Here is a 241,434-nt window from a genome sequence, read left to right as displayed (position 1 = left end):
CGCACAATTTACCACGCGCCCCATTGAGAGCGAGAACCCCTAATCACGACCACGAGGAGGTTACCCTATGTGACTCTACCTCCCTAGCAACCGGGCCGATTTGGTTGCTTAGGAGACCTGGCTGGAGTCACTCAGTATGCCCTGGAATCGAACTCATGACTCCAGGGGTGGTAGTCAGCGTCAATACTCGCTGAGCTACCCAGGCCCCCCAATGTATTTGTATTTTAAATGTTATTTATTTACTTAATTTGATTTGATGTACCCTTACCCTGCAATTCGTTCACCCACTGCCTATGTATATAGCCTACAGACAGAGATGTGATGCCATGTATAGTATTCAATGATATGCTTAGAACATGAATACATGAGGCAGTGAAAATGCATGTTAGATCCAGTGTTCATAAGACCTCTCTCTCCATCAGACGATATCCATATATCAGAGTTCTGTCTGATATCCAAAACCATTCAACATCAACAGCTTGCTATGTTAACTCACTCTCCTACCAGCCCAAGAGTCAGAAGAGTCACCAGGAATATAGCAGAAAGCAGGAGACGAATTGATGGTAAAAATGAGCAGTTTATTGAATAATCTTCATTTCGTCTTTCTCAATGCTCGGTTTGACTTTGTCTGACTAGCACAAATTCAACAAGTGTTACTATACCATGCAAAGTCAATGGACAATTACTTCTTCACAACATCATCCCATGACATTGAAGGCCTTGAAATTTAAACTCTTTATCTCTAACAATATAGCACACAACATAAAATTAAACAATTTGACAAATAACAATATGAAAAATTAGTAAAAAAAAAAATAAAAAAAAAAATATATATATATATACACTATATTGCCAAAAGTATTCGTTCATCTGCCTTTAGACGCATATGAACTTAAGTGACATTCCATTCTTAATCCATAGGGTTTAATATGACGTCGGCCCACCCTTTGCAGCTATAACAGCTTCAACTCTTCTGGGAAGGCTTTCCACAAGGTTTAGGAGTGTGTTTATGGGAATTTTTGACCATTCTTCCAGAAGCGCATTTGTGAGGTCAGACACTGCTGTTGGACGAGAAGGCCTGGCTCGCAGTCTTCGCTCTAATTCATCCCAAAGGTGCTCTATCGGGTTGAGGTCAGGACTCTGTGCAGGCCAGTCAAGTTCTTCCACACCAAACTCGCTCATCCATGTCTTTATGGACCTTGCTTTGTGCACTGCTGCGCAGTCATGTTGGAACAGGAAGGGGCCATCCCCAAACTGTTCCCACAAAGTTGGGAGCATGGAATTGTCCAAAATCTCTTGGTATGCTGAAGCATTCAGAGTTCCTTTCACTGGAACTAAGGGGCCAAGCCCAGCTCCTGAAAAACAACCCCACACCATTATCCCCCTCCACCAAACTTCACAGTTGGCACAATGCAGTCAGACAAGTACCGTTCTCCTGGCAACCGCCAAACCCAGACTCGTCCATCAGATTGCCAGATGGAGAAGCGTGATTCGCCACTCCAGAGAACGCGTCTCCACTGCTCTAGAGTCCAGTGGCGGTGTGCTTTACACCACTGCATCCGACGCTTTGCATTGCACTTGGTGATGTATGGCTTGGATGCAGCTGCTCGGCCATGGAAACCCATTCCATGAAGCTCTCTATGCACTGTTCTTGAGCTAATCTGAAGGCCACATGAACTTTGGAGGTCTGTAGCGATTGACTCTGCAGAAAGTTGGTGACCTCTGCGCACTATGCGCCTCAGCATCCGCTGACCCCGCTCTGTCATTTTACGTGGCCTACCACTTCGTGGCTGAGTTGCTGTCATTCCCAATCGCGTCCACTTTGTTATAATACCACTGACAGTTGACTGTGGAATATTTAGTAGCGAGGAAATTTCACAACTGGACTTGTTGCACAGGTGGCATCCTATTACAATACCACGCTGGAATTCACTGAGCTCCTGAGAGCGGCCCATTCTTTCACAAATGTTTGTAGAAGCAGTCTGCATGCCTAGGTGCTTCATTTTATACACCTGTGGCCATGGAAGTGATTGGAACACCTGAATTCAATTATTTGGATGGGTGAGTGAATACTTTTGGCAATATAGTGTATATATATATATACTGTTATATATATATATATATATATATATATATATATATATATATAAATGTTATATGTTTGAATAATAGAATAAAAAAATTAAAAAAAAGACATGAATTAAGACTGTTTGTATGTATGTATGTATGTTCAGTCTGTTTGCTCTCTTTAAGTAACACACACACAAGCGCACACACATGCGCGTGCATTGCCTTTGAAAAATGAAAATAGAACTTTAGAAAAGAAAGAAAACATTCTTTCAAAATGATCAGAGAAAGTCATGATAGACTGGTGGTAGCCAGTCAAATCCCTTTATTGTCACTCAACAATATACACAAGTGCAACAGTGGGTGAAAGCCTTGGGTGCAGTTCCAAGCAACATAGCAGTCATGACAATTACAATAAACATCTAATTTACATATAACACAATTTACACATCTTGTTTACCCAACACAATATACAATATATAATATACACCTAATAATATACAATATACAGTATACAATATACTCAAAATTAGATAAGACTGTATACAAATAAAAATATTAATATAATCAGTTGGAAATAAATAATAGGGGTCAAAACTATGAATGCAAACTTTAATACAGTGAAAAAGACACTCTATTAGCATAACATAAATATATATAAATAAATAAACATTTCCAACATTCTTTTGAATATCCATGTACTAAAATAAAATATGTGATGCCATGAGTGTACCTTCATTTACTAGTACTAATATTTTGAATGGCCATGGAAAATGAAGCACTGTGATAACAATTTTAACTGGTCGCAAAAAGTAGTCTTTCACCTTTTGTTGACCCTTTATGCTTCGCAGAGCTAATGTGTGCTTCTAAATCACTTGCACTTTTATTAGCAACTGACACATAAGTTCCAGCTTTACATGTCATACATTCTACTTCCCATGGATCTCGACCTGGATGAAAGCATGGGAATTTTTTGTGCAAATCTTCTGTAAATTTGCACTTTCGTTTGGGCATTGTTTCTACTCAGCTGTCATTTGCTGCAACTGCCAAGCAACTGTTTGATGCCGAACACAACAGCGCTTTGTACATTTGCGGAGAGATTGACAGGCAGGAATTTGACCAATAGTTACTGCAAGCCTCTTATAATCGACCAACTGGTGTGCGAGAAGGTGGGATGCAAATATGCACGCACACACAATGAAGTATTAGACCAGGTGCACATCATAATACAACTAAAACCAAATCCCGGACATTTTCGCAAATTTAGAAATCCCGCTATTTTAAGGTCCGAAAAAGAGGACATGCCCAGGAAAAAGAGGACGTATGGTCACCCTATATAAAATGTGAGAGTCCAGTCTGAGGCTAATAAAGTGCAGTGCTGTTATATGTATCATGAGCGATCAAGAGTTCAAAAGTCTTATCGTTTGGAGGAAGAAGCAGTCATAAAGTTGGCTGGTGCGGGTTCTGATGGTAGCAGTGAGAGCAGCCCATGGCTAGGGTGGCTGGAGTCTCCTTTTTTATATTTATCGGTTCATCACTCAGAATGACTTAGAATAGCCTACAACACCTTTCTCTAAATGTTTATTGACAGGGACGTGCACAGACATTTTGTGGGGCAGGGGCTCAAGTGGAAAAATAGGGCACTTCTCATAATTATTTATTTAAAAAAATTTTTTTTAAACAAAACGTTAAACATACTAACACAACTCTGACTTCCTTGCCAATTTATTTTAATTCCCTCACACTCACGCAATTGTTTCATACTCAACAAATTTCTAAACAGTCATTAACTGGGGACGTTCTGTGGTGATATGCTTTAGTTATTTTGTTTATCCTATTCACCTGCAGTGCCTTGTCAAATGTATGCAAATTCAACGCCTAATTTGCATATCAATGTGGCAACTGTGATTGTGAATTTTACTGTATTCACCTGTAGTGTCTCCATTAAGTACAGTACATTAGCCTGTATGGCCATGAAATATTGCCTTAGCTAAACTTTAGCTAACTTATTACATTAGCTAGTAGCTCATGAGTCATGCATGTTAGCAAGACACAAGTTAACTATATTTGTCTTTTGGCTTTTGGCTAATTAGCTGTAAAGTCGAGGCACTGGTAGCTTAGTCTTTTCTTCATCACCACTCACCTCCACACAAGCCAAAAAAAAAAAACACAACTGGTATAGGAGCTGGGAGGGGCTGCTGCCTGCCTGTCTGTGTGTCTGATGTGCCGATGTGTGCTGCACTGCTGCGTGGAGGTGCGGATGGAGGGAGAGAGGGCATCGGAACTCGACCTCGAACCGAAAGTCCGAAAGTCCGAAAGTCTCCATACCTGATATTTAGATTTTTTATTCAGTAAATATATTTGTTTGACAGGGAAGCTGTGCGCAAACAGGAATATATATATATATTCATTTATAAAAAGAAAAAAAAAGAAAAAAAAAAGCACCCCAGAAAAAAGGGCACTTTCTCTTGAGGAAGAAAACGGGCAGGTGCTCAAGCCCCCTTTGATGGCTATGTGTGCACGTGCCTGCTTATTGAGGGAAGTACAGCAGGACGAACTTGTTTTAGGTATAAAATATCTACATCTAGTGCCTGTATTGTCCATTTATAGTCTTTAAACAACAGTTTGGTTCCTTACCTAGTTAAAAAAGCAGCTACTTTCAAGAAGCTGACATCACGTCAGGTCGTCATGTGACGTCGTCACTTGAGTCACCCTGTGTAAGATGCTCAAAGCACAAGACGTTCGGTCAAACGTGCGGGCGTACACATGCGATTTTTGGCTGTCGGTGTGTGTGGTTGAATGAGCCGATTTGGCGATCTACCTGAAGTTGACCAAACAGGAGAAGGTATTACAATTCACATGATCAATGAAAACTGAGTGTTCATAAAGCTTTTACACATTTGGAGAAAATAGTTGTGTTAAAACTGTTTTCCCATATTATTCATGACCACAACACTGGGAATGATTCTACAGAAATGTCATGCTGTACTCTGCTCTTCAAACAAATCATTTGCCATACAGGTTGCTAGAAAACAATCTTCACTCTGACAGACAGAGTTTTAAAATTGGGGGGGGGGTAGCATAGTGGATGTGTGATATATTTTTGTACTCCCCAAGTGCGTGTCTGATGAAACAAAGGACTTCTATGATGAAAGTTCTACCTGTCAATCAACTGCTGCGCTACAACAAGATTTTTTAACTTTGCTGTCTACGGCTTTAATGTGCATTTACATGGACAAGACCTTGCGGATCTTCTTCAGAATGTCTGCTATCAACATGCAAGCAGTGACACAGATGAGAAGGACGTAGCCTACATCTAAAGCTGAATAATTCAGGTAGCCTACTCCACTAAAATACAGTGCATCCAGAAAGTATTCACAGCGCTTCACTTTTTCCACATTTTGTTATGTTACAGCCTTATTCCAAAATGGATTAAATTCATTATTTTCCTCAAAATTCTACAAACAATACCCCATAATGACAATGTGAAAGAAGTTTGTTTGAAATCTTTGCAAATTTATTAAAAATAAAAAACTGAAAAAAAAAACCAACACATTTTTGTTTTCCATATTTTTTTATTTTTAATAAATTTTGCAAAGATTTCAAACAAACTTCTTTCACGTTGTCATTATGGGGTATTGTTTGTAGAATTTTGAGGAAAATAATGAATTTAATCCATTTTGGAATAAGGCTGTAACATAACAAAATGTGGACAAAGTAAAGCGCTGTGAATACTTTCCAGATGCACTGTAACTCTGAATTCTGCACTAAACCTCATGTTTGTGCTTAAATTAAATCCATGTATAACCGACAGAAATTGTGTATGAATTTTCCACACTCTCTTTTTAATCTTTAACATTTTGTGCACTTTATTATCATGCAGTAACTGGCAACAACACACTGACGTTATGATTGATGTATGCAGTCATAAAATCACAAAACCTCCCTTTGAAATCTTAATCTGTCAAATGTTGGACAGCATTTGTAATAAGTATCCATTTTCTTTTTTAATCAGCAGATGAGTTTTCAGCTTATGCAGCCCCCATGCCAGCCTTCTATTTTATTTCTAAATCGCAAGCTATGAGAAATTAAAGCAATGTCCTCCTCTGGCTTTATGTCTTATAATGTTAAATAAAGCGAAAATCAATGTGATTGCTCCGGACTTCGCCAGATTGTGAAGTCGTGTCGTGTGTGATTGCACCTGTACGATTATCAGATAAAGTGATTCATAATGTGTGCTAGGGCTCATGACCTCTCAAGTGTCAGAACTCACACCGTGTACACCTGGCTTTAGACGTTTGGTCGGTCTGTCGGTAGGTCGGACGCTTGGGCCATAGGTGCTGCAGTTTAGGTGGACAGTATCCATCACGCAAATGCAAGGAGGGCATCAGAGATGGCTGCATCCGAAAACGTAGGCAGCTGACTTGCTGCCTAATCAGTTAATTACTTAACTGACAGCTGTTTTGAATGAATGGAACTCTTAAGGAAACTGGTCTCCAAACAATTTTAAAAGCACCTTATTTTAATCCTGCCTCTGTACAGCCTCCAAAGGCAGTATTTCTTGGTTTCGGATGCAGCCCATGTCTCCCTGAGGATCATGTCTATTACTACACACACAGACACAAACACACAACGCAATGGAACGTTTTCACCAGCTATTAAGTCATTCAATAAGCCAGCCAAGGCATTAGTTACATTCTACCATGTTCAAAACTGTTGTCGTGTCAGTGTGAATGAGAAATAACCAAAAAACACAATATAATTGTTCAGATAAAATAGCTATTAAAATGAAACCCTATTCTAAAATATTAAGCTATTAAGAAATGTCCTACCTGTTATTTAAGACCCCAAATGTGTGCTTGCACTCAGGGGGTTGCTAATAAATGTCTTCATGAGCTTTTCAATATCCAAGGTGTCACTGATCTTGTATGTGCATTAATCTAACATGTGAGCCTTTGCTGACTCGTGCTACTTCGTAGTCAAGTCTTCAGCCATCTCCAGCGATTATACAGGGATGAATAAGGGAGGAATACAACAACACAAACTACAAAAGTTAGGGAGACAGTCTGTTGAGGTTTTAGTGCCATCTGCAGGATGACGAAACACGAGCTCACTAAGGGCATTTTCACACCTGGCTCGTTTGGAGCATTTCAGAACCTGGCGTGTTTTCTCCCTTGGTTCGTTTCATTTAGGCATATATGAACACGGCAATCGCAATCGGATCCACACCAAAACAATCGGTCTGAGACCGCCTGAACGAGGTGTTATTGGACTCTGGAGCGCTTCGCTTGTGGTGAGAATGCAAACCGACCCAATGGACCAACCAATATCCCTATAAAAACCATGAACATAACTGAGGGTCTTTGGAGAAGACATCTGTAGATAATCATTTCTCTGTAATTCATCATCAAAACGTGGAAATAGTCTTTTGGCAATTATATTAGATATAATTGCACATTTAAAATATGAGCTGTTTTATAATTCCTGAGGTAATTTTAGTATGATCGTTTCTCTCTTTTAAATAGCGACAGAATACCGGTAGGATGGCGTTAGCAACTTTTTGAAAAAAACGGCTTTACTCTGCTGTTTGTTTGTGTGCGTGTGCGTGTGTGTCCATGCGAGAGAAGGAGAGAGAGAGATCTGTGAGAACAGGCACATTTCAATGGAGAAATAATGCAATAAAGGATAAAAATAAAAAATAACCATGACAGAAACTTTACAACTCACATCCATCCGAGTGATGGGTAATTTGTATTTGGAGCACAACCTCTAACTGATGACGCTCAAAAATTCTCTAAAATTTGTAATGGTTGAAAAAAATCACCTCGCTTGTTAAAGAGTGGCGTGCTGTCATAGCAACCATGTTACATTACGTTTCCGTTTGTCCTAAGAAGGCCGTCTTATTTAAACGAGGACGCTCGGTATACTGCAACCTTCAAAGTACGCGTCCTACCTAGCATACAGCCTTCGAAACGAGACACAGCAAATGTAACATTTAGTCTTCATTTTGGAACAAAGCAAACGGTCTACAGGTCTTAAAATGCCCTAAAGCTCTGTACTGTTTATTATTATTATTATTATTATTATTATTATTATACTTTCAAAGGATGAGCTTGCACATGAGTAAATCACAATATTCTTCTGAAGAAAAAAACTTAAGATTGAGGATTGATTAATGACTCGACATTGTGTCGATGTAGTGACACTAGGGGTTTGCTCTTGAGAGCCCCAATCACCTTTGCTTTATTCAGAAAAGGCCAATGAATTTGCATGCCATCTCCGCCCCGGACATACAGGTATAAAAGGAGATGGCGTGCACCACTCATTCAGACTTGTTCTTTGGAGCCGAGCGCATGTGTGTGTGTGTGTTCATCCCGTCATCTTACCTTCTGCTGCTGGAATTTACGGCGTATATCAGCGGTCACCCTCGCATGGTCGAGTGTTGTGCTTCCCCTGGGTGCTTCAGCAGGTCCAAAGAGTATATTTTCTCTAAAAGAGCTCGCACAAACAATTGTCGTCTTTTTAAAGATGTCCTTTCACCTTTGTGCTACTGAGTGCGGCCGTTATCTCTCCCCACCGGATGGCCATGAGATCTGTCTCAAGTGCTTGGGTCACCAGCACGCCGAGGCAGCTTTCGTGGAGGGGTCATGTTCTCACTGCGAGAACATGCCCATGAGAATGTTGTGGTCGTGGCTCTCTTCCTTCTTTGTGAAGCAGAGAGCCACCGCAGGCCATCAAACCGAAGTCCCGCGCCCCGTCTGCCTCTCGCCAGGGCCATCCTCCTGCGGTGCCGGCCCCGGCTCCCCCACCATTGGAGACCGTACGCGGTCTTTGAGAAGAAGATCCTCCCGCAGGAAGGCGGCACTACCTGCCCGCCAGCCAGCCCCCAAGAACACCGGACGGGCTTCGAGGCGGTCCTGAGACAGGTGAACCAGGGATGAGGCAGCTCTCATTGATGACTCTGACCCAGGTGTAAGCACAGACCACACTCCCGCCCCTGGGTCAGCACGAGGTGGGTATCCCAACATCGCCGGATGCCTTCTGGGCTCCGGCACCCAAATTGTCAATAAAAGAGCAGTTTCCTCATTCCCTGGGTCATTCTCCAATGCTCAGCCCCTCCAGCCCTCGCACCCATGATGGGCAGGCTCTGAAAGTCTTTCCGGTCAGCGAGCGGGACGGGAGTATCTCGCGTTCCCTTGTTTTCCGTCAAAAGAAAGCTGGCAAACAGATTAGTACAGTGGTTCTTGGAGCCACTCGCCCACCCCAGCCACCGGTCACCGTTGCGGGCTCGCGGAGCAGCACACCTCCCCTGGATGATCCTCCCGGTGGGGCGTCTGCTCTGCCCTGCCGCAAACCACCCACCCTGGGCGTGATAAATCCAATTGTCCCCCTGGTGCCATTAGCGCAAATGCTGGAAGCCTGGTTAGCGCTTTCCGGCCTGTACGACATCAGGATTGGTTTGCGGCCATCGACCTGAAGGACGCATACTTTCACGTATCGATCCTTCCTTGACACAGACCCTTTCTTCAGTTTGTCTTCGAGGGATGAGCATACCAGTACAAAGTCCTCCCTTTCGGTCTGTCCCTGTCTCCTCGTGTCTTTACCAAAGTCTGGACCCGCTGAGGGAGAAGGGCATTCGCATTCTCAATTATCTTGACGACTGGCTGATCCTAGCTCACTTGCGAGATCTATTGTGTGTGCACAGGGACCTTGTGCTTCGGCACCTCGACCGACTGGGGCTTTCGGCACCTGGACCAACTCGGAAAAGAGCAAGCTCTCCCCGGCACAGAGCATCTCTTTTCTCTGTATGGAGTTGGACTCGGTCACCCTGATGGCACACCTTACGAACGAGCGTGCACAGTCAGTGCTGGCCTGCCTGAAAACCTTCACGCAGAAGGTAGCGATCTCTGTGAAACAATTTCAGAGGCTCCTGGGGCATATGGCATCCTCGGCGGTGGTACTCCCCCTCGGGATGATGCATATGAGACCTCTCCAGCACTGGCTACAGACTCGAGTCCCGAGGTGGGCATGGCACCATGGCACCCAGTGCATGACTACCACACCTCGGTGCCATCAAACTTTCAGTCCTTGGTGAGACCTGCCATTTCTACGGGCAGGGGTTCTCTTTGAGCAGGTCTCGAGGCATGTCGTGGTCATGACAGATGCCTCGAATTTGGGCTGGGTTGCTGTGTGCAACGGACAGGCAGTATTGGGGCTCTGGACAGGGCCCCGCCTGCAATGGCACATCAACTGCCTAGAGTTGCTGGCAGTATCGCTGGCCCTGCAGAGGCTTCAGCCATTGATTCAGGGCAAGCATGTGTTGATCTGGACGGACAATACAGCGACTGTGGCGTACATAAACCGCCAGGGCTGGGTACGCTCACGTCGCATGTCGCAACTCACTCGCTGCCGCCTCCTTTGGAGTCAGCAGACGTTGAAATCTCTGCGAGCCACTCACCTCCCAGGTGTCCTCAACTGTGTAGCATACACGCTCTCACGGCAGGTAACGCTCCGCGGAGATGCGCAGTCAGGTCTGTGTTGTCCTTTCTACAAGAGGGACTGGAGAGATGGCTGTCTCCCTCTACCCTGATGGCGTACGTGGCTGCTATTGCAGCATATCATGATACACTGGATGGGAGACCCTCTCGACAGCACGACCTGATCACCAGGTCCCTCAAAGGCATGAGGAGATTGAATCCCCCTAGATCGCGCCTGATTCCCTCTTGGGATCTCTCTGTGGTCCTACCTGCCTTACAGAGAGCCCCCTTTGAGTCCCTGGAGCAGGCTGAGCTCAGCACTTTGTCCCTGAAAACGGCTCTCCTCGTGGCGCTCACTTCTATCAAGAGGGTGGGGGACCTGCAGGTGCTCTCTGTCACCAGCAAATGCCTGTAGATCGTGCCAGCACGCTCTCATATGATCTTGAGACCCCGGCCCGGTTACGTGCCCAAAGTTCCCACCACTCCCTTCCGGGATCAGGTGGTGAACCTGCAAGTGCTCCCTTCAGAGGGGGAAGACCCAACCTTGTCATTGCTGTGTCCAGTTCGAGCCCTGCGCATCTATCTTGCCCGCACGCAGAGCTTTAGATGCTCACAGCAGCTATTTGTCTGCTTTGGAGGGCAGCAGAAGGGGAAAGCTGTCTCCAAACAGAGGTTGTCCCATTGGATTGTGGATGCCATTTCTCTGGCTTACCAATCACAAGAACTGCCGTGCCCTTTGGGAGTCCGGGCGCACTCCACCAGAGGTGTTGCATCCTCCTGGGCACTGGCGAGGGGTGCCTCTCTAGCAGACATATGCAGAGCAGCGGGTTGGGCTACACCCAATACCTTTGCAAGGTTCTAGAACCTGCGCATAGAACTGGTTTTGACCCGAGTGTTACGGGGTAACAACAGGTAGGCCGGGCGGCTGGTCGGGTGTATCACTTGCATTGCACCTTTCCCCTTTTGAGGTGATAATGTGCACTATCTTGTCCACAACAGTTCCCCGTAACTGGTGAACACTTGATGCCTCTTTAATTCCTTAAGCACTATTCGGTGGCAAACTCTGCGGAGGGGTGATGCCGCCAGACCCAGTACTTGTGGTATGCCCCTTTTCAGGTGAGCCCGTGTACCTGTGCTCAGTGCTCCATATGTGGTGATTCCCCCCTTGGTAATCCCGTATGATGCGTTTCCACTGTTAGGTTTCCCCTCAGGTGAACCTGTGTTTACCCTTGTCAGAGCTCTGCTCTGCCTCGGCCACTGTTGCTGTGTACCCTCTCCGTAGATAGGGTCCTCCCCAGTGGCATCATTCCATATGTGAACTTCCCCGTCGGTAAGTCCATGTGAGGTATTCTCCACATGTTAACCTCCCTCCGGTAGGATGTGGTCTCCATAGTGCTCTTCCTCCTGGAGAGGGAAGAGCACTTCCCCAGTGCTATTCTAACAGGTGCTCGGCAGGATATTACTTAATACCAAAATCAGGAAAGGCCACCGCCTGTAGCTTCCTCGGGTAAGTGCCTCCTCCCACCCTTATTGGGACCTGGGAGATGCCTTACCTAACTCACTGGAAGGTCACGACTTGGTCGAGCGCTCGCTGTTCAGCGCCTGCGGCATTTCGTATAGGAACCCCTAATGTCACTACATCGACACAACGTGGAGTGAGTGACAGACAGGGAATGTCTTGGTTACTGATGTAACCTCTGTTCCCTGATGGAGGGAACAAGACATTGTGTCCCTCCTGCCACGGTGCTGAACCGACCGCTGACATGGCCGGAACTCTCTCTTGGCTCCTCAGCCCAACTCTGAATGAGTGGTGCACGCCATCTCCTTCTATACCCGTATGTCCGGGGCGGAGAGTGGCATGCAAATTCCACTCGCCAATTTTCATTGGCCTTTTCTGAATAAAGCAAAGGTGATTGGGGCTCTCAAGAGCGAACCCCTAGTGTCACTACATTGACACAACGTCTCGTTCCCTCCATCAGGGAACAGAGGTTACATCAGTAACCAAGATGTTTTTATTCATATAAACTGTAATATTACACTACAGTATTTATTATTAAACACAGTAACTATACAATAACACAATTTAATCTTAATTTATTGTCAATCTACTTCTTCATTGTTAACAATCACTTAATAACAACACTTTTGGAAAAAGGCAAATAAAAAGTTCAATATCCATCACAAGGGCTCTCTTCAGTTCGGCAGGGCCCTGCCCACAAGAATGACACAGGATACTGTTTTTTTATTAACATAAATGACAGATATACTGAAAGCGAAAATTGTATATAATATATACTGCATAAATACAATGAAATATATGAAATCTCCTTGATATTGTTTTCCAGTCTTGCTCACTAGGGGGAGCTTCAGCAATAATAATAATAATAATAAATAATAATAAAATAGGTATACTGTACATGATTTCCTTTAAAGGGAAAGTTCACCCCAAAATGAAAATTCTCTCATCATTTACTCACCCTCACACCATCCAAGATGTGTATGACTGACTTTCTTCTGCAGAACACAAACAAAGATTTTTAGAAGAATATCTCAGCTCTTTAGGTTCATACAATGCAAGTGAATGGTGACCAGACATCTCTTGGTAAGGCCTACTCACAATGCAAGTGAATGGTGGCCAAAATTTAGAATTTTCAAAAATCAAACAAATACAGCATAAAAGTAACACATATGACTCCAGTGGTTAAATCCATGTCTTCTAAAGTGAAAAATACATGGGTGTCTAATTGATTTATTAATAGGCCTATTTGGTATGGAATTCATAGAAGATTTTTATTTAAGATGAATCAATTCGGACTCGGATTCTGTTTTAAAGATTTGTCAATCATTATTTATTAATGTCATTATTCAACTTAATTATAAAAATACATAATTATAGGGGTGTGCAGCAAAGCCATTATCTGTATTTGTATCTGTATCTGTTCATATAACAAAATTATCTGTATCCCTCTCTGTATTCAGATTTATGGGCGGGGCATAAACCGAAAGTGCATCAAAACTAAATGAAACTCCCATTTTTAAGTGTTCCTCTTACATTTATAGTTTCTATTAATAAAATATGCCTTCTATATGCCTTTTCATAATAATAGCCTAATAATAATAATAATAATAATTATTATTATTATTATTATTATTATTATTATTATACAATTATTATTAAAAATATATATATCTTACTAGATGAAGCTGAATTTGTAGGCTACATTCACTGTGGAATAAGCTTTTGGTATTTCAGATATTAATATCTGCATGAAACAGAATTTTCTTTCGTCTCTTCATGTATGAAAACATTATTCTGGAGGCAAGAGGTGCCAAGCAAAATGTGAAATGTCAATCACACATTTTGCAATGAATAATAAATACAAATTCAAACATTAAAATAAATTAAAATAAAATCAGTATAGCCTATTAACAGGTCCTGTGAATCTATCAGGAATTTTTATGATATGACTCCATTATTTAGTTAAATAATAATTATAATTAATAAAATTAATTAATTAATTAATTAATTAATTAATAATAATAATAATAATAATAATAATAATAATAATAATAAATGTATATCACTCCTTACCAGAGCTCAAGAACACTTAACATTTTCAAATTTAGCACAGTTTAAAGAAGAAGAAAAAGAAAAAAGTCAGAGTTTCAGTTTCTTCGTTTTACATAAGGAGGAATATTCCTAATCGATGAATAATCTAAGGAGCATTTAAACCTTTATGGAGCATTTTAACTTTTTTGGAATAAAGTCATAATCAGTTAATAACCTTAATCGCTGATGTGGATATAAATGTGGTCAACATTAAGAGAGGGATAGACGAGCTCCGACATGAAATCTATTCAGGTCAGGAATTTAACATCACGCTCAGGTTTAGGCTATAAATAAATATATACACGAGAAACACATGTGAATCGTGCGCTACATTAACATAGACATTTCAAGAAGTGGGACGTAATTCTGGTTATGTTTATTTAAAATGTTGCATTGTCTTTGGATAATCAGTCATACAAATATTTTTTATATTATTCGGATGAATCCGTTATTCGTTTTGAAGTCATTATTTGTGCCTTTCCGAACAAGGTATTCGGCTTCAGGTACATCCCTACATAATTACATGGAAAATTTGGTTTAGTAGATGACACAAAAAAAAAATAAAATAAAATAAAATAAAATAAAAATAAATAATAATAATAATAATAATAAATAATAATAATAATAATTAATAATAATAATAATAATAATAATAATAATAATAATAATAATAATAATTAAGAATGATATCTCATGTATTTTATACATTTTATAAAAATCTGATGACAGCTGGACAAGTTACCTTCTTGCCAATTGGGAGTCATCTTACAAAACAGACAAACTTTAAATCTAATGTTACAGTTTAAAGTAAATGCACATTGTTCTTAACGGGGGAAACAAACATCTTCTGCACGAGTGAATCCCACTGTATATTTGCTAGACAAAAAATTCAAAAAAAAAAAAAAAATTCAAAAAAAATAAAAAAAATAAAACACATAATAAAAATAAATGCTGAATCAACACAAATGGAGAACACATCAATATACAAATAACAGTGAAACCTTTTACAGTGTGTTGGTCGAGTGGTCTTTTGTTCTCAAGTTGTAAGCCTATGATATTTTGATCTGATGTCGCTTTGGATGTGACTGATTCCTGATTCAAAACCCCTTTGTGTTTACAGCTTTTTAACAAAACTAAGCAAATCGTTACTGCATATCAGAGGATCTAAGAAACGGGTGAGCAGTTGATTACATATTACACAATTTCTATGAATCAGAGATCAAACCACGGCGCGGTACAGAACCAGAACGCGCGTCTATGCTGGGCACGCGGTCCGGTGCTGCTCTCGAATATGCTGCCTCTACCAGTGTCCGCAACTGACTAGAGCAAAGCATAATGAGCATGAAATATTTTTCGATACAAGTACACTCGCTAAATAGAGATGGTATGTGTCAAGGGGATCAAACAAAATCCGCATCGGAGAATACAATACATGGGGTGAATTGACAAACAAGGACAATTTTATTTATTTATTTATTTATTTATTTTTGGAATCGAAGGTGCCGGAATGCCTGTATATATACAATGGCGGCCAAATGTTTGGAACAATGTACAGATCTTGCTCTTATGGAAAGAAATTGGTACTGTTTTTCACCAAAGTATAGTCAGGACATTAATAACGTGAAAAATTACTATTTAAAAAAAAAAAAGAAAAAAAAAAAAGAGTATGTTCAGAACTTCTTAAACTACTTCAAAGAATTCTCATCAAAAAATCCTCCATGTGCAACAATGACATCTTTGCAGATCCTTGGCATTCTAGCTGTCAGTTTGTCCAGATACTGAGGTGACATTTCACCCCGTGCTTCCTGTAGCACTTGTCATAGATGTGGCTGTCTTGCTGGGCACTTCTCATGCACCTTACAGTCTAGTTGATCCCACAAAAGCTCAATGGGGTTAAGATCCATAACACTCTTTTCCAGTTATCTGTTGTCCAATGTCTGTGATTCTTTGCCCACTCTAACATTTTCTTTTTGTATTTTTGTTTCAAAAGTGGCCTTTTCTTTGCAATTCTTCCCATAAGTCTTCTCTTTACTGTTGTACATGAAACTGGTGTTGAGTGGGTAGAATTCAATAAAGCTGTCAGATGAGGACAAGTGAGGTGTCTAGCATCAAACTCATCCTAAATGTGTGCATGAAGTAGAGTTAGAGGCGTATGGCATTTGGTGTATCGTTCCTATTCTCGTGGTCCCAGGGCAGAAGGATGACCTCTTTCTTGGATCCAATGTCATAAAGTTTATGACATCATGCATGAAATGAAAAGCATTGACGACTACTGGAGAGTGACCACTCAGAACTGTGACCTGTCATCGTTTCCTGACACCTCTCACTTCCTTGACATGATGATAAGGTTGTCAAGATGGAAAGGTGATGAAACACCAAATAAAATTGGGACAGTGAAACTGACACAAGCTGTAACACTTCTAGCTAAGCATGAACACCTCGTGTGGGGCAGGCTACTGAAAGATGTTCCTATGTCCCCGGGAAGTACAGTGGTTGTTGAACCTACATCTTCAAAATCTATGCCGTGAAACATCATGGTTGGCTGGGTGGTTACACCTATGTGGGGTGACAGATATGTCCCCATGAAGATAGTGAACCTTTCCAATCAGCCCATGACCCTAAAAAGGAAGTTAGCCGATGTGTCACCCTGTTTGGCTGCTGAAGATTGAAGAAATTTTGCTGAAGAAATCTATCAGTGAATTCGCCTCACCATTGGAATGGTATGGAAAAAGGATGGCAGTCTGAGAATCTGTACCGATTTCAAATGGCTCAATGCCAGGACCCTAAAGGATGCACAGCCACTCCCACATCAATCATATTGTCTGGCAGCTTTAGGCGGCAATACCTATTTTAGTACTATAGACTTGATGTCCGGCTTTAACAACATTCCCATGCATGAAGAGGACAAAAAATACACTGCGTTCACCACACCACTCGGCTTGCATGAATATAATCACATATCACAAGGTTTGCGTAATAGCCCAGCTTCGTTCATACGAATAATGTTAAATATATTTGGTGATTTAAACTTCAACCACCTGATGTGCTATTTGGATGACCTACTGGTATTCCTGTAGCCATAGATGTGGAGGTCATGTTGGGCACTTCTTACGCACCTTACAGTCTAGCTGATCCCACAAAAGCTCAATGGGGTTAAGATCCATAACACTCTTTTCCAATTATCAGTTGTCTAATGTCTGTGTTTCTTCGCTCACTCTAACCTTTTCTTTTTGTTTTTCTGTTTCAAAAGTGGCTTTTTCTTTGCAATTCTTCCCATAAGGCCTGCACCCTTGAGTCTTCTCCTACTGTTGTACATGAAACTGGTGTTAAGCGGGTAGAATTCAATGAAGCTGTCAGCTGAGGACATGTGAGACATCTATTTCTCAAACTAGAGACTCTGATGTACTTATCCTCTTGTTTAGTTGTATCTAGGCCTTCCACATCTCTTTCTGTCCTTGTTAGAGCCAGTTGTCCTTTGTCTTTGAAGACTGTAGTGTACACCTTTGTATGAAAGCATTGCATAGCCTTCATTCCTCAAAACAATGATTGACTGATGAGTTTCTAGAGAAAGCTGTTTCTTTTTAGCTATTTTTGACCTAATATTGACCTTAAGACATGCCAATCAATTGCATACTGTGCAACTAAAAAAAAACTCAAAAACAAACACAAAGACAATGTTAAACTTCATTTAACAAACCAAATAGCTTTCAGTTGTGTTTGATATAATGGCAAGTGATTTTCTAGTACCAAATTAGCAATTTAGCATGATTACTCAAGGATAAGGTGTTGGAGTGATGGCTGCTGGAAATGGGGCCTGTCTAGATTTGATCAAAAATGACTTTTTTCAAATAGTGATGGTGCTGTATTTTACAGCAGTAATGTCCTGACTATATTTTTGTGATCAGTTGAATGACACTTTGGTGAATTAAAGTACCAATTTCCTTCCAAAACAACTAAATCTGTACATTATACCAAACTTTTGACCACCAGTGTATGACCAGCCCTGACCAGTAGGTGCTGATATACACGAAGAATGTCATTCAATGTAGTAACTATGATTTGTCTTCACTAGAATTAGTGGTGCAACCAAACTCCTAATCAGAAGGGGGTATTCACTTATCTTTGGCCATATAGTGTATGTTGTGCGTGTTGTCTCATAACAGCACATCGGAAGAATGTGTGTGTACAGCATTGATACACTATCACATTGGGGAGTCCTTCTGGAGCATTTGCGGTTTCATAATAGCAAAGAGCCTGGCTTTGCCCCCCTGTCAGAAGACTGCTCTCTAAACAGCCTAAGATGTTGAGCTCTGCATGATTCCCAATGATCAATAAGCCTAGCCAGAAAAAGTGAAAGAATCTCTGCCTTGGTGCCTTTTCTGGTTGTGTCTAGAAGGTAACACCCCTGGCAGCCTATGTCTCGCAAGTCTCATTCACTGTTACTAAGGTTAGGTTTAGGGTTGATTTAGTGGTAGGGCTAAGGTTAGGGTTATGTTTAGGGGTAGGTATAGGGTTTCTGTAGGACTCTAAGTAAATTGTGATAGACTGATATATGGGTGTAACAAGGTAAAAGGAGGAGGCGAGAACAGGCTTAACAATATAAATAATATTTAATGGTTTAAACAAAAAGACAAAGACAAACACAAGCCGGGCAGCTGCCTGTAATTTTATTTTTATTTATTTATTTTTTTTTCCTCTCTCTCTCTCTCTCTCTCTCTCTCTCTCTCTCTCTCTCTCTCTCTCTCTCTCTCTCTCTCTCTCTCTCTCTCTCTCTCTCTCTCTCTCTCTCTCTCTCTCTCTCTCTCTCTCGAGCTGCCACCTCCAGTCACCTTTATCCCTCTCGGGCTTGATCAGCCTGATTAGGGGCCGGGTGTGCAGCATCTCGGCCCAGCCCCGCCCTGCCACAATGGGCCAGGCTGATTAATCAGCTGATAATTGGCCATTTGGCATTGGCTAATAGCCACAATATCTTGGCTGATAAACAGAAGTGTTAACTTTCTCTTGTGCTAGTTCCAAAATATACCAATGGATTTGTTGATGGATATTCAACAATTTCTGTTTTCATTTTATTTTCCCAACCCAGTTTAAGTGAATTTGAGCAAATGTATAAAATAAGAGTTTGTTTCACCTTTTGTTAAAAATCTTATTTGTTGTTGTAAATTTTTTTTTATGTATTTGGGCAATTATATCTGCTCTCTAGATTATTGGTAGTGGCATTGGCCCTTGAAAAATCCATATCGGTCTACCACTACGAATAAACACAATAAAAACAATGTGTGAACGTAGTACTTGGCTCTTGCAAGACTTTTGGTCAGCGGGCTGTTACCGTCTAGACATAACTGCCTTTTCTTTGATCTGTCTTTGTGGTCAACCCGAAACAGACATGAACATGTAGTCTGTCAAGATCAAATCCAAATCATCACATAAAGAAAATAGTTGACTCTCCCCTTCAGCAGTTACACATACGCCTACCCTCACATCCTCCTCCTGACCCTGCACAAAACAATACTCTGTCACAGATAACATAGAGCAAACTCCTGACATCCATTTAAAGTTCACTTAAGTGTCTGCTGGTGCTTTATGGGCTCTGCCACATCATGCAATCTCATCACATCTTGTGGTGTTGCCCAGCACAATGGGCCATCCTGTCCAGAGTCTATGAAGTGTCCTACATCTTCCTGTGCTTCCTGTGTATACAGACAGATAAGATCTCTTCTTATTAACACATTCAATTTGGAGTGCTTCAGAATGAAGAGAGGAAATGTATCTACTTCAGACAAATGGACATTCAGCCATGATTGTGATCGTACATCTGCAGTGTGATTGTCATTGTATAAAAGAAACTGGCAGCATGGTTGTCCAATCTCAGATCACATTAGGTGATAAAAAGAAACCACTCTTATAAGAGTAGTTAAAAGGGTCATACACTAGACCAAAGACATTTCCTTGGGGGTGTTTGATTGTTGTGGCATTGCTTCGGGGTTGAATGTCGGCCACACTGAAAAAGGTCTCTATTACAGTCATCTAATAGGCTATGCTTTTAGTTTTTTCATGGAAGAACATTGAAGTATATACAGAGTTTACATCACTGCTGGCCTTCGCTACCCAGAGTTAATCAAGTTGCAGTTTACAAAGTTCTCCCTGATATTGCCAAGAGTGGAAGAGTACTGTTTGTTCACCAATGATGTTTTCTTGTCACTAAGGGGCAGCATAACTCTATGGATGAATAGGTTAGTAGGGCATATTCTGTAGTGTTTTGAAAAGGGGCTTGAAGTATAGCAAAGAATTTGTACAAAGAACTCACAGTAAGCAATGGAAAATGTCAAGCATTGTCTTGGTACATATTCTTTCATGAAATCATACTTGTGCAGGATTGCTCTATTTGCGCATATTAACCAGTACCTCCTTCAAACAATGATTGTTTTCATAGGGTAAATAACTGATTACAACCATAATGAGCCAGTTTGTAAGTCAAATGCTTCTCTGAGGAAACGGAGACAGAGGAATGCTTAGGGGTAATTAGTGAAAAGAAAGACTCCAAATTAACTCTATATTCGTTTATCATGAAGTGTGTGCTTGATCACAAGTGAGCCATCTAACTCCATTCAGAACTCCACTTATGTTAAGGCCAGAAACCTTTGTAGCAAAGTCAAAGAGCTGGCTGGGCACCATGAAAGAGATGTTTATTTTTATGGGACTTTCAGTCTAATTAATGGTTTATTCCGGGTACCAGGCAGTGACTCCGATTGGGAGCTTTTTCAATCAGCTATGGGCAGATCACATTTCCCAAAGAAACTCGTTTATTATACATACTCCTTTCTCATCACACATATGTTTTTGTGAAGGAGCAGATTGTTTTCATGAGAGATTGACAATGAACTGTGAATAAGCCAGTCTTTCTCTAATGATACTACAAGGAAAGAAAAAAAAAGACAGGATATAGCAGGTCATTCTTTGGATTCTGTAATATTTCAGTCCTCCAGACATTTTTTAGGTGGTGGTTCACTAAAATGAAATGTTTTTACAAGATGTTGATGATGTTTACAAGATATTGTTTTCCCACGCTGTGCTTGAAGTGGAAGAAAAAAAGTGCAGGTACTCTCATTGTTATTATGAAACTTAATTTGGGTGGGCCAAACGTTTTTCCGGATTTATCTTACCTAACACATTTATTGTAACTAACATGTTAGCATGAAAAATTAAACTGTTAATATTATGCATTTATTTAAATTAAAATAGTATGTAATTACATTAAAAGAGGTATTTAATTAACATTTGAGTCTGGCTGTAAATTCCTTCTTAAGATCTGGCTGAAGATCAAACAAGACCCTCAACTAACAAATAGGTTTTGATTAACTTACTTTGAAAACAAAAACATACAAACATACATACGTAGGGTTATTGTTTATGAAATCTGAGGAAGAATATTTAGATCTGCTAAAGCCTGTATCTTTGACAATATCAACCCACATAAGAGAAAAATCTAATGTAGCCTAAAATTGAAAAAAGAGCATTTTGTCTGTTTTTCCATTTTATTATTATTCATTGAGGGGACAGGAGCCAGATACTTGTGCAGATAATATATAATCATAATAAACAATGAACAAACTGATTTGATGATGTTAATTTATGCATAGGCAGGTAAAGTGACACTTCACAATCTTTTTATGAGCACTACAGAAAAGAATTGAGATTAAAAAGCAAAATTTCCTGTATATTTTATTTGAAGCTTCGTTCTTCATCGTCAATTTATCTTTTGTGAAAAAAGGTTGTGCATATAAGCTGACATCACTTCTGTAACAGCTTTGACATTTTTTTTTAAGTCTGTAGTTTTGACTGCATCCAGCAGCTAAACAATTTGCATAAATACATTTGATTGAATAAGACATTATAACAATTTCTCACCTAAAAATTGCTTGTTCATGTTTTGGAAAAGCGTGTAACTGAACTATGCCCAGACAAGCTTAAACACGTGTGTTCCACCGGAACTGGACCATGGATCGCTTGACGACCGCCGATGCTGTTGCACGTGTCGAGTGTTGTTAAACTCACCACTGAGATTTGCGCAGAGAGGGCTCGGATGTTTACCACCGCGATTTTATAAAAAATAATTTGGAAGGTCAGATTAAAGTTATTGGTTGGCCTCATCGAATCAGGTAAGGTGCCTCCCATGATCTTGTCAGCTCCTCATGCACTTCCGGGAAGAAAGGAACGGGGGCGGGGCGTGGCCGTGGGCGGCGCCGTGGGCGGCGCCCCGAGCCCAGGAACCAATCGTCGAGCTGCTAGGGTTCAGGGGAGAGTGGAGGGTTCCACTCTAGCCTGACGCTCGCGGCCGCCCGGGAAAGCATGTCCGTCATTTCTGTGTTGGCGTGAGACTGGGTGACAATTCCCGAAGGAGGAAGCCCAGCCGGAGCCTCTGTATCAGACTGGACGAGCCCGCTCTCCGATGCTGCGCTTGATAACTCATTGTCTTCCCGAGCTCCGAACGAGAAGCCGAACTTGCACTGAAACGAGCCAGCGGTCTCGTGCAAGAGCCCGATCGGAGCAAGCAAGCGTGCTGGGGAATGGGAGGTCCGTGGGGGGATACCCGGTGGAGGTGGTCCCATTGATGTCCCCAAATCGCCCCCAGTGCTAACCGACTCGGCCTCAAACCCGTAGGTAGAAGGACCGGTGCGGGCAATGGCAACTTTGCCATGGTCATGTTCTCGCAATGAGGACATGACTCATCCACGAACTATATCTCCGCGTGGGCAGTGCCCAGACACGTAAGACAGCGATCATGGCCATCAGAAGCGGAGAGATAACCGCAACCAACGACCGCAACCAAGAATAACACACAAACGGAAAGGCATCTTTAAAAAGACGTTCCGTGTGTGTGCCGCTCTTTTTGTGAATGAAAATATACTCTTTTAGAATATACTCTCTTATTTTCGCTCTGCCGAAGCACCCAGGGGCATTTTCTGCTCTCCACGGGTGCAGAGGGGGAGAAGCTGCTGAAATGCGCCGTAAATCCAGCAATTTTGAGGTGCGTCTTTGGAGGGAATTGAATTCAGTGCACTGAATACAACCGCTCGGCTCATACCAGCTCCTTTTATACCCGTATGTCCGGGGGAGTGGCATGCAAATTCCACTCACCAATTCTCATTGGCCTTTTTTCAAAAAAGCAGAGGTGTTTGGGGCTCCCAAGAGTGACCCCTAGTGTCACTACATTGACACAACATCGAGTGAGTGACAGATAGGGAACATGTATTCAGTGTGGCTGGAAAAATCATAAACCCAATGAGGTCCAGTGTGGTCCTCTCTAACAGCACTATCATTGCTATGCCGATGATATACAAATATATACAGCTTGCCAGCCAGATTCTATTCACCAGACTGATTCGTTATCCTCATGTGTCAATTAATTGAAGGGCTGGCTTAACTCCAACTTTCTCAGATTAAACTTGAACAAAACAGAGATCATAATTACTGGTCCATCAACTCTAACAAAAAATCTATCTAATGTCCCTAGCTGTGACATTTATGTTACTCTAATTATCCCATCTGCCACAGTCATAAACTTAGGTATCATTCTTGACTCTTCATTGACCCTAGATGCCTATATTAACAAACACTCTAAAGCAGCATTTTTCCAACTTCATTGTATCGCCCAACTTCGTCCCTACGTTAGCCCGAAAGATGCTGAATCATTAGTCCATGCATTTATTACATCTCGCCTTGACTACTCTAATGCCCTTTTTTCTGGACAACCGGCAAACTCTTATCTCCCGCTTGCAATATATTCAAAATCCTGCTGCAAGAGTACTAACTTACACCAAACGATCTGCACATATTACTCCCATCCTATTTAACCTTCACTGGCAACCTGTCGCATCCCGTATTGTATACAAAATTCTCCTGCTTACATTTAAGTCACTCCACGGTATAGCTCCTTCTTACCTTTCTGATTTACTTTCTCCCTATATTCCTATTCGCTCACTCCTATTTTCAGGGTGAGAACTTCTTCTTGTTCCTAGATTCCTCCTTTCATCAATGGGCGGCAGGTCTTTTTCTGTTGTGGCACCTAAGCTATGGAACTCACTCCCCCTGGCTCTCCGAACTACTACCTCTATCTCTGCATTCAAATCTCAGCTCAAAACCTATTTGTTCTCCCAATATTATCAGTCATAATGTGTATATGCTTCCTGTAATGCGCATTATATTTGTAAGCTTATCTGTATTCTGATTGGGCCACTGCCTACTCTGCTTACACTTTCTTCACTGTCTACATGATGTTATGTGTTCTTTTGTACTGGATTGATATGTCTAATTGATTGCACAATCTGATCTGCTATATGCAACTGCATTTGTTTTTGTTCCAGACTGGGCAACTGTCCACTGTCTATATGATTTTTTTTTCTTGTTACTGTTCTTTATTGTGAAGGGTCCTTGAGCTCTGGAAAGGCGCTATATAAATTAAACTTATTATTATTATTAATGTTGTTTTTTTCATGTGGGAAAATCTGACAGTTGAAAAGTTTCAGCCAAGGTAAGAGTAAACCACTTAATTATTGACCAGCTGTTTACTGATATTTCTGTTTAATATCAGAGTGTAATGAAGCTGGCAGGCAATGACAGGCAGACGAAGACGATGGTGATGTGAAGAACCCAAGTACAGTTTATTCATAAACGTGAAATCCAAAAACCGTGAACAGAAACATAAACATGAACTAAACAAGACTTGACTTGACATAATTTGACATACAAGCAACATTACATAAACAATACCTAACAAAGGACCATGGCAAACATGAGTGTTTAAATACAAGGACATGGGTAACCACATGACATAAACAACCAATGATGAGACTGAAGTAATAACAAGATAACTAGATACTAAAACATGAACCAATGACATGACAAGACTGAAAATAAGTTAAAGACAATAAACCAATGAAAACAAGACACATGAACATGGAGGGAAAACAGGACATCACATGACCAGGAAACCATATGACATGAACAGGAACAGGAACTAAATTTTCAAAATAAAAGACATGAACACAAAACATGAACAAAACATGTGACATATCCCCCCCACAAGGGGTGGCTCCCGACAGCCAAACAAAAACATATGGAGTTCAATAGGGAGCTGGGGGGGTGGAGGGGTCCTTGAGGCGTGGCCTGGCAAGACAGGGCGTGGCCTGGTGAGACAGGGTGTGGGGCATGAGACCAGGGCGGAGCTAGTGGAAGGTGGAGCTGTGAGAGGCTCGAGGGGTGAAACTGGAGAACTGGGAACCCGGATAGTAGCCGAAGACTCGAAGGGCCAGGGTGGAGCCGGAGGCTCGTAGGACCAAGGCAGGGTCACTTGACGTGGCAGACATGGTAGCATGGCAAGATGAGGAAGGAATGGCAGCATGGCATAATGTGGCCGCTGAGGCTTGCAACGCTGGCTCTGGGACGGACAAGGCTTGCAATGCTGGCTGTGGGATGGACGAGGCTTGCAACGCTGGCTCGTTGGCCGTGGCAGGCATGGGCGCTGGCTCATTGGCCATGGCAGGCGTGGCCTGGACTGTGGAGCAGACGCGGGCCTGGACCGTGCAGCAGAGGCGGGCCTGGACATTGCAGCAGAGGCGGGCCTGGACATTGCAGCAGAGGCGGGCCTGTGACATGGCATGGAACAGACTGAAGCTTGGCTGTGATAGGGCATGGAGCAGACTGAGGTTGCCCTGTTACATTGCATGGAGCAGACCGAGGCATGACTGTGACATGGCATGGAGCAGACTCAGGAGTGGCTGTGACATGGCATGGAGCAGGCCGAGGCGTGGCTGTGACATGGCATGGAGCAGGCCGAGGTGCAGGTTGAGGCGTGGCTGTGACATGGCATGGAGCAGGCCAAGGTGTGGCTGTGACATGGCATGGAGTAGACTCAGGATCCAGGGGCTCGTCGACAATGACGTGGGACGCTGGCTCGGCGGCGCCCATGACGTGGGACGCTGGCTCGGCGGCCATGACGTGGGACCCTGGCTCGGCGGCCATGACGTGGGACCCTGGCTCGGCGGCCATGACGGGGAACCCTGGCTCGGCGGCCATGACGGTAGACGGCTCTGACATGGCAGTCACTGTAGGAGTGCATAGTTCCTCCTCAGCCATACCTACTGTGAAAAATGAACCGCTCAATTGTAGGGCTAAATCAATGAACTGAGCCAGATTGAGGGTAATTCGACCGTCAGCCAACAGGGAGGAGCCCGGCTCATTCAGCTCAAAATGGAAAAAGTCCTTGAGGGCAATATCATTAAAGTCCACCCTTCAGGCCAGTGCGAAGAAGTCCTCTACATATTCCTCCAGGGGACAATTCCCCTGACGTGGCATAGGAGCTGAACTGCTGGGTTCATAGTAGTTCAGGTATTCTGTAACGAAGCTGGCAGGGAATGACAGACAGACAAAGACGATGGTGATGTGAAGAACTCAAGTGCAGTTTATTCATAAATGTGAAATCCAGAAACCATGAACAAAAACATGGAATGGAATGGAATGGAATGGAATGGACTGGACTGGACTGGACTGGACTGGACATCCAAATGTTACATAAACAATACCTTACAAAGGACCGTGGCAAACATGAGGATTTAAATACAAGGACAGAAGTAACCACATGACATAAACAACCAATGATGAGACTGAAATAATAACAAGATAACTTGATACTAAAGCATGAACCAATGACATGACAAGACTGATCATGAGTTAACAAGACAATAAACCAATGAAAACAAGACACATGAACATGGAGTAACGAAGACATCACATGACCAGAACAGGAACAGGAACAGGAACTAAACTTCCAAAATAAAAGACATGAACACAAAACATGAACAAAACACATAAATGTGACACCGAGTTTAACTATATTAAGAGATACTGACATTCTGGAAAAATTTTAGCCACTTATGTTTAGCTACATGTTACCAACGTAAAAGACAGGCTTGGTGCAATAACAGACAGATGTTTTAAAACCTTTTATTATTATTATTATTGGTGTTTTGTATTTTGTGATCTTTTACAAAGAGTTTAATTTCTATTATGTGTTCAGTGACGCATGTTTTAAAGTTTGATCTACGTTTTAAAGTTTGATCCATAAAAAAACATGTCCCAATCATTTTTTAAAACAAAGTGACACCCTTGCTACCAAAGTACCATGGTATAATCATATGATAGCTTTGCTGTACCATGCTACCGCTACAGATCTTTTCTTATAATGTAACTTACAGGCCTGCAGAGACAAGATGAAATTATATCTGGTGTGGAAATTATGAATTTGAGGTCAGATGCTCCTCATAGTGAAAATGAGAAAGTGTACTATTTATGGGTCTGAAATAAGGTAGAAATTCAAATACAAAATACAAAATACATCCCTCCCTTAATTGAGATTTTTGGGAGTTTTATTTGTGCTCACAGATTAACCGGTCACATTATTTACAGTAGAAATAACACGCCGCACTGAAAAGAAGCTCAAATGCTTAATTTCCACATGAACAGCCCATGGTTTCCCCCGGGATAGACTCTTGAAGCCAGTCAATGCATTTGTGTCACAGGTCCATCGGGTTTGGCCGCCACCGTGCCATCATGAACCTCCAGCTGCTTCCACGCCAACCCCACACAGCTCCCTGTCAGTCTGAGTGATTGACAGCTGATCCTCCTGCGTGATGCTGATTGGCAGTACCAGCATGACTGATGGCGATAAACTGGCGGGCTGCTGCGAGCGCACTTCCTGCACTTCAGCGCTGTCATTCCATCCACCAAAATGATGACGCTATTGAATCCTGCCCGTTAATAACAAAGCAATACACAATGGGCCCATTCATTCATTTATTTATCCATTCAGATGATTTGTTTATTTATCTGTTGACATCTTTAAAAATAAGGTGATTTTAAAAGATCAAGGTGACATTTGAGGAGCACATTTCAATATGTCAAATCACATAACTTTGCTTTGGCAGTCCTGGGATAGATTGGCCTTTTGAGCTTTATGTCAGTCTTCATTACTGTCTCAGTAATGAATATTCTCAAATAGGGGACAGACAGTGCTGTGTATGCAGTAGAAATTTAAGTTTTGTGCTTCCCTGTCCAGTTGTAAATGTGAGGTGAAAGTAAAACTCTGGCCTCATTTTATTTGGGTGATGTAACATGTATGTAGGCAGGACAGGCTGAAGACAAGAACGGATGAGGACGATGATGATGTGAGAACCCAAGTGCAGTTTATTTCCAAAGTGAATAAAAACAAAGGCAAAAATAAAGCAAAAGACTAGACTAAACTTGACTATGACTCAACAAATCTATGATGTGAATCCATGAACGAGAACAGGAAAAATAACATGACTTTGAACAAGATCTATGGAACGTTACACAAACAATACATGACAAAGGACAATGGCAAACATGAGGGCTTAAATACACAGACTAAGGGGTAACAACATAAAAAAACAACCAATGACAAGACTGAACTGATAACAAGATAACCAATGACAAAACAGAACTTATAACGAGATAACAAGACAATAAAGCAGGAACCAGTGAAAAGACAAGACTAATAAACTAAAGACCAACCATAACAGGACACATGAAACATGAGGGTCACATGACAAGACAAGGAAGTCACATGACAAAACAAGGAACATAACCAAGAATAGAAACCAAAACTATATTTCAAAATAAGAGTTAAAAGATAGAGACACACAGAACATCTTACAGGTGAGTCATGCATCATGGAAGTTGTTCTAAGTTGTTCTAACAGTCTAACATTACTAATGTCATTTCAATGTTTTTTTTTTTATTATTTATTTATTTATTTTTTTGCATGTAGTTCACTGCAGATCTTCAGATAAGCAGGCCCAGAATCTGTGCACTTTTCAGCACCAAAATAATTTATTTAAACATGGTAAAATGTGTTAACCCTAGAATACTACACTCCTATTAGTACAGTAGCTGAAATCGTTATCAAGCCAACATATTTAATAAATAAGCATGGTTTATCATTTTTACACATTTATTTTAAATTATGAAATATTTTCAATGGAGTACAGGAGGTACAGAACCAGAGCCCTACAAAAACCTGACATCCCTACCAGACTGACAGTGAAACAATCAACGGGGAACCCACAGCTCCAGACTGCAACTATTTTTCATGCTGGTGCGATGAAATTTTGTGAGAGGTCACACTGGTGCAATTACAAAGTTGGTTAACTATCTTTGACAATGCTCTGCCCTGCTGTTTATAAGAAACACCAAATAACAAATAGTGTAATGAAACAGCGCTACTCGGCCCAATTATCATCACGGCCCAATGGACAGAGCAGCGCGAGTGCAGGGCAGGTGCATTTACTTGCAGAACGGTATCAACTGTGCATAACCGTGAGAACCACTGAGAAGCATGGTGCAGGTTATGGAACCCGTTTGAATTTGAAACAGAATTCTCTGCAGCGAAAACCCCTATGAAAACCCCCAAATGTACTGGTATTTAAACAAGTTTAAAAGCAAATTTAAAGGCCCACCATTCTAAAAAGTGTTGACATGGAAAACGGGAGAAAACTATGTAGCAACTGGATTTTGCAAAAATGTGGTACATTCATTCTAAATATTGTATTTTCATATAGTTCTATTCAATTAACAATTAGGGATTGATAGAATATAATTTGTTCCCTGTCTGTCACTCACTTGATGTTGTGTCGATGTAGTGACACTAGGGGTTCTCTCTTGAGAGCCCCAATCACCTTTGCTTTATTCAGAAAAGGCCAGTGAAACTTGGTGAGTGGAATTTGCATGCCACTCTCCGCCCCGGACATACGGAGATAAAAGGAGATGGCATACACCACTCATTCAGACTTGTTCTTCGGAGCTGAGCGCATGTGTGTGTGTGTTCGTCCTGTCAACTTATCTTCTGCTGCTGGAATTTATGGCGCATATCCACGGTCACCCTCGCATGGTCGAGTGTTGTGCTTCCCCTGGGTGCTTCAATGGGTCCAAAGAGTATATTCCAAAAGAGTATATTTTCTCTAAAAGAGCTCGCACAAACAACTGTCATCTTTTTAGAGATGTCCTTTCACCTTTGTGCTACTGGGTGCGGCCATTATCTCTCCCCACCGGATGGCCATGAGATCTGTCTCGAGTGCTTGGGTCGCCAGCACTACGAGGCAGCTTTCGTGGAGGGGTCATGTTCTCACTGCGAGAACATGCCCAGGAGAATGTTGCGGTCGTGGCTCTCTTCCTTCTTCATGAAGCAGAGAGCCACCGCGGCTGCTTCCCGACCCAGTCCGTCCTGGGTTGAAGCTCAGGCGGCTGCGTCGGCGAGTGCCGCAGGCGATCTGGATGTGGATATGGAAGCGTTTCCGCCGGCTCAATCCCCACGGACCTCCCAGCCCCCAGCACGCTCGTTCTGCCTGTTAGAGTTCACGAGCGAGGCAGGCGGTCCACCTCAGGGCAGATTTAATATCTCGTTCGGGGCTCACGACGAGGATGAGTTATCGGTTGCAGCATCAGAGGGTGGGCTTCTGCTTTCAGAAGTGGACGAATCTTCTGAGCTCCCGCTCTTGGGCGGTAGAGCTCAGGATGAGGCGGACGCTGAGTTGGCAGCTGTGCTTGCCCGGGAGGCCGCGAACATTGGGCTTGAGTGGAACCCTCTGCCCTGCCCTGAGTGTTCATGGCTAGATGATTGGTTTCTGTTCTCGGAGCGCAACTCACGGCTAGTTCTTCCCGGAAGTGCACGAGGAGCTCGCGAAGTCATGGAATACAACTTTCTCTGCCCGTATAGGCTTCGCCGGCACGTCCACACTAACTACCCTCGACGGCGGAGCAGCTAAGGGATATGTCGAGCTTCCCCAGGTAGAGTGCGCCGTCACGGTGCATTTAAGCCGGACGGGCTTCGAGGCGGTCCTGAGGCGGGCGACCCAGGGATGAGGCAGCTCTCATTGACGACTCTGACCCAGGTGTGCGCACGGGCCCCACTCCCACCCCTGGGTCAGCACGAGGTGGGTATCCTAACATCGCCGGATGCCTTCAGGGTTCCAGCACCCAAATTGTCAATAAAAGAGCAGTTTCCTCATTCCCTGGGTCATTCTCCAATGCTCAGCCCCTCCGGCCCTTGCACCCGTGACGACCAGGTGCTGAAAGTCTTTCTGGTCAGCGAGCAGGACGCGAGTATCTCGCGTTCCCTTGTTTTCTGTCGAAAGAAAGCCGGCAAACAGGTAAGTATGGTGGTTCTTAGGGCTGCTCGCCCACCCCAGCTACCAGTCACCATTGCGGGCTTGCAGAGCAGCACGGCATGATCGTCCCGGTGGGGTGTCTGCTCTTCCCTGCCGCAAACCACCCACCCTGGAAGCCTGGTTAACGCTTTCCAGCCCATCGTGATGGCTCATCAGGACGATCCGGCTCAGCTACATGTTCAGGTGAGCCTGTGTTCTTGGGCTCAGTGCTCCATACGTGGTGATTCCCCCCTCAGTAATCCCGTATGATGTATTTCCACTGTTCGGTTTCCCCTCAGGTGAACCCTGTGTTTCCCCTCGTCAGAGCTCTGCTCTGCGTCGGCCACTGTTGCTGTGTACCCTCTCCGTAGATAGGGTCTTCCCCAGTGGTATCATTCCATATGTGAACTTCCCCATCGGTTAAGTCCATGTGAGGTATTCTCCACATGTTAACCTCCCTCCGGTAGGATGTGGTCTCTGTTGTGCTCTCCCTCCTGGAGAGGGAAGAACACATCCCCAACGCTATTCTAGCTGGTGCTCGGTGGGAAATTGCTTAATACAAAAATCAGGAAAGGCCACTGCCTGTAACTTCTGCTGGTAAGTTCTCCTCCCACCCTTATTGGGACCCGGAAGACGCCTTACCTAACTCGCTGGAAGGTCACGATGTGGTCAAGCACTTGCTGCAAGGCACGTAGCAGCCTGCCCATGTCCGCTCCTCCGTACCTCACGACATGGTTCAGCGCCTGCACCGTTTTGTATAGGAACCCCTAGTGTCACTACATCGACACAATGTTGAGTGAGTTACAGACAGGGAACGTCTTGGTTACTGATGTAACCTCTGTTCCCTGATGGAGGGAACAAGACGTTGTGTCCCTCCTGCCGCTGCGCTGAATCGACTGCTGACATGGCCGGGACTCTCTCTCGGCTCCTCAGCACAACTCTGAATGAGTGGTGCACACCACTTCCTCTTATTCCCATATGTCCGAGGCAGAGAGTGGCATGCAAATTCCACTCGACAATTTTCATTGGCCTTTTCTGAATAAAGCAAAGGTGATTGGGGCTCTCAAGAGCTTACCTGTAGTGTCACTACATCGACACGTCTCGTTCCCTCCATCAGGGAACAGAGGTCACATCAGTAACCAAGACATTGTTGTTACACCTATGGCCATTTCAAAATGTTAATATTAATTATATTTATAGTTTAAATGTCTCTAAAGTTTCTAAATGTATTTATTTTCAATAAAACAATATATTTTGTTTTATAGTAGTTACTATTAATGATGAGCACATGCTTGGTAATCTGTACTTACCATGGTCTTAATAAAAATAGCATTATTAAATACCACTGTTGAAACTGTGAATACTTTGAAAGATCTAAAGTGAATTTTCAAAGACTGCATCCAAGTACCAGCCCAAACTTATGGGCATTTAATTTCTGCAAAGCTTTCTGTGGTCCCAGATTCTGTGTGGGCCAGCTTATGTTTCCGCTGTATGAAGTAACATACAGCAACAACAGGATAATGAGCAATAATGACCATTTCTTTCCAATGTGAGTCTTAGAATTCATATGTCCTTCAACAATCCTACAGGAAAGAGATTCAGCCACTGTGTCTGTTCCGTCCTGCTCTGACTCATTGTCTTCCAGAAGGTAATACACAAAATAAAAGGAAGTCATGCACCAAAGTCTGATCACTAGTTTTTCTCTGAATTAGTACAGGCAGAGGTCTATCTTTAGATCAGAGGGCTTGTAGAGGATATTCCTACAGTGCCTGTATGATATCAGTGTCTCTCAGCACCTACTGTACTGTAAGCATACAGCTGTGTTTGAACCACAAAAACAGACAAAACCTTGTATGAGACAGACAGGATTTCACTCAGACTTAGCTGCTGATCTAACAGCCCATAAGGTGCTAACAGCAGGACAGTGGTTGTGATGACTAGATGCTGACATTTCTATTGTGTTAAAGATAGATCCCAGCATGTTGTTGCTTTAGAGACAAGCAACTGCCTTTCTTCTATCTGTGCTTGGCTCGCTCATATCCTCCTTCAGCATAGTGCTATCAAATTTGATTTGATATAATTGTGATTTTTCAATTTGCCATAACAACATAGAAGCGTTTTCGCTCCAAGTAGAGGGTTCTCACATTACACAGTTCTAGGATGAGCTCCCTGAGTACAAATCCCAACCGTATGAGGAAAACAGCAAAAAGATGAATGTAAAACAAAAGGACAGCTCCTACCCACACCATGCTTTTTCCTGGTATTTTCTCCATCTGTGACAAAGTGGTTACCAACTTCTGTTTCCATAACAACCATCAATGAGTGTCAATTACCTGTAAGACAGGGAGATGAGAGGAGCTGCAGCCTTTTTGCTGGTCATTTGATGTGACAGTTCAACAGTTTAGAGTAGGTGACACAGCCAATAATACCTAGAGATATGATGGATTTTATAATGTATTTATGAAGAGCTCATTATTGTGCAACACCAACTTTCCGATAATTTTACCCATAATAAGCTTAAACAATGTAAATGTCTCCTGAATTTTACCAGAAGCCATTTGTTGTTGGCTCACAGAGAAGTTTATTCTCCATATTTATTACTATAATATAACTGTAAAAAGGAGAGAGACATTTTTTATCTTGACACAGTCAATATGAGTTGTGGGTGATATTATGGTCTGTGTCACCCACAGCCAGGGTTACTTATAAAAAAGCTGAGACCAGGCTGGGGCACAAATGAGATTTAAATGCACTAAAAATGAAAGAAGACTAAGAGTAATATGAAAGACTGAGTAAAATCCCTCCTGTCTGCATGCCTTTCCTTGGGCAAGGATTAACAGGCTTTAATAATATCCATATTCTGTAAAAAAGGCAGATCTGCAACCTCTTCTCTGCCTTTCTAATGCAATTTCTCCCCAGGTGCACAGCATGTAGTCAAAAACTATGATTAATTTTAAATTAGATAAGCCCCATGTGGACACGTATATTGACCTGTCTCATTTGTAGACTCTCAGTGAACTTTCTCTGAATTGAATATGGAATGAAAAGCTAAAAGAAGAATTCTTAGTCCAAGATGTCATGTAAGTGTAATGTACAGTACAAACAAAGAGTGCAAGTAGGTCTTCATTGCTGTATGTATCAGGTTGTGAATTTTGTCCAGGACTCTATAGCAAAGCAAAGGGTTTGTAGGTTTCTCCTATAGGTTGTGTAGGAAATGCATGAAGTGGTAAGAGGAAGAATAAGTTTCAGTTCCCTGATAGAATGACCAGCATCGTGTAATGGTGTCCCCACCAGGCTTCTTAACTACCTCAAAGGTATTTTAAGTGATTTTATCCGTTCTGGAACATCAAAATACTCAGGGCACTTACACAAGCATTTATGGGCTGCCTTGTGAACGCACACAATGATTGACGGGCTGAAAGTCTTTTGATTGGCTTAACAAAGGCTCTGGCCGCAGCTCATGGACATCTTTTGCCCCGCTGTTTATTGAGCCTGGGGCTGCTACATAGACAAGTGTGAAATTTCCTGGCACCTATTTCAGTGATATTTGACAGGTAATTGGGACGTTTTCAGCATTTAAAAAAAATAAACAAATAAATAAAATACACTTAATGCTCTTATAATCAGCAAGACTTCCTTGGTAAACCAGCTTCACTAGAAATTCACTTACCAGCATAAACCATATTTGTCACATTTAATGTGTTTTTGTTCATGTTTTGTGTTCAGGTCTTTTATTTTGGACGTCTAGTTCCCGTTCCATAGTCATGTATTTCATGTCATGTGATTTTCTGTTTTATAGTCATGTGTTTCCTGGTCATGTGATATCCTGTTTCCCTCCATGTTCATGTGTCTTGTTTTCATTGTTTTATTGTCATTAACTCGTTATCAGTTCTAGTTTGTCATTGGTTTAAGTTTATTAGTCTTGTTATCTTGTGTATATTTCTGTCTGTTCATTGGTTGTCTTGTTACCCTTGTCCGTGTATTTAAACCCTCATGTTTGCCATGGTCCTTGGTCAGGTATTGTTAATGTTACATTGGTTGTCCAGTCCAGTCCAGTCCAGTCCAGTCGTCAGTCCAGTCAGTCCAGTCCAGGTTTATGGATTTCACATTTATGAATAAACTGCACCTGGGTTCTTCACATCATCATCATCGTCTTCGTCTGCCTGCAATAGCCGAGCCACGTGACAATGTTTGACTAGCATAGAACTCTGTGCTGGTCTAAGCTGGTCTTTTAAGCAGGGTTGTTTAACTGTTAATCCTTAAAGCAATCTCAAGCATAATATGCTTTATTAATAACCCAAATAGCTGCTAACATTCTAGAACATTACCACAGAAGATTTTGTTGTTGATTGCATCCTGGTGAGAATATTTAAAGAGAAACTATTTTTGAGGTGTTATGCTAAATGGTGTTCTTTGAGAAAGTACAGAAGTATGCTTATTTTCATTGGTGGTTTCAGTTGAGCTTGACAGCAAAGTCCCAGTTGCTTGTTTTGCAAAGCTGCCAGACGTGGCAATAAGTTGAGTTTCACACATGAACACCATCCAAACAATTAGAAAAGTCCCATGAGGGTGACGTGTTTGTGCTGCATATTGTATGACAAACAGGATGTCATGTGGTCAAAACTATCAAGGGGGTGTTTGTAGTGATCAGAACATTTCTTCAGGATATACCACACCCTCCTTACAGTCTCATAATCCAGTGCAAAGCAATTCTCTTAAATTCCTCTACATCCAGAGTATAAGAAAGTCCACAAGTGAAAACATGGACTTGCCAAATCATGAGCTAAATCCCTCCTAATTTTCCAGGAATCCTTCCATTCACCTCTGGGGTATGTCCCTATTCTCACCCTGACCTTCTGCGGGTGCATGAAACACCTCCATTAGATCCAGTCTGACCATGAGAAGGGCAGATCCCCCTGTGAGGGGCCTACTCTCTGGTATTATGTCCAGTAGGGGTGTGCAGTAAAGCCATTATCTGTATGTGTTACTTTGACAAAATTATCTGTAACTGTATTCAGATGTGGGCGTGGTTTAAACCGGAAGTGCATCAAAACTCATTTTAAAATGTAACTCTCTTACATTTAGGCAATAGCTTCTGTATATAAAGTATGCCTCGGATAGGCCTATTTAAACATTATTATTATTAATAATAATAATAATAATAATAATAATAATTATTATTATTATTATTATTATTTAATTATATTATTGATATATTCTTTCTTTTTTCTCACCATATGAAGCTGAATATGTAGGCTACATAAACTGTGGAATATGTTGATAACTGTGGTTTCTCCTGTTATTTCAGACATTAATATCAGCTGAAACAAAATTTTTGTTCATGTCTGTGCACTGTGCAAGTAACAATGTTATTTTGGAGGCATGAGATGTCAAGAAATTGTAAAATGTAAAGCACACATTTTGCAGTGAATATTAAATACAAATACGAATATTAAAATAAATGAAAATAAATTAATATATCCTACAAACTGAAAGCATCATATATCTCTATCAGAACGTTTTATGTTACAATCGAGACTTATATTCGTGTGCAGGAATATTCTGAATAGATTTACACTCTATGAAGTATTTAAACCCCTATGGAGCATTTAAACATTTTTAGAATAAAGGATTACCCAGATAATTACCTTAATGTGGGTATAAATGTGGTCAACTTACAGTCAAGCTCCACTATAAAATCATCACTGCTTAGGTCAGGAATTAAACATCGCACTCAGGTTGGTTTATAAATCCTTACGTGTGAATTGTGTGAAACATTTGTGGTTAATGTGCTCAGACATTTCAAGCAGACATTTCAAGAAGTGGAAAATGTGTATGATATAGTTAAAACTCTTGAGTCTTGACAAGCTTAGATTTCTAAGACACGCACAATTAACGGAGACTGTCTGCAAATGGAGTCGAGAATGCGGCCATCTGATCTGAACTTGAAATCACATCATCCGCATTTTCATTCATAAGTTTACACTGTAGTAATATTGACTTCACAGACTCATCATTGCCTTGTAATTTTCTACATGTTTATTTAACATATCGCTTTATGCCTGAGCTTTTTGGATGATCAGTCTTCCGAATATTTTTTCTATTATTCGGATGAATTCGTTATTCATTTTTAAGTCATTATTCGTGCTTTTCCGAATAAGGTATTCGGCTTCAGGCACATCCCTAATATCCAGTCTGGCACATCCTAGACAAGGAGCCAAACAAAGACACAGACTGCAAGCATTTTGTTGGACATTATGTTGAAAGAGGATGTGCACTGACCTCAGCAAATCTCCATGGGAAACACATTTTTTTTTTTTCAAAATCGCAAACAGGTCTGCTGGCAGCACAAGTTTGTCAAATAGCTGCTCAAAAAGAAATACGTGGAATGGCCACAAAGCGTTCTGGCGAAACCTTGCTTTTAATGGAAGACCGGATCCTTTTCTGATCTGGCCATCTGCAAAGAATGGTGGTTGGTGGACAATATAAAAGGGCAGGTGCGTTGGCCGGCTGGGAAGGGTAATGAGGAGAGGAAGAGAGAGAGAGATAGAGAGAGAGCAGCTGGGCCTTTTTATCTGGCCTTTTGTGCAGGGCATGTCTTTGGGAACTCCAAGCCAGACCACACTAAACAAAATACACGAAAAAGTCCCTCGCTCCTTCTGTTCGCTTCTTCAAAAGTCTTGAAAATTTGTTTTATGAAGAGGAGTTGAAAATGGCATGATTCTTTATCTTTTGTTCCAGGCATCCATAGCAGCGCTTCCATGAACATGAAAATCCCTTTGAGAGTGAACACCATGGTAAGAAGTGAGGAGAAAGGGGGGCGGAGGTGCTGGAAGTGACAGAGCTGAAGAACTGAAATGCCGGAACAGTGAATAATTCCCACCATCTCGATCGGCCTGAGAAAAGTCTGCTGTCTTTTCTCTCTCTCTCTCTCTCTCTCTCTCTCTCTCTCTCTCTCTCTCTCTCTCTCTCTCTCAGGCCTGTACCAGCCCTCTTTGACCTGCAGATATAAATATTTAAAAAACAACTGCACTGTCTCATCAATCTACGAGTCAGTTGCCATTACAGTGAGCTGCATGTGGATTTCACTAATGGACAACTAAACAGGCAAGAAGCTTCAGGGTCTCCCTCTCTGCTTTTCACACATACAGTACACTCACATATTCTCTGTTTGTGTGCGCAAAGACACACACACAGTCTGCTGTCAAATTGAGACCTGTAGCTCCATTGCTGTTAATCCTTCCTCCCGCTCAGTTGCATGCGGTGCCAGCGTGCTGTGTAGACCTTAATAAATGTGCCGATGGTGAGCTGCAGTGAAATGTTGAGCTCATAAGAAACCAAAGAGTCTAATAAATCAGACGCCATGTGGTTTTAGTGTACAGCACACAGCACAATGGGATTGAGCAGCCACATATTGAAAATGCCAAGGAAATTGTTCAAATCCATCAGATAAAGTGAGAGAAAGCACGTGAGATAGAGATAATGGAGGAAGAAACAATAAATATGGGAATAAGAACCTTATTAGATATAACAAAAATAAAACATGACATGCCTATTTGCACGTACGGAAAGTCATTATGTTCTCATAGACAAAATGTAAAAGTATGTCACACAGATTGATATCAGATCACTGAATTGATGATATGGTTCCTCTGTACTGTGAAAGAGGTGTCTGTTAATAGTATTACAGCCTTATTAAAAGAGAGAGCAAAATAATGAATCGTAAAGAAAGGAGATGCCCTTACACAACTTTAAGATCAATGAGGAGCAAAACCTTAGGTTTTTGCTTGCTGCTCTGGGCAGAAGAGTGGAAAGACACTAATCTTCATGTCCATATCGAGTCTCATGACACAGGGCTGACAAGACAACTTGAAATATGCTCTCACATTCACATGACCACCTGCAGGCAGCACTGGCATCAGTGGAGGAATTGTAAATTTCTGCAGTACTTCATATAACTTTTTTAATGCAATAATTTCTAAATCTATCTGTCTGTCTATCTATCTATCTATCTATCTATCTATCTATCTATCTATCTATCTATCTATCTAATGATCATATATATATATATATATAATCGTTGTTGTCACCATCATCGCCATCATCATCATAACGGTTATCATCATCATTTCTGTTACCACTGTCATCACATCATCATGACCATCATCAACATCATCATCAGAATCATCACCACCACCACGTGCATCAACATTTTCATTACCATTACCATCATTGTCATCCCAATCATTGTCCTCATCACCATCAACATCATCATCATAATGGTTATGGTCTGACATTAGAGAAAGAGAATGTGCCCAGGATGAACCCTGTTTGATCAGAATGCATAATAGATGACAAGTGCTTGTTTAAACGGTTAGCCAACATTTTAGTGATTAACTTTCTATCAAAGTTCTGGAGTGCAATGGGGCTATATCTGGCGGGGTTTATTTCCTTTTTACCTTTCTTTAAGATGAGGGAGATATTGGCCTCATACAGTGTTTTAGGCAAGGCTTCATCTCTCTTAGAGTTAATTATCATTCTGAGGAGGAGCGGGGCGAGGGTATCACAGAATTTCTTATAGAATTCGCAGCCGAATCCGTCTGGCCCCGCTGCCTTTGCCGGGTGGAAATAATTTAATGGCAGAGGTTATTTCTTCTAATGTGAAATTGGAGTCTAGATCCTCCCAGGCAGTGTCGCTAAGTTTGGACATTACAAGAAGATCAAAGAAGTCATTCAAGTCAGAATGAGTGGTGCCACTTTTGGAAGTGTAGAGTTCACTATAAAACTCTTAAAAGCAGACATTTATATCCTGAGGGTTAGTTAACAGGGTACCTGCCCTCAATCTGATGCAGTGAATTGACCTGGAGGCCTGGGCATCCCTGAGCTGCCGTGCCAGGAGCATATCGGACTTGTCTCCCATCTCAAAATGCTTTTGTCTTAGTTTTAAGAGGATGCTGTTTATTTGACCACCCAGTATACAGTTATACTCATATTTGAGCTTCATTATCTTATTATAGTCTTCAGGGGATTTTGATGGCTGTTATGCTGCTTCAAGGGTGGGGAGAATGTTCTCTATCTTTAATAATTGCCCCTCTCTCTCATTCTTGGCGGCGGATTCATAAGAAATTATATACCCACGAATGACAACTTTTAATGTCTCCCAGAGTGTTGAGTCTGACACCTCGCCATTATCATTGATTTCTATTAAGTTTTTTAATCTGGTGGTAATGTTTTCTATGAATTTCTTATCAGTAAGGAAGGGTTGAATCGCCAGGAATAAGTTTGTTTAGGAAGGAAAAGATTTAGGGACATGGTCAAGGGGCTATGGTCAGAGATTAATATGTTATATATTTTGCATCAGTGATGTGGGAGATTAAATGAGAAACAACCAAAAAATAGTCTATTCTACTATAGGATTTGTGAACATGAGAATAATAAGAATAATGGCCGGCTTCGGCTGCAGAGAGCGATGTGCTCGGTCGACTTTGACCGGGTACGGGAAATGTAAGTGCAGTGTAGTTCTAGCGGGAAGACTAGCAGCTGTACATCATCGCACCATTAGCTAGGTAACTCCTAGACAATAACATTGCTTTTTAAGTCTGCTCACAATCTATCACATTGCTGTTTCAGTGTGCTAACATGGCAACATCATTCTTTAGCACTGTCTGACGTCAAGTCCAATTCGCTTCCCGATTAGCTAACATCCAGCTATGGATGTTATCCAGAATCAGCAGCTCCTCACCGCAACACAAGTCTGCAAATTTCCGGATTCTCAGTGGGATTGCGCCCTTTTGGAATGATAATAGACGTGTTCCTATCTCTCCAGGCCATATGTGAACCAGTGCACAGAACATCTCTGGAAGCTCGCCTTCCCTCCCCAACAACACCGTCACTTCATCTCAACTTCTGCCCGTATCAAACAAACCTATAGGGAGTAAACAATCAGCAAACCTGGATCTTCATCCATATCTCATTCACTTAGTCGATCTCCCTCAATCCAGCCACCACATCCACCTCAATCGGTATGCACGACCCAGCACCTTCAAGGGCGCATAAATGTCGCTTTGGAAAATGTAGTGTTTTCTTACTCTATATGTTTACTTCCATGTTCTCATCTGAAGCACCACTGTTCTGGCACGCCCCTGACACCTAACAGTAGGCTCCGCGCTGCATTCCCTTTTCATCAGATAATATAATTACCAGCGTAATGCATTCTGCGCCTTATATAATCAGGTCATACAAGGGGTGATTCCTATTTCACGGCATATTTACGTTTTATTACTCATTCAGGCATCTTTAAAGTGCAGAAATTTGTATCGTATATATCATCATAAATCATTCACTTTCATCTCTGTTCGGACTATGTTTCAAATTATGGGGATTTTCAAGAATTGGGGCTTTATCAATGTTCCAAATTTCAAAGCCCATTATGAGTTTAACAGTCATGTCAGCCTAACTACATTACATTTAAATTTAAGTATCAATGAATTTAAGTATGATGCTGTTCACTTTTAATGTGCCGTGGTTGGGGACGTTACATTTAGTAGCAGGTAAGTAGGTTTGACAATCATTGGATAAAACCTATGCCGAATCAAAGCTCATTATTTTCATCTTGCTACGGTTAATTTCTGTTCCTGCTGGTAAGTCTAGCTCCCTCCTAATGCTTTTATGTTATTTCTTCAACTATGTTGCCAAATGCTTTATTGATTTTAAAGTTATCAATGTTTTCATTTTTCACTCCATTCAATGTGTGTATTTATTTATTGTATATATATATATATATATATATATATATATATATATATATATATATATAATTTGCATTCAGGACAGCTTTCATCTAGCAGCAGGCAGTAGGATTCATTCCTCTGGACATCACAGTGCCGGATTGGTGTTCTTGAAGCAGATACTGAAATTCAGTCCACTGGAGCTGCATGTAATGGTCTGCTGGTTTTACAGGCTTAAAAAAAAAAAAAAAAAAAACCTTCTACATCCAATTTTTTTTTTGCCATTATGCTCTATTTACCACAGATGCAAGCTTCCCCACCTCTCTATCTACTAGACCTATTATTAGTTCACATTTCCACCTTCCCGAGCAGTTCCAGTTTCACATTCGATCTCCCACACCCTTGGGCCACCTCATTTCGTATGCGCATCATTCATCAAGGCCGCTCCATCTCTTGCCTCACGCTAGCATTTCGTCGATAACACTTAACAATATATCTATTGATGACCGCTGCTGATCGGACCTCATATTTGATCCCTGTGGCTAATCACTGGAAAAGTTTCCCCCTTTTCCATAACAAAACCCTGAAATCTCCCTTTTCACGCACGCGCTATCTCCGAAGGTCCTGAGGCAACCGAATAGGATCATGATTTGCAGGGAAATGGCCAGACAAAATTTTAACTCACACCAGCTCCCCTTCATCCACATCTTCGAAATCACCCCATCGTCATCGCCAGCGTATTATGGGGTCTCCCATTGGCACGCAAACGTATCATCATTTTTGAGACTCAACTACCACCGTCGTATCAAAGGCTGTCCTCCTCTAGGCTACTTAGCCCCTACCGAGACATTTGACATGGCAGAGCTCCAACTGAACCTCATTCTCTCAGTCAAGCACATTCCCAGGTTTTCAAGTCATGGTTACTCTCTATCTCGTCCAGGAGTTCCATCAACATGTACATTCGCCAGCATACTACTTATCCTCTGCCTTCACCTTTCGAATCTTCTGCCGGTCTATGCCCCTCACTCGTCCCCTTAGATTCCACTAAAACTCATGCAGAAAGGACTCGCCCAGCCCACGCTCATTTGACCTCTTTTCTCTAACACTCCTAAACTTACCACCTGGGATGCGGCTGTAGCATAACGTTATTTATAACCTCCAGCTCCTCCTTCCCTCTTCCTCATTCTCCAGAAATATACTTGAACCTACCCTCAATTATTACACATGCTCAAGCCTCCTCAGCCATAAATTTTCATACCTATCTGGTGGCAGTTGGGGCCTCACTGCCCATACACATCTTTCCCCACACTTTTCAAATTTAAGCCGTCTATTGTCCTGCAAGGACACTGCATAACCACATCCACCCTTCTCACTAAGGCTTTCACAATCCCAGCATGGTTTTCCTTTGCATAGGTATTGCACAATCCTAGCTCGACCTCAACGGAAGGCTCATAACCAACATGGGATATCTTTCAACAAAGGGTATTGCACAACAACATCGCCATTATCGTATGGCTTTATGCATGCTGTTCACCTTTTGGCAAAGATAACCATTAAACAACGGCCATCCTCGTTGGAGGGCTCGAGCCTCATGGGATATCTTTCAACGAAGGGTATTGCATGCAACGTCACCATTATCGTATGGCTTTACGCTACGTTGTTCATCTTTCGGCAAAGATACTCCAAACAATGCCTGCCCTCGTCGGAGGGTTCATAATCAAATGCTGTTTATCTTTTGTAAAGGGACTGAGGGAAAGGAGGAGGCAAGAACCGGCTTGATAATATAAATGATAATTTAATAATAAACAAAACCAAAAAGACACAAACACACACAGGTGTCGGACAGCTGTCCGTAACTCTCTCTCTAACACACTGCCATCTCCGGTCGGCTTTATCCCTCTCAGGCTTAATCAGCCTTATTAGGGGCCAGGTGTGCAGAATCACAGCCCGCCCCCACCCTCCGCCCTGCCACATCTTTCAACAAAGATACTGTACAACAATGCTGGCCTAACATAGGGCCTCATACCACATTGTTCATCTTTGGCAAAGATTCTGCACATCCAGGGGCTCCTCGATGGAGGGCCCAAAATCTTCTCTTTTGGGGGTAGTATTTTATTTCTCTCTTTTGAGGTAGGCTCCTTGCCCCTGCCTCCTATCTCCAGCAGGATCTGATGGTTCCGAGTACAACTTCGGACTGCCAGATGGGGCTTACGCCAAAGAGAGACATTACATTCCTGTTTTATATTCATCAAATAAATGTAATCTAAAACTTTACTCAAATCTGCGAGTCTTCCTGATAGAAATGTAAGCGCAGCGTAGTTCTAGCGGGAAGACTAGCAGCTGTACATCATTGCACCATTAGCTAGGTAACTTCTAGCCAATCACATGTAAGCCCTTGCTTTATAAGTCTGCTCACAATCTTTCACATTGCTGTTTCAGTGTGCTAACATGGCAACCTCCGCCACCCCACTGCCACCAGTTGAGTCCCATCCTGCACGGGGTTAGGCTCTTTGCCCCTGCCTCCTATCTCCGGTAGGATCTGATGAACTTCAGACTGCCAGATGGGGCTTACGCCAAAGAGAGACATTACATTCCTGTTTTATATTCATCAAATAAATGTAATCTAAAACTTAGAACTTCTAGATCTAGCACTTTAGTTTGGAGCTGGCTGTTCTGTTTTGCAAACTTTGAATACTTAGCTTCTAGCTCTTGTATGCATGCTTCAAAGTCGCTAGCGTTTAGCTCTTGGTTAGCCACATGGGCTTGTAGATCGGCCTGCGAGGCCACAAGCTTCTGGAAGCTGGATTCAAAAGCATCAAAGCGTTCATTAATGCCGCGCGGATCTGACTCGGACACCTCCCGGCATAATTCCTTGCATATGGCGTAAGTTTTGTCCGGCGGTTTCTCTGACGTGGTAGGAGAGAGGTTTGCATGCCTGTTGTTGGCATTAGCATTAGCTCTGGTTGCTTGGCTGTCAATGGCCCTGGCTTTGTTGGTGACGTTTGGCTTCAGCATTATCAGACTCTTCTGTACACTTAGTTTAAATAGGGAGAGTAGGCAAGCACTAGTGGCCTGTAAGTGAATAAAGCATGGTATAATAACAATTTTGTCGAGGCCTCGGAGAGGAACACTAACCAAAAACATCTAATCCATACGCATGCGCAATAGCGCCCCCCAAAGATTTAATTGTTTTTAACAGAAGTATCAAGTAAACATTCAGAATGAAATGCTAAATAAAACTACTTCTTGTCTTCACTGTATAATGCATTGTATAATACAGTACATTAATACTTTTTAAGGCTAATAAAGTTATCCAGCCAAGAACAGTGAGTGGTTATCTTGTGGTTGTTTGAAATTACAACACACAGAAAACAGCAGGTCTATTAGGTTACATTAACACAAATCTGATGCTTTGATAAAAAATCAGCTTTTCCCCCACTGTTTACGTTCCTTTTAGACATCACTCTCAGAGTTTACATGAATACCTCACCAAGATGGGCATTTGGGTGGAATTTTGAAATGTATTTCAGACCAGTATCCACATTACGAGCATTCTCTGAGCACACGCGCATGTAAGTGCACAAAAAGCCCCCTGTCAGTGAAAGCACACAGCTATTATTAGATCGCTAGCGAATTATAAAATTACGTGATCTGGATTATTTTTAACATCAGTTTAAGAATAAGAACTTTGTAATAAGGCCTTGGCTATATCACAAATATAGCAGGTTATTTTTTCATTATTGACATTCAGACTACATTTCTCTTTTACTTGCCCCTTAAAAATCCACTTGTCCCAGACCAGCATTAATGTCGAGCATTGCTGAACTTCAAACCAACTCTTTACCAGTTCCAAATTAAATGTTAAACAAATCACCGATTGATAGGGTTAGACAGAACGAGTTTTATCTATCCGGTTTACCTCTCTGGTAGGGATTCTTGCTCTGTTGCTTATTATCACCATCTAGTGGCATGATCATGTTACGTAATGGCGGGTTTAAAGGTTTAAAAACATACCACAACAAAAATGAAAACTAAATCTTATTCAAGATTATTTATATTTTATTTCAGTTAGTTTCAGAACAATTATTTTATTTTTTCCAATTATGCAATGTTTTTTTTATTTTTTATTTCAGTTTACGAAAATGTTTTTTTACATTTAATTTTAGTTTTTGTTTTAGTTTATGATAATAATCTTGCAGAAAATATGTTCCTTATCTGTCACTCACTCGACATTGTGTCGATGTAGTGACACTAGGGGTCACTCTTGGGAGCCCGAGACACCTCTGGTCTTTGATAAAAGGCCAATGAAAATTGGCGAGTGGTATTTGCATGCCACTCCCCCGGACATACAGGTATAAAAGGAGCTGGTATGCAACCACTCATTCAGATTTTCTCTTCAGAGCCGAACGGTCATGCTCACTGAGCTGAACACTACTGTTCATTCACCTCTGCTGGATCTGATGGCGCATTTCAGCGGCTTCTCCCCCTCTGCACTGGTGCACTGCATAGAATGCCCCTGGGCGCTTCGGCAGAAATAAAAGAGTATATTTCTCTAAAAGAGTATATTTCTCTAAAAGAGCGGCACACACGGAACGTCTTTTTAAAGATGCTTTTCTGATTGTGTGTTATTCCTGGTTGCGCATGTTATCTCTCGCCTTCTGACGGTCATGATCACTGTCTTTCGTGTCTGGGCACTGCTCACGCGGAGACAGTGTTCGTGGATGGTCATGTTCTCATTGCGAGAATATGTCCACGGCAACGTTGCGGTCGCGGCTCGCCTTCGTAAGAAAGCAAGCCACCCCAGAGGCTCCCACCTCGGTCCTTTTACCCACGGGTATGAGGCCAGCGCGGCTAGCACTGGGGGCGATTTGGGGACCCCAATGGGACCGCCTCCGCCGGGTATCCCCCCGCGGACCTCCCATTCCCCAGCACGCTCGTCTGCCCCGATTGGGCTTCCGGATGAGTGCACCGGCTCGTCTCACGGTGAGTTCGACCTCTTATTTGGAGCCTGCGAAAGTGATGAGCTCTCGAGCGCAGCATCGGAGAGTGGGCTCGTCCAGTTGGAAGCCTCAGCTGGGCTCCTCCCTTCGGGGTCGATCGCCCAGTCACAGGCTGACGCGGAGATGACGACATGCTTTCCTGGGCAGCCGCAAGCTTCGGCTGAAGTGGAACTCACTGCTCTTCCCTGAACCCACACAGCTCAGTGATTGGTTCCTGGGCTTGCGGCGCCGCTCAAAGCCATGCCCCGCCCCCGTTCCTTTCTTCCCGGAAGTGCATGAAGAGCTGACAATGTTGCGGGAGGCACTATTTACTGCCCGGTCCCAATCTTTTCAGCTTCCCCGCCCTCACTACCCTCGATGGTGGGGTGGCCAAGGGCTATTCGGCAATCCCCCGGTGGATAAAGGTGCTCGCGGTGCACCTGTGCCACCACCTGGCGCGGATGCCCAAAGCCCCCGTCCAAGGCCTGTAGGTTTATGTCGTCTCTGACAGCCAAGGCCTACGGTGCCGCTGGACAAGCCGCCTCCGCCCTGCACGCCATGGCTCTCCTGCAAGTCCGCCAAGGCGCTAAAGGAACTGCACGAGGGTAGTTCCACCCCGGGATTGATGCAGGAACTGCGCTCGGCGACCGACCTCACTCTCTGAGCGACGGAGGTCACGGCGCAGTCTCTCGGGTGGACGATGGCACACTAGTGGTCCAGGAGCACTACCTTTGGCTCAACCTAGTCGAGATGGGTGAGGCCGACAAGACACGTTTCCTTGCTGCCCCCATTTCCCAGGCGGGCCTATTCTGCGACACCGTCGAGGACTTTGCCTAGCAGTTTTCGATGGTAGAGCAGTAGATGGATGCTAGCCAGCATATCCTGCCCCGGCGCGGCTCAAGATCCCGCACCCCGTCTACTCATCGCCAAGGGCATCCCCCTGCGGTGACTGCACCGGCTCCGCCGCAGCCCGCCCCTTCAGCCCGGCCCCGGCGTGGAGCCCACCGCAGGAAGCAGACGCTACCTGTCTCATGGAGAGGGCACGATTGAACCTGTCCCTCCAGCCGAGATGAAGGGGTTTTTCAACCCCTACTTCATCGTACCTTGCACAGGGTCTGTGCAAGCAGGATCACTGGGGGAAATGCATATTTGCGCATGCCAGGAGGCCAGCTGTGTGCCAGCGTGTGCCAGCGTGTAAGGGCGTACCAGAGCGGGCAGTGGGGAGGATTCTTGGGAGGCGAACAGGTGCACCTGTGCCTGTCGAATTGACTCCAAATCAGCTGGACAACCTGAGGGTGGAGTCTCCACTCTCCCCTGAGGGTGACCTGTCATGACAGCGCATCCGCTGTAGTGTTGAGGTTGCCCGGGATGTGAGTGGTTTGCAGTGACTTGAAGTGCTGCTGACTCCAGGGGAGGAGACGGCGGGCGAGATGTGACATACAACGAGAGCGCAAACCACCTTGGCGGTTGACATATGCTACCGTTGTCATGTTGTCTGTCTGAACTAACACGTGCTTGCCCTGGATCAATGGCCGAAACCTCCGCAGGGCAAGCAGAATTGCCAACAACTCGAGGCAGTTGATGTGCCAATGCAGTCGCGGACCTGTCCAGAGGCCGGCGGCTGCGTGCCATTGCAAACAGCACCCCAGCCCGTTTTGGAGGTGTCTGTCGTGACCACGACGCGCCTGGAGACCAGTTCTAGAGGAACACCCGCCAGTAGAAACTATCTGGTCTTGGTCAGTCCAAGGGCTGAAAAGACGGTGACAGACCGGTGTGATGACCACGCGACGTGTCCCGTGGCACCATGCCCATCTCGGGACTCGAGTCTGGAGCCAGTGCTGAAGCGGCCTCATATGCAACAACCCGAGCAGGGTGGCCACCGCCGAGGATGCCATATGCCCCAGGTGCCTCTGAAAAAGTTTCAGTGGAACCGCTATTTTCTGTTTGAACACCTTCAAACAGGCCAGCACCGACTGGGCGCGCTTGTTTGTAAGGTGTGCCATCAAGGAGACTGAGTCCAACTCCAAACCGTGAAAAGAGATGCTCTGAACTGGGAGGAGCTTGCTCTTTTCCTAGTTGACTCGAAGCCCTAGTCGGCTGAGGTGTGAGAGCACCAGGTCCCTGTGTGCGCACAACATATCTCGAGAATGAGCTAGGATTAGCAGTCATCAAGATAGTTGAGAACGCGAATGCCCACCTCCCTTAACAGGGCAAGGGCAGCCTCTGCGACCTTCGTAAAGGCATGAGGAGACAGGGACAGGCCGAAAGGGAGGACTTGTACTGATACGCCTGACTCTCAGACGCAAACCGCAGGAAGGGTCTGTGTCGAGGAAGGATCGAGACGTGGAAGTACGCATCCTTCAGGTCTACCGCCGCGAACCAATCTTGATGCCAGACGCTCGCCAGAATGTGTTTTTGCATCAGCATCTTGAACGGGAGTCTGTGTAAAGCCTAGTTCAGAACTCACATGTCCAAGATTGGCCGCAACTCACCGCCTTGTTTTGGTCAGGGAGGACGAGGAGCAGGTCGTCCTGGTAGCACCCTACTGGCCCGCTCAGACATGGTGCTCGGACCTCACGCTCCTCGTGACAGCTCCCCCCTGGCAAATTCCCCTGAGGAAGGACCTTCTTTCTCAGGGAAGGGGCACCATCTGGCACCCACGCCCAGACCTCTGGAATCTCCATGTCTGGCCCCTGGACGGGATGCGGAAGACCTAAGCGGTGGTAGACACGATCACTCAGGCTAGGGCCCCCTCTACGAGGCGCCTGTATGCCTTTAAGTGGAGTCTGTTCGCTAAGTGGTGTTCTTCCCGTCGGGAAGACCCCCAGAGATGCGCAGTCGGATCAGTGCTTTCCTTCCTGCAAGAGAGGTTGGAAGGGAGGCTGTCCCCTTCCACCTTGAAGGTGTACGTTGCTGCCATAGCAGCACACCACGACGCAGTCAACGGTAAGTCTTTAGGGAAGCACGACCTGATCATCAGGTTCCTAAGAGGCACCAGGAGGCTGAATCCCTCCAGACCGCACCTCGTTCCCTCATCAGACCTCTGTAGTTCTTCAGGGTCCACAGAGAGCCCCCTTTGAGCCTTTGCAGTCATCCGAGCTTAAGGCACTCTCCTTGAAGACTGCCCTCCTGACTGGGCTCATTTCCATCAAGAGGTTAGGTGACCTGCAAGCATTCTCTGTCAGCGAAATGTGCCTAGAGTTCGGTCCAGGTTACTCTCACGTGATCCTGAGACCCTGACCGGGCTATGTGCCCAAGGTTCCCACCACCCCTTTAGGGACCAGGTGGTGAACCTGCAAGCGCTGCCCCAGGATAAGGCAGACCCAGCCCTGTCATCGCTGTGTCCGGTGCGCACTTTACACATCTATTTGGATCACATGCAGAGCTTTAGAATCTCTGAGCAGCTCTTTGTCTGCTTTGGTGCACAGCGGAAAGGAAGCACTGTCTCCAAGCAGAGGATCGCCCACTGGCTCATTGACGCCATAACTATGGCATATGTCGCCTAGGACATGCCGCCCCCGGTAGGGCTACCAGCCCATTCTACCAGGGGTGTAGCGGCTCCCTGGGCCCTGGCCAGGGGTGCCTCTCTAACAGACATTTGCAGAGCAGCGGGCTGGGCAACACCCAACACCTGTGCAAGGTTCTACAACCTCCGGGTGGAACCAGTTTCATCCCAGGTAGTGGCACGCAACACAAGCGGATAAGCCTGGGATAGCTGGCCGGGTGTATCGCTTGCACATAGCGCCTTCCACCTCCCTTGGAGCTGAAGACGTGCGCCATTAATTCCCAGTAGTGTTCACAAACTTTGTTCCCTGGTTGACTTCCTCCGAGCCCTGTGGCAGTTGAGTTTTCGGAGAGACTCGCTGCCGGCCCAGTACACGCGCTAACTAAGAGCCCTGTTCTGGGGTAGGTGCTCCACATGTGGCGGTTTCCTGTAAGGCTAACACCATGCGATATATATCTTCCGCTAGTTCGTTTCCCTGCTGGCAAACTGCATCTTCCTTGGGCAGAACCCCTCTGCCCCAGTCTCCATGTTTGTAGTAACTCCTCCCCCATTGGGCAGGATCTACCTTGAAGGCTCTCCACATGGTTGGAAAGACCATGTGACGTATTCTTCCACTTAAATATCCCCCCTCTCTTTGGGCGAGGTGTGGTCTCCACGGTGTCTTCCCCTTGGGAGGGACACCCCCCGACTAGACCTGATGGCCCAGTCGGATAATCCCCCAAAAGAGGCCCCAACTGGGTTAAACCTGTCTCTATCTTTGGGTAGTCGACTTGTCCCCAAAAAGGGCCGTTCGACATTCATAACTATGTTGGGGGAGGTTACGTGTCGACTTGGTGTACTGGCTATGAGGCACACAGCAGTCTGCCCACCACACACCGCCAGTTCACGTAACAGTTCAGCCAGTTGTGGCGTTTTGTATAGGGACCCCTAGTGTCACTACATCGACACAACATCAAGTGGGTGACAGATAGGAAACGTCGTGGTTACTTGTGTAACCTCCGTTCCCTGATGGAGGGAAGGAGACTTTGTGTCCCTCCTGCCACAACACTGAACTACCCGCTGAAATGGCCGGACCTTATATCGGCTCCTCAGCATAAAACCTGAATGAGTGGTTGCATACCAGCTCCTTTTATACCCGTATGTCCGGGGGAGTGGCATGCAAATACCACTCACCAATTTTCATTGGCCTTTTATCAAAGACCAGAGGTGTCTCGGGCTCCCAAGAGTGACCCCTAGTGTCACTACATCGACACAACGTCTCGTTCCCTCCATCAGGGAATGGAGGTTACACAAGTAACCATGACATTTTTGGTGTAATGGTGTAGGACACATAGCTAAGATGTGTGTGAAGAAAAACAAACAGACTGTCTCTGAAACTTGCACCCTCTCTTGCTGTGAGCCAGGCAGTGTGAGGGCAGTCCATAGGCTCAGGCAATATCGATAATTGTCGTGACTGACTACTCCAGCATGCTGTGGGAAAATGTCCTGTCACTAATCTAAAGATTAGTGGAGTAATGGCCTATTGTTTACTTGATACAGGAAGCCAAGTTAGTACTATTTCTGAGAGTTTCTTCAGAGAACACCTGTCTGGGGAGGATGAAGATATGCTGTCCACAGCAGGTTGGCTGAAGTTTACAGCTGCCAACAGTTTAGACATACCTTACCTAGGTTATCTTGAGATGGAGGTTGAAACCGTGGGTATTACCCTACAAGAGTGTGATTTTCTAGAAGTCAGCGACTCACAAAACTCTTCTGCTCCACCAGCCCTCGTTGGCATGAACATCATTACCCTAGGTGGAGAGTTGCAATGTGATTGGAGGGAGGTATTTCAGCAGATGCAGAGTGCCAGCAGTCTAGAGAAGCAAAGTGTAGTCTGAGTAGCTGGAAAAGACATGGTATACATACCTGCTTCATCAATTACAATGGTAATGGTCCAGGGAGCAAAGAATATGTTACATGATCATGATTCCTGTTAGAACCAGCGAACACACTCTTACCTGGCAGTTTGATTGTTGTTCCCTCTCTTGTGTCTTCAGAGAAACTGTTGTTTCCTGTACAGGTTGTGAATCTCTCTCCAGAAGATATCTGTTTACAGGCCAGAACCAGACTTGGTACTCTGTCTTGTGTCGAGTGTGAAGTCTAAAGAGATGTGTGAGGTGAGATTTCAGAGAATTTCTGCTGATATTGAAGAGATCAGTGTAAACGCAGAAGACAGTCAGTAGTTGGAGTACAGCTCCAAAAAATTTCTCAACAAGCTACACATTGGTGGTACTCCTGAACAGCAGGCAGAGCTGAGTGATTTGTTGATGAAGTACTCTGATGTTTTTGCTCTAAAGCAGCAGTTCTCATTGGGGGTGATACCACCCCCCCAGTGGGCATTCAAAGGATGCCAGGGGGCACTGAGAGCAAATTAGCGGGGGGGGCATTAGGATACAAATGGGGGGCGTTTATCAGTCATGTTAATCAAATCTATCGTCAGGTTCCTATTTGCATTAAAATGTTTATCTAGTCTCCATTATATGGGTTGGTATGCATTTGTACTGCAGTTCATCTGATTCTGAAGTCTAGCAACACATCTGAAGTATCTGGTTTAGCAGCGTTAAATTGACAGGTGAAGTCACAACCTCCGCTAATGCACCTCTAAAAGATTCTGTGGTTATCTACTGGGTTTCAAGTTTGTGGTTATAACAGATAACAACCCTCTCTGTCATCTAAAATGGCCAAGCTCGGTGCAATTGAGAAAAGATGGATCTCTCAATTAGCAGTCTTTGATTTTGAGGTGAAATACTGCCCAAGATGGAATAATGCAGATGATGCTAATGCCTTCTCTAGGCAGCCATCAGCAGGGGAGCCTGGCACTCCTGAGGATGCAGAATATGATGACTGTGTTGACATCTGCATTACAATAAACAAAGGAAAAGCCTTAGAGCCTGACTTAGTGATGGCTGGTGAAAAGTGCTGTAGGGTTAGACAGATTCGTGATTTAGAAGATGGAGAAGAGGAAGGCAGTAACCCTCATGGAAGTAAACCTACTCTGCCGGGTTACACAACAGCTGATCTGAAGGATTTTCAAATGAAAGATCCCACTCTCAGTTCTTTCAGAAACTTTTGGGAACGTAAACAAAATCCCACCACTCGTGAGAGATCTGGTCTATCAAAGTCTGATCTGTCACTGATAAAGCAGTGGAAGTGTGTTAGAGAGATGGATGGCTTGCTTTATCACATTGTGAATGACCAACATCGTGGTAAATGTCAACAGCTGCTCTTACCCTCGTCTAAAAGAACAGGTCCTTGAAAGTGTTCATGACAGTATGGGACATCAGGGCATTGAGCGCATGCTAAACCTGTTGAGGCAACGATGCTTCTGGGTTAGCATGTATAATGATGTAGAGCAGTGGATCAAAAAGAGTCAAAGGTGCATCATAACCAAGATGCCACAGCCATGGAAACATCCACCTATGAAGTCATTTCTGGCTTCAGTGCCCCTTGAAGTAGTGGCAGTAGATTTTTCTGTGCTTGAACCTGCCTTTGATGGCTGTGAGAACGTGCTAATTGTGACATTTTTACACAGGCATTTACAACCAAGGATCAGAGGGCTAATACCACTGCCAAGATTATTCTGAAAGAGTGGTTCATGAAATATAGTGTGCCTGAACAATTGCATTCTGATCAGGGCAGAAATTTTGGAAGTGATGTGAATGCTGAGCTGTGTAAAATGTATGATGTAAAGAAAACCTGCACCACACCCTATCAGCCTCAGTGTAATGCTCAGTGTGAGCACTTTAACATGATTTATTACCTACACTTCCCCCTGAAATGAAAAAGCGTTGACCAGAACACCTTCCTGAGTTGGTTTTTGGTTATAATGTAACACCACTTGCAACCACTGGATACTCACCACATTACTTGCTGTTTGGAGTGAACCCACATCTTCTAGTAGATGCACTGATAGGTCAAGAGCAAATTGTGGACAGAAAACATGATTGGTTAGTGATTCACCATGACAGATTGAGAGAAGCTCATGAAAAGCCAGGGAATACGCAGAATACAAGGCTACTGAGAGACCTGCCTCTTTGACCCATTCTCCCACGACACCACAATGGAGGGGAGAATCTGAGCAGGTTGAGGTTGTGCATTCTGATCATAATTTTGTTGTGTTAGAAGAGGTCACATATCCTAGTCTGCAGGAGACAGAGAATGCGAACCCTGAAAACCCTGTGTCAGCCACTGAAGCCCTTATAGGTGAACCTGTTCTGATTTCATGGAACACTGAACAACAAGGTTCGGTACCAGAGAGAGTTGAGTCTTGCAATAACATGGCTCCTAGAGTGTCTGGTCCAGAGAGGGTTGAGCCTGACACTGGCAGGCTCCTAGAGTGTCTGAACCAGAAATGAAAAAGCCTGTACCAGCACCAAGAAGAACTAAAAGAGCCAATGCTGGCATACAATCAAACCCATTTAATGAGCCAAAATCAGCATGCAATGCTGTTTCACTCAGTCCTGAAGATTTCTCTCAGGTGTTAATAAGCCTGGGTAGTGTGCTCTTTAGAGAAGCTGTTAAAGAAGTGAAAAATATGTATTAAGTCATTAGGGACAATGACTTTTAGCAGGGGAGAATGTAGCAATGTGGAGAAGTTTCATGTTATTTAACTCTAGTCATAAATTGGAGTTTTGTGACACCAGAGTTTTGCGACACCTGCTTTCCAGAACTCTCTCATGTTAGAGACGTGAGAACTTGTATACTTGTAGAGAGCTCCCAGTTTTGTTCATCGGTTCAGAATCCTTGGATAAATATCAAATTTGACACAAAATGTTGTTAAATTGCATTAAATATGTGTTCAGAAATGCCGTATGTTAAAACTGAGTGTTTCTTATGGATCATTTTTGAAGGATGCATATGGATTGCAAGTGTGGCGTTTGACCACGTTTTGGATCACATGCGAGGACTGGGTATGTAAATTTAGTATTAATCATTTTATTTAATGATTTATAGCCCAGAGTGTTTTCCAGTTTATTGAATAAGTGTTATATGTGTTAAAAGTGAAAATATGTGTAATGAGAATTTTATTACATGTTATACATGTCCTTAAAGCCTGGTTAGACATGCATAAAATGCTTTCAGCGATTTAAGCATGTGTTAAGTGCATAAGATGCTTTGGGTGGTTTAAACAAGTACTTAAGTGCATAGGGTGCTGGGAATGTTGTAAGTATGTATTAAGTATGTGCTGAGGCATGTGGGTAGGCTAATGCCCTGTTTGTGTTTTCATTTGATTACACAGATGTGTATTCCAGTTTTGAGGTACAGCTAATGAGGATCGACATCGTGGGTCCTGTACTATGTGCACTGGTATACATGCCTCCTAATTTTAACAAGGACTTTGTTCATCAATTTATTAGAGTTCCTCTCTAATATTGTGTCTTGCTGATAGACTGTTGATTCTTGGGGACTTTAATATTCACCTTTGTTGTCCATCCAAACCTTTGGTGAAATATTTTTTATGCCTTGTGGAATCCCTGAAATTTCACAATTAGATCTAGCCCGACTCGTAATTTAGGGCATACACTAGATCTGGTGTTGTCACATGGTTTTCCTGTAATCAACCTGAGGGTGATTGATGCTGCTGTTTCAGACTATTTGCCAGTTGTGTTTGAACCTGTCTGTTCTTCTCCCACTCCTACTAGTTCACAGCCTGTGAGCTATTCTCGTTTCTTTCACTCTTCCACTGTCAGTTATTCTCAGAGTTTTATCAAGCTCATTTTGCAGATGCTGTTTTTACTAAATCTTGTTCTGTTTCTTTAGAATCTGTTGCTCCCCTTAAGCCCAGGAAAGTTAAGGGAAAGGGCATTGCTCAGCCTTGGTTAAATGATTATACCCTTTCTCTCAGACAAGAGTGCCGTAAGGCTGAGCAAAAGTGGAAAAAGATAAACTCCAGGTCTCATATGAATCAATAATTGCATGCTTAACCAGTTATCAAAGTTCAGTGAAAGAGGCCAATTCAAATTTCCTCTCCAAACTTATCACTGAAAATGCAAACAGGCCTAGAGTATTGTTTAAGACACCTGACTTGGTGCTAAATCCCTCCCTATCAATTCCATATCCTGTTCCATCTCAGGAAACCTGTGAGAACTTTCTACAGTTTTTTGATAATAAAATCTTGGCGATCAAGACTTCCATTAAGCCATCAAAATTTTATCCCCCTATGATATGTTCACCAACTGGTTTGTTAACTTGTTTTCAGCCAGTCACCCCTGCCCAGCTAGCTGATCTTGCTTCTAAGGCTAAATGTTCCAGCTGTGAGACTGACATTATTCCAGCTCGTCTTGTCAAGGAAGTGTTTGAAACCATGAGCCCAGCTGTAACAGCTATTATTAACAGCTCTCTAATAAATGGAGTTATACCTGCCAGTTTTAAACATGCTGTTGTTCACCCTACATTCAAGAAACCTCATCTTGACTCGTCTGTCCTTAGTAATTTTAGACCTATTTCCAAACTGCCTTTTATCTCAAAGCTCTTGGAGAGAGTTGTGTATTGTCAGTTGAATTCTTATCTTAGCGTGTTTAATATTTTGGATACATTTCAGTCTGGTTTCAGATCTTTGCACAGTACTGAAACTGCACTGCTGAAGGTCAGTAATGACCTGTTACAAGCACTCGATACTGGATAGCATGTTGTGCTTGTCTTGTTGGATCTCAGCGCTGCATTCGATACAATTGATTGTAACATTCTGTCACATCGTTTGGATAGTGTGGTGGGCATTTGGGGTGTCGCCCTGCAGTGGTTGGCCTCCTACCTCAAAGACAGAACTTTCTCGGTGAGCATTGGGAAGTATTCTTCTTCGTCAGCTCCTTTATTGTGCGTTGTGCCTCAGGAGTCCATTTTGGGCCCTCTTCTCTTTTTGCTATACATGCTCCCCTTGGGTGCTATTTTTCAGAAATACAAGATTTCTTACCATTGCTATGCTTATGACACACAATTTTATCTACCAGTTAAAACTGACAGTGGTTGTCCTTTTGAAGTGTTTTGTGACTGTTTTGTGGATATTAAATGTTGGATGGCAAATCATTTTTTTGCAAATAAATCTGCCTTGCGATTGGGTACATTTTACTTTTTTCCCCCTTTATTTGATTTATATTTTACTGTACAGCACTTTGGTGCAACTCTGTTGCTTTTAAATGTGCTCTAGAAATAAATCTTGACTTGACTTGACACAATGGAAAAAAAGCTGTGTGAAGATTCTTCAAAATTTTCATTTTGTTTCATGGAAAAATAAATGATGAGTTTGGAAGGACATGAGGATATTTTTACTTTTGAGTGAACTATTCCTTTATATATCAGAAGGGTTAAAATGTCCATGCACACTCTATTCTTGTATCTCACCCAGTCATTGGTGTTGTCAGTCAGAGAGCTGCCACATTGCCCTCAACTATCTATCATTTAGGGCTGGATTAAGAATGTATAAAAGGAGAGAGAACACTTTATTGTCCACATCCAGCTGTATGCCCATCCTTTCATCCTCTGTTGCTGTTTTTGTGTCTGCGTGTGCATCTGTGCTAGAGAGTGTTAGTTCTTAAGATCTGTCCACCTCCAATGCCACATTTCCACCTACAAAAACCTCACGGGATGATATTCCTAAAACCCTCCATTCTCTGCTTGATATATATTTCACACAATAAACAAAGACCTGAAATACATTCTGACTCAAAGTATTGGTTATGCCATAAACAGGACCACCACAGGAAAAATAATTTCGAAAGGTTGTGGTTTTAAATAGGGACACTATACATAATGTATTCCAAGACTTGCATTGTGCTGAAGTATGTGAATGAGATTTCTCATGGGCATCCTTCGGTCAACAGGGAGGTCACTGCATTGAACTTTTTTTTTGTTTTCCTTTTTTTCCCCCACCTATTGTCAAAGATGTTCCTCTCACCTCCAACTCATGAAATCTCAGAGGGGGCAGTTGCCAGCAGCAGCAGGCAGGCCTAAAATCTCAATTAGATTCACCTCTCTCTTTCTAATCCAGCACTCTCAGGACTCTCACTCTGCAACCAGTGTGTTAATGAAAACATATTTGGGGCCGACTGGAGGGCAGAATAAGTTGTCAAGAATTATTATATATATTTTTTTTTCCTAATGGCAGAGGCACCGAGCGTGTTTAATAGATTGCATACAACTGGGAAAAATAAGATGCACACACAAACAAGCACAGTTGTTTGCTTTCACATGCATGCATGCATACTGGTATCATATTAATATAGTCCTCAATATTCATCTAATTTTATTAATTTTGAGAAGCCTGCACTGGGCACACAGTGAAACAATGTGCAAGTTCTGGATGTAGATGCTCACTGAGGTGCCACTGTTTATTAGATGTGATGACATTATTGTTCAGTCAGTTTAATGGAACTGCCTGCAGGCAGCCCTGTCTCAACCCAGTGGAGAGCTAACAAGCCACTGTTAGTCATGCTACTCTTTGAATACTACATTGTCCTGCATAGCACAACAGAAACTAATTTTAATACCCAGACCCAGTCCTCTACTAAAAGGCATGTGTAACAGGTAAGGGATGGGCAAGGAGGAGGCAGGAACCAGCAGTCAACGTAAACTTTAATGACATAAACTCAACTTAAAACAACATAAAACAAACATAAACACACACGCAGTGGCCACATTTCTCTCTCTCTCTCTCTCTCTCTCTCTCTCTAACTGGTGTCTCCTGCTCCCCTTTATCTCCTTCTCTAGCTGATTAGTTGATTCAGCGCCAGCCGTACACCCTCACAGCACGGCCATGCCCTCCTCCTCTTCACAGCATGGTAGATACTTTTCTGTAAGAATTTTTTGTTGTCAAGGAGTCATGTAGACATGCGAAACAATATTTCTGGTGCAAAAAAAGACCTCATTAGACCTTAGTTGAATTTAAATGCTGGTCTTGTGCCTAGAGAAATTAAATACAGTATACCAATTAAATACCAATACCAATTATACATACTTTATACAGTATATACAGTATATATACACTCAGTGACCACTTTAGTAGGAAAACCTGTACACCTACTTATTCATGAGATGCTATTCTGCTCACTACAATTGTTCAAAAGGGTTATCTGAGTTACCGTAGCCTTTATGTCAGCTCAAACCAGTCTAACCATTCTCTGTTGACCTCTCTCATCAACAAGGCATTTCTGTCTGCAGAACTGCCACTCACTGGATGTTTTTGTTTCGCACCATTCTGAGTAAACTCTAGAGACTGCTGTGCATGAAAATCCCAGGAGATCAGTTGTTACAGAAATACTCAAACCAGCTTGTCTGGCAACAACAGTCATGCCACGATCTAAATCACTGAGATCACATTTTTCCCATTCTGATGCTTAATATGGACATTAATAGAAGCTCCTGACCCGTATATGAATTATATTATGCATTGCACTGCTGCCACAGGATTGGCTGATTAGATAATCACATGAATAAGTAGGTGTACAGGTGGGCCTAATAAAGTGGTCGGTGATTGTATAAATATATATATACACACACACACACACACACACACACACACACACACTGGTGGACAAAAGTTTGCTGTTTTGGAAGGAAATTGGTACTTTAATTCACCAAAATGGCATTCAACTGATCACAGAGTATAGTCAGGACATTACTGATGTAAAAAAACAGCACCATCACTATTTGAAAAAAGTCATTTTTGATCAAATCTAGACAGGCCCCATTTCCAGCAGCCATCACTCCAATACCTTATCCTTGAGTAATCATGCTAAATTGCTAATTTGGTACTAGAAAATAACTTGCCATTATAGCAAACAAAGTTGAAAGCTATTTGGTTCATTAAATGAAGCTTAACATTGTCTTTGTTTTTGAGTTGCCACAGTATGCAATAGACTGGCATGTCTTAAGGTCAATATTTTGTCAAAAATAGCAAAAAAGAAACAGCTTTCTCTAGAAACTCATCAGTCAATCATTGTATTGAGGAATGAAGGCTATACAATGCCTAAAATTGCCAAAAAAACAAAAAACAAAAAAACAACTGAAGATTTCATACAAAGGTGTACACTACAGTCTTCAAAGACAAAGGACAACTGGCTCTAACAAGGACAGAAAGAGATGTGGAAGGCCAGATGTACAACTAAACAAGAGGATAAGTACATCAGAGTCTCTAGTTTGAGAAATAGATGTCTCACATGTCCTCAGCTGACAGCTTCATTGAATTCTACCCACTCAACACCAGTTTCATGTACAACAGTAAAGAGAAGACTCAGGGGTGCAGACCTTATGGGAAGAATTGCAAAGAAAAAGCCACTTTTGAAACAGAAAAACAAAAAGAAAAGGTTAGAGTGGGCAAAGAAATACAGACCTTGGACAACTGATAATTGGAAAAGAGTGTTATGGATCTTAACCCCATTGAGCTTTTGTGGGATCAGCTAGATTGTAAGGTGCATGAGAAGTGCCCGACAAGACAGCCACATCTATGACAAGTGCTACAGGAAGCGTGGGGTGAAATGTCACCTGAGTATCTGGACAAACTGACAGCTAGAATGTCAAGGATCTGCAAAGCTGTCATTGCTGCACATGGAGGATTATTTGATGAGAACTCTTTGAAGTAGTGTAAGTAATAGTAATAGTAATTTTTCGCATTATTCATGTCCTGACTATACATTGTGATCAGTTGAATACAACTTTGGTGAATAAAAGGACCAATTTCTTTCCATAAGAGCAAAATCTGTACATTATTCCAAACTTTTGGCCGCCATTGTATATATATAATTTTGCTTGGTTTATTGCAAAAATTATATATTAAGCTGAGATTTTTACTTTTGCATGCTACATGAAAACTGTGCCATTAGACTTTTCATTTCAGTACACTATTAAATATAAATAAATAATAATAATAATAATAAAAAATTAAAAAATTAAAAAAATTAAAAAATATATATTAATAAAATAAAGGTGCATGATGCAGGAGCCAAAACACAACATATAATAGTGACCAGCTATACTGGTCTTTTCAGCAAGGATGGAGATCTAATTGCTTTGCACCCACAAGACCCCTAGAGTTTGTTAATTTTTTGAGTCTAACACCCTAACAGATATAACGTGACCTTCAGTTAGCATGTCTTCAGCTGAAGATTATTTCCTATTTATTTGGATTAGGTTTGTTATGAAATCTATGGGTATGTTGAATCCAAGTGCTGCTAAGCAAGGTGTCAGCTATGCTTACATGAGGAGCAGCATTAAAACTAAAGGCCAAAGTATAGTTCAGTTTTCTGTGTGCCGATATGTCTCACACACAGAGTGCATGATGCAAATTCCGCCTGTGTGGAACCAAATGGAATTTCAAAAATAACGTATTTTCAAACAACTTTGCCAACACCTCTCAGACTCATCATGCTCTTTCGCACTCTCTGATTCCCTTTGAACAAATAGGCCATACTAAATAAAAGGTGATAAACGTATAACGTCGTAATAAATAAGGCCACTACAACATAAACACACCGGACAGAAAGCGTTGCAGAGGAATCGGCTCATCCGATAACATCGCTGGATTGAACAGCAGCTGGTGTGCGTGGGATCTAGCACAAGAGGTAGATAGTTCCTGGTAACTAGTAAGCATAATGATACATATTCTGAGAATCTTAAGATTTAATGAGCTAACTTGTGTGGCAATACCAGAGTGTAGCTTGTCGAGAAGTAACACAGCAAGAATCGAACCCCAAAAATTCCCTTAAAGTCCTCCACCTTATAAATGTTCACTCTGGTTTTACTCCATTCTCTGTCTCTTTATCTATTTAGCAAGTCTTAGAATTTTTGCAAGCTAAGTTTAATTTCCTCTGTTACACATGTCTGCCATGGACATTCATACTCTTCCGGTTGAACAGTTTAATACAAGTAGTCACGCTAACCCTATAGGTTTAGATAGAAACTCACCCTATAGGTTTAGATAGAAAGGGATGGGTGGAGCTGAGAGGGCTGCTCAAAATATAAACATTAATGTTTTGATAGTGCCTGGGAGGCTCAGTGTTTACACTTTTGGGGGAGGTAAACCCACAAATGACTTACTTATAGTTGTCAGTGAACAATAAACTGGGATAGTAGAACGTATTTTGACATTAAAATTTTTACACACCACCTTTAAGCTAAATAAAAACGAGACTACTACCACACCACCAAGTTTTGCAGAGTTACAGATTTGTCTACAAAAGGCAATGGAGGAAATGGCTCAGTTTTCATTACATCCATACAGTATATACATTCATGTATAATACAACAGCTTGTATAATGTTACCAATTTTTCATCTAATGTAAGTGCTCATGATTTTATACATATGTTTCAAAATTACAATTCATTTTCTAAGGAGTACTACTTTTTTGCACCTTTAAGCTGAAGAATCTAAAGCTGCTTTTTCACCAATGGGCCGAATGGTTCTGAGCACAGTATAGAATGGTTACAGTAGCATTTCCACTGGATCACGGTTCGGCATGGCACAATTATAGACTGTTTTTGGCCTGGAATTTTCGGCACGGTTAGCTAACCGTACTCAACCATGCTCAACCGTCCTGGTAGAATGGCTTTAGTACATTATGGATCTGTTACATACAGTCTGCTGCGCACCAGCGTAAGTGCCAACTGGCCCGGATCGGCACGGAACGGTACGGTTTTGTGATGAGATCTGTTTGGCTCAATGGTGGAAAAGTGGTTTAAGATTCTAATTTGAGTTTTTAAATTCAAATTGTTCATGTGCTGCTTCAAGAGAGCAAACATACATCTGTGTTGTACTTCATTAATGTTGTTTCATTTTCCTTCATATTATTTTCTAATTTATTTGCTAATTTCTTTCTATTCATCTTATATATGCATTTATAACTTTTATAATTGTTTATTACTCTTGCTTTGCATGATTATTTCTGCTACTATTTCTGTTGTGCTGTATTGTTTTCACAAGTTAAAGAGTTGTCTCCATTCAAAGTCTTAACATCACAGGATGATGTTGTGAAGCAGCAATTTTCCATTGTCTTTGCTTGGTATAATAACACTTGTTGAACTTGTGCTGGTAAGACAAAGTCAGACAGAGCACTGAGAAAAATGCAACAAAGATTTTTCAATAAGTTCTGTATATGTTTACCATCACTTCAGCTCTTGCCTTCCAATATATTCCCTTGATGACTCTTGGGCTGGTAGAAGAGTGAGTTAACATAACAAGCTGTTGAAGTTGACTAGTTCTGAATATCCAGCAGAATTAAGATATTTCGATATATCTTCTATCTTCTGACAGAGAGAGAGGTCTAGTGGAATACTCTAACAAAGCTCAATCGACAGCATTTGTGGCATAACGTTGATAACTACAAAAAGTATAGTCATCTCGTCCCTCCTTTTCTTTAAACAAAGGTAAAACTAGTCAAAATGTAATTTTTGTGGTAATCAACAATATACCACAAATGCTATCAATTGAGTTTAAATTGAATATTCCCAGAATATTCTTTTAAGAGCCAAGCAGATTACAGAATGCTCACAAAAGTATTCAGTGGGTGGAGGGGTGAATAGATATTTAGCAGATAGAAATAAAATCCTTCAGTCACATCTATGAAAATAGGTATTAATTATTCAGAAAAAAGTAGGTTGAAAGTTCTTAAATTTGAAGCCAAATCTGATAGTGTTCCTGAGCATGTGTGAGCTCTAGTTTTCAGGAGCAATGTCCATAGTGTGGCGCCAAAAGCAGGTTTTTAGTTGTAAATGATGAAATACAGTCAATGGGAATGCATAATTTATTAATCATCTGCTCTAACCCAAACTCCAACCCTAAACCTAACTGTTTCCCATATCCCAAATTGCTCGTTCAACACATTATCAGTAGTGCAAATGGGACAGGTGAACACATTTGAATTGATGCAACAATGTCTGATGGGTGATGTGGTTTGTCAGTAATTTGGAGGGCACTATGGTGTTGAATTCTGAGCTGCAGTCTACAAACAGCATTGTCACATAAGTGTTCCTTTTTTCCAGGTGGGAGAGAGCAGTGTGTATTGTAGATGCAATGGCATCATCAGTGGAGCGGTTATTGCGGTAAGCAAACTGCAATGGGTCCAGTGAGGGAGGCAGCACAGAGCAGATGTAATCTCTGATTAGTCTCTCAAAGAATTTGCTGATAATGGAGGTCAGAGCAACAGGACACCAGTCATTTAAGCAAGTGATTTTGGATTGCTTTGGTACAGGCACAATGGTGGACGTTTTAAAGCATGTGGGGACCACAGACAAGGAGAGGGAAAGGTTGAAAATGTCCGTAAAAAAACACCAGCCAGTTGGTTCGCGCACGCTGTGATGACACGGCCCGGAATGCCATCTGGACCCGTGGCTTTACGGAAATTCACCCCGTCGGAAGGATCGGGTTACATCCGCTACAGAGACGGAGAGTGAACTAACCTCTGTAGCTTCGGCCGCGAGAGATCTCTCCACAAGGGCGGTGTTATTTCCCTCAAAACTAGCATAAAAAGTATTTAGCTCATCCGGGAGAGAGGCAGCAGTGTTCATGGTGGAGTTTTTATTCCCTTTAAAGTTTGTGATGATATTAATTCCCTGCCACATGCTTCTAGAGTTGGTGGTGTTAAATTGTCCTTCAATCTTGTGCCTGTACTGGCATTTGGCTGCTCTGATAGTTTTGCTGAGTGCATAACTGGCTTGTTTATGCTCCTCCGCATTCCCGGAATTAAAAGTGCCACGCGAACATCGCTATTTATGCATGGCTTCTGGTTGGGGTAGATCTGTATTGTTTTGGTCAGAACAACATCCTCTACGCACTTTCTGATGAAACTCGTTACGCTATCAGCGTAAACCTCGATGTCGTCACCGGAACATCTCCAAGTCCACGTGATCAAAACAGTCTTGTAGTGTAGAATCTGATTGCTCCGACCAGCACTGGATCATTCTGAGGATGGGTGCTTCCTGTTTCAGTTTCTGCCTGTAAGTGGGCAGAAGCAGAATGGAAGAGTGGTCCGATTTGCCAAATTGTGGGCGGGGGAGGGATTTATAGCCATCCCAGAAGGGAGAGTAGCAATGGTCCAAAACCCGGTCCCCTCGTGTGTTGAAACTGATGTGTTGGTGGTATTTTGGTGAGATTGTTCTTGCGACCGGTTCTTGTTCAGAACCGGTTCCATTCTTCAAAAAATACCGGAATAGTTTGATCGTCATGATTTTCGGTTCCGTTAATGGTTCCCCTATGTGCAATTTTACACAGATTCTGATGGAACCCTTTACTAAAATACTCTGACAGTGTTTCCAGCAGTGCATTTCAGCAGCAGCGCTGCTACCTACTGGGTCTACAGCATAAAACACTCAGCATTACAAGTGTATTTTGATTCCCGAACGAATTACTCTTATGAGCCGGCTCTTCTAAATCTACAGCGTGAAACATGCAGCTGTTTCAGTATAGTCAGATTCCTGAACGAATGTCTCTAATGAGCCGGTTCTTTTGAATCTACAACGCAAAACTAACAATGCTTCCGATGTAGTCCGAGTCTCGAAAAAATGACTCTTAATAAGCTGGTTCTTTTGAATCTACAGCGTGATACATACAGCACATCTGGTATAGTCTGGTAAAGTATTAATGTTATACTGATACGGAAGTTATGAGTGTTCAACTCAAATTATAAATACAAGGCTGAGGCTTACTGGCAAGAGGCAGGCTAGCATAAGGGAACAATGGGTTCCTAGAAAGCACTGTCCACCTCACAACTGTGCTCACAAATACACTCACACCATGAAACTGGATATAGATGAAAAGCACAGCAATCAGTGAGAGGGACACCACCACCAATGAAGGATAAAAAAGTTCACCTTTCTGCCTTGGGCACATAGCTCCTGCAATAGACAAAACAAACAGAAAATAAATAAATTGACAAAACCTGTTGGCACCATCCAAGTAGGCCCTTGTCATAAATATCAAGCAAGTCTTAAGCAGATGTAGTGTAAAAGCAGCAGTTAGGGCATATGTAAACACAAATTACAAATGAGAAAAAGTTACTCAAAAGCAAGCAAATGCAAAATTCTAAAAAAAAAAAAAAAAAAAAAAAAAAGATTTTTTTTTTTTTTTTGTCATAATACAAAACAAATTAGAAAAGACAAACCAATTGCAAGAAATCGTTAAAAAAAGAAATTCAGAGTGCCCCAATATAAATGCAACCGGGGAGCAGTGTTGGGGAAGCTATTTTGAAACTGTAGTTTGACAAGCTACAAGCTACTCATAATTTAAAGTAGTTAATCTATAGTCAAGCTACCCTGTTGAAAAAGTAGTTGACTACACTACAAGCTACATTAAAAAGTAGCTAGCTACATTGAAGCTACTTAATGAGGCGATATTTTTGCAATGTTACTATAAAACAAATAATAATAATAACAAAATTTACACTAATAACATTTATTAATTAATAAATGTATGAATTAAATACAATAAATGTATTTAATCACATTTATAAAATTTAATTAATACATTTGAATGAATAGTAACATTAATGTATTTTATAATGAACAAAAAATAAAACAAAATAAAAACCAGAAAAGATAATTAAAAATGACATTAAACTGCATTTAAAAAATAATTTTTATTCCACAGGTATACTTCACACTTTTCAGTCCTCCTGCCCAGGTGTAGCCTACTTCCCTAAAGATCACATTTTTATGACAAACTCCCCTTGGAGATTTTTGTCACATAATATTTAGTATGGATAAAATAATAAATAGAGACTCTGGGCTTGTTTCTGCCCTCATCTGTGTTCTTGTTCATTGTATTTTCTGACTTTTTTTTTTGTCATTGACACCAGCTTTACGACACCAGCTTTACAGGTCACATACAGAGGTTGCGCTACAAATATCTGATGGACTAAGTTGTAAAATTTCCATCATGGTCTATTTTCATCCGTAATATTAGTTTAAATATCCCTGATACGTACAGTAGTAAAGGCTATTTGATGTTGTCTCAATATAGTCAACATTTTCTGTTAAAAGTGATTTTGCGTAGTATGCATGAGCCTGATAAAACAGGTGTTCTATTTAAGTTGGGGAACTTTAAAAGTGTATGTACTACGTTGTTGATGTTTCTTGCTGAGAGCGGCAGAGCACGTCTGGTGATCTCTTTACAGCATACACACAGCGTGCTGAGAGAAAGAGCGGGCGAGAGAATGTGTAAATAGCCAGAATAATCACGTAAGGACACATATATGTGTGAAAACTGATACGCACTATCAAATACACAGAATGTATGATAAACCTAATTGTAAACAACACATCAGTATGAAGACAATCCCAAATCCCGGACCTTAAAGGCAATTTTGAAATCCCAGCCTGACGCTTTTTTTTTTCAGGTCCAAAAAGAGGACATGTCCGGGGAAAAAATGATGTATTGTCACCCTGTAATAGATAGTCACATAATAATACATACCATAATAAAAAAATAAAAAAATATTTTACCAGTCATTTTATTTATCTGACATGAAAATAATAGTTAATTAAATGCTAAGAAATATAGAAAATGTGTATAGTTATGCATGATAGGGGTTATTTCTCTTGTTGCTGCCAATAATGCACAGATAATGAGAAATGAAATAAACATATTCAGAACAGAAAATAAATCCCTCAAAAGGCAATAATAACTTGCTTAATTAGTTTATATATATATATATATATATATATATACAGGTGCATCTCAATAAATTAGAATGTCGTGGAAAAGTTCATTTATTTCAGTAATTCAACTCAAATTGTGAAACTCGTGTATTAAATAAATTCAATGCACACAGACTGAAGTAGTTTAAGTCTTTGGTTCTTTTAATTGTGATGATTTCGGCTCACATTTAACAAAAACCCACCAATTCACTATCTCAAAAAATTAGAATACATCATAAGACCAATAAAAAAAACATTTTTAGTGAATTGTTGGCCTTCTGGAAAGTATGTTCATTTACTGTATATGTACTCAATACTTGGTAGGGGCTCCTTTTGCTTTAATTACTGCCTCAGTTCGGCGTGGCATGGAGGTGATCAGTTTGTGGCACTGCTGAGGTGGTATGGAAGCCCAGGTTTCTTTGACAGTGGCCTTCAGCTCATCTGCATTTTTTGGTCTCTTGTTTCTCATTTTCTTCTTGACAATACCCCACAGATTCTCTATGGGGTTCAGGTCTGGTGAGTTTACTGGCCAGTCAAGCACACCAACACCATGGTCATTTAACCAACTTTTGGTGCTTTTGGCAGTGTGGGCAGGTGCCAAATCCTGCTGGAAAATGAAATCAGCATCTTTAAAAAGCTGGTCAGCAGAAGGAAGCATGAAGTGCTCCAAAATTTCTTGGTAAACGGGTGCAGTGACTTTGGTTTTCAAAAAACGCAATGGACCAACACCAGCAGATGACATTGCACCCCAAATCATCACAGACTGTGGAAACTTAACACTGGACTTCAAGCAACTTGGGCTATGAGCTTCTCCACCCTTCCTCCAGACTCTAGGACCTTGGTTTCCAAATGAAATACAAAACTTGCTCTCATCTGAAAGAGGACTTTGGACCACTGGGCAACAGTCCAGTTCTTCTTCTCCTTAGCACAGGTAAGATGCCTCTGACGTTGTCTGTGGTTCAGGAGTGGCTTAACAAGAAGAATACGACAACTGTAGCCAAATTCCTTGACACATCTGTGTGTGGTGGCTCTTGATGCCTTGACCCCAGCCTCAGTCCATTCCTTGTGAAGTTCACCCAAATTCTTGAATCGATTTTGCTTGACAATCCTCATAAGGCTGCGGTTCTCTCGGTTGGTTGTGCATCTTTTTCTGTTAACATGCTTGGATACAGCACTCTGTGAACAGCCAGCTTCTTTGGCAATGAATGTTTGTGGCTTACCCTCCTTGTGAAGGGTGTCAGTGATTGTCTTCTGGACAACTGTCAGATCAGCAGTCTTCCCCATGATTGTGTAGCCTAGTGAACCAAACTGAGAGACCATTTTGAAGGCTCAGGAAACTTTTGCAGGTGTTTTGAGCTGATTAGCTGATTGGCATGCCACCATATTCTAATTTTTTGAGATAGTGAATTGGTGGGTTTTTGTTAAATGTGAGCCAAAATCATCACAATTAAAAGAACCAAAGACTTAAACTACTTCAGTCTGTGTGCATTGAACTTATTTAATACAGGAGTTTCACAATTTGAGTTGAATTACTGAAATAAATGAACTTTTCCACGACATTCTAATTTATTGAGATGCACCTGTATATATATATATATATATATATAAAAGATAAGCTGGTGTGTTGTCTATATTAAAAACAAAGTGTTTGGAACATTCTTTGTTTCATAGAATAGAATGGTGTTCTTTCATTATTTTCAGATTTACCCACCCCTGTACATCTTGTAAAAGTAAACAACCTGTGGTTGATCTCTTTACATAACCATCAGACACCCTCTTATTATCCATGGAGTGTGGATAATAAGAGTATGGAAAGTATACTTTTCCAAAGTATGGAAGTATACTCTTCCACAGTATGGAAGTGTGCTTCCTTGAGGGCAAAATATGTAGTTGAAACAATTAGCTGCAAACTCAATGAAGCTAAACTTGCTTCGTAGAAGAATATATAGCCGCTGTTAGTGGAAGCCCAACCGGGACAAAATCAAAGAAAACAAAACATCAGCAATAGAAACAAAAACACAAATTAAAAAGAAACAGAAACAAAGCCAAAACAAACAAAATAGGACAAAAAAAAAATTGGAACAAAATAAATCCAGTAGGAACAAAACAAATCGGAACAAAGTAAATCCAATAGGAACAAAACAGCAGCACTTGCAAAGTGGGAACTGGAGTTTTAGCCTCGTTGCCCCAGCAGCAGGAACACACCACCAGCCATAAAAGGACACCTACAGAGAATATGATACATTTAACAACAGCAAAACAAGAACAAAACTCAACACCAAATAACAAAATGACATACAGAGAAGATGGTCACTCATTTTCTAATATAGGGAGGGTTTAATCTACATTAAATAATGTTATTTCAGACCTGTATCAAGCAGTGCAGTTACTGATGCGATGGAAGAAAGGTGCCATCCTTTGTTCCTCTCAGGCTACTCTGCCTTACAGGCTCCATATGGTTAGGATTAGGGTGGCCTGACATGAAAAAACAGTGTCCCCTATGTACAATGGGCAGTTATCGACTGGTTGTTTATATGACAATGTGCAGTTAAAGACACAAGTTTTATTGCAATATGTGGATTTTTATAAAAGAATAAATGAATGAAATATGCCATTACATTTCTTATTTGTTCAGATTTTTTATAAAAAATATATTTAGTGTCAATAATTGGATTGCATTTATTTCTCTAAAGAGTGCAGAGAGCCGATAAATCCAATAAGAATTGCATTACTCATTTCTAAATAACTGTTCCTGAAAACTACTTAATCGTAACTGAAATCGTTACTTGAACCTTTAAGGAACTGAAATCATTAAGAGGAATCGGAACTGGAATCATTACATTCCTTACGATTCCCATCCTTATAGATAGGGGGGTGCAGAGCCAGTGTTTTTCTGTAAGCAAGCATTGGTGCCTTGATCTTGATGCGAGCAACCATTGGCAACCTGTGCAGTTCAATTAAGAGACGAGTGACGTGCGTTCTCTTGGGCTCGCTGAAGACCAATCGCTCAGCCACTTTCTGGATCAACTGCAGTAGTTTGACAGTACATGCAGGAAGTCCTACCAGAAGAGTATTGCAGTAGTCCAGTCTAGATATAGAAAGAGCCTGGACAATGAGTTGTGTGGCATGCTCAAATGGGAAGGGTCTGATCTTCCTAATGTTATACAGAGCAAATCTGCATGATAGGGCTGCTCTTGCGACGCATGAAATGTCTACAGAGTGGTGCCAAAAGTGAGTTCTTTTAAGTTGTAAATGTGTAATGTAGTCAGCAGGATTTTACATTTTACCAATACGCCCTGACCCAAACCCCAACCCTACACCAAATCCTCAGTGAAGTAAAAATGTAGTCTTATAGGGAAAATGTAACTACCAAGTCGCATTCAACATTGTTTAAGTGAACGCGACTGTTTCCTGGTTTCAACAGATCGGAACACTGAGTCTGCACAGTTAGTGCCATGAGAAAATCAGTAGCACCGTAGGAAAAGGTAAACACATTTGAATTGATGCAAAAATGTCTTAAGGGAGATGCCACTTGTCAGTAACTTGACAGAATGGAGGTGATGTCAGTGCACCAAAACTTTCAGTAGCAACATGTTGACTTTCTGTATGATCATGTTGGCTTGATATGGTTAGGTTTTTTTTTTCTTCTTTATCATCCACCAAACAAAAATCATAGGTTCGATCACTTAAAAAAGCAATAGCACACCTTTCTTTTGCAAGCATCAAGATTTGAGGTATCATTCAGGGTGCGGGATGAGTTGCGTGTCATAGAAGTGCCACAGAGATCAATTTTAGGGCCTCTGCTTTTTTTCTTATATATGCTTCCCCTGGGAGACATTATCAGGAATCGTGGAATTAGTTTTCACTCTTATGCCAACGATACCCAACTTTATATTTCTTTGAAACCTGATGGAATTTCATAATTCTCCAAATTAGCAGAGTGTATCAATGACATCAAAGATTGGATGGCTAGAAATTTCCTTCTACTCAATTCCGACAAAACAGAGGTACTAATTTTTGGATGAAAAACATCTAAAATAAGCCGCTAAAATATAATTTGACTCGCAATGGATGGTCTGTACTGTTACGTTGTCTTCTACCATGAAGAATATTTGATACCAATCTGTCCTTTGAAAATCACATTTCCAATGTTTGTAGAACAGCATTCTCCCACATCAGAAATATTGCTAAGTTACGATACATGCTCTCTGTTTCTGATGCCGAAATCTAATTCATACATTCATGACCTCAAGACTAGATTCAGTTGCGGATCCTGGCTTTGGCAATATAGGCAGCCGCCTAGGGTGGCAACACTCTCTGGGGCGGCACAACAGGGTACCTGCTTGGCCGCCCCCATGCAGAGCTTGCAAGATCACAATGGAAGAAAGGTGACCCGAATTGTGCCGCCCTGGCTAGCAAGATTGTGATGGGAGATAGGTGCCTCGAATTGTTCTGTCCCACCCCTGGCTCACAAGACTGCAATGGGAGAAAGGTGCCCTGAGTTGTTCCTGACAGGCTCCTTAGCCTTAAAGGCTCTATTTGGTTAGTATTATGGATGTTCATAATGAAGTCTTACATTCTGAACGAACATAAGATAACCATGATAAACAGTATAGGTACACCATGACACAGGATCGCCTCAGTGGTCTTGAGATAATTTGTATCAAACTTGATCGCTGGGAAGATATGACAAAGTTATTGATGATTTTGCATCAATGAAAACTAGGAGGGGAGGGTTACATTTTCTCTCATCATTTATTTACCCTCATGCCATTCCAGAAACTTGGCTTTCTTTCTTTTGCAAAATACAAACAAAGATTGCGTTAAGGGGGACGCCACGTCGGATCTCGCTTAGGGCACCAAGTAAGCCAGAACCTCCACTGACTAGATTATTGTAATGCTTTACTTGGAGGACGTCCTGCAGGTTCAATAAATAAGCTTCAGCCCCATTTTATCATCGCTACATTGGCTACCTGTTAAATTTCGTATTCATTTTAAAATTCTTTTAACTACATGCAAAGCTTTGAATGGCCTAGCTCCACAGTACTTAAGTGAGCTTCTATTATGCTATATTCCATTACGTTCACTACTATCACAAAATTATGGCCTGTTAATAGTACCTAGAATATTAAAATCCACAAAAGGAGGTAGATCCTTTTCCTGTTTGGCTCCTAAACTATGGAAAAGTCCTCCTAACACTGTTCCAGATTCAGACACACTCTCTCAGTTTAGACTAAAGACTCATCTATTCAGCCAGGCATACACCTAAGTTATCCCTCAAACTCATTGTTATGCTGCTTTAGTTAGTTCTGTCGGAACCTGAAACACTTATCATATTCTGTAACACTGCTTTAAGCTGAATGGCATCTATGCCAGTGTTATTCTAGTTGTTTCCCTGTCTCACACTCGGGATACATATCCCCAGGTTAACAGAACCTGCCAGATCCAGCTCTGGTCCTGCTTGATGTCCAACACCCACTGCTACGTGTCACTGAGTGATGATGACTAACTGCAGACTGTGACAGCCAGACATCACTTCAGTCTAATACGATGGACTTCAGAGGATGAACTGATGCCAACTCCAACCGTAAGACATGGTATACTTCATGTGCCACTGCCTAAACCTTGGACTTAGGACAGACCTCACCGAAATGGCCTGCCAGTTGAACTGCGATGCACCTCACTTTTGTCTAATGATGGAATACACTCTTAAAATAGAATACATAGACTATCAAGTAATTGCCAACAAAAGCCTTCATCAGCCAAATAACAAAGGACAATGCATCTATGTGAACTTCTGGAGTTATTTCAGGATGGACTTCAAAGACATTAGTCATTAATTTTACAGTTTGCACAAAATCTTTTGTTTAAATACTGGCTGTTAACACTTACTTATTTTACTCATTTTAAACCGTGACTTACACAACACATAAATAACTAATATTTATGCATTATGTTCATGCTGTATAGCCAAAAAGGAACTGGCCCCCACAGTGAGCCTTGTTTCTCCCAAGGTTATGGAGTTTTGTGTTCCTTGCCACAGTCGCCTTCGGCTTGCTCACTGGGGTTCTAAATACAATTATTGCTTACTTATTTGTTTATTTTAAGACACAGTGATATAGGAAACACTAAGTTACATCTCAGAAAGTCCAGCAGGACCAAGATCTCCATATTTCCACATGCTCTTACTATACTCCAGTTTTATGATGGAAAACCACATCTATTCAGATTGTGTACAATAAATCAACTTCCCTCCATCTGAGCCACTGAAGATGGCTTTCACAGACCAGCTGCTGGCATCTGCTTGTACCTTGCTGAATACCCAGGAGTTTAATTAGCATTGGAGCCACATGGATCTCTCTTTGGAGTGAACATCTGAAACAAAAACAAATTCAGGTAGAAAAACAACCTGTTACTGCCTGCCGCTTTATCACGCAGGAAACACGAGGGAGGAAAGGAGGGAGATGATGGTACACATCTGGTAGAGTTTAATTATACCTTTGTTTCACAGATCTGTTTCAGCTAACATTCATGGCTATAGCTTTCTGTAACACATGCACACACTTCTTCCTACACAGCATGTCAATTTATGTTAACAATAATGGCAGGTCTCTATACTGTAGGTGAAGATGTATGTGTGAGTGCATTTGTAATGGGTTGGATAAGGATACAGGAGCATGAATGTGTGTGTTCACCCTGAGGCTGTGTGTACTGTCAGTATACACTCTTAACAACAACAGGGTGAAATTAATGGATGAGGAAATGAATTGTCTTGAAACAATTGCCAAGACTTCACAGAAAGATTACCAGAGACTGCAAGGGTCTTCCCATCATGGAAAAACACACAAAAAGACACACATACGTACATACTGACTGACAGTTACTGTAATGACAGGAGAGGAGAAATTAGTTGGTTTGCGCCCCATAGCTAAGAAGCTGCAAGGCCAATTTTTTTTATGGCAAAGTGATGTCTCTTTCTCTCTCTCTCTCTCTCTGACAGTGTACAAACTGGATAGGTGTTATAGTGTATGTGTGTGAAAACACCTTTGTCTTTCACTCCCTTTGCTGATAAGTGTTTTGTGTGTGAACACACCTGTGGTAAGGCACGGCAGTGTATTCTGCAAATCAACAGGAAAATTTGAGTGTTGAGTGCAAAATATGTCAATTTTAACTCTTTATCAATCCAGTGGCCCCCAAAAGCATTTGAACACTTAAGCCACACTTGTGAAATATATGAAATGCCATTATTAGATATCAAATGTGGCTTTCATTGTAAATTCTTAAGTTTGCATATTCATATAATCCATGAGTATGATGAAGGTAAACAGATTTGAGTTGCTGTTCAAGATAGAAGAAATTGACTTGAGCTCTAAATGAAGTTAGTAATAAATGAATAGATATAAGGCCGGAGGTGGGGTGATACCAGAAGAACTGTCACTGTAGTGAACTAAGCAGCTGTATCATATTTGAACTTGTGCATAATGATTGATAGTTTTAGATGAATAAGCTCTCACCAAACCAAGATTTTAGAACTCCATGAAAGAGAGCAGAAACAGTAAAACATCTCACAAAGAAAAGTTTGTCTGGTCTTACATTTTAAAGCAACAGATATGCTGTTCAGTGTAGTGGTTTATATACTTTTATACAAAGTATCTTGACACCTTCCTGTTATCAAACTTAAGTTCAGCCAAAAATGAAAAACCCTCATATTTGTTCCGAACCCATGCGATATTTTCTTCTGCTTAATACAAAAGGAGATAATTATATGAATGTCCCGTTGGCTGAACTCAGTACAATGACAGTGGTTACTAACTTTAACAATTAATAAATCACCCAAAAGTGTCAAAAGTAGTCTGTGTGGTTTCTTTGTTCAGACATTTGCTCATGGTTGCCGTGTGTCAGGTAGGACTGCTGAAACAGATACAAGTGCAGGTTAGGTGATTTTAATGAAGACAGGCATACAATCCATGGAAACGTAGTGCAAGAATCAAAACAGGAACAGGCAAGGGTCAGGCGATCAGCAAACAGAATATCAGAGGCAAAGCAACTTGGACTCAATAACCAGAAACAAAGTAAAAAAAGCAAAAAAAAAACAAAAAAAAAAACAGTTAATATCAGGCAGAGAATATACAGGCTTGGTAACATCTAGGACACAAAGAATAGAGTGTATACTTCACCGAGTGACTGTGGCTGAAAGTCTCTTATAAAAGGTGTTTGTAATTACATGCAGGTGTGTGTAATCAGAAGTCTGGCGATTGAGAGCACTGCATTGTTTTGTGGGAATTGGAGTCTGGGGCAGCCATGTTTGGAGGCCGCGTTGCTTGCTGGGAAATGGAGTCTGTAGACTGGGCTGACCTGACACCGTGGCAATCCTGGGAGGAGTTTCTTTATCAAATGGCTTTATCAGTCATGTGATGAGTTAAGTTGGAGGTTTATCTGATTAACAACAAAGACCAAGGAGTTTCACCGTGCTTCTCCCACAGTTAAGATTTGCCAGATGCGACAAACTCAGAATTGCTGGCACCAGTCCAAATTTCTTTATAGCTCAGGAGAATGTCAGTGTAGACTCTGGATTTAAGTCGTTCTGCGTGGAATTGTTAAATTTCTCTTAGTTTTCTACTTCCTCAAAGTCCTACACACTGCTGAAAGCCAATGTAATGACTTTGTCTATAACATTAAACGTCATTGGTTCATGCAAATCTCACGACCAAACATCATGACATCATGTTGCAAACTCATTGGTTCTTGCAACATGAAGTCATGACATTTGATCACGAGATCAGATGCACACGTAGATGTCTAAACCTGCTGGTCATTACTGCCTGCCGCACCTCCGTCAGTGCCTTCAGTTATCCAGCTATGGGGTCATCAGCCGAGAGCCACCCATCACAGATGTTTCAGCCAATTAATCCTGGAACATCTCCTGGTTATGGAGCAGTGGTCAGGGACATCTCCCTGCCACCCCCCACAGCTGAACACCAGGTCCTTTCCAATGCCTCTCGTTCTTGCTTTCCCATTAAGACAAACCATGCTACCGGGGATCATTACACCGATGATGATGGCCTTTGTTTGGCTTTATTCTGCACACCTCAAGGATCTCTGCCAGCATTTGCAGGACCTGGTCATGCCACCACCTGTACTGTCCTTGTGCCAAGGCAGTCAACAAGTGCTGCAGATTTGCTCTTAGGGCCTTGCAGAGGGGACAACTCTGCTCTTTGTCATAGCACATAGACACATTCCAGGGCTTGGAAGAGTATCATAGGTGGATCTTATTAGAAAACTTTGCCTGGCCTGGGGTAACTTCCACAAGTCAGCCCAGCCCATCGACTCTAACAGATGTACTCTCCCATACTGTCCAGCGCCTTTGCTGCTGCTGGCTGACTGCTCTAATCATATACTTTTCCATTCCATCTTAGATACCTCCATCACTACTATCACGTTCCTCTGTTTTCTAGAGGCTGGTGACCACAGTTTGGGAGCCACCCCCCATCCAAGGCCTGCTCTACCTGATAGGGTTCTTCCAACAATATATTATGAAATATATTATGATATTTATATGCAGTATTATATGAGATATTTTCGAGTGAACTTCTCTTTTAAGCTGCATTCACACTCTACTTTTCTAAATTCTAAAATGATTTCAGACCCAGCACCTAAAGATATAATGTCACGCTCTAGGGCTTCTGTTTTTAATAAATAATAAAACACAAAAAACAACACATATTCAATTAAAAATCTTTAAAAAAAAAAACAAAAAAAAAAAACAATATACTTAACTTTCTCACAACAATTTTAAAAATGCAGCTCTGAAGTTTGTATTCTTTGTATTAAGTCAAGAGGTCAATCTGAGATGTTTAGATCTTCCATTGGCCACACATCTTTTCACCATACAAATTTGCAGGTCAGAGTTCACCAAACTTGAACTTTGCAGATGGCACTTTATTTAATATTTTGTAATCTGCATTGACATTCTTTCATTTATAAGTGTCTTAATACTTTTGAGGGCCACTGTATATCATGTGCATATGCACTTGCAAATTTGATAGTAAACATTAGTGCAAGTTCATGGGTTGGTGTGCATGCAATTTATTGTCCACATGTATAAGTGTGTGGGCTGTAGTGTGAGCAACTGAGGTTGTCAGTAATTCCTGCTCCTGGGGAAATTGTTATTGTACAGTTTATAGGAGCATGCAGAGCTCCATTCCCTGTCTGAAAAACCACCACAGAGACTGAGACAGAGGCAGAAAGAAGGGAAAACCGAAACACAGAGCTCACATGCCAGTCCAGACCCTCTAATAATCACACACACTTTCAAACAAAGCTTCTTCACTTTGCATTTTGTGTGAGAGTGTTCTCCCATCAAGATCATCATGTTTTATTAGCACACACAAGCATAAAACACTCATGCTACACACCACCTGCAAAACAGATATATGGATACTCACTGGTGTACACACACACACACACACACACACACACACACACAAACACACACACAAACACACACACACACACAGAGAGAGAGAGAGAGAGAGAGAGAGAGAGAGAGAGAGAGAGAGAGAGAGAGGCAAAACTAATGACCTGTAATTGATAAAACATGTCTTACTCACTGAATAAACTTGAGAGCATTAAGAGGGAATATAATGATACCCCTCTATACCCACTGGAAGCGGCTAAACCACCCTCTGGGTAACAATAATGTTTTCCTCTTGTGTTCTCATGGCCTTGCTGAAGCAGTGGAATGTTAAAAAGAAGCCCATTAAAGGAAGGGGAAAGTGCTGTGCATAGGGTGGGTTTGTGTATGCATGTACATGTACTATGAAGAACAGGAGCAATAATAAGAAAGTAGGTATACTGTGTAGAATCCAAACTCTTAGAAACCTGTCACAGCTGCTGTCTATAAATATACACACACAGCCAAATCATGGTGGTTGGGGCTGCAAGATGTCAATATACAATATGTGATAAGTTGCTGGACAAAACAATATGCCATGCGATAATCCTATGATGACATCATATGAGTGCGCTGCACATCTGAAATCCCCACCACCCAAATATATGGAAGTTTATTGGGGGGAAAAAGCAAAGTCTGTCTCACAGATCACAAACATAGTCTTTTGTTCCAAATTGGATATAATGTGCATGTAATATACAGGTGCATCTCAATAAATTAGAATGTCGTGGAAAAGTTCATTTATTTCAGTAATTCAACTCAAATTGTGAAACTCGTGTATTAAATAAATTCAATGCACACAGACTGAAGTAGTTTAAGTCTTTGGTTCTTTTAATTGTGATGATTTTGGCTCACATTTAACAAAAACCCACCAATTCACTATCTCAAAAAATTAGAATATGGTGACATGCCAATCAGCTAATCAACTCAAAACACCTGCAAAGGTTTCCTGAGCCTTCAAAATGGTCTCTCAGTTTGGTTCACTAGGCTACACAATCATGGGGAAGACTGCTGATCTGACAGTTGTCCAGAAGACAATCATTGACACCCTTCACAAGGAGGGTAAGCCACAAACATTCATTGCCAAAGAAGCTGGCTGTTCACAGAGTGCTGTATCCAAGCATGTTAACAGAAAGTTGAGTGGAAGGAAAAAGTGTGGAAGAAAAAGATGCACAACCAACCGAGAGAACCGCAGCCTTATGAGGATTGTCAAGCAAAATCGATTCAAGAATTTGGGTGAACTTCACAAGGAATGGACTGAGGCTGGTGTCAAGGCATCAAGAGCCACCACACACAGACGTGTCAAGGAATTTGGCTACAGTTGTCGTATTCCTTTTTTTAAGCCACTCCTGAACCACAGACAACGTCAGAGGCATCTTACCTGGGCTAAGGAGAAGAAGAACTGGACTGTTACCCAGTGGTCCAAAGTCCTATTTTCAGATGAGAGCAAGTTTTGTATTTCATTTGGAAACCAAGGTCCTAGAGTCTGGAGGAAGGGTGGAGAAGCTCATAGCCCAAGTTGCTTGAAGTCCAGTGTTAAGTTTCCACAGTCTGTGATGATTTGGGGTGCAATGTCATCTGCTGGTGTTGGTCCATTGCGTTTTTTGAAAACCAAAGTCACTGCACCCGTTTACCAAGAAATTTTGGAGCACTTCATGCTTCCTTCTGCTGACCAGCTTTTTAAAGATGCTGATTTCATTTTCCAGCAGGATTTGGCACCTGCCCACACTGCCAAAAGCACCAAAAGTTGGTTAAATGACCATGGTGTTGGTGTGCTTGACTGGCCAGCAAACTCACCAGACCTGAACCCCATAGAGAATCTATGGGGTATTGTCAAGAGGAAAATGAGAAACAAGAGACCAAAAAATGCAGATGAGCTGAAGGCCACTGTCAAAGAAACCTGGGCTTCCATACCACCTCGGCAGTGCCACAAACTGATCACCTCCATGCCACGCCAAATTGAGGCAGTAATTAAAGCAAAAGGAGCCCCTACCAAGTATTGAGTACATATGCAGTAAATGAACATACTTTCCAGAAGGCCAACAATTCACTAAAAATGTTTTTTTTTATTGGTCTTATGATGTATTCTAATTTTTTGAGATAGTGAATTGGTGGGTTTTTGTTAAATGTGAGCCAAAATCATCACAATTAAAAGAACCAAAGACTTAAACTAATTCAGTCTGTGTGCATTGAATTTATTTAATACACGAGTTTCATAATTTGAGTTGAATTACTGAAATAAATGAACTTTTCCACGACATTCTAATTTATTGAGATGCACCTGTATAATGTTGGCAGATGCTATTTGCACCCTGGTGCAAATAATGTAATATGCTATTTACACCCCAGTGCAAATAGTGGCAGATATTATTTACACCCCAGCCCTGGTGCAAATAACTGTAGATACCAATTGCACCCTGGTGCAAATAATGTCAGATACTATTTGCACCTATATTTAAATACCAACATACAGTATGGGCATCATTGCAGTGTGTTTATTGTGTTTATTTAGAGTTCCACAGACACACTACATTAACCGCTACCCCTAAACTTAACCTTAACCTTACCTTAGAAAAAATAACCTTGATTTTACTATAGTAACCATGGTTTCACACAGGAACAAGAGCAATCGACAGACCTTGCCTCCAGATTAAACCCTTCTCTGCACTCCTGACATTCACCGTGATCAAATCACTGTGATGAAATCAACATTTATATGAATTTTTATCTATTATTTTAAGCAGTATTAAAGGAAATATTAAGAGTGGAAACAGGAAATTGGATGGGGAAAAAGAGTGGGTACACAATCACAGGGGTCAGTACACAATCACACACCATCTTTACACCCCACACCACTGCAATGACATCTGTTGGTTAATTTGTTGTATATTTCTCTGGTTCCACCAGACTATTGTGGTGCAAATAGCTGCACTGTGTGGCAGATGCTATTTACACCGGGGTGCAAATAGACACTTCGTATAACGTCTTACCATTACCTACATTTCCACAGGTGTGACACGCTCCATCATTTGAGTCGGAAGTAGTTTTTGGAGAAAAACAAGAGTCACAAAATTCAAACAATAAATGTTGTTTTGATGCTCTTTAATGCTGTGTGTGACAGATCACTGTAGCTGCCCATTCAAATAGATCAGGGTGCAACACTCTCTTTCTCACCAACTTATATCAGGAATATATATATATATATATATATATATATATATATATATATATTCATGAATATCAGAGGGTATGTTGAAAGATACAGTTCAATTTACTGAAATGTCATCTCTCACGTAATTGCCAATCTATTAATGTTGAAATGACATGGAGAATAAGAATGGGAACAAGTCTGGACAAGTCAAGTCAAGTCATTTTTATTTGTATAGTGCCTTTCACAAAACACATCGTTTCAAAGAAGCTTTACAGAAAATCATGCATTAACAGAAATTGAAACTGTAATATCTATAATGTCTTAGAGTCATCATTATGTAGTTTGATAAAATACAATTGTGAATTTTGTTTAAAAATAAGTAATTAAATAATAATTGTATTTAGAAACCCAGTGAGCAAGCCGAAGGCGACTGTGGCAAGGAACACCTAACTCCATAAGATGTTGGTTAATGGAGAAAAATAACCTTGGGAGAAACCAGGCTCACTGTGGGGCCAGTTCCCCTCTGGCTAACATCATGAATATAATGCCAGTATTACTTAATTATACATGTCATGGTTTAAAATTATTAAACTAAGTAAGTGTTAAGGGTCAGTGTTTAAACAAAGATTTTTTAAGAACTGTAAGATTAATGACTAATGTCTTTGAAGTTCATCCTGGATTAACTGCCGAAGTTCACATAGTTGCATTGTCCTTTTTTAGCTGGCTGATGAAGGCTTTTTTTGGCAATTTATTTATAGTCTATGTATTCCATTATAAGAGTTGACCGAGGTGATGCAGGCAGAGATCAATGAGGTGCATCGTAGTTCAAACGGCCGGTAATTTCGGTGAGGTCTATCCTAAGTCCAAGGTTCAGGCAATGGCATATGAAGTATCCCATGTTTTATGGTTGGAGTTGGCATCAGTTCATCCTCTGAAGTCCATCATAATAAACTGAAGTGATGTTTGGCTGGCACTGGCTGCATTAGTCGTCATCACTCAGAGACATGTAGCAGTGGAGTCCAACACGAAGCAGGAATGGAGCTGGATCCAGCCGGTTCTGGTGACCTCAGGATAGGCGTCCCGAGGTTGAGAAAGGGATACAAATTGAATAATATTAGCATAGATGCCATTCAATTTATTGCAGAGTTATAGATCATGATCAGTGTTTCTGGTTCTGGTTCCAGCAGACATAACTAAAGCAGCCTAATTGTGAGTTGAAGGATAAATTATGTGTATGCCTGGCTAAATAGACGAGTCTTTAGTCTAGACTTAAACTGAGTGAGTGTGTCTGCATCTCAAACAGTGTTAGGGAGACTAATCCATAGTTTAGGAGCCAAAAATGAAAAGGATCTACCTGCTTTTGTGGATTTTGATATTCTAGGAACTATTAACAGGCCAGAGTTTTGCAATCATAATGAACATGACAGAATATAGTGTGGTAGAAGGTCACTTAAGTACTGTGGCGCTAGACCATTCAAAGCTTTGTACATCGTTAACAGAATTTTAAAATGAATATGAAATTTAACAGGTAGCCTATGTAACAACGATAAAATGGGGCAAATATGATCATATTTCTTGGTTCTAGTCAGCACTCTGGCTGCTGCATTTTGAACCAATTGAGGTTTATTTATTGAACTTGCTGGACATCCTCCCAGTAATGCATTACAATAATCTAGTCTTGAGGTCATGAACACATGAATTAGTTTTTCGGCATCAGCAACAGAGAGCATGTGTCGTAATTTAGCAATATTTCTTAAATTGAAGAATGCTGTTCTACAAACATTGGTAATTTGATTTTCAAAGGACAGATTGGTATCAAATATAACACCTAAATTCTTCGCTGTTGAAGATGATGTAATAATACATCCATCGAGAGTCAAATTATATTTTAGCGGCTTATTTTTTGAGGTTTTTGGTGCAATAATTAGTACCTCTGTTTTGTCGGAATTGAGTAGAAGGAAATTTCTGGCCATCCGGACTTTGATTTTATTGATACACTCTGCTAATTTGGAGAACTGTGAAATTTCGTCAGGTTTTGAAGAAATATAAAGTTGGGTATCGTCAGCATAACAGTGACAGCACACACACACACTAAGTGACAATCGCACGTCCAGTCTATTCTCTGCTATCTGCCAACATGATCACACAGGAAGTCGGCATGCTGTTTCCGAAGGTTCTGGTACCCTAGGATCGGCAACAGTATGCCGACTCACTGACATGCGACATTTCCCATCAGACAATTTTGCATTTCTTTGTGTTTACCTTCCCACGTGACTCGACCAGCAACACGTTGCATCAGCAGCGGAGACTCGGGTTAGTATCCACGTTGAAAGCAGAAAGTGATCGTGTTCATTTAATAAGTGACGAGCGTGATTTGGAGGTTAAACTTTTCCCCCTAACATTTAAATTTTACTCCATTAATGGTTAGGTTTAGGTTTGGGTTTGGGTTGAGGGGTAGTGTCCATAAAATATGCATTCCTCTTCAGAGTATTACATCCTGTACAGCTGAAAAGAACTTTCATAAACAGACATAAACAGAGCTCACAAGTGCCTATACACCCTCCAACACTTACAGCTTTGGCTACTGGGGGCAGTGGTTTAAATTTCAATAAGCATATACAGATTTTTGCTAAAGAAAAGTCAGCCTACTCTTTCCGATTTCACTGTGAGATGTGGCTGTATCTGCATAGCCATAAAGTTTTTTTAAAGTATTAAAATCATTCTGTTATCGTAAGCCCTTTCACATGCATATCGCAATATTTATATAAATTTGCAATATTTTTATAAATGCAATATATCATGCATCTCTACCGGTGGCTTTATGACACTGTAAAGCCCTTACAGTGTCAAAAATTCTGTTAACAAAACTGTGCACAAAGAAATGTGTCATTAGGGGCTATCAAAACTAAAGGAATATCTATCCCTCTAGAATACCTCAACATAATCACATGGGATATCGACAAGTAGCTTTTGAATGTTCATGTACAATGAAATCGACCCCATGCTGCAAGTTCCATACTTTCTTTCTTCTGCAGAATACAAACAAAGATCTTTTCATAGATATATGATGTTTTTAAAACTTCCAAGTTTCCAAGAGTCAAGTGGTTAAATCCACGTCTTCTGAACCAATACGGTCGTTTTTTTGTTTTGTGTTTTGTTTTTTATTAAAACAACTGAGTCGTATGGATTACCTTTATGCTGCTTTTATGTCCCTTTTTGAAACTTTGGTTTTGGACCCCTTTGACTGGCAATATATGGACAAACAGCCATCATATCTCCATCTAAATATCTTTGTGTTCCGTAGAAGAAAGAAAGGCATACAAGTTTGAGATGGCATAAGGGTGAGTTAATGATGAGAGAATTATCCTTTTTGGGTGAACTATTCCTTTAAGGTTCTAATATGTACCCTTTAGGAACAGATAAAGCACAAAAACATACAGACTGACATGTAGAGAGTAGAGTGGGTGTGCATTTGAGGGAACGGCCCCAGTGACAAGCTATTGTACCTCTAAATGTAGAGTTGTTGCAATGTTTTTTTCTGACAGAGTTCACAATGGCATGTGTTTTGTGTATATTTTCACTTTAATACATCTTTTGTGTTCTGCATAAGAAAGTCATGGATTTGGAACAACATGTGGGTGAGTAAATTATTACAGAATTTTTTTTCCTTTAAATATATAATAGGTCTTTATAGTAAATATGTTAATATTATTATGATTCATACACAAGTAAAAAAAAAATTTGTTTAATTCTAAATGCAAAAAAGGTTTTCAGCTGAACACTAAGCAAAATACAAAAACAGTGTATGCGTGTGTTTGTGCCACCTCATGTCTTAGCATCCCTTGTTCAGCTCTGACAAGAACAGACCATCTTTATCCCTCACCACTAACACAGATCAAAGATGTTACACATATTGTACACACTCTATACACCACACACACACACACACACACACACACACACACACACACTGAATACACAACAGCACTGTCTGTTTGTCTCTTGTTCAATTACAATAAACACATTTTACAAACAATAAACAACATCAGCATTCACACGAAAAACACACACTGCCTTTAAAGGCTTTTTTCTATCTATGTCATAAGTCAAAAGTTAAAATTTCAAAATATGATAAATTCTTTGTTGGTTCTGTTTGGGAAATAAATGACAATCTCTTTTTTGCAGAGTCAAATATCTGTCTCCTTTCCTTCTAGCCATTCTGAGTAAACTCTGCTCTATTCTTTACTTCCTCCACTGAAAAGTATGTGCACAGACCCAATGTCCAATCCAACTACCTCAAGGTAACACTAACAAAACAAAGCATTGCATTATTGATGCTGCAATTAAGAAACTGATCTAAAATTTGATATAGTTCACACACAAGCACTCCCGTCTTCCTCCTTTCACTCTCTATTACACAAACACTCTCGCGTATTTGTACGCACACAAACCTTATCATTTCTCTCTGTGAGACATGAATTTGATTATCTTCTGAATAGATAATAATCACAGAAAATGATTTATTACATCATTATCGATGAAGGCATTTTCACAGCATCAATATAACCATATTTCATAACGTGCGTTCCCCCACGACAACAGAAACTCCAACTTTCACCAACAATATAAAACAATCAAAACATCCTGAATAATTATTTTCAAAACAATCATTGTGGAGAAAGAAGGAGAGAAAACCTTTTCAGAGAAATGTAATCTGATTTTGCTGCAGGCGGGTGAGTCATACATTTTTGTAGTATGGCAGGGAAAAGACCGACTGCAAACAGCCAGCAAAAGACATCTCTAATTTTCTGACAATTATATGACTGGACATTTTCAACCTGCCTGCACCCCCTCCCACATCTCTTCATTTACATACTTTGGAATAATATCCCAGAGATGTGAAGCTTCAGAAAGAGTTTGACTGTTGATTTGAATTTGGCTATGAAACATAATTACAGCACAAAGTGAAATGCAAGACTGTCCCGCCTGATCTCAGCAGTTTGCATTCTGTTGCCAAATAGCTCAACGGCGGCAGACAGCACATTGAGACAAGGCTAAAACCAGCTTTCATCAACCCAAACATGCCATTTATGGTGTTTAAACAACCTTAATGTCAAATTGCAACAACTGTCTCCTCGCTCTAAGAGGACCACAGTTGTTTATTGTACACTACCATTAATCAATGCTGTAAAAAATACATTGTTCCTTGTTTGTTCATGATACCTAATGCATTAACTAATGATAACGAATGGAACCTTATTGCAAAGTGTTCATTTTTATTTGAACTATTTTCCTCTTATTAGAACAATAGTAAAGCCAGCAAAACTATTAAATAAAACAAATGGAAGAATGAGAAGTATGTAGTGACCAAAAACTGTTAAACAAATCAAAATGTTACAGTATATTTTAGCTTCTTAAAGTCGCCATGCAGCTTTGTCGAGATTAAAGCTCTGCACGATCTGAGCTTTCTCTCAACCAACTTCATGAGGTGCGACACAACCTGGGATGCTTTGTAAACACTACTAAAGTTCCCATGCATGCTAGGCATTTATTGGCTGCTTTTCCGTAACTATCCGGAACAATAATAATTTTTGCTTTGTAAAGAAATATTTATGTAGGCACAATTTCCATTTGTCCACAAAACAAATTTCAAGCATTTAAGCATAAGCTGTTAGATCAAAAGGTTTTTAAGATTATGAGAAGCATAAATTCAGTCAAGCCTGGCTGAACTTTGACAGTATGTACAGTACTTAAAAATTTTTTTTTAAAAAATGGAAGACAAAAAGGACAGTTTGTTCCTTTATTTTGTTAAACTTGTCTCTAATCCTGTCATTGGTTAGATATTTACATGAGATGAAGCAAACAGTGTTGTGTTGACAGTTTCAGAAAATTTTATTTAATAGCTGTGGCTGCTCTGAAGTGATGATTAACAAGCACATGCTCACAATATGAGGAGAACAATTGGTGGAGCTCTCATACCTCATGAAGTAAGGTAAGTCAAAGACATCCCCCTTCTCAAGAACATTCCGGAACTGTTTTGTCCTGAAACCTGATCAAATAAAAGATCTGAAAGCAGGTGAGAAATCTCTTTAAACAAATATCACATGGTCTGTCTCCTTATCATCACATTTTCCAATCCAAATAAATTCAGCATGAAGAGAGACAATGAGAGTGAGACATCCTTTTAAAAGGTTTTGTTTTTACAGTAATAAGGATATAAAATAGGACTTAAAGGTGCACTCAGTATTTCCCCCATAAAAAGATGTATGATACTTCTAATGAAATTAATTGTAATTTTGAAACATAAACTCAGCAAAAAAAAGACACATCCCTTTTTTAGGACACTGTATTTTAAAGATAATTTTGTAACAATACAAATAATTTTACAGATCTTTATTGTATAGGGTGTAAACAATGTTTTCCATGCTTGTTCAATTAACCATAAACAATTAATGAATATGCACCTGTGGAATGGTCGTTAAGACACAAACAGCTTACAGACGGTAGGCAATTAAAGTCACAGTTATGAAAACTTAGGACACTAAAGAGACCTTTCTACTGACTTTGAAAAACACCAAAAGAAAGATGCCCAGGGTCCCTGCTCATCTGCGTGAACGTGCCTTAGGCATGCTGCATGGAGGCATGAGGACTGCAGATGTGGCCAGGGCAATAAATTGCAATATCCGTACTGTGAGACGCCTAAGACAGTGCTACAGGGAGACAGGAAGGACAGCTGATCGTCCTTGCAGTGGCAGACCACGTGTAACAACACCTGCACAGGATAGGTACATCCGGATATCACACCTGCGGGACAGGTACAGGATGGCAACAACAACTGCCCGAGTTACACCAGGAACACACAATCCCTCCATCAGTGCTCAGACTGTCCTCAATAGGCTGAGAGAGGCTGAACTGAGGGCTTGTAGGCCTGTTGTAAGGCAGGTCCTTACCAGACATCACCGGCAACAATATCGCCTATGGGCACAAACCCTTTGCTGGACCAGACAGGACTGGCAAAAAGTGCTCTTCACTGACGAGTCATGGTTTTGTCTCACCAGGGGTGATGGTCGGACTTGCATTTATCGTCGAAGGAATGAGCGTTACATTGAGGCCTTAATGCAGTACTTAATGCAGTTGGTGGCCACACCACATACTGACATTACTGTGTCTGTGAAACTTGATCAGTTTATGTCTTAGCTGTTGAATCTTTTTATGTTCATACAAATATTTACACGTTAAATTTGCTGAAAATAAAAGTAGTTTAGTGAGTTTATGTATAAAATCATGACCACTCACATGAGATGAGGACTCTAGACATATCAGTAACCTTATAAAAGCTGTGTTATTCTACATGGGGGAGGGACCCCCTTGTAACGAATGCTGGCAATGACAGGCAGACGAAGACGATGGTGATGTGAAGAACCCAAGTGCAGTTTATTCATAAACGTGAAATCCAAAAACCGTGAACAGAAACATAAACATGGACTTGACTTGACTTGACATCCAAACAACGTTACATAAACAATACCTGACAATGATTTGACGAGGCTACATAGTATGAAGTGGGAACATGGTATGGCAGTATCCTGACTTGGCCATGGTAGGCGTGGATGCTGACTCGTTGGCCGTGGCAGGCGTGAGCGCTGGCTCGTAGAGCAGAGGCGGGTCTGGACCATGGAGCAGAGGCGGGCCTGGACCGTGGAGCAGAGGCAGGCCTGCACCGTGGAGCAGAGGCGGGCCTGGACAGTGGATCGAGGCAGGCCTGGACAGTGGAACAGAGGTGGGCCTGGACCATGGAGCAAAGGCTTGCTTGTGACATGGCATGGAGCAGTCTGGGGCTTAGCTGAGACATGGCATGGAGCAGGCTGAGGCGCTGCTGTGACATGGCATGGAGCAGGCTGAGGTGTTGCTGTGACATGGCATGGAGCAGGCTACATGGCATGGAGCAGGCTGAGGCGTTGCTGTGACATGGCATGGAGCAGGCTGAGGAGTTGCTGTGACATGGCATGGAGCAGGCTGAGGCATTGCTGTGACATGGCATGGAGCAGACTCAGGCGTGGCTGTGATATGGCATGGAGCTGACTCTGGCGTGGCTGTGACATGGCATGGAGCTGACTCTGGCATGGCTGTGATATGGCATGGAGCTGACTCTGGCGTGGCTGTGACATGGCATGGAGCTGACTCTGGCGTGGCTGTGACATGGCATGGAGCTGAATCTGGCGTGGCTGTGACATGGCATGGAGCTGAATCTGGCGTGGCTGTGACATGGCATGGAGCTGACTCAGGCATGGCTGTGACATGGCATGGAACAGACTCAGGCGTGGCTGTGACATGGCATGGAGCAGACTCTGGCATGACTGTGACATGGCATGGAGCTGACTCTGGTGTGGCTGTGACATGGCATGGAGCTGACTCTGGCGTGGCTGTGACACTGCATGGAGCTGAATCTGGTATGGCTGTGACATGGCATGAAGCTGACCCTGGCGTGGCTGTGACATGGCATGGAGCTGACTCTGGCGTGGCTGTGACATGGCATGGAGCTGACTCTGGTGTTGCTGTGACATGGCATGGAGCTGACTCTGGTGTGGCTGTGACATGACATGGAGCAGACTCAGGCGTGGCTGTGACATGGCATAGAGCTGACTCTGGCATGGCTGTGACATGGCATGGAGCAGACTCTGGCGTGGCTGTGACATGGCATGGAGCTGACTCTGGCATGGCTGTGACATGGCATGGAGCTGATTCTGGTGTGGCTGTGACATGACATGGAGCTGAATCTAGTGTGGCTGTGACATGGCATAGAGCTGACTCTGGCGTGCCTGTGACATGGCATGGAGCTGACTCAGGATCAGGGGTAGAAGGTGGCGCAAGCTCTGTGACCATGACGTGGGACCCTGGCTCAGCGAGCATGATGTTGGTTCCCCGTTGGTAAGTCCATGTGAGGTATTCTCCACATGCTAACTCCCTTCGGCAGGATGTAGTCTCCGTAGTGCTCTCCTTCCTGGAAAGGGAAGAGCACTTCCCAGCGCTATTCTAGAAAAGTGCTTGGCGGGACATTGCTTAGCAGCAATCAGTTAAGACACCACCTGTAGCCTCCTTGGGTAAGTGCCTCCACCCCCCTTAACGGGACTAGGGAGACGCCTTACCTAACTCGCTAGAAGGTCATGACATGGTTAAGTGCTCGCTGCGAGGCATGCAGCAGCTTGCCCGTGTCCACTCTTCCGTACCTCGTGACACGGTTCAGCGCCTGTGACGTTTCCTATAGGAACCCCTAGTGTCACTACATCGACACAATGTCGAGTGAGTGACAAACAGGGAACGTCTTGGTCACTGATGTAACCTCTGTTCCCTGATGGAGGGAACGAGATGTTGTGTCCCTCCTGCTATGGTGCTGAAATGGCCGCTGACATGGCCGGGAATCTCTATCGGCTCCTCAGCATAAATCTGAATGAGTGATGCACGCTATCTCCTTTTATATGCGTATGTCCGGGGCGGAGAGTGGCATGCAAATTCCACTCACCAATTTTCATTGACCTTTTCTATTTTAAGCAAAGGTGATTTGGGCTCTCAAGATCGAACCCCTAGTGTCACTACATCAACACAATGTCTTGTTCCCTCCATCAGGGAACAGAGGTTACATCAGTAACCAAGATGATTTTGAATGATGTTGCATCCACACCACTAAGTCCAAGGTGACACAAACATAAAGTTACTGACTTCACCTTTAATAAAAATTTGTCATCTTCAATATACTTAATTTCATTTTCCAGTAAGTAATTTATATAGATTAAGAATGTTGTCACCATGTGACTAGTGTTGTGTGGCTACAGCCTTTTTCAGATCTGCTGATCTGAAGTGACTGAAGACCCTGCACACTTCCTATAAAATCGAAGAACGAATGGTGTAACATCATTTAGAACAAATTCTGGCCAAAACAAAGGGGTTTTTAATTTCAGCTTACCAGCGTGAACTTTCAGGAAAATTTCTTACCGGCTGCTAAACACCTTCTTGCTGCCATTGGTCCATGTCATTTGTAGGTCTGTACTGGAGCTCCACCTACTTTGAGGCTGACAGCTAATTCCCATTCAGTCAGTTAAGATCAGTCAAAATGTATTGTTATTTTACGAGCTGGTGAAAATGTACCTACATCTGTACGATTGTTCACGTAGACACATATTCCAAGCCAATGTCATGTGATTTTTTTGTTTAACTAGTCTATAACAGGAATCAAATCTACTCAAATACTCCTAAGTGCCCATTTACTCTACTGTTTGATATGCTGCTTCACTCATGTGCCATCTTCAGCTGAAAGCCATTCACACATCTGCCCAATGTAAAATATGCCTATCATTCTTCTGTCTGTATTCTACCAATTTTTTTTTCTCCCCAATTTGGAATGCCCAATTCCCAACGCGCTCTAAGTCCTCATGGTGGCGTAGTGACTCGCCTCAATCCGGGTGGCAGAGGATGAATCTCAGTTGCCTCCGCATCTGAGACGTCAATCCACGCATCTTTTCACATGGCTTGTTGAGCGCATTACTGCGGAGACATAGCGCATGTGGAGGCTTGACGCTATTCTCCACGGCATACATGCACAACTCACCACGTGCCCCACCAAGAGCGAGAACCACATTATAGTGACCACGAGGAGGTTACCCTATGTGACTCTACCCTGCCTAGCAACCGGGCCAATTTGGTTGCTTAGGAGACCTGGCTGGAGTCACTCAGCACACCCTAAATTCGAACTCACGACTCCAGGGGTGGTAGTCAGCATCTTTACTCGCTGAGATACCCAGGCCCTGTATTCTGCCCATTAACACTTTTTTTAAATCTTTGCAATCGTATCAGGGTCATCATACATAAATTACAATAACAGATTGTAACCAGCAAATATTATGGTATACATTACATAAATAATATTATGGCATAGCGCATTAGCGCCATGAATACAGAATGTAAACATTACAAATGATACATTATCGTACTGCATACGTATTACTTTAAATCATCATCAATTAGTTAAAACAGCTTCTTTTACTGACCTTGTGTGAGGCATGAAGTCATTGATAAAACATTTAAATGTCACATTAGTTAAAGTTTTACATGTAGTCTTGAACGTCTTCATATTTAAATGTGCCTCTAAATGCCTCCCCCAGCAGCGAACCAGGTGTCTGAATGTTCGCAAACAGTATGCCGTTGCTCAGCTGTTTCAACTCCTGTTTGGCTCTGAGTGAATTGTGAAGAAGCACTTTGCTGTGAGTGTGCCGGGGCCTTTACAGTACATAGCCAAATGTCTTTCAAACAAATATGCAGCATCATTATTTGACCTGAATACAACTCAACTGTAAACGTCAACTTTCTGAGAAGCTTGAGTTCTGTAAGCATATTTACCATGCATTATATTTATAATCATATCAGAATATTGTTCACTTCCCAGCCTTGAGTCCAACCAGCCAGCTCCGAGATGAATCACTGCAACAACATTTGTATTGAAGCAGAAAATTATTTGAAAATCTGAAAACAAAAGAGAGAGACAAAGGTTCAAGACTGTACTAATGAGGGAATGAATGAACCACTTATCCCAAAAAGCTTTGTTAATGATTAATTAAATCAGTCTAATGTTTTGTGTGCTTATTTTTTATATAATTTCTTATCAGAAAATGCTACAAAATCCCGTATAAACTAACATTAGTTAGAAAGCTAGCTAATGATAGCTAACATTACCTCTCTAGCTTCAAATGGCATGCAAAACTAATTTCCATGTTAACAGCTAGGAATAAGCATAAGTAATCAACTAAACAAGTAGCCTACTTGTTCTGCACCAGCTAGCTGACTATTAAAAACAGTACTCGAATATCGCAAATTGATTTCCTTAGCACATTTGCCAACAATGAGCAACACTGAATTATACTGTACTTAGAAGTATTGCTGTCCTCATTCCCTGAGGATGGCACTCCACTGGTGGTCCTTGACTTCAGCATCCACCTGGACAAACCTCAAGTGGCTGAATTTGTAGCTCTTCTGACCTCGTTTGACCTTACAAGTTTGCACACCCCTGCAACACACAGAGCAGGAAAGTCTCACCCTTACCCATTACTGTACTGTATCTATGATAATCCTCTTGTTACTCTACACATCTCTGACCATTTCTTCATCCAGTTCACTGTTACTCTCCCTTTTTCCTTACCTCTCACCCCACCGATGGTTTCCTTCAGCCGTAACCTCCACTCTCTCTCTCTCTCTCTCTCTCTCTCTCTCCCTCTCTCTCTCTCTCTCACACACACACACACACTTTATTCTCTTCTATGGTCTCTGCATCCCTTACCACCACTAACCACTTCTATTCACTTGATGTTAATAAAGCCACAAATGCTCTTTGCTCAACATGGGTTAGGCCTTGACAGTGTCTGTCCTCTTACTTCCAGGCCAGCACGTGCCACACCCTCTAGCCCCTGGCTATCGGATATACTTCATGACTACTGCACTGAACTCAAGACTACAGAGAGGAAGTGGCGCAAGTCAAAAGACCCTGCTGACCTGAGCAAGTATCAATCTCTTCTCTCCTCTTTTTCCTCTAATGTTTCTGCTGCTAAGGTTGATTATTATCAGAATAAGATCAGTAACACTTCAGATTCCTGTAAACTGTTTTCATCTTTCTCCTCTTCTCTTCTCTTCTCTTCTCTTCTCTTCTCTATCCTCCTCCTCAACCTTCTCACACTTCTTCTTTGACTGCTGATGATTTTGCCATGTTTTTTACTGACAAAGTAGCGAGCACCAGCAGTCAGTACTCTACAACACATACCCAGAACCACTCTCTTCCCATATTCCATCCTCTGTTTTCTTCTTTCTCTCCTCTCTCAGAGACTGAGATCTCCAAAGTGATTCTTTCAACAGGTAACCGTCCTACCACCTGTCCCCTTGACCCTATTCTCTCCCATCTTCTCCAAGCTGCCTCTTACCCGCACTCAGAGACAGCCCTCTTGTCAGTCGCTGAAACTCTGCGAATGGCAAGAGCTAACTCTAAATGATTTGTTTTCATCCTCCTTGACTTATCTTCTGCTTTTGAAACAGTGAACCACCAGATTCTCCTGTCCACTCTCTCTCTGTCCGGGCATCACAGGAACTGCACTCAGGTGGTTTAAGTTGTACCTCACAAGCAAATCCTTCAGGGTCACCTTCAGAGGAGAGGTCTCCAAGTCACACCAGCTGACCACTGGTGTTCCTCAGGGATCAGTGCTTGGACCCCTCATCTTCTCGATCAACACTACATCACTCGAACCTATCATTAAGGTACATGGTTTTTCACACCACTGCTACACAGATGATGTGCAGCTCTACCTGTCGCTCCAGCCTAACGACTCAGCTCTTATCTCTGCCTGCCTCTCTGAGATCTCGGCTTGGATAAAGGAACTTCCCCTTCAGCTCAACTTTGCCAAGACAGAACTCCTTGTGATCCCAGTCAACCCATCTGTTGACCACAACCTCTTTATTGATCTTGGTTCAATTACACTAACACCAACCAGGACAGCTCAGAACTTGGTAGTGGTGGTACATGACCAGCTTAACTTCACTGCCAAAATCTCATCAACTGCCCAGTTTTGCAGGTTCAACATCAGGAAAATCAGACCTTGTCTATCTGAATATGCTGCACAGCTCCTGGTCCAAGCTCTGGTCATTTGAAGACTGGACTACTGTAATGCCCTGTTGGCCAGCCTCCCAGCTAGCATGATTAAGCCACTGCACATGATCCAGAATGCTACAGCACATCTGGTCTTCAATCAGCCAAATAGTGCTCACGTCAACCCACTCTTGATTTCACTCCACTGGCTACCAGTAGCTGCTCACATCAAATTCAAGGCTTTGACTCTGGCCTTCAGGAAAGACAATGGAATAGCACCCTCTTACTTCAATTCACCCCTCCAGGCCTATGTCCCAACTCACTCTCTGTGGTCAATGAACAAGCGGCGCCTGGTGGTCCCGTCACAAAGAGGCACACCTTGAGAACTTAGCAGTGCGATACTGAAGATAATTTTGATGTTTGTTTGACAAATTGCTTGTTAAGTTCCTCACTTATAAAAGCATCTGCTTAATGACTAAATTTACATTAAAATGTAAATTAACTACTTTCCTTCCAAATCTCTTCCCAAATCTCACAGTTACAATTGAGTCCACTGGGGGTGCTGTGGATGAGTGTCATCGAGGTGTTTGATGATATTATGACATCATGTGGTTGTGCTTTCAACAAGTGTAGTAATACTTGTATTTTGATTCGTAATGTATTCTACTCTATTGGTATTTGGTTCTTGTTGGAGTCATGCATACCAATTGATGGATCTACTTTTATGGTTTAAAGAAAATGTGAAGCAGTAGGAGAAACATGTTGTTTTATGTGTGTTAAATATCTGAACACAGGCAGAGGGCATTTTATAAAAAGCCAATGTTCATCACTTGTCTTTCTGTGTAATAACATGTGAAATGAAAAAATGTGATATACTTTATATAGACTCAGATTTCATATATGTGCATTACCCTCATGTAAGCTATTGATGGGTCATTCATAAACGATTCAAACATTTTGAAACAATCTTTTATATGACTCCAAGTCGAGTAGTCTCAGAGAGTGATATGTTCATTTTGTCATGGCCGTGCATGCACAAAATCCATGCTCATGTTTCGTGCATGCCGCAAGGATGACATAAGTGTAATGCACTCGTGCCAATAAACAACAAGACAAGAGAATGCACAACAATGCCAAAAGGGCAAGCCATGCATTCTCACACAGACTAGACAAGACACTAAACATGAGTGTCAGAGTTCAGCAACAAAGACAATAAAAACATAATCAACAGAAGTGGCTGAACCCTGACAGTACCACCCCCCACCCCCCCCCCCCAGACATCCAACACAAGGCAAGACAAACAGAACAGAACAGGTACTAACACAGAACAAATAGAACAAAAGAAAGGGAGGGAAAGGAGGGAAACCAGGGAAGAGCCAGCAGGACAGTCCATGACAGTGCCGGCGGGACAGACCAGGGTGGAGCCAACAGGACAGACCCAGGGAGGGAGGGTGGGGGAAACCAGGACGGAGGCTCTGGACCAGGGAAGGAGTCAGGTGGCCAACGTGGAAGTTTAAAGGCCAGGCCAGGTAACACTTCCACTCGGCATTTACATTGTTTGTCTTCCATGCGGAGCATAGTAGCGGTCACATGACAAAGGAACAAAAGACTCAGATCCGAAGACCCATTCAGTAGGTGAACTAATCAGTTCTGTTTCCTGTACAAAGCCTATGCAGTTATCAGGTGAAAAATAAATGAAAGACACAGATCCGAAGACCGAGTTGGGAGGTGAACTAATCAATGCTGTTTTCTGTAGAGTTTTCTAAATGACTTGAAAAAAGATTTGTTCATTTTGCTGAATGAGATTCAAAGATCCAAGTCAGTACCATTTCAGATCATTCTGGCGCCCTAGACGAGATCCCTATTGGGTATGGCAGAGGCCTCTTCTTAGGTGCCCTCCCAGCAGGTGGTGCCCTAAGCAACTGCCTAGTTCGCCTATGCCTAGAGAGGCCAGGTCCCTGCTGCTGCCACCGCTCTCGGCCACGAAGACCGTTTCCCCACCGCTGCTATTGCTCTCGATCCAGTGTCCAAGTTTGCCATGGACCTCGATCCAGCATCCACGCCTGGATCATACAGTATGCCTCATTCATCAAAAAATCCAAAGCACGAGAACTCGTGGAGTTGTAAGAGAATATTAAAAGAACAAAGACAGAACTGAGGCGCCGAATGTCGTCTGATGGCCTCAGAGAATTGACCCGATTAAAATACAGATATAATACTATTTTGACGCGGAAGGTGGAGTTTGGGTTATTTAGGGCAAGACAGTCATATTTTGAGTCAGGGGACAAAGCAGGGAAGCTTTTGGCTAGATATCTAAAGCAGAGAGAGTCTTTTTCTACCATTCCCTCAGTGAAATTTGCTGGTGATGAAATTTTTACCTCAGCCATTGATATCAATAATGCTTTTAAAGAATTCTATCTTGATCTTTATAGTTCCATGTCTTCATCTACTGATGAAGATATTAGAAACTTTGTGCAATCATTAGATCTCCCTAAACTGACGACTGATCAAAAAAATTCTCTTGATTCTGAGATAACCTTGGAGGAGCTTGACGAGGTAATTAAGGCCCTACCTACAGGGAAGGCTCCGGGGCCAGATGGCTTTGCTGCTGAATTTTTTATGCTATCTTATGCTACAGAACTAGCTCCACTTTTGTTAGAAGTTTATAAGGAATCATTAAAGAATGGAAATCTTCCGCCAACCATGACACAAGCCCGGATCAGTCTGATTGTTAAAATGGACAAAGATCCAAGCAAGTGTAAGAGTTACCATCCAATTTCTCTGATCCAGCTAGACGATTAAGTTATGACATCTCTTATACATATAGATCAGGTGGGGTTTATTCAGGGCCGCAACTCTTCTGATAACATTAGGCGTTTCATCAATATCATGTGGTCAGTGGCAAATGATCAGACTCCGGTCGCTGTCATCTCACTTGACGCCAAAAAGGTGTTTGATATGGTAGAATGGGATTATCTTTTTAAGATTTTGGAAATGTACGGGTTTGGAATACTTTTATAGAATGGATTAAGTTACTTTGTAGACACCCGGTAGTGGCGGTACAAACTAATGGATTAATTTCAGATTATTTTACTCCGGATAGGGGCCCTCTTTCCCCATTATTGTTCTGTCTTGCCTTGGTACCATTAGCAGCCGCGATAAGAAAGGAAGATGATTTTCCAGGGGTGATGGCGGGAGGTTTGGTGCATAAGCTTCTGCTTTACGCAGATGATATTTTATTATTCGTCTCCGACCCCACTAGATCTATGCCTTGCCTCCACAGAATTCAAAAGTTCTCAGGTTACTGAGTCAACTGGTGTAAATTTGAAGCTTTGGCTCTGACAGCATGTTGCCCAGTAACGGATTTTCAGCTGGGCAACTTCCAGTGGCCCAAACAGGTCATTAAGTATTTGGGCATTTTATTCCCAGCTAATTTGTGTGATTTAGTTAGAGTTAATTTCAACCCTTTAATAAAAAGTTTTTCATGTGAAGTGAGTAGATTACATTTATCTATGATTGGGAAGGTTAATGTTATTAAAATGAATTGTATTTCAAAATTCAACTACATGCTACAATCTCTCCTTGTAGATATCCCACTCTCTTACTTCAAGCAATTTGATAGCATAGCGAAGTACATTATTTGGAATGGTAAACGTCCCAGATTACATTTCAACAAGTTACATAGGCCGATTGACAAAGGTGGGCTAGGCCTACCCAAGATTTTGTTTTATTATTATGCATTCGGTCTCAGACATTTGGCTCATTGGTCGTTTCCACCTGAGAGAGCCCCTCCCTGGTTTTGTATTGAACAGGAAGTTCTTGCCCCTATTTCGCCATTGCAAAGCCTTTCTATCAAACTAACCGGAGAAGTTAAATCACATCCGTTATCTCACATTTGTATGTGGTTTGGACAAAAGTGTCAAGAGAGTTTATTTCGGACATTTATTTAAATGTTGCCTCAAGAATATGGCTGAACTCTAAATTACATATTAATAAGTCCCCTTTCTGTTGGTCAGAGTGAATTGTGAGGGGGGTTACTACACTCGGTGACCTGTATGAGAGTGGAGTGTTGAGATCTTTTGAGAATTTGGTTCATCATTTTGGGATTCGCAGATCTCAGTTTTATAGGTATTTACAGCTGCGCCACCTGCTCTGTATTGTATTTGGGAGTAGCACACATCCCCCTAAAGCGGCAGACACTTTGGGAGAGGTGATTACTGATATTGGAAAAGGTCATGAGCCATCAGTGTATTACTCCTTTCTAATTCAGAGTTTGGGGGACAGAGCATTAACTTCTATGAAGAGATTATGGGAGAAAGATTTGAACTTGGTACTGGAGGAATTTATGTGACCACGGCGGTGTTCGTTGGGGGTTAGGGTGGGGTTGGTGTTTGGGGAGGGATATTAGTGAGGGTTAAAAGTTAAATGTTGATTCAGTGTGTATGTGTTGTGTTTTTTCTCTGTTGTGTTTTTTTTTTTTTTTTTTAATCAATAAGATTAAATGTTAATTACGAAAAGAAAATGAAGGACGAGTCAAAATATATATTTTTTGGTAATCAACATTTTGCCACAAATTCTGTCGATTTAGCTTTACTTGTATTGGACACAGAATACTCCTTTAATGAGAGTTAAGGAACTATATTTCTAAGAAAAATAAAGAACTTTTTTTCACTATATAATAACATTAAACATTTTATCCTTTAAATCATTAAAGTGTAATACACTTATTGTGCTACGTTACCACATCAGTGCACCATGTTTTCTATTGGGCTATGATTTCCTGAAATGATCTCTCAATAGTGGACCAGCACCCTCACATCATGTCTTAACCAAGCATGACATGATAAAGTGACAATTGATAAAACCTATCTCTTGCGAATCACCAAAAATAAAAGAATGTGAAAGTGAATGTGGAGATTAGCAGTAAAAAGAACTTAAATATTGATCTGTATCTTACACACACTTATCACTTCTGAAGACATGAATTAAACCACTGTATGATTATGGATTACTTTTATACTGCTTCATATCCTTTCTGGAGCTTCAAAGTTCTGGCCACCATTCACTTGCATTGTATGGACCTTCAGAGCTGAGATATTCTTCTAAAAATCTTTGTTTGCATTCTGCAGAAGAAAGAAAGCTATACATATCTGGAATGGCATGAGGGTGAGTAAATAATTAGAGCATTTTCATTTATGGGTAAACTATCCCTTTAAGAAACATCTGAAGAAAGAGAAGAGAACTGAGGCAAATGTTTTGTTTACAGTATGTGAGTAATATGGTTTGTTTAAACAGAGTCCAATGTGAGTAGTGATGAGGCATGGGATCTAATGTAGGTATGTGGTAACTTCAGAAACACATGCTAAAAATCAATATCAATAAATTATTATTCAGCTGCATGGGTCAGATCCAAGATGAGAACCATTGGACCACATTCACAGAAACAGTCCCACCCAGTAACGCCAGTGCTGAGTGTCTTTGCACACTCAAAGCCAGCAGGCACAAATTCATGGCTAGATCATCTAAACCAGTGGTTCCCAGAACTGTTCCCAGAGAGCCCCCCTCCCCAATTTTGGATATCGCCCTAATCAAACACACCTGATTCAACTCATCAGCTTGTTAGTGGAGACTCCAAGGCCTGAATTGGGTGTGTCAGAAAAGGGAGATATACAAAATGTGCAGTGTTGGGGTGCCTCCAGGACCAGGGTTGGGAACCTCTGATCTAAACCATACACAAACATCAACTATTATCAGAGAAACCACAATACTGAGTCTTAGTGAAAGAACACCCATGATCACTGACACATTTCTCCACCCGATTCTGCCCTTACTCCTCTTTGATGGATGGTGAATGGCATCCCTCGAAAGTGGCATCACTGCTAATGAGGAATAGCAAGCATTCACATGATAGCACATTCCTGAATAGGCCACATGACTCATGTTTCATGAAATTATTTGGTTACAGACTGTCAGGAGCCAGAACAAAATCGTTATGCACCAGGATTATTAGTCAAGTCAACATGAAACAGGAAACAAACAAATGTGTCAATGTATCTGCAGGGATCTGGTTTAGATGAAGACAGGAACCACTGTTGCTCTGTCGTGCGCAGCAAGCTGCTCTAAAGTTTTGAATGTATGCATAGCAAAATATCTCATTCATATGGTATGATGCAGTTCACTTCTGCTGTGTTCATTATTTGCAATGTTTATGTTTCAAGTGAAAGACAAGATCACAAATAATAAGTGTAATGAAAGGCACTGAGTCACAGAGGGACATTACCGTTGAATCTCCTTCCATGTATGGGCTTTATGCATTTGACTGGATTGTGTGTGGTCTAGTCTGAACAGCTCTCTATAAACTGACAGTGTTTTGGAGATGGTGGTATCTCCCCATTGCAAAGAGGCACAGTGATGGCAGAATTAAGACTGCAAACAAATTTCAATGGATCACCTGAGACGAGTTGAACTTGAATGCAAGTGAAACAAACTTGAGCTGTAATTTACCCCATCATTATTTTAGTTTTTCTTGCAGAATCTATGAGCAATGAAAGTCAGTTGAGCTGAAGTAGGATGATGCTGAAGTAGGATGATGGTAGACCGACAGACAGAGAGAGAGAGAGAGAGAGAGAGAGATAGACAGACAGATGGACGGATGGACGGACGTACAGACAGACAAATAGATAGACAGACAGACTGATGGATGGACAGATAGAAGGACAGATAGATTGACAGACAGACAGACAGTCAGACTGAGAAATAAATAGATAGACAGACAGACAGACAGACAGACGGATGGACGGAAAGACAGACATATAGATAATATAATAATATTTATAATAATAATAATAAATAATTTCACACCAGTCACAATAATTTCACACCAGTCACAATTATCAGTATTCATACTTTATTAAATAATAATAATAATAACAATTTAAAAAGAAATTCTGTACAAAGTCTACAAAAAACATTTGTTTTGAATGATCTGATCAGTGCCGGGATCTCCATCTCTTTTGGTGTTGGCCTCCTGTCCCAGACAGAAGAAGTAATACTATCACAGCTCTGCAGCAAAGCCAAAAGAGGCCAGAGCTCCAAGGCACTTGGAAAAGAGTCAACAGAGTCCAGTGAAAACAGAGCTCAAAACACAATCTCTCTCTCCCCCAACAACTGAGCAAGCCATGTCTCTGGCTGCTTTCCACACATCCTAATAAGACAAGACCCCGCCTCCCTCAACCACAAGTCAACAGGACTCCCATTGTGGCTCAGGGGAGCAGGAAGAGGCCAGTCTGTGGTACATTGAAGACATTTTACACATACTTCCCCCTATTTGCTCACTTGTACTATCAATCTCTTCACCTTGAGGTGAAACATTCTGTGAAATTCTCACCCTTCTCCCAGGCTTACACCAAATCTTGTCTTGTTAGCCTTAATTTTCAACAGCCAAAAATAAACCATGGAGTAAACAGACATGTAGTTCAGAAAGCATAAAGCCTGACTCCTCCAAGGCCCCAGTGGCTTTAAACTCAAGAATTGGTGTTTCAATGGCTCTCCTCCAAAACAGTTTGCTTAAGGCTCAATTGTTTGTACATGAAAATGGCTTGGGGATTTTCCAGCTCCTCCACCAAAGTCACTCTGCCAGCTTGAGTCTTTGTTACTTCAAGAACAGGGTAAAGTGAGGAGGAAGGAATATGAAGATGCTTTCTCTCTTTACACTCTTTAGCTCGTGGTTATTTTTCCTTGGCAATCCATAGGTTGCGATACAATTAGTTTGACATTGTCAGCACAGTGTCTTCAACATTATGCTTGTAAATCAAACAGTCAAAAGAAAAAATAAGAGAAGAAAAGAGACACAAAAGACAATCCAAATACTTCAATCTAACTTGCTCAGTAAAAGGATTTTTTTCTGAATGTAATACAATTTCCTCATTGTCTAATGGCCACAACAAAAACATTAGGCTACAAACAGACTGAACATATGTATAAAACATTCATTAGAGGCGTTGACACTTCAAAACAGTTCTGGAAAGTGGCAAAGGATAATGATAGGATGGGAACTTAAGCAGGTCAGCAAACAGACACAAGTCTAAACAAAATAAAATGTCCACAATATTCTAGGCCACAGCCTCACAAGATGAAGGCCAAGATTTCACAAGCGATCTGTCTTCTAGTCCTAGCGCATCTCTCTTCTAACTTCCATTAAGAATTATTTTATTTTATTTTCTTCACAAATCTATAGCAATATACATTTCTTTGAAGTTTCTTTAAATTATTTTGAAGGGGGAGGTTTTTAGCTTGATATGTGTTGATACATTTTCACACCCGCTGAGCTATCCACAGGAATCCTCCATGCTCCCAGTGCTCCAGTCCGAGGTCAGCCCTATATTAGTGCCATAAGGTCCATTCACAGTTTTGGATCGAGCCAGCACCCATTAATGATCAGTGATAAAGGGGCGCTAGAAAAAGCACATAGTCACACTGATCCCACAGGGGCCTCTCCTTTTTGGCTTCCTTTAGTCCTCGGAGCAGCAGCGCTGCTGGTTGATTTTTACTTTGTGCTTCATGCCGTCGTATAGCTCAAAGTTGTAGTTCTCCAGGGTGGTGGTACTGCGGGATGAAAGGCCGTTGTAGGAGCAGGTGCAGTAGAGCAGGAGACCAGCACACACCGCACCTAGCAAAACGCCCAGGGAACTCATAACGATGATGGTGACCAGGATGGGATCTAGCGTGTACAGCCAGGCATTGCCTTTTTCTGAGATTCGCGTCACTGGAGGCTCTTGTGAGGGGTTTGGCGTGGTCCAGGCAGGGAATGGGAAACCTGGAAAAAAGAGATACAAACAGCATCAAGCATCAAATTAGTTCAGGCAGGACACATTAGTCAAGCTTGCCATCAGCTAATCATGCCATCTACGAGTACAATATAGACACATATCAGAGCAATTCTTTTTGTCCTTCATTCTTTCAAGTTGCACTTAACAGCTTCACCTCATGTCTGAGCTCTTTGCCTTTAGTTCCCTAAACATCTGTCTAGCTAATCTGTGCTCTTTGGAATTCCAGTGTGGCAATCAATTGTTTGTCTATCTTCGATGTGTTATTGCACCTTGTTCTTGATTTACCAACACGTTGAATATTTGAAGTTCTATCAGGCGTCCATTTAATCTGTTTTATGCTTGTATTATGTTGCACTGTCTGAATTTGTTTTTGCAAAAATTGTACCATGTTGCTCTGCTGGATCTGTTCTGTTACCCTGGGGTAATTGCCTATGGGCCTATTTACACTTGGCCACTTCATGTGTTTTCACAGATCGGATAGTTATCCGTTCATGAAAAGACCAGGTGTAAATGCCCTCTGAAACGCTTTCGAGACAGATTGCAATCCGATCGCTCAATCCACTTCAGGTGGTGGTTTGATACGCATCCCATTCGTAACTCGTTCAAGTGTAAATGCATCTGGCTGTACAAGACATATGTACATTTTACTCCACCCAAACAGTACTACGTCAGCACTACGTCAGCATAGGGAAAACGCAAAATAAAACAGCTGCTACAGAGTATTTGCATAGGAAATATATTTTATACTGCACTGAATTAGAATCATTCTGTATTGAATTTTGTATGAATCAATGTGGCCTAAATTGATGATCTTTAAGAAACAGAAAGGCTCTGTACACAAGTAATGTATGTGAACGCAAGCACATCTGGCTATGCAAGCTCAATTTCACTCCTTTTAGCTGGATAAGGCAATCACATTGCTATGCAAGCATTAGAAACTGTCTTCTTCCATGGTCAGTTTTCTCTTTCAGGTCAACTACTGTCATAGCGGAGCAATAGTTTGCAAAAAAGTGTAACGAGCGATAGCGAGACAAACATACCCAAGAGCAGAGGAACTGTTCAAAGGTTTTATTAACAATAAATAATAATAGGCTCTGTGTGTTGTGGAAGTCAGGAATAGATTTGTGCAATCCTCCGTGGAAGATAAGCTGACACGCAGCAAACTGGAAGGCAACCACACACCTGACATGCAGGCAGAGGCAGGCAACCAACAGATACACAAGACTGGACTAACTAGGCAGAGAGAGTGAGGTAAGTTACTTCACATCAAACAGCTTAATATAATGAAGCACATTCAGTCAACACTGAAATACATAACTACATTCAGTCAACACTGAACTACATTTAACATTCAACAACATTCAACAAACGTGCTCACACAAAGACAGGACACGAAACATGAGACAGAACATGGGGCGATGATGTCACGGTCCTGTCAGACAAAAACCCAACCTGACAAGTGACAGGACCGTGACAAAACGTTTGAAGAGAATCTTGCTGAGCAAGTTAGTTTATAGCTATCTAACTGAATAATAATGGGACTTTGTGCTTGCAATGGTTTGGCCAAGTATTTGCATTTGCGTGCAAGCATAGATGTTTCTGGCCTCAGATCCCGAAATGTGTGTATTTTTACAATCATGCTATTATATGCTTGAAGGTTGATGTATGGATTTACCTTGACCAGTTCGTACTCTGCCGTGAAACAGAGGATTGTTTCCAAGGTCTTCAGGTCTTCGCTCTGTGGAAGACAAACAGAACCAAAATGAAACCCTCAGTGATGTCAAATTGACTGCAGAGTACATAAAACAGGCTTTTTTGTATATTCCAAGAAAAGAACCACCTTGTGCAGTTTTGTCCAATGAGCTAGTAATATAGTACAATGTATGAACACAAAATAGGCAAGCATTTGTTTGTTAACTGATGACGACACCATACAACTTGGGTACAAAAATCTGTGGAAGTATGAATGCAAGTAGTCTGTTTTACATCATAAAAATGAAAAGCACAAAGCACTTTAACTGCAGTTTGTAGAAAAATATCACTTTATTGTAACATTCCATACAACATTTCCAAGACCATGAAATTCAACAGGCTAAAATATACCTCATACTGTAAGTATTTAAACAGGCTAAAATGCTGCATTGTAAACAGAACAGAACAGGCTAATACTGATGACAGGGTCAAAGCCCCAAATTCACAAAGGACAAAAGTGTGCTCACAACCACAGATTCATTAGAACTTGTTTCAAACGGATACAAATTAAGCATAATGTCGACATTATGAACATCAAAAAATCATGTTCATCTGACATGATTCAATAAAAGTGAATTGGTGGGTTTTTGTTAAATGTGAGCCAAAATCATCACAATTAAAAGAACCAAAGACTTAAACTACTTCAGTCTGTGTGCATTGAATTTATTTAATACACGAGTTTCACAATTTGAGTTGAATTACTGAAATAAATGAACTTTTCCACGACATTCTAATTTATTGAGATGCACCTGTATACAGTTTTGTGCAAGTCAGAGACAGGCTCTTGGCATCATAGTAGCCTCACTGAGTGCTTTTGCTTTTAATTCATATCTTTAGAGGGACAGCAAAATGAACGGGCCTCTAGCAAGAATGCTTAAAGCCGGCTTATATTAAGTATGTAATGTAATCGGGTCCATTAAATAATGTAAAATATTTAAGGTTCAATCAAATCTCAAAAAGCAGCTGACACTGATATGTTTTATTTAGCAACACAGCTAAAATAGTGGAAAAAAAGAGACTGAGAATTAAATAAAAAAGAAAGGCTTCTGTAAGGAGCAGATCATAAATGTAACAGGTTAAACCCTCTACAAAATAGAATCACAAATCACGATCGCTTAGTCTGAGTGAACAGCTCAATATAAATTCATACATTAATCATACAGGCATACAGAATAACTAGGACTTTTCAGAAAAATGTATCATGAACTGATTTGTCAAATGTGAGAAGTCAAAGAAGATAATTGCTCAAGATGAGACGAGACAAGACCATTTTAACAGTAGCATTGTTACACATTCAGTTAGAGGGAACAAAAAGTAATAGAGATATGTTGCATATCATCAAATTCTGCCTTAAAAACCCCATGAAATCAGAAATGTAATTTGTGGCTTTTAGTCCAAGTCTATTAGCTTTAAAGTGGTCTAACTGCCAGTGTACTCCTAAAAGTGGACAAAATCAACACACTTAAAATATACAGTATTTCTCTTCCAGAAAAAAATAAAATAAAATGGACCAAAAATGGTTATGACTCATCCTGCACTACAGATTAAATCAAATGCTCTCTAGAATAAGAATACCCCTCCCCATAATATCAGCTGCAACCGAATAGCAAGATGCCAATCATGGTTCATGGCTGTGACATAACTAAAGCCTAATGGCTAATTAAAGAAAATGTGATGATGATAAAAATGTTGCATCCAAACTTTCTGTTTCAATAGAAAATACATCAACACAGGACAGAAAACTTTGCTTGTTAAGAAATTTCATGGGGTCTTTAAACAAGATAAGAGGTTCAAAAGGGCCCACAATATGGCACCATAATGAAGACCACATGTCTCAAATCATTTCGAATTTTTCAAAAACTGTCATTTCAAAAACCTTTCAGAACACAATTGATGTGTCTCCCAGAATATTTCACATGAAAAGCTGTTGTGTGCAGCTCACAGTGACTGTCCCATCTCCCCAGAACACTCTACTGTATAGCTGATTAGGCGAGATGAGAGAAGAAATAGAGAGAGAGAGAAACCAGAGAGAGACAATGCTCCTCTCTCCAATGGGTCTGCCAGGTCAGGTGGTCTCTCTAGCTGTCTGCAAGGATCTTTCATGTACTTCTGTGTTTTAAACAAACCCCTTTAGACCCTGGATTTTGCAGAGAAGGTCTATATTTAGAGCAGGCTTTGCTTTGATCTTGCCTTCCATCTCCCCACACATTCTTTCGTGAAGAGCAGATTAATGGGTGAGAAAGGGCCAGCCTGTCCATGATAGGGGATTATTTTCACCTATTGCCAGACGGAGGACATAACAAGATATCAGGATTTACTTTCTCCTTTCATCCCAGTCGCTTTAGATGAAGCCAAAATCTGAAGGATGCTTTCAGTAAAGAATGAAGCCTCAGAAACTCTTTATGTGAAGAGAGGAAAATATGTTTTGTTGAAGGAATTTCCACTCTGAGCTCTGATCGCTACTTCAACAGAACAGCTCACGCCATATAGCATATTTTGCCTTTCATAGGTGCATCACTGCGTTTCAAGTAGCACATGAAAGACATTAATCTAATACTAACACCAAGACTTTGAATCAGTACGTAGGGAAAACTATTCCAAGTGCATTTTAAAAGAATAGTTTTGAAGCTTTCTCCTGCATGTACAGTATATAATATATTTTATTATGTTACATAAAGACAACAAATCTGCAGCAAGATTGTCATATGCAAAAAAAAAAAAAAATTCTAATTAAATATTTCCAATAAATCCTTCATCTACACATTGAATTACAGATAGATGTTGGAGACATAGACCCTTGGGGCAATGCATGTGCTCCAATATATATATATATATATATATATATATACACACACTGCCGTTCAAAAGTTTGGGGTCACTTGACTGAAATGTTTCCCATGATCTTAAAAACCTTTTGATCTGAAGGCATATGCTTAAATGTTTGAAATTAGTTTTGTAGACAAAAATATAATTGTGCCACCATTTTAATTTATTTCATTATAAAACTAACATTTAATAATTTAAAAAAAGCTTTTGAAATTGATGACTTGGACCAAATAATAAAGAAAAGCAGCCAATAAGTGCCCAACATAGATGGAAACTCCTACAATACTGTTTAAAAAGCATCCCAGGATGATACCTCAATAAGTTGGTTGAGAAAATGTCAAGAGTACATGTCTGCAAAATCTAGGCAAAGTGTGACTACTTTGCTAAAATATAACATTTTTTATTTATTTTGGATTTTTTTAGTCACAACATAATTCCCATAATTCCATTTTTGTTATTCCATAGTTTTGATGACTTTACTGTTATTCTAAAATGTGAAGAAAAAATTATAATAAAGAATGAGTAAGTGACCCCAAACTTTTGAACGTCAGTGTATATATATATATATATATATATATAGCCCATAGCAAATAGCCCAAAAATAACATAAAATAATTACAGATAGAGGGTTGGTTAGTGATTCGGTAAGACATCAGCAGGTGTATATGTGGAGTGAGATGTATAGGGGCCAACGTGCCAACTCACTTCCTGCAGCTAAATCAGCTTTCCAAGCGCTACTGCACCGACTGACACTTGTCAGATTTACAAAGCTCTCGCTCTCTGTTCTTTTACAAGACTGTGTGTAATCAAATTCTCTAAGGGAACAACACAAAGATGTTAGCTATAAAAATAAAGCAAAATTAGTCTGTGCATCAATTGATCTTGACTATCAGCAAACTCTATGAATCCAGTTGAATATGAAAAGAATAAATGAGAAATAAGAACAGTGATCGACTTGCACCAGCCCAATGCCACTGAAGCGTCTTAAGGCCAATGTTGTGTAGGTTAGTCGGCCAATCAGAGGAGTAGGCTGGCTAAGGCAGGGTCATGTGACCTTTGCATATAGGCAATAAAATAACATACTGTAACTCTGCAGACTCAGTGCCACAGCCCCAGTGACTTTCAGAAAAAAAGAGTTTAAAAGACACACATTGACAGATATTCAAATGAATTCTCAGAAAAGGAGAACACAGCCTTACAAATGCTTTGAAGAAGCTTCATTCATTTCATTCAATGGTCAAAAGGAGATCAAACAGGTTGCTCAAACATTTGCCTGAAGAAAAAAAGGACCAAATCTATTGCCCAAAAGGTCCCTTAGAGTTCTAAAGCTTCCAAAGAAAGAAAAAAGACCAATGTGAGCACTTTGTAGAGGTTTGAGGAGTTTAAAAATTTAGTACAGTACATGGTGCATGTAATAAGGGCCGTATTCTTCCACTTACATCCTGTTAAGAAGATACACACATGGATTCCTCTAGCAACAATGGAGGAGTCCCAGAGTTTGCAATTCTGTTTGCAATTCATGTTTCATCTGTTTCTCTGTCTCTAGAAGCTTGTAGTGTGCACATGAGATGCAGTACACATGCAAAAGTTTCCATGTGACAACAGGATCCCTTTCTGGTTTTCCTTTTGTGTTCCATTCCTTTCCCGTCCATCTCTGCTCTTAGGCTCTCCTCAGAGTTTGGCAATGAGTTTTCTTGACAGTACAATAGGATTGGTCATGAACAGGAGATTAGAGCTTTGCACAGTAAGGTTCCCATCCAGCCTTTCTCCACATGAAGAGCAGAAAAGGGGGGGAAAGGGCTGAGGAGTGCCTGCCACTCAGGATTGTGGCTGGATGTCCCTCTGCACAGCACATTTCCACTTTCTCTTAGCCCTTGAGCACCGCAAAAGAGTCCAAGAGGAACCCAGAACTTGACAACTCTGGTGCTTTGTGTCCTTTTTAGCATCTTCATTAGAGGCACAATCCAAGTCCAGCGGTCAAAGTGAAGCTCATCCTGTGCAAAAATGAGTCTTTAAACCTTTTAGCATCCTCGTGTTTGGTTTTTAGTTAGTTAATTATGAAACAGTAGGAGGAAATGATACATCAATATTCTCTCAGCACTGGGAGCAGGGCTCTTCCTTCTCTAACCTAATAGTCAGCATGGGCTCCACCCCAGGACCAGCGAGACCCCCAGTGCCATTGACTACATACTGTCCGGTGTATGTACTCTGGTAGGACACAGAGTGCTGGCTCTTCTTGGCCGCCAGGCGGTAGCGATGGCAACACAGCACCATGCCCAACATGATGCAGCCCAGGAGGAAAAGGGTGCCACCTCCGGCTATTACGTAATACCAGTAGGTGGGCATGGGCTGCAGGGACACTGTCGTGTCAACAGTGGGGTCACTCCTGCCAGGTAAGGCTCCCCCTGGTGGAGAGACACAGAAGAGTTGGCTTGGGGTAGAGAGGCATGCATAACTGCATAGCTTCAAGTCATCTTGGAATTAACTGGAATGGTTTTGCTCTGATTTGGTGCTGCATTCAAACAAAACAGACACAGACACGCAGATGCACATGCATGTTGCCTGTCCACGGCCCCTTTCGCAGGGTTCATGTGAGCCACGAATTACAGAAATGTGTCTTTTCTATGTGTTCTTTGAAGAAGATAATGGTTTGCTTTTAAAAGTCACAATAAGGGGTAGTTCAGACCAAATGTATTTTTGGCGCTAAAAAAGGTAGATGCAGCGCAACGAATAGTGCAGAATGCAGATGTCTCGAGATGCATTTTTGCATAAAACAGAGAGGTGCAGCACAATGGTCAAAAACAGACGCAAAAACGCATTCGGTGTGAGCGGCCCCTAAGAGTGCTGAAATGTGTTTAATGGGCCGTGAACAGATGTTGTATGATGTGGGCTTATGAAGATAGTTTGCTTGAAGTCTGAATTCATTGTTGAATCTGTACTATAACGATTTTATATGCAACCAAATGTGGAAGTCATAAAAGAATATAGTGTCATATGTAAGACACAGGCTGATGTCAGCACCGTCTCTTAGCTAGAAAGACCATTCTTTTGTAATACAACTTTCTTTCTGGGTTAAAAGTTCGGTTTTCTTGCATGCATGGATCTGTGCCAGTTTCATCTGCCTCAAGCCAAAGTCTTCCATGAACCCAACCCCGCAATGCATGGAAACTGCTCAACCATTACACACGTGTTTATTCATACAATCACACACATATCCATGAGAGCACAAATCACTTCTTCTATTTCCACCATTTCATCTTCCTCTTGTCTGTGCGTAAACATGCAAGTAATCTAGGAGTTCTATACCCAAATGTTCAGTTATGGGAAAATCCCACATTTACACAGGGAATTAATATCCACTTCAGTTAAATGAAAGGAAGTTAGCTACAAAAGGAATACATATAATTATTTGTCTTGAGAGCTTTGTAATTCTCTACAATCATCTAAAATAGAGTGTAGGGGAATTATTCCACTGCAGCTGGATAAATCTGATTGACCATGATCATACAGCTTATGCCATCCATAGCAACACAGTGGGACACACAAACCACCATCAGCGAAATACTGACACACTTAATAATGTAAACTGTTGAGTGCATTGCTGTTATTATAATCATTTCATGATGTTAGCACGTTATGCTTTTGCTAAAGAATAACAATGCAATGTCACCCTGGAATAATATGTATTTGTTCAGAGGCTGCTTTTTTATAACTCTTGAGACTTTATGGAGGTCTCGGTTATGTTTTAAGGATTAACTTTGTCTCAGATGTTCTCCCAAAATTCTTTAGGATAAATAACACTTTTCATCAGGAGAAAAATATGAGAAGCAACAGACTTCAGCAAAAGTCTTAATATGCTTTCCATGTTATCTCATTGCTGTCTAGGACAATGATGGACCTTTTCACAGCAGCTCCACCTTTAATTTCTGATGGGAACTACAACGAGGCTGTGAGGGATAGACTTAGTCTCTTCATTAGGTTGTATTGTTGTTTAAACTGTTTTGGATCATTCTGCTGATGCAACATAAAAAAAATAAATAAATAATTAAAAAAAAAAAACAACTTCAGTTGACAAAAAATTCCAGAAAACACGAGTTGCGGAAAATTATATGTGCTCTATGTGGTTTATACAGCTTTACACAGTGGATGCCATTGAAAAGACGGCAAGTCTATCCCTCACAGCCTCATTTTCATTCACATCAAAAATTAAATACGCTGTTATTGTGAATACAGTCTATTTACATTTTGAAGAGATCTTTATTTCTTTCATTATGTGTGGCTCAGGTAAGGTCATATTGTTTACACTCCCAAAATTGAAGGAGTACTATATTAGGGGTAATACGCTAACTGAATCTAAAGGCCATATTTGTTGATGTTTAGCATGACACAAACACATATAAAACAGCACATGATGTGAGGCTACAGATGCATGCTAGGATATAGACCATGCTCCAAATATCTGTATAACAATAAAGATAGAGAGGACAATACCAATGATGATGATGAAAATGGTTTGACATTGAGGCACCAGCATCACTGAACTCACAACTTGACACACACAAATGCATCAGCTAAGCCTCTTTGAGTCTGACTGTGTCTTAAACTTGTGCTATGGATTTGAAAACAACAGAATTCCTACTTGGTGCTGGAATAAAACTGAACTAAAAATATAACGATTATCAAGAGTCCTGCAGGTGATGCAAGATGCTAGGCAATAAGCAGGAAGCACAAACATTAGCACAGGAAATGACAAAATGCCAGTAAAACTCACCAGTCATTTCAGGTGGAAACGCTGCAAAGGGTTCTGAAATGTGAGAGGAAAATAAAGTTAGTGAAAAAAAAAAAAAACATTGGCTCTAAAAAACTATACCTACATAAATAGCAACAGGGCAGATGGACTGCAAATGATTAATACAAAATAAAAAACATTCTACAACTCTAAAATTTCTTATAAAGGTGCTGTAAGCAATGTTAGCCCTAATTATGCCAGACTTAACCATGAAATTAGACTGTCCCCTCTTTCCTAAATGCCAGCATTCAAAAACATGTTAGCAAAGCCGATTTCTGCTCAGGGTGAATGACAAGCAGGACATGCCTTCAAGTGTTCTGATTGGCTAAACAATAGCATCCCACCATCAGAACCTTGCTAGCTGTTTACAGAGTAGTGTGTGGCTGTCACAGAGACAAAAGTGATGTCTCAGGACACCTACATTTCAGTTATATCATATATAACATATACCAGTCTATAAATCTCTAAGCCATTCAGATTGATTTTCCCTAAAAAATATTGTGGATCTGTGGTGCATTTGTTTGAACATCCCAACCAGCCTGACACAGCAATGCTGACTCAACCAATGGTGTGAAAATATATTTTTGTATAGTTTGCCCGACCAATGGAAGTCACGGGTCGTGGTTGTGAAAACTTTTTGAAAACATCATCCGTTTTGTGACACTAGTTGTGCAGAAATTACACACTTTCCCAGAAACCAGAAAAGAAATTCATTTGTAGAGTGGTTTGAAACAATGAATTTGGTTCGTATGAAAAGAGAAAGAGAGGAAATGAAAAACAGAAAAGAGAGAGTATGGGGGGAAAGGAGGAGAATAGGACTGGGCTGCATGTCATTTGGCAAACTGTGCTCTGTGCACACTCAGAGTGCCAGGGAAACAGAATGCCAGTTCACAATGTTTGGAATGCAGATGCTTTTAAAGGGAACGTTGCAGAGAGATATGGGACAGATTTGGCAGCAACACAGGGGCTGGCGCATGCAAACCGAACAGCTTTAATTGATAAGAGAAGTTCCTAAGCCTGTGGCAGAAGTGTTTACGTGAACGTGTGATTGTGTATATGAGAGCTCACACCAATAACTTGATTCAGTATGTTGTAACGTACATTTTTTGCTGGCTGATTTGCTGACATTGTTTAAATGAGTATGCAATATGTCCTGAGAGGAAAAGCAATGTTGTCCTCAATAAATAACCTTCACAGTTCAGCATTGTGAGTCACTTGCTCTAGCAAAGAGCTTTGTTAGACATTAATGTCTATTCCGTGATTATGAAAAGCTACACTGTTGAGAGCAGGGCTGCATAGTTATTCCCTGGCATGGCACTGGAAGGCTCTGTTTACGAATAAGAGAGGGTGGGTGTGGCCTAGTTTTCAGCTTTTTGTGTGAGCCGAGCACTTGAAGAACACTTTTTTTCTCAGGCTTGAGTTGCAAGAGAAGGATGTTGGGAGGGTATTTTGGTGTGCATGCAATGCTACAGCAATGTGGTCAAAATGTAACATTTGGTGACAGTCATGGTAGGTGGAGGTTGAAGGGGAAAGAGACAAAGAGAGACAGACTCAGATGTTGATATTTACGTGTGCACTGCTCAAGCTCTGTGTTAGAGCTCATGTGGATGTTATCGACCCAGATGTGCCCTCGACTGCCCCGCTCAAAGAAGCCTTCTATGACAACCTGGCAAATAAAAGAGAAAAGAGGGAATTAGAGGCTGCAAGTTGACTATACTACTCTCAATTCACTTCATATATCGGGTATAGTTGTTTGTTGCCAGGGCCAACGTTGCAATGAGGTTGCTATTGTGTTTTGAGTGGTTCTTAGTGCATTGTTATATTTTTGGCCAAGGTGTTCTGGGTGGTTGCATACTGGTCAAGTACAAAAGAACACAGTCAGTACAGTCAAAAGAGCCCACCCACGTCTCTATGAAATTATGGTTCCTAGATATGGTTCAGATCCCTCCTTCAGTGCAAGTCTATGGGATCCCCCCGAAATATGTTTTATGGTTCAGCAGGCACAAATCGTAAGTCTAATCACTTAGAATGGTAATGCACACATCTTCTCAACATGCCACACAATCTGAGGTACAGTATCATTAATGTTTGTAGCACAAATAGTACAAGATAAGTAACATGCCAAAGTTTAGTAAGTAATTTATTTTAAATAAATAGTCATGCCCCTCAATCTGATCTGTGTATCTGTGTACCTGATATTGTTTAGGGGACTGAGGCAGGATGGTGCGGCCCTCCCTCCACATGGGCCCCTGGTCTCCTTTCAGAGTCCAGAGCAGTGTCTCCTCCTGGTCGTCTTCCAGGAGCAGCACACGAAGGCTGTCATGACCCTCTCCCTGCAGCTGGTAGTAGAAAAGCAGACAGACGGTACGGCGCTCGGGTCCCACCGCTGGACTCACCAATCTTGCATGCTGTGGCTCTATCTTAGGACTCGCTTCCACATACAGGAAATTCCCAAAGTCTGCAGTGAGAAAGAGAAAAGTGAAAATGATTTAAATGTGAATGTTGTTTAACTCCTTGAAACAACTGACAGGAGATGAAAAATATGAATATGATATTGATGATGACTTGCATTGAAGTGCTTACTCTAATATCTGGGGAAACCATCTATGACCATGACATTTTGTCAGTTGGTCTCCTAACCTTAATCTTGACACTATAGTATGTTGATCAGAGCCAGATTTTATTTCAGTTGCATATTGTTTTTACAGTACGTGTAGTTTCAGTATATTTACAGTGTACTTACCCAAGAAGGTATTGAGTAATATTATGTAACTACATGTACTTAATGTGGGTTAAGGTTGGGGTTGGGGTTAGGTTTAGGGTTAGTACCTAGCAGTAATTATATACATGTAGTACGTAAATGTAGAACAGTACTGTAAAATAAAATGCTACCTTTATTTCTCCCTTTCTCTGTGTCTTTCTCTTCTCACAGCTACATTACACTGAGCATTCTAGTACATTGTTTATGTTTGCTAAGTGATTAATACAGTAATTGATATGGTATGTTCATTATCATTTTAAGCTGTGAAGGAAGTAGAAAATCAGCTCCAGACATAGAAGCACCTCTGTTTTCAGAAGGAGTGGCCCTTGCAAAACAGTCTCTGTCACATTCTACTGTGGATGTCTCAGCAAAGTGGAGGAAAATGAAGGAGCGGAGGGGAATAGAGGATAAAGACGATCAGAGAGGGACTGAGACAGGAGGAGGATGGGACTCACTCTTTGAGCGATCTGACTGGACAGCGTGGCACCAGAAATTATCATCATAATTTGCCTCATTTATAATAAGGATGCAAAGATTTATGCTTCTGCTGATGTATAGAGAGTTGGCAAAGTAATTTATTTTCATTTGCCCTACTTTGACACATTCCACATCCCAAACTCTTTGAAAGTACAGCACTGAAATCAGATCACATCAGACTGTTGTAAGTCTTTCTGTATGAGATGCCTGAATAGATTATGAAATTAATTAATGCAAAAACAAAAACTTCTTCTGTTTGATCCTGGGTATAAATACAGGAAAATTAATTACCCTTTACAGGGAAAGTTCACCATGGCTTGGAGACTGCTTAGCATAGGTTGATGTGCCTGTGAGGTAACTGTAGGGCAGAGATAGGTACTTCTGGGATTATTGCTTATATGTGGAACTTTCTAGACCTAGAGCTAATTAGGCTGACTGCATATTAAGCCTTTATGGCCATCTTTTTCTGTTTCCTTGTTAAGACACTGGGGTATGAAAATTCTGGAATGCTCAAAGCGCTGTTCCAGGAGCCAAGGGATCTGCAAGACTTGCCAGGATGTTAGATCGCTTTACGAGAGTGAGCTGAGCTGTAAAGTGAATGAGTTGAGCAGCTCTTTTACAGGGACGCTGAGGAGGGTTAGATCAGAACAATACTTTATGCAAGTATGCGAACGTGATACTTAACCTAACAAACGTAACAAACCTCAGTACTCGAAGGATCGATAGAATTACCTTCAAATGTATGTATCCTTGAACTGTGTGTCTTGTTTTTCAGATGGCAAGCTACAAACATAATGATGCAAACAGTTTTTTTTTTAAATTGAAACTAACTTAGTATGCTAAATATCAGGACTCTTGAAATGTCACTTGTCCACTCAGATTGAAGGACCGGAACTGTATAATGTGCACTATAACACTAAGAATGGTGGCAACGCTAAGAATGCAATGTGCTTTTGACACATTTTGGTGTGCAATGACACGTAAAATGGCACACTTGCATTCAAGTACTTGCAGAGAGTATGTTTCAGGCCTTAAGGTCTCTGTAGAGTTTGTTTGGAGAGGGTGAGGAACGTAAAGCGACTCCCCTGGTGTTAGAAAGAGAATGTGTGAGTGACAGACAGACAGAGCATTTGGAAAGACTTGATCTGAGGGCTTGGGTGTGCACTTGGTTTGGGAATGGTTAAAACAGAAGTGCATTCTTTCCTCGTGACTCCTGGATCTCTCTTTAAAACCTGACATATGGAAAAGAGCGCAAGATTGCTTTAACGACCTTACAAGGCTGAGTGCTTCAAGAAAGCTGTGAGGACGTGGAGAACTGTACACTAGTGTGTGAGCTCAGAATTTGTGAAGCATTCCTCATTTTCTTTCAAGCAGACTTTATAAAGGTCAGGTAAGCTTAGGGATGGAGAGATTAACTAACTCCCACAGGAGGAGCGAGGATGGAGAGGGAGAGTGACAGACACTATTCCCAGATTTCAGCTATCACATTAATTACACAGCAGTAATGAGACGGATGGATGGAATATGAGTGGTGAGCAAGTGTGTCAAAGTGTATGCGTTTAGAAAGAGAACAAGGGCAAAGGAAGGTTGGAAAATGCCAACTTAAGCACCTCTCGTGCAGTGCAATCACAGCAAGAATTTAATCACAATATAACACAATCCCTCACTTTTTCAGTCTTTCTAAACTTTCTTGCTAAAAAAACATCTTAAACCATCCTAAACTGGTTTGATGGTCTTAGCTGGTCGGCCAGCCTGGTTAAGCAGGTCTTCAGTTTGGGCAAGTGCCCAAAACTCCTCTAAAATAAGCAAACAAATGAGCCTGACCAGACTGGAAGACCAGCTAAGACCAGCAAACCAGTTTAAACTGGGTTGTCCCTGTTTAATTTTTAGTTTTTAAAAGTTTTGATTACACAACCGTGTTTACAGCCATTGTGTTCTTTAAATTCCAGATATTCCCAAAGCCATCCCAAAGCTTGTGTGTCCAGTAATGTTTGAAGAGATTAGTGCAAACATTTGTTTGTTTGTTTTAGGTCTTGTAATATCTTTTATTAAGCCGGACTTACTGTCAGAGCCTTGTGTCAGGTCCAGACTAGCACTAGATGAACTGTACAGAGACCACTTCAGATCAGACTTGGGGTCATGGGTCCATCCGCACATACTCTGTTCAAAGTCACACAGACCACCCAGAGACGAGAGAGTTGTGGGAGCTGATAGAGAGAGGGAGAGAGAGAGAGAGAGAGAGAGAGAGAGAGAGAGAGAGAGAGAGAGAGCAATTAAGAACCATTTCCTCAGTTTCTGCAGTAGGGTCTACCATAGACATGTATACATGCGTCCCACAGGTATTTTCCACATGTATGTATATTTTATTTAGTATGTGTGTGGGTGAGTGTGTTCATTTATATGCAAACAGATTCAGCCCTAAAGCTGCTGTTGAAGTTGTGTTAACAAACAGACACTAACAGACTCCAGCACAGTCTCATCTACATGAAGCGCTGTGCCTCAACAGTCAACAGGTCTCTGTCAGCCATCCATCCAGCGGCATGCTGCTATGCTAGTTAGCATAATGTTAGCGCTCATGCTGCGAGCTGCAACTCATCTAGACATAAGTGTGTACAAATGGAGGGGCAGCAGTCTATTACTAGAGCTCTGGGAAAGAGAGAGCGGGGCTGCCATTACACTGCAGTTTACAGTAAATGAAAGTGTTTGTGTGATATGCTAAAGTATTTGCTTACATACATGCACTCATGAATAAATATACAGTTGAACACTTTAGTCTTAGTGTTATGCATTGATCTGTATTGAGTGATTATATTGATTGTAATACTGATTGGTTACCTAGTGTTCTGTAGACAGTACTTGTCTCTTCCTGAAGTGGCAGAGTAGGTGTGGCTGTGTCAGGAATGGTGGTAGATTCTGAGAGAGAGAGAGAGAGAGAGAGAGAGAGAGAGAGAGAGAGAGAGAGCAAACTTTAGAAATAAAAGTGAGACTTTAAGAACAGAGTACAAAATAATGTATTCACAAGTTATAAGTATATTATTATTTGTGATATTCTTTGTCTGTTTGCACAGCATAGAGTATCCGTGTATTTTGTTTTGTGGCACTGGAATTTGTTTTTTTTTTCTCTCACTTTTTTAAGCATAACCAAGTAAAAAAATAAGTGACTAAAACAACCTGGTCTCATAGTGAAAACGTGACTCTATATAAATTTTTGCAAAACGTATGTGTCTCCAGGTAAAATTCCCTGCAGTTTTCAGGAGACATGAACACTAGAGACCCTACAATAACTATGTGTTTTATTCACACTCACTCAAGTCATGACTTACTTATTTTTCTCTCTATTACTCAGACCCTGCTGTTTTATGATATTAACACACTTTTAATCAAACACATCTTTTGAAAAACAGTACATTTAATACAATACATTCTTGAGGGCAGTCTCATTAAAATTGACCCTGCTGGCCAGAGCACAAAAGTTGAACTGCTGGGTTTATCTTGTTCTGTCGAGTATTCTGTAACGTTGACTGGCTACTGGTAGATGAAGAGACGATGAAGATGAAGTGCGACAAACCCAAGTGCAGTTTATTTATAAGGTGTATTCCAAAACATGAATCCAAACGTGAGAACAAACATAAATGACATGACTTGACTGACTTGACTTGACTTGACTTGACTTGACTTGACTTTAAACTTAACATGGAAAGCTGTACACCAACAACGATACATTCACAATACTCGACAATGGACAATGGCAAACATGAGGGCTAAATACTTGGACTTGGGAGAACATATGACAATGATAACCAATGAACACACAGAACTCTAAACAAGATAACGAGACTGCTAACAAGCTAATGAAGCAATGAACCAATGGGGACAAGACACAAGAACATGGGAAACACATGACTAGATCACATGACAATGAAACAGGAACAAACATGGCATGGAACTATTTTACCAAAATAAAAGACATGAACAGAAACACATACAACCCTGACAATTTTGGCCCAAAAATAAACAACTTCAAGGAGAATTCTTCACCCAAAGTTAAAACCACTGACTTAATAAGCTAAAAAGATTGCCCAAATGTAAACATTCCACAAAAAAGTGAAAAATAGATTCTTCTTGTAAACAGAAAGGACATCCCACCCCTACTCCAGGATCGAGGTGCACCACATGTCTGTTTGTGGTTATAGCTCCATGTACAATCCTCCACTGGAGGTCACCTGTCCGCTTATCAATGGGATATTTGTACGGAACACACCAGAAGCCTTTAGGGAAAGAGTCAGTTCCAAAATAATCTGTCCATCTGGTTGAAGGGATTCCAGTCAGTAAACATGCATTGGACACTTTCACACATGTTATGTAAAGAGACTTCTTCCCAGCAGATTCAAAGTCATCAAGAAGTGGTGTATTGAAAGACAACAAACACCTCTCCTCTTCCTGCCATTCCTCCACAGCAGCAGATACTTTCAGGGAAGGAGAGCAGTTACAACCCTCTCTCTACTCATTAATCTGGGTTGTCCAAAAATGATCGATGTTCCACTTCTAAATGTCCAAATGCTTAAAATGTATCCAGCAGCTAGTAAACATGATCACAACTACTCAGAGGATAAAAGCGGCTCCTCCAACAACCAAATCCCAGCAGATGTGTCTGTTGATCTTGATATGCCAAACACCTTCCAAGCCTCCAGAAAAGATCTGTAGTATGGAGTGAGATCTACCAACTCAGTTTCTTTCAACTGCATGATAAACAAATGCCTATCCAGCCCCATTTCACCTGCTCTTCTTAAAAGTACTGTTGCAATATCAAACCAGGCAAAGTCTCTATTGTAAAGCAGTCTTTGAGCAGCTTGCAACCGAAAAGCCATTACTCTGAACCTGATATCTACCAGTCCCTATCCCCCTTCTTGTACTGGAAGATACAGAGTAGATGATCTGATCCAGTGTTGTCCTGACCAAAAAAAAAAACAACAACAACAAAAAAAAAAAAAACACCAGTTTTCTTTGGATTTCTTGCACAAGTCCTGCAGGTGGCTGTAGCACATTGAATTTGTGCCACAGAGCCATGGCTCTGTAGCACAACTGGGGTAGCATCCATTTCCATCTAGACAATCGGGTGCACACTCTCTCCACCACCCCTTCCCAATTTGTCTTTTGAAAATTATTAGAGCCAAAATAAATACCTACAATTTTAAAACCTTCACTACCCCAACTAAGATTCCCAGGTAGCTGTGGGAAATTCTATAGATGTCTCTGACCTGCCCCGAAAGCCTCGCTTTTATCCAAATTGACTTTAGCTGATGAGGCTTTCTCATACAGACAAAGTGCCTCAGAAAAAGCTTTGATGTCCTGACCATTATTAACAAAAATCGTCACATCGTCAGCATAAGCAGTATGGGTAATCCTTGAACTCCAAGAGAGACCAGGTACACTAAAACCAGATAAAGACTTGCATATCTTAAAAACTAATGGTTTAATAGCGATACTGTACAGTTGCCCAGATAAAGGACAACCCTGCCTTATAGTCCTTGACTGAAATTGACCTACTCAACCCACCACCAACTTTTACAAAACATGAGGCATCAGTATACAGCAATTTCACCCAATTTATGAAACCCTTCACCGAAACCAAATGCTTTCAATACATTAAAAATATAGTCATGATAAACCCGATCAAAGGCTTTTTATTGATCTAAGGTCATTAGACCAACTTTCATGTCAAAAACCTTGCAGATGTCCAAGATATCCCGTATTAAAAACAAACGATCAATTTTTTGTCCTTTCAGAGATACAGTATGTTTGATCCTTGTGGACTACTGAATGAAGATATTTTTTAAGCCTGTTGGCAAGACATTTTGATAAAACTTTGTATTCAGTAGTCAATAATGTGGCAGGTCTCCAGTTCTTTAAAAGAGACAGATCCCCCTTCTTTGGTAATAATGATAACACAGCATGCCAACATGTCACAGGCAGAAATCCATCATGATTGCATTCACAAACTACCTCATAGGTCTCTTCCAATACAGTTCCAAAAATGTTTGCAAAATTCAGATGGCAATCCATCAATGCCAGGGGAAGGTCCCAAACCAAGCTATCCAACTGCAATAGTGAGTTCCTGGAAAGACAAATCAGTTTCCAGGGCATTTCTAGAGTCAGCATCTAGCTGAGGGAGATCCTGAAAGAGCTGAGCAGCACAGTCAAGATCAAAAAGGTTCTGCATTGTAGAGACAAGAATAAAAGTTCATTGCATGGTGGCGCATGTCTATGATGTTAGTGGTCACCTTCCCATTTGGAAGTTGGAAACACAACATCTGTTTTCGTTGTGCCACTGAGCGCCACAGATTGAAAAAGAAAGTACTTGGAGCATCCATTTCTGCAACAGACATAAAATGAGATCTAATTAAAACCCTTTACTCTCTCATTCAAAAACATTCCCAGCTCTTTTTTCTTCTGTTGCAGATTATTACTTAAACCAGCATCTTTTCTGCTAAGTAATTCAGCCTCTATGGAAGAAATATATTTTTCTATTGACTTAATATTTTTTCTTAAGATACTGGAAGAATTAGCGGTATACTGCTGACAAAGCATTTTAATTGGTGTCTTTCCAATCTCCCACCACTGTCTTAGGTTTTCAAAAGTCCCTTTTCTTAATTTTCAACATTGCCAGAAAGTCTCGAAGAGTTTGCAAAAAGTATCATCTTGAAGCAACTTGATATTGAAGTGCCAATAATGAGACTTTCTTGACATCTGAGACATGTTCATTGTCTTTTTCCACTTTTTTACATTTTTTTATAGCAGTTTTTCTTCAGGCGAAACCGTTTCTTTTTGCTCAGATGATCAAAACCCATGGCTTTCTGAAGAACGGTAAATGATCTTACAAACTTTTCAACATCAGTGAAAAATTCCTTTATATTAACCTGCCTTCCAAAAGTGTCATCAAGAAAACTATTTATTTCCTCTAATGTATACAGAGACAGATCCTTATGAGAAATTCCCTGAGAAAATCCACTCGAGTCCCCTTGTGAAGAGGACTCAATATCATGAAGAGAGGCAGTCTCATCTGACAAAGCATCATCCATCTTGAAGCCCTCATTATTCATGTTGTCAGAGCACAGCGCTGACTTGTTCATCTCCTGAGCAAATTCACTCACAATACACTCCACTCGATTAGCATTACTGGTGCATGGCTCCATTCTCAAAATTTCTACTGTTATACTGTTCACCTGCAGAAACCTTGCTATTACCACTATTCTCAACTTTATCATCAGCATTAGTACCATGTTCAGAATTTACAGCTTCTGTACATCATTCTTTGACTGAATGTCTGCAGGTAATTCCCCATCAATATCAGATGGCCTTACCTTAGACTGACCAGCCTTCTCTTCTTGAATAATGTTTGCTGAGGTCCCTGCCACATCAGTTTCTGACCTTGACTGAATATTATCTCGCTCTCTGTGTGGGCAACCAAACCATTTGTGTCTGATGTCTCTACATTCAAAGCAACGCAAATACCCAGTAGTCACGTAAACCATAGATGTTCTCCCCTCGTGCTTTACACGAAAAGAAATATCCAATGTTCCTTCAGGTGACTCTACAGACATGTAGACCTGTCTTCTAAAGGACTTAACATGTTTCAGAGACGGGTATTTACCCCCCAGTGAGATTGCTCTGAAAGCTCCAGCTATTTTTCCAAAGCGCACCAATTCGCGTTCCAAAGCTTCGTCGGCAATAAACGGCGGCATGTTTGAAATTAAAGTGGAGTAATTTGAAAAAAGTTATCATTAACAACAATCACATTCTCGATCAAATGATTAACAAGATGTTGTTCTTTCAAAAAGACAACAACTGCCTTATTCATGTAAGAGGCAGAGGAAATATTCTCATGACCAACCTCCTCTCCAACTGCAATGAGAACATCCTCCACCATAATGCCTTCCTCAGGAACACACCTGAAGCCATTGCATAGGGACGAAGATGGCATCTCCACAGGGATGCCATCCCTAATCACAAAATTAATTTGAGCTTGCAAAACTCTTGAAAACACAGACTTACCTAACCATGCAATAAAAGAAGAATAAAGAACCTGAAAATTAGAAACACGGGTGCACTCTCCTAGCTCAGGTCTCACCTGACCACACTCTCAGTCCCAAAACTCCCAGTATGCGAGAGAGAGAGAGAGAGAGAGAGAGAGAGAGAGAGAGAGAGAGAGAGAGAGAGAGAGAGTACTCTCAGTGGGTGACAAAATATTGGGTAGAATAAATGGCTCATCACTGCTGCCATTACACCTCAGACCACTGCTGTTACTGTACCAGTTATCCACAGAGTAAATGTGAAACCGCTCCTGCCACCGCTATATTCCATGAGTCACAATACTTACACTCCTGGCCTCTTCCAAAGGGGTTACCTTCCACTCTTCCCTCTGACAATCTATTTCTCTCCCTCTAGCTGTCTTTCTCACAGAGCATTGAGTTCAACAGAGTTCACTTCTTTAGCATTCTCTCTTCTCTGTCTCTCCAAATCTTTTGACGTGAGTTTTGAACCAAATGACACAAGCCAGACGGCAACAAAACATTTAGTTTCACTGATTACACCAGCGCTCCAACTTGGTTTCTGCAGTGATAATTTGTTATGACAGAAAATGTTAAATCAGCCATTCCGTCTCCCTTCGCTTCTCCATGGGAAATTGAGCAACTAAAGATTTAGAGACAACAAGGCGTAAATGAGTAATGATTGTCAGCTCTTAAAGTCATTAATGTCATTACCCTTAACAATTCCCACTTAATTGGCAAATACGTGAGTGGCGTAACACTAATCAGGTAGACACTTCTGAGCAACATGAAAAGGAGAGTCCTACTGTAATATTAATATGTTATTAATTTCTTTGAGCGGGTGGGTACATGAAAGGGATGCACCAGCTGGCTGCTTCTGACATTAAACTCTATTAATTTTCTGCCCTTTACAAATGCAATTAACCTCCCTGCAAGTCCTGGATATCTGGTAAATGTGAGCTCTCTTTCTCACCTAAAACACCTTTCTCTCTTTTCACAACTAGTGATAACAGATGGTTTATCATCACATAAGAACTACACACTCCTTTCCCATCTAATGAATAGTTTTCTCTTAAAGGTGTGGTGGTCAAGCTGTGCAGGATTTATGAGATGGCATGAGGGTATCATCACATAAGTTCTCACACTCTCACCTTCAACAGACAGCTGAATAAACAGGCTGGGAAATAAAAACCTTCTTTTCCAGGAAAAAAAGTGGAAAAAAATGAGAAATTCCCAAACTCTTGACACAACTGATGTAAAAAAGATTAAAAAAAAAAAATTCCATTAAAAGGCAAGTTCACTTGACAGCCATCTCCTTGAAGGGGGAAAGACATCCCCAGTAAATAAAATGCGGGCTGGTTCAGCAAATGTGCAATCGCATTCTAGAGTAAAGAAAACAGTGATGCCTCTACCAAACAAATGATGGCACTTTTAACTGAAAAGGTGGGACTTCCTTTCCTATAGCTTCCATACTGAATGTTGCAATTTCATCAGTTCATTTTTCAACAAGTGGTCTGTCTGCTCCAACCTACTGTACATTGTGTCTGACTCAACTCACTTGCTCTAGTATCATTGGGTGATCTGACATGTTTTTCATTTACTTATCTCTTAACAGTTGGCATGGTCTTTAACAGTATTTAAATGTTGAGACTGCTACATGATATTTCTAAGAATGGCATTGATTTTGCCATTGACATTCACATGTGTGAAGTATTCTGCTGCAGGTGCCTTCAAACACCTGAAGATCCAGCCATGGATCAGTGCAGAACATGGCAATAGAATTGTCCTTAAATTCCCAGTATGCACCAAAGCTCTATTGACGCAGCCAATTGATATGGATCCCATTATTCTCTGGGCGTTGCCGACAAGATTTCCTCCACAGCCTGATAACACATTAAGGCCTTGAAGTGTTTCCAAGTCCAAAGAGAAACCAGATATTTACAAGCAGGGCCTAGCTTTGGGTCACCATTCCTCACCTGAAGGATTACCTTCCTTTTAACCTTTGTATTCAGGGCACAGAGTAGAGTCAGCCCTGTTCTACTCTCATGGGCCCTACTGAGCCCCAGCAGTCTGACTCAGCAATTTCTTAGCAATAATTTTTTCAATAAAGTAGAAAGCCTTGGAGTAAATCTGTGCCCCTGGCAGACAGTCAGGCAGTACCTCAGCGCCTGAGTGAGATCAGACACTGCATTACAAGGGAAAACAAAGGTTGACGTGTGTTCAGGAGATTTTGTGGACCAACAAATAGAGAACAGGAATCAGATCAGCAACAGCAAAAGTGATGATCAAAAGCTGAAGTGTGAGATGATACGAATTTTAAACATTTGAAAAAGTGTTTAACTAGGTACACAACTGCACACAACAAAATAGCAAACATGCACATAATAAAATTCACAGGCAACCTAATTAAACATTTCCAACCAAAGAGAAGGCTTTTTGGCCTCCAGAATTCAATAACAATAAAGCTGTTTTCCAGCAGAACTGAACTAATTAAAGCTTTTGTCTCTATGTCTTTTGAATACAAAATGTAACAGAAGGTTTATCGTGTTATAACTGAGCTAGTAAATTCTCTAAATACAGATGCACAGACACACACTGAGTTCAGACAAACCTGTTTGCTTGGCCCCTGATAAGGACTTTCCTCCCGAGCTCAGTTTAACCAACAAATCATCTCCAGGTGATGGATATCAAATATGCTCCCCGTGCCCAGAAATATTCAGACCCAGATTCATATTCACAACAAATGTCCTCAGAGAACCCTGCTTCAAAACAACAGTGCTGGTTTCCAAAGACAACCGGAGACAAGTGGCAAAAATCATAACATCTCAGTGGAGAATTAACACTTATCTTTCACAAACATAAGAATGTACTGTCACTGTCTGAAGAAGGGTCATCTGAGTTTTTTAGGTTTTCACTGTGCTTAAGCCTGTGTTAAAGCCACTTTTAATCTTGGGTAAGGCAACGTTTCACATTTGTCATTTTGAAAGGGTTTTAGCACTTCTTTTAACCCTGGGTTAGTTCTTTAGAAACAGACAACCAATCATCCAGAGCCTCAACGCTTCTTTACTTTCTGCCTCTGAGGGAAACAAAGCTAAAAAGTCAAAAAGGGACAGCATAACTCTAGTGAGAAAGAGGCTGAGTTCGGAATGGCATACTACCCATACTATTATTAATTCTGCTGTATGTGTCTATGGCAGAAATAGTATGAGTAGTATGGTAGTTTGCCATTCTGAACTCAGCCAGAGGCTGCATAATTTGTGTAGTATGTGTCGGGATACTTAAGACAACCAGAATAGATTTACATGGCGACATTTCCACAATTGAACAAGCAGTTACTAAAACAGATTGCATGCTCATTGTGTGCGGTGCTTGTCAAATCAATGTTATTAACCTTGTAAATATGCAAATAAGGATGTTAACCCAAGGCTTACAAATGTACAGTGTGACATCTCCAAACTTGGCAACCCCAAATTACCGTAATTACAAACTTAGGATAAAGTATGAAGAAGATAACCCATGATAACAGTTATTCAGGGATCTAATAATAATTTTCAATTTCGAGAGTGAAAATCCTTTATGAGTAAAATCATACATGTATATATGGCTGGAATTTCATTTAATGTATTCTGGTGTTATAACTTTGGGAGACCACAAGGGGGTGATATAACATTTACTGTGCTTAATTCTAAAAGACACATAGATGCATTGCAGGAGGCAGTCCAAAGTTGTGAATCTAATCACCATACACACAAAAGTTACAAAGGTTTTTGTACTTCTTCAAGAATGAACAAAGTGATGTTGTTGAGTTTGCTGGTTATTTTAGGAAATTGGTGTAACTGCACAAACTGCACAATTTGAAATAGCGATGTTTATTATGCAATCTCTCTGTATGTAGGCTTAAATAGGTTTAATTCAAGCTGTCAACCTTTCGGAAAACAATGCAAGGTGGACACATGCATTTGGCATTTGACATTATTTTAAACAATTTTGAAACAATTTGAGTAAATATAAGAGTCTGTTGTAAGAGCCACACTTCCTGCTGCCAGGTGGTGGTGCTAAGACCGTGACCCAAAATTGTCACATCCATGTGATTAGCCCCCAAGACAAAACATACATCTCAATTTTGATCTAAATCACACATTTCACACAGAAGATATGAGACACTTCCTGTTTAGCATTTTTTGCCATTATTTTAATGCCTTGCCATGGCAACACCATTTGATATGTCAAAATCTGTTCGCAATTTAGCATCATCAATGTCTTGGTATAATGTTGTCTAAATGTGGTGACAGTCTCATGAATAACCTAGGAGGAGTATTTAAAAGTTCAGAGACTGCAATATTCAAAAAATTCAATATGGCCGAATTCCTGTTGGGCGGACCTAATTACTATAATTATGAAAGTTGTCCGGCTTGATGAGAACTATATATATGCACCAATTTTGGTGAATGTAGCTGAAAATGGGGGTGCTACAGAGGCTGTCTTACACACCCATTTTAAAGAGGGTGCTACAGAGCCCCCCCCCCCCCCCCCACATGCCCATGCATGAACCTTTGCCCAGACCTAATGGCCAAGGACTCTGATGTGTGTGCAAAATTTCATGAAATGTAAGCATGCCAAGTGCCTCAAAAACACCCAAATATAGGAAGAAAGGAATAATAACAATTAATTAATGTATTGCTTCACCATGGTGACACCATTCAAAATATCAAAAATCTGTTTGCAATTTAGCATCTACAATGTCTTGGCATCAATGTGATCAGTCCACAAGTCCAAACATTTGGCTCAATTTTGAAGTAAATCACACGACGCATGCAGAAGATATGAGACACTTCCTTTTTCCCATTTTTTGACATTAGTTTAATGCATCGCCATGTCTTGGCATGATGTCGACCACATTTGGTACCTGTAACATGAAATCCCTAGGAGGAGTATTTCAAATTCCAGAGCATACATTTTTCAAACAATCCAAAATGGCCGACTTCCTGTTGGGGCAGAGTTTATGACTGTCAGCTCGAAAGTTGTCTGGCTTGATGAGATCTGTATGTGTACAAAGTTTGGTGATGGTAGCTCATAAGGGATGTGCTACAGAGCCTCCCGAACATGCCCATCTTCTAGGTGGTGCTACAGAGTCCCCCCTGCAACTTTTCCCAGCTCTAATGTCTGACAACTCTGATGTGTGTGCAAACTTTCAAGAGTTTTCACACATGTTAAGTACCTCAAAAGTACAGAAAACCTTGAAAAGAAGAAGAAAGAAAGAAAAATCCTTAGAAGAACAATAGGGCCTTGGCACTTTCAGTGCTTGGGCCCTAAAGATGAATCCTTAGAAGAACAATAGGGCCTCCACACTTTCAGTGCTCATGACTTTAAAGTGAAAATAAAAGATCGATCTTGGGATCATTCAATAAAGATCACAATTAATTGGAAAATCAATATTTTTACCCAACACTTTATACTGGTAAGTTAGATTTACAGTAGGAGATCTTTACTATAAATCGCAAAGATAGAAGTGGGTACACATCACATAATAAAGGGCAGGAAAGACGTGCTGTATGGAAAAAGAGGAGGAGAGGAGCAGAGCTCAATCTAAATATTTACACTGGGGGGATATAAAGAATGACATGTGGGCTGTATGTGAGTGCAAGCATGATTTGGGGGCTACACTAAACTGAAACATGTGGACGATAAATTCAAAGAGCCAATTTAACTGCAAGACGAGCTGCAGTCTGATAGTTCACATACACTGCCATTCAAAAGTTTGGGGTCACTTGACTGAAATGTTTCTCATGATCTTAAAAACCTTTTGATCTGAAGGCATATGCTTAAAATTTGAAATTAGTTTTGTAGACAAAAATATAATTGTGCCAACATATGAATTTATTTCATTACAAAACTAAAATGTTATAATAAAAAAATAAAAAAAAAAAAAAGACACGTTTTTTGAAATGGATGACTTGGACCGAATAATAAAGGAAAGCAGCCAATAAGTGCCCAGCATAGATGGGAACTCCTTTAATACTGTTTTAAAAGCATCCCAGTGTGATACCTCAAGAAGTTGGTTGAGAAAATGCCAAGAGTACATGTCTGCAAATTCTAAGCAAAGAGTGGCTACTTTGAAGATGCTAAAATATAACATATTTTTTTATTTATTTTGGATTTTTTTAGTCACAACATAATTCCCATAATTATTAGTTATTTCATAGTTTTGATGACTTCACTATTATTCTAAAATGTGAAGAAAAAATAATAACAAAGGATGAGTAAGTGACCCCAAACGTTTGAACAGCAGTGTACATTCATTCCGATACAACTGAATTGGAGAAAGAGAGACCCAGCCACTCCAGTTTTGGCAAGAGGAAAGAACATAGAGCCAAACAGCAGAGCAAATTGATTACACTCTGCTTGTCAAAGATTAGAAGAAGAGGAAACAATTTTCCATATTGAAATATCTCTCCAGCTGCCCAGGTGAGGAATGAAGGGTAGCATGTTGTGTCCTAAACCACATCCACTTTTCTCTTGATGGACAGCCAGAGCTCCGCCCACACACATGAGAGTGATTAGTGTGCATTCATTCGAAATCCAGACTCTCCCTCTCTCTCTCTCTCTTTGGTGCGTGTCATTCTTGTTCACCCATATAGGGTGTGTTTACGCTGTCTTTAAACATTAGTCACATGTGTGGCATATGGGTTGTGGCAGATCTGAGACTCCAGCTCTAAGCGAATGTAGCCGCTATTCTTTCCACATGTGACTTTGAGCACAGGGTGAACTACCTTCAAGGCAAGCCAGTTCTCTCGATGACCATCTTGTTAACGCCCCTGGGCAGCTACGTTCAATGTAGGTAAGAGGCAAGTATGAACACCAATCTACTTGCATGGTGAAAGACCTTAATAAACAAAACTGTTTTCCAAGATTACACTCAAATAGCATATTTTTCGAATCAATGATAGATTCTGACAACAATGGCATAATAAATCTCACTGAAACACTCTATTTATATGTTTGGTCCAGCTAATGCCCATGCATGTTCAAGAGTAAACAAAAAGAGACAGCCTCTTTAAAAAGCTAATGTGCTCTTTTTTTATATATATATTAAAGGTAGGATTTCCATTCTTACAGCCGCCAAATCGAGCGTTAGGTTTCTCTCAGTCATTTTGTTATGAGTCGTCTTTCTCTTCTTCCTTATACTGTCTCTGGTGAACAGCTGTGACCCTCTGTTGCTAAATCTCAGTACCTCCACTCACACATACAGGCTGACAGGGGAAAGAAGTCTTGGAGTGCCCAGTCTTCAGGGTTACTTACAAGCTGTGTTGAAGGTATCTTCTTCCAGCTCCAGTAATTTTTAGACACTTTGCACCCAGTAGAGGTCACTGTCCTCACTCTTGCGTCCTCTCTTTCTCTCACTCACTCTCTTCTCCCAGAGGCAGGGACCTCAGGCTTGACATGAAGCCGAGTCCACTAATAAATAATAAACAGGTGTCTGATTGAAATATCTAAAGTCCCGCTGTGTTTTTCATAGTCCTGTTCACATCAGGTCTGTCTGCCATGCCTCTATTTATTTATTCATCAATTAATTATTTCTCATTTCATGTACCTCACCCCAGATTTCTTTCCTCTAGGAGGCTGAGGGGATTTTGGGACAAAATCTGAGCTTAGCAACAGCTCAGGAATCCCACCACATGACCTTGGAATTTTTGTTAAAGTTTGTGCAGCAGTTTGAGTATTGATGCGATTACACAAAGTAAACCCCAACAGGGTGATCATAGTCTTGCACAGCCAGACCTTTGACTAAGTCTGGACCAAAATGCATATTAACCAAGAACTACCTGCTTAGACATGACGAGACTGCCTGACTGACATAAAAAGCAATTAATCACAGTTCAATTAGTTTTTTTCTGTGCCGTTTACTGTATGGTGGGCTTGACTAAAATTGATTATACCACAATAGTGTGGAAAAACTTTGCATTAAAAAAAAAATCAAAATAATGGCATGGCAGTCTCTAAATTAAATATTAAAGTTGAACTAATTTTATTATGTGACAAGAATTGCAGAGTAATACGAGAGACATGAAACTAGCTTAGCTATGTAAGAAATCGGTTGTCTAGACCAGTGCTTCCCAACCTGGGGGTCGCCAGAGCTTCATGGACATCACAAAGCTCTCTCTATTTTGTGGGTTACAAGACGAAAAAAGTGGAATGTGTAAAAAAGTTATTTTAAATTTATTTTTGTAATAAAGCACAATCAAATAGGGCCATTTTGAGTATTTCAATCATATTTTATTGTTTATGAGATACTTGAAAAGACAAGACACACAGTCTGTCTAACATGGTCTTTTTTTAAGGTGTGCATCCCGCGATAGTGGTAAGGATGGAGGGCTTTTTTTTTTTAAAGATGCGGCAAAACTTCTTGTTCTAATTGTACAGTACTGAGCAATGATCAAAACAACAGGTTATAGCCAAACCAAATTAGTGACTATGGCAAAGCGTCAGGGAGAAGAGAAAACGTGGTAAAAAGAAAACAAGGATTTATTTGGTTTTATGTATTTATTCATTATTTATTTATTATTATTTATGTGGATTTATTATTATTTAATTATCATAATTATCTTAATTATCATAAACCCAGGGAGTTTTTCCTTTGGAAAACTTGTACTTACAAAATAGACCCCAGAACTTCAGGGATCATTTGACTAGAGCTCAAATTATAATCACACTTTAAATATACATTCAAAGTTTTTGTAGTAATACAAAAAAATATCTCTTCACTGGAGAGGGGGGTCGTTCAGGATTCTGAATGTTAAAATAGGGGTCCCTTGGAAAAAAGGTTGGGAACCACTGGTCTAGACAATGGTCAATTATACAGTTTAGCGATCATTATACAAAAATATCTGAACACAGAATTCAGTTATTGAGCAATCAGAATTAAGTATTCTAGAGAGCCATGTAATAAATTATAATAATTGTGTCTTTATATAAAAGTATGTGCGTTTGGTCAGTAGATGATTATAAATGCTATGGCAGATGTGTGATTGGTGTAAACTGCCCTGTGAATATTTAACATCTCTCTCTCTCTCTACAAATCCCCACCACCCCTCAAAATCAGAACAACAACCCAGGCCCCTGCGTCACTCACCCTTGCACCACAGCTGCAAACAACCACAATTTACAAAAGTACTGTCATGGAAGTGTGCTTTAGAGTGCTGAATTAGGGCAGTCTGATTCAAACATTAGTTCTGTATGTTTTTTGTTGTCAAATGGCTCCTTCGAGGAATGGTGCTGTTAGTGATCACCGTGGAAGTGAATAACAGATGTTAAGGAAACAAATTTGTCATTGTGATGGTGTGTATACAGAAAGAAAGAAAGAAAGAAAGAAACCTTATTTTTACTATCGAAGAAGCCGAACACCGTTCTTCTAATTTCATACCAGTCAAAAATAACGTTCAAACTGAGTTAATGTATTTCTCACTGGCAAAAAAAAATATTTTACCCTCTAGTGTAGGAACACCAAAATGGTTGCGTCATAAATGTTAGATAAATACAGTAGCATGCAATGAAATAACCAAAAATTTTCCACATTCACATGCAGTAATTTTCCCTCACATTTGCTCGAGCCCTGTTTTTTCATTGTTGCATGTATTTTTATTTTATTTTCAGCAAATTTGCTCAACTTTGCTTATAGTGTCAAATGTGACATAAAAAAGTCCTTGGGCTGACAGCGCAATTGCGCAGATACTTCACCGCAGTGCTCGATGTTGGCCAGCATTGCCGTACCTGCAATGATTTACAATTCGTGACACAGTACCGGCAGCTATTCTTGCATACTGGCAGCTCTTATAAAGTGCAGGTACTCTGTCCTGCTCCCGCAACAGAATGAGGGAAGTTTGCAAGTTATGTCATATCTAGCACACCCATCTCATTAATTGGTAAGCCATTTATTTAATATGTATATGGTAAGTACAATATGTGCCAAAAATGTACAAATATAACATGTTTGATATAAGGGAGTTGTTTTACAATGCTAATTGTGTTAAATATACATATTTTCAAAATACTTTGTGTGAATGTTATCAGTGCTTAACGGGCGTACACAAAAGGATTTTTTATGTATGGAGGAGTACACCACTGTAAAAAGTTTGGGAACCACTGCCCTAGGCGAATGAAGCAGGCGTTTATACTACATGCAACGTCATTTTAAAATCAGCCACGGTATTTAACATACTGATCGAGCCACAGAAGTAATGCCATGCAGGTTTTTCTTTAGCGCTGTATTGCTTCTTTACTTCATTAAACTTGTTACGGAGCCCCTTCCCCTTTGACAATTTAACAGTATTTGATCAGAGTTCATAAAAACTCCAATCTCTATCCACGCATTTGTCGTGGACATGCTGTCTTTGTGGAGTTTGTGCTGTGAATCATATAAAAAAGTATACTTTTGCACAATCTCTGAGAGATGGGCTTCAAAGATACCTAGGTAACATCACCTCAGCTGCACACACGATTATAAAAAAGTCATGTCAAAACCACACCCACAATAGTTTTAACCAGTCATTAATGCTCTTCGACCAAAAACCCCACTGAATTTTGTCATCATTTGTAGGCAGCAAACTAAGCGAAGCCTGTTCAGAAAAAAATACTTCTTACTGCCCAGTAAGAAAAGATTAGCCTAAAGAAAGAATATCAAATGAATATATACATTTCTTGGGATTTGTATGTTCTCCTTCTGCTTTAATAACAGCAATACAGTTGAGCTGGCATGGAAGTTTGTGCAAAACTTGATGATCCATTTTATCCCTGAATGATTTCAGAATGTTTCAAAGAGCATCTTGTGTGCTTCAATTAGCTTGCATAATCTTAAATAATGTCATTCTACTGTTTAATGCTTCTTTGTTTAACATTTGCCAAAATCCTAAAAAGTTCTGCTTATTTCCATGATAAATAATATTTTGAATTCCATATTTGCCATAGGGTCTCAGACTTTTGGACCGCACTGTATATATACACAATACATATGAATGTTTGATTATAAAAGTATGTTTGCGCATGGTTTCTGTGAGGCTGTGTTTCTCAGGGTCTGTGTGTGATTAGATTTAGTGGGGAGATTAGGCACTGGGGCTGTAGTTTCAACAGTGAGTGGGGTAGATTGAGCCCCCTGTGTCTTGAACATCTGGTGCACAGTTGTTCACTTAAGAGCCTTACCACACAATCATTGCACAAACATAAACTTGTGCGTACACAAACACAATCACCCGTCAGTCCGTTTTTCTTCACTCATTAACAAATTCCCTTTGATCATTCCATAATTTCTTTCATCCTGTTTGATTGTCTTGATTTCCTATGTCTCTGCCTCTCTCTCAGTCCTTCAATCTCCTTCATTTATGGCCCACAGGCTACATGAACCTTTGCCAGTATCACACCAAGCACCTGAGATGACACATGAAGCTTTCATCCCAGAACACATTTTCCGCCTGCAAAGTGCCACCAACTAACTCTGCACAAACACCAGCTCTCCATCTTAGTTTGCATCATGCTTTCTTTCTCCTGTAGCCCTACTACGCTAATAAACCTGGGCACTCAGCCCCGAGGCTTCCCCTGGCCCCCACCCACACCGTCTCTTCTGCCTCCTTCTAGCAGCACCTCTAATGCTCCTTAGCCCCTGGCGCTCCTGCAGATGCAGAGCTATAAAGACAGCCTGTCGATCACTGCCCCGCAGCCGGGCCCTTTATATAGCCCAGGCCAGGTCCAGCGGGAGCAGCCATGTGTCCTTTCGGCTTATCATCATGCTGTGACAGGTAAAAGATTCAGGAGGATGAGATCTGAAGGACATCAGGGACAGAGAGGAAAGCTGGAACTGACAGAGCAGATGGAGGACTGCTCCTTTCTAGCTAAAGATAGATGGTGTAGCTGGGGGCAGTGTGTTTATTTTTAATTATAAAACTGATAATTCTGAGTCTGAAATTTTGACTGGATCAGAATTGGAGCCACGTTTGAAGCAATTGTAAAATAGTCAAAATATGCCTTGTACATTAGTATAAAGTTGCTGCAGGCAACTGTAAATAGCCAGCAGCAAGGCTAATGAACAATATTAATGGTGTTTGAATTGTTTATTGGGATTCATCCCTTGTTTATTATTAATCCACTTTCACTGCACACAGGGCTGTCATTAAAATTCATGGGGCCCTGGACAAAATGGTTTGTGGGGGATCCCTCATTCCCGAGACCAATGAGAAATCTATGCTATAGAGAACCTGAGTGGGCCCGAGACGACTGCCTCAGTTGTACCTAACAACACCTCATAACCATGGTAAAATCATTGTAACAATCAGGTGAGGTCTTACCAGGTAAATCACAACCCAGTATCTCAAGCCTCATTCCGATGCCGGCAGGGGACCACCTCTCCGGATACACCCGGATAAACTGGGCCACGTTCTCGTCAAAGCGGCGGATCTCTGGGGTATCATAGTGTGTGTTTCCCTCAAAAATCTGGAGTAGAAAGACCACAAAAGTACATTAGCACATCTGTGTGATTGAGAGAGAAAAGTTAGTGGATATTCTTTAGATTTCTGAGTCTCTGCTGGTACAGGGATGGAGCTCTGGAGCTCAGGTTTTAATTAGTACAACTGTGGATGATTTCACAAGAATGTTATCAAAAGCTTGCAGTATAACTGAATTCTGCTCTCAGACTGGAAGATTGGGAATCTAGAAGCAAAATGCTGAGTTGCTAAGATGAGCAGGATAGAATTAAATGAGTCTGTTAATAATCTGATTCTGGTGAACTGTTGGTCAAAAAGATGGTCTACTGGTAGAACCCATCTAGACCCTCTTTAACCAGCTTGGAACAAAATGACCATAAATGACTTGAACCAGCTACAAACCTAAAGCTATTTTTCACCAGGGTTGATTTGAAAGTGCAATGTGGTGTTGCAGTAAATCACAAGTCTGGGTTTGGTTCTCACCTTTGGGAGATTGGTCTTTGGGTCAATAATGTAGCTCCAGTCTTTTCCATTCAAGCTATGGGACAGTTTATACTTCCGCACAAAGGCTCGGTTCTCCGCGCTGGTACTGCCGTCCACCCCACGGGCCCCTTGTGTAATGAGACCCCGTACAGTTTTGGGGACTCCCAGGTCCACCTGCAGCCATTCCTCCCCAGCCACAGGCTGTGTGGGACTGGGGAACCACCCTGAACGGCTGGCCACCAGCCGGGCTGCACCTGTGGCCCCATGGATGTCCCTCATGGAGGAGGCTGAGATCTGGGAGTCGGGCAGGAGGCCAGAGAGCATTCCCTGCATCTCCGAGCATGGAGCATCTGAACAGAGGTGGGGAGAGGAGGATAGACAGATGAGTAATGGTGAAGCAGAGAGGAATTGACATTTTAAGGCTGTAGAAATAAATGTTTCATGTTGTAATGTCATAAGAGAGGCCTTAGGAGTAAATAATAAATAAACAGAGTGGGAGTGGGAGTGTTTGTATGTGCGCAGACATATGTGCTTGTGTGTGGGATTTATTACAGGAAGTATTTTGTGTTCTAGGTTTACCTCTATAGAGTTAAAAGCAAGCCCACTCAGCCCCAAACATCCCGAATACAAAGGTACCAGAAATAAATTATTGATTTTGGCCTATAGCTTAAACACAGAACAAAAGAGGAGGAAAAATAGAGGGAGGGAAAATGGATACAGACTGGGGCATCTGCTTCAAGCCCATTCTAACAATCACAGTTGAATTACACCCAGAGGTACACCCACACTCCGCAAGAAAGAGCTGTAAAACACAGATTGAGGCTAACAGTACAAACGTGATCGATGGCTTCACGGGCATCTTTATGGGCTTGTCACAGCCAGATATCCCGCAGGCCCAGCATCACTCTTTCAGAGAAAGACAGGAAGGGCAGTGACATGCCTCACTGAAAGCGGCTCGTACTAGGCTGGATGCCTGTGAGGGACCTGACGAAAACGCCCCTCCACTCCCCCCCCCCCCAAGTGGCCTGTTCATGAATTGTTTGTGTCAGTGTTGAAAAAGTCCCTGTTTCTAAAAGCACATTTGTCCTGCTCAGTGTCAACGAAAATAGGAGCAAATCACTGTTAAATAGCATAATGATGAAGTGTGATGACTCTGATAACATCAGTGTAAAAGCAGTTCACCTCTCTCATCTGCTCCAGGACAGGCTAACAGAATTAGATGACCGCTATCTCCATAAATAGCCAAACTCTATCAGGACTCTAAAGAGCTCTGATAAATACAGTTCTGAGATTGGTAGACAGGGACACAGTGGGCTTCTGGAAAGATATTTGTCACGTACAGTGCCTGCTACCCTGATCTGTGTACGAAAGTTCACACAAAAGTTAAAAAGTTTGAACACAGCTGTGTGTGTGAAACTAGTTAGTGGCGGTAAAGTGTTACTTTACATTTAATATTGTAATATTTTACGTTCAGCACAAAAGTTAGATTATAAAAATGAACAACCATAAATTAGTTCCCTTAAAGGGATAGTTAACCCAAAAATTTAAATTATCTCATCATTTACTCTCTCTCATGCCATCCCAGATGTGTATGACTTTCTTTCTTCTGCTGAACACAAATGAAGATTTTTAGAAGAATATTTCAGCTCTGTAGGTCCATATAATGCAAGTGAATGGTTATCAGACGTTTGTAGCTCCAAAAATCACATAAATGAAACATAAAAGTAATCCAAATGACTCAAGTGGTTAAATCTATATCTTCAGAAGCAATATAATGGGTGTTGGTGAGAAACAGATCAAAATTTAGGTCCTTTTTCCCCCCTCTAAATCTCCACGTTCACTTTCACTTTTACATCTGAAAGTCACATGTGGTGCCTGTTTAGCTTCACTTTCATGTCTGAAAGTGAAAGTGGAGATTTAGAGTAAAAAAAGACATAATTGTTGTTCAGCTTCTTACCCATTTTGCTTCTGAAGATATGGATTTAACCACTGGAGTCATATGGATTACTTTTATGTTTCCTTTATGTGCTTTTTTGAGCTACAAAGGTCTGATCACCATTAACTTGTATTGCATGGACCTACAGAGCTGAAATATTATTCTAAAAATCTTTGTTTGTGTTCTGCAGAAGAAAGAAAGTAATACACATCTGGGATGGCATGAGGGTGAGTAAATGCTAAGATAATTTTAATTTTTGGGTGAACTATTGCTTTAAGTGCTGGAGGGCCATATTTTATTCTTGCATTTTCAAAAGTGAAGTGCGTAAATGTTTTGATGCTAAAATACTTTATCCTATCCCAGCTTGATATGCAGAAATAACTATAAGTAAGCTATTTGTATGTTGGTTTCTCTGAAAACTGTTAACTGTGGCTCTATCAAAACATTACTCTGTTTGTTGGGGAAATCCGACCAGCCCAACTTTGCAAAATTGGCTCAGCCAGTGGCATGAGTTTGGGGTGGGGCTGTCTGGTCCAACCAATGACAGACAGTTGTAGAGTGTTATGTCATTATTTTTGCTTTTTCCATTTGGTGTCACTAGAGGCACAGAAACTGTGTGTGGTGTGAGTTTTACTGACCCGTGATTTGACAGCCGTAAAGTTCAAAGCGCAAAGCGATTCCATTCTTCCATGTCTGTGGACGGATGCGGACAAACCGAGCTAAGACAGGCTGAGGGATCCGGTTCAAGACCACCTCTGAGGGGTCTACATTAGCATGGAAAATCTAAGGAAATGGAGATAGAGAGGAGAGAGAGAGAGAGAGAGAGAGAGAGAGAGAGAGAGAGAAATAGAAAGATATTTATTAGTATTCAGGTGGTGGTTTTGCAAGGACTGCTCATTCTGCAAAAACAAACTAACCCTGCAAACAAATTCTCACAGAGTAAGAGGATCTTTACTGGGGTCAAGTGAGATTTTAACTTTAATCACTGTAAAAATACACATGCCCCTCCAAACACACGCAAGCGCTTACATCGTAAATCCAAACATGAAAAGCTGTTTCCTCCAGAACCAGTAATAGGCCACAGAAATTGGACTGGATTAATTGTCACTTCTTGGGCTTGAATATCTGTATATATATACACTGTCCGTACACATAAACAAATAAAATGAGATGCAACCAATTGTTTTTGGGTGTGTCCCAAAGGACTTTACATGTCATCGTTTACATGAGTTGGGTGGATCATTAGTATTTCAACAAGCAATTCCAAGGCTATCACAGAAATGTGTCATATTGCTTCAGACACAACAATTTGGGATGGTGAAGATGGACAAGCTCTGATAGCACATCTCAATCTCTCCTCCTTCCTCAGACATGCGAGTCTTTGTAAAGGCCTTTGTCTCCAGAGAGATGAAGTGGGAAAGAGGAGAAGGACCAGAAGAGGGCAAGTTCTGCTTCAGTGCACACACATACACACACACACACACACACACACACACACAAAAAACAACATCTGGGTAGGGTTGCACCAGCTGTGCGTAAGGTCTCACTTAAGCTGAGACGTAAAGTTCACACTAAGGGCTTAGTAACTACTAGTTAGTTTGTAACTAAGTCAGTGCTTAATTTGGTTGCACCACCTGTTCTTAAGGCAAGACTTAACTAGTAGGTCGTAAGCTCTCCGTTAAGTAATGCGTCGCATAATATGACGTTTACCTGTACTGATCCAATAAACAGCCTTCAAATTTGTACACAGAAGTGTTAAAAAGCTGTGAATTTTAGTTTTATCTTATTATGGTTGATGTTCAAACCTTGTTTTCTCACGTAACTGTCAGCTGTAATAAATTAAATCCCCATTAAAACATAAAACAAGATTTCATTAATGATATAGCTATTTAGCTTATGTAAATAACAATATTCAATAACTGTATCTAAAATGAATAAGGGATAATAAATAAATACTAATACAACAGGCTGGGAAAATAGACATTTATTCATTTTAATATTTTATATATTTCATATATGTTGAAACTTGACACTGGGCGGCGTACACAGGAAAGTGCACTGTTAGATTGGTTGAATCATGCTGAAGTAGTACGTTTTTTACATAATGTTTCTCCTGTAAAAGTAAACGAGTGTAAATGCCAAACATCATCATATTTGTCAAAAGGATTGAAGCCTGTCAACCAAAACATGAGCTTATTGATGTCATTAAGTGAGTCTGCTTTTTTATTCCATCCGTTACTCCTAGTCGGAGGCTTCCATAAATATTTAGTTTATACGTAGTGTTACATCCTACCTAAATTTAATGGTGCAACGCTCAAATATTTAGTAGTGCATAAATTGTGACTTAGTGCCCATTTACGCCACAACTAGGCTAAGTTGTAACGTACGTATAGCTGGTGCAACCGGCCCCTGGACCCTAAGGACCTGACCCATATCAGGATTCAATGACATCCAGGCCAGCTGGCCTGCGTCAGATCTGTGCTAGGCCAGCTAGTGTTGAGAGTGAATGAAGAGATGAAAAAATCTTGTTGGAGAAGAAAGAAAAAAATAGAAAAACCTTTTGACATTTGGTGAATCACCCAATATATCACAAAATAAAACAGAAGAAAACTATGAACTGAGGACCTTTGGTTATTGCATATGGTTGGTTAAAAGATATTTAAGAGCAGAGAGTAACATGAGAGAACAGAGCAAAAAGAAAAAACAAACACTTTCCAAACGCAAAATGCAAGAACAAATTGCCTTTATCAATTACATAAATCTTATTTAAATCTTAGTTACTCACCAGTTGGCCCAAAACCTCGTTAAATGGTGTGAGAACAATAGTGTGACCATCCTTAATGCAAGGCACTTAAACAATTCAAATCCAAGCGTTTCCTCAGTGGAACAAATCTAACAAAATCACAATGGATCTTTATGTTTTTGAGAGAGAGACTGACTAGTCTTGATGCTGCAGATGAAAAACAGTCCTGCTCGTAAGGATAAAACAGCTAAATAACCCTATTGTTAAAGAGACAAACATTCTTTAATAAAATTATACTGCTTCAAAAATAAAATAATAAACTAAATACTGTTTCACGGCAGGTACATTTTCTCTGTTTACTTGCAATTTCAGGTGTGGCTAAAACACATATTTGTACTGTGCTTGGAAAATGTGACTGTGTGTGAGAAGAGAGAAAGAGAAAGATGTTTTAGTAGAAAGAGGGGGCGTGTTGTCTATTGTCAGTAGGAAGATGCAGGCATGCACTATATAAATCTGCTTTTGTTTAATGACCTCATGATGGAGTGTGTGACCTTGCCCCATCTCTGCCTGTGAAGTTTTTCAACACAGCACAGTATGTGAGAGCCGAGTGATGTGTGTGTGTGTGTGTGTGTGTGTGTGTGTGTGTGTGTGTGTGAACTGGGGGCAAGCAGTGTGTAATATATCTCTTCTTTAATAAGTGGGAGAGTCCTATTTCTCAAGATTCACTGACATAACCTGCCACACGCACTTTAAAAAAACACAGCCGCATCAAGAAGCCTGTGAAATGTTCCAAATCCGTGCCCTTGGTCATAGGGAATATTCACTGTCTCCCCAGAGGAAAGAACAGGCCACCTTACAACCCGCGCACACACTCACAGAAACCTAATAGGACCTCTTAAACACATGTTGAATCGTAAATAAATTAACACACACAAACGCACACAATATGCTCTGTAATAATATCTAGCATCACTGTCACTTATTAACACTTATACTAAGTGTACTCTAGGTTAGAGATTTTTCAAAACCCCCGAACCAAACTATTAAACCTCGACATGGAACTTGTCCTGTAAGGTTTGAGCTATTGACACAAATGATAAATAATGTAGCTTTTTGAGGAAAGGTCTGCAATTACTTTATTGATCAGTAGGAACATGTAATTTTTGCCAGACGGACAATAAAACAGGTGAATATATCTATTAGATTTACATTGAAGGTGAAGCGCAAACCATTTGTAGGAACCAGAATATCATAGGGTTGGGCGCTTTTTACTTGGGCCAGTAAGCAACAACCTAGAAACTACCCAGAACATCCTAGTAACCATCCAGCAATGCCTTAGCAACCACCCAAGCAACCACATAATGCACTAAAACCACTCAGAACACCTCATTAACCACCAGCATCACTCTAGAATCAAGGTGGTGAGTTTTGCACGAGCCAGCACCAGTCACTTTTTCTTCCAGATGTATAAAAATCTAGTTTTTATTTACTGTTGTCCATGGACTGGGAGGTTCCCTGCCCTGTCTACAGATTGTTCAGCCTGGTTAATCCAAACCAGCATTAAACTGGGAGCCATGAGCCCCTTATAACATACGAACAGATGTGTGTCACACTGGATTTGGGACAGAATATCCACTGGTCATTATGATTGAAGTTCCAAGCACAAAGAAGTGAGTATTAACCATGAAGATGTCAAAATGATAAAAATGGAAAAATGTGTGAAAAACCTAATAGACGTTACATGATTGAACAGTCCATTTACAGTAAGGACTTTAGGGAGCAGGCTGAGATGAGGCTGAAGAACTCTGATTTCCCTCTTGTCCTCTAAGACAGAGGAAGATAGGAAGTAAGAGGAATGACAGAAATGTCATAAAGTCCTGGGCTCTAACAGAAGCAATAAATCTATAGTGGGAGGTGAAGTTACACTGACACAGGTTTAATCACCCCTAATCACCAATATGGAACACTCTACTTAGGCAGCAGCTCTACACGCCACACAAATAGCACTCCGCACAGGAGACTCAACTCGCAATTGATTTCAATAGAGTTTGGTGTTAGCATGTTGCTAAGCTAATGCTGCAATAGTCTAATAAACATAAAAATATGTAGCATACAAACATATTTGGTAAAATAATACATTTGTAATTACTTTGTATTGAAAAGTACGGATTAGAAATTTAAGTATGAATGAAATATTTGTTTATTTATACTCAACAAGTCTCCCGCCTTGTCTAATATTTTGGATGTATTTTTTTCACTGCGCTTGTCATTAAGCATTGGATTGCATTCTCTGTGGATGCATGTGATGGATTCATGTGATGGTGGCTTAAAATTTAGGAAAAATTGGGGTAAATGAGAAAGCACAATTAAGACACTTTCTGGAACATCCTTCACTTTGGGATCGTGCATATGATGCTTTGAAATGCTGCCTCTGTAGACAGACCACAAGGAATACAGCAATAGCTTTCAGATGACCATATTAGTTATATTAAATGCATGCCTTGTTATTTCTTTTTTCTCTCTTTCCCTCTCTCTTTCTTTCTCTTTACACATGCACCTGCTAATGTTTTCTTTGCATCTCTGTGCTACATTGGCCCCTGACTGGTATTGTGTTGACAGATACACAGGTACTGGAATGACACTCCCACACAGTGAAAGAGGAGAAGTGCTGTCAAGTCTGCTGTCACGGACCGTCTACTGATACAAGGCCACCCTCGAACTCATTCTCTCTACTGGCTCCCTCCTGTTTTGCCCTCATTCTCATGTCTTTTCGCTGTCTGTCTCTCTCTCTTTGCAGTCTAGGCTTAATCTATGACTGATGCGTTGTCTGTGTGTGCACGCGTGCCTGTAGCCGGAGTTATTACAAATGGATACAAGATATCAGCCATCATGTGAAGGTTTATGTTAAATTGCAGTCATGATTCATGCATTTGCATGCTTTACTTATCATGTTCCCTCTCGCACTGCTGCTAGTATTTCCCTACAGGCAGTCAATGGGGGGGGGGGGATCAGGTATGTGTTGCCTGTCTCAGGTGATGCTGTTCAATACATGAAGGGGGGTCTGAGTGCATCTGAATACACACACTTATTCAACCTGGTGTTAGACTGTGATGAGGAGGAGGGTGGGGCCGGGCCGTGAGGACACATGGCCGCCCTGAATCAAGCTAATCAGCCGGGAGGGGGATAAAGACTAGCCAGAGGTGCCAGTTCGAGAGACAGAGAGAGACACACGCGCTGCATGTGTGTCTGTGTTCATGTTTGTTTTATGTTGTTTTAAGTTGAGTTTTACCATTAAAATTTATGTTTACAGTTCAGCTGGTTCCTGCCTCCTCCTTGCCCATCCTTTAACTATTACATAGACATAAGGCTATTCTCTACTTCATGAGGTGCCACCTGGGCCAACTTTTTTGAAGTTCTTCTATTATGTTCTTCTATTATGGGAGAAAAACAAAAACAAAATGTGAAAAACAAAATCTTTGAATGTAACAAAGATGTTATATTGATGCTGCAGTCCTCTTGTAGCCTTCTCACCAGTTCACATTAGTCAAATTGATTGTGAGTTCCACTAGTGGTTAATATTTCATACCCGACCTCCACCATAGATCTCACCTACACTCAAGAGCTGAAGTGAAGAATAAAATAAAGGGAATGTGTTTCACTTGCGGAGTGAAGCAAAATCAAAGAAGAAGAACCAGGAAAGGTGCAGCGAGCTGAAGGGATACACACCATAAGTACAGCTGGCACAGCTCAGCAAGAGAGAGGGAGAAAGAGGCAGGCACAGGACAATAGTTGCAGGCCTTCCTCCCTTTTCCCTATCTTTGTGATAGTGAGCACTCATCTCATTCATCCTCGCTCGGTCTCTTCCAGACTCTGACTCTGTAACCACATGTGAAAAATGACTCTCACGAATAAAGTGTTACAGAGCTGTTGTCAGCAGGAAACACCAGATTTTTTTCTGATGTACTACAAGAAACATTAGATTCAAATTGAAAGATTTTCTGAACAAAAAGTAAAGAGAAGTTTAAATTTACATTAGCACAAATAACCGTGCTTGTGGTCATTTAGTCTGCATTTCTCTGCAAGGCCTAATGCACAGATGCAATATTGAAATTATTATTATTTTTTTTTTTTTGTCCCATTAATTTTTATTCACTAATGACAAAACCATCTGTGTTTACCTTAATACCTTGTTTCTATCTTAATAATTCCATCTCATATGTGTTTTTGGCTGTATACACACATGTAACATGATCCAATCTGTGCCAGATATTGTTACAAAACATACTGGTTGACACGGTAAATGCGGCCTTAGAGCAGCTGTTCTGTACAGCAGACACTCACACAGACAGATCAGTTAGGATGGAAAAGGATTAACGGTTATGTGAATTATTGAAAAATTATGTCCGCCAGTACAAGGAGTAAGTGGTACAACAGATTCCTAAGAAAACTTGTCAGCACAGGAAAATGTGTGTATTTGTAACAATATATTCAAGAGGTGAAATGGGGACCTCAGTGTTGGCCAATAGGGCTAATAACAACACCCTAAAGTGAACCATCCATCTGTCCATTTTCTACAGCCATTTATCCTATGTAGGATCATGGGTAGGGCTGGAGCCCATCCCAGCTGTCTCAGGCCGAAGGTGGGGAAACACCCTTGACAAGAGGCCAGTCCATCACAGGACTAACACACATGGACAAACACATTCACACTCTCACCTACGGGCTATTTAGAGTCTCAAATTCACTTGACCTGCATGTCTTTGGACTGTGGGGGAAACCAGAGCACATGGTACATACTCCATACAGAAAAGCCCAGGTTGAGCCAGGACTCAAACGGTGGCCTTCTAATTGTGAGGCGGCAGTTCTACCTACTGAGCCACCATGCCACCCTCCAAAGTGAACCCTCTAAGGCAGTGTTTCCCCGGACAGCAAGGAAAGAACAATGCCATGGTTCTCCTATTAAAACATTTCCGGCGGCCTCGCAAGTGAAATTTAAGACTACTTTAATGGCTAATTTAATTTAATGATAATCTCGCATTCAGCGCTTTATACGTTCTAAAGGCTTCTCATCTGCAGAGCGATATTTTCATGGTGTGATAAAAAGCTTGTTTTTCCCGCGAGTGTAACAGAACAGCTTGAGTCAATGATCTGCTCTGCTCTAATCTACTGTACCTCTGTCATCTGCGTGTGCATCAACAGCCATTAGAATTAGAGAGATCGCAATGGAGGAAGTCAAACCTCTCAAACAGGCAGCCCCGACATTATAACAGCAATAAGGTGGAATAGAGCAACACTGCGCTATGCTCCAAAATAACGTTTTTTATTATTTATTTTACAGTATTAAGAGTAACTGTGATATTTTGACCAAAAATATTTTAGTTTCATATTAAATGATCTATTAGGTAGAATCTATACTATTTTTCAGAAACACTATAATCTATTATTGTTATTACTATTATTATTATTATTAGAAAGACTAGCTACATTAATGAGGAGCCATCATGGTCTTACCTTTGCTTATATATCATTGCATTGTAAATATAAGGGCAAGTACATAAAGGGCTTTAAAGTCTGGACCACCAAGACTAGATAAGGGGCTCATATAAATAAACACTAAGTGCAAATAGCTCATCTTGTTGGCAGAGGTTATTTACACCAACTCCACCCACCACCTCTCAGACCAAACTTAAGACAGCCCCACAACAGATTTATTTGGGGTCATCTGCTGATCAAATGAAGGAGGACATGTTTGAATTTTTCGGGTTTGGTTCGATTAAAACGAACTCTGGTGCGATTGCACTGTTAGTGTGGTTCGTTTGAACAAGTGTGAACGCTGCCATCCGAATCTTGGTGTGCACCAAACAAGCGGACCGAGACCCCCTGAATAGTGGGTCTCTGTCCACTTCCAAACGAACTCTGGTGCGGTTCGACTGATATATGAACACAGCATAGACCAAAGACGTCTAATCGGACCAATAACAGGAAGTAATACTGACTAATACTTCCCCCATCTCTTGCTGCTTTGCATTGGCTTGCTGCCATACTTTTTCCCATAGACTGATGGGACCGCTGGGAAATGTGGTCAGCATTCACAGCTCTGCTTGAGTCATTACTCTCCCCCCTCCCTCTCTCTCTGCCCTTCTCCTGCTCTCTCCCACACCTCGACGCCCCAAATGAAGATATTGACAGAGCAGGCTGGCTCTGGTTGGTTGCAGGCCAGACCGGGCTCAGCCTCAGTTGAGGAGAAAAACAGAGAGAGATACAGATGGAAAAAGAAATAGAGAGCAAGTGCTAGAAGGGACCGATAGGGCTAAACACTGTGACTCACAAACTACTGAAAGAGGCACAAAATCACAAAGGGTTTAATGATGTTTGTACACAAACGACTCGTCTTTCTCTTTTCCCCTGGTCCTTTTCACATCTTTTTCTTGTATTCTTTCAAACGAGTCTCTGCACATTCTCCTTACACTTTTCTATATGTGGGTAGTTGACAAAAGGCATGTCCATGATATAAGAGTATATACAGTATTTTTAGATTCTTGATAACTGATCAATTTCATCTAATTTTTTGCAGTTCGCTTCAGTAGTTCACATAGCAGTAATATTAAATATGGATGCTCCAATCGATCAGCCACAAATCGGTGTCGGACGATATTCACATCCTATGACTCGCATAAACCGATCGCTCATGTCGCAAAAGACAAGCAGCTCCTTTAAGACATCAGCAGCACAGTAATGGCATCACTGAGTGTGGGGACTACTGGCATAGTGTTGTAAAACAACAAACTTGATTCAGCGGTTAAGAATGATACATTGGGAGAGGTATGGCGAATCTGAAAAGTTTGTGCACTGTACTGTTAAAGTGGTGTTTCACATGCAACAAGGCAAAGGGATAACAGCACAAGCTGTGAAATGGCCCTTATTATCATTCATGGTGACAATAATAACACGAGTTACAAGATGTGGTGTAACACAAACATCTTTATTAAATATCTCCCAATTAAATGACATTAACAATTGTAGCACCTTTTCAGTCCAGAAACATGCACTCTTTCTCCGCTTTCCTGGCATCTCTTGCCCTCATGAGAGAGCACGTGTTCCCCTCATTAAAGTTCAAGCAGCAACAAGTTAAAAATGAACTATTCATACAATCATCCAACTAAATGAAAAGGCAGGGAAGGAATTTATAAATATAATAATTCTTTATACAATGTTAAGATACCATAATTTAATGTATTAAATATAATGCAAAAATAAAATATAAATAAAATAAGGAATAATAATAATTATATGAAATAATGACAATGAATCAATAACCAAAAATGTCACATTAAGTTTAACTGCACCTATGGCTTATCAGTTTGTCTTCAGTTTAACACTATCTATCTTAATATAGATTATATTTTGTTATTATTATTATTATGTTAATATTTTTTTGTCAGCAAAAACTAGGCAAACTGATATTACTGGGAAGAGGAAAATTAAATTAATAGTGACAGTGTGCAGAGAGCTTACATATAGCCATTATGACAGAGATCCTGATAAAAGGTGAAATGATTGGTATCGGGATCAGTATCGGCCGATCAGATGATAAGAAAATCGTTGATCGTATAGGCTGTAAAAATCCTGATTGGAGCACCCCTAATATTAAATAATTATATTAAACATACTGTATACTGTAATATAATATACATAATTGTAAATGTTGTGTGTTGGTGAAAGGCCATTCACTGAGTGGCATTCAGCACTGTGCATGTGTCTTTGTCTAATGGGCCTGTGACATGGTTTTCTGCATGTGTTATGAATTTCAAATACTGGCTGTCAAATGATAATCTCTCTGAAAGTTATTAGGCATGAATCAAAAACTTTAGGAGTGCGATTCTACATGTTGAAATCTCTGAAAATCTGTTTATTATAAATGTAAATATACAACACAAAACTCCCTCTAAAAAGCTCATTAGTGTGAAAGCTCAGCTTGTGGATTACAATGGCTGGCAGACTAAATCATTTTCAGAGAGAAAAAATCTGTGTAGAATGTTGATTTAATTCTCTGCTTTCCTCTTAATTCCCAGTTTGCATCTGAGATTAAGTTGAAGAAACTGGAATGTGGAAACCCTCCTTCCTCGCTTTACCTACCCACTGTTGTTCAGAAAACATCTACAGAAAACTCAACTAGAAAAGGCAGCCATTTTAAAGCTGCTGGTGTCATTTGTTTTATGTTAAAACAATTTATCCTATGACAGTTTAATGTGCAGAGACAACTACAAGCAAGCCATTTGTAGGTTGATTTCTTGAGCAACATGTCAACTTCTGCAGCAATCAATGGTGTGAGTTTGGGGCGAGACTACCTGTATTTTGAACAGTGGAAGACAGGGAGACTGTTTGGGAAGCCTGTTTGGAAATGCTAATAATTTAATGGCATAGAAAATACACACTGCTGTTCCGAATCAGAACAGAGTAATTAGAAGAACAGGCGATACATTTATGACCCTCAGAGGTGTAAATCCTTCCTCTAAAACCACCATTTGTAATAGTCAATTAAAAACATATTTACACTACTTCACTACAGTGTTTCCGTTTGTGCTTGTGAACTGGTTTCCTCGTTTCAGTGAGCACCTTCCACCATCACACACTCTGGCTGTCTTTTATGTAGATGACTTGTCTGAAAGACCATCTATTCTCTGTGATATCACAAAAGGTTAAACGCTCCAGAAGCACAGAGGATTCCTCCTGGGATCTTGCGGCAGTCTCCCATTATTTCTTTTTATATCATATTATCCCTGCTCTTTATATGAAACGGAGGAATGCACAGAGATGGACAGAGCTGTCAAACTTCTGTTTTGAAGTCTGAGCTGATGTTATCTCCCATGAAAGCTCTCTCCATTGCCTTATTATTACATGTTAGCACACATACCAAATGTTCTCACCCTATATAAACCCCTTAATAGAGTCTTGATGATTCTTTGTAATGGAAATTACAGTGGAAAGGGGTTGAGACCTTTTGACTTTCTCATGATTTGAAACAGAATGTTTGTGAAAACAGCATAAAATGCCATTATGTTGATGATGTCTTTATCAGATACATTTTCAGGAAGGAGAGAATGTTTCCAAATGATACATTTTTGGGATTGAGTGTATATGCATGTGTTTCTTTGTACTGTATGTGTGAGTGCAGTGCTAGGTTTTTAATGAAATACTGGTTTCTAAGGAAGTCTGTGGCTCTGTTCCAAAACCTAGTGAGCTAGACAGCATTTTAAGGCATCATAGGCATGCTCCTGATACGAAGCCTGTTCCAAAAGGTAGGCAGCAAATTACTTTTGTGTAGGCCTCAATAAAAATGGATGGGCCAAAGTTTCGCCCAAATTTCTTTTTACCAAACAGTAAAACAGTTCTTTCAGTTCATTCAAACAGTTCTTTCACACTCTCAGAAATCAGCATTTATGCATTTTAAAAACTATTTTTTAAATGTATATTTGAAGTCAAAGAATGATCTCTAATATTCTGGCTGGGCCTGGGTCTAATTGCATGGCTACGCCACTGCTTATAAGGTTACAGCATTGCATGTTTTCTTAATGGAGAAGGCAATAACAAAATGCAGTCAAAATAAATGCTGATTATAAATAAAATTATATTTCATTAAACACTAAAAAGCATTGATTAAAAGAGCTATGTCTAATTAAACATTGACTATTTTATGCTTATTATTGTATTGCATTGTCAAATCATTCTATTATGAGGTTCAGTTTAGGTTAGGATGCTGCCTCACAAGTATATGTGTGTGTGTGTGTGTGCGTGTGTGTGTTTGTGTGTGTGTGTGTGATTTTATCAGAACTGTGCAGCTGTGGTTGAATGAGTGAGCTGCAGGTAATCTGGTAGTGGACCGTGAGAACTGCCACAGAAGGGAGTTTAAGAAGAAATTAAGCTCAACACTGCTGATATGACTCTGTGGCGAGCTGATCATATGTAAGCATGCGTCGCCCCTAGCAACCAGCACCACGTGGGACTAAAACACAGCTGATCAGCCACACCAGCAAACAATCAGCCTCATCAGCAGAAGAGGATCTAAATACCAAGGCCAATCTAGACAGGTGAGTGACGACTCCAGGACACGACTGATATTTTCTTTCTGTTCTTCTTCACAGACACAGACTGAGCCTCGCCTGGTTGACTTTCACTGCTATCCCCGCTCACGCAGTAGTCGGATCCGCTCATCCCCGCATTCGGACCATTACCATCCACGAAGACAACATCGTCATTCATTTCTACATCCCCGCTCACAAACTCAGTCTACATGGCTTTCCCCTCATTCACTCTCTGTTGGCATTGTCTTCAATATAATGGCCCCTTTGGGGTAAATTCACATTACCTTGTGTGTTCACCTCATTCAAACCACCACAACACTTTCTACACCATAAACACCATGCAAAGAGACTATCAACCACCAGGCAACAGTGATTTCTTCAGAAGCTCTTCTTGTTTGTCCCTAAACACAAAGACAGGCAAACACACACATCTGTCAGTGATCTCTGGACCCAAGAAACACACACACCTGATGAGGGCATGATGTGCTACTATCAATCTAAATGATCACCGCACATCCTGAAAAATAATAACCTGGCTGACTCTGAGCCTATTCACACAGATGCCTACGTGAAAATTGTTTACAGTATTGCAAATTTACATTTTCATTCAATGCAGACACATTATTTCCTGTTAATCTATATTGCGGTATTTGGCTATATTAAAAGCCATGCCTGAAAGCATTCAGAAAGACAGTTTATCTGCAGGGCTGGACAATCTTGCGAGATAGCTGCCAAGATGAAAATATGTTTCTTCCAGGCATATGAATAAATAGTAGATTATTAAATGGTACAGTTCCTAAATAGACACAGATTTGTCAAGCATATCTCCCATTCCGATACAGAGAGACTTCTTAACAAAGCTTAGCAGAACTGAAACTAAAGCCGCAAATACACAGCACATTAAGGAAGGACTAAGCTTGGATATTTTCTGGGAGATTAAAGCACAGGCTATTCCAGCAGGGGGTCTAGGACTAAAGACCCTAATGACAGTTGGTGGTGGCTGGGATGTATCTGGTCGGCAATTCTCAATTTTTTTCTGCTTCTTCCAAAACATCATAGTAACATCAGAGCTTTCAGATGTTGCCCTGTCAAGCAATCAGCCCCAAACAGGATTTCCAGGGGTTTTATTAATAAAAAAAAAAAAAAGATTAGACACATGTGCCACACAGGAGGGATCCTTATGACATTTTCATTCATTTGAACATTTCACTTTCTTAATGCACATTCCTGATCTTATCGTGAACGATTCATCAATACACATTATTCCAAATTTAAAATAGCCTTTGTCACCTTTAATCAAAATGTAATAATTTGCTCTTCCTCTGAACTGACTTTTCTTTTTTAGCTGACATCACCTAGGCCATACAGGCTATTGGATAATGTTAACCAATATCTAAAAAGCTATTAAGGCATTGTTTTAGCAAATTTTCATTTAGGTCTGACTTCATTCTGCCAATGTTTCATGATCTGATCAATGGAAAAATCAAGTAATAATATCTTGTTTCACTCAGAAATACATTACAAGTAAAATGGGTTGCGAACAGGGTTTAACATTTAAGAGCCTTATGGGGACACCAGCACACCATCATCCCATGCTGGGCACCAGCACCCAACAAATAACATATGCTACAGGAAAGACTGACAACAGAAAACACCATTTTCTAACAAACCCACAGCCTCAATACAAGAGCAAAAGACACCATGCTGGTCTAAGAGAACAAAAGACCTAAGACTAGAATAGAGGAACATTACAGTTAAACAAAGGTCCCTGCAACTTTTTTCTTATCTTCTTCTTTTTTTCTCTCTTGTCATAGTTGGATTAGCAGGTTTATTAGTTTTACATGTGCAGCTCTGCCTGCTACACACAGTTGAGAGTGACAGTACTTCACATATCTCTGATAAATGACCAGCACAGAAAGAGAGAGAACCAACCAACTGCTATTTCTCTCATTATCTTTTCTGTTTATACAATCCCACATATTCCCAAACGTGGCGTTCCCACATGATCCTACCTTGTGGTTCTTGCCATAGCGGTAGATCATCCAGTCCTCTCCATTAGTGCTAACCTCCAGCTTAAAGGTGGTGACGAAGTAGGACTTGTGTGTCTCCTTGGAGACAGCGCCCTGAGTGGCGATGCCCGTCAGGACCTTCAGGAAATGCAGGTCCACCTGAGGATGAAGAGGAGAGAGGGATAAGAAAGGAGGAGGGGAAAGAGAGATCTTAGATAAACAAGATCAGACAAAAAAGTGGAAAAGCAACAACAAAAAACTGACTTTTAAATTTTTTATAAGACATGACTGAGGTGTGACTGTGCAAGGTATACATTTTATTAGTTTGTATGTTCCCTGGGAACTGAACCTAGGACTTTGGCATTGCTAGCACTATTCTCTACCAAACAAGCTACAGAAGCCAGTTGCTAATACTGTATGCGTTTGCTAAGGTGCTAAGGTAAATGTGTCTCTATAGGTGGTTTCTAGGGTTTTCTGGGTTGTTTCCTACAGCCCTAGGTCAAAAGACAGGGCTCCAGACTAAAAAAATGACTTAGGAGACATTGGCTGAAATATTAAGGAGCCAAATGGCTGTTTTTAGTCACCAAATCACGGAATTGCTCGATTTAGATTGTTGTTCAGAAACAAGATAGAAAGCCAAAGGAAAGGAAGACAGCTTGATAGCCCTTTAATCAGAGGTTTAATAAACATTATTTATAGTTGAGAAGATAAATTTGCATTACCTTTTGTCTCATAAATGTTCACACCCCTTTCATAATTTATATAAATGTAAGAGATAAAATATTGTTTTTTATTTAGTACTGCTCTTCAGAATCTACATTACAGATATTTACATATAGTATGCATATAGTAGTCTTCTTGAGCATCAGTGAATGTTTGCACCTTGTGTAATAGTTTTTTACAAGTCAAAATCTTGATTATATATATATATATATATATATATATATATATATATATATATATATATATATAATGTAAATTGTTTTAAAATATTGCCTTAGTCTTTCTTTACTGTTACCGGATGGACCAGACACAGAGACTACAAGAGTGCAAGTTAAATGAAATCCCAGATGCAGTTTATGGTGCTACTCCAATCCCAATCAATAATTACCAGAAGAATAAACGTGAATGAAAAAAAGTGGTACACAATACGAGACTTTTAATTATAAAGAAGCCCGAAATACACATGAGACTCTTATTTTGAAATGTCTGGGCTCCCAGTTGTAAGCTCACTGATGGCTGATTCGCTGAGAAAGTGAATCTGATTCAAACTGCTAACCTGAGCTCCTGAGTCCAAACCCTCAGTTCTTTTCAGGTAATTCATGAAAAAGAGTCTTTTGTTCACGACTTTCTCGCGCTAGGTTTGTTGTTGCGTGCGGTGCAGCGAGCTCATCATCACAACCGAACAGGTGAAAAGCGGCGAGACACACTGGTGCATGCTCTAAAGCAGAGCTGGATTGGTAATCTGGCATACCGGTCATTTTCCTGGTGGGCCGACGCACTTTGGTGCCGATCAGTGGAGGACTGGCCATCGGGAGAACCGGGCGGGACGGTGGGCTGGCCGCGAATGCATAATGGGCCACAAAATGGTGCTACGATATGCTGAAGGGGGCAGCGATATGCAGAAAAGGACAGCAAACCCCCCCACACACACATCAACTACTTTTGGGCCAGCTGCTATGTAAAATCCCCGGCCGATTTCTCCATTTTAGTCGCAGTCTGGAGCACTGAAAAGAGCATATCCACAAGTCTCTGTTGCTATATATGACTCAGGTCCCTCCATAAATGTAAGTGTATGGGATTTTTCGGGCTTTTTTATCGTCCAATCACTTTCCTTAACAAGCCACATGACATGGGTCATCATTTATTTTCATAACACAAATGGTAAGGGATGTACTACATGCCGAGATTTAATACTTAGGGTTAGGGGTTTGTTCAAAGCCCTTAGCACCACTACAAATAGGATATTGCGAGAGTGATGGGAGAGAGAACTGAGAGGAAGAAGAAGGAGGAATGTGCAAGAGAGAGGAGCTGAAAGATGGATAGAGATGTGGGAATATGAGTCTCACCCTCCCTGCAGATCAGCAAAGGTGTTATCAGAGACTTAAGATCAATCACCTCAGCTCTGATCGATACTAACTCTCCCTCTCTGCACACAGATTATCACCCGTGCTTACTCTCTTACCCCCCCCCCACCGATGATGATGATGATGATGATTACAGTACGAGAGCTGCCTCTCTGCTGCTCCGCCTCGACCGCAGCAAGGTCTTTAATCAGGCATGCAGCACCAGTCCTTGTGGAGGGCTGTTACCCATGATCCTTGGCTCTCTACCGCTCAGCAGGATGTCATCCGAACATGAGCGGGAAAACTGCAGCATTTGTTATCTGTCAGAGAGACAGGTGTGGCTTTCACACACAGATACAAGCACGCACACACGCACTACCTTCTGTAAAGCTGCTTAGGGCCAAAGAGAAACACACCTAGACAAAAAATCAATAGAACCCAGGACTGCTGCTAACTATTTATTCCTAGAAAAGGACCCTCATCAATCAAATGGCTGTTACCATCAGTGCGGGCTGTGCGTCATCAGCTCCTGTGCCCAGAGAAGAGAGAGAGAGAGAGAGAAAGAGAGATGCAGCCCACCACATTTGCGATGGAAGTGTGGAATACATCAGTCCCTGATGAATTGTTATAAACAGAGAGGGGGAGAAACAGCGAGAAAGACAATGGCTGAATTAATGGGAAAAGAAGAGCACACACAAGAAGATCTTATTTAATGTTATAGGAATATTACGAGTATAAATAAGGCTGCACTCTAATCTAGCATTTGTATAGTAGTATAATGTTGATTACTATATAAAATTATTTCAACTCGTCTCTCAGTTAAAAAATAATAATACAAATTGCAGTTACAATAATGCACTTACAATGGAAATAAATGGGGCAATTGTTCCAGAGTTTAAAAGCAGAAATGTTAAGCTTGTATTGTTTGTTAAAGCGTTTGCATGATTTATAAATGATTTAAAAACCTATTTATTTATTTATTTGGATTTTGTCCCCTTTTCTCCCCAATTTGGCATGCCCAATTCCCAATGCACTCTAGGTCCTCGTAGTGACTCAATCCAGGTGGCGGAGGACGAATCTCAGTTGCCTCCGTGTCTGAGACAGTCATTCCACGCATCTTATCACGTAGCTTGTTTGAGCGCATCACCGCGGAGACCTAGAGTGTGTGGAGGCTCCCGCTATTCTCCGCGGCATCCATGCACAACTCACCAAGCGCCACTTTACCACATTATAGTGACCACGAGGAGGTTAACCCAACATGACTCTACCCACCCTAGCAACCAGGCCAATTGGTTGCTTAGGAAGCCTGACTGGAGTCACTCAGCACGCCCTGGATTCGAACTTGCGACTCCAGGTGTGGTAGTCAGTGTCTTTACTTGCTGAGCTACCCAGGCCCCCCAAAAACCTATTTATTAATGGGACTGTATAGTTGTCTAAAGCATCTTTTCTAGGTGGATGAACTTCTTGTTATGTGTTCTGATATCCTTAAGCATACTATGCAGAATTACAGGATTTACATGGTCATAACATGAGTTGAAATATTGGTTATAACTTTACACAGACAAGGACAGTAAGCAATTTTATCACACAATTTTTATACCAACACGTATGATGTTTGAGTCTTGTGGCTTTCAAAACAACGTGTATTTTAACATGACCATGCGAAAGAGACTGAAACTGATCCCGCAAATTCACTCTTTCTCGCTGACATACTGGGTGTCTTATGTGCATTTGCCGCAATTTCACAATCCAATTATGAATCGAGATGTATCAAATCATGCCATATGATTCTCAGTGTGTATAATATTATGTGGATATCAACTACAACAAACTCTGTCCTTACACACACACAGAGCAGAGGTGTCTGGTAAAAAGTATGGTCCTCGGGCATGTTGGCATTTACGACAGCTGTTTGTCAAGATGGATGTCTGGGCTGTGGACCCTGAGAGTGAGGGACTATTGTCAGGTGTTAACACAACACAACGGCTGTGAGTTCTACCAGAAGTCCACAATTCAGCAACATCCTGACACAAATACGACAAACCAATAAAAGTAATCCCAAAAGTAATGTGTGTCATTCCAAAGCCGTGGTCTGGCACCTAATCTGAGTGACTCAGAATATTAATTTTGAAGTCTGTCTTTCCAATTTCTTGAGATTTCGAAACACAGAATTTCATGCCTTTTAAAATTTTAGCCAAAATATATTAAAAGGGGAACGAAGAGACAGCTCATGAAGCTACAAGCACAAAACATGGTCTATGCAAGTATGCAAACGCACCCGCTTCAAGCTACTCCAAGCTTGATTTTGCTTTCTGACACAACACAAGAACACATAGCTATAGTGAACATTAGCATAAACCATCTGCTTATACAGCTAGTTTTCTCTTCAGGTCAAATACTGTTGCAGCGGATCAACGGTTTCAAAACAATCCTGATGAAGAAGTTCATTAAAGTTTATATGTTTAAAGCTAGCTACCTGAATAATAACACTACCGGTTTGATGGCAGACATTTGAAGGTAACTTTATTGTCCCGTTGAGTTGTAAGATTTGTTCCCTCCACAGTAATGCAAGAGCCCATGTTAAGTATGTTTAAGGGGCCGCACACAAGCAACGCACTAACCAAGCATTCGCGTCTATGTTTGCATACTTATGTAAAGCCTTCTGCATGAATATTACAATGGCCATCATTGTTGTGGACATAATAAAGATTAAATATGCCAGAAAAGGAGATGGAAATGAGCAAGTAAGAGACGTATAGAGAAAGAGAACCATGCCTGGATGTATTCCTTGTTGCTGTCCTCATTGGGCGTCCATGCGTTGTCCTCAAAGTTAAGGCGAGCCTGTCTTGGAGACCAATGGCCGTCATAGAAGGTTGAAGATGCAGCGATCTGGTCATCACTGATCTTGCCTGACTCCATGCCAAGAGCACTACTGCAGTGGAAGTCTGAGAAACACACAGAAAGATTTCTCTGAATTTAGATTTGAAAGAACAAAGAGATGCAGGTAAATAGCACGACAGCGTGGGGGCAAGTAAAAAGAAAGAAAGAACACTTACTGTCATTGACCTCCTTGAGTGTCATGTTGTAGCGGGCCGAGAAGCCATCTTTGGCCACGGCCATGTCTGTGTGAAAGGATAGAGAGAGGATACCTGTAGATGATTGTATTTCAGCAGGGATTTTGGTACCGCAATGCCGTCCAATTAAAGGGCCAACTGCAAAACACAGAAATGGAAAAATAACAATTGAATCAAGACCAAAAAAAAAAAAAAAAAGAAAACATTTAACTAGCTTCAAATCAACCAAACACCTGTTCATTCTCTCTGTCTACCATTATGGTATTAAAATAATAATAAAACTGGAAACAGAACAGCAAAGTCTGGCTTTAATATATGAAAACCCTAACTGACAAATGTAAGCTCTGATTGGGCATCCAGAGGGACTCAGAGCTATATGCAGAGCTGTGTGTACCAAAGATCAGTAAAGCTGTCCACAAAAGGGATGTGGGAAAATGTTTTCATAGTGCTGGGATGTGAACTGGTCTCATTTCTTCATCTTGCTCCAGCTGGCCACCCTGAAGATTAGAATGCTTATAGTCCATATGTGTCTGTATAGTCAACCTATACAACACTGCTTCTTTGAATCCCGGGATGTTTGTGTGTCAACAGATGTACTTGATTTAGTTTTTCCATGCTCTAATGCTGTAGAGAGGGTGCTGTCTCACAGCAATGAATCCATCCTCCACCCTTATACACACAAACACAGTCTTGGATGGGTGAAATAACCTTGTATCAATCACACACATTGATTTTCTTCTTTTTTGGAGAGGAAATGGCTTTAATACAGCATGAGCTCTTGAACATGTAGGTTGAAATGACTCTTTCTCTCCTTTGATGGTGTTGAGCACCAGAAAAACATTTCCAGGTCACATGTCACCCCAAAAAAAAAAGTATTTTATTTTATTTTTTTAATAAATTATTTTACATTTTTCATCTTACATTTTACATTTTAGATGAGAAATATTAATTACTGTAAAATGTTAGGCTGTATTACAGCTATAAGAATAAGTTTTTGTTTTTTGTTCAACCTAGTCCAGATGGTTGATCAGTTGGTCTACCAGCTTGTAAACCTGGTTTTGACCTAGTAAACCATCATAGTCAATCTAGTTTGGGCTAGCAGACCAACCTAAAAATACCTAAAAATCTTTCTAATAACAGCTTGACCACCTTAACTAGTATGACATGGTTTTTCACCAGGGTGATCCTTCAGTGTACTGGTGTCTTTGAGTGTCTACGGTTCTTGTTATCTGATTATACTGTATGTTCATGTGCAGTGATAAAATATGAATCCCTAACCAGACTCACAAAGAGAGTGTGTGAGTGTGTGTGTGTGTGTGTGTGGGGTGGGGAGGGGGGTGCAGTATTAATAAGACAGCTGGGAGAAAACGAGTATTCCCCACCACTCTATTCCAGACATGGATTAAATCTTATTGCACTGTTATTCACACCCCATTTTCCCTTTACTGGAAAATCAAGGTTACCATGGCTGCTGTTACCCCCCATCCTTCCTCTCCTTTACCCCACTGTGTGGGAGAATATGGGTGCCGTGGCTTTTTGGCCCGCTTGCAGTAGATAAGGCAAAGCAAAGCCCTGGGCTCCGCTTTCATCTGCCAACACTCTGCACTAAAATAGCTCCAACAGCAGCCTCAGTAACAGCACAACAGCAATGCGTCTGAGCTTTATACTGGTGGAGCTGCTAGAACAGCGTGCAACGGACTGGCTTGTGCGTGTCATAGGGGTAAGAGTGAACAGCTGTATAGACTGGTGGATAAACTATCCAGATGGTTCAGGCAGAGTCCCATAGTGTGATTGTGAATGGTATGAGGATTTGAAATCATTAAGTGACCAAATTATGTATGGCAGACATGCGACATACTGATCTCAAAGCAGACAATGAGGTCAGAGGGAAATGGGAAACACAATCCTCTTAAAGTCACGGGTGTTCTGGACTTGGAATACTGCAGTCCTAATCCGAATTCTACTATAAATCCACACAAAATTCTTCGGGATTACGGGCATCTAGACTCACCCTGTGGGAGGCCGTCCCACACCACCAGCCAGTCATACTTGCACTCGCCCTCCGACCCCTGCAAGGGGTCATTTTCCAGGTCGAAGGTCAGGAAGGTGAGGGTGACATCCATGTTAGGAGGAACGATGATGATGAAGGTGCACTCTAGATTGTGGGGGTATTTGTCAGGGAAGCCGGGTGACTCGATTACGCCTGATGAACTGGTGAAGTTTCGGGAACAGTCAGAGCCTGAGGAGAGACAAATGAGCACAAAACATGAAGACAGCAGCTAAAAAAACACTCTTAGAGTATACCTGAACTATGGCTCCCAAAAGTATTCGGACCCTTAAGACACACTTAAAAATGTATAAATGTCTTTGTATTTCATAACAAAATTATATATATATATATATATATATATATATATATATATATATATATATATATATAATGGTATATAAGTGAAGTTAGTTCTGCGAAAAGCTTTAGCATAATTTGTTTGCAGATCCAAATTAGTTTGGTATTTTGTTATATATGCAATGAAATTCATACATTTTTAAATGTTACTTCAGTGTACAAATACATTTTGGGAGCCACCGTATGTGCAAGATATTCAGTTTCATATGAGACAGTTTTTATTTTTTATTTTTTTTGTATTAACCAAAATGTCAGAGAGTGGACTTGTTGGAGCGGTGGCAAAGAACATTACTTGCTCTACAATTTTCTCTTATCATTTGCAGACAGAGAGAGAGAGAGAGAAGAGAGAGAGAGAGAGAGAGAGAGAGAGAGAGAGAGAGAGAGAGAGAGAGAGAGAGAGTGAGAGAGAGATACACACACTCGTATCTCTCACTTTAGCTCTCTGAGAAAAACATATTGATGTGAGTAAAAATGAGAACATTCATCAAAGTGAAGCTTTAAATCTTTACAGAAAAATCCTTCATCTGCAAAAGTGCTGAATTAGAGTGATTTCCCATCCCTGGAGCTGCTGTCAATATTCATTTACTGCAGGACTCTGAAGCAGCACTCACTCATACGAAATGCTTGTGTATGAGAGTCTAATGAAGGAGGAGTGATTTCTGTTACAGAGACATAACTGTAGTAGTGCTCAGTGCAGAACTGAGCAAGCTAAGGTATCATGTAAGGGCATAACGGTGCATGATATGCATTCACGTATCAAGGTTTTACTGTGTGGTGGCTCCAGGAGCTACCACACAGGAAAACTTTATGCCAGAGCCGTAAATACTAAAGACATTGACGGCGACAATATTCAGATATCATTTCCCCAGTATACAGAATAATGGTTGACTTACATGGGCTTTTCAATAGTTGATTTTTAAAGGAATATTCCGGGTTCAAATCAAGTTCAGCTCAATCGACAGCATTTGTGACAAAATGTAGATAACCACAAAAAATAATTTTGACTTGTCCCTCCTTTTCTTTAAAAAAAAGAATCTGGGTTACAGTGAGGCACTTACAATGGAAGTGAATGGGGGCCAATTAAAGGAGGGCTCAAAAGCTTACACACTTCTGCTTATTAATTCTTCTATTAAAACTTGTGTATTATCTGAGCTGTAAAGTTGTTTAAATCATAGTTTTTATGGCTTAAAAACTAGTTTAAAAATCATAGTTTTAGGGTTTATGGGTTTATAATGCTATATTGTTATGACAACAAATTGTACAATTCTATATAACTTCAAACAGAAAAGGTTAGTAACCAATTTTATCACACAAAAAATCATGTTAACACACATTGTAAGTGCCTCACTGTAACCCAGATTTTTGCTTTTTTTAAAGAAAAGGAAGGACAGGTTAAAATAAATGTTTCTGCTAATCAATATTTTGCCACAGATGCTGTCGATTGAGCTTAACTTGCAATGAACCTGGAACATTCCTTTAATTCATTTTATTATTTCAGAATCCCCCCAAATCCTGGATATGTGGTTACAGCCTGTGTACAAGCATATTCGCAAGTCCAGCCTTTAAAACATGCATGGCAAGATTTCAGAATGAAAAGAATAATCTTTATGAAGATTATTTCTTCGCACGGAGTCTGAAATATTTTACTGCAATCATTTTTTGTTTTTAATTCAGAAGCTAGGTGAATTTGTTTGAAACCCCAACCACTTTAATTGTAAGAAAATGAGCAGCCTGTACATTCTGCTAAAGATCTCCTTCTGTGTTCAACAGTAGAAAGAAAGTTGTATAGGTTTTGAATGGCATGAGAGTAATTACAAACGAAAGAAATAAATAAAAAATAATCATTTTTGGCTGAAAAAACAAACAAACTATTCTTTTAAGGCTGTGTAGTAAACCTGTGCGGTTTTATGCTGGAGGTAACCCTCTGCTGGCCAGTACTAGGCTTTTTATCACAAGTGTTATTGTTTTGTATGCTAACACATGCACAGTCATGCTTCACCTTCAGCCAACACACGTCCTACATGCCAAGTCACCAGCAGCCTTTAACACGATGCACATCATGTTACCGTGTAATGCCATTTCTTCTGAGAGATGCAAATCACTGTGCTCATACTAATGCACAGAAGGACACACACTCCTCAAGACACACACATTCAGTGTGCAAGAAAAATTCCACAGTATACTTACAATCTCATATCTGTTAGAAGCACAGTAAGTGCCACTAAAATTAGTTATAAAAGAATAGTACCAAAGATACACGCATCCCATTGAGGCAGAGATACAAAAAAGAGAGTAACAGATTGGCAAGAGCGATAGAAAGAGAGAGATATATAGTTTGAGAAGATGTTGACAGGGGTTTAGAATAGGAGGTGGGCTCAGAGAGGGAGCAAACTATTGAAGGATCTAAGAACCAACGCTCAGTGATCTGTGGCTCTTAACTCTTCAGTAGCTCAAACACTTGCATGAGCCAAGCAGTTGCATGGGAACTCAGCGTGTAACCACACAGATGGGGAGTGACAACTGTGTATCATGAGTACATACGTCCTCAAATCACCTATACACACTCTCTATCTCCCAATAAAGCATTTACACACGTTTATGCCCTAACACTAACAGTGCTCTACATCCATGGCAGCAAGATCCCTAAATTAATCTTCCCCATTCCAAAATTAACAGAGCTCTATTTAAAATTCGAGAGTCGCAGACAGAGCAGTGTAGTGTCTGAGGCCTTAATCATGGATCACTGACCCCACAGTGAAGGTTTGGGGCCTGACCTCGACACTCATGATGCACACAATCACACACAAACACACTTACCCTCGCAAGGGCTCTCAGTGTGGATAGCACACAGGAAATCTGGCCATGTCTGGCACCCTGGCATTTGAGAGACGGGTCCCAGAGAGATATCAGGCCCCGGTTAATGTTACACTTACAGCTCTCTACTCGACTAATACTGCACACTACAACTTTTCAAGGCCTTTGTGTGTCTGTGTGTGTGTGTGTGGGACTCACAGTCTAGGCCAAACGGTCATGCATATACACCAGCACCTGCTTGCATCTGTCACATGTTTGAATGCTATTTCCCTCATACTGTACAGATGCATTCCTTTCTTATTAATGCTTTCTCCCGTCCGCAGTGATCAGCGGTATAAATAACTCATTACATATGCTTGTGTGGGTGAAATACAGCTCTAAAACAATTCCCAACTTGCTTTACATAACACAATGGTGAGGACTGATCCAGAGTCTAGTTTTCGACCAAACCGACAACCCAAAAATCCACTCAAATGCTAAAAAATTAGTAGCTATAAAAGAACCTCGAAAACAAACTTGTTTTGAGAACAATTTAGGGTTATCTCACCAAAAGTTCTAATCTAAAGCCTTTCTAGTCACCAGAGCATGTGAGCGAAGCGGAGCGGTGTGACACTCCGCTCAAAAACCCACTCTATGCATGTGCGCTCCGCTCAGCCGCTCACACTCACCGGTAAAAAAGCGTTCGCTCAAATCCCGCTCCGACATTAAATTTCTCTGTAGTATACTTGGTTACAAGCACGTACACAGGGGATAGCTACAGTGGCCCAAGCAACTGCCCCTTTGCCCACATGGGCTGAGGTGCCCCTCTGGGTGAAATATAGACTATACTGTAGGCCAACATTTATTAAATTATCAAATGATTAGTAATGTGCACATCTAAAATTATGTTATTGTATTGTTGTGTTTTAGTATATAAAATCTCATTGTTTATTTTGGACTGGTTTACAACGGCTGTTAGATAATCGGGTCTACCAGACCATCGTTATCATTTGTAATCAGTCAAATATTTCTCTGTTTGCACATATGTCACTGAACATCTTCAATTAATGCCTTAAAAAATGTCAGTTCTAAATGACCTTTATTTACTTTAAACAAGAAGGAAACATATTGCAGGTAAAAGTGAAATTCATAATTGTTCTTCAGTTGTCTCCATGGAATGATTATAGATTTGATACATTAATAGGTTTCTGATTTAATGCTATCAGACTTTAGGTCTGTAAATTAAAATGAGCAATTTCTCTTCCTACACTGCCTTCGTTTAAGAAAAGTTTTTTTCTAATGTATAGTCATTTATAGCTTTTTTCTTTGCACATAAATGCAGCAAGTGATGTCGAAGATGTTATCTGCAACCACTAATCTAGAATAATTTTTTTTACATTTCACTTATTGTTAAGGTGGATTTGGCTTTGGGAAACTGACCAGCAGTTATGTGCCACTTTATCCCAAAGCAGAAATCGAAAGCAACAGGCGGTCGATTAAGTGAGATAATTCCGCTATGAAATTCCCTGCGAGAGCAGAAATCTTTACCAATCAAATGCTCAGTTGTACAATAGAGGCATGAAAGCAGAATGCTGCGCCTGCAAATTAGGACACACTAATCTGCAAGATCATACATGTTTATTGGTTTTGATGCAGGGCTTTTTTGTGTATGTTCGCCGGGATTCAAGGAAAAATGCTTTGCCAATATACATTATTATTAAGCTTACATATTTAATTGAGGGTGCTCTAATGTTCGCAACCCTGCAGAACCGGGCCTGCATCTAGCTGGCAGATGCACTGACATGATGGCAAAACAACAAGATACCTTACTTATCTATTAATTTATTATCGAACAGTAGTGTAGTCTACTAGCTCACCTTTTGCTGCACAACCATCGCGTAACACATCCTCGTGCTCTCTGGCAATGTGACATGTACGACTCCAAAAGGAATATTTGCTAATTCTCAAGGTCTCTCCACACTCCTTTTCAATTTCCTCGTTCTTAATTTTGATTTATACTTTGCATTTATTTAGGTTATAAGGTTTGCAAATTCACTAAAACAATGTTAGAGCTCCATAACATCCATTATTGGTTATTTAGCAGATTCCAAAACCAGCATATCACGAAGCGCATTCTGGGTTGAGCGAGCGGCACTGAGCGGCCTGAGCGAGTGGAGTGGAGACTTCAAAAAGGCGCTCACCGCTCAGGTGAAATTATCACCGCTCCACTCCGCTCACATGCTCTGCTAGTCACTGCCATGTATGCATTACATCTTCCCACAGAAATTAAGTATGATACAATACAAAGCGTTACAAAACCAATGATGAAACCAAATTCTATTGTCCAGAGCTTGCTCTTTCATAGCTCAGGTTTCATTTAAGTATATTTCTTTGAGATGTTTCACTTTAAATTTCTTAGGCAATGTAAAAAATAGATAATTGTTGACAAACAGTAAGAGTATAGAACTTAAATTGATGTGGATAGCATAGCTCAGATAATTTTGGAATAATCTGATGAGAATTTCATACTGAATTTCATACTGAAATCTCAGACTTTCGATTGCAAACTTTGGTTTCTTGACAAATCTGAGCACTGTTTGTGACATTTTCGACACATATGAGATTAATGGGGTCTTTTTCTTAGGAGAAAAATCTGAAAAGCAGACTTCAGATAAGACTTACAGTAAATTAAACCAAAAGTCTCCATTTGCTCTCCATTCAGTCTCATTACTGTCTATAAGAAACTTTTGAGACATACAGATTTTAGACCCAGTTTATATTAGGTGTCTTTAACAGTATGAAAAATGCTAATAAAAACAAATAGGAGTAATTTGTAAATTATATTCACCCTTTGCTGTATCGAAAGCACACAACTACACATATTTTGATGTTTTACCTTGTGAATTTTATTGGGTTTTTGTTTCTAAATGTACAGTAATTTCAAATCTGATGATTTCAACATGCTCCAAAAAAGTTGAGACAGGGGCAGTTTAAGACTAATAACAATTTGACGAGTTGAAATAACAAGGCGATGTGAAACAGGAGATGTTAAACAGGTGAGGCAATTGTGTCATAATACTGTATACTGTATAATGAGCCTCCAAAACAGCCTAGTCCTTCAAGAGCAAGGATCGTTCAAGACTTGTCAATTTGCCAACAGATGCTTCAGCAAATAATCCAAGCACATTGAGAACAATGTTCCCCAAAGACAAATTGGAAGGATTTGGGGCATTTCACCCTCTACAGTGCACAATATAGTTAAAAGATTCAAGGAATCTGGTCAAATCTCGGTGCGTAAAGGGCAAGACGAAAACCACTTCTGAATGCACATGATCTCTGATCCCTCAGACGTCACTGTATTAAAAAATGTAATTCATCTGTAATGGATATCATGAACATGGGCTTGGGATAACTTTAGTAAACCTCTGTTAGTCAACACCACTCGTCGCTGCGTCCACAGATGCAAGTTAAGACTTTACTATGCGAAGCAGAAGCCCTACATCAACCCTGTCCAGAAGAGCTGCCAACTTCTCCAGGCTCGGTCTCATGTTAGATGGAAAGTAGAACAGTGGAACTGTGTTTTTTTGTCCAAAGAGTCAAAATGTTTCTGAAAAACACAGCCGTCGTGTTATCCGGGCCAAAGAGGAAAAGCACCATCCAAGCTGTTATTAGCATCAGGTCCAAAAGCCAGTGTCTGTATGGGCCAAGGGTGTGTCAGTACCCATGGCATGGGTAACTTGCACATCTGTGAGAACACTATGAATGCAGACAGACTTGTACAAATTTTGGAGCAACATATACTGCCATCCAGCACAGTCTTTTCCAGGAACATCCCAGAATTGTCAGCAGGACAACTTCAAACCACATACTGCCCGGATTATAAGTGCATGGCTGTGTAAGCAGAGAGTGTGGATGCTAGATTGGCCTCCCTGCAGTCCTGACCTGTCTCCAATTGAGAATGTGTTGCGCATTATTCAGCACACCATCCAGCAATGAAGACCCAGTAAAATTGTGCAGCTAAAGAACTACATAATGGATGAATGGGGGAAAATTCAACTTTCTAAACTTAAAAAACTGTCTTCAGTGCCCAAATGCTTAATAAGTGTTATTAGAAGAAATGGTGATGTTTTACAGTGGTAAACACTCGACAGTCCCAACGTTTTTGGAGCATGTTGCAATCATCTGATTTGAAATTACTGTACATTTTCAAAAAAAAACAAAATTCACAAGGTAAAACATAAATGATGTGTAGCTGTGGTGCTTTCAACATAGCAAAGGGTGAATATAATTTACAAATCACTCCTTCTTGTTTTTATTAGCATTTTTCATATTGTCCCAACTATTTTGGAACTAAGGGGTTGTACATTACTGGGTCAGATCTGCTGTCAGACACCCTTTACCCTGCAGTGGTGATATTCTGCTTCATTATGGCCTGTTTCTCAGACAGGCAGTGCGTGAGTATAGCTAAGCGTGTATGCGTGCTTATGAGACCCTGCCAGTCACGCGCTGACCTTCATTCTCATGCCATCTCAGACAGGCAGAGAGTAGGCCAGAACCCCGCTGAGCCACTACTGTACTGGACTACAGTGAGCATGCATGAGTGACCCAGCGCCATCAGCCTTTTTGTTCTATCTCATTAATTCATGTTTGTGAGCATGGTAAAAACAGCCAGCACGCAGAAGGTCGGGGGAACTCTCCCCCACCCCTCTTCCAGCAGGGGAAAGCCACGGCTGGTCTGTGTGTTGGAGGCTAAGCGCCGGGATTGGCGAGTGTTGCGGGGTTTGTCTGTGGCCAGAGGGGAAATGGGGGTTAATAAGGAGCGTTGCTGGGTAGAATAGGAATGTTTGTCATGGATGAGTGAATTGTTTTTGTGTGTGAGAGATTATTGTTGTGACTGTGGGAGGTGTGCTGGCATGATTCATGTCTATGTCATACACATGAGTAATAATGCAGATGTTGGTCTGTGTGAGGAGTTTTGGCATAGTATCAGTGTGTCCATATGGCCTCGAAATGTTTGAGTGTGTATGTGTGGGGATTCCTGGCTTCAAGAATGTAGCTTGAACTTCAGTGAACTTTATTATTATGTCAATATTTGATATTAGTTGTAATGTTTATGTTAAAGACAAATTCTACACTGCACAGTAGGATTTTTTGGATCTGTAGTGTTTCCAGATGTAAAAATTATTGTATTACTGTAATGGGAATCTAATGAGAATCACCATTAAGAATAATGGGAATTACAAAAAACAAACAAACAAACAAAAAAATTCCAGTAAACAAATCCCAATAAAACGTCCAGATGCATTACAAGTAATGAGAATTTGGGAGGTAAATGTACTTAATTGTGATGAAAATGTCACAATGCAAAAATTTCTAATGGTCCTATAATTGGCCTCATTTTCTAATATATTAATTTTCTTTATAAATATAAGAATACAATATATCTTATATTTATCTTAAATGCAGTATAAATGTAAATATTAACTTAAATATAAAACAAATTTTATTAAGTTTTTGTGATATTCACCCCTTAATTTGCCCCACAGATTGATATTTCAAACAGCAGAATCTCATCACAACAAAATGTTGTTGTTATTTGATTGGTGAACATACAAGGGCATCAAAACTTCTCGAGGGCAGTATCTCCATCCATTAGACACTATTAATTGATAGTACATGGGATGCAGGCATCACTATGGCTGTAGGGCAGTTGTTTTGTGATCTTTCATTGGCTGTTACTCTACTAGACCTCTACTGATGAAGATCTGATTGGCTGAGATATTTCATATTGTAGCCATGGCAAAAGAATCATAGGCTCATGTGTACATCTGAAAACTAAGAGGTTTTTATGATTGAGGTTAATATGCAGTATCTTACATACTGGGCTTTCTAATACTTTGGGGGGAATCCACTAAAAATGAATTGTGTCCGTTGAAAGTGTTGTTTATTTTTTATACTGTTTTAACTCCCGATTCACTAAAGGCACTATGCAAATCAGACAACGGCACCCACAAAAATCTGTTCTGACCACAATTTTCACAGTGCAATTCCCAAACTTGCAATTCTGCTAAATTGTAGAGGATGTAGCGGACTACTGCGATCTGGCACACTTTGCTGGAAATGTAGAAATGAATTCAAACGCAGCACTATTTCAGCACTGATTGTGCCTGGTTACACTGGATTGTGGGAGGTTAGTGAATAAGACACATACAAGTATTTGCGCTGAAAGGCAGCACACAAATGTGGCGCAACTGTTTAGTGCATTCGCCCCTCTATAGTTTTAATTTGAGTACAGCAACTTGAAAACAAATGTCTGTTTGGGAATGTTTTCTCAGAAGATAACCCTACTACACACATTAATTCTACAAGATACAGTAGGAGTCCTGACCAAAGCTCCAGACAGCTAAAGAACTGAAACGACATTTTGCTTTCAAGGGGCACAAGTAGCTGTTGGGCGGCTCAAGGGCGACGAGATGGTGATTTTCTGTGTTTAGCAGTAGGTGGAGATTTGATGCAGTGTTTCTTCACAGCAGGCTGGGCAACACAAGGCAGACACACCTTCAGGCTGTGTATTTACCCAAGATTTCTATCACTGCTAGAGAACACTGCCCTGACCACACCAGGACATGTCCAGTACACTCGCCAATATAAATAAAAAACACTAATACTCTGGGATTCTGGGATCTATTACAATTTCTGCTGTTGTTTCATGCTGTTTTTTTCCATCAATATTTTTCCCCTTTCTCTCTTTTACTCTCTTTTTTTGTATTTCCTGGTGATTTAAAGGGATAGTTCACCCAAAAATGAAAATTCTGTCATTATTTCCAAACCATCCACTTTCATTGTAACGAAAAAAGATGCAACGAAAGTGAAAGGTGACTGAGGCTGTCATTCTGCCTAACATCTCCTTTTGTGTCATCTTTCTGATTTTATTCTCTTTTTTTTTTTTCATTTTCTCTTGCCTCTCTTCCCTTCTATATTTTCACACTTTCTTTTTGTAATAGGTTCTTATTTCAATCCTTTCTGAAGTATTTTGGCCACTTGCAGGTAAGTTTAAATATGATGCAATGATGGCTAGCTATCATGGTGGCCAGCATTACTCTCTCAAATTTCCAACCTGGTCTCATAGAATGAACGTTACTCTTTATACATTTTTGCGTCTTTTACGTTTACATTTTTCGACTTACGTGGTGCTTTCTACGTTTCACTGCAGTTTCCTGGTGAAATTAAAACTAGAGGCACTACAACAACTATGCGTTTTATTCATTGTCACACAAATCACAAGTACAATTGTTGATTATGACTTATATAAAAACATATTTTTCACTCTATTACTCACCCCCATAATGTTATGATATCAAAACACTTTTACTTTACAGCATGATTTGAAAAACGATACATATTAACACTTGTTTTACAGACCCACCAACATATACACACTTATTCTTGTATGATCAGCCTGCTTGGTAGCTCACTTTATAGAGCATCGGCCTTTGGACTCAATGACTACGGTCCGAATCCAAAGACACAAACATTTAAAAATGGCATAGAAGCAACACAAAATGACATGAAAAATGTGTTTTGTTTTGTTTTTTCATTTTGAATTTGCATCGGTTAGGGTTAGGTGTTGGGTAAGGATGTGTTTTTTTAAACTTTCATTTATATTTTCAGACACTATTGATTAGGTTTGGGGTAAAGTTTTAGGTTAGAGAGGTACATTTTACTTATTAAAACCTTAACCTTCACCTTAAAAACCTTGTCTGATTACAACCTCATTACGCTCAGTTTTGGCGCCCCCAGCTGGACATTTCACTTGAAAACTGCAGCCAAATGCGTAATGAAGCACATAATTTCAGTTTTGCAAAAACGTTGCAATGCTCACATAAATTTCATGAGACCAGGCTGCAAATTTCATTACAGTCCAAAAAGTCTATCTGTCTTTGTGTTTGAACCAGCGCACAACCACACAAACACTCCCACACATTTTCACACACACCTTCTGAGTATAATGAGATCTTGTTAATGCCATGGCAACTGCGAGCTTCCACATGCCAATCGGTCTTATCATTATTGCTTGTTTATGATAAAAAAAAATAACAAAAAACCTGCGACCTGCCATCGGGAGAGCGTTCACCACTGTCTCTAGTCGTACCTCTGCACTGTGTTCACTGGTTGCTATAGAGCTCCCACACTATCAGATCACACTCATGGAATTGTGGGCTAGCCTGTCATCACTTCCATTCAGACGCAGTGCCTCTCTTCACACAAAAGCGTTCACTGATGTCTTTCTCAGTGTTGGGTGTCCACACTAATGAGTGAGCTTAGTTTTTCGTCTGCCTGGTGGCTCATTAAGAACTCTCTTTTGTGTTTCAGTCACTTAGAACTATCCGACTGTCACTTCCCCCAGGCCTAGACCCTCAATCTGCACATGACTAACTGGTCATTTCCGAAAAATGTCTTCATCCAACTTTATAACAGCTGCTCATGATAGGACTATGCCCTATCCTGGTTCCCTATTGCGGGAAGCTCAGAGGAAAGTCCATAACACATGTTATGTTAGTATCCCCAGCTGCCCTGCCCCAGCCTCAGGGGATAGTGATCAGAATTCAATTAAAGAGGCATTCCCGGAATGCTTTCAGAAGGTTGAAATAGGAACAAGAGATGTCTCCATGCTGTTTATTTCCCCTGCTAGCAGCCACCTTGATTTGTATACATGATGGTGAATGACGAACATGCTCCATAAATGAGAGAGAAATCGTATAGGTCAGTTGTTCTCAGCTGGTGAGTTGAGACCAAAAAATTGGTCGCAGGTCTGTTCTGAACACAGGGTCAGAACAATGAGTTTATCAACTTTCAAAACGGGAAAAGAAAATGCTTCCCACACCTTTTGTTGTTGTTGGTTTCTTGAAGGTTGCTGAAAGCTTTTGTCCAATTAAACTCAACAGTATTTTAATGAAAATTAATCTGTAACTTGGTAGAACCTAGAAGCTAGATGCCAACATGGATAAGTTGTGTGACATGTCCTCTTCCTCAAAAACCACTAATATATCTATGCAAGATCAAAGAAAATATGACCCAGACTACATTTAATATGGGTTCATGGGTAAATAATTTACAAAATTGCCAATTGTCCTATTCTGCCCATGTCATGCTAATAATTTAGCATATTGTTGGACCTTTGAGGTTTGTGTAAATATTACAAAAGTTTTATATTTTATCTATAGGAGGTTTAAACAATGTTGGAACTGTGTTTAGCTGCCACTTAATGTCTTAATGTCAAAACTAGTTGAGAACTACTATCATATTGCAAGAAGGCACCAGGTGTCAACAACATTAAAGCTGAATGTTCAACCCTAAAGACCTAAAGACAGTAGAATAAAAAAGCAATGACAATGCTTCCCTCCAATCCACAAAAAACATTTGGAACTTGTCGTAAATGGTAATCATGGCTTCCTGCTTCTCAACTCACCAATCGGAACATTTCCCTCCAGTTTACCAAAGCAAATCTACACCTTTCAAATACGCAATAAAAATTGTTGGCTGTCAATGAAGCCACGCTGACCAGTATAGACTCTTCCATCTGATTTACAAAAGCCAATCAACACTTCTCAGGCAGGTGGGATTTGACACATTGCAGCCCGTGCTGTAAAGAGTAGTGAGTAAATAAAGGAAGAGGTGAGCTACGTGCTTCCTGTGTAAAGGGGAGAATTTGTGATGTGTTAAGAGAAAAAGTTCCATCAACACAGAAATCATTTTTTTCTCTGATTTTTACAGGCTCAATGGGGCCACACCAACTCTCTCTACTCTTTAAATGTTGTGTTAGTACAAGAAGACTCTAGAACAGAAGACTCTACTTTAGAGCACACAGGAGAGATGTGTAAACAGAAAGTGAGGCTTTGACAACGTACTGTATATGATTAATTACATCCTGCTGGCACACGCTTACCTGTCTTAAAGATTTCATAGCGTAGCGAGAAGCCTGCCCCCTGGTGGGCGTAATCTGAGACAAATTTTATGTGAAGAACGGGGCCAGAGGAGATGATTGCAGGGGGGGCGATGTTACTGCAGTGTCTTCCCAACAGATCAGCACTCTCTGAGTTACCATCCCGGATCTCAATGAAGTCGTACCTATGGAGAAATCAAAACAAAGGAACGTTTATGCAAAGATCAGGTGTGTGGGTAATCGTCAAGCAGAGTCGAAAGATCCTCTAAAAGGGAATACAGACACTTGATTGTTGATTGTGTGCTGGAAACATGAATCTATTGAGTTTTACTAATAGTTTGTATTTGTATTTTCATTTTTTTCTCCTAGACAGCAATGAGAATACAAGCAAAAGGATACTGCTTCTCAGATTTTGTTCTCCTGAGAAAAAGACCCCAATAATCTCACCTGTCTCCTCTATAATATCAGAAGAGATAATGTCTCAAATTTCCATCTTAAAAATGTCTCAAATTGTGCTCAGATCTGCAAAGATAACAGTCATCAATCAAAAGTCAGAGATTGCAATATTAACTACTGTAGTTAATTTTAACAATTTACATCTCTATACTGTTACTAAATTTCAACGATTTGTGTCTACTTTTATTTCCCCTGAGGGATTTTAGGAGAAATATCTGAGACAAAATAAAATATATATAAGAACTCCTTTAAGTCTTCTGAGTTATAAATGAGCAAACTTTGAGCACACAAAAATGTAGGCAAGTGCAGCAGCAACAACAACAACAGGTGTGAGAGCAATTCATCTTAGAAATGTATTGAAACGTATTAATCTCTACATCATTGTACACAACAGATGGAGACAGTCTCACATGCATGCACACAAGGTCTGTCTGCTCTGCCACTACTACATAATGTCTTTTGGCTTTTCTTATTTTATTTTTTACCCTGTTATCTGCCTTGCTAAATGAGATTATTGTGCAATGGCATTGTGATCAAAAGTAGTTTGATCACAATTAGCTATGAAAACTGTCAATCTTATTAACCTAATATGTTCTGCCTGGTTATCCTAAATAGATTCTTTAGATTTAGATTTTAAATGTGCGAGAGACTGAAAAGAAAAAAAAAGAGAGAGCTACAAGTAGTTGTTTTATCTGCTCTCTTTTGAAAATGTGTATAAAAGTTTCTTTAAAAAAGAAAAACAGAGATATGTGATACTGAATCCAGTTGGCAGGCACAGAGATGTAACAAATCATCGCTACTTAGCACAGTGCTATCGTGTTAATAAGGCTGAGGTTTATGAAGCTGTACTAGTAGAAACTCAATTGACATCAAAGTGTGACTCTACACAGCATGCTGTGCCTCATTTAACCAACAATTCAGCAAGCCTATGGACCCTTAGAGCATCTGCACCCTTCAGTACTAGAGTCATTGTCTAAAATGCTGCTCCAACTCAAGAGTCAAGTACACAGACAGAGAAATCAATGAGCCTGGAGTTAGAGAAAGCATGCTCTCTCTCTCTCTCTCTCTCTCTCTCCTCCGACAGGTTTATTTAGCATGGTGTATTCCCTAGCTAAAACGTCATTGCTCAGAGGTTCTTTCATAGTTCTGGAAATTTGTGGTTCTCAGTTATGATTAAAATGTAAACGTTTTCTCAGATGTTTCTCCTAAAATTAGGTACAAATCAGAATCAGAATCAGAATCAGCTTTATTGCCAAGTATGCTTACACATACAAGGAATTTGTCTTGGTAACAGGAGCTTCCAGTGTATAACAACACATAAACAATACAAAAACAGCAGCAAGACATAGATAATAATAACAAATAAAAAATAAAACTAATTATACACATACTTACAGACACACACATACATACATACACACATACACACATACACACATGCACATGGGTAGTGCAAATCTAATACAATCTGTTATGTACAGTGCAAATGTTTTTTTTTTTTTTTTTTTCTTCAGAGGAATGAAATAGCAGAAGAGGTTGGGTGTGTTGGATAAATATAAGAAAGAATAAACTGTATTGCACATAGTTATTGCTCAATGGGGCAATTTAACTGTTCATGAGATTGATAGCCTGAGGGAAAAAACTGTTCCTGTGCCTGACGGTTCTCGTGCTCAGAGCTCTGAAGCGTCAGCCAGAAGGCAACAGTTCAAAAAGGTAGTGGGCAGGGTGAGTGGGGTCCAGAGTGATATTTTCAGCCTTTGTCCTCACTCTGGAAGTGTATAGTTCTTGAAGGGAGGGCAGGGGGCAACCAGTAATCCTCTCAGCAGTCCGAACTGTCCTTTGTAGTCTTCTGATGTCTGATTTCGTAGCTGAACCAAACCAGACAGTTATTGAAGTGCAGAGGACAGACTCAATGATTGCTGAGTAGAACTCTATCAGCACTCTATACTCATCGTCATCTCGGATGAGGCCGATGACAGTGGTGTCGTCTGCAAACTTCAGGAGCTTGACAGAGGTGTACTTGGTGAGCACACATCCCTGGGTGGCACCAATGATGATTGTACAGGTGCTAGAAGTGAGTTTCCCCTGTCTCACAAGCTGCTGCCTGTCCATCAGAAAGCTGGTAATCCACTGACAGATAGACGTGGGTGTAATTTATTTTGGAGTATAGCTGGGATGATGGTGTTGAAAGCTGAACTGAAGTCCACAAAAAGGATCCTTGCATATGTCCCTGGTCTGTCCAGATGTTGCAGGATATGATGCAATACTATGTTGACTACATCATCCACAGACCTATTTGCTCGATAAACAAATTGAAGGGGATCTAGAAAGGGTCCAGTGATGTCCTTCATGTGGGCCAACACCAGTCTCTCAAATTATTTCGTGACCACAGACGTCAGGGCAACAGGTCTGTAGTCATTAAATCCTGTGATTTTTGGTTTCTTTGGGACAGGAATAATTATTGAGCGATTGAAGCAGCATGGGACTTCACACTACTCCAGTGATCTATTGAAGATCTGTGTGAAGATGGGGGCCAGCTGGTTAGCACAGGATCGAAGACACGCTGGTGAGACGCCATCTGGGCCTGAAGCTTTCCTCGTCTTTTGTTTCCGAAAGACGTGGCTCACATCATCTTCACAGATCTTAAATGCAGGTTGAGTAGCAGGAGGGGGGAGGAGGGGGGTTGCAGGAGGTATTGGTGTTTATGTGAAATGAAGGTCAGAGTGGGTGTGGGGTGTGAGGTTGGCCCTTTCAAATCTGCAGTAGAACACATTCAGGTCGTCAGCCAGTTGTTGGTTCCCTACAGGGTTGGGGGTAGGAGTCCTGTAATTTGTGCCTGTGCTCTGCTGTAAATTATGGTTTGTCATTGTTGAACTTTAAATAAATCCTAGTAGGAATGCACATATCCTCACAGAAACTGATATATGATGTAACAGAATCTGTGAGCTCATCCAGGTCTGTGGCTGCAGCCTCAAAAACACTCCAATCCGTGCAATCGAAGCAGGCTTGTAGTTCCCGCTCTGCTTCATTGGTTCATCTCTTTACAGTCCTTACTACTGGCTTGGTTGATATTCATTTCTGCCAAAACCGGGAAAATGGTACATGCTGTTGAATGTCCAGCAGTTCGTCTCTGTTAAAACTGACTGGAAAAAGACTACTAAACACAGGACAAACAAACAAAAACAACAAAAGAACTGAGGAGCTCCACACTGAGGCAGCCATCCACGGCGCCATCATGATGAGACTATTGTTGGCATACTGTTAGAGTATAGTGCTATAAAATTAAAATGGAAAGCATAGTTCATAACACGGTGTTGGAAAGTTTTGATAAAAAAAATAAGAAAGAGTTCATATTGAAATCTCGGGGTGAAATTCACTAAACAAAAACTTTATTTATTAACCCTCAATCTAAATGCACTGGAATATCATTGCGCCATGAGTATTTAGTGAAACCAGTGCTAAAAAAAAAAAAAACATGCATATATTAAATATCTGTGGGTGCATTATCAGTGAATTCCTCCCTCAGACTTTTGATAGCAGACTTCAGTATCTTGGCAAATCTGAGCACAGTTTGAGATCTCTTCTGAAAAATTAGAAGACAAACGTGAGGGTCTTTTTCTCAGTAGAAAAATCTGAGAGGAAAGAGAAAGCAAAAGTCTCCATCTGATTTACATTTAATCTCTATTAAATACAGTATGTAGGGTATGCCAACATCCTAATTCCTTTCCCTCCATCTGTTTGTCTTATTTTTGGCAGGCTGTAGGGTTTACAGAAACAGAGCTGGACTGTTTGCTGTGAAAGTAAAAAAGAAAAAAAGATATCTCAGGAGCTGAATGCACCAAGCACTCTCTCCAATCAAACCTTTGCACACTCCTCCTCAGTGCTTCTGATAATACATCCCACCAGTGTAAGACTGTCTGTCCTTCCTTCTGCCTCCTTCCTCAAACTGACATGACACACTGTGATAAAGGATGAAAACTTGACTGACACAGAGAGAGATATATAGAAGTATATAGGAACCTGATGCTGCTATCATTTTAGAGTTTGACAGACAGTGGCAGCTGTCTGCAACTACCCTTAAACACACAAACATCCATTATTTTTAAAGAGTTAATTTACTATAGAAAAGTATACTTTGGTCAGATGCGAACGCTAGGCATCTGTGGACAGGTCGCAAGACAAAAAGTTAGTCATCAGCAGAGTGCTCAAGCACTGAATTTTCAAACCGCACAACCTCAGAACGCGCTGAATCTGTATGAGCCTGGAACTATTTGCGTTAAAAAGTGAGTCCACAAGGTGGCAACACTCACAGCTGAGCCGTTGCTGTTACGAAGAAGCACTAGAAGAAGATGTGATCACCGGTAAACATCAGGAGACGAAGGTGGAAGACAAATGTATCTCATAGCAGTAGTAGCGTGCTTCCTGTAACCTCACCAAACACCTATGTATGCGTGAACAGTCAAATAAAGTACACTTTGAAAGGCTAGCATTCGACTGCATGCAGACAATAAGTGTTTGCGTCAAAACTGAAGTATACTTTAGGCTTAACTCTACCCTAAAATATATTTTTTTACATATTTCTAATTAAAAAACAAAAAACAAATGAACAAAAACATTACTTGCTTTATATATGATAAAGCACGACATCCCCAAAGGAACATTTTGTAGCTAATTTCTTAGGAATCTGACTGAGTATAGATAAGTAACACATATGCTATTCTGGGCTTTGTCAAACCGATTAAAACTTTTAAGTGCTTTTCAACTGAGATCAGAACAGACTTTTTCATTCTCTTTCACTGTTTCTTTCTGTACAGTATCTTCGTCTGTGCCTGTTAAAACTAGCTGATTCATCACAGTTTCCAATGAACTAAGATATGAGTCCTGCTACAAAAACACCGTTCACCTACCACTGAGGACACGTGCTGTGTGGGCCCATTACAGTCACATGGGCTGCAAAAAACAACAAAACACTGGCTTGCATTTGCGGCAGATGCAAAGGTAATTAGATTTAGATGGATCTTATAACTTAATGTTGTTACCATGGTGAATCTGTTAAGGATGAGAATGTTGCCATTGTTGAACAAACTAAAGAAAAAACAAATGTGGCAACAAAAACTTTGTGTGATTTCCTTTTCTCTTTTGGCCAATTGTTATGTTGTTTTTCTTTGTATCTGTCTAGTTTTTACTCTTACTTTGCACCAGCATTTAGGGTAAACACAGGCTTTGACACCCTGAGTTAGTTTCTGTGTGTGTTTCATTTGACCAGGGCACAGTATCTGCAGATGTACCCCTCCTCCACTGTCAGAGCTGCCTGTTAATTGCCTTTCACACACTGTGTCTATATGAGGAAGAACTGTTTTTCACACCTGCACATACCTATCAAGCATCAGAAGTCCCCTGCAGATCCAGGCGTCTAATCTCACACACATTCTTGGTTACACAGGGTAAAACAAGACTCTTTTGTGATCGACAGCAGCATACTGCTTAAATTTTAAGTATTACATTTTTTATTAAAGGTGTCTGTGGTAATGTGGGCGTGGCCGAGCGACATCTGTGGAGAGTGAGGCTGGGGGAGATGAGTGGTGAATGATTTCCACCATCAGTCAGGAGTGACAGGGGCATTTAAGAAGAGGGGACGCGGCATACGGGGAGGGAGAGCCCAGCTGACAAGCTGTTTGTGTGTTGGCCAGTTGCGGTATGCTGAAAAGCTGTTTTGTTTGCCCCCTTGATTTGTTAGAAAGCTGACAATAATCCATCTATTTTCATTATCGCTGCTAAGCGATCTATTTTGAGTGGCTAAATGAGTGGCTCAACCAATGCAGAGAGTTTGGAGCGAGGCTACCTGTTTGTCTGGTTAAAGAAAGACAGGAGTGTTCAGTTCAAACTTTTTGAAATTCTGTTTGGTGCTGCTAGTTTTAGGTTATATTTGCCCTGGAACAGATTTTCAGGGGCATTTTTTTATTGCTATTTAGAATAATCTATATATGTCAAATACTCTAATTAAATCAATTAATTAAAACAAGTTACCCATCAGATCAAATAAAATCCTTGTACAAAAGTACCTCTAAATAATGCAAAAGATACAATAACACAATACATTGTAAATAACTGGCCTGTTACTATGTTAGATTAAATTAGCTCTACTGTCCACTGTCACTGTTGATTTTGATGCAACCAATTTTTATAAAAAAGAAAAAAAAAAAAAATATATATGATATGTGTGGGAGACCTGTGTGACCCCCCTGAGTCCAGTCCACCTTTACACCATCCATTGATTCTTCATTACAAGCGGAAAACGCGCATTGATCAGAAGAACCCCAAGGGAGCCGTGCAGAGTGATGATATCATCCGCTACTGTTCGCCTCACTCAAGATAAAATCTAGCTGTGAGGTTAGACGTGTTCATTTGTCAAATCTATCATGTATAAAGAGCCACACAAACAAACAGAGAGTGAAACTGCTGTGTAAAATTGTCCCTTTCATAGACGTTCATGCCAATCATCTGCGACTAAGAGGCTAGTCCGTAGATACAGAGCCAGTGGAGTATCACTGCCGTCCCCTATGAGGGTCCTACATGAACAAAGGCAGCTGTCTCCAATCCCCAGCTGGAGCCGGTGAGGTGTCGCATGGTCTGTGATCACAGCTCCGCATTTGGCCAGAGTTGAGAGGCTAAAAATGCTCTTCGGCTATCGTCATTTCGGATCTCCTTCTTCACAGATGACAAAACCAGGACGTCACCGAACACCCGTTCGCCACATAGTAAGCATGTGAAGTGAGATAGCTGTGACACTGGTGTTAATCTCCCATGTAAATTTACCCAGCGACACTTCAGAATACCCCAAAACACCTTTTCACTGTATTATATTAGGTCAAATAATCTTTGATTGACAAGTTTAGGACATCATCACCACTGGCAATCTGAAGTGCATATGTAACTTTAATCTCTAAATGATAGACAAACAGACTTAGGAATGAACATCTACTCCAATTCACTCCAGCTGAAAGATGTCTAACCCATTTAGCGAATGTAAATAAATATGAGTTTTGCGTAAAAAAAACCTCAGTCTTACCTGGTGGAACAATTAAAATACTGAAAGTGGTTCTAAAATATTAACTAAAATATGAGAATTCCCAGATGCTCAGATCAACCATTTACATCAGAATGGTACTCAAAGACACTTTTGCACTGCTGGCACCGCTGGCAATCTGAAGTGTATAATATAACTTTAAATTCTAAAGGACAGTTTGAAGCTTAATACACTGTATATATATATATATATATATAGTATACCATACTGTATGTAAAATGTGGATTCCAGTGTGGAAGCCTCTGGGACAATATCGCGTGACTTAATAAAATCCCTTGAAAAGAAAGAAAATGGAATACACATTCCTTGTGTATTAATATGGTGATAAGATAATATCAAAAACTGGAATACTGTGCCCAAGGGAGGTAAAGAGAGTGTACAGAGTGGAGATGGAAAAAAAGATAAAGATGAAAGAGAGGGATGGAAAAAGATAGTTGTAAAAGAGAGAAAAAGCCATATTTTCAACTTGCTCAGCCCCATTTCTGTACCCATGTCATTCAGGAGAGCAGCCTTGCTGATTGCATTACAGATATATCATGATAAATCAACCCATACTTATCATATTTATTCCACAATAATCTATTTATAACTTTTAGGAGTGGGACACATTTGATGCTGTGCCAAGGAGGCATTGGAACGATCTGGTGAATTAGAATGCAGTCGGTACGACAAGGCATGCAGTGAAGAGACAGAAGAGGGAAAGCAGAACGGTTCCTTTCGTGTAAGCTCTGAGCTGTGCATGTAAACTCAGATGCACAGCTTCTCTTGCATTGCATGTGGTCCTTGTCATCTAGTCAGGAGAATAAATTGTGTGCTTTTCCACTCCTCTGTCTTTATCACACTCATCCTCTGCCCTTTTGTGACCTGGTCTGTTCTAAAATCTAGTGAGCCTAAGCCTATGTAGGCTGCATTTTAAGGTATAACAAGTACGCTTCTGATGCGAAGGCTGTTCCAAATGATGCCTTTTTTAGGCCAAATTTTAAAAGCTAGCGTATACTTCATTCTTCTGCGTACCATTAGGTTTTGTGCACTGTCAAGCTCTAGTCTCTTTTGACTGCGAGCCCGTACTGATGAGTTTGACATATGTGCACTACGACTGCTGTGTGATACTCTTAATTACAGTCAACAGCAGCCGCATGTTCAGACAATGCACACAAACTGCATGTCTAGAAAAAATGGGCTGCACGTGGACAGTCCACACATACTGTGCTGATGATGAAATTTCTTTATGTATTATAAAATACGATATACTTAGAATTTATTCAAAACTGAAAAGTATCAATAAAATACAGTTTAATCTACTAAAGATTGACTAATTTACCCAATATTTTGTGTGTCTTCTATATACTTTTTAGAGTATCACACTGTTAGCTTAGCAAAATGCTAACACAAAACTCTATTAAACCAATTGTGAGTAGAGACTCCTGTGTGGTTCGCATGAGGAGCACTATTTGCATGTTGTTTCTGCCCATGTAGAGCATTCCAAATCGGTCACTTATATGGTTCAGTTCCAATACTGCCTTAGAAGGTAGCTGTCTCTTTAGGCTGTAGACAGCAAGGTAGCTCACTTTTGGAAAAGTCTCCAAACTTGTATCATTTCCTTTAGTAACAACTGCTTCAGAGCTTGCTTTCAGCACTGTCTGTGATGTGTTCTCTGTAGAGCATTGTAGATGCTGTGGAGGAAGCTTTTGCCATGGGAGTCTGGCTGAACAATCAACACTGTTTACTTCATCCATGTCTGATGAGAGCGAGCACTGACTGAGGGGAATGTGGAATAAAGCGATGCTGAGAATGGGCCGTGCCTTGGGAGATGACTCATTTTAATCAGACAGAATGACAGAGGGAAAGGGAGGAGAAAGAAAGTGAGGGGGAAAGTAAGAAGAAAAGAAATAGAACAAGAGAGCTGAAAATGTACAGAAAGAGAAGGAGGGAGAAAGCGAGACAAACATAGCTGGTTGTCATTGTGTATCAGAATGCAGGTCCCCAGAATGGGATGCTGATGTGCTGGTGTCCTGACCAGGCTTCTTAAAGAGATTCATTCCCCCAAAAGTGAAAATGTTTTCATTATTTACTCACCCTCATGTTGTTCGAAACCAATTGTTAGCCTGTCAACATTTACTTTCATTGTATGGGAGAAAAAATAAGATGCAATGAAAATGAATGGTGACTGAGGCTATCATTCTGCCCTTTGTGTTTCATTAAAGAAAGAAAGTCATATGGGTTTGGAATAACATAAGGGTGAGTGAATGATGACAACTAGCTCTATTAAGATGACCATGCTGGTGACCAGCTTCACCACCTATGTTTTAATCCGCTAGTTATAGCAACACCAAATCAGCACTAACCAGCATAAACCAGCATGAACAAGCCTGCAAATGCATGCTAGTCTAAACTGGTCTTTACAAATGGGAGGGGAAAGAGTGTGAATAGAAGACCAAGAATAAAATAATGCAAGACAGAAGGGAAGATCTGACAGAGTAAAGGAGAACTGGATGGAAAGATGAAACATGAGGGTGTGGTGGCAGAGAGACAAACTAAACTTTATTAGGGTCAAAGGGGAATGTCAGAAGTTCAGCCAGTTTTCAGCATGTGTGCACATAAACATGTTTCAGTCAGTCAGATTCAGGACCGAAGGGTATGCCTGGATATGATCCCTGAGCGGCATAAACGTATCTGACAGGAAAACGCTTCAAGTTAAATAAATTAAGTATGGCGCTTAGCTGCTGGTTGCATCCAGTGGAAAGATACTGAGCCGTTATTACCTCAGTATCACCATAGATCAAATAAACCGTCTTCCCACAGTGTCTTAAACACAAAATGTGTGAAGGGTGAGAGTGTATAATACATATGCAGGACCATCTCAAATTGCATACATACACACCCATAATAAGAGAAGGAAGTAGATTTATTAAAATCTAAAAAAATTAAAAATTGGTTATGAAAAGGCATTTTGTGTTATTACATTGCCGAAAAAAGAAGAGAAAAAAAGACGTTACCACATAAAACACATTTTATAGGTTACCAAAAAAAGAAAAAAAAATCAATGTAGACAAGCATTTTCGTGCTGGTCCAAGATGTTTTGTGCTGGTTAGTGCTGATTTGGTGCATAACCATGCTGTTAACCAGGGTATATAGACCATCTTTAACATACTGTAGCTGTGAACTCTGTCTTACTCTACCCATGTGCTGCACAAACCTGTGTCTCTTGATATTCGTTTGTGAGTCTCTGCAACACAATAGAAGAATCTGTCCATCTTGCAAAGACTTTGATGTAACACCTCTCCAGCATGACACAGTTTTCCCTGATGAAGCTAATAGGAGAAGCAGACCTCTAAACTCAAAGAATAGCTACAGTGTTTCCATGAGCAAATGGATAGATCATTTTACGACTTGTTTTTTAAAGCCATGCTTATGTTTACTATGCATGAACAATTAAGATTGTGTTGGGGCCCAAAATAACTCAATACTCCCAAATTTGTCATTAATTCATGTGCCTGGCCAACGAACAAAAACAATAATCACTACAGAAACAGCAGGGAACAAGCCAGGCTTGTCAAGAAAGCTAAAGCGACTTTATATTTTGTTGATTTTAGTCGAGAAGACTCAAGTTTTCTGGTCTTGCTTTGTGTTAAACAACCTGACATATAATTAGTCTATTTGTGAGGCTTCGCTTCCGTAATGGAAGCTTTTAATGTCTCTGTGATGTCATAGGCTGTAAATAACCATGCTTAACCTTTTTGTGGTTGAAATGGTCACAGGGCTTCCAAGACCAAGAGACAGAGATCAAATCAGATCAGGGTCAAGGCGGTGATCAGCTGAGCCTATAAAGCTGTAGTCACCCCTATCAGCATACTTGCCAGAGACTTACAACTCAATTTTAACCCAATTCTGCTCTCACCCCCAAACAACATCCTTTAACTAAAGACAGTTGAAATCAGCTTACATTCTACTCCACTAAGAAGTAAACAAGAAATAGGAGCCTCTCTTCATTTAACGTGAATTTTATTGATGGATAATTAGTAATCATGATTACTATTGCTCACACTATTGCTTTTGCAGGGGTATCGTAGTCAGCTAGGTTTATCCGAGGTGTGATCAATGCTGGTTGAAAACTTGGCAACCATTATACATTTTGGATTATCGTCTGTATTGTTATTATGCAAAATCACCACCACGTGGCAAGAAATGTGCACCTCATTCTGTTCATGTAACACGTACGTGGTACACATTCTGTCTGAGAAATGGAGAAGGAAGGCGGAGTGGCTTCCCGTGAGACTGAGCAAATTCAATGGCATTCTCCTCACGAATGTGCTTCTTATCTCACACACGCATCTGTGTTTCACGTGATTGTCGTGCACGCTGTCTCTGAAGCATGAAAGTGCGCACGAGTCCAGCAGGCTTCAATATTGTGCTCCACAAAGAGGGGAACGCAGAGAGTGTGATCACTCGCACTACTCAATCCGGTTTCTCTCTATCGTAGCACAAACTTCAAAACTGGTTTGAATTCTATTGAGTTTTTTACCTTAAAGTGCAATGGAGGAAGTAATACAGTACATCTCAAACCACGAGAGAGTGTGACATTCTAACCAACACTAATGAGAAAAACAGCTAAAACAATGTGTCATGCGCCAACAATTGTCTTATCTTTCATGGGGAGTTTTTAACTACACATCATCACCCATAATAAAATTGAGTTTGAATATTGTTAGATAATAGAAAACAAACCAGCTTTGCTTTCAGATATTCAAATATTGTCTACAGAGATGACTTAAACCATTAAGAGCTTAATGAAGTGTTAATAATTATAATAATATAAATATAATAATATAATATAATAATAATAATAATACCAGTCAACAACATCAGACTGAAATGTGAAATTTAGCATTGTGGTAAGGTTGATTAGCACTTTTTGATAACCACCAATTGACTTTTATTTTTACTTTATGTTTGTCAAGTTCTAAATAAATAGAAAATTATACAAGAGGAAGTAGTATTCATTTATAAAGTATTTTATTCAATGACTGGATAAAAAAAAAAAAAAAAATTAAAAAAAGTCTTTACAATACAGTTATTTAATGTATAAAACCAATTTGTATTGGTTTAAAAAACAAATTACTATATTGTGAAATATATCGTTATCGTGATACTGTATAAAATTACTGATATCATTATATAAGATTTCGGTCATATCGCCCATCCCTAATATATATACACCAATCAGCCACAACATTAAAACCACCTGCCTAATATTGTGTAGGTCCCCCTCGTGCCGCCAAATCAGCGCCAACCCGCATCTCAGAATAGCATTCTGAGATACTATTCTTCACACCACAATTTTACAGAGCAGTTATCTGAGTTACCATAGACATTGTCAGTTTGAACCAATCTGGCCAATATCCGTTGATCTCTCTCATCAACAAGGCATTTCCATCCGCAGAACTGCCCCTCTCTAGATGTTTTTTTGTTTTTGGCACCATTCTGAGTATATTCTAGAGAATGCTATATATGAAAATTCCAGGAGATCAGCAGTTACAGAAATACTCAAACCAGCCCATCTGGCACCAACTATCATCCATGCGATTATCTAATCAGCCAATCGTGTGGCAGCAGTGCCGTGCATAAAATCATGCAGATATGGGTCAGGAGCTTCAGTTAATGTTCACATCAACCATCAGAATGGTGAAAATATGTGATATCAGTGATTTTGACCGTGGCATGATTGTTGGTGCCAGATGGTCTGGTTTGAGTATTTCTGTAACTGTTGATCTCCTGGGATTTTCACACACAACAGTTTCTAGAATTTACTCAGAATGGTGCCAAAAACAAAAAACATCCAGTGAGCGGTGTTCTGCGGACGGAAATGCCATGTTGATGAGAGAGGTCCACAGAGAATGGCCAGACTGGTTCAAACTGACAAAGTCTATGGTAACTCAGATAACCGCTCTGTACAAATGTGGCGAGAAGAATGCTATTCTGAGATGTGGGTTGGCGCTGTTTTGGCGACACGAGGGGGACCTACACAATATTAGGCAGGTGGTTTTAATGTTGTAGCTGATCGGTGTATACTGTATATATACTGTGTATATATATATATATATATATATATATATATATATATATATATATATATATATATATATATATATATATATAAAATAAGGGTTAAGGATCTGAACAAACCCCTAACCCCAATTATTAAACTTTGGTATGTAACACGTCCCACACCTTTTGAGCAATGTTGAGGAAAGGTATGCAATTTCTTTTATTTCAATTTGCCTTTGGTGGACGATAAAACAGATTTTCATAGAAGAAGGGACCCGAGGCACATCTAGGAACCTTTTGACCACCAAGCAACCACTCAGTATAGTTCACCCACATATGAAAACTTTGTCATCATTTACTCACCCTCATGTTGTGCCAAACCTATAACTTTCTTATTTCCATACAATGAAAGTGGATGGTGACTGAGACAGTCAGTCTCTTCCTTTCTGCCTAAACATCTCCTTTTGTGTTCCATAAAAGAGAGAAAGTTATATGTGTTTGGCACAACATTGAGGGTGACTGCATGAGGACATGGGTGAACTAACAAACCTTTAAAATAACTAAGAACACACTGCAACCATCTAGTAAAACCCTAGAATTATGGCTCAAATTTTCTTCAATAAATGTGAAAAACCTGGTTTAAACATTTGTAGCTGTGCAGCAGACGATAGGTTGAAAAAACACTGTAGTCTTAGATCTGGTTGTGTTAACTTGAGAACAACTGGGAAACTGTCCACTTTCCTCTCCAAAATGAGCAATGTGTCTGATTCAATTAAGTGTTTTGTTTACTAATGGACATGCAAAGAAATCCACAGTGGGAGGAAAGTACAGAAAAGGATGTGTGATGTAATGGAACATGCAGCATCTTCTGTCAATCATGCACAAGAGAGAGAGACGAAAATAACAACAGTACTATCCTGTGCACAAATCACAAAGGAGTAAGCAAAGTGGTAAAATGAATCATATATCAGACCTTCCTGCCTCTCTCTTTTCATCTCTCTCTCTCTCTGTCTGTTGCTGTGCTCGCTAAAAGTGCTCCGAGAAGAGACTTTCAACAAAAGCTTCTGAAAAATTAATGCTCCAATTCCAACAAAGGAATGTCAAAAGCCATCCCATAAATCCCTCTTTAAAAACACTTCTATGTATAATTAATAGATCCAAAATTGTAATAAATGCCAAAAGGACAAAGGGCAATATTCAGTGAGAAGAGTGAGAGAGCTTGAAGTGGCAGGTTGTGACAGGCTTTGTGGCTCTGCCGAGAAGGGTTTCTAAAACATGACATATGAATGTCAAAGTCATCAGTAGTGATTGCTAATTCCCCTCAACTTTGTCCCACTTTATGAAAGATGGTTTAAAACATCTCCACCCAAACTGTAAAAATAAGCAAAACTTCAGTGGCTTCCTTTCATATTATACTATAATACTGAATGCACGGGTTCCATGAATTTCTTGACCACGTTCCATGCATTTCTGCTGCTGTCCATTAGAGGGAGGAATCGGCACAGCTGCCAGTGAACCTCATGCTGTGAGCTCAAGCCTGCACATTTTCATGATTCCCAGAAATGTGTGTCAAAGCTTTGTTTATTGGATATTTAATTAAAGAGAAGAGTATGTTTGTAATGTTGACTCTAGCGCCAAACTCAGCAGGGCATTATGGGAAGACTCCAACAATCACTAGGCAAAAGACTGGACATTTCAGCAGCCTTTTCCCAATTGTAAAGGCACTACAGTTCTGGCTCTTGGTATGCAACAGAATTAATAAGTAATCATTCATTAAAAAGAGGAAAAGAACATGATTGCCTCATTGCCCAAGGTGCATGAAACACAGCCTTATTAGAGCAAATAATTTGCTGTTCTCCTTCACTTTCTATGTGCTATGAGGTCTGGGACTCACAGTGCAAAAAATAACAGATATCGAGAACTGTGTAAGAGGAACTACAACTCAGCTTTAAAGGTTTTTGTCTCCTGGGGGATACAAACATTTAAGAGGCTGGGGAGAGGAGCAATGAATGAGTCTGTCAAATTTTTGTGAAAAATATTAAAAAGGGATTCCCTGCAAATACTGAGGACATGCAACTTTGTATATAAAGTGTGGCATCAACTCAACATCTTTATCTAAAAGTAAAACAGGCAGTGTTTTATTTTTTTTATTATGTTTTTGAGAAGGCAGCTGACCTTGAGGCAAACGCTCATATCTTTTCAATGTTATTTTCTTGATTTCTACAAGCTATAAAATTAATATTCTAGAAATAAACATGGAAATGTATTATGTGGGCCCTAATGTATTGAGAAATAGCAATGAATTCATCAGAGGTACCTTCATATGCTTGCCTTTTTTAGAGTTAAAATACTGCACTGACACATTCTAATTTCTTTGTTCTTTTATTTTTGTTTCATATGGATTGTGGTGTAACGTACTCAAAATATTCACTTATGACTACAGTGTGATAATCATGGGTTATTACAGTGTTATTACAGCTATATTTAGCGACTAAATCTTCTCTGCTCACCTGCAGTCGAGTTTCTCCAGTTCAAAGTGAGGGTTGAAGTTCAGGACAATACGTTGGGACTGTTCAGGCGCTGTAATCACCCATCTGCAGTTCTGATGGGGTGGGTACTCCAGCGGGTATCCGGGTGTGGTGATGTAGCCTGCGTCACTAGCATCCAAATGTCCACCACATGCCTCTGTGGAGATAAGAAGTGAAAGGCATAAGATCAGTGATTCATCTTCACTCAAATTATTCAACTGCACGGTAAAAAGCAGTTACACACAGTTGTTCCCTAAAGCCCCGTACACACATGCAGCGACTGTATCACTTGATGTCGCTAGTCTCTGTACTGTGAAATCGCAAGTGGGCGTTCCTACTGCTATTGCTCTAACGTTATTGGTGGACTGCACATCTGGCCATGTCTTTTGAAAATATTTTCACAGATGAGATGTACTGCTGTTAAAACTAAGGCTATGTTCAGACTGCAGGCAAATCTGATTTTTTCAGGCAGACTGTCCGCACTATTAATTGCAAGTGATCAGATCAGATTTGCGCATTCAGACATAACCAACCTGTCTGCATGGGTTGCTTTGGAACGACGTAGGCGTACCCACGTGACGATGTTTTCAAAACAGATGCGGGAAAATGGAGGTGCATCATCTCGCTCTCCAAATAAGCACCCTGTCCAGTCGTGGTGCAGAACTCCTCCGTTGCGCAAGAAAAACTCAGCGACGGAGGAGACGTTCCGTGCTGCAGTCACCGATTTTTGACATCATCGTTGTGTCACATTAAGAGTGACGCAAAAGACCATTTGAAATCCGATTTGAGCAGCCAGAGCGTCCAGACTCAGACGCATCTGAAAAAATTAGATTTCAATCGCATCTGAAACCACCTCCCGATGTGGTTTGAATCAGATTCGAAAAAATCCGATTTCATCAAAAACTCATCTGGATACAATCTGGATATGCAACAAATCAGATTTTTAGTGGCAGTCTGAACAAGGCCTATGATTTATTAGGGGGCCTGGGTAGCTCAGCGAGTATTGACGCTGACTACCGCCCCTGAAGACGTGAGTTCGAATCCAAGGCGTGCTGAGTGACTCCAGCCAGGTCACCTAAGGAACCAAATTGGCCCGGTTGCTAGAGAGGGTAGAATCACATGGGGTAACCTCCTCGTGGTCGCAATTAGGGGTTATCGCTCTCAATGGGGCACATGGTAAGTTGTGCGTGGATGCTGTGAGTCTCCGCGGTGTCATGCACAGCGAGCCACGTGATAAGATGTGCAGATTGACTGTCTCAGAAGCGGAGGCAACTGAGACTTGTCCTTCGTCACCCGGATTGAGGTGAGTAACTGCGCCACCACAAAGACCTAATAAGTAGTGGGAATTGGGCATTCCAAATTGGGAGAAAAAGGGGATAAAAAAACTAATAAAAAAAACTAAGACTTATTTCTAATTTTGACAATGAATCAGTTTTCTTATCCCTAAAAATGCACATTCTGCAAGGGAGAGTGTTTTATATTAACTGAAGCAGTGCTCATTCCATCATATCATTCATAAAAGATGAACAATCTATCAATGTACAAATCAAACTCACACAGACTGCTGATAACTTATTTCCCACGCATAATTTTTTATTACAGTATATCAATGCATGTTGTTACAAACAAATCAAAGAACAGTGAAATCGCTCACAGAAACATCACAAAGCTGCTCCGTCTAGACTTGACTCGACGCCATTATCTCAAAGGACACCCACTGACACCCTCTTCCCTCCTATTGGTTGTCGCTCCAAAAAGTCGCTCCTCATTTGCATAAAGTTAAGATTTCTCAACTTTGTTGTGTCGCTCGCCACGCCCACATCTAGTCACCAAATGTCGTCGTTGCTCATGTCGCTGGAAGTCATTGCATGTGTGTACGGGGCTTAAGAGGCTGTTTCTACCTGACATGACCCTTAAAAATTACTTTTATTAGTGCATCCTGATGTTTTCAGGTTGAATCAGTCATGGTAAACAATATTGTGACTTAAATACATTACTGTAAATTTTTTAGGTTATTTACCATTTTCTACCATGATTACTGGTCATTGTTCAATTGACTGAAGTAATTCAGTACACGTGAATCAACGTGATACAAATGATTCTAATTAATTTAAAGGAAACTGCTGACCTCAGCCAGCCAATAAGCTAAAAAGCTTTGTTCAGTGTCCCTTTGTGTAATTCAAATCAACAGAAACTGTGCAAGTAAACAATATGCTTTGTGGCCGGTGTCTCAGCTGCCAAACTCAATCATAGGCAACATCTAGCATACAACTGTATCACTCACAAGCAGTCTGCAAACATTACGACATAATCTTCAATATTCTCAGCTTCTCTTCACAATAACCACTCTATCACACAGGGCAAACTATTCTGTGACAGGAAGTGTGTCTGCATGAGGTGAGAGGTCATCCCATTGCTGTGAGTAGTCCAGTGATCAGCCACAAAGATGCCTTTCTGTGCGGATAACACAAACAGATAGTACGCTCTTTCTCTCTCTCCCCTGCCTGTGTTTATCATTCTCTTCCTGAACAAGCTCTCGGCTCCCAAAGTTCAAATAATTGATATGACTCTCATTCATTATTGCTCTGATCGCACAGCTGTTTAACCTCTGCTATAGTGTTACCGTGTCAGTACGTACCGTACACACATGTTCATGGAGAGGCAGGGTATAAATGTTTAAGGTACAGAGGCACTGAATGATTCAGATCAGATGCCGTGTAGCGACTATGCTAAACTGGAGGTGGGACTATGCTTCAAATTCCTAAAAGATAAGCATCTCAACTGAATTGATGAAATGGACAATTTTTTTTCAAGAATTCGCCAGTTACAGTAAATCAGCAATGTGCTGTGCAGGCGAACAAATGGTAACTCGAAAGCACTGTACTGCTGTTACTTGAAATACACAACAAATACAGCGCAACCAGCATGCACAGAGCTGATGTTCCAACGTCACACATAGTGGCCCGGTAAGGACACTGGGAAGCAGTTCATAGGAAGTAAGAGATTTGATTGACAGTTTGAGGTCTGTGGCTGGTTTCCACAGAGCATTCTGTGAACAATTACAACTCATCTGTATTGCACACTTAATCTCTCACACATTCACTCACTTCAGTCACTGACTCTTACTGTCGGAGAACAAGATGGTTGGTTGGTTGCAACCTCTTCATATCTTAATGAGTTAAGTTAAAAATGAATCATGTTTTGAGTTCATTTAAGTAATGAAATAACTTAAATGTTAAGCAGAATGTTAGCTTCAGTTACCATTCACTTTAATTGCATCTTTTCTTTTTTTTCTCCATATAATGAAAGTGAATGGAGACTGAGGCTAACATTCTGCCTAACATATTTTGTGTTCCAAAAGGAAAGTTATACGGGTTTGGAACAACATGAGCGTGAGTAAATGATGAAAAAAAAATTTCAGCTAAATTAACTCTCCGTTTAAGATCAACGGCTCACTGCAACTAAACAAGGAAAAAAGCATCTTAATTCTGAAACCCAGTAGACCACTCACCTTTCCTCACCCTGACATGGTTCCTTGTCAAATATTGAACAGGGGAATGACACCAGCTGCTTGCAGTGCAACAGAATTTCAAGTGTTGACATTTGGAAAGCTATTATGACAACAGAGGTGAGCACAGTAATGGATTGGATTTAAAACCCACCTGGCCTCCACTTATATGCAGCCAACAACAGGAAACAACACACACTTCAGGAAATGATAACAAATCAAGTACCACTAAACATGAAAATATAATGCAATCCCACCTCAAATGACAAATTTCATTCTGAACAGCCAAACAACAGCTGAATTCAAGAGTTTGCTTGTGGACTATTTTATATTATACTATGCAACGTTATAACACCTCTTGGAGGCTGAAACTGAACAATCATACCATCTCAACACTCTCATATGATCTGGGCCGGATTGTATGTGTATGTGTGTGCACGCAGAAAGAGGAGGAGGGTCGACAGGCTGACGGGTCTCATTAGGAGGTGTTCTTCCTCTCTGGGCCTCCATAGAACTGGTCTGTCAGTGCAGAGATTCATTTCCGCTCTGAGCAGAGAGAGATGGAGTCAGGGAGAGAGAGATACTGCAGTAGTGTTGTGTTGTGTGCGGTGGCCTCATGAATTATTGTGTCTGTGCTGCTAAAGGAGTCTATCCATCCACAGTCTCTGCCACATGCTATCACAGCAGTACGCAGCCCTGGTGACTGGGCCAGAGTCAACACCCTGTGTGTGTGTAAATGTGTGTGTGTGTGTGTGTGTGTGTGTGTGTGTGTGTGTGTGTGTGTGTGAGAGAGAGAGAGAGAGAGAGAGAGCGAGAGAGAGAGAGAGAGAGAGAGAGCGAGAGAGAGAGAGAGAGAGAGAGAGAGAGAGAGAGAGAGAGAGAGAGAGATTTTGGCTGTGTTTGCTGTTTTGTGGGTGCAAATACAGGTGACAGTTACATCCGCTGGGTGTTGGGAAACAGACAGGTTGTATATGTTAACATTAGTTAATGCAACAGTTAATTAACAGTGAAAAATACTTTTACAACATGTATTTATCTTGATTCATGATAATTTATATATATGGTTATACATTTTTATTGTTAAAAGATTAGTTAAGCATTATGAACTAACAAAATAACACCACACAAAAGTATATTTACAAATTAACATTAACCAAATTTTTTTTTATTTTTTTTTCCATTATTAGTTTATGATACCTAATGCTAATTTATAGAATCTAATTGTAAAGTGTTATTCTAGATCATTCTGGCTATTCCAGTTATTCTTGAGTTTTTTTCACAGGCCTTTTAGATTTGGCTTGGGGAGATTGAAGAATGATAAACTATTGCAGTAGGACTGGCCTATCATATTATGGCCATGCTAAAGCAGAACATCACACTGCTCAATAGAAACTGAATCTACTTTCGCCAACAGAACTCCTTCGATTCACAAAATTAAATCTTGCTTGAACCAATCAATAACTTTGATTGTAGCACAGGTCAATACTATCTTCCATCCTCACTTAACCTAAGACTCAGCACACAAACGCTCACTATTCCACACAACCTTATAGTCAGCTTGGCATTCTGCTGAGTACACAAAACAGCAGCCACAGATCTCAGTCAGTCAGAGCTTCCGGTGTAGGCACACTCGGTTTGTCAACCCTGCACCTTTTTCTCTTTACTCTCTTCAGATGCAAGACACCTCTCCCCGCCTCACTTCCTGCAGGATTGAGGATGCTGCCGGTAGGAACGCCTGCCGCCAGCCCCCTTGCTTCAGGACTATAAGTAACTGTAAACAGTGCTGAGCAGGTGGGTGGGGGAATAAGAATGGAACTGCATTATTTATGGCTTTCAGGCTTGTTTTGAATTTCATCCCGATAGCACTGTTTCAGCACTTTTACAGCGCCTGCCATACAAGAGTGAGCGAATGTGTGCCTGCGCATTTGCTGGCGCAAATACAAATATCTGACCTTCTTCTAGCTGATTTACAGGCCCATTTTCTGCTGAGGGAGTGCTAATATTACCCATTACAAGAGATGGAAAAAAAAAAACAGTGGGTAGACATGACAACAAACTGCAGTCATTTCCATAATGGCTGTTATTTGTAGAGATTCTGTGCATTTATCCAATTCATATTGATTCTAACTGGCCTGTTGCTCAAACTAAAGCTTTTTTTTTTTTTTTTTTTTTGGATTAAACTGTGAGGTTCAATGGTTTTGTGAGTTGCTTTGCCAAGTATAGCTCACCAGAACTGTGCAGACGTGGCATATTCTGCACAGGGCACAGGAATACATGCAATTTGAAGAGATTACTCAGCAGGCATGGAAAGCATTGCTCTGGTCTAATCTGTAGTGTTTGTGTATCAAACCCTCTGATAGACCGGAGGGTTGCAGTACACTGAGTACCTCACACACAAAGAGGTTACCAGAACTCAACATCTGCCTTTCATCAGTGTCAACAGTATAAAGGGCTCAGAGGAGGTGCTGCTGGACGAAACCAAACTCCACACACACACATATATATACACATACTGTACAAGGTGAGGATCTAACAGATGTCAACCAGGTGACTTAGCGGGAACCAAGAAGTGAAACTCAGAACCAATTGTCTTTAAAACCAAAGACTTTTGCATGGAAAATTAAATAAGCTCGAGGCCACCGAACAGCAGAAAAGGAACATGACAAATGGGCTTAGCAGGGATCTGATGAAACTTTAAAGAGATTCCATTCACTCGGAATTGAATACAACCAGCACCAGGAGAGAATTGCTTTCATATTCCCCTAGAAATTCAGCACGACACGAAGCGGCCCCCATCAGCAGACTGATTTGTACTAAACCATGCAAAGCCCGATTTCAAAGTGGCAACCCTTTGGGTCTGCGCCGGTAGCTGTACTTTCTCTGGAGCGTGTTGGTGGCTGGCGATGCTCTGCAGGTAGTCATGTGTGTCTGCACAGCTGCATAAGCATGTAATCAATCGCAGCGTTGACTGCAGGCGCAGGTGGCCAAAGCTTTGCCAACAGCACGCTCTCTGCGCTAGCACCCATAGGCACACCAGGAAAATATGGAATAGCATGTGGACACGTTCTTTCCAGGCTCAAACATGTAGATTACTCTCATCTGCAGCCTTCCAAACATGCCTCATCTGCTCGACAGTCATAACCACTGCCACAGGTGAGGAGCTGGAAAATATCTGCAGCTGACTGGCAGAAGTCAATTAGGTTTCTCATTTTCACTGAGTGAACGTCAGCTGATGAATAGCTGATATTTCACCACAGTGATGAGACACTTAGAGCTCTGCCATTCTGCCTTATTATATTTTCCCCGCATAGGGTTTCTCTTACTGACTTCCCCCCTATAGTAGCGTGTGCTTCATCAGCTGCTGAATCCAGCTCACTTCAGCAGGGCTGAAGTCCTAGCAGTAGATGTTTAAGCCATTCTCTCTCTCTTAATAATTCATCCATCTGATTCAGTACGTCTAGAGCTTAAATGGACTAACTAAGGCACTGTTGTTGAGTTGGAAAGATAGCTGGGCTTTCAGAAGGACCCCCGTGCAGAACTCTTTCACGGATCAGGTGCAGATCTGTTGTGTCTGGCAGCACTGCCGTCCACATTTGGTTGGAAAATAAAGCTCACTTTAGTCCAAAAGAACTTTACTGGATTAAAAAATAATGTACTAAGAGCAAACAGGAAAAAAAATAACAAATAAAAAATGTACAAAACCACAAATTACCAAAAACCAAACTAAATATCTCAGGAAAATAAGTGTTCCGACATAAGATTTGAAGAAGAATGATTCACACTTTGTATTATAGTGTTCACTGTGTATTTGAACACAGCACAAATAATGAGTAACAGCGTACTGCTGAACAACTTAATAGACAATGTAATTATTTTGTGAAGATGGGAGTACAATGTAATTACACATCTTTACTATTGTAAATAAGTCTAATAACATGTAGCAAGGGCGTAGATTTGGCTTGATCACTGGGGGGGGGGGGGGGGTTACAGTATGAATCATGGTATAATTGGAGGGGGGGGTACTTGCTTGTTTTGATTATTGGGGGGGGGGGGGGGGTTACATCCCCCCTGGAATCTACGCCCCTGACATGCAGAATGTATACCTTCAATATTGTGAAATAAAAAGTTACCATAAATTAATAAGACAAAAATTTACATTTGAAAGTGACCCACAGAATCGATAAACGCGGACTATTACACGGAAAAATCCCCTTCATGACGTCTGGCAATAGGTTTCAGACATGAGACAGAAGTAAAAACACAGACGAGTCTGTGAAAGCCAAGTTATCATTTACACGCACGTTTTTTCATTTATAAAAGCCCAGTCTAAGCAATATTTGTGTCCAAATTTCCTTACTATATGACTTAATCAGGTTGGTAGCCTAATGTAAATCTCGGTTGTTCTCGCAGATCTCTGATGGAAACTGTATTAACCTACCCAATCTTCAGCTGTTTATTTTAAAGATTTGCAAGACAGACAAAAGTCCGCATCTTCATCATTGGTTGAAAAGAGTTTTATGAGTTAGTTTAACTTAAGACAGATTGGATATTCTGTCTTTAAATCGAGAAACACCATAAAGATAAAAAATAAAATAATTTAAAAAAGCAAACTAAAGGCTACTAAAACATTTAAATAATAATAAACGTGCATACACATATATGCAACCGTGCAAGCATACATAGGCTAGTTTATATATACCCTATTGGTATATTTGTTCATTGTATACAAATATTCTTTATGAGTCCCTGAAGGTGCCATCATCTGCCCGCGGCTGCACAAATACAGTCGTCAAGACTAAGTAACCATGACACGGGAACACTGTGACAAGAAAAACACCAGTAAATGACAGGTTATGACTCTGTACGACAAAAATATTGCAGTGCATTATAATAGGTGAATAGAAAAAGAACTGATATTTCATTTAGAGTAAAAACGTCCCGTTCATGTCAAAATAATCAGCTGTGCAATTTACTCCGGACTGTGTATATGTGCGTTTGTGGGGTACATTCCTTAAATTATAACAGTTAATGGAGTGCATTACATAGCTACTTAAAAATGGATAGAAGTGTGTAAAAAGAGTGCTATATAGAGCGCGGCGTTTGTCTGAGCTCATGCCGAGCGTGCGTCACCTCCAGCGGGGATGAGACTGGCTGCGCGCGCGTGGAGCTTTCACCCATAACCTGATTTAAACCTGTTTCAACTATTTATATAAGAGGCTCTTTAGCCTAATCTGGTGTTGATTTTATTAGTTTGGTTTTGTTCTTTTCATTGTTATCTTTTTCTTTTTTTTTTTTTTTTTTGTAAAAGTATCCTAAGTGTATAATATGGCACGTTTGCTGCTTGGTGTCTGTCAATTCTAAGGTACGATACTAAGATTCAATGCAATTCGATATAAATGATACAAAAACTGAAATATATCAATAATATGGTATCTGTGTCTTGGGCAATATAAATGGCTACAACTGACAAAAGTGTACTGATTCAGGAAAAGGGACGACAAAAATGAAGATATGGCAAAAACAACAAAAGCTTACCTTCTTCACCATAAACTAAAGCCGATAAACACAAGACAAGTAAAGATCCACAGAGCTTTGTGAATAAATCCATCTTTTCTGGGTGAATATTCACCCAGTGCGTTAAGTGGAAATGGTGAGAGCTTTAAGTTCTTCTGTTGTTGTTTTAAAACTGTTCTTGTCCACTAATGTATCCACTGAGAACAGCTCGTGTCTTGAATCTTATAACAATTTATTCTGTTTGACGACCCGCCTGCTTTCTCAATACGCTTCAAATGTTGGATGTGTAAATTCAACCCAGACTTTTCTGATTAACGTCTCCGAAACATTGTGGCTATTATATCCTAAACAGAAGCGACAGCAATGAAATAAAACAACGGGATAAAACTAAATAACTTTCTCTTTACAAGCAGGAGTTCAGACAGAAAACATATTTCTGAGGGCGCATAACCTCTGGCTTGATTTCCTCGAGCTGCGAGTGGAGTGACTGAGCGGGGCTCGCGCCTTCAAATCCAAGTGACAAGAAGCGTTTTCCCGTTCTCTTTCCACCAGAATCCACTACCAGACGCTCTGTCTCGCATGGGAAACCCTACTCACGGCGAAAACTGTCAGAAAAAGGCCGCTCGGATCAGCTCTTTCGTGAAGCGAATCCGTAATTGAAGTCTAGTGATAGAGATCCTCCGCGCGCTGTCTCTACGCTGCTCCTTTGGCACTGCGCGTCTGTGCGTTTGAGCCCTGAGTCTCGAGCGGCAGCAGCATGTGGATGTAATAGCATTAAGGACAGGCGCAGCTATCGCATTACAGTCAGCACCTCGGCCCGCCTCTCCAGTCTCTGATTAAAGACGAGCCACTCGCTTTAGTCCCGGAGTTACGCTATAAAAAGGCGAGTGAGAGAAACAGAAGCGCCCACAGCCACACGGGCTCGTCAAACGCTCGTGGCTATGTGAAACCACACTCTGGTTTCGAGAGTTTCTTGACATTGGTGGACGTTGTATGCTGATAATAACAATGCTAGATATAGCGATAACATAAGAGAACAACAGAGGGAAACTGTTGCAATTACGGTAATTATGTATAAGCTGCCATTATGTTGTCTCTTCGATGCATGATTGATTTCAGAAGCAGAAACAGTTGTGATGCCCTTCAGTTGACTTATAGGAATAGTTTAAGTAAAAACAAAAATAGTAAAAAAAAAAAAAAAAGATTCTCATCATTTACTCATGTCCTCTCAAACTTGTATGCCTTTCTGTCTTTTGCGGAACACAAAAGAAGATATTTAATTGGAGATATGATATTTGCCTATATAATGCAAGTAAATGGTGACCAAATATCCAAGCTCCATAAAGCACATAAAGGCAGCATAAAATAAATCTATACGACTCCAGTGGTTTAATCCATGTCTTCAGAAGTGATCCAGTCGAATCTGGGTGAGAACAGACCAAAATATAACTTATTTTGGACTATAAATCTTGACAGCAGTCTCCTTGGGGATCATGACTTCAAGCTCTATTACACTTCCTAGCGCCATCTAGCACTCTGCCCATGCGTCAAGTACTAGGAAGAGTAATTGAGCTTAAAATCATGATCGTTCCTAAAGATTGCAACAGCAAGATGTACAGCAATAATGAGTTACATTTTGTTCTGTTCATGCCTAAAATCGATTGTGTTACTTCAGAAGACATGGATTAAACCACTGGAGTTGTATGGCTTATTCTTATGCTGCCTTTGTGTACTTTTTGGAGATTGGAAACTTGGTCACCATTCACTTGCATTGTATGGACAAACACACATCATATTTCCTTTAAATATCTCAGTTTGTGTTCTGCGGAAGAAAGTCATACTAGTTTGAGGCAACAATGGTGAGTAAATGATAAGAGATTTATCATTTTTGGGTGAACTATTCCTTTAAGCTTGAAAACTGAAAATGCTGAGTTGAGCAAGGCTATAGATATATGGCATTGTGCATGGTAATGTGTGGCTGAAGTTGAATTAATGCAAACGTTTTTGACAGCAAGTCAAGAACGATCAACAAGGGTATAGGGGTCAAACACCAAGCAAAAATGCAAAAAGCTGAAACAATCCAATGGTAAATGTATCATAACAATTAGTATTTGACAGAAACAGAAAACTTTCTTTTTTTTACTTTCTTGTGACTGATGCATTGTTGAAAAATACCCACACGCACAATCAATCACTCACTCACTCACTCAAAGTTAAAATAAGTACAGAAAGCAGAAGTTTGTGGTAGGATATGTGGGATGCTGTTGAAAAGAGAAGAGAAAGCAGATTTTGTGGAGTGCACAGTCCCTCCGGCTCTGCCCATCCACAAGTAGTCCTTTAATTTAGGACTCCAGCACACAGCAACACATATGAAGACATGACAGAAATTAGACATTAAGGTACAGCAGGAGGTTACAGGGTTTAGACAGAACAGCGCTATGGACTTAACCTCATCAGCCACACTGCACACATCAAAGCTTCTATAATCAATATGAGGAACCCAAACTCCTAGCTATATTCTTGTGCACACAGTAGATCTCTTCTGATCCACCCAACATAGGGCCAATAAGGGCCCCACTCTCCCTTTAACTACTGTACAGTGGCCTTAATGACACAGCATTTCCCTGCAAGAGCCCGAAATAAACTTCTCCCTTTTCAACCATCAACTGCCAGGCGCTCTGCACACACTGTGACAGCAAACAGCTGGGGAAGTTTTTCTCTGGTTTGATGACTTGTCAGTTTCAGGTCATGTTTTACTGAAGTCAGATGATTAATCATGTGTTGTGCCACGCCTGAGCTGTTAATGCTGAGAATCATATTAGAGAAATGGGAACTGCAGAAAACATACATTTGCTTTCGATATACTGGAATTTTCTTGATCATCATCAACAAGTCAAAGAGATGTTTCACAGATCAGCCCGACAACACCACAATGACAGCCCGTATGCTCTTATCTCTCTGAGAGTAACCTACTGACTCCATCTCTCAGCATTAGAGACCACTGCATTGTTTGACCTGGGAGCTTATGCCTGTCAACAGTAATACTTGATAAAGGTTGCTCCGTTACACTGTCTTCAGACCAGTCCTGCAGTGTCACCTATCGTGGCTGAGGTTTGAGAGTTTAGGTTGCGAGGACAGGTCTTGGATCAGCGCAAAATAACGGCTTCTCTTTGAAGTGTTGACAGGCCTGGCCTGAGCTGTCCACACACACCTCGACCCACAGCAGACCAGCGATCATCCATCTTATTGGCTAATGGCAGGCTGAGCATGAAGAGATCTCAGTAGAACAGTGGAGCCTCTGTGTGTGGTGGTGAGGCTATCTGCACTCTCAGCCTCAAGGGGGAAAGTGTTGAGTGTGTATAAGCGCTGAGGTTCCTGAAGGCAGGAAAGTCCCTGCTGCGGTCCCACCAGTGGCTCTACTTCATCTTCCATAAGCTTTCGTGCTCAAGAACTGCTTGAGCCAAAAAGGAGCCAATGTTGACACATCTGCTTGTTTACAGCTACTACTGTAGCCTTTTACTTCTGGACGTTTTGCACAGATTAAAACCCAGATCCAATTACCTTTGCTAAGCAAGGCCCTGGAGCTATATAGTGTACCACTGCTGGAACGGGCAACTGCTTGCCGCCCAAAGTGGGGCAGACAGTTTTTGATGATGTACAGGGCCTGGAGCAGAACTAGATTGAAACCAGAGAATCTTTTTTCTATGGATATAAATGTAGACATACAGCAGATAACAGTGTTTATATGGAAGATGAATAGCGAATGAGATAGTGTCCCTGCTCTCCCTCTCAACTCTTATCAACAAAGGTTCAAGCATTTCGCAGAGAGAGACCGCATGCTCACTCATGCCAAGTCAATAATGAGGACTTTTAATTCATAGTGTTCCAAAGAAAGCAAGCCAAATCATAACCTTGAATTACTCACTTCTGTATAAGTGAGTCAAGGCCGAAACATACTCTATGCAAAAAAATTTGATCAAAGGCGCTTCTTGCTATGCAAGCTCAGTTTCGTTCATTGTTGCGTTCCGAAATGTGTCAGACTGCAATTTAAAACATAACGCAATATACGCTGCAGTATTAAGGTTGCCACAAGAGGTGCTAGAGCAGACATTAGTGTGAACTGTCTCTTTTAAGTCAACTACTGAAATGGCAGAGCAACAGAGAATGTAAGTCTATATATTTATAACAACTTACCTGAATAATAACGTAAGTTGCTTAATAAGTTTAAATAATAAAATAATAATAATTCAAAGGCATAGTTTACCCAAAAAGGAAACATTTCTCATCATTTACTCACACTCATGCCATCCCCAATGTTTTTTCTTTCTTCTCAAAAAAGCTCAAAAAAGCACATAAAGGCAGAATAAAAGTAATCCATACTCCAGTGGTTAAACCCATGTCTTCAGAAGCGATATGATAGTTGTGGGTGAGAAAGATCAATATTTAAGTCCTTGTTTTACTATAAATCTCCACTTTCAAACAGCCCTCCAAAGCGCTCTTCTCGCCTAAGAGTTCTTCTTTTATTTTCTTCGTGCATATCGCCACCTACAGGGTGGGGAGGTCAATTTATAGTAAAACAGGACTTAAATATTGATCTGTTTCTTACCCACACCTATCATATCACTTCTGAGGACATGGATTAAACCACTGGAGTTGTAAGGATTTCTTTTATGCTCCATTTATATGCTTTTTATAGCTTCACATTTTTGGCCACCATACATGTGCATTGTACAGTGCAGACCTACAGAGCTGAAATATTCTTCTAAAAATCTTAATTTGTGTTCTGCAGAAGAAAGGATGTCACACACATCTGGGATGGCATGATGGTGAGTAAATGATAAGATCATTTTTATTTTTGGGTGAACTATCCCTTTAATGGCAGACATTTAAAGGTAACTCTATTGCCCCTTTGAGTAATGAGGTTTGTTACCGCCACAGTAACACAAGAACTCACATTAAGCATGTTCAACTAGACCGTGCGTACTTGTGTAAAGTATGTTTTTGATCTAATGTAGCCACACACATACAAAAACAAACACACTGTTAGTCTCTCTCATAGGTCTCCTCAATAAACTGAACTTACCTTTCCTCCGAAGAACAGTACATCAGTATATCAACAGTACATATATATTAGCGGCTCACTAAAGTGGAGCTTCACTCTGCTGCTGAAACATAGCTTTGCCCATTTACTAGTGACATAGACACTTCCAATCAGCCTGTCCCCATGTTCAGGTGACCCTTTGAGTTATATCTGCTTCTCGATTTCATCCACTGCCCACACACACAAACATCCAAACCCAGCAATCATATCTATCCTCTCTGATCTGCCTGTTTGTGTACAGAAGTTGCGCTGGATGCAGTAAACCTACATCTGAACACAGTAGATCTTAGGCCCAGGTGTCTGCAGGAGCGGGCTTTTATTTCTCTATTTACTGCTGCGTGTCAGCTGTGGTCACCTCTGGTGTGATTATCACTGCAGGTTGAAGCGGTGTCCTGGGGTTCATACAGAAGAATAGTGGTGGAGGAAACTGTGCTTCTCATTATCCACAAAGCCATCCAACTCCCACAAGGCCTTTTCATCTCCACATGCTCACATTCATTTAAACCAGCCCAAAGAAATACACACTTACTAGCAGAGAACAGGAGGCCATTGGATGCTTTGGCCCTTGCTAATATTGTAACCTTTTAAATAAGTGCAGAATTTAATTGGTCTCAGAATATTACTTCATCAGCCGGTCATATTGTGTTTTAATGGTCAAGGTGTCGCAAGCAATCATCACAACTAATGTTACAGATGAAATTATTTTGATTGTTATCAGAGTTAATTAAATAATTAAATTCAAAAGCATCATCATTATCAGAGGGCCTGCGTATTCCCTACATCCAAGTCCTTAGGACTTGATGCAGTTAAATTTTGAACCATGAGGGGGCAGGTGTCTGCCAAGGGAGACAGCTGAAAGCATTGCTGGATCAAGGAACAGGAGAATTTAAGCCTATAGATAAAACACTCTCATCATACTGAACGTTAATGTTTAAGTTTGTGCTTAATCAAAAGCATATAACTAATGGGTGGCAGTCTATGTAGAATTCATTAAGGCAGAATTTTAGCCAATAAGAGATTTTACTCAATTTACTCAAATAAATGTGGACTTGATATCCATATGATATCTAAACCTGATGAATCACGACGAGAAATGATACTCAGTCATTTCTAATTATCTTCTCAATAGCTCATTTTTCAATGTGTTGTTCACCCCCTCCAGGATACGATATATTAACTATGGCCTGCTGTATATCTGTAAACACAATTTCTTTTTCTTTGATTTGGGATTTAATTTGGTAATCACTGCATATACCCATCTCTCATTTATATGACATAACTGCAGGCAGTTATTTGTGTGGGACTGAATGAAATGTAAATGAACAGGCACTGTAAAGTGTAAAAGGGGCATTAATTCTCTGCAGCACATAGACAATTGTCGTATACCTCCTGATCTTAGTTTTAATTACATAACATCAAAACGCCAGTATCTCAGAACCATAAAACAACACATATTTACACACACATTGTAAGTGAAATGCATGGGGTGAGCTCAATGATTGCCTGTAAAGTTGATCACCTGATGGGTTTCTCCCCACATCTCAAACACTGGTCATTGATAAGCCTGGGGGTCGGAGGCCAGGGTTTCTAACACTGATAAGGCAGTCTGTGGAATCCCATTGAGCTGATTGGGATCTAAGCAAGCACAGAGACCAGAGAATGTGAAGGAACACTGATGAAACACCGAGGTCTTCTCCCTCTCACTCTTCTTTATTCTTTAGTGTGGTGGTCTCCTATAGAGCTACTTATCTGCAACTCATGAATGTTACATTTATGCCTCATCTTTCTCATCCATTCTCTCAGTTTTCTGTCTTTTTCTCTAATTATGTGTTTAGAACTAACGTGTCCATCTGTGTTCAGGTCTATCGACTGTTTATTGTAAATATGGCCAGCAGGAACTCTGACAAATAGGTGATTGTCCTCAGAGAACGTCTTCAGGTTTTTCCCCAGACCAGACCTTTCCTTGCATGCATAAGCAGAGAGATATTTCACCCACCAAAAAGAGAATTGTGAAAAAAAAAAAATCTTTCTCCTGTATACAACAACCAGAGCCTGTCAAGCTCCAAAAATGATAAAAGAGCAGTCCATATGTCCTGCGCACTATTTAAGCAATATCACGTGAGCAAGAGTGAAATATGGCCCTACATCAGCACTGCTGTGATTCGGCCACAGGCCGAGTGCTGTAGGTAATCACAGCAGTGCTGATTTAGGGCCACATAGCACAATTGCAGGTGTGATATTGCTTAAATACAAGAGTTCAATTAACAAGTGCATTTTTAAAAAATGAGGAAAAACTGAGTACAGTCACAAAAAACGCATTTGTGCATGGAACTACTTTCTTACGTGACAGATCAGGATCTGCAGTTTCTGGTTCAAACCAAATGATGCGTCCAAACCTCTCAACAACGTCACTTTAGAACTAGTATCACAGCTTGGCCTGTTTTAACAATTGTTTAACAAACAGTTATTGGAGAAACAAGAATGGATGTATGTGTGTGTGCGTATGTGTGTTAGAGAGAGAGAAAGAGAGAGAGAGAGAGAGAGAGAGAGAGAGAGAGAGAGAGAGAGAGAGAGAGAGATGGAGCGTGTGTGATCACCTGCGTCTGCTGCCACTCCCAAGCAGAGATTCTGTAGTATGTTAGTCAGCTTTCTGAAGATAATGTAATTTTTGTCAAATGCATCCTATTTTCTCTGTGGAAAAATAGCCATCCAAACGGGGAATTCCTCCCTATTTCGCGTTAGCCAGTGCGCAAGAGTCATTCACTATTCACCTTATTCAGCCCGCCCCTTTTCAGCACTCCGCTCTTCCAAATTTTGTCATCTAACTTCCTGTTTGTATTGAAGCTACTGAGAACAGTCAATCAAAATGGATTACATGTGGGAGCACAGGAAATATTTTCCACCAAGAGTTGATGTGTTTACAGCACCCCTTTACTACGTGAAAATGTTAGTGAGGTGTTTTTAATGTCACTGTAAATGTTTGTTTTTTCCGACAAACTCAGAAGTAAATTGGACCTGGCAGATCACATTTAGACAGCTATGACACACTGCACTTTTTCATAATACAGGCGTTTAATTGTTATACGTGTAATTCTGCTTAAATTTTTGATTTCAACTTGTTAATAATTTGTGTTAAAATGTGTAGCTGATATGAAATTTCCAATAGTGACAGCTCATATTATTACACATGCAAGTTCAACATTAAGAAAATTACAACTGTACTTTTTAAAATTAAATTGTCACCCTAAATTTTTTAGAGGCTTAAATATGATTAAAATGGTTGTAAACAGAATAGAAAAGAAAACACACTTCCACATGTGTGTGCTTGCGTGTGTGTGTGTGTGTTTGTGTGTGTGTGTGTGTGTGTGTGTGTGTATAAACATAGTTGTTAGTTGTACCCCTCCCTCTGTCCCGGTTTAACACTCCAAAAATGACATTATAAGATGGTCAGAGACTGTCAAGATTGCTGCATGCTAGTTTCTCTGGCGCATAAGTTGAATAGAAACCACAATGTCCTCCACTGTTTTGAATAGTATATCCTCTCCAATGTAAAAACTCCAGTAAGAGGTAGGTACCTTGAGTTTGTGTAATTAATCAGTCTGTTGTGTCTCAGCTGTGATGAGCCTTAATGCTGAAGTTGTTAGTTTAAAGCTGTTTTCCCAGCTTTAGTAGTGTAAAATTTATCAAAAAAATCACAGAGTGCTGATGAATGAAAATACTGACTGACTGGCTATGCACCTCACCTCAGCTGACTTATTTAAACACAAAAAAAAATGTCGTTTGCTGCTACCTGCTGGCTAAAATCTGTGATGTCACAAAAATAAATGTAAAGAGACACATCTAGCTTTTTACACATCTGCACTGCTCTTACACTTTAGTTTAGAATGGCACAAACACAAGCAGAGTTATACAAACAGTGAAGCGTCCGAGTGCTGATGTTCTAAGACATCAGTACTCATGGAAAGTCTCTTGTTCAATCAGATTCGAGGACCAGAACTAACTGTTGTATATATTCCAAATACAACGTCATACTTCCCCTTCACTGATAATCTTCCACTATGCTGTAGCTCTAAAATCTCGAAAAGAAAAAAAAAAATCTTTGAAGACACATATTCGTATTTGGTGCATCAAGATCAGTAACAAGACATGCAAGAACCAATAATGTTTGTCATCACTGATGTCAAACCTGGTGTGATACGTCTTGTCCTGCCATATCTGAATATAAATAAATGAGATTTGGGAGCTACAGTGATTTATATGAAGATTATCAGTGAATAAAGTCTTAAATATCGACTTGTTCCTCAAACAGAACCATTGAATGACTTGAAAAGACTTGGAATATAGCACACAAGTCAAGTCAAATTTATTTGTATAGCGCTTTTCACAACAGATGTTGTTTCAAAGCAGCTGTACATGAAATTATGCTATAACAGAAAATTAATGAATATAATGTCAATATTAGTTATTTATGTTCAGAAATATTAGTGGTTAAAATTAGTAAACTATGTAAGTGTTGTGGGTCAATGATTAAACAAAATGATTTTATATTAACTGTAAATTTTAGTGTTAAAGTCCTTGAAGTCATCCCGAATTAACTGAGGAAATACACGTAGATGCATTGTCCTTTGATTTTGGCTGATGAAGGCTTTTGTTAATGGTTAATTAATTTTCTATGTAGTTTAAGACAGTATTGTCCCTCCTTTGACCAAGTTGATATAGGTATCATTCAGTGAGGAGCATCGCAGTCTGGCTGGAAGCTTATAGCAGGTAATTTTGGTGAACTCCATCCTGAGCCCATGCTTCAGGCAGTGGCTCATGAAGAATCCCATGTCTTTGAGTCTGCATCAAATCATCTTCTGTGAAGTCCGTCTTAGTAGACTTAAGTAAAGTCTGGCTGGCACATGCTGCAGTTAGTCATCATCACTCAGCGACACAGTGGGAATCGGACATCAGGCAGGACCGGAGATGGATCTGGCATGCTCTGGTAACCTTGGGATATAATGTTTATGGTACTTTTATGGTGTTTTAAGTGCTTTTTGGATCTTGACAGCCCCTGATCATCAGTCCTGCATAGTAACAGATTACATCATAGGCATAATTGACAGGTGGGACTGGTGGGACATGTCACTACCAATGTTTGCCTTTGGCAATTTTGTCACCACCACTTTTTGAAATACCTTTCGTCAGGTATGTGTCTAATGCAGAAGAAACATTTACAGTTCTTGAGCAGAAGTTTCCATTTTGTTCATGTTTGTTATAATAAGTGGCAATCCAGTACCGAAGTTGTCCTGGCGCTGATTGCTCTGTAGCACCGTCCAGAGGGCAACAGTTCAAAAAGGGAGTTCTCACTCTGGAGACGTACAGGTCTTGGAGGGTATGCAGGGGGGCACCAATAATCCTCTCAGCAGTACTGACTGTCCATTGTAGTTTCCTTCTGTCTGATTTGGTGGCTGAACCAAACCAGACAGTTATAGATGTACACAGGACAGACTCAATGATGGCTGAGTAGAACTGAGTCAGCAGCTCCAGTGGCAGGTTGAACTTCCTCAGCTGGCAAAGGAAGTACAACCTCTGCTGAGCCTTCTTCACAATGGAGTCTATGTGGGTGTCCCACTTCAGGTCCTGAGATATGGTAGAGCCCAGGAACCTGAATGACTCCACTGCTGCCACAGTGCTGTTCAGGATGGTGATGGTGATGGTGGTGGTGGTGGGGGGATTTCTCCTGAAGTCCACTATCATCTCCACTGTTTTGAGCATGTTCAGCTCAAGATGTTGTGACCACACCAGACAGCCAGCTGTTCAACCTCCCTTCTGTATGCAGACTCGTCACCGTCGCAGATGAAGCCAATGACTGTGGTGTCGTCTGCAAACTTCAGGAGCTATTTGTAATGTTATGAGTGCTCATTGTCTTCTTTTTGTTGGTAATAAAGAATTAAATATATTTTCTTTCTCTTTGTATTTTTGTCAAAATGGTACAAGACTATCCTACTCAAAGGCATGTGACACCAAATAAACAAGAGTTAGGTCGGAAATAATCCGAAAGTAATCAGATTATGTAACCTAAAACATGTAATCCAAGAGATTAAGTTATCAATTACAACTTTACTCATGTAATTTGTAATCAATACCATATTACAGTTAAGAAGATATCTACCCAGCACTGTTCACCATTCACTTTCTTTGCATGGTAAAGAGCAGCATCAACATTCTGTTAAACATATTCTTTAGTGTTCCAAGAAAGAGAGGCATACATGTTTGGAATGACATGAGGGTGAATAAAGGATAACAGAATGTTCATCTTTAAGCTTAGCAGAGGGAAAGAACACAATTTGGAGATTTACATACAAGGACCCCTGATTGTTTGATTAGTAAAATTTTGATATTACTTTGGATATAAGCAAACACTGGCCCTCTATAAGGAGGGAAGGGAATCTGTCTGGTTTTAAAGGGTTCACTGGAACGATATGGACAATCTGTGATTTGCCAAGGCTAAAGCTCTTTGGGCAGAAAAAAGCCTTGACAACATCTCTTATTTCACAACATACATCAGTGCAGGAGGCACAGAGTGCTTTGATATAAGCACTTTTGTAATATATTCTTTGAGTTATGAGTATAAATGAGGGGAGTTGATGATTGTGCGTTACTGTTTGAGATTAATATTTGCAGCATTACCCTAGGCAAAGCAAGCTTGCAAATCTTTATTTTCCCTCGCAATCGTAAACATTTGATTAATCAAAAGTAAACACATAGAACAGTGCAGTATCAACTGACATTTCTGCTCTGTTCACAGCATGCAATCAAAGTGAGTCACCATTTGGGTAATCAATTTGAGTAATGAACACAGAAATTCAGGCATCTGCATTTTTCTCCAGTTAGGTAATTTTTCTCTACATCTTTGAGACACAGTAAAATTAAATGTAATTGAAACACATGGAGTTTTACCTTGTTCTGTGTCCCAAGCCTTTCATCACTGAGTGTTTGATCAGTTATAAAACAGAGTGCTATTTCTGACAGTCACATAAAAATGACAATAAACTGAATAATTTTAGATAGTCATTAAGAAATGAATGTCACACACAAATGCTCTTAAATCAACTTAAATAACAGTAAGCAAAGAAAATGACCTTGAAAGCAGTCAAAAAAGCAAATTTTTACTGCAAAATGTAGGAAAACTCACTAAAGTAATTGTGACTAGGACTTTTCTTTTCTTTAGAGCTTAAATTCAATTACAGTAGTTTTTAAAGGCTTCCACAGGCCTAGTATTAATTCTAAGGATTTAGAGGGTTAGAAAGCCAATGGCAATAAGGCAACAGAAGATAGTGAATGAAAAAAGGGCACTTTAACCCTCTGGGGTCTGAAGTTGTTTTTGGCCCTGGAGAAGTTTTGACATGCCTTGACATTTGTGCTTTTTTCAGTTGCTTAAAAACATATTTATGGCTAAAGTCTGATAAAACTGTATTCAGCACAAACTGGGCTACAATAATATGTGAACTACATGTATGTACATGTTTGTATTTTTGAGAAAATAACGTTTATGCATGGTTTTTGAAAAAACAAAAAAGTCACTGAAATAAGGCCATATAACATATACTAAACATTTGTTCACAATACTTTTGAGGACTGGATCTTGTAACCTAGAGTTTCTGCTATAAAATGATGTGAAAACTATCCTGATCACTCATTCATACAAAACAATATAGTCATTTAACTTTTGTAAGACACTTTTAGTGTTAGAAAGGCCATATACGAGGAGGCGTGGATGATCATGAATACTGATGTGATTCACACCTGAGGGGACAAAGACCCCTCCCCTGAGAGAGAATGAATGTGAGGAGACTTAATGATTGAATGTATTGTTTGTAACTTATTCACAAAATCAAGTTTAAGTTAAAAGAAGTAATCTGACTATACATTTTCTAAACTTTAGACCTATACTACCATTTAAACGTTTTTAGATCTGTAAGATTTTTTAATGTTTTTAAAAGAAGTCTCTTCTGCTCAGCAAGGCTGCATTTATTTGAATTTCTATTTGAATTTATTGTTAAATGCAATTTATTCCTGTGATCAAAGCTGAATTTTCAGCATCATTACTGCAGTCTTCAGTGTCACATGATCCTTCAGAAATCATTCTAATATGCTGATTTTCTAATATGGGCATATTTACAGCACATTTTACACATTTACACCCGAACAGATATTTGCAAGCACAAGCTTTGTTGATGATAATGAGGTAGCATAAACACTAGTTAAAATATAATCTAAACATTCATATTATTTTTATATCATATTACATATCATATTTATATCATACAGCATACAGTTTAAATACCTACTTTAGCAGAAACAACATTTAAATGTAACGAAAACTTGCCTATTAGGACATATTTCAAATTTCAATACTCTGAATACTAGCTGGCAAGTCTGAAAATAGTCTAACTAGTAAAATATGTACATTTATATAAAATAGCATGTCAACTAATATGTAAGTAAAACTAAATGACTTACTCATCCGAAATTGTATCCTCGGCTGGATCAAGTCGCTCTTCAAACATTCATTGTCAGATTTCCGCTCTTCTTCTGAGGAAAATGTGAACTCTTCGTCACTATCCAGGAGCTTCCTCACCTGTGTAGCGTGCCATCTTCCAAACGCGCAGAAAAGTGAATGAACTTGATATTTTTTAAGGCATTGTTGGGGGCGTTTACAATTTGCATTGATTGTCTCAGTACATTACCGTATGAATAGCGCGCTCTGCTGGTGGGTGTGATCTCATTAGGGATAATTAGCTGAGCCAGGAGAAACTGTACATCGCTTTGTTTCATACAGATTACATTGCAGGAGAATATTTGTTTTAAATTTGAATTGTTTTATTTAAAAGTAGACATTTTAAGCTTTCTTTAGACATATATTTCATGTTTCTGTGATAAGTATTCGTGGAGTTTCAGTTCATTTTTGTGACGTGTTTCAGAAAGATGCTCGCGGAGACAGAGACGACTGAAAGCGCACCCTGTTTATTTTCTTTATTTTACAAAAGCACAATATTTTGTTGTTATTGTGAGTGTACACAAATAAAAGTAGACCCTTTAGAGTCTCTAATGATGTCTTACACTTATCTGTATGCCCAAAAATGACGGAGTATTTTAAGTTGTTTCCGCTGTTATGAGGAAAAAATCCAGCAGTCCGTCGATCCCAGAGGTTTAAAGTAATGAATCACTAAACAGTATTGTTTAAATTGAGCAGGGTGCAACTGCTCTCTGAGCATACACCAAAATGGGTAAAGAGAGGAAGAGGAAAAGATATGGAAAAGAGTGTGTTTTAAGATAAATACACTGATTGATTTAGTATATTTTGAGCTATAAACACATCAAGACAAAGATAGTAAAATAACTTCCAAGTCCTAAATGTTCATCAAAGTTTTCACTTGTCATTTTTAAGAAAACGAAAATGTTAGGGTACAATGAGACTAAAGGCCCCCAGTGAGCAAAAGGCCCTTTTGGCTCCTATTTTATCCTAAAGACCTGTTTGTCCAAAAGGTCCTGATCCATGATTTCACTGCATGAGGTCACTATCTTGCAACGTCACAAGCATTCGCATATGGTGTCTAGTCATTATTTTTAATCAAAACAAACTTCTTTTACCATTTCTTTTCTTACACAAATTATATTGCTCCATCAATATTCAGTGAAAGGAAATATATTCTTTTTTCATCCATCATACATTTTGGGATCTTAACAAAAACAAATTTTTTCTTAAAGGTGCACTCAGTAACTTTCATCTTTGTGTCATCTTGGACTTACACTGACACTTAGCGGATTGGATGCAGCATCATTTAAAATCAATAGTTTTCTGTTTCAGATGCCATTGTAGAATTTCACTATTCACAATAAGCCACGATTACTTTAATCAATGAGTGAAAGTGTCAAATAACAGGGCGGTTAAGGCGGGCATATACGGTGCAATTTTCGGCTGTTGTGCAAACTCTGACCGATTTTTTCCAGTCGGGAAAGATCGCGTGGAAATTGTTGGTTCTCGTGTGGTTGCATCGTGTGAGAGGAATTACGAGCAGCTTACGAGCAACTCACGACCTCCCGATAATTTTTAAAAATGTTTTAAAAATTCGGGCCGATTTCTTGATCTACAATCAGGAGAAAGTGTTACAACTCACACCATCAATGTAAACTGAGTGTTCATGAAGCTTTTACACATTTGGAGAAAAAGGTCATGTTAAAACTGTGGTTTTTCCCATATTATTCATGACCACATCACTGGGAATGATTCTACAGAAATGCCATACTGTTCTCTGCTCTTTAAACAAATCATTTGCCAGGTTGCACTAGAAAACAATCTTTATCACTCTGACGTTTTCACATTTCTGCCATGGTCTATTTTTATTTGTCACACTTGCATTCGTTTCAGTTCTATCAGGAAGACTCGCAGACTTGAGTGAGATTCAAGATGACATTTATTTGATGAATATAAAACAGAAATGTAATGTCTCTCTTTGGCGTAAGCCCCATCGCAGGGGCGAGGAGCCTACCCCCATGCAGGACGGGACTCAACTAGTGGTGGTGGGGTGGTGGAGGTTGCCGTGTTAGCACACTGAAACAGCAATGTGATAGATTGTGAGCAGACTTATAAAGCATTGGTTTACATGTGATTGGCTAGGAGTTACCTAGCTAATGGTGCGATGATGTACAGCTGCTAGTCTTCCCGCATGAACTACGCTGCGCTTACATTTCTAGGGCACCATTTAGGGGGATATAGCATCTGTTATATTTGTATATACACAATAGTGGATATGTGATAGAACTCTCCAAGTGCATTTCTGGTGCAACAAAGGACTTCTAGGATGAAAGTTCTACCTGTCAATTAACTGCTGCGTTAATATGATTTTTAAGCTTTCCTACGTGCGGCTTTAAATTGCGTTCACATGGACAAGACCACACGGATCTTCTTCAGAATGTCTGCTATCAACATTCAAGCAGTAACACAGATGAGAAGAACATAGCCTACATCTAAAGCTGAATAATACAAGTAGCCTACTCCTCTAAAATAACTCAGAATTCTGCACTAAACGTCATGTTTGCGCTTAAATTAAATCCAAGTATAACCAACAGAAATTGTATTGAATTTTCCATACTCTCTTTTTAATCATGACCATTTTGTGCACTTTATTATCATGCAGTAACTGGCAACAACACACTGACGTTATGATTGATGTATGCAGTCATAAAATCACAAAACCTCCCTTTGAAATCTTAATCTGTCAAATGTTGGACAGCATTTGTAATAAGTATCCATTTTTTTTTATTTTTTATAAGAAGATGAGTTTTCAGCCAATGCAGCCCCCATGCCAGCCTTCTATTTTATTTCTAAATCACAAGCTATGAGGAATTAAATCAATGTTCTCTGGCTTTATGTCTTATAATGATAAATAGAGGGTAAATTCATGCGATTGCTCCAGAATTCGCCAGGTCGTAAAGTCGTGTCGTGTACGATTGCACCTGTACGATTTTCACGAGTGAATAGGTTACTGATATGACTGGAGACTTCATTTTAATGTGAGTGGTCATGATTTCCTACATATATTGCTAAATTAAATTTCATGTCCTTAGGAGTTCAACTTTTTTAATGAGGAAAAAATTACTGAGTGCACCTCTAAGGGGCTTTTATACCCTGTGTTTTAACAAGTGATTTATTTTAAGATGCTATTGTGGGCTTGAGGTAGAAAAAACAGAAGATGGTGTGTGTGTGTGTGTGTGTGTGTGTGTGTGTGTGTGTGTGTGTGTGTGTGTGTGTGTGTGTGTGGCCTTCGAATTCAATTTGGCATTGGAGTGTCAGTGAGACGGTTCACTGAGCATCTGATATGAGTGACTGATTAACTCAGCCTAATTGATTGAGAAGCATCACACTGACAAACTGAGATGGAGACAAGGGGGTCAACATCTGCTGCTTTCTCAGAAACCCCCCTCATTTACCTTATCCCATTACCCATCAAAACCCTCTGTCTGCCCCAGAACCCACAAATACACACAAACACATGCACACACAACACTGGCAATCCAGGAGTCACAGGAAGTGAGGTGGAAAAAAACTGAAAAGAAAGATGAAAATGGCAACATTAATTTTTAATTAGACATGATTAATTGTTGTTTCCTCTACTGACTTTGCCATACTTCAAGTGAAAAGACCCATTCAAATAGACTGTGATTAATGTGACCCAGTGAGGAAATCACAGCTTCTCTGAAATGAAAAGTTATTGATTACTGACTTTAGCTAAACTAACCAAATTTAACAAAATGACCTTCATCCAGTGTATGACACTGAGAGCGTGTTGAATTACTCCATGTAGATTATAAGAGCCATATGGGCTGATAGTGAGGTGCTCAAAGGTTTTATTTGAAACTCAGATAATGCTCTGACTGGACATAGGATGGACGTAAATCAAAGACTTTTTATATAGGAACCTCTTTTGAAGACTGCCATCTTTATTATAGCACACATGCCCATTTAATCACTCACTAACCCATGCATGCAGACACATTTACTAAATGGGGACATGCCATTGACTTCTATTGTTTTTATATAAAGCTAATTAAAATGAACCCTAACCCTAACCATAAAACAACATTATTTTGCACTTTTTTTATTTTTTATTATTATTTTAAAAATAAAAAAATAAAAAAAAATCATTGTTTTAAAATTACTTTTACATTTAAAATTTAAATGATTAAATAATTCCATTATTTTTTATTTTTTTTATGTTTTCCCCCCAATAGAAGACATTTCTGGTTGGCCCCAAAAGCAGTAGACCGCTACTGTTAACCACCACTCAAACGTGTGGGGCCCTGGACATCGGGGAGGCCCCGGAGAGAAAGCTGAGCAAAACGCTCAGTGGGTGACGAGTCATGCGTTGTTCTGTGTACACACACGGATACGCTGTTTTGAGCTGCCTCAGAGCGGTTCACATGCATTATGAAGGTAATGTGCTACAGGTGCACCCATTTGTGCAATTCAAAACATGTGATTCCACTTTAAGTTATAATACAAATGTAAAAACATGACACAGTGTCACAGAAATGTAGGAGGTGACAGCGTTTTACCAGATTTGCAATGAGGAACATTATAAACAGTCAAATAGAGTTTGACATTGCAGTGCACTATCATTGTTCTGTCAAAATAAAAGCAACAGGTGAAGGTGAAGTAAATACAACAAAAATATATTACTATTGTATCAAACAAATCCTCAAAATAAGAATAATTCAGAATCATATTACAATAATAAACTTGGCTGGACAATAATAAATAATGTTCATCTGGGTTACAAAATATAAGTGAGTGTAGTTGTAGTTTCCTATCTGTCACTCACTCAATGTTGTGTCGATGTAGTGACACTAGGGGACACTCCGAGACACCTCTGGTCTTTGATAAAAGGCCAATGAAAATTGGCGAGTGGTATTTGCATGCCACTCCCCCGGACATACGGCTATAAAAGTAGCTGGCGTGCAACCACTCATTCAGATTTTCTCTTCGGAGCCGAACGGTAGATCTGGATCTAGATCTGCTGGATCTGACGGTGCATTTCAGCGGCTTCTCCCTCCTCTGCACTGGTGCACTGCAGAGAATGCCCCTGGGCGCTTCGGCAGAAAAAAGAGAGTATATTTTCCTAAAAGAGTATATTTCTCTTAAAGAGCAGCACACACGGAACGTGTCTTTCTGTTTGTGTGTTATTCCTGGTTGCGGTCGTTACCTCTCAACTTCAGACGGTCACGATCGCTGTCTTTTGTGTCTGGGCACGACCCACATGGAGCCCATGACCATGACCAGAACATGACCATGGCAATGCTGTGGTCGTGGCTTGCTTTCGTAAGTCAGACGCAGAAGCCTCAGCTGGGCTCCCCCCTTTGGGGACGATTGCCCAGTCACAGGCTGATGCAGAAATGACGGACATGCTTTCCCGGGCGGCCGCGAGCGTCGGGCTAGAGTGGAACCCTCCACTCTCCCCAAACCCTCGCGGCTCGATGATTGGTTCCTGGGCTTGCGGCGCCGCTCAAAGCAGCCACGCCCCGCTCCAGTGCACGAGGAGCTGACAAAATTGTGGGAGGCACCTTTTACTGCGGTCCCGATTTCTCAGTTCCCCCGCCCTCACTACCATCGATGGCGGGGCGGCCAGGGGCTATACGGCGATTCCCCTGGTGGATAAGGCGCTCGCGGTGCACCTATGCCCGCAGAGCACCGCCACCTGGCGTGGACGCCCAAAGCTCCTGTCCAAGCCCTGTAGGTTCATATCGTCCCCGACAGCCAAAGTCTACAGTGCTGCTGGACAAGCCACCTCTGCCCTGCATGCCATGGCTCTCCTGCAGGTCCACCAAGCCAAGGAGCTAAAAGAAATGCATGAGGGTAGTTCCACCCCAGATCTGATGCAGGAACTCTCTGGGTGACGAAGGTCACTCGGCTGGGCGATGTCCACATTAGTGGTCCAGGAGCGCCACCTTTGGCTCAACCTGGTCAAGATGGGTGAGGCCGACAAGACACGGTTCCTTGCTGCCCCTATCTCCCAGGCTGGCCTATTCGGCAACACCGTCGAGGACTTTGCCCAGCAGTTCTCGACCCTTGCAGGATTGGCACTCCAGTGGCCATCTCCCCGCCCCTGCGCGCCCAGCTGTGGCACAGATTCGCCCCCAATATGACAGTCTCCACGGGTTGCGAGGACAGACCTCTTTCTCCCCCATCCCAGGCTGTTCTGGTGGTGGTCACAAGGAGCCAGGTAAGTGCTTCTATGTCCCTAGACTCAGCACGGACACGACATGGTGTGGCACCTCAAGCTCCACCCTGCCGCGAGGCCCCACCTGCTGGTATGTCCGACGAGGTTGTCCCTTTGTTCCCCTTCGCGCAGAACTTGGATGCGTGGCTTGCGCTTTCCAATCCGTCGCGATGGTTGATTCGGACCATCCAACTCGGCTACACGATTCAGTTCGTCAGGCATCCGCCCAGGTTCAGCGGTATCCACTTCACCTTGGCGAAGAACGAAAATGCTGCTACCTTGCGCGCGGAGATCGCCACACTCCTACGGAAGGGTGCAATAGAACCTGTCCCTCTGGCCGAGATGAAGAAGGGGTTTTACAACCCCTACTTCATCGTACTGAAAAAAGACGGTGGGTTGTGGCCAATCTTGGACCTGCGAGTACTGAACCAGGCTTTACACAGACTCCCGTTCAAGATGCTGATGCAAAAACGCATTCTGGTGAGCGTCCGGCAACAAGATTGGTTCGCAGCGGTAGACCTGAAGGACGCATACTTTCACATCTCGATTCTCGATTTGGAGTTGGACTCTCATTGACAGCGCGCCTCACGAATGAGCGCGCACAGTCGGTGCTGACCTGTTTGAAGGCGTTCAAACAGAAAACAGCTGTTCCACTGAAACCCTTCAGAGGCTCCTGGGTCATATGGCATCCTCAGCGGTGGCCATCCCACTCGGGTTGAAGCATATGAGACTGCTTCAGCACTGGCTTCAGACTCGAGTCCCGAGATGGGCATGGCGCCACGGGACACATTGCGTGGTCATCACACCGGTCTGTCACAGCCTCTTTAGCCCTTGGACCGACCTCACATTTTTACAGGTAGGCGTTCCCCTAGAGCAGGTCTCCAGGTGCGTCATGGTCACGACAGATGCCTCCAAAATGGGCTGGGGCACTGTTTGCATCGGGCACGCAGCCGCCGGCTTATGGATGGGTCCGCGGCTGCGTTGGCACATCAACTGCCTCGAGTTGCTGGCAGTTCTGCTCACCCTGCAGAGGTTCCGGCCGTTGATCCAGGACAAGCACGTGTTAACACGGCAACGGTAGCATATGTCAACTGCCAAGGCGGTCTGCGCTCTCGTTGTATGTCACAACTCGCAGCAGCACCTCAAGTCGCTGCGAGCCACTCACATCCCGGGCCTCAACACTGCAGCGGACGTGCGGTCACGGCAGGTTACCCTCAGGGGAGAGTGGAGACTCCATCCTCAGGTGGTCCAGCTGATCTAGAGTCGATTCGGACAGGCACAGGTAGACCTGTTCACCTCCCAAGAATCCTCCTACTGCCCGCTTTGGTATGCCATGACTGAGGCACCTCTGGCTGAACCCCTGCAGACTGCACCTTGTTCCCTCATGGGACCTCTCTGTAGTTCTTCAGGGTCTACAGAGAGCCCCCTTTGAGCCTTTGCAGTCAGCTGAGCTTAAGGCACTCTCCTTGAAGGCTGCCCTCCTGACTGCGCTCACTTCCATCAAGAGGGTAGGAGACCTGCAAGCGTTCTCTGTCAGCGAAACGTGCCTAGAGTTTTGTCCGGGCTACTCTCACGTGATCTTGAGACCCCGACCGGGCTATGTGCCCAAGGTTCCCACGACCCCTTTTAGGGACCAGGTGGTGAACCTGCGAGCGCTGCCCCAGGAGGAGGCAGACCCAGCCCTGTCGTTGCTGCGTCCGGTGCGCGCTTTACGCATCTATTTAGATCACAAGCAGAGCTTTAGGATCTCTGAGCAGCTCTTTGTCTGCTTTGGTGTACAGCGGAAAGGAAGCGCTGTTTCCAAGCAGAGGATCACCCACTGGCTCATTGATGCCATAGCTATGGCATATCACACCCAGGACGTGCTGCCCCCGGTAGGGCTACGAGCCCATTCTACCAGGGGTGTAGCGGCCTCCTGGGCCCTGGTCAGGGGTGCCTCTCCAACAGACATTTGCAGAGCAGCGGGCTGTGCAACACCCAACACCTTTGCAAGGTTCTACAACCTCCAGGTGGAACCGGTTTCATCCCGGGTAGTGGCATGCAATACAAGCGGATAAGCCCAGGATAGCCGGCCGGGTGTATCGCTTGCACATAGTGCCTTTCACCTCCTCTGAGCTGAAGACGCACACCATTAATTCCCAGTAGTGTTCACAAACTATGTTCCCTGGTTGACTTCCTCCGAGCCCTGTGGCAGTCAAGTTTTCGGAGAGACTCGCTGCCGGCCCAGTACACATGCTAACTAAGAGCCCTGTTCTGGGGTAGGTGCTCCGCATGTGGCGGTTCCCTGTAAGGTAACCCCATACGATGTATATCTTCCGCTAATTCGTTTCCCTCTTGGCAAACTGCGTCTTCCTTGGGCAGAGCCCCCTCTGCCACAGTCTCCATATTTGTAGTAACTCCTCCCCCATTGGGTAGGATCTACCATGAGACTTCTCCACATGACATACTTCTGACATAGTTCAGCAAGGCCATGTTACGTATTTTCCACTTAAATATCCCACCCTCTCTCTGGGCGAGGTGTGGTCTCCGCGGTGTCCTCCCCTTGGAAGGGACACCCTCCAACTAGACCTGGTCGGCCCAGTCAGATATTCCCCCTTTTTTTAGGGAGTGGAAAAAAAAAAGAAGGGGAAAAGAGGCCACAACTGGGCTAGCCTGTCTCTATCTTTTGGGTAGTCGACTTGTCCCCAAAGGGCCGTTCGACACTCATAACTATGTTGGGGGAGGTTATGTGTCGGCCTGGTGCGCTGGCTACGAGGCACACAGTTGTCTGCCCGTCACACACCGCCAGTTCACGTAACACAGTTCAGCCAGTTGCGGCGTTTCGTATAGGGACCCCTAGTATCACTACATCGATACAATGTCGAGTGAGTGACAGATAGTGAATGTCATGGTTACTTGTGTAACCTCTGTTCCCTGATGGAGGGAACGAGACGTTGTGTCCCTCCTGCCACAACGCTGAACTACTCACTGAAATGGCCGTACCTTGTCTCGGCTCCTCAGCATAAAACCTGAATGAGTGGTTGCACGCCAGCTCCTTTTATACCCGTATGTCCGGGGCAGTGGCATGCAAATACCACTCGCCAATTTTCATTGGCCTTTTATCAAAGACCAGAGGTGTCTTGGGCTCCCAAGAGTGACCCCTAGTGTCACTACATTGACACAACGTCTCGTTCCCTCCATCAGGGAATGGAGGTTACACAAGTAACCATGACGTTTTTGCACACCCCATTCATTTACAAAGAATGTTTTGTAAAAAATATAAGTAGGTAAATATTGCTTTTTTTTATTACTATTGGAGCATATCAATTATATTGATTAATTTAGAAATTAAATACTGTTCTTCCTTGTGTTTATTTAGTGGAAAAACTGTGGGAAACATTGTCTTTAACTATATTTTTATTTCATTAAACATTTTGAATGTACTTGGCTGCAATGAATGTTAGAAATTATTTTAAAATTATGAGTAAAAATCACTATTATGTCATTTACCCTGATTAGCTGGACGGTTACTTGGGCCTCAGAAATCGTAACCCCGCCCTTGCCTAAAAGGAGGTTTTGTCAGATTTCACAAACTTTGGGAAAAAAGTTGGCCCCAAATCATAAATAAGTAACCTTTATGCATTTTTAGAACAACAACAACAACAAAACTTTATGTATAATTTTTCCAAATGAGGACGTCCACAAATGCCACTAAAGTGAGTTTTGTTATACTTGGCCAATTTCTATGCACAAGTTTACACTCCTATTTAAACTCACCTCTCACCAACATTACCCACAACCAAGAATCGTTTACCTGTCATTCTTCAAACAAACTTTGGAGGATTTCGGTATTAAGAAAAAATATAGCCTCTGCATTCCTCACACACACAAACACAGTTTCTCAAATAAGCTTACACATAGAGACACACTCACACATTGATCCCGATATAATTCCATTTAAATCCTCATTGCTTTTATGCTCTTTTACACGGAAGTATAATAGTGACATTACTGGCTAAAGGATCTTTGATGTGTGAATGGAAGGCTCAGTGAATGGATTCAGGAACAATCAGTGCGGTGAGGAGGGATCCTGGGGAGCTTTTGAATACATGCTTTGATGTCCCTCTAATTAGTTTAGAAAGCATGAGGGTGATAGTGGTTTCCATAGTAATAGTGATGTTGATGTTGATGTTGTTGCACTGGTGTATGTGGTAGAGAAGATGTGTGATTTGTTCCAAAATACGTACTTTCATTGGACGGACAGCCATTGACATCAACAACAAAAACTATGGGACATTTTTTCTCCTCCCTTTTAAAAGTTGATATTACGCATAGCTATATGGCTAGTTGCATGTTATCGTGTGCATTTAGCATGGTTTTTAAATTGCTGTCTGTGACCGCACTAGAACAGACCTACATCTCATTTTTGCCCCACCCCCCCCACACACACACACACTCACCAACCCTTCCATATGCAAACCATACACATAGTAATAAAATTTTACCAAAGAAGAGAGAAAGAGACACATGGAGAAACACTGCAATTTAAAGTGTTGTTTGCCACAAAAGTCAAAGTACAACTCATTTTCCATAAGAAAAGGTGGCAGGAGAGAGGGAGGTGCTTGAAAGGTAGATGATACATTGATTAAAAGAGGTCTGATTTATTTGAATGAGGGAACGAGGGCTTGATGAGCTCAGGAAACCAACAGCAGACAGTAATTCCATTCTGTCTTTGTCTTTTACCATAGCGTCCAAACAAGCTTCTCAAAATGGCACAATAGATTTAATGAAGCACCCCTGCACACTCTAACTCTATTCTTTTATGGCATAAGCAACACCACAAGTTTTATAACGGCGCTGTAAAAGGCAGACAAAAGACAAATGGCTGTCCGTAAATTACTGCAGCCCTGAGGGCTGAAACTCGGCACTGTAAAGTGTGTATGTGGGAGGAGGGAATGGGGCTAAGAGCAGAACAGGAGAAGGAGGGGTGTGTTATTTTGTCAGTCAAACCCCAAAACAAAATTACAGTGGCTGGATCCAAGCGTGTCCCCCACGTCACCCCCAAAACCATACATGAATACACATGGCTGTCCTACTGCATCAGCTTTAATGTGCCCTGATTGGTTGGCATACATAAACCTTTTCGGATACTTGGTCAAATATCAGTCTATCTTCCCATCTCTCTGTTGAAGCTCCAATACTCTCATCAAGACAGAATTTAGTGGAACGATGTAATGAGGTAAGGTGGGCAAGGAGGAGGCTGGAGCCAGCTAAACAGTCAATGTAAAGTTTAATGATAAAACTCAACATAAAACAAACATAAACAATCACAGACACACACATCTCCCTCTCTCTGGAACTGGCACCTCTGGCTCGTCTTTATCCCCCTCACGGCTGATCAGCCTGATTAAGGGCCGGCCGTGTGTCCTCATGGGCTGGCCCTGCCCTCCTCTTCATCACAAACAGTATCTCCAGTACTCCTCTAAAAGGATTGTCAGAGTGTGAAATAACGGTACAGATGCCACGTTGGACTTAAACTGCATCCAAACTTAATGCTACTCATGTCCCAGGTACTGCATTGCTCACTTGCAGATTTTAGTGCCCACTCTCAAGGGCGTAGATTCCAGGGGGAATGGGGGGTCAAAACAAGTGAAATGTTTCTCATGATCTTAAAAATCTTTTGATCTGAAGGCATATGCTTAAATGTTTGAAATTAGTTTTGTAGACAAAAATATAATTGTGCCACCATTTTAATTTATTTCATTATAAAACTAACATTTAATAATAAAAAAAAAAAGCTTTTGAAATTGATGACTTGGACCAAATAATAAAGAAAAGCAGCCAATAAGTGCCCAACATTAGATGGAAACTCCTACAATACTGTTTAAAAAGCATCCCAGGGTGATACCTCAAGAAGTTGGTTGAGAAAATGTCAAGAGTACATGTCTGCAAATTCTAGGCAAAGGGTGACTACTCTGAAGATGCTAAAATATAACACAGTTTTTATTTATTTTGGATTTTGTTTAGTCACAACATAATTCCCATAGTTCCATTTATGTTGACTTTTATTTTTTGATGACTTTACTATTATTCTAAATGTGAAAAAAAAAAAAAAAAAAAAAAAAAAAAAAATATATATATATATATATATATATATATATATATATATATATATATAATAAAGAGTAAGTGTTTCAAAACTTTTGACTGGTAGTGTGTATATATATATATATATATATATATATATATATATATATATATATATATATATATACATATATATATTGCAAATACAAATCTGTTCTATACAGTGCAAGGAAATGTAATGGCAGAAGAGGTGTGATATGTTGGATAAATATAAATAGACTAAGCTGTGTATTGCACATAATTATTGCTCAGTGGGACAGTTTTAACTGTTCATGAGATGGATAGCCTGAGGGAAAAAACTGTTCCTGTACCTGACGGTTCTGGTGCTCAGTGCTCTGTAGCGTCGGCCAGAAGGCAACAGTTCAAAAAGTTAGTGGGCAGGGTGAGTGGGGTCCAGAGTGATTTTTCCAGCCTTTTTCCTCACTCTGGCAGTGTGCAGTTCTTGAAGGGAGGGCAGGGCAGGGGCAACCGATAATCCTCTCAGCAGTCCGAACTGTCCTTTGTAGTCTTCTGATATCTGATTTCGTAGCTGCACCAAACCAGACAGTTATTGAAGTGCAGAGGACAGACTCAATGACTGCTGAGTAGAACTGTATCAGCAGAGCCTGTGGGTTGAACTTCCTCAACTGGAGAAGGAAGTACAACCTCTGTGAGTCAATGTGTGTCTCCCACTTAGGTCCTGTGAGATGGTAGTGCCAAGGAACCTGAATGACTTCACTGCTGCCACAGTGCTGTTTAGAATGGTGAGGGGGGTTAGTGTTGGGGTGTTCACAATCATCTCCACCGTTTTGAGTGTGTTCAGCTCCAGGTTGTTTTGACTGCACCAGACGGCCAGCTGTTCAACTTCCCTTCTGTATGCAGACTCATCGTCATCCTGGATGAGGCCGATGACAGTGGTGTCGTCTGCAAACTTCAGGAGCTTGACAGAGGGGTCCTTGGCGGTGCAATCATTTGTATACAGGGAGAAGAGTAGTGGGGAGAGCACACATCCCTGGTGGGCCCCTGTGCAGGTGCTGGAAGTTAATTTCTCCTGTCTTACTAGCTGCTGCCTGAACGTCAGAAAGCTGGTAATCCACTGACAGATAGACGTGGGAACAGAGAGTTTGTGTATTTTAGTCTGGAGTATAGCTGGGATGATGGTGTTGAAAGCCGAACTGAAGTCCACCACAAGGATCCTTGCATATGCAAAAAGCACTTACATTAATTCTTCTGTTAAAACTCATGTATTATTTGAGCTGTAAAGTTGTACAGTCGTTTTAGGGTTTGTTGACATTACATCGTCATGGCAACAAAGTTGTAAAATTGGCTATAACTATACACAGAAAAGGTTAGTTAGTGATTTTATCACACTAAAATCATGTTTACACACATGCAGTTTATGTCTTGTGGCTATACTTTTGAAAAAGTGAGTATTTTAACGTTCAAAAAATGTCCCCCGTTCACTTCCATTGTAAGTGTCTCGATTTTTGTATCAACATTATGCCACAAATGCTGTCGATTTAACTTAATTTGTATTGAACCCAGAACATTCCTTTAATTAATCAAATCAGTGGAATCAAATACTGCGGCAACATCGATAACATCAAACCTCATTGTTTCTTGCACATCTCGTGACTATACGTCATGACACTGTGCCCAAATAGAATATGGCGACATATCAATAACATCAAACCACAATAGTTCTTGAAACATGATGTCATGATGTTTGGTAATTGTGGGAGTTAAAGTACAGTCGTTCTAAATTATTTTTAATTTTTATATCAGCTTCATTCTCAACTTGTCTCAGATGTTTCCCGCAAATTCTTTTGAAAAAAGAACTATGGAAACAAAAGAGACAATTGTTGACATACATTAAGAGCACAGAGCTATGAAATTAATGTGGAAAGCAGAGTCCAGATAAGTTGATTAATAATTTGCTGTTAAATGTTTGGGCACTCTGATTTGATTGCGGACTTTGGGATCTTGGCAAATCTGACCACATTGTAAGACAATGAGTTCTCTTCTGTAACTCTAGATGGGGCACATTTTGGTTAGTAGTGTTACTATCTAACCTCCTAACACATTGTGTTACTTTGTGTGATCTCCTATTTTATTTGTCTTTTCTACAGGCTTCTATACAAGGATAGAGGGTTATTCCCCAAAAAGTTTGTGACTGGAATTTTGTTTCCAGGTTCAAGCATGTTGGGGGCTTTACTGGCCTCCCTACCAGCCAGAACAGCCCAGGGGGGCGAGGTAAAAAAAATTAAAACAAAAAAACATAGTACCTTCCCTTATCGGTGATCAGAACCACCTCCAAACACACAATCACAGTGACCAGATAAAGCAACAAACACCTCCCCACTATATCAACACTGAGAGAATTTGTTAGGCAGACACACCCCTCTACTGTAAAAATAACATATCATTTCAATATCAAGCAGACATGTGGTGCAATCTTTAATGCGGCTAGTTGATTAAATGTCCCATTTGTCTGCTGTTGCCGAGATGCACGTAAAGGAACACAAGCACTTGTGAAAAGAGTAATGCACACACACATAAACAGCATAAACAAATAGATAAATCCATTCTCTTTGACAAGACCCATGGCAAGGCTGTTTGCGCGTGTTTGTAAATGGCTGTTAATTGATGCACACCATCCTTTGTTTCATAATTTAAGAGCCTCCGTCATTATTGTGCCATTTTGAGCACAGAGTGCATCCACCCCGCTATAAACAAGCAAAATGGGCACCTTGAATAGCCTCATTTTATCATGCTGACAAGCTTTGTGTGTGCAAGTATGCACGTGCATAGGGTATTGATGTACATGTTTACAAAGTGTTTATACTTAAATAATTCATGAAGTTTAAACGAACGTATGTGGGAATCAGTCTGACTTTAAATGCTGGGGATTTACAGATTTAATTTGTGAAAGCCCCTACCTGATTATCTGGAAAGCTTTCACTGGACATAACATCTCACTGTTGTTTCTGCTTAGTCTTTTTGAGCACCTTGATATGCAACAGATGCTCTCTTTGGGTTTCTATCTGGGATGTGTGTTTTATCTGTAATCAAGCTGAGAGTGTGTATGTTTGTGTGTTCAGAAGTGAGCCAGACACTCAGACAAGGGTTTTCAGGATAGATGGTGGAGACCTTCTGATTTGACCTAACCAAGTGAGCATCTGTGTAACTGTCAGCAACTCTAACAAGTCAATTGTAGTCCCGCATGAGAACATGTCATGGCCAGGTTAGTTTTTAGACCCGAATGTAACCATGCCACATCAATATGCACTTGACATTCAGCTGATCTGATGTAGATTCAACAGAGAGCAAGCGAGAAACTGCTTTACCTCTGAGAAAACGCTACGAACACGCAATTGATCTGCAGCTAAAGAAGCACATCTCGGTAAATAAACACAAACAAATTATTTAGAGAGCGAAGACTCACTGCTCGAGCTCTTTCTTCTCTAGAGAACATTAGAAGAGAAGGAGAGAGAAAGAAAGAGATAAGAGGAATGGAAATGTGGTGAATAGATGCTGCCGACTCCACCATTAAGAGGATTTTGGTGGTTGGCTGAGTGGAGGGAATGAGAGGAGATATTTGGGGGGAATTACCCTGGAATTCTAAAGTGTTGACACACTCCCTCCAACTAGAGCTATAACCAGGAACCATCACACACACACACACACACACACACACACACACACACACACACACACACACACACACACAAACACACCTTTAAGAAGCTTAGTGACTGCAGAGTAGCAACACACACAAACATACTTAAAGGAATAGTTCACCCAAAAATAAAATTCTGTCATAATTTGCTCTCTCAATATTATTGTGTGCTCACTCTTGTGACATGCTGAGACTAGTCCCAGATGCTACGACAGTTTTCAAAACAGCTTGATATCTAGACGTCTTGTCATATGGTGTGAGCAATGTCCCGATAAGTGAGAGACCATTATGAGCCAAAACCAATTAAATATAGAGAGAGCGCTAGAGAAGGGCAAGGTATTAGAAAGCATAGGACAAAAAATTATAAAAAAATTAAATAAAATTTCACCCAACATCTCCCTACTCGCTTTTTATTATTATTTTCAGCTGTTTTTTTAATATATTTGTTCCTGTGCAAATGGTGCCAATAAGCACAAAAATGAGCAAGAGCTGTTCTTTCAAGTTTGTTGATAAGTTATCCAGAATAAACTGCACAAGTTTGTGAATTAATTTCATTATCTTAATTTTAAGATGCATTTTTGGCAATCCGTTTGAAACAGGACAATGTTAAAGGCAGCTGTAAAGGCCGGTTTTTCGCTGGTTACGTGTAGATTTAATGGGAAAAACAAATGCATGAATATGCACGATAGGGACACAGATGTGAGCAGCATGCACACTAGAAGCTCAAACAGGTCCTGCATTAAAATAACTCAGATTTCTGCTCTAAACGTCATGCTTGCGAATAATTAAGAGAAACTGTGTGCCGGTTTTTAATGCTTTCTTTCTCGTCTTTTACGTATTTGTGCTTTATTATCATTCAGTAATACATAGACTTAATGATTGATCCTCGAAATCTGAATAAAAGTGGTCAAAGAGACAACCAGGTGTAATGGTGATGTGTCTCGCTTGTACATTTGTGATCACATTTGTGTACAACAGAAAACAAGACTGTGATTCACAGAGTGCCGACTGCAAGTCGTGTAGTGTACGCTTGGCTTAACACAACCGGGTTCAAGTGGTGAAATGTTCAAGGAAGCGCTTACATTGATATTGCATACGCCCCCTTAAATGGGTAGCTGTGCACCTGTTGCTAAAGAATGTTCCGGTACCCTGACATTGACCCCGTTCTGCCGAGTTTCTGACAAAAACCATCAGACATTTTTACTGTATATCAATTCAAACATGTTTACCTTTTACTGTGGTTCTACTGATAGCATATTGCACAAGCAGCCTCATAGAAATGAGTTCTAGATCCACGGAAACCAGGAAATAATCACCTTCACATAATCAATGATTAACATGATTCGTAGGTTGCATCATCGCTCTTAAAATTTTGTTGTTTTGTTTTTTTCTCCGCCTTTTCTCCCCAATTTGGAATGCCCAATTCCCAATGCGCTCTAAGTCCTTGTGTTGGTGTAGTGACTCGCCTCAATCCGGGTGGCGGAGGACGAATGTCAGTTGCCTCCACGTCAGAGACCATCAATCCGCACATCTTATCACGTGGCTTGTAGAGCGTGTTACTGCGGAGATGTAGCGCATGTGCAGGCTCACGCACAAATCCACGCACAAATCACCACGCGCCCCACTGAGACGAGAACCACATTATAGCAACCACGAGGAGGTTAACCCAATGTGAATCTACCCACCCTAGCAACCAGGCAACTGGTTACTTAGGAAGCCTGACAGGAGTCACTCAGCATGCCCTGGATTCGAACTTGCGACTCCAGGTCCCTCCTAAAACTACATTTGTACTCCACTGACAGTTAGGTTTAGGGTTGGGGTTTGGGTGTATCGTTAATAAAATATGCATTTCTGTTGACTGTATTAACCACAACTAGAAACAACTCACTTTTGCTGTCACTTTGGACATTTCACCTGGAAACTGAAGCTAACACTTGCCCGTATGTTTAACACTTCTAGCTTCGGCCACTGGGGGCAGTGGTTCTAACTTCAGTGAGCACAGATAAATTTCAGAACTTTCGGCCTACTGTTGCTGAATTCACAATAAGATCAGTCTGATCGTATGCCTTCAGGAGACTTGGAATATGACACACGAGTCGCATGGACTACTTTTATGATACTTTTGGGTTCTTTTTAAGCTTTGAAGTGAGGCACTCTTCACTGCCACTTTATAGTCAAGATAGACCGGGATATCCATTCGAAACATTCCCTTTTGTGTTCCGAGTCATAGGGTTTGGAACAACATGAGGGCAAGTGAATTATGACAGAATTTGAATTTTTGGGTGAACTATTTCTTTAAACATCTCACGGCCTGCATTTTAGTGTGTAAACACACGTCTATGGAGAGATATGAGGTCTAGACGTTCTCACCGTAAAGGCTCTTGGTATTTTATAGCAGCCCTGATGTGTTATTTTATGTGGCACATCAATCCTGTCCCACTAAGACAACACTGCCTACCAGGAATATTACTCTCAATCCAGAGAGCGAAAGCCAAATCTCTCACTGTTTCAGAATGGGATTGTTGTCCTTGTGGGGAACCATGCACGCCTTCTCTCCGGACTTATCTTGATCCAAGGGACAGAGCTGGAAATATTGCACGTTATTTGTGACGAGAGCCAAAGCTAGCAATAAAATACTTTTTTCATGCTGCACTTGAAGGACATACTGGCAAACATGTGTGCCACGCATCTTTTTCTTTGCGGCGGGGAGCTTTGAACAGAATCAGAATGTGTTTTGGTCCCAGTGGCTGTATTCATGTTAACTACAGGGCTCAGTGTGCCCAACTACTAATGTCATACACACACACACACACACACCACACACACACACACACACACACACACACATACACACACACATGCATGTCCAGAGCTCTCAGTGATGCAGTGTGTTTGGCTACTCTGGTGGGGGTGGACTGGGATGATTTGACTGATAAGAAGACTATAAAAAGACCAGTTTTCAACCATGTTTGCCAGGCAGATCAAGGATTCTGTTTGTGCGTAAGAAAGGTCATCCAACTGTTGCAGTGTGGTCATACCCACCCAAACAGAGCCGCCTGTTTCATTGAGTGTTTGAAAATCTCTTATCTTTGACAGTTTCACAATTTGATGAAGCCCAAGTAGTCCCAACTGGAGAATGACCACATCTTAAAGGAACAGTTCATCTAAAAAGGCAAATTCTGTCATTATTTACTCACCCTAATGCTGTTCCAAACCCACATGCCTTTCTTTGTGGAACACATAAAGATGTTTGTTGCAATGCTGATTTCCATACAACAGCAGTTGATAGTGACTCACTTTAAAGTTTAAAAAAGAACCCAAAAGTGTCATAAATATATTCCATACGACTTATGCATCACATTCCAAGTCTTCTGAAGACATACAATCACTTTGTATGATGAACAGACCAATATTTAAGTCATGACTCATTCTTAGATCAAATCAAATCAAATGAAATAATTGTAAACTCAGGTAAACAGCGCACAAATCCAATATGTCAACACATCAATAACATTAAACCTCATTGATTTTTGTGTGATGATGGCATAATGTTTGGTCATGGGATGTTTAAGAGCCTTTGATTTTACTGACATGTCACCATTTTTGATTTACAGTGTTTATTATTGTGGTTTCATTTGATTTGAAAGGGATTTCATTTAATTAATCATATAAAGTTATCAAATTCCTTCAGTGCGTGGTGCCAGACTTGAAATATGACAGACGAGTCCCATGAACTACTTTTATGACACTTTTGAGTGCTTTTTAAGCTTTAAAGTGAATCACTATCCACTGCTATTATATGGAAATCAGCATCACAACATTATTTAAAAGATATCCTTTTTTGTTCCACAGAAGAAAGTCATATGGGTTTGAAATGACATGAGGGTGAGTAAATAATAAAATGTCATTTTGGGGTGATCTATGCCTTTAATGGAAAGCACATGAAATCTCTCAACTACTAATATGTACCCAGACAAAAAGAAAGGTCACATTTAACAAACTTTTGTTTTTGTCCAGTCTCAGCGACCTCAAACTATAATCAATCAAACTGTCAAGGTCTTTGGGGTTTTTGCAGTCATTCCAACAAAACAGAACAGTTTTAATCTTCCCCTCTGTGCTTATTTGCATTGCCTCTCTATTTGCTTATGCTGAAACTGGTCAGCAAGTGGAAAAGTGGCTATTATGCATTCATTAGCACTGAGGCGCCACTGCGAAGAAGAACTTCCTGTACTTACACCTTGTCATGAACAATTTGTAAGTAGAACATGGAGGCAAGTGCCACGTCCTAATTGAATTTAAACTATTTTTCAACATTTAGGTTTCAATAGTACTTTCTAGGATAGAAATGGATCTTTCAAAAATGACTCCTTTTCAATTTTTCAAAAATGGTTGAAGAGAAGTTATGGAAACATCTAATCATTTCGACAATTATATAATTTTGTATTTGTACTCTCTGAGCTGGGAATGGATAATTTTATGAGTTTATTTACTTGAAACAACACATTTATTTAATCAGCTTAGGTCTCTACAGGTTATATATATATATATATAATATATATAAGTATATATTTTTTTAAATCAACAGAACAACACAACAGCTCAGGGAATGCGATCAGTGGTCTCTCTTTTACTCAGTGGTAGTGGTAGCTTATTTTTATGGCAATGAATCTGAGGTTGATTCTTAATACACCTTTTGTAATTTTATTTGTGTTGCCATGGTGAACTCTGCACACCCTGGGAGCAATCTTCAAACCTTAATTTTCCATCAGCAATTAAGACTTAACTTATTCAAACACACACACACACACACACAGACCAATAACACCACATTCACCTGACACAAAAACCATGTGCAAACCCTTTCCCAATTCTCGATGAACGTCACCACGGTGGAAGGGAGGAAGAGCAGTGTCATTATTTTTAAAGGTCTTCTTTTTTTTTTTTTTTTTTTTTTAAACAGTTCAATCTCCTACTGAATGTGATTAACTGTAATTAGCTTATTGCCTACTGGTGTGCAGCTGCATACAGTTGTTTCAATGAGGTGCAGGGCCAGCTGAGACTGAGGTGCTGTTATTAGATGATATAATGACCCATCTGGGTCATATCCTCATTCTAACAAGATTTAACATCAGGGCCTTAAATCAAGTGATTAACCCCACATGTGTTGCAGGCTGGTGGTGGATACATTTGCAGAGCAACTGAGGTGCCAAGGGCTCCAATCTGAACACATTCACCTCTTCTTGTCAAGTGCGAAAACACTTGACAAGTGCAGTTTTCTTTCCTGTGCTGATGTATGTTGAAAACACTTGACAAGTGCAGTTTTCTTTCCTGTGCTGATGTATGTTGTATTGAAACAGGACATTTGGGCAGGATATACAGTATAGAATGTATAGCCACACTGCATAGTTTCAGTTCAGGCAGGTCATGTTTGTTATGCTGCAATCAGCTGATCATGACATCTACCAATACAATTCATCAGAGTGATCCTATTTAAGTCCTCCGTTTTTTTAATTGCCTTAGCTGCCTTTCCATTGCACGGTTGCAAGCTGCACTTAACAACCTCCTCCATCCCCAGCTCCACCTATTGTATGGCAGCTTTGCTTTTTAGTTTTCTCTATATCTGTCTTGTGTTCTGTGCTCTAAGAATACAATTGATCGGCAGTTTTGAATTCCTATCTTCAATATGTTATTGGACCTTGTTCTTGATTTACCAACTTTATATACAGTAATTTAAGTTCTTTTAAGTGTCCATTTAATCTATTATGCAATGAAGGATTGTACCAAGTTGCACTGTCAGAATGTTTTAAAACTGAACAATGTTGTAGAATAATTCTGCTGGTTCTGTTCTGAGTCATCAATATTTTGGTCCATTATCCTGGAGGAGAGAGACAGGAAGTCTCTTAGAAGTACTCTATAGATGGTTTTAAAGCTAAAAGACATTGACTACAATACACAAAACTCCAATTCTGATTTAAAGGAATAGTTCACCTAATTTTTTTTTTTTAATTTGCACAGTCAATCTCCACTTTAACTTTCACTTTCACATTATTCTTCTTGTGTTTTTGGTGATTCACATTCTTCATGCATATCGCCACTTACTGGTCAGGTGAAAGAATTTCTAGCAAGAAAGGACTTGAATACTGATCTGTTTCTTACCCACACCAATCATATCACTTCTGAAGATATGTATTAAAACAATGGAGTCGAATAGATTAATTTTATGATGCCTTTATGTGCTTTTTGGACATCAAAATTTTGGCACCCATTCACTTGCATGCATGGAACTACAGAGCTTAAACATTCTTCTAAAAATCATAATTTGTGTTCTGCAGAATAAATAAAGTCATACACATCTGGGATGGCGTGAGGGTGAGTAAATGATGAGAGAATTTTCATTTTTTGGTGAACTATCTCTTTAATGGAGCTTTCAAAGGCATGTTAAGAAGTAACTTTTGTTCATGGTACAGTAGTTCACTACATGGCAGTTCCATGAATGATGTTTACTGTAAAATTATAATACCAGATGTCTGGACCTCCTCTATAGATGTCTGGGGTTTCTCCAGTGTTGTGTATGGTTTGAGGTAAAGTGGAGAGGTGATATGAGGGGTAATTGTCCAACTTCCCCTGATGTCGGAACAGTTGAGGTTTAAAGTCATTATTGTGATATTTGACATTTCCAGCACACAGTTCAAACCAGTGGTTCACTGTTACTGCTAGCAACTCAGTGAAGCGGGTCAGACACTGGGGATAATGGGCCCGGATGGACTCTGTACTGGTTTAAACTGGTCACAGATCAGCACATTTTACTGCCTTTACAACTCATCACCTGTGGGGGGTTTACAAAGCAAGCACTGAAATGAGCTTAAGAGGACCATGTGGGTAACTACTATGGGTCATTACTGTATGTATGATGAGAAAAACAGCCCGTTTGTATGGGAACTGACCTCCACATGTGGATGCTTTGTGTTGATGTCCATGCGATTGAACGTTCTCTTTGGTCACCGGGGGCACCACGCACAAATTTTTGAGAGTGTGCCAATAGCAGTACTTGCTCACTTGGTGTCCAGAGCGAAATTAAACATGAAAAAAACACACAAAAAATTTGGCTTTATTTTGCATGCATCTCGACCTACAGTGATATAGGGGAGACCGGGGCTAGTTGTTACACAGCAAAGTTGTCGCAAGGTCTTTATCTCACTAACGTTTCGAGTCAAAAGTCCAATTACACAAATGTATGTATTCTCTAGCAGTAATTTTTATGTTGATTTCAACAAGTTTAAAACCCTCTTAAATTTGAATAATGTTTATGAATTCAGTCCTCCAAACAAATAATTAAATATCTTATTTTAGTAATAGTTGCTCGGTAAACAGGTTAACACAATAAAAACCACAATGGCATACATTTAAGAAAGGATCAATTATACTGTATAGCGAATTTGGATTTTATCCGAAAGTTTGAACTACTGTATGTTCACAGGACAATGGTAGTTTTCATAAATGTCAGGTTAGGGTGAGTTAACACTTGTTTTAAATGTGAAATCTTTATACATTATATAATATATTAATTACAATATCTAAACAATGTTTGGATATTTTTGTACATTACCTTTTTACTTTTCCATTTTTACTGTTTCATGAGTAGCTGTTGAATAGTGAATAGAACAGTGGTCATAGTTGTTTAACTTTTTCCCCCCGACTCAACTGGACCAAACTAAGAAATGCAAATTGGTGATTTCTGCAACAGTGTTTAGGACAAACACTTTTTTACCTACAATAATTGTGTAATGTAGAAATCAGAGATCCAAATATTTTGTTTAGTAAGTTGCATACAAAATCCAACTGGCTCAAAAAATCTAATGGGACACTTCTGTTGGCCACATAAGAGGGTTCAGAAACTTCTTGTCTGACCTCACAGACTCTCTTTCAGTCTATTTTCCTTATAAGCTTCCAGCCAAAATGAACCATTTCCCATGTAGGGTGGCACAGACAGTCTCCATTAGAAAAGCCAACATTGTCAAGTCAAGTGTGTCTTTTCTAGCCCGTCCCTGGAAACTCAAATGGGGCAAAGTGATTTGTGTGCGTGAGGCTGTGACTGGGCTGCGAGATAAGAAAGACAGAGAGAGACAGCGAGAGAAAGAGACCTACTCATCTGCTGACTACAGAGGAGTGAAATGTCACAGTGCAGCCTGGATCTCTCAGGACAGGAAATAACGATGGGAAGGAATCTGAGGCATTAGCCTGCACAGTGCTGATTCACGGCAAATTTCACTGCTGTCTTCCTCCAGTGCTGATAGTGCCACTGAATAAAGTACTTCCCTGACAGTCTGCTGGGCCTTGAATGGCTTGGTATCCAGAAAGAGAGGACTGTGCCAGAGAATGGAAATCTATGGGGTGGATTTGGGACAGAGGACCAAATAAGTAAAGCCAGCGCCAAGCTATCTTTTACACGATTCGCTTTCATAAGATTATAAAATGGGCCAAAACCGTAAAATTTCATTGTGGTTATTTTATCCATCATTAGTTGCTTTTGCATTATTTCTGCATTAAAAAGTACCTGTTTTCACTGTCACAGAGCTCTCTCTCTCTCCCTCTCACACCCACACACTTGCACACACACACACACACACACACACACACACAAAATACACACACACGTTGGTGCAGCTATCCTTATGAGGACTCTCCATAGACATAATGATTGTTATACTGTACGAATTATAGATTCTATCCCCTAACCCTAACCCTACCCCTAAACTTAACCCTCACAAAAAACTTCCTGCATTTTTACATTTTCAATAAAACATCGTTTAGTATGTTCTTTAAGCAATTTGAATTATGGGGACACTAGAAATGTCCTCATAAACCACATTTATAGCATAATACCCTTGTAATTACCAGTTTGTAAAATGTCCTCGTAAACCACCCAAACCCGCCCACACACACACACACACACACACACACACACACACACACACACAGAAAGGGTGAAGCCACGTCTTTATCTGTTAAAAAAGTTGCTGATGCCCTCTTACCTGTTTCTGTTCCTGCAGCTATCTAAAAGAGAGAATTGATCGTGAAGATCAACCTATATCTAATTTAGCAGCCAAAAGACTCTATTCGCATTTTGATGATGAATTACAGGGACGAGTTGACCAACAGATTTTTTCTCCGTCCAGGTGGTCTCGGAGCCAACTGTTTTGGTGCGGATCGGAGTGTGATTGCCATGTTCATATATGCCTATAAAAACCGAACCAAGGGAGAAAACACACCAAGTTCTGAAACAAATGCTGCAAATGAGCCAGGTGTGAAAACGCCATTTGAAAGCAGTTCATGGAGTAACATTACCTTGTGAAAGTGCTTGATTGTGTATTTATCCTTTAAAGACTTGCCGCAGAATGCATATGTCCATATGCAGCTTTCAGTGAGTAAAGAAATTCAATAAAAACAGACTGTTCTGGCTCCACTTTCTGATGTAATTTTAGTGTAAAAGATCAGTCTGGACCGGTACTGTCAAATTTTAAGACTGACCCTGACCTGAACTCGGAATATCTCACTTTGTCTTTATTTCTTCTCCAAGAAAGACCCAGAAATGCATTGTGAAAGTTGTGATATTTTCCCCCCTCGTGAATCACTAACCAAACCTGACATAAACCCAAAGTTAGCACCCAAATTAATGAAAAACTGACCTGGGTGTTTCATGTCGGCAGCAGACCTCTACTCTGCTTGTTAACTTCAGTCATCTGCATGTAAAGGACAGCAGCTTTAGGACAGTAAGGCAAAAATAATAGCACCAAATTAAACACACAGAGCAGGGGAACAACAACACCTTCGCAGATTGAACCAGAGCAAGACATAGTGGTTGAATGTAACCGCAGGGAACGTGCATTCTAACATTGCAAATGATGTAGCTATCCATTCATTTGGCTAGTGAAGAATAATTCACTCTCTCACTAAAGTGATAAAAGAAAGAGGGCCACTCATGCAAAGAAAACACACTAAAGGAGGAAATCCAATTGAGAAAATTGGTGAGGACTGAAAAAAAATGTCTGAGGTGAGAGTAAAATAATAAACATGACCCTGTCGCTTATTTTTTACTTTAGACCTCAATTAAGTCTAATTGCATTTTTAATGAGGGTGACATTTTTCAGCCCTAATGAGACTCAGAGAGGTGATGGCCCAGCAGCTTAAGAACTCTGAGTGTGTTTGCTGTTGGAAACCGCATATATCTCCTCTTTCTAAAAGGACTGTGCTCTCTCTCCCTCTCCTTCTCTAGCTCTTTTTCTTCCACTCACACTCTCCAAGCAATATTTATTTAAAATTCCAAACCTGGAATGTTTCAAGGGCATTAGGGATGGCTTTTAAAGTAACCAAACACCTGGTAATTGAGATCAGCTGATTGTCTGTGCATTGGGATAGAGAGAGAAAGATCTAATTTTCTATGGTAGTGGTTCTACTTGTTTTGCTTCAGGACTCAGAATTTACATTGGACATCAACTAGCAACCAAACACAGAACTAAACCTGTAAACTATATTTTATGTGGTTTGGCTTGTATTTTCTTTTACCTTGCATTGCTTGGTTCATGGTTTACGAACCTGCCTATGTTGGCATCTTCCTATTTTGATTAGCTTCTAGCATGTGACATATGAATTTGTGCCAGATTACTGTAGAATTTGATTGGACACAGCTTTTTATGTCAACAGCAAAAGATATGGGAAGCACTCCCTTTTAAATGTAGATAAACCATTTTGCTATACTAACAATGTATGATTACATTGTTAATAGCATTTCATTATTTGCATTAAGCATTGCTAGGGTCTTTGACCCTATCAAAACAGCCCTGTGGCCTGTTTTTGTGTCGCAACTCACCAGTTGAGAACAAATGGTCTATAGAGTGTGAACAAGAGCAAACCAGCTAAAGAAACAGATAGGAGGTAAACTGCTCATAAGAGGGGAACCTGAGATCCTGAAACAGAATCTGCGTCCAGGTGATAATCATTTCTCACAGCTCAGGCGTAATTACTCACATCACAGAAGGGACACACGATCCAGTCCTCCGAGAGGAATGCCACATGGGCATTATGCTGAAACATAAGAAACTCAAACCATGACTATAAGCTGCTAGTGAGACATACTGAACAGTGAGAAATTACACATTCATAATTGGAGAGTGGGGAGACAGCTCTGTAAATGTGTGATTATGTTTTATTACTGTTTAAAGTATAAACATAATATATATATATATATATATATATATATATATATATATCTGACTTTTGATGGCAAATTTTGTACCTTGGCAATGAGTTTGACATTGTTGAAATTTCCTCTGAAACTCTAGAGGGGACATGTGAGATTACTTAAGTGTTTTTCTCTGGAGAAAAATCTGAGAAGCAGGTGACATATACAAAAGTCTCCATTTGCTGTCCATTTAATCTCATAGCTGTCTAGAAGGAACAACTGAGATAAGAAAAGTTTTTCCTTTGTTGGTTACATTTTCTCACTATTTGTGCATTTATTAGGAGTTTCTATTATGCCTGTGCATGCCCATGCCGTACATTTGTTTCTGAATGATTTGTCTGAGCTTTTAGATGGAAACAGATTCACGTGGATGCCCAAGTTCAGCAAACTTCACTGTGAGTTACAGCTACATGTGGGCCCTCTCCAAAGATCCATGATAAGCTGTGTTCCAAAGCATCCTACTC

The 241,434-nt window shown here is 40.7% G+C and overlaps 1 protein-coding gene across 3 annotated transcripts; it reads right to left on the bottom strand.

Annotated features, from left to right (window-relative positions):
- Positions 1-102,346: 102,346 nt before the first annotated feature.
- Positions 102,347-201,066, bottom strand: LOC127447694 (neuropilin-2-like). Of its 3 annotated transcripts, none has more exons than XR_007898412.1 (18): positions 200,106-201,066; positions 191,045-191,219; positions 174,950-175,131; positions 161,815-162,042; positions 159,786-159,941; positions 159,505-159,674; positions 154,667-154,822; positions 140,468-140,612; positions 137,894-138,243; positions 137,276-137,420; positions 119,731-119,808; positions 118,959-119,102; positions 115,850-116,115; positions 115,227-115,323; positions 113,640-113,672; positions 110,308-111,273; positions 105,966-106,028; positions 104,213-104,277 (listed from the first exon to the last, which is right to left on the bottom strand). XR_007898412.1 is itself a non-coding variant. In XM_051709702.1 (17 exons), exons 1-17 carry the CDS (start codon positions 200,176-200,178, stop codon positions 103,973-103,975), a joined length of 2,766 nt encoding a protein of 921 aa, XP_051565662.1. In that variant the 5' UTR covers positions 200,179-201,052; the 3' UTR covers positions 102,347-103,972. The 3 variants fall into 3 exon arrangements, 1 of the variants encoding a protein (XP_051565662.1); XR_007898411.1 differs by lacking the exons at positions 104,213-104,277; positions 105,966-106,028 and adding exons at positions 106,045-108,319; positions 109,574-110,196; XM_051709702.1 differs by lacking the exon at positions 110,308-111,273 and having other exon boundaries at positions 102,347-104,277; positions 200,106-201,052.
- Between the last annotated feature and the right edge of the window lie 40,368 nt (positions 201,067-241,434).

The sequence above is a fragment of the Myxocyprinus asiaticus genome, chromosome 11 (genome assembly GCF_019703515.2).
Source record: "Myxocyprinus asiaticus isolate MX2 ecotype Aquarium Trade chromosome 11, UBuf_Myxa_2, whole genome shotgun sequence".
In the NCBI taxonomy this organism is placed as follows: domain Eukaryota; kingdom Metazoa; phylum Chordata; class Actinopteri; order Cypriniformes; family Catostomidae; genus Myxocyprinus; species Myxocyprinus asiaticus.
Note: the sequence above shows the minus strand (reverse complement) of the source record. Positions and strands in the feature narration are given on the sequence as shown.

What these genes read in the sequence shown, in the direction of transcription:
- LOC127447694 (XM_051709702.1), bottom strand. Translation starts at nt 200,178, where the DNA reads ATGGATTTATTCACAAAGCTCTGTGGATCTTTACTTGTCTTGTGTTTA. An exon ending in TTACGGCTGTCAAATCACGG is followed by an intron (nt 138,244 to 140,467) that starts GTCAGTAAAACT and finishes ACCTCTGTTCAG; the next exon opens with ATGCTCCATGCTCGGAGATG. An exon ending in ACTGGGTTGTGATTTACCTG is followed by an intron (nt 119,809 to 137,275) that starts GTAAGACCTCAC and finishes TCTCTCTCTCAG; the next exon opens with AATCTACCACCATTCCTGAC.